At 40.3% G+C, this 247,844-nt stretch overlaps 3 protein-coding genes and 2 long non-coding RNA genes across 6 annotated transcripts; 3 read left to right on the plus strand and 2 right to left on the minus strand.

Moving 5' to 3' along the window:
* The first annotated feature begins 11,096 nt into the window (after window positions 1-11,096).
* LOC113013066 (copine-9-like) lies at window positions 11,097-126,729 on the plus strand. Its single transcript, XM_026153657.2, has 20 exons — window positions 11,097-12,032; window positions 15,077-15,117; window positions 42,333-42,379; window positions 50,817-50,920; window positions 52,678-52,717; window positions 58,933-59,012; window positions 83,856-83,919; window positions 93,139-93,242; window positions 95,698-95,802; window positions 98,301-98,342; window positions 98,663-98,738; window positions 100,962-101,015; window positions 101,241-101,302; window positions 101,736-101,782; window positions 105,135-105,316; window positions 106,963-107,090; window positions 109,757-109,859; window positions 110,435-110,492; window positions 116,443-116,516; window positions 123,781-126,729. The coding sequence occupies exons 1-20, from the start codon at window positions 11,953-11,955 to the stop codon at window positions 123,961-123,963; spliced, it is 1,674 nt and encodes a 557-aa protein (XP_026009442.1). The 5' UTR covers window positions 11,097-11,952; the 3' UTR covers window positions 123,964-126,729.
* Window positions 48,748-180,735, minus strand: LOC145422921 (uncharacterized). The gene is made up of 2 exons (XR_013904092.1): window positions 180,395-180,735; window positions 48,748-49,686 (listed from the first exon to the last, which is right to left on the minus strand). It is a non-coding gene; the product is annotated as an uncharacterized LOC145422921 (long non-coding RNA).
* On the plus strand, window positions 142,890-156,521 carry LOC113013197 (Krueppel-like factor 15). 2 transcript variants are annotated; one of them, XM_080294586.1, is made up of 3 exons: window positions 142,890-143,846; window positions 144,872-146,441; window positions 153,229-156,521. In XM_080294586.1, the coding sequence occupies exons 2-3, from the start codon at window positions 144,958-144,960 to the stop codon at window positions 153,404-153,406; spliced, it is 1,662 nt and encodes a 553-aa protein (XP_080150712.1). In that variant the 5' UTR covers window positions 142,890-143,846; window positions 144,872-144,957; the 3' UTR covers window positions 153,407-156,521. The 2 variants fall into 2 exon arrangements, with proteins under 2 accessions (XP_080150712.1, XP_026009698.1); XM_026153913.2 differs by having other exon boundaries at window positions 142,890-143,098.
* On the minus strand, window positions 146,846-150,150 carry LOC145422785 (uncharacterized). Its single transcript, XR_013904045.1, has 2 exons — window positions 149,122-150,150; window positions 146,846-147,109 (listed from the first exon to the last, which is right to left on the minus strand). It is a non-coding gene; the product is annotated as an uncharacterized LOC145422785 (long non-coding RNA).
* LOC145422943 (uncharacterized) lies at window positions 161,117-163,905 on the plus strand. The gene is made up of 5 exons (XM_080294948.1): window positions 161,117-161,506; window positions 162,246-162,321; window positions 162,423-162,578; window positions 163,022-163,111; window positions 163,552-163,905. Exons 3-5 carry the CDS (start codon window positions 162,474-162,476, stop codon window positions 163,765-163,767), a joined length of 411 nt encoding a protein of 136 aa, XP_080151074.1. The 5' UTR covers window positions 161,117-161,506; window positions 162,246-162,321; window positions 162,423-162,473; the 3' UTR covers window positions 163,768-163,905.
* Window positions 180,736-247,844: the final 67,109 nt, after the last annotated feature.

Below are 247,844 nucleotides of genomic sequence, written 5' to 3' on the forward strand. Positions count from 1 at the left end.
GACGTGAAATATGAAGTAAAAATGGGCAAATGTATAAAAATGTCAAACATGAAACAAACAAATTGGTCAGCTGAAGCTTTTTGTAGTGCTGTAATCAGCTATGGAAAAACAATGGTTGAAGATCATGGCCAAAGTTCCCATAGCCAAACTTGCAATTTTACTGCCTATGAAATGGTCATTTCCAAGATGGGGACCAGGTCTGGAACCAATCAGTAACCAGCTTCAAAGCAACTTTGTTCCACACATAAGCAATCAGACTACATTTAAAATGGATCAGTCTGCTATCACTCTGAAGGGTTCTTTCTGAATCTAAGATTGATTACAAAATATTAGCAATAATTTGCAAATCTGCTCCAGTCTGTCTGAAAGTGATTGCAGTCAGTTAAACAGTATTTGACGGTTGCCTTTCTTCAGGCAACTGCAACTGCCTTGTAGTTGCCCTAATGTTAAAGTTGCAACAGTATTTCAAACAAAAAGACATTTGACAGATGATGTCACAAATCAGTACTAACAGATGACAAATACAGAACATGCAAAACTGCCCAAAGTTACCACAAAGCTGCACTGTACAAAGACAGAACAATAGGAAGTGTTATTTATTGTGTCAAATAATTCATTCAATAACTGACTGATGTTACAAACAAAACTTAAACTAATGTAAATTCTTGATTCATATTCAAACAGCAGAGCAAACAAAAAGAATTATTTATTTCAGTAGATCACAGAAAATCCAAATATTGAGAATCATATAGAAATCACAATGTTCAAGCTCATAATTTATCAAGCAGTTGTTGAAATTAGATTTAAGGATATCATGGCCCATCTAATAGCTGTGGAGACATTTTAATCCAAAATGTCAACCTGCTGGTTACTCTACAGCGGGAGTCTGAAAAGTCAATAGACTTGGGACGCATCTGATTGGGTCCCCAATTCCTTCTGGAGCATGACAACAACAAATCCAAGCATAAAACCATAGTCAATCCTCAAGTAACCACATACTGCAAACTCTAGCTGTTGGAGCTATTTATCACCTGCTTTCTCAGAAAAGAACTACCCTGAAAGCTAAAGAGCACTGCGACCTAAGGCTGTCCAGCAGATTTACTCAGAAATGAAAGCACGCCGACATATTCAAGCAACAACAAATGAAGAAAATGGCTCTCTTTCTCTGTTTATATTATTGCATCATGCTTTCACTGTTTGTCAGACACCTGATTTGCTCTGCACAATGAAATGGAAACTAAGCAGGATTTCTCCTCCTCGGATAATTAGCTTCAATTCCACACACACAAACACACACCCCTCGGGCCAATAACCCCTTTGACGTCTGAATACACCTCCTGGTAGAGATCATCCAGAGACATGAGAGTGGAAATTGGGTAAATAACTAGACTTTTTCTCTCTCTACTCATCATCCTACTGCCATTCTACCCCCTCCCATCCTTTTTTCATTTCTCTCCATTTTTTCCTCAACGCCATTTTCTTCAGCCCATGAAAAATTTCAATTTCTGCCTGATCAGCTGCAAAATTGAGTGGATCTGCAGACGCACATGCACACGCATGGAGACATAGCTGAAAATAACCTCTATTTGTCATTACCTGTCTGTGACAATGCCAGTGGAGAATGATACACTGATACTGTCACACTCACTGTCCATTAACTGAACCAATCCATGGATGAGTCGATGTCGGACAGATAATGACTCAGACTGTATGTTCTACATGAGGCTGAACTTCCACTGACTTGCTTCAGTGAATTTGATGACACCCTTTATAATGCGAGCCCTTCCACCACCTTTAATCTTATATAAATGTTTACATTTCCTTTTATTTGTAGTCTGTTTCTTTTTGTATATACTACAAATTCAAATACACCTTTGTTCCTTTTGTCCTCAGAGCGATTCTCTAAGACCTTTGTTGCTTTGTTTTCCAAAAATACTGTCTTTCAGAAATATGGCTCTTTGTTTTGCAAAAGAGGGGATGATGAGGTCACAGTAGGAAGCTTCAAAGAGTGTGTCATATTGCTTTCAGGAGAACTGAAATGGATAAATGATTAAGAAGCCCCTCTAGATTTAGAAGTGCAGAGATCTCATTAGAAGACGGTAGCTTGTTTCTTCTGTTACCCTAATTGGGCACGGGTGTATGTGCTCAACTTTTACCGGCTCCAGTGAATGCATGCTTTATATGATGCAACTGTACCCGTGAGTGCAGTTGTGAGAGAGGGACCCATACATTACATTAGATTAGTGCCCTTTATGCATCTCAGTCTTACTGAAGTGTAGCTTTTAATTTATTCATTCAATGGTGGCCTTGCTGGTGTGTCTTGGGTCATTGTTTTGCTGCATAACCCAGGTACACTGGAGCATCAGGACATGAACTGATGGCCGGTCCAGTCTTTGTACCTGACCATTTTCAGAGGAATGTTTGTTCAGCCATTTAAGTCACAGTAATGTTTTGTCTTAGCTACAATTAATTATTAAAGCAAAGAAAGATGCCTAACTTGAGGGACCAGTTGTGTCTACACATAATAGACAACTTTGCAAAGAATTTCAAGTTGCTTCCGTAGGCATTCTATTACTAGCAGCGTGTTTCAAGAAGACATTTGTTCCCATTTCTTTAGTTGAAGATTCTTCAGTGAGATTCTGAAAGCTCTATTAGCTTAAAACTATATTTTACCACAGTGTGCAGTGTGTCCTTAGAAATTTGGGTTAACTGAACAAGTAGAGGACAAATGAAGACGTGTCAGACCTAAAAGACTGTAATAGATAAACAATATCTGAAAGTGATGTCAGCCAATGTCTGACACAAGACCTGAGAGATGCTTTTAGCCCTTCAGTTGATCCGTCTGCTCTTTGCCTGCTTCATCAGAAATGGTCTCAGTGGAAGAGTGGATGCTTTTACATTATATCTGTTGGGACAGAAGTTTCCTCTAACAGAGCCTGCTTATAAAGATTATTTACTCAAACTAATCACAAAAAAATTTAATTCCATCAACTTGACCTACTATTCCATAAATGCAGTTTTAAAAGTTACAGATTAATTACAAGTCATGAAAATCCAGCAAATATTTCATCTTTCTCAGGGTCTAGTGTTTGAAAAATAATTAAAGTTTGGGAATTATTTTTTTAATAAAGTGTTTCTTTTTTGTTTTCTTTTTTTTTTTTTACATTTTACAGGGCATATAGTCATAGAAATCTGTGTATGTAGAGTGAATGTTGGCACCATCACAACCAATTCAGAACTAAGAAAGCTGCTAACGAGTAGCACATGAGCGTTTGTTCTCTTTTTTTGCAAAAATGTTGTGCTTCATAACAGAGGTTCCAGCTGGGTCACCAATGGAAATTGTTATAACCTCAGGATAAAAATGCTCGGAAACTCAAGTGCCAGTTTTAGGACGTTTACTGACCACTTTTAGAAACAACCACAGCTAGTCGCACACATACAGGAAACTGTCCCACACATAACATTCTGGCAGGGAGAACCCTGAAAAACCTCTGAAGGTTCCGGGGTGCAACGCCCCCAAACATACATTAACAACAACACTGTCTGTAACACTTCCCCCCCTTAAGCAAAAACCCACAACATAGCAATTATGCATAAGTACGAAAAGAGAGGGAGAATTCAACACCACATTATTTTAACAATTCAGTCTATCAGGAGGCTTGTGCTGCCTCTTTGACCTTCTCAGTCCTGCTGCTGGGTTCTCCAGGCTAGGAGCCTGCTGAGCTCCTGTGGTCGGGTTCGGCTCAGGTGACTTAGATTGCTCCACCAGCCCTTCTGGTGATACTGAAGAACCAATCCCGATCTCAGGGGCTGCTGACACAACTTCCCCTTCGGGTGAACCACTCTGAGGCCCCACAATGTCCACAGCCCTGTCTCCACCATGTGCGTGCGAACCACTCTGAGCCCTCTTCTCAGCTCCATCCGTGCGGGCTCTCACATGATCCTTGTGCCTGCGAACTTGTCTGCCATCCAACAACTCCCCCACAAAAGATACTGGCCCTGAACTGTGGTGAATGACGCCAGGCAGCCACCGTGAGCCACCCATAAAGTTTTTGATATACATACAGTCTCCCTGCTTGAAAACACAGCCTCTGCCATGTAGATCATGTCTCACCTTCTGCCCACCCTGTGACTGGGTGACTCTGGCTCCCACATCTGGGCGAAGAAGGTCCAGATGAGATCTGGGCTTCCTCCCCATCAGCAACTCCGCTGGGGACAAGCTTGTGGTTGTATGAGGCGTGATGCGATACTGAAACAGGAAAAGGCAGAGCCTCTTTTCTATGGAATGACCTGCCATTTTTTTAGACCGTTTTTCAGTGTCTCCACGGCGCGCTCCGCTAAGCCATTGGAGGCAGGGTGGTAGGGTGCTTTGCAGATATGTCGGATCCCATTTCTCTCCATAAATTCTTGGAAAACCCCACTTGTGAACGTGGGCCCATTGTCCGTGACCACTGCCTCAGGTAATCCACGTGTTGCAAAGATTCTCCGGAGTGTGTCTGTGACGACTGGGGCTGTGATGGTCGGCATTATGTGGGCATCCAGCCATTTTGAATGCGCATCCACCAACACCAGGAACATGTGGCCGAAAAAGGGGCCGGCAAAATCTAGATGAAGCCTGGACCATGGACGGCCAGGCCACTCCCATGGGTGGAGTGGGGCAGGTGGTGGCATTTTTTGGTTTGACTGACATTGAGAACAGGCTTTTACCTTGTCTTCCAAGGCACTGTCCATTCCCGGCCACCACACGAATGACCTTGCCAGACTTTTCATTCGAGAAATCCCTGGATGAGCCTCATGCAACACTTCAATGATCTGTGACCGACCTGGAGGCGGAACAATGACTCGGGAGCCCCACAGGATGCAGCCATCTTGAACACTGAGCTCCTGCTGATGCTTGGCATACGGTTTGAGCTGATCCTGCTCCACTGTTGCTGGCCAGCCCTGCAACAGCCACTGTTTAACCTGAGATAACTCTGGATCCCGTTCAGTCCATGCTTTGATGTTTTTAGCACAGACTGGAGAGTTCGCCAACCTGTCCAGCAAAAACACAGTTTCTGGGGGCAAGTTCGACTGGTCGGGGACCTCCAGGAGGGGGAGGCGGCTGAAAGCCTCTGCATTCGCATTTTCAGGTCCCGCCTTATAAACAATGCGATACTGGTATGCCGACAGTGTTAATGCCCAGCGCTGAACCCGGGCTGAAGCCATGGGTGGGATGCCTTTTGTTTCACTAAAGAGACTCAGGAGGGGCTTATGGTCTGTAACAACAGTAAATGGGCGGCCATACAGGTACTGATGAAATTGTTTCACAGCAAAAACTATTGCTAAGCCTTCCTTCTCAAGCTGTGAATAGCCCTTTTCTGCTGCTGTGAGTGTGCGTGACGCATATCCGACCGGTTTCTCTTCCCCCTCTTCCATGCGATGGGAAAGAACAGCTCCTATGCTATACGGGGAGGCATCACAGGACAGGACCACCTCCTTCTCCGGATCAAAATGCACCAGGAGCGGTGCCGATTGTAACAGTTCTTTTACCTGTCTGAAGGCCTTCTCCTGTGCTTGGGACCACCTCCACTGACTGTCTTTGTGCAGTAGCCCATACAGGGGAGCAAGCATGCTGGAGAGGTCAGGCAAAAACTTCCCATAATAGTTCACTAAGCCCAAGAATGATCTTAGTTCAGCTATATTCTTTGGACTCGGGGCTTCTTTTACTGCCCTCACTTTCTGTTCCAGTGGGGGCAGGCCCTGTGCAGAGATGCGATGACCCAGGTATGTCACACTGGGGGCTTGGAAAACACACTTACTGCGCTTCAAATGCAACCCAGCTTCTGAGAGCTTCTTCAAAACCTGCTCAAGGTTACACAGATGCTCCTCTTCTGTTTTACCTGTAACTAAAATGTCATCCAAGTAAACAGCACCAGGAACAACACCAGGAATGTTTTGCAGAAGATTGTCCATGGTGCGCTGAAAGATAGCCGGACTGGATGCAACGCCAAACACCAGGCGGTTGTACTTGAACAGCCCCTTGTGTGTGTTTATTGTCACATATTTCTTTGATTCCTCATCCAGCAGCAACTGCTGGTAAGCATGACTCATATCCAACTTTGTGAATGTCCGACCACCCGCCAGTGTGACAAACAGGTCATCCACTCGAGGCAGAGGGTAGGCGTTGAGCTGAGAGGCTTGGTTTACTGTCAGTTTGTAATCACCGCATATATGCACCCCTTTCAACACTGGTACAATCGGGGCTGCCCAGTCCGAGAACTCTATTGGCTCAATGACCCCTATCTGTTCTAGTCTCTCCAACTCTGCTTCCACCTTGGCCTTCATGGCGTATGGTACAGTGCGTGGTTTGAAAAAGCGTGGCCGGGCAAAAGGGTCCACACACAGCTTCACAGTGGTGCCCCGGAGAGTGCCCAATTCATTCTTGAACACATCTGCATACTTTCCCAGTAACTCTGCTATTACCGTTACATACCTGATTTCCCTCCAGTTCAGGCGGATCTTCTGCAGACGATCTTTGAAAACACAGTCCTTGGCAAAGTGTGCTCCCCCACACCGGTAACACTCCAAAAGCTCCCTCGGTTTGCCCCTCACACTCCGAGATACATGATGCACCTCGGTTGAGTGCATATTGTTGTTAGCTTTCCGAATGTCTTTAGTGTTATTAGCTGCCGTTTCTATTGCCTGAGCAATTTCCAAAGCTTTCTTAAAGTCCAGTGTGGGCTCCCCCAACAACTGACGCGTCATGCCATCATCATTTATACCACACACCAACCTGTCGCGGAGCATGTCATCCAGCACGCCTCCAAACTCACAGTGCTCCGATAGCTGTCTCAGCTCCGTCACATACGCAACCACCGAAACTCCCGGCTAGCGTGAATGAGTGTGGAATTTGAACCGCTGAACAATCACGGAGGGTTTCGGGCAGTGATGATTTTGCACCAATGTCACCAGTTCTTTGAAACTGAAGTCCCCGGGTTTCTGAGGCGTCGTCAGGTTACGTATCAACTTGTAGGTCCTCGCTCCACACGCACTGAGAAGAACTGACCTTTTTTTTCCTTCGTCCGAAATGTCGTTTGCCAAGAAAAAGTGTTCCAGCCTCTCGACATATTCAATCCAGTCGCCGTCTCCCTCGGCGAACTCCGTGAGCAATCCGATCGTAGCCATAGATGCGAAGCGGTAGTCCGACTGCAAAATCCGTAGCAAAAACTCAAAACTGTCCGCGTTCGGCTTTTATCCTCGTCGCCAAAAAGGTGTTATAACCTCAGGATAAAAATGCTCGGAAACTCAAGTGCCAGTTTTAGGATGTTTACTGACCACTTTTAGAAACAACCACAGCTAGTCGCACACATACAGCAAACTGTCCCACACATAACATTCCGGCAGGGAGAACCCTGAAAAACCTCTGAAGGTTCCGGGGTGCAACGCCCCCAAACATACATTAACAACAACACTGTCTATAACAGAAATCATCATTAAGATTGGCCCATCTACAGTAGACTTTTTGGCATCACACTTGGAAAATAACATCAATCTTTCAACCAACTTTCCTGGTAACTTTCTTTGAGAGCAGCAGGGTCTAATTTAAACCTTTACCATTTAAACCAGGGGTCCCCAATCCCAGTCCACGAGGGCCAGTGTCCCTGCAGGTTTTAGATGTTTCCTTGATCCATCACAGCTGATTTAAATGGCTAAATGACCTCCTCAACATGTCTTGAAGTTCTCCAGAGGCCTGGTAATGAACTAATCATGTGATTCAGGTGTGTTGACCCAGAGTGAGATCTAAAACCTGCAGGGACACTGGCCCTCATGGACTGGGATTGGGGACCCCTGATCGAAACTCTCATGTTCTTTTTGCTATTAAAGTGTGTGGAGTAATTAAGCCAAGATGTTAAGAACCATTTACAGGCTTTAGAAATTTCTTATGTATATGATTCCAAAGAGTCTGGCAAGGAATTTAAAAAAGAGATCTCTAAATTATTTGAAATACATCATACATAACAGTCAGCCCAGAAGCAGACTGTTTGATGTGAAAGAAGTCTCCAATAAACCCCAAATTTCATTACATCATCTGCAGGCAACTCTTGCAACAGCTGGTGTCAAAGGAGAGTGATTTCATGAATCTGAATAGCATGGGATCCGTATCCAAAAGTAGAAGAAAAAAAATCTCACATTCACTGCAGCTCTTGTTGGTGGAAATATTTCAGTTTGGGGTTACTTTGCTCCTTCGGGAACTGAGAAGCCTAAAGTCACTGATTTAACTATGGATTCCACATCATGCGCTTAGAAGGTAATGTAAGGCCATCTTTCTAAAATTTCATTTTGAACTAGGATAGGACTTTTCAGTAGGGTAACAAAATAAGTTAGCTTGCAAATCCACTAAGGAATGGCCTAGAAAGAAGAAATGGAGGATTATGGCGTGCTCTGGTGAAAAAAAAAGCCTAGATTTTAAACCTTCTGAATTAATATTTTTCAGCAGAGGAAATTTTATATGGAACAAATTTAGGTCAAACATTTAGGCAAACCCAATGGCAGACTCTGGCACAGTTATACAAAATGCTTCCAAGAAGGATTTTCTGCTAAAGGGTAAGGGGTATCAGTTCCTGATGGTAAGACTATATTAGCTATAAGAGTTTGTATGTTCTCCCTGTGTCATGAATTCTGGATGAGAACCCCAAATGCAGACTATAATATAGGCAGGTGAAATGACACTTACAGCATACCTTAAATGAATAGCAGCTGTAACAGTCCAACTGAAAACAAGTTGAAAAGGGGAATAAAATTCAAGGAAGACATAACAGAACTGTCACAAAAGACTCTGTAAGGAAAAACTAAAACCAAAAATGACAAGAAACACTACAAACAGACAGTAAACAGTAAAAGCAGACTGGAAGCAGTTCAGGAGGACAAACAAATGCACTGACAAAGGACTGAGTGGGCTAATATGCACACTCACTGACGGATAATGGGAATCAGACACAGGTGGAAGGAATGACACAGCTTCACACAATCGGCAGAAGAGTGGAGGAACACAGGAAACACCTAACTACCAAAATAAAACAGGAAATGAAGAACAGTGACTGACAAAAACTGACAATGACTAAACTGAAAAGTAAATAAAACTAACTGAACCTCAGAATATAAACAAGGCAAAGACAAACAGAAAAAAAAATTAAACTGGAAAACACAGCTCAAACACCATGGCTATGAGCAAACTACGATTCATATAGAATTAGATAATTTGTGATAAGATAATTGGTGTTTAACCAGATAATTACTCTGGATGGCATTTCCTTGGCCTCAGGTAACACTGTGAGGAATCTTGGGGTCATTTCTAAACAGGATTTGTGCTTATTAAACTAATATGTCAGGCTACGTTCTTGGATTTGTGCTATATTTCTAAAATTAGATACATTGTGTCTAAATTATTAACAGCCTGTAGTTGATCCAAAATGCTGCAGTAAGAGTATTGACAGGGGCTAGAAAGAGCGACCATATTTCTCTCGCTTGGCTTCTCTTCATTGCCTCCCTGTTAAATCCAGAATTAATTCTACATTTTCACGCACAAACTCTTGAATAATCAGGCCCCATCTTATCTTAAAGACCTCATGTATACCTCGTATAACTCCATTAGAGCACTTCACTCACAGACTGCAGGCTTGTTGTGGTTCCTAGGATATTTGAAAGTAGAACGGGAGGCAGAGCCTTCAGCCTCCAGGCCCCTCCTCTGTTGAACCAGCTCCCAGTTTGGATTCAGGAGACAGACACTCTCTCTTAAAATTAGGTTAAAACTTTTCTTTTTGATAAAGCTTATAGTTAGGGTTGGATCAGGTGACCCTGAATTCTCCCTTAGTTCTGCTTCAGTAGGCCCAGGCTGCTGGGGACTTCCCATTAATGCTTCTTCACTCGCTTTTTTTCCACTCACTGTGTGTTTGCACACCACTTTGCATTTAATCGTTAGTGATTATTAATCTCTAGCTCTTGTCCACAGTGTCCTGTTTTGTCCTGTCTCCCACGCTTTATTCCCAACTGATCATGACAAATGGCTGCCCGTCCCTGAACCTGGTTGTGCTGGAGCTTTCTTCCTGTTAAAGCTGAGTTTTTTCTTCCCACTGTCCCAAGTGCTTGCTCATAGGGTGTTGTCTGATTAATGGGGTTTTCTCTGTATTATAATAGGGTCCTTACCATTCCATTATAAAGCACCTTATTGTGGATTTGGCACTATATAGATGAAACTGAATAGACTACATTGCATAATATGGCGAACTTGAACTTGAACTCTGAGTCGAAAACCCAGGACCACAATGCCCTGTACATTGCTTCGGGTGCTGTCACTTCCTTCCACCGTTCAAAGACAAAGAAATACCTGTAAATGGAAACTACTACTGGATGCTTTGAGTCATCGGGAAGACTATAATGCTATAAAAACACAAGCTACACTTTTTCCAAAGAAATATTAACCCACTACTGCACAGTGATGTCCTCAGCAAATGGAAAACTGTGTTTGTGTCTGTATGTGTCACTGCAGCCAAAAGGAAATGGTCAAAAAAGTACCAAAGAACAGCCCGATAAGGTGTGGGAGTCACTATTCACTGTGTGGAGTCACTTTTTTGTGACTTTGAATGTTATCACATATCGTATTTATGTGAACAACATAGACTTTAAATAATATCTGATAATGATGGTAAAAAAAAGATAGACACTTAGGCCTACTGTACCTGCACTCAGTAGATACACTGCTTCTGCCAACCAAAACATGCCTGTCCATTCTCTCACTACACTACAACAACCTAATATTCTCCTGTTACATCCCCCAGATTGGAAAGGCGAGGAGACGAACACAGGGTCACTCAGTAATATTCAAGATGACTAATACATGACCTTTTAACCAATCTCATAAATCATGAGTTGATCATTTATATAACAGGAATTCATGATACATTAATTCACATATTTAATCACCATGCAGTTGTTATTCTTACCTACATAAATAGCCCTAAAAAAAAGCATTTATGCATTCTATTTTTAGTGTACAGCTGACCCAAGAAAGACAAAAACGGAGCTTGCATCACCCTCTTGTTGCATAACATTTAATACAAACCATACACTTGTGTGGAAGAGGATTAGGGCCACTGGTTAAAAGCAAAAACAAACATACACACAGAAAAAGAAAAATAGAGGCATCTTGGATTTTTATAAATGAATTTTGAGGTATAAATTCAGACTTCAATCTCTTGAATCTTTTTTTTTTTTTTTTTTTTTTTTTTTACAAAAGACGCTGCCCCCTCACCACCAACACACACACACACACACACACACACAGACACACATGCTTTCCTCAGTGGTCCAAGTCCTCGTCCATTGTTACATGTCGTCTTACACAACTTAAACGGATAATTTGGGTGCGTCTCTGGCGCCACAGAACAGAAAAGGCGTTACATTTTGTCACACGTGGAAATATTCTGCCCGCTGGTGACAGACAGGCAAAGGACGAGAGGAAAAGATCTGAGGAATTTTACTCACTTTAATTTATTTTAAAAGCATGTAAGCTCCAGAAAATATTTCACAAAGGAAGAGGACGATGAAAAGAGAGAGAGGGAGATAGAGAGGTGGAGACAGCACCTTGCTGTTGCCGGTGCCTCCGGTTGGCTGCGCTCTCCTCCCTCCTCTCTTCCTCAGCACCGGACAGATACCGGGAGCGCACGGTGAACGCACGAAGGATGAATGAACTTTAAATTTGCCTCACAACTTTCCCCCCCTCTCTCTCTCTCTCTACCTGACAGTTTCTCCCCCCTCCCCCGCCGCTCGCTGTTCCAGGAACGAAACCCCTAGAGAGGAATATCTCTACAATGGATTTACCGCAATCACGATCCAGTAGTGATTAAATAGATTTTTTCCCCTCTCACCCTCTTTTCCTTATTTCTTTGCGGATGCTCATTAGCTTCGTGAGTCGAGATGATGGCATCAATAGGGGAATTCGATCCTCTCAACACCAGAGTCCCCGCAACTAAAATAGAAGTTACCGTGTCCTGCAGGTAAGGGCAAACTCCCGTACACGTACTGTAGATGCTTTTCAGTTTAAACCCTGATCTAGAGTCTGTTATTTCACCCACTGTGGGTAAAATATGCTGAAAAATTAGTTCATCAGATGTGCGTGAGGAATGTTTTGTTCTTTCATGTAACACTGATGTTTTCTATCTATCTATCTATCTATCTATCTATCTATCTATCTATCTATCTATCTATCTATCTATCTATCTATCTATCTATCTATCTATCTATCTATCTATCTATCGATGACCTTATGCTTTCAGATGCCCTTTGCTCTCATGGTTGCCTCCATATGTATTAAAGCGGTTTAAAAATCGTGGAAAATATTTTCATATGGCATCAAGTCTGGCCAGTGCCCTAGCGTGCCACTGATATTCATAGACATGCCTTGATGGTGAGCTGTGTGTTAGGCACAGTGCAATAGCACGTGCAGTTACAGAGTGTTAAAATGCTGCAAATAAATACACTGATAACAGCCGTTTAATTTGTCCTGTTTAATTTGTAACCCTGCAAGAGAACTTCTACAGCTGGATTTACAGTTTTACAGATGCCTTAGCTGAACAGTTGACTGAGTGACTAACAGACCAAGCGGAGAAGCTCATCCAGGGCTTTTCCAGACTGTCAGTCACCCTGCCTACCTGGGTCTGCTGACGGTCTTTCCAATTCACTCCTGAATAATGAATAGCTGTTGCTCCTGTGCTGTCCCTTCTAAGATCAGACAGATTTGAAGTGGCTAGACACCTGACAGCAGTGTGAGCTAAAGGTGAGCTCAGATGAAGAGATAAATGATAAAGTTCTTTGTGTTTTTTTGTTTGATTGTTTGTTTGTTTTTTACCTTGGGTTTGCACACTGAATGCATGACCTTATCTATGCCTTGAATTACTGAATTTCTGTTTGATACAATGACAAATGGAACAGCTGACCACTTAATATAAAGACTGGAAGCAGGAGGAAACAGTATGTCTAGCTCTGTTTAAAAGTTTAAAAACCAGCATAATGTGAGTTTCTGGGCACTGTGTGCAGGACAAAACATGAAGTAATACATCAGGGTATTAACCAGACTGAACAGACCTCTATATAACTCTCTTTAATGATGTTGGAGGTTCTGGTAAGCATGTAGAGACGGGCAACTGATTTTCTTTAGATGGGCAAAATTGCACTATTGCATTTCATTTTTATGATCCCTCTTCTCCCAAAGATAGAGTTATCCTGCACACTGTTTCTGGATTTTTTTTGAGCAACAGCTTGATATACTGATACATTTCAGTGAGAAATACTTTTTCTTTTTTTCAGACTGACACGAGACAACCCTTGGGGCTTTAAAGCATGTGAAATCTGAAGCCAAATCATGGCCTTAACCAAATAGTTTTGTTGACTAAACCTAACAAAAGTAGGGTTGAAATGATACAGTAGAAAGATCCATGTACACAAACCAAGGGAAATCTTTGGGATTACATCACACATAAGGCTTCTCTGAATATTAGTTTACTTGTGAATTAACCAGTGGAGTAATTAAATCAGTACTTTACAAATGTATGAATGTCATGACATGAACTTTTGTTAGAAATGATTATAAAGACTTTTACAGCTAATCTATGGAGTGTTTTACCCTCATAGAAGAAATACGAATGCACTATTTCACTCACTGTTTCTGCATTTTGGCTTAATTTCTGTTATTAAATAATAACATGGTGTAAAATGTCATGTTTTGTGGTTATTTGTCTAGTTTCAAGACTTGCTAAGGACCACATGATTTGCATTATTTGCTGATATGTGAGCAAAGGTGTGTGCTTTCCTTTTTTTTGGCTTTACACTTCATGGCTCAGAGTGGTTTTACATGATATACAATCACGCTGTTTGTGGATGTTGAAATGCAACCAAATCATAAATTCTGTGGACATACAATGAAAAGGCAGAATCATGTTACATAATGTTTTGGACTATAAAAAGTGTAAAGCCCATAGATTATGTGATAATATATGATTTGTCTGTTACTTTGGTTCATTTCTCAGGTGACAGTTGTCCAAATAAATATGTGAAGTCTTTCACTTGATTTTGTAATATGTGGACAACAGGAAGTACCTTCTTCATTCTGTTTGGTAACTTGTCATTACTGCCTACAAGTTGCACAACTGTTATTTTTATATACATCTTTCAGGTGTGACGCTAATGACAACCTGTCGCTAAAGAAAGCAGAAGGATTACCACGACAGACTCCCAGTATTAGTTTGTTCTTTTAGAGTACAACTGCACACAGTAGAAATATTCCGTTTCTGTATGTACTAGCACTTGTGTGAAGATTGAAGAAAAATACAGTTATTTTTCCTCACATTAGATGCAAATGTAAGCGCTCTTATTCCACAAAGTAACTGCAAAACCTTGTGCTCTTGAAATCATCATCTCAAGCGTATTCACTGTGATGCATAATAGCAGGTACCTTCAGAAAACTAACAGTCTGACACATCAAGTCATCACTGGCAGAGAAATATGTATGTATGACAAGACAGGAAAATTTAGAAGTCATTGTGGAAATGACTGGAAATCACCAGCCTGTTTCACACAGTACCAAAGGGTTTGAGTTTTTCATTTTTGTAGGACTCATTAATTGACATTAAAACTTTTTGACACATTAATGTAAAAACCTTTGGCGAGCTAGAGTCATGTAGTGTTTCTCTGCTCATGTTTTGGGAAATTAATCTTTGGTTCTGAAAGATATTTCACAAAATGTGCCAGAGTAACTGAGTCACCAGCTACCTATTTATCTTGCTGATCAGTCCTTCACTAATCATTCAGTGCTTTGTTTTTTAATTTTTTCTTTCATTTTGGCTTAGCGTTACTCAGAAAGGCTTCTCGTGATGTTTGTTTTCACAGAATAACTTGGGGAGCAGTTTAAATTTGCCCATGACCTAACTTTCAGGGTTTAGATGAAAACCTTTGTAAACATGCAGGAGAGTTAAGAACAAAAGAGATAAAAATAGGATGGAGCGAATGTTAATGAATGAATACATCTTTTTTATTGTTTCCACAGGAGTCTACTGGATGTGGACACATTCTCCAAGTCAGATCCTGGTATGTATGAACCATTTAGAGTCTGAAGTGCTGGTACTGATGATTAAGTTTAAATAAAACTGTTTGCTGGGGATGGATTTGGGTTATTTTTTTGTTAGTTTGTGTTACCTAAAATGAAGTTAAATACATTAAAAATAATAAAACAAATAAGGCACACCACAGATAAATGACTCATATTTAACTTATTTATTAGTACACAATACTGCAAGATGTAGTATTGATCTGAAACAAAGTAAATACAAGATCAGTATTGATAATACCAAGTACTGAAAGTACAGCTACCGGTACATTGTGTGCAGTGTAATGATTTATGAAGTGAATACATCTTCCGAATGCTAAATGTGAATACATTTTAATGAGCACCAAATGACTTTTTTACGTTCCACTGTTAATTAGTTTACACAACAAAACATAACTTTCACAGTTTTTCAACTTTTTAGTTTTTTTGAGACCTAAAACACATTTGCATGGAAAACAAATATCCATCTGTGCAGGGATCTTTATTTAAACAGTTTTTTCCATGAATTCATTTAAAAAAAAGATCTCATTTTATATAAAATACCTCATATTCAGAAAAAAACACTGCTGACATGAGGATAAAATGTTTATCAAGTTTACAGAATGACCCGTGTACGTGTGGACACAACCATGTTCTCAGTCACATTCAGGGTGACAGTCTGATTAAGGTGTTAGGCTTGTTAGTTTTGCTAGCAGTGTGCATGTGTCAGGTTCTTATTAGACCGGTGTGTGGATGCACATGTCTCTGTGTATGTAAACATGATCAGTCAGATCCAGCAGCTTTGACAGATCATACATTTTATATGGTACAAAATAGCCTCAGAGTTGTTAGACAGCTGGGGAAAATTGTGACAGAAAGTTTTGATAAAGGAGTTCATGCACTTACTTTCTCCTACTGTTCTCCCCATAATGCCATTGGCACGATAGCTGTTGGCCACAGTGGATTTGAATGCACCAGCCGGAGCTAAAAAGTTCAGAGAATACAAGTGTTGCATACAGATGTACCTTCAAACACTATTTTTGAGTGGTTTCCATCAAACCGCTACATTTCTAAACACCAAAATTGTCCATAATTACGCCTCCATGGCAGGATGTTTTCCACCCCCACTGCTGCACTCACACATCTTGATTTTACAAACCCATGTAGAAATTTAGGTGATATCTCAATTTTTTCCCTTTTTTGGGGAGTGGGGTGGGGGGTGGGGGGTTGATTCTGAGCTGTCAATAGCCAAGCCATACTGAGAACATTTCACAGCCACTCACCTCCACAGCAGCAAGTCTGGCTGTCTCTCCACCACCTCGTGTTCATTTTATTTTCAAAGCACAAGTGATTAAAAAAAGGACTAAGACATGCTGGCCAAAAAATGGCAGTTAAAAGAAAACATGATTTTCAGAAAAGGAGAAATTAGCAATCTTCAGAGTGAAAGGAAGTCAACAGAAAAAGAGCATAACAGCTTGAGTTCAACAGGTTCACGTGTTGTAGTCAGTGAAATTAAATGCAATTGGTGAATTTAGATATCAGTTATCTCCACTAGAATAGACTAGAGAATACAATCATAGCAAAAAAAGTGTGAGCCATTGCATCTGATAATCTGACTGCTCTGTAATAGTTTTTTGGTGTTTCCCCTCATTTGCCCTCCTGGCACCAAAGCTTTTTGCAGTCTAAGTAGAGCAGTGTGGTAAGCTTGAGAGGCCACAGGGCTTAACTATCTCAGACAAGAAATGATACCTTAAGAAAGCCTAACAGTTGAGCTTTAAATGAGTTACTCAAATCACAGCTTGAGAGCACAGCTGTCCAACCACCGGTCTTCAGGCTTGGGCGATGATGACTGATCACAGATGTGAGGGCTGCCTGAGGAGCGACTGGGCTCCAACCAGTACAGACAGGGTGAAGTAGTGCGTGAGGTTCGTCTTCAGTCCAGCACACACAAGCAGATGTTGGAGAAGAGCTCTGAGCCGCCTGTTGCTACATGCACTGCAGCTGGAAGATGTAATTAGCGGAGATGCTATTATTAATCAACAAACAGAGGCAACAGGGAAGATTCAAGATTTAAAACTATTTAAAAAATAATATTTCAAGCAAAGAGTAGAGGTTGGATTTTATCATTAAGTCGCTTATTTTTTGTGCTCTCTCTCGGATCCACAGAAAATTGAACTTGCACAATAAACGTTTAACGTGCAGCATTAACAAAAAGTGCAAAGCTTATGTTAAAGACTTCCATAACTCTGATGTGCATCAGTAGTACAGTCTTTAGGAGGAGCTATTAGATGTGCAGAGTGTGCAAGATTAAAAGTCATGTTAAAGAGGATTAAAACTTTTGTTAATGTTCTTGATTCACTTCAGAAGAAATGCAAATCTTATGATGTACATCAATAGTAATTCTAAGAAGATTCAGTGCACTCATGTGGCACACTAATTAGGGGTATATGTAAACAGTATTGCATTTACTGCACTTATTGCTGATGTGAAAAGCAGCAGCTTGCTGTACATCAGCCCTTTAACCAAAATACCAATCAAAAACTGAGATACAGCTTGACATGAAAAAATGAAAAAAGGCCATTTAATATACAGTCAGTTATCATTATGAAATCAGATGATTCAATGTTGTTATGAACTGTTAATAATCATCTTTTAGATTACCTTAATATTATAAAATAACTATTGCTGTCAGAGTTAATCTTGTTAAAATGACGTTAACGCCATAACCGCATTAATGCAGCAAATCTCTGTTAGCGAGTTAGTGCTGATCGCCCCTTGCATGACCTGCATGGCTGTCATGGTCCTGGGTCATGCGACCCAGTGTTTTGTGTTTTAGCCTATTTTGATGTTTATTCTTTGTTTAGGGTCACTAAGGCAGTCCAGCCATTTGTACATACTACCCGTGTATTAAGTCTCCCTTGCCCTTCGTGTGGTTATGTCATCTCCCCTGTACTACGTCTCCCCGGTTCATGTGTCTTGTCTAATCTCCATGTTTCCTGTTTTACTTTGAAAGTCTGTATTCACGGTCAGTGTATTCAGTTTCACTCCTTCTGTCCTGTCGTTAAGTTCATGTGTGTCAGCTGTGTTCCCATGTGTGGCCACTTCCCCTGATCATCCCTCATGTGTATTTAGTCTCTGTGTTTCATACAGTCTGTCTCGCGTCGTCTGTGTTATCTCCCCTACCCCTTGTCATAGTATCCCAGCCATAGTTTGTAGTTTGCAGTCTAAATCTCATTAGAGTCATAGTTTCCCAGTCTATGTTCAGGTTTTCCCTCAGTTACTTTGTTGTTCTTTTCCATGAGTTTTTCAGCCATAATAAAAGGCTCGTTTTGGTTGGAATCCACTCCTGCATCCTCGTTTGTGTTCGCACCTGGGTCCACCACACACCTTTCCGCACGGTCTGCCTCCGCAGACCTTGACAATGGCGTCAACGCGTTAGTTCGTTTAGCTCTTAATGCGTTAGCGCCATGCAGCCCCAGGCACAGGGCGATCCACGCTAACTCGCTAACGGAGATTTGCCGTGTTAATGCAGTTATGGCGTTAACGTCATTTTAACAAGATTAACTCTGACAGTACTAAAAATAACCTTTTTGTTTTGCAGGGACACATTTTCTTTTAGGTATTTTGATAAGGACATTTTATTTCACAATGTCAACTTTTATACTTCTTTTAAGCTAGCAAGCCCAATATGTGCTACCAAACTTAGCTTTTATGTTTACGGCTACTTAGCTAGTCAGCTAACTGTCTAAGCCAGTGTGTGGGTTAGTGTTATAAGCATTAGAGTTAGTGGTCTTTGCTTGATTTCTTTTTCTCCAATTATAAAGTTTAGGTGTAATATATGTAGATACCACAGTGGTTCCATACAGCTTCCAACCATGACATTCTTCTAAAATTACGCATACTTGCATGATAGAAAACCCACATGAATTTTCAGTTCATTTTCTAGCTCGAAGGTTTGTGACAAACAAATTTATTATTTTGATGTAAGAGATGGTAAATGCACTACCTGAAGAGCTTTACACAACATGACTCATTCACCCATTTACTTTTTTTCTGTGCTCAAGTGGATTTTACTTAATATTCACACACAGAGAAAAATACATCACATCTGTAAAATCAGTTTTCTTTAACTGAATAAAAACACATCAGCTAAATGTTTGATTGAAATTTAAAGCTTTTTTTTTTTTTTTTTTTTTGCTTTCTCTTCACTGAAAGTTGGCCTAACTTAATATATCAGCTTTATCAGGACTCTCAGTCATCAGTTAGTTTTAGCTTGAAAGAAGAATTACTTAGTGTGATGCATCAGCAGCAACATATTCACCTCAATAATGCCACAGTCACATTAGGGAAAGCAGTGGTCAGAGACCATGACATGAACAAAATAATTTCAAACGTGTGGAATAAATTTGGGATTTCATTGCCTTTGAAATGGCTGCTTCACAGACAGGAACTTTGTCTGCAGCTTGTAGCAGTTTCTATCTTTAAAGTGACTGGTGTCAAGACGTTGATAAAACGGCCATAAGACGAATTAGTCTGCTATCGGGTTGCAATTGAATGGTGTCAAGGTAGCAATTACATGCATTCTGTTTGTGATAATAGGTCATTGAATGTGATAAATTTGCTAAAATTGCCTAATTACATTCAGAGTCGAGCCAGAACCTCATAGATTCCGCAAGTAGTGATGTAGTTTTTGCTGGACCGAGATTTGACTGCACAATGAATGAGGTGCTTCAAAGCCTCTTTTTTGTATAGGAAGATAACCAGAACACAAACAGTTGGCAACCATTTAAGTTGAGTCTTGTAGTGCAAAGAGATGCGTTTCAGAAAAGTTGTACTTGTACACATTGACTCAGATTAATTGTAATGTATTAGAAACCATATATAAATTAGACAGCAGTTATTTGCAAACCTTAATCAAGTCTGTCTGAGTGTGACTGCAAGCAGTGTAAGTCACACTGCAATTGTTTGGAGACAGGTTGCCTCCAATCACGTGACCTTAATATAGGTTGCCTTAATATGGTCGCCCAGTAGTTGCTGATGTGCACAGTCGACCTCTGAGTGAGAAGTTCGTTAGTACAACTGCTTGCATTTACGTAATACAAAAAATATAATCAATGCAATCACCAGGCATTTTTACTAGTCCCTTTTTTTCTTTATGTAACCATAAAATATTCTTGGCTCTTGACATTTTAGGTTTCATTTGAACATTTCCACATTTAGCTCTGAAACTAGATGAAATGTGTGGGTGCCCATATCCATAGTCTCTAAGAAGTGCATTATATCTTTAAAACACACATGCATGTTCAAATGATTAATAAGAATACCATTTTTAAAATATTTTTAAGGAAGCATTTCCCTCTGGCAACATAGACATCCACAGCTGCCAATTAGCACCTCCACATCTGGCTAAAGTCAAATGTATTTTTACTGCAGCAAGATTTTATCAGTCCTCAGCAGCTGAAATACCTTTCTTATTCTGTAATTATCAAGAGTGCCTGTGTTCCTTATGAATTTCTGTGATATAGTATATGTACTGTCTTAGTGGTCTTTCTGTGTTTATAGTGGCAGGAAGGTTTAGCATGGCTCACAGGAACTACATACTTTGATCTGTAATAGGAACCAATCATCTGGATATGTCTGCCATCCAGGAAATTCTGCTGGATAATCTTGCACGCCCAAGAATTTTGTGTGAATGGTGCACTTTTACAGTTCAATTCACAATTGTCAGAAGAAACGATAAAACGATTCCTGCTGTGTTAACTAAGTTGTGAAATTGCTTGACTAAAAAGCTGCCTGTGAGTTCTGGCATCAGATAAGCCTGCAAATGCACAGTTTTCCTAGGTAATATTTCACTGGTACCTGGAAAAACACAGAACACCAGTGCCAACCTTTGCAACGCTAGAGTGCTGTGGTCTGAATGCTCTGTAACTCCCCCTCATCTAACAAGGTAGAAAAACAACTCCTCACTGCTTGCCAATCAATCCTACTTGGAGGAGATCATTGTCAAAGGAAGCAAAAATGACTGACAGGCTTAATAACCTCTTATTTGAAAACATGTTCTGTGATCTCCAGGAAATTGCAGCTACTGAACTGATCACAATCTAACAATACCTCCACCCTGTCATTCTCAATCCATTTTAATATGCAGAGAGCTGTTATACAGGCATGCATCTGTATACACTTGTCTACAGGTATTTTCGTAAGTCAGACCAGTTCACTGATTTAGTTTCTGTTGACAGATGCTCCCTGATGCATGCATCCGGGCTTTAAGACTGTAGAGAGTTAGCTGTTGGATGTTGGGCAGTTACAGGAATAAATGCTATGGCAGTAATAAGGCTGCAGCGTATGACAGGAAGGAAGCTTAAAAAAGGACTAAAGAACGTGGCTGTGTAACAAGAGGATACCGGCCCGTTCAATCAATCAGACGTTCTTTTTCCACTTCACATGTGAATGTTTTAATCAAAGTATATTCACCCAATCAGGGCTGCGTGCACTGCATCATTGAAGCTTCTGTGATTGCTAAATATAGGAACTTTAGATGAGATAGCAAAAATAACACAATATGCAATCGGGTCAAAAAGAGCATCTTGGCCTCATAAAACTGCGGGCGATTTAATTACTTTTAATATCGTTCAGAGATAATTTAGTAGGTGGTACTCATTAAATGGGTCACTTCCACTTTCACGGAGGTGTGTGAGGAGTCAGGAAGATGTTTTTTAATACTGTTGTCCATTTTTCACCGCATAGCTTAACTTATTACAGTCATTTCACAGAAGATGAGACTGACTAAAGCAGGGCATACATTTACACAGACATCATAAACTGCTGTCTTCATCAAAAATGCATTAAAGTGCCTAAATTACTCAATTCAAGTAAGGCAATGATCAGTGAAAATTTAAATTGTTTGATCACTATAGCCCTCTTGGGTTTCATTAACATAATGGATGGATGAGGGAGAGATGCTTTCTGTTCCCCGGTGATTCAGCTCTGTGTTTCAGATCAGATTTTAAACCTTGCACAATTACAGGACTTATTTGAAGGTTGTGAAACTGACATAAATCCACTTAGAATTACCCCAGACTCACGAAAACCTGTTTTTAGTATCAAAGTAATCCAGTGTTAGTTCACTATGCTTCCAGACAGAGATCGATCATGTATCCATGTATCTGTATACACGCCACGTCTCATATTTTTACAAACAAGTCATCTGTATTTAAAAGATGGGCAGTCATAAACTTTGTGTTTTACTCAGTGTGACCTCAAATTAGTAAATACTTTCATAGTGAGACCATAACATCACTAGGAAAGTGTTTTCTCAGGTCATAGAACAAAACAGCTGAGGGCTGTTTCCCCACAGACACAATATAACTGTAAGCTTTGCAATCAGACGAGTCGCCTTCTACTGGCCATTAAAAAGGATATAGATTTAGCGACACTTCCACAGTATAGACAAGTTAAATACTGTTAGCTAGATAAACAATAATAATGCCAAAGGATTGTGCGACTGTTAGAAATCGTACGTACCATCTGTGTTCAAAATCAAATCCTAGCTATGTGTTAGGCAATGACTGCCTCTGTGTTTTGGAGCACTCTGTTTTTTATACAATTGTAAACTGAGTATTTTGCTAATTAATATTTATATAGAGATCTATATATTATGTATACTGTAAATACCATATATTCCATACCACTGTTTTTTTTGCACTATGACAGAAAGACAAGCCTCCTCCTCCTCATTTATGTACAAACTTGGAAACAAATGTAATAAAAAATGTTTCTAATAATATCAGTCACAACTTAGTCATTTATTTACATTCCACAATACCACAATAGTTTTGTTTAACTTACAGAGTGGCTTAAAAAGAACTAAAAGAGTTCTATAGTCTGGATTTTCAGGTTCATGGTTATTCACAGAAATGTTTGGGAACTGATGACATCCCTCATGATTTCAGTATTGAATTATTGTTGCAGCATAGGAAGGGTCTTTAGGATAAAATAAAATATGATACAAAAACTTGTCTGTTGAGGGAGATGTAATGATTCAATTTGATTACATTCAAATTCATTTCAAATACATTTAATTCATATGTGCCTGTTTAGGCTCATTTATCTGCTTTTTTAGTGTTTCTGTTTTCTCTTCATGCTCTCCTAAATGCATGCTCTGTCCTTTACATTAGATATTGTGATTGAGTTGTTTTTGAAAATGCAGCACTATTAGATATGACTCAGTTTCACTGAAAAGTAGAAAGAGATTAAAATGGCAGGTAAAATTACGTTGTGACAGACCAGTTCACTTTTTACAGCTTTGTCTGTCAAAATGATGGACAATGAAATGCTACCTCTGGTGTTACCTTGTGTTAAAAGCTCTGTAGTTGCTCACTTCTCTTCTCTCAGTGATTGACTTGGATAATGATATCCCTGCATCCTGGTCTGTGCTGGTCTTGGCTGAATGTAGTGACAAGGGGTTTCTGTTCAATGCCAGGGATACTGGCATTGTACAGACCACCAGCCACTGTTGTCTTCTGTGTAAATACAGGCCTTTTGATGTTGCCGAGCTCACCGCAATAAACCAAGCTAGTGATGTGGTCTCTGCCAATATTCCCCCTACATTACTATGCAAAGGTCATGAGCCATGACTGGATCCCATTTCTTTAATTAACTCATTAGAAAAAGACAAAGATAACACAATTTGACTGGCATATGATGGTATTTTTGCATCAACAAGGTGATTCCCAAAGAGCTATTAGCTGAAAACTCAGGAAATCTTAGCATGGTGTGTGGTGTGTGCTCGAAGAAATTGAAGGAAACTGGACAAGTGAAAGACAACAGGAAGAAGTGGCATGTCTAAAAAATCTACACCGGATGAGCAAATTCTGAAAGTCATGTCCTCAAAAAAAAGAAATGATGTCACACTATTAAGCTATTAATAAGGTATTAGAAGGTGCTTAATTCATCATTTATGTATCTTTACATCATTACTGCTCCTTGGTATGCCATTTATAAATGCAAATATACTGTTATGACTATGATTCTGATTATTACTAGCAGTGATAGCTGTACATAGATAAACCATGTACAGCAGTGATGCACATGCACATGCTCATTATATTAATGCTGCTATCCTGTATATATTGTACATACTATTGTTTGAGTACTTACGATTGTTTTTTTTTGTACTTTTTATATTTTACATTTATATTTATTATTGAAACTTGCACCAAGGGAGTGGCACTCCAATTTCGTTGTACTCTGTACAATGACAATAAAGGCTATTCTATTCTATTGGTGTAACAGTAACAGATGGATAAACATATCTGTATTTATAAATGACATACTAAGGAAGAATAATGATGTATAAATGCTGAATTAAGCACTTGCTAATAGCTTACTAATGTTGAATAGTGTGACAGTATCATAAAGTTGAGTTGAGTTGATCTGCTTGAATTGATTCATCTACTATTTGACGAAGCCTCATCAGAAATGGTGTCAGTGGAAAGATGTCTCTCAAGACAGCATTCTTAAAACAAAAGAGTAAGAAAGGAAAGAAGGCTGAGGTATGACAAATTACACAAAAACAAAATATAAAGAAATTGGTGTCGTTTGAGACTTTTGTACGCTACAGTATTTTGGTAATAGATTTATTATTTTGTCATAATGACCTCCAGATTTTACAAATTTAGTTAACCTCCTAGGGCCTGATGTCCACATATGTGGATGTCATATTTTGGGTTGTCTAGACCAAAATACTTAATTTTGCTCTACAAGGGCCTGATATCCACTTACAAGGACATTATACTGACACTGTTCTATCGACATTTAAAACAACTGTCCTCATATGTGGATCTCATTCTTCTCAGTAACAAAAATCCGGTAAAAAAATAAATAAATCACGTAATTCTTTGTTTTTACATTCATCAGGTCCCAGTCAGCCCAAATAGCAAAGAGAAATTAAAAATGCATGCCATTGAAGAGTTTGGGTCTTAGGAGGTTAAAGATAATAGCCAGACTGGTCTGTGAAACCGTTTTTGAATGAATTGACTACAGTTACAGTCTGCAAAACAGTTTTTCAAAAAACATATTTTTCAAATTCGGGGATCAGTGATCAAAACAAATACGAAAGCACATGGCTGCATCTTTGGTTTAAAAATAGGCAGACCAAATTACAGATAGACCCCAGTGCTTCTGAACTTTGATGGCACTTCATATCAAGTGGTACTCGACGAAACCCAGTGATCCGGTTGTTGATATTCGCTATTTCAGTGCTGTAGTGAGTCTCTTTTTTCATACCTAGGTAGCTACAGCTTTGGACTTTGGTAATGATTGGATTTTTTTCTCAAGAACACAACAATAAATATGTGATCTCTTTTCTCCTGCATTCACATTCTGAGAATTTCAGCTGTTCTTGTCAACAGCTTTGAGCTAAGAGGTTGTGCTTGTTTGCGTCTGTCTGTCTGCGTATCTGTCTCCTGCTCATGAACTTGTCTGTCACAGCTTTCTACAAGAATGTGTTAGATGCCAAACACTCATCTCTTCAGGCACTTCTTCTTATCTAATTTATTGATGACTCAGCGTTTGTCCTTGGAGATGTTGTGTCACGTTGCCTGGTCGTTGTGTAAATTTAATTTGAGTTTCTCTTACTCCACCATCAAATTAGCTGATGCCTCTCTCTCACCGCCCACACAGGGATGGAGGATGTACTGTATACCTGCACTGTTCATGTGCTCATCTGTGTAAAGTACAGGACTGTTAAGTTGGCTTGCAAATAGCTTTTTTTCCCATTTAGATGGACATGAATAAACATGATGCTTTGAAACCAGTAGGCTAACCAGTAGGTTTTTACAAAGAATATATTGAAGATTTTGTTGTTCTTTTACTTTTGTGCTTAAATGTAAAGCGATTTAGGAAGACCAGGTGTTTGAATGTTTGCTTTCGGCCAAATGTGACACTGTGCACTATGATTATGCATCTTCAACCCTTCCAAAAAGGCCATACTTGTACAGTCTTTCTCTAATTGTACTGGTGTGAGCTTGTGTGTAGCTCTTTGGTTTTGTTGCAGTTTCCCTGATTGCATGGTCTGACCTTGAGGTGACTTTGCTGGGCATAGAGTGCTGTGAAGACTGTGGCACTGTGTTAACACACCTGAATGCTCCAGACTACAAATTGGCAAAGATTCAGTTTTTATGGAGGTGCTCACACATGCTGGTGATCAATTAATGAAGTGCATTTGACTAGCGGCACCTGGCTTCTACACTTTGCTCATCCTGACATGCTTTACACCACTGATGCCTGACCTTCGTTTTTGCATTTCATTAATGTGTTTACTTTCATATTTGTTGCAGGTCTTGAGCTGAGTCTGTAGCAACCATTAAACCATTAAAAACTAATTTAGGTCAGAAAAAAAAATTGCAGGTATACATTTTGATTTGAAGGTTATCTTTAAGGTATCTTTAAGGTTTCTCTATTTTTCACCTATTCTAGTTCTATTGATCAATCATCTTTGAAAGGTTTTCATTTCCTAGAGGTAACCACTCCATTTCTTATTAAATCTATATCTATATACACGATGTTGCTGAAAGTATTTTCACATCTGTCTATACACTCATATAAACCTGAGTGACATCCCATTTTTAGGGTTTAATATGGTGTCTGCCCACCTTTTGCAGCTATAGCAGCCTCTTCTGGGAAGACCTTTCATAAGATTTAGGAGTGTATTTCACTTTCTTTTTTTTCTTTTCTACCATTCTGTCAGATGTCATGTATGAGGTCAGACACTAATTTTGGAGCTTGCAGTCTCCACTCTAATTCATTCCAAATATGTTTGGAATGAATTGGTGATGTGGTGTAGAAGAACTTGACTGGCCTGCTCAGAGTCCTGACCTCAAACCCACACCACGATTCCCCCTCCGCCAATCTTTACACCTGGCACAATGCAGTAACACAACTACCGTTTTTCTGGTAACTGCCAAACCCAGACTCGTCCATCGGATTGCCGGATCGAGAAGCATGAGAACATGTTCTCTAGCGTCCACCACTGTTCTAGAGTCCAGTGGTGGTATGCTTTCCATCACTGCATCAGATGCTTTGCATTGTGCTTGGTGATGTGAGGCTTGGACACAGCTGTTCAGACATCCAAACCCATTCCAAGAAGCTCTGTGCACTGTTTTTTTTTTTTTTTTTTTTTGCCTGTCCCATTTGGTTCTTTAGCCATCAGAATTGTTGTCTGAAGACCAACAAGGATACCCAATGGATTTACTTTGCCAAATGGATCATCGTGGCATTACTGTATTGGTCCATTTGATCGACCTTTGTTTTTATTATTTATTATATTTTATTTTCAGATGTTACAGACGGGACAGACATGAGTGAGGGATAGGAAAGGGAGAGAGAAAAAGGAAGGAAAAGAAAAACAGAAGGGGAGAGGGACAGTGAGAAAGGGGGGGAGAAAAAAAAATCTCCTGGATCACCTGTTGAGAGAAGAAGAATAGAAAACAAGCAAAAAAACAAAACAAAGCAACATACTAAACACAACACCATCGCATTAATCTAGCTAAGTGTAAACAGCAGTAAATACTAAATATTCAATGTTGTTGTGCAGCACGCAGGACAGACAGCGCACAATGTGCTTTGAAGTAGCAGCCAAGAAAGGTGTAAGTCTACGAGCAGTGAACACCCGTGTGCATACCTGTGTGGATCAGCGCGCTTGTATTTAAATGGTTTCCATATGTAATGGTCTGCAAGATGATGTAGCAAGCCATAGCCCCGTCCCCCAGGGCATGAAGCAGGCATGGAGGAGATCCAGGCCCCAGACATCCAGAGGCCTCAGAGTGCGAGAGCCCAAGGAGGACCACTGGAGGGGCATCCGTGCCACCCTCATGGGAAGGGCTGAGATTCCCCAGACGAGGCGTCACCCAGGAGCCACTGAGCAGAAGCTAGAGGGGGCTGCACCGGCGTGCCCGCTGGCTCTGCCGGCAGCCAGCTGAGCCAGAGTGAACCGAGCCGCAGGCCCAGAGGCCAGAGGCCCGAGGGCCCACCACACCCCGGAGGAGGCCTGACCGAGCAACAGGCGCCAGGCCCCGCCAGGCCCCGCCAGGCCCCGCCAGGCCCCGCCAGGTAGGCTAACCAGTAGGTAGCCGCCAGGTAGCCACCGGGAGTGAACCGGTACATACCGGGGCGCCCAGCCCCGGACACCAAGAACCACCACCGACCCCTGAGGGCATCAGTCACCGGCAGGGAGTGTGGTGAGGGGAGATAGGCCTTGGAGGGCCTGGGAGTTCCCAGAGAGGTGGAGTCTAAGACCCGACCTGACATATAGACACAGAGAAACAGGCACACACAGACACAAACATGCATTCCCACCCTCATGCACACATATACAAACACTCAGAACTCACCCAACGTAAGGATTGACATAAATGGACATGTATACACAATCACACTCCCCAAACATACTCTATACCCCGGGTCCAGGTACCCTCGCCCCCAGAGGGGGAAACAGAACCCATACCCAAGAGATGTTACCCTTCCCCCCGGGGTGGAGGCAAGCAGACCATCCCAGGCTCCGCAGCAGCAGGGAGGCCAATCGGACAGCTAACATCTCCTCCCAACCCCCCCGCCCCAATGGCTAGCAGAGAACGGGGGTGTGTGAAGACCCCATACCTCCCTCCTCCCGCTCATGTGTAGTGTTGCTGCGTGTTGTTCTAAAGTGCATTTAAAACAAGGGAGAGCATGGACGCCGTTAACGTGCCCACCCTCAAGGCCCTATATATATATGTGTGTGTTATGAGATTGTAAGTAATGTGGATGTCTAAGTTGTGAGATAAAATTGAGGCACAGGTGGCCGGAAGGGGAAAGAGGGGGGGGGGGGGGGGGATGTCTCCCCTGCACCCTTGTGACAAGGCCCTACCTGTGTGGGTGAATGTGGTGGAGCGGGAAGAGGGAGGTAGCCGGGGATGGGGAGGAAAAGGAGGGAGGGGAGGATGCCCCTCCCTAGGGCCAGCTCCCCTGCTGACCCCAGTAGGCACCCCCCGTCCTCTGGTACCCACCAAGGCAAGGGAGCCCAGGTCCATCCAGACCGGGGCCTACGGTAGCACTGCCAAGCCCCACAGGACCCGGGGCAGCCCACCCTACCCCACCGCAGAGGAAACTGTACCCACCCCAACATTCAATCGTCTCCCAGACTACACAAGACAACAGACACCCAGGTTAAGTTTATTCTCCACCTCTCCTATGTCTCTCCCCCACCTGCAGAGTGGACTCCTGCAACGATGGAACAACCTCCCTGCCAGTTGAAGAGCCCCCCAGTTAGGCCGATGCACAAGAGGCCCCCTGCGCCAGGGCTGAGCCCCCATGCACCCACCCGCTCACAACCTCGGTGACACACCGACGAGGACCGAAGCCCCCAAGGCCCAGCCAGAGCCCCAGCACGGAGGCAAAGCACCCCCGAACCCCAAACCCCCACGCCTGCCCCGGATCCACTCAGGGGCAGCCAGGCCACCAGGCCAGTAACCTACGTCCACCAGTACAGACCATCCTCCAGCCCCGCTGCATGCAGCCACGAGGAGAACAACCTCTAAGAGCGACCAGAGCCACTAACCAGGTTATGAACACAACCCCCGGGTTAAGCCCTCCAGGGATAACGTCTCTAGGGGTCCTCCAGGCGCCCTAAGCCCATCCCAACTCCATATGAACCACAGTAGCTAAGGCGGGACCAAACCACGACCCCCTACCCCCGCTAGGTGATGGAGCCGATCAAAGGAGCCCAGAGGGATTGATCTAATGTGGTGGCAGAGGCTATATCGAGACTAATGTGATCTATTAGAAGGTTTCTATATTGGCTAGAATTAAGATTATTTTTATTTTTCCAGTTCATGAGGACCGTTTTCTTGGTGATGCATAGGGCAGTAAAAACCATGTGGACTGTATTAGTTTCTGTAGTGACCTCATCCAGTTTTCCTAACAAGCATATTAAAGGGGAGGTTGGAATTTTACATTACATTCTCTGTGCACTGTTAATGAACTAATCTGAAGGCCACATGATGTTTGGAGATCTGTAGTGATTGACACTGCAGAAAGTTGACCCATTAACTCTGCTGTGATTTTATTTGGCTTATGACTTTCTTGGCTGAGATGCTGTTGATCCCAATCACTTCCACAATGTTATAATACTTCTAACAGTTCACTGTGGGATATTTAGTAGTCAGGAAAATTCACAACTGGATGGGTTGCACAGGTGGCATCCTATCACTGGAATTCACTGAGCTCCCATTCTTTCTAAAATGTTTGTAAAGCAGTCTGCATCCCTAGGTACTTGTTTGTATACACTAGGGCTGGGCCATATTATACCGTTCACGGTAATACCAGTGTAATTTTGGGCAACGATAGAAAAATGAAATATCGCGATAGAATATGAGTAAAATGCGCATGCGCAGTGCCTTTGGTTTCATATGCACACGTCGGAAAAAGCATGGCGGCGAAAGCAAATCGTTGAATGAATCGGATAAACCAGAATTGGTTTGTAAAAATGCTGCAACTTCAGTGGTGTGGAACTGGTTTAGCTTTTGTCCGTCAGACACACAACAAAGCACTATTTTTGGTAGAGCATGCTAGCGGGCCGTCATTATTACCGTGTTTTTTTGGAAAATACGGCACACTTAAAATCAACCCTTTGATTTTTCTGAAAATCGACAGTGCCCCTTATAACCCCGTGTGCCTTATGTATGAATTCTGGTTGTGTTTACTGACCTCGAAACGATTTTATGTCGTACACGGCGCTCGAAAATCTGTCAAATGTTTTAGTACTACTTTGCTAAGCTACGAACCTGGACTGCTTGATGGATTGTCGGAGCATTACGGCTACCGTAGTCAGGAGCCTGGCGGAGTGATACGTACTGTGCTTCAACATAATATTACCGTATTGTGTGTGTATAACCTCTTTTTTAAGTGTTGTGGATATTATACATGGTTATGCTGAGGATATGTCGGCCAATTTCCACTGGAAATCCTGAAAAGATGAATTATGCAACGAATCTATGAATTATAAAACAAACATGAACTTAATTGTAAATTAAAATTTAAAGCAGACCTCTGGCACCTACAATACTTTTGACAATAAATCATATCAATGGCCATTGGATGGGTCAGGAAGTGTCGAGCTGGCTAGACCAGAAGACTCTTTGAGGGTCTTCTGATCTAGCCAGCTCCCCACTGGCTCTAGCCTCCTTTTAATCTCCAACTGGCTACTCCCAGTAATTCTTATTATAGAAAGCATCCACACATGCGGGTTTATGTACAAGTCTGTCTGTTAATAGATGTTAGTTTGCTTGCTAGATTGTACCATATTATGCTAAGTCACAGTAACAAAATTACAGATTTTTTTTTTTACATGAAAACAGACAGACCAGTATAAAAAATGTAACCCTTTTTTTGTTTAAATCCCTCACTCATATTACTTGGTGTGAAAGCAGGTTGCACAGTCATGGAAACTGTTTGAGTTTGGGCCATATGCAAAAATCAAATCCGTCACTCAGCAGTATACTACACTACTATTTTCTCCACCAAGGAATGAAGTTATGTAAGTTCCTTTGAAAAGAACTCTGGCGTGCTGTGTACCAACCTGTCAGCCAGCGTTTTAAAGGAGGTGTCACTTTTTAAAATGATGATAGATGTTTAATTTTGAAACATAACTCCTTTCATTATTAATATTACATGCTCTGCAATGCTGTTAGGCAGCTGGATATGCATTTTTTCAGCCTTGTCTCAACCAGATTTTAATGAATTCCAGGCATGCGTGACCCCGACCACACAGACTTTGCCCTTGGACAGATGCAAACAGGTCTTGTGCGTTTCAGAGAAAAATTTCTCTCCAAGTACGGCTCCCTGAAGAGATTAGGGGCTGGGAGAAATAGAAGAAATTTCAGTCTTTTAGTGAAATAGACAAATATATCTGTCTGATAGATTGCTGTGGTCCCGGATACAAAATAATGAAATTCATGAGATATTTTTCTTCTCATTCCCAATAACTTTGACTGTACCGCTTTGCTCTTTTGGGCACAGCACTGAAGTGACCTTTTAAACTTCAAAGAGCATAATTTACAACTTTAATTCCTATCCAGATGGGATATTTCACTGGTGGTGGAGCTCTATTACACAGAAAATTACTGATGACATCGGATTGCTACAACTTTGAAAGTTTACGAGAAGACACTTTAAAAGTAGAAGCAATCTCATTCAGCTGCTTCATGCTGTCATCCAGCAGCTCCCAAAGCTACTAGCTCAGGAATTATCTGACTCTTTTATTTCTATCCACCACCATCTAAACTGCTCTCAGGCTCCCATATGAAAACATCCCACTTCTCTTATGTAACATCATTTGCTGGTGGAGTACTGACAGTTTCCATCCACATGCATGGGTGTTTCGCTCCATTAAAATCTGTAGGAGAGGCAACCCCCCAGCTGACCGTCGGTCCAGGAGTATATAAAAGTAAAATCAATTATTGTATCAATTATGATTACTCTTTGTAGTCTCTCATTGCAAGTTGGTGAGTCATGTTTATCAAATTCATCACATTATATGGTATTTCTTTTGCATTCATTTAGCTGTAGCTGCTCGAGGATTGTGACTCATCAGCAGGTAGGAGTTAATGTTTTGTTGTAACACAGAAGGTGTGGTTATAGTTTGGAGAGCTTGTCCACGTCTCCTAAAGATCTCACCATTATATTCATTGTATATGGATGAGTTTATATATATATATATATATATATATATATATATATATAAACACCCAGCACGCCCCTGCGGGCGGTTTATCCTTCAAGCTCGGGTCCTCTACCAGAGGCCTGGGAGCTTGAGGGTCCTGCGCAGTATCTTAGCTGTTCCCAGGACTGCGCTCTTCTGGACAGAGATCTCCGATGTTGTTCCCGGGATCTGCTGGAGCCACTCGCCTAGCTTGGGAGTCACCGCACCTAGTGCTCCGATTACCACGGGGACCACCGTTACCTTCACCCTCCACATCCTCTCGAGCTCTTCTCTGAGCCCTTGGTATTTCTCCAGCTTCTCGTGTTCCTTCTTCCTGATATTGCTGTCATTCGGAACCGCTACATCGATCACTACGGCCGTCTTCTTCTGTTTGTCTACCACCACTATGTCCGGTTGGTTAGCCACCACCATTTTGTCCGTCTGTATCTGGAAGTCCCACAGGATCTTAGCTCGGTCATTCTCCACCACCCTTGGGGGCATCTCCCATTTTGACCTCGGGACTTCCAGGTTATACTCGGCACAGATGTTCCTGTACACTATGCCGGCCACTTGGTTATGGCGTTCCATGTATGCCTTGCCTGCTAGCATCTTGCACCCTGCTGTTATGTGCTGGATTGTCTCTGGGGCATCTTTACACAGCCTGCACCTGGGGTCTTGCCTGGTGTGATAGACCCCAGCCTCTATGGATCTTGTGCTCAGAGCTTGTTCTTGTGCTGCCATGATTAGTGCCTCTGTGCTGTCTTTCAGTCCAGCTTTGTCCAGCCACTGGTAGGATTTCTGGATATCAGCCACCTCCTCTATCTGCCGGTGGTACATACCGTGCAGGGGCCTGTCCTTCCATGTATATATATATATATATATATATATATATTTTTTTTTTTAATATATATATATATATATATATATATATAAATATATTAAAAAAAATATATATATATATATATATTTTTTTATATATATATATATATATATATATATATATAGAGAGAGAGAGAGAGAGAGAGAGAGAGAGAGAATGATATATATGTAAAATAAAACACCCAGCACGCCCCTGCGGGCGGTTTAACCTTCAAGCTCGGGTCCTCTACCAGAGGCCTGAGAGCTTGAGGGTCCTGCGCAGTATCTTAGCTGTTCCCAGGACTGCGCTCTTCTGGACAGAGATCTCCGATGTTATTCCCGGGATCTGCTGGAGCCACTCGCCTAGCTTGGGAGTCACCGCACCTAGTGCTCCGATTACCACAGGGACCACCGTTACCTTCACCCTCCACATCCTCTCGAGCTCTTCTCTGAGCCCTTGGTATTTCTCCAGCTTCTCGTTCACACAAGTACACACACACACACACACACACACACACACACACACACACACACACACACACACACACACACACACACACACACACACATATATATGTATATATATATATATATATATATATATATATATATATATATATATATATATATATATATATTGTTTACACATTAACATGGGAAGTTTTCTTTCCTTCACTTGGTCAATTATATTTCAATAAAGGCTCAGTGGGGTGAGTAAATGCAAGGCCTGAGTCATACCTTGAAACTAAAGGTCACTGGTCTCTAATTACCCCCAAGGTCTCCTAATGAGTTCTGAGGAAAGAGTGAGCAGCCCCTGTTGATTCAGACATCGAGGGTCGTCCATTCCACACCCACAACATCCATTAACCACGACCTACCTGAAAAGAGCACTTTAAAAAAAAAAATCAGGAAGTATAAACAGAGCATTAGGCATGCTATTATTACAGGGTTTAGCTTTAGCTTTCCTAGTGAGTCTGGACATTCTTCATCTTCCAGGTCACTATAGCACATGGATCCATATATTTGATTTGATACTATTTCACGTGCAACACTCTCAGGGTTTTGTGTTTTGAACTGGAGACCTTTTGCATGTTATTTGAATTTGTTCAGCACTACACTATGAATATGTCCTTCATATTTATTATACACTGAGTGATAACTGAATGCTAAATAAATGACCTTGATGCCTGATTCCAATAATCAGATGCTGTATGTAGCCATTCACTGAGCATCTAAACCTCACGCGTACACCAAGGGGACCTGTTATGCTTCTCCCTGTTACATGGCCAAAGTTCGAAATAATTAGGTCAGTGTATGTATAAGTAATTTCTTGTGTAAATGAAAACCTCAGGGATTAGACTAAATAATAATTTTAACTGTATTTTTTTCCGTTGTAAAATACATCAGTCAAAGAAGCTAAGGCTCACTGATGCATATGGAGAGCGAAGGCTGGCATGTGTGGTCCAATCAAATGGGCAACTACTGTAGGTGGATTTAGTGCAGTGGTGTCGAACTCCAGGCCTCGAGGGCCGGTGTCCTGCAGGTTTTTGATATCACCCTGGGTCAACACACCTTAATCAAATGATTAGTTCATTACCAGGCCTCTGGAGAACTGCAAGACATGTTGAGGAGGTAATTTAGCCATTTAAATCAGCTGTGTTGGATCAAGGACACGTCTAAAACCTGCAGGACACTGGCCCTCGAAGCCTGGAGTTTGACACCTGTGATTTAGTGGATTGTAGTGGATGGGTTCAAGCTACAAACCTATCACGTAGTTTATCGGCCAGTTCTGATGAATCACATTTTCTTTTACAACATGTAAATGACCGGGTTCTTGTGTGTGGCTTAGCTGGAGAACACCTGGCACTGGGATGCAGTATGGGAAGAATGCAAGGCAGGGAAGGCAGTGTGATATTTTGGTCAGTGTTCTTTTGGGAAATGTAAGAAATGTTTACAAGCTACAGCCAGTCAGAAGAAAGCTGGTGTAAAGCTACATAAGAGGGAAGTAAAATGACTGATTTTAAGGCTCAGTAAAAGTTGTTCATAGGGATTATTAATTTGCAAATCATACAAAGCTACTCTATTAGAGTCCAAGAACAATGGCAAGGAACTTAACATCAGCACAATAAGTCCGGAAATGTAGCTAGAATGTGGTCACCTTAGCTGAACATAAAGTTTGTAAGGCTTAGTCTTATAAAATTTTTAAAAAAAAACAACACTTCCAACTGGACTGGAATCATGATGATAGACTTGATAAACTGGCAGCTTGTGCCACCGGCATCTGCCCATCTTTCTAATAATGACTTTGCATGTTGTCCTCAGTGGTTGATATTGATGAATGAAAGAATCAATGAGGTTCGAGAATTTAGTCTCCAAACATTAGCAGATCAGCAGATTTGTGAGGAAGTGCTGCTAACCTAGCTAACTCATATGACAGTCTTATAGGACAGTTTGTGTATCAGTGAAGGATTTTTGACAGCTGAGGTCTTAAACCTACTCCTTCTTTTCCTAGCTAAAATCTTACACTGCCTCACTGTGCTGGAATCAAATTTGCACTCCACTTCTCTTTGCCAAACAATCATCTATCCATCTCATCTCTCTGTCTTTATCTCCTCTGTTTTCCTACTCCCACCCAGCCTGTCTACTATTCTTACTCCACATTCCCTCCCTGTCCTCACCTTTTAGCTAGATTTCTATCAGTCACCCCTTTCTAGCGCCATCCCCCCACAGCCCTACATTCCATCTACCTGACCACTTTTCTCTTTCACCTCACAGTAAGCAGCTTGTATCCTCAGCCCGTAACTAAGTCTGTGGAATCTTATTTGTGTCTGCCTTCACTCTTATGAAATTCTCCTTCAGTGCAAATCTTGGAGGCAGGCAGCAAGAAATCCACAGCAGACAAATAAAACCTTCACACAGGTGACTGTTGATGTAACTGTTGCTCAACCGAGAGTATGCTCTGGCATTTTCAGCTACTCTCAACATACTTGTGGGACAGACATGTTGATATTGAAGGGCAGGGTGTCCTGGAAGTTATCTGATGGGTATCTCTTTAAGAAATCTGTAGACAAAATAAAATGCACAGCAGTTTAGATGTGATGAAAATCAGTGCTGGAGGGTGCAGGACACATAGTGTAAATAGTTCAAGCCACTTCCCCTCATTCCCTTTGCTAAACATAATATTTGTAGCAGTTGTTAATAATACATCTACTGTTCCTGCTTCTGCTGATTTCTGCTGTTTTATTTAGAACTGTTCATTACATCAAAACAAAGGCCGAAACATGATTTCCCTCAAAGAAAGTAGCAAAGCTACTCATCATATAACAATGTGTAGTGCTGTAGGACTGTTGCACAAGTATCCTGTGTTTCCATATTTAGTGACAGTTTAGATAAGAAGACACTGAAATTGAAATGCAGACTGGGAATTGTTATCAGAGGGGAACAAGGAGCCACCTCACAAATTTGCTCTCATCTAGCTTGAAACCTGAGCTCTCCAAGTGAGCTCAAATGCACCTTTGATGTGCTGCAGAAAATATTCATGGAGGAAGAACCTAAGAAAATGACATGTAGGGTGTGCAGTGTGAGTGCCAAGCTCTAAATATTAAATCAGTCATATTAGTGTGCACTGCATCCTTTGCAGGTGCACAAAGTTTTTGGGATATTAAACATGTTAAGGCTCACAATAGCAATTGAATCATGATGAAAATTCTGGCAATATACTGTTAATATGACTTCAATGGCTAAAATTCAGTCACCTTGTTTTGTGTGAAATAGATGCGTGTTTGTTTAGGTAAATATGAGGCGTTTCTTTCAAAGTTCTCTGTGACATTCTCTGTTTTAGTGGTCTAAGTTTTCTCTGATCGTCCGACTCACATGGCAAATATATCCATAAATACATGCTGGTGCACCTGCACTGGCCATCAGTGTTTAAGATGTTGTTGTATTATCTTGTATAGCTGGAACCATATGATTTCTATGGTACATACAGCAGTAAAAAACTCTCAAACCCGGGTCTAGAATATGGAGTGAAATCTTCAGGATGAATTTCCCTACACGCTAAAAAAAAACAACAATCACATGATAAATAGCATTCTTCTTTATCCTCCTTTTTGACATAAACTTTTTTATATTCAGTATGATTCAAAACTGACTGAGTCCGTGAGGAAAGGCAGTCTGCAGCTTTTTTCCTATATATTTCTATGTAACTGGATACTGTAACTGTATCTGGAAATTTTTACAACCCTGCTGGCCGAGAAGGCCTGCAGTGCAGCAATATCTGAAAATGTTTTTGTCAGTGCTAGCTAGTAAACTGTGTTTATGTGGATGTGGATCTGTATGATCTGGCTCGTGTGGCTGAGCTATTTGATATTTACCTGAAAAAAAAAACTGGTAGTGAAGTAAAATGCTCTTTTCTCTTTTATCTGATTGGCTCTTTGTCTCTCCGTGACAGACACAAGGAGCCAAGATAAAAGCAAAGCAACATTGTTCTTTGGAAACCAGACTTCAAAACATCAAGTGGCCAAATGATCTGAAATCCTGGATTCATTTGCTTTAGAAGAATAGTAATGGTATAATAATCATTTGTGTGTTTGGACAAAAGATTCTGGTATGAATGTGTTAACATCCTAATATGCAGATTCCTGTTTGCTGGAGATATTCTATTTCTGTAGGATGACCTGTACACTGCTAAAATGTCCATTCAGATTAGAACTTGATATGATTTGTGCTCAATTCTGAATCATTCATGTTTAGTGTCCCCTGTGTGGCCAGCCTGCAGCCAGACTGTTGTCAGGAGTCATGGGAGGAGGGATATGGAATTGCCTTGTGATTTGGCCGCTGTGCAGTTGACCAGATGGGCTCCTTCCTTTGTCAGTCACTTTCCATAAAGCAGGCAATCAGTCAGGTTCTTCCGAGACGGACGACACTCAAATGGCTTTACCGGGGATTAGTATTTAGTATTTATTTATTTATTGTCATTGTCAAGAACAATGAAATTGCGTTTGGGGCTTCCATACAACCCAAAAAAAAGAAGAAAATAATAAATACCCCTTAAAACCCAAGTGTACATATTTAACCCAGTGTGACTCCAATGCAATAAGACAATCCTTAGCAATAATGTTCGTAGAAATTCAGACAAAGACCTGAGAAACATGACAAAATACAACAATGCAACCCATTCAATATTATTGTACTGTGAGATATGATATCAGATATGATAGTTATCTATTTAAGAAAGAGGGGGGGGGGGGGGGGCAGGAGGGGGAAGAGAATAAAGATATGATGCACCAATGCAGACCAGTTCATTGCTATTAAGAAGTTGGATATGGTTATTGTCCGTGAGAGGGGGGCAGAGAGTTCAGGAGCCTCACAGCCTGTGGATACAGGCTGTTGGCCAGTCTGGATGTTCTGGCCTGTATAGACCTGTACCTTCTCCCTGAGGGCAGCAGATGGAAAAGGTGGCGCGCAGGGTGATGTTGGTCCCGCAGGATACTGTGCACCCTCCTCAGACAGCGAGTGGGGAAGATATTACTGATCTCTGGCAGACTTGTTCCAATAATTCTGCCAGCTTCTTTCACCACCCGCTGGAGTGCTTGCTGATCGGCCTTGGTGCAGCTGGGGAACCACACTAGAAATCCATACGTCAGAACGCTGCTGATGGCACAGTTGTAGAAGTTCAACATCAGAGATCTGGGAATGTGTGCGCTCCGCAGTCTCCTCAGGTAGTAGAGGCGCTGTTGGGCCTTCCGTACAACTGAGTCTGTGCTGCTCTAACTCTGCAACCTTCGGGGAACATTAAGGTCCCAAGACTCTGATCTCGGTCAAAGCACCGTGCTCTCTCTCAAACATCATTATTGCAGTTAAGAGGTATGACTTTGAGACAAACAGATTGAACCCCTGATGTTCATTTGCCTTCAATTTTTTATTTTCTGTTATTCAATTGAGGGCTAATTCACTAACTGATTAACTTGGATTAATCAGATTTATAAACCTCATTTAAGCAGCAATATTCCTGCTAATAGTCAGACAAAGAAAAGATTGTTTTATTTTAAACCCTCTGCCCAAAACGCTTGCTGTCTGCTCTTCTTTCTGTCTTATCTCGCCTCTCTTAATTGCTCATTAGGAGGGAAAATGTGGTTTTAATCGTCTGTCGGTCCAGACAGTCTGAAGTTCATTAGAGCTAATGTCCAAACTTCACAGAGGCACAAAGTGGCTGATGGTTCCTGTCTAGACACAAACAGCAACACTTGGCCAATTATTAATACACCTCATAAGGGCCTTTCGTGAGTGTTACTTGTTAGCTTAGGCATGAACATGTTTGTGTTTGAGCTTAACATGATAAACATAATAAATCTGTGGGTTATAATTGGTCTGGCTCTGTGTTTTTGCATATTTATGCTGTTTTAAAGTAACTTTTGCCCTCAAAAGACAGACATAATGTTAAACAAAGCACCGCAGGAAAAATTGTAACCAGTTGGAGAACTTACTTAGGCCCATTTTATTTTAACAATTCAAGAATTTATACCGTAGTCACGAAAAAGCTAATTTGTAAAGGCTGTAATGCTCGTCTGTGAAGGAAAACAATTTGACTAATCAAGACATTTTTTTGAGACTTAATGAGTTACTGTAAAAATAAGCCAGATTACAGTGGCATTGCTATTGATTATTAAGTAAAGGTAAATTCTTTGCTTACAACAAAAAGTGTCATATTAAGTCTTTTAAAATAAACCCTTTCTGCCTTAGCCTTTCTAGGCTAAAACGCTTTAGCCATGCTAAGTTTAAAAAGGCGGTCTCTAAGGCTTTTGGTAAATGAACTATCCCAGCAATTACTGAATGCTGTGAAATTCTGGGTCCCCATAGAATGGATCAAAAAAACGTTGGTCATAGCATCACTGGGCGGCTGATATTTTTGTACTTTGTCCAATGAAAATAGCAGATACACAATCCACTTATAAATTGGAATATGCTTGGTGACTTAACACTTCCTCTATGAGATCAGCAAACTGTTTTGAGTGAAATATAACTCAACAACCTGTTGGTGAATTATAATCAAAATGTAATAAATCTGATGCATTTTTGTTCAAATCTTTATCAGAAATATTGTGGAAGAACTAAGTCAAGTATTAAACTGAAGTTAAACCTTTGTTGGTTTGGTCATTTGCGTTTGTAGACATGTAAAGACAAATACGCTGCTAATCAGTTTGGTCATTGCACTGTCCTCTGCTCAGAATGACTGTCTTTCTGTAATGTGTTTTATGAACAAACACAATGACAAATCTAATGACATCATGGTTATTATTATTATTATTATCCAAAGAAATACTAGGAAGCTAGACTGAGTAGACTGTGGTAACAGTTAGACCTTCATACCTGCTAAATGTCAGCATGTTAGTACTGTAATTGCGAGGCTTTCATAATTTAGCTCAGAGCACTGCATGGCAGGAGCAATGCATTAACAGAGCCAGGGCAGCTGTGGTGCTTCAGGTGCACTGTCACAGACTGTATATATAAAACATTTTAAACATTTTAAAGCCTAAATCTGTGTTTGCTGGTGCTTTACATTTTTCATGAAGCAAAGATTTGGCTTGAAGGAAAACAGGGGACAGGCTACTATGAACACTATGTGAAATATACGACTCACAATAAGTGATTATAAATGAGGGGTCATTTCCCCATACACTTCTGTTTACTTCTTTTTTTCAACTAAAAGAACTTCAGGATTGCAGTTGTTCATCTGATATTTATAGTTTCTGTTCATTATTAGATGTGAGCTTTGGAAGCGCTCACTGCTCACTACATAACCACTCCAGTTACATGCATATAAGTATCTTGCAGGGTTATAGCAAGAGGTAACATTTTCAGTTATGTCAGTAAAGACATAAAGATCAGAAAGATTTTAAAAACATGGATGAAAGGTTTCCGTGGAAACCTTTTTTGTTTACATGGAAGAATAGTATTTTTCATGTAATACATTACAGTATTTTAGCCAAGCCTGTTTGAACAAGGATATGCTAACATGCAACACTGAACACTAAGTACAGTTGAGGCTGATGAGATATCATTAAATTTGTATGTGTTTGCTCACAACTGATTCTGTTATTTTCTCTGAGAGGGGAGTTTGCAATGGCACTCTACCTATTTGGTCTTTAGATCCATGCCTTGTAGCACTTCTGCATTTTTTTTTGTAATATTCATGCATATTAATAGCCAGAGAGAGGCCTGGCTGAAGGTGGTGACAGCATATCTGTGAGGCAGAAAATGTAGAGAATGATTACTCCCTCACAGTTACGCAGCGAGATCAGGATGAAAAGTGTGAAAATGAGAGAAATGTACAATGAGTTGTTATTGTTCTAATGGACAGCTGTTTTATTAATAGAGTGTAAATATCACCACTGGATATTGAAAATTCCACATTTTTTAAATGTTCTTTCATTGCGTTTAAGAAGAAATTGTTTACTCTGCTTGCGGCTACATCAGATCTAACTGAAATATATGTGGATGTGAGTGTGTTGATATGTAGGTGGCAACATGCAGAAACCATTACACTAGTGACTGAGATTAAAAAGTGTGTTTTTTCTTTTCTTCATGCTTCCTTTTTGGCCTCTACTCCTCCACTTTCCCTTCCAGTTGTTGTGTTGTATCTGCAGGCTGTGGGAACCAAAGAATGGAGGGAGGTAAGTTAAGCAACCTTTCTATTGCCAATGACAATATCCAATATTTTTGTCTACATATCTGCCAGATTTTTTTATTTTTATTTTTTTTATAGGGAATGAAATAAATGAGTTGTCTTCAGTGTTAATGATTTTCAATCAGAACTTAAAATGGGGGTTATTAAGCTGAAGTCCAGAGGCAACTCACAAAAACCCCTGAGAACATTTTGTAGAAAATTGGAAGTGTGAGCCTCTTCACTTGCCCAGAAAGTGAAACCACATCTTGAACACCCGGGGGGGGGGGGGGAAAGCCCCACATATCAGACCCAAACTGGTGAATTTATGTTGGAGGTGATGGAATAAATAAATTAAAAGACTCATAATTTTATGATGTTGAATGAAATGGATTCTTGTCATGACTCAGGGCAGTGAGAGAAAGAAGGTCAGTTCTTTTTCCACCTCATCAAAAATGCACCATCTGCTCCCCTTGACATCTTGCTGTCTCATCCACTGTCACTGTTTTAAAGGCAAGGTCACGTGACATTCCATTGCTCATTAACATTTTGAATACATTTTGATCTGTTAGGTCCCTCACACAGTTCATGTCTCACATCTTGGCGCTACATTCCCTCATCTAGTTTGCCTACACGTTGCCTCTAGTCACTTTGTGTACTTTAGTCACACTATTTGGCTACCGTTGATCCCCTCATTTTAACGCACCTCACACCTTTGCTTTCCATGTGGTGGGGCTTAATCAAAAAGCACTGCATGAATTGCAGCACAATCAGCAGAGTAAATATCTCTCTGCCAGCCTTACATATTGACACCTCGAGGAGATAATTGCACATGGATGGAAACCTGGAAATCCTTTGTGTGCTTTTGACATCATTATGCATTATGTAAATAATCTATATGTCATTTGTAAGTGCAATTCATGCAGAAATTATTCATTAACGTTCAGTTACACTTACATGCAAACGTCCTGTGAGCATGATGGGTTTTTTTGTATTGTGTGACTGTTTTGTTTATTATGTGTGCACAGTATAGAAACCTTGTCCATCAAAATAAGGTGCAATAAATTTGTATAATATTTCAAATGCACGCAGTAACCATGTGATGGGAAGGACTCAGCAAATGAAGAATCATCTTGACACTGTATCATCTTACTTATAGGCCATATTTGTTATGCAAAACAAAGCAATCAGAATCAGAATCAGAAAGGGTTTTATTGCCAAATGTTGAGCAGGTTTACAACATTAGAAAATTGCTGCGGTACTTAGTGCAAAACATTCTGTAAATAAACATAAAAATAAAAATTAAAAGTGCTAAGTAGATAGGTATATACATGAGTGCAGGTGGTGATCAGTGCCAAACATGGAATGATGCAGTGAACACAGCGTAGGGTCATGTGTTAGTGGTGGGAACAGTCATATGGTTATTGTTCATGTGTCCAACAGCAGAGGGGAAGAAACTGTTCTTATGGCGAGAGGTTCTGGTGCGAATGGACCGGAGCCTCCTGCCTGAGGGGAGCAGGTCAAACAGACTGTGTCCAGGGTGAGAAGGGTCAGCTGAGATCCGAGCTGCACGCCCCAGTGTCCTGGGGGTGTACAGGTCCTGCAGAGATGGGAGTCTGCAGCCAATCACCTTCTCAGCAGAGCGCACAACACGCTGCAGTCTCTGTTTGTCCCTGATAGTGGCTCCAGCGTACCACACGGTGATGGAGGAGGTGAGGATGGACTCGATGATTGCAGTGTAGAATTGCATCATCGTCCGTGTTGGCAGGTTGAATTTCTTCAGCTGCCTCAGGAAGAAACATCCTCTGCTGGGCTTTCTTTATGACAGAGATGATGGTGGGCTCCCACTTCAGGTCCTGGGTGATGGTGGTACCCAGGAAGCGGAATGAGTCCACAAAGATGATGAGGGTGTCAGTCAGGATGATGGGGGGCAGTGGGGCTGTGCGCTTCCTGAAGTCCACAGTAATCTCCACTGTCTTCTGGGCATTCAGCACCAGGTTGTTGTGGCTGCACCAGGACACCAGACGTTCAACCTCCCTCCTGTAGGCAGACTCATCCCCGTCCGAGATGAGTCCAATAACGGTGGTGTCATCTGCAAACTTGATTAGCTTGACAGACTGGTGGGTGGAGGTGCAGCAGTTGGTGTACAGGGAGAAGAGCAGAGGAGAAAGAACACAGCCCTGAGGTGCTGATGGTCCGGGAGTCCGAGACCGAGTCTGAGACATTCTTTCCCAGCCTCACATGTTGCTTCCTGTCCGTCAGGAAGTCAGTGATCCACCGGCAGATGGGATCAGGCACATTTATCTGGGAAAGCTTGCCTTGGAGATGGTCTGGAAGGATGGTGTTGAAGGCAGAGCTGAAGTCCACAAACAGGATCCTGGCATAGGTTCCTGGGGAGTCCAGATGCTGCAGGATGAAGTGTAGAGCCATGTTTATAGCATCGACGGAGGACGGAGGGCCAGAACCAAAACAAGCAAAAACAACGAAGTAACAAACCCTCACAGGTCACAGTCCCAAAGTCAAACCGTGCATCCCGCAGCGGTGCAAAAAAAAGAAAAAACCCCACAAAACAGTCTCAGGCGGACCATCACTACAACAAAAGAGTTCAAGTGGCCTACCTCTTGTCCCGTGATAGGAAAATATAAATATAAACATACACTAAAATACATGAGCCCTGGGTCCCTAGACCCAGGCCATGACAGTTTACTCATTTGTTTTATGATGACAAGCGGTTCAGTTTTCCTCTGTGAACAGCTATGATCCTCCACTTAAAGGTCAACAAATCAGCAGTAGTACCCCATAGATGACTGCAGACTACTCCGTCTCAGCTCTTTCTGTGTGATTACATGCCCTTAAGCCAGAAATGAAGGTAGAGCTACACTGGCAATGGAATTTTGTGGTGATACAAACTGTATTTCATCAAATCAGTGTTATAATTGCATTCACTGAGCAGACTAAACTCTAGGAAGCTATAGTAGGTTATTAAGCTGGTACTTTTATTTATCATCCTCCCCACAACAAAGGAATCTTATTGTCTTGTTAACGGACAGAAAGCATGTGGATTTTTTTTCTGTCTCTAATGAAAGTCTTTATAGAATTAAACCAAGGAAAATCACCAGAAAACAATCCTAAGAGTTAAACAAGTCCCAGATTGTGTTTCTGCAACTGTAATCATCTATATGTTCTCTTCCCATAAACCTTGTACAAGTTAATCTGTGTTTCATGTGTCCAAAGAACTTTTATTAGAACTGTGCAGATTCTTTTAGACGTTTCCTGCCGAGGTTTAATTTTGTCTTCTTGTTCTTGAGTGTAACCAGTGGTTTGCACCTTCTTGTAAACCTATATGTCCACTGATGATGTTGCCACCTGATGGTAGACTTTGACAGTGATACACCTGCCTCCTCAAAAGTTTTATGGATATGTCATGGACATTCATGGGTATGTCTAGATTTTGTGAATTAATTTTTTCTCACCATGGAAATAATTCTGGCATCATGCACTTCAATATTCTGTGTTTTTTACTATCATAGATTGATTTTGTTTTCTCAGCCTATCCCAAAAGGTTGATTCTGTTCATCTGGATGTTGCGTTTTCAGTGGGAGAAATGTTTCGTTACTGATCCAAGTGATTTCTTCAGTCTCAGCTGACTGCAGGCTTCCCCAACCTTATAAACAGTACATTTGCAGTAAATGTGGTTACCCCACCTGGACATTTGTCAAAGCTGGGAAGGCACCTAAAGACAGCTCCAGCCGATCCAGGAGAGAAGGACAGCTGCTGCCTAAATGAAAACCTGTAGTGATCCTTTATGTGTCAGGAATATCGGAACGGTTGAATCGCATTCTCTCTAAACACCGCATATCTGTGGCTTTTAAACCATAAAACATGCTGCTCCAAAAATTGGTCCACCCCAAGGATCACACCACAAACAGAGTAACATAGTGTACGCTGTTAAGTGCCAGGAGGATTGCCAGGATTTATACATCGGGGAAACCAAACAACCTCTGGCGAAGCGGATGACACAACACAGAAGAGCTACCTCGTCAGGCCAGGACTCTGCAGTCTATTTACACCTACAGGGCAGTGGACACTCTTTCAATGATGAGGATGTACACATCCTGGACAGGGAGGAACGCTGGTTTGAGCGCGGAGTCAAGGAGGCCATTTACGTGAAAAGGGAAAGACCATCTCTGAATCGAGGAGGTGGCAGCACGGTGGTTAGCATTGTTGCCGCACAGCAAGAAGGTCCTGAGTTCAATTCCACCATCAGGCCGGGGTCTTTCAGTGTGGAGTTTGCATGTTCTCCCCGTGTTTGCGTGGGTTCTCTCCGGGTACTCCGGCTTCCTCCCACCGTCCAAAGACATGCAACTTGTGGGGATAGGTTAATTGGATAATCCAAATTGCCACTAGGTGTGAATGTGAGTGTGAATGGTTGTCTGTCCCTATGTGTTAGCCCTGCGACAGACTGGCGACCTGTCCAGGGTGTACCCTGCCTCTCGCCCTATGACAGCTGGGATAGGCTCCAGCGCCCCCCGCGACCCTGAAAAGGATAAGCGGAAGCGAATGGATGGATGGATGAATCGAGGAGGGGGCCTAAGGGTACATCTTTCGCCATCTTGCAATCCTGTGATTGCAGCCCTTCCCCAGCTCTCTGTGAATGGTACTCATGGACATTGATCAGTGGGCTTTGATCAGTGGTCAAGATAATTTGCATAATTATGATGAGGGTGACCTCCCAGGCCATTGTTCCTTCAGTGGTGCTAGTTTCAGCTATTGCGCAAATGTACTGTTTATAAGGTTGGGGAAGCCTGGAGTCAGCTGAGACTGAAGAAATCACTCGGATGAGTGAGGAAACATTTCTCCGACTGAAAACGCAACGTCCAGATGAACAGAATCAACCTTTTGGGATTTACTTACCTGGATGATTGAGCATGCATCAGGGCACTTTTCTCAGCCTAATGATGGCCTCCTTCACTTCTACCAATGTCTTTGAGCCTCATATTATGAATTCCAGTGTACAGATACCAAATACAAACATTTTTATCTTCCATCTACGCTCATCTTTTTCAGATCTTTCTTCAGGCCTTTTTATCTTCTTTTTTTTTTTTTTGTAATACAACAAAAATTTAAGAAGTGAACTTCTAAAAGTGACTACAGTTAACAGGGGTTAACTAATTAATGGTTAATTAATGGTGAACATTTGCATTTTAATCCCATCTTGACTGTTTGATTTAAAATCCACGGTGGTGGCGTGCAGAGGCAAAAACAAAAAAAACAAAAAAAACAAAAAACTGCCACTGTCCAAAAACTTATGGACTGTGCTGGGCCAGGAGAGGTCTTCACTGTTTATTGTATATTAGCTAAACTTGGCAGCCACTGTGAAAATGAGTGCTAAACCCTAATTCATTTTCCACGTTTCATCGTTTGAAATATAATTGTTTCAGTGGTGATCAGTTGAAAAGTGTTTGCAGATGAGTCGGCATCTTGAAAATGAAAACATGGGTTCCCATGAAGTAATCATCTAGTTTGTCTGCAGTCTGCCCCCATTAAAATTACTAAACTCCATGAATTTTACCCACTTTTCAAGTTTCACTTTTTTTATTTGGCATTTCTGATTGAAATTAAACCAAACAAACAAAAACAAACATGGACACACTCTGTAGCCTGCTGTCAGCAATGCTACTGTACACTTTGACTAAATTCACTTGGTTGTTTGCATTATAGGACACAGACACAGCAAGATTGCTATCCTACTACGGATTTCGGGGCGTTACTTCTGTTGATTCACTTGAAACATTTCTGTGTTCGTCTTTAATGAGAGTTTCTCTCACTTGCTTGAAGTGGGTGGGAGTTCATTCCCTGCAGCAATCAGGATTTTGCAACCTTTGAATCAAGATATGATGACAATTATGGGGTTGTTTTCTTAAGATGTCAAGCCTCTGCTCATTAAATTTGTTCAAAACACACCCACACAGTCCTGGTGAAGCAGATTAGCTTGATAGCTAGTTGAACTCCTACCTTTAAATCTGATTTCGGGTTATTTAATCATGACTATTCAATGCTACAGAAAAAGAACACTTTAAGTTGAAAGAACTTTTGGATTTGAAAGGCTTTAAGATCACATTTAAGATGGCAATTATCGCCTCTTCCTATAAGCTGTTTGAATTGTTGCTTGTATACATGTTAATTTGGGTTATGAGTGCTAAATCCAAGATCAGTTTACTCTCGGGCAAATATGCATCCATGTTGTGCTAAGGAAGATACTATTGAATTACACCAATTACAATATATGTGGTAGTGCTGAATTCTAATTCTAATACCTGTCAAATATGCTTTCAGACATGTCTACTTACCAGGCTGAGAACTGCAGATTTCCAAGGAAACAAATCTCTTTAACCCTTTACAGCCGATCGGAGCGGGCACGCTCTGTTTTGCGTAACTATTTTTAAATCCCGGTAGCTCTGCAACCACTTAAGCTAGCACAATAATTTTTTTTGCATATGAAACTGGAGGAGTTGTACTTACATCTTATGCCATCAGCTTGTCCTAGGTCACAGTTTCCTTCCACATATAGCTTTGCAAAAACTGCATAAAAATCACTTGCAGCAACAAAAACATGATATTCCAGAAACACGCTTCGCCGATCCATCAGCTGTTTGTAACACTTCCTACGTCCATCAGCGCGAACTATCACATGACCGCATGACCTGCCCGAAACCGGAAGTGACGTCATTTTGCGGAAATGTAGTTTTTTACGATCGGGCCCTTATGAGCTTGTGTTTTACTTGTTATGTGTTTTAAAAAGTTATGTTTGAGTTTATGACTTTCTGTGTCGTTTCTGGGATGCTTAGGACTCATATTTCACTGCTGGAAATAGTTTATTTTGATGCATATGCTGTTATTTTGCAAATTTGCACTATAATATTTATTTTCGTTTTTCCTGCAGTATATAAAAATTGGTGTATTTCAAAAATAAAACTATGAAGACACTCAAAATAAATTTCCTGTGGTGGGAAACTAGTTTGTGTAACTTTTTTGTATTTACAGTTTTGAGGGATAAGCCTCTTAAATTTCTCTAACTAGAAATATATGTTAAAAAAACAAAAACGATTTTCAATTTTTTTGGAGTTTATTGCACTTTTTTGCAATTTATGTAATTACTATGCACCTAATGCAGACATATTATTAAAGTTTGGGCTATAATGGTTGTATTGATGTATAGCAACTTGAAATGCTCCCAAAAATGGCTCCACAGCATGTAAAAATATAATATAAGCTCTGGCGAACTTGGTTCTATGGTAGGTCTTAAAGGGTTAAACCCTCTGCAACAAATGGTTCAAAGATCCCTTATGCAGCTTTTGTATTACAGTCTCTATGAACTCCATTTAGCTTACCCAATAAACGTAAAAAACGCTCCCATAACAACATACACGGAAAACAAATTGAAGAGCAGATCTTTCTTCTGTGCACCAATGTTGTTGTTATTTAACAGTTTTTTAGCCTTGAGTCAGTTTTTCTGTGACCCAGTGTATTTCTGACAGTGAATAAATGTTCCCTGGCAGTACTTTAGTGAAAAACAATAGATGAAAGGAGTGGAATGTTGATAAAAAGCATGTATGTGTAATAGGATTACATCTGTAACCAACTCATTTTACAGTCTTAGCTCCTATGCCGACGCTGCCTTTAAAACTCCTTACTTACCCAAGAATAAGAAAAAAAAATCACTGACAAAGCCATTCCTAACCTTTGCCCACAATGCTCTAACATCTATTAACCAATCATGTCAGAGTCAGATTATAAACCAAAGGCCTCCATCCCTGGAAATAGTAACACCGCAAGAAAATATCACGGGCTTTTCCCTGCGGGTCGATACGGCGGGTCAGTTCTGAGGTCTAATATAGTAACCTGCGAGCCCTTGGTAATGGATAGGCTGGGGACACGGTTGATAGCGCGGATTATGTGCGCTGGGCACTAAGGACATGAGTCGAGGTATTGTGGCTGTGGTGAGGCAGTGCTAAGATCAATAGCTCATTACACGGTGCTGTCAGGCCATGCCACAGCCCCGCGGCCGACAGTCCACCGGGGGATTACTGGCGTGATTGTCAGTATGATGGAGAGACAGTCTGGCCCAGGAGAGAGGCTGGGACTGAGTCTCTGTGGGCTCGCAATGTGGAGAGCCTCCTCCAGAGTAACATTCTGATTTCTCTAGGGAAACGAGGTTCAGCAAAACACAATGCAGCTCAGTGTCATACTGAGTTTTGCAAAGGTGAATTTGTGTCTATGGATTCCAGTTCTGTGTATAAATTTATTAATGACTTGTTGCTAAACCTCATGAATTTTACTTGGTTGTATCTCTGGTGTATTTTTTCTTAAAACAAGTTTTATAGCATATATAAAAAAAAAAATCGATGCTACTGTTACCGCCAATTATCACTTCTTTTTTTCTGTAGTTTGGCAGGACAGAGGTTATCGATAACACTCGGAATCCTGATTTCGTCAGGAAGTTTGTCCTGGATTTCTTCTTTGAAGAGAAACAGAATCTAAGGTTTGATGTGTAAGTAGCCTGACTTTGCTTGCTCTTAATAAATCTAAAGTAATTTAAACATGAGCACACTGTGGAAAAACTGAAATGTGGAGGCAGAGATAATTAACCTAGTAATGCCTTTGATTACACTTCAATAATTTATTTTCTCTGTAGATCCTCAGTTTATTGACTTTACTAAGTAACAGACCAAAGTCAAACACTCGACTGTTCACAGAATAGTGAAGTGGTTAGCACTGTCACCTCACAGCAAGAACGTTATTGGTTTGAATCTGCTGGCCAGTCTTTCTGTGGTGAGGTCACATGGTCTCCCTGTACGTGTGGGTTTCAGTTTAACTGGTGGTTCAAAATTAGCTGTAGGTGTGAATGATTGTCAGGCCTCTGATGAACTGGCGGCCCAGCGACAGCTGGAATAGGCTACTTCCTCTTCCCCCAGCACTTTTCAGTATCATATACATGTACAAATACCCATACTTAAGGGGTAACCACATGGAAAGAGACTAGCATTAACATAGAAACCAGAGACTATGAGATGCTAGCAGAAACAAAGTGGGTGCACATGTGGTCCCACTGTAAAGTTTTTTTTTTTTACTTTTAGGCAGGCAACTGAGTGGCAGCAAAGGATACTCAATGTTTGATCTGCCAGGGGGATGTAAATATGTTAAACTACTCTAATGCGTTTAAGCAGTGTATATTACTGCATTTCCATAGTTTATTAATTTATACTGCTTATTATTTACTTAAAAACAAATTGTTTGCTGATAAATACAATCACGTTGATGTGATGCATTTCAGAGGAAAGATCCTAAAATATCATTAATGTTGTTATTCATTAATTTTGAAAAAATAAAAAAATGTGAGAATTCTTAAGAAATATTATTATTATTATTATTATTATTATTATTATTATTATTATTATTATTATTATTTATTTTGGTTTATTAAATATAATTTAGGTTATTGGAGATTATAAAATCATAGACTGTGTATAAAAGATGGATGTAGATGACATCAACTGGTTAGTGAAGTCCTGCTGTGAAGCTGAGGATATTTTAGTGTTGCCAGTGTTTAAGACCACATTTCACACTTTCACACTATGCAAACAAAAGCCTATTTTACCAAAGCGTCGCCCCCTGCTGGTAGCGATAAATAATGTTCGTTTAGGGTACATTCAGACCTGGAAGCATTATTCACATGCTTAAAAATGTCTTCCTGCTAGATAACCCAGAAGATAAAACTCTGCAATTGGTCCTATAATCAGACTTTTCTGCTGAGTTGCAAAGTCATGGCATCACAGTAATGTGGCTCATCACTACTGTGAAGAAAACAAGTAACAGAAAAATCATGCTTCTCTCCTCTGACCAGAGTTACTCTACTACACTTTTCAAAACTGTAATAAGCAGGGCAGTTGTGGAAGGTTTTGGACTAATTTGAAACAAATATTCAAGACCTATGTGTGGCTTTTTATCCAACTTTTGGACTATACTCTAACATTAAGTAAGCAGACTCTTTTTTTGTTATCACACCTGTTGGTTCCCATGTGAAAAGAAAAATCAGTTTAAGAGCTTATTACTCTGACTGTTCAAACCTGTGTGTTTCAACTCCAGGGTTAACATAATTTCTCTAAGTTAGAACTGCTGCTTTCTGAATAAACACCCTCATTGTTCCCAGACTAATAACAAGGAAGCCCATTTATGCACTTGTCCAAAATCTCCTCCAATATAAACTCACAAGTTCTTCCTCTTGTGCCATCTATTTGTTTCTCACAGGTACAATGTGGACTCCAGAAGCTGTAACATATCCAAACACGTAAGTACAGTATGTCAACCTCAAACGACAGTTTTGACTCAGAGCTGAAGGCTCCTGGCAGCATTCAAATGTATCATGTTATTCAGCATTACTCACGCTGTAAATGCTAATTTACAGTCAATGAGTGCAGCAGCTGACAATGAATCAGCATGAAGAAAATTCCTGTTTAATAAGTGGAATTCCATCTCATGACAATGTCTTTTATTCTTCTTCTTCCCCACTAAAATAAATCACACTGGAGAACAGAAGGTGAGTGGTTTCAGCTGAAGAGTGTTGGTCTCATGAGTCCTTGTATTATTATGTCCTTTATTCATTTTATTTTTTTTATGTTCCAGTATATTTCAGCATCCCCAGAAGAATCTTGTGATTTTTCTGTGTGTGTGTGTGTGTGTGTGTGTGTGTGTGTGTGTGTGTGTGTGTGTGTGTGATTCACTCCCTTTAATTTCATCATATTTTTTCTCCCATTCTTTCATCTCATTTCATCAAGGACAAACAGCAGCAGCTCCCACCTGGAAAGCCCCCCTCCCCGTAGTGTTGTTCCTCATTTTGTCTGTCTGCATTTTATCATTAACTCAGGTAAAAGCAACTTTCACAACTCCACTTCAAAGTGAAAGCAGCTGTCGTTGTTGTTCCAGGCACTATACTACAGCAGATTGTGCATGTCAGGGCATTTACAGGAGCTACACGCATACCCGCTTTGCAGGACTTGCACCTACACCTGCTCGCGCCCACACACCGCAAACATCAACGCTCTGCCCTCGTTGCTGTGCAGGAGTTTCATTATGTTGTGTCATCGCCTCTTTTTTTAATGTTGCCATATGGTTTTCTCTGTAGTGGTTGGGAAGGTTGTAAACTTCCAAATCTGTTGTTGTCAATAAAAATGCTGAACGAAGGGGAAACCTTTATTTCTACTAATAGGACATTTGCCCCACACACAGTGTCGGCCCTTTTAAGAATAATCAATCGGTCAACAAGCAGCTGAATAATGCAGTCCTCCAGGACTTCCTGGGCTTGACCTAGTTGGAATAATGAATGCTTATGTAAATCATGGACTCAAACTCGGAAGTTAATGTTTAATTTAAAATGGCACTTCAGTAAGATGAGATTAAACTTTAATGGAACTTTAATAACTTTAATATCTTTGATAATATCCCTATTGATTTTATAGTCTTTCTCAACTGTTATAGAGCCCATTATCTTTAGTGTTAACCCTTTAACGTTAAAACACTGAAGAGCCAGAGGTGTCTAGTCAGATGTTTCATAGAGTTTAATGGGCTGGTTCCCTCGTTGCCAACTTTTATAACTCTAGTGGATAAAGTTGAGGAGCTGCAAAATGAAACGAGCATGTGCTGTCACAACCCAGGCCTACAGGACAGGGCAAGACTCGCAGTGATCCACATCATGAGTCCAAGCAAACGCCAAAATAAGTGATACCAGAGCAAAGGTGAAGCTAAAAGGGAGGCATGGGGTGGCGCTGATCCCCCAACATTGTGTTGTCACATATTGCAATGAGTACTGCCCTCCATTTAACAAAAATTATTCCAAAGGTGACAACAGCTTGTCCATCAGGGCCCCTCAGCTTTGGATTACAAATAGACGAGTCTCAGGAAATCTGTGACTTCATTGAAATCACTTGGACAAACCCATTTTTATAAATTTGCTTTTATCTAATGTCTATCTCGTTTGTCACTCTCATTTTAGACCTTAAATGCTATTGTGTGTATATGTTTTAACTGTTTTGTGTATGTTTGAATTTAATATCAATATATCCTATATCCCAATGTCTCTTTAACTTGGCTCCATTTTATTTCTAGAATAGAATAGAATAGAATAGAATACTTTTTATTTGTCAATTTCTTCAAATGTACTTGCCATACAAAGGAATTGAAATTACGTTTCACACTGTCCCATGCGTAGACATTGACAACAATAAGGTGCAGATGCACAACAAAAACAGCCCTAACAGTAAGGTAATAAATAGTAATATAATAATATAAATAGTGCTAAAAGAAATACTAAAAAAAAATATATAGCAGCAGGTGTGTGCAATTGCAATGCAAGTCAGGAATGTTTTCAGTTCTTGGTTCAGAGAGTGTTTCCTTGTTGGAGAGTGTGCGTGGGTGGGGGGGTGGGGGGGTGGGGGTAGAGTCCAATCTGTCTTCCTATACTTCTGCCAATCTGGTGATTCTGCTGGCTGGGAGCCGGGAGGGAAGAGAGTTCAGCAGTCTCACAGCCTGGTGGATGAAGCTGTTGGTGAGCCTGGTAGTGCGGGAGCGGAGACTTCTGTATCTCTTTCCAGAGGGCAGGAGGCTGAACAGACAGTGCGCGGGGTGGGTTGCATCGTTGACAATTGTGATGGCTTTGCGGGTGAGGCGAGTGGTGTAAATGTCTTGCAGGGAGGGGAGTGGTGCACCAACTATCCTCTCAGCTGTTCTCACAATGCGTTGTAGAGCTTTTCTGTTATAGTCAGTGCAGCTACCGCCCCACACAGTGATGCAGCTGGAGAGGATACTTTCAATAGTGCCTCTGTAGAATGTAGTCAGGATGGGTGGTGGAGCACTTGCCCGCTTGAGTTTGCGCAGGAAGTAGAGGCGCTGTTGTGCTTTCTTGGCCAGTGATTCTGTGTTGGTGGTCCAAGAGAGGTCCTCACTGATGTGCACCCCCAGGAACTTGGTGCTGCTCACCCTCTCCACCGCAGCGCCGTCGATGGTCAATGGGGGGTGACAGGTGTGGCCTCTCTGGAAGTTGACAATAATCTCCTTGGTCTTACTGACATTTAGCAGGAGGTTGTTGTCTCTGCACCACGTGGTCAGGAGCTCAACCTCTTTCCTGTAGTGGGTCTCATCGCCCTTGGTGATGAGCCCCACCAGCGTTGTGTCGTCCGCAAACTTCACAAGGTGGTTGGAGCTGTAGGTTGGTGTGCAGTCATGTGTCAACAGGGTGAAGAGCAGAGGACTGAGCACACAGCCTTGTGGAGCCCCCGTGCTCAGGGTGATGCTGTTTGAGACCTTGTTGCCCACACGCACCGCTTGAGGCCTCTGGCTGAGGAAATCCAGCAGCCAGTTGCAGAGGGAGGTGCTGAGGCCCAGTCTGTCCAGTTTACAGATGAGTTGTTGTGGTATTATGGTGTTGAATGCTGAGCTAAAGTCTATGAACAGCATTCTCACATATGAGTCTTTCTTGTCCAGATGAGTTAGGGCTGGGTGGAGGGCAGAGCAGATTGCATCCTCTGTGGATCGTTTCGCTCTGTATGCGAACTGGTGTGGGTCCAGGGTGGGAGGTAGGGTGGATTTGATGTGTGACATGACTAGTCGTTCAAAGCACTTCATAATAATGGGTGTCAGTGCCACGGGGCGGTAGTCATTGAAACAGGCTGGGGATGGTTTCTTTGGCACAGGTATGATGGTGGCAGTCTTGAAGCATGATGGGACAGTGGCTTGCCTCAGGGAGGTGTTAAAGATGTCTGTGAAGACATTCTTCAGCTCCTCTGCGCAGTCTTTCAGCACACTACCAGGGATGTTATCTGGTTTTTGTTTCTGGTTTCTGGTTATCTGGTTTTTGTTTCTGTCCTGGTTTTTGTATTTTACTCATACTTGCATGTCAAAACACCCCGTACTCTGTTTTTAAAGGCGTTTAAATGTCATATTGTGAGGAGGGAACCTGTGACCACCAGGACTGTTAGGAGGTGGTCAGAGGAGGCAATAGCGGAACTACAGGGCTGTTTCGAGGTGACCGACTGGGAAACACTCTGTGAGCCTCACGCCGAGGACATCAATGGGCTTACTGAGTGTATCACAGGCTACATAACTTTCTGCACCAACTCCATTGTTCCAGCTCAGACTGTTCATTGTTACCCAAATAACAAGCCGTGGGTGACTAAGGACTTCAAAGCCCTCCTCAACAATAAGAAGAGGGCTTTCAGAGGGGGCAACAAAGAGGAGGTGAGGTCCAGGTGTTACTAAAGGACAAGATCAGAGAGGCTAAGGACAATTACAGGAGGAAGCTGGAGTGGAAACTCCAGCAGAACAGCATGAGAGAGGTGTGGAGGGGCATGAAGACCATCACTGGATTCAGGCCAACCAACAGCAGGGGAGCTGAGGGAGGTGAGAATAGAGCCAACGAGTTGAATCTGTTTTTCAATAGATTCGACCCCACAGTGTCTGCTCCCACCCCCACAACCTCACCTGCAGTCAGCCTGGAATCCAGAGCCACACCACTGTGCCAGCCTCTCTCTTCACATGTTGCCTCCTGTGAGATTCCTGACACCCCTCCCCCACCCATCACCTTCACTCAATACCAGGTTGAGATGCAAATGAGGAGACTTCACTCAGGCAAGTCTGCTGGACCAGACGGAGTGAGTCCCCTTGTCCTCAAGACCTGTGCCCCCCAGCTGTGTGGAGTCTTTCATAAACTGTTTATGCTGAGTCTGAGTCTGCAGAGGGTCCCGGTGATGTGGAAGACATCATGCCTCGTCCCTGTACCAAAGACGCCACGTCCCAGTGGCCCCCAGGATTACAGGCCCGTGGCATTGACCTCCCACATCATGAAGACCCTGGAAAGGCTCATCCTGGACCAGCTGCGACCCATAGTAAGACCACATCTGGATCCCCTTCAGTTCGCTTATCAGCCTCGTCTCGGAACAGAGGACGCCATCATCTACCTGCTCAATCGTGTCTACACCCATCTGGACCAGCTGGCGAGCACTGTGAGGGTCATGTTTTTTGACTTTTCCAGTGCTTTCAACACCATCAGGCCGACCCTCCTGGGTGATAAGTTAGCAGCGATGCAGGTGGATGCTTCTCTGGTGTCCTGGATTGTTGATTACCTGACAGGAAGACCACAATATGTACGTCTCCCACAGTGTGTGTCTGACAAGGTGATTAGCAACACAGGGGCACCACAGGGGACTGTCCTCTCCCCTTCCTCTTCACCCTCTACACCACAGACTTCAGCCACTGCACAGAGACCTGCCATCTTCAGAAGTTTTCTGATGACTCTGCGGTGGTTGGATGCATCAGCAGGGATGATGAGACAGAGTACCAGGCTGTGGTCGACTCCTTTGTCACGTGGTGTGAGCAGAATCATCTGCAGCTCAACGTGGCAAAGACCAAGGAACTGATCGTGGACTTCAGGAAGACCAGGAAACACTTGACCCCTGTTTCAATCCAGGGGGTCAGTGTTGACATTGTGGAGGACTATAAATACCTTGGAGTACACATTGACAATAAACTGGACTGGGCTAAAAACACCACAGCACTTTACAGGAAGGGCCAGAGTCGTCTCTATTTTTTGAGGCGACTGAGGTCCTTCAACATCTGCCAGAAAATGCTGAGGATTTTCTATGAGTCTGTTGTGGCCAGTGCGATCCTCTATGCTGTTGCATGCTGGGGGAGCAGGCTGAGGGTCGCAGATGCCAACAGACTTAATAAACTGATCCGTAAGGCCAGCAATGTTGTGGGGATGGAGCTGGACTCCCTCAAGGTGGTGTCGGAGAGGCGGATGCTGTCCAAGATAAAGACAATGTTGGATAACACCTCCCACCCACTCCATGACATGTTGGTCAGTCACAGGAGCTCGTTCAGTGAGAGACTGAGATTACTGAAAAGCACCACTGAACGACACAGGAAATCATTCCTGCCTGTGGCCATCTCCCTGTACAACGCATCCACTTAACACACTGTTTGCTGCTACAACTACACATGTTTCTTTTCCAAATATTTATTTATAAGTGACTTATGTATGTATGTATGTATATATATGTATATATTGTACTATTCTTAGTTAGCGTATTGTCTGTCTTGTCTTAATGTTGGTTTAAAATGGAGCACTGTAACAAAAAATAATTTCCCCCAGGGATCAATAAAGTATTCTGATTCTGATTCTGATTCTGATTCTGATATGAGTAATAGCAGTAGTATTAGTTTATCAAAAAACTATGTGTGAACGATTTCAGGGGAAAAAGAATCACAATACCCTTTTGGTGGGAAAAAGCCATTGTTGCACACAGTGCATCCCTGTATATGTAACTATGTTATTTAAAATAACATAATAATAACTATCCTGTAGGGTCTAAAGTTAACAATGGCTCCATTATAATTATCTGCAGGCATATATTTATATTTCTACTGTAGTGTATTTGAGCCTGTTTTGAGGCCTGGGTTATTGATTAGTACTGTCTTGCAATTAATTGTCTTCTTTCTACCCTTTCCCCCTCGAAGGACTTTCTGGGCCAGACCTTCTGCACACTCGGAGAAATTATCGGCTCCACAGGAGGAAGGCTGGAGAGGACCCTCTCGTAAGTCCCTCACACCCTTTCTATTGTCTCATTGTGAAATGACTTCCCTCCTTTTCTGTTTATTTATTTATTTTCTTTAAGCGGTGAATCATAAATAGAAATTATGCACATAAATAATTTCTTCAGCTGGGCAGAATGAAACGAGTCCCCCCTCCATCTTTTGTTTCATTTTTATCGATGGCTGCTGGGGAAAACAACATCTCACTGATGCAGTGTGCACAGACTCGCCTGGCTAAATAGCCTCATCTATTACAGCGTTAGATCAGAGTAAGCGAGACCAGGCAAGCCTGCTGTATCACTGCACTCTGAGCTGTTGCTCCTGAAGTAGTATTGAGTTTTACTGTGTTGAACGAAAGTGGGATGTGCAGTAGAAGTCAATATAACGTTGGATACAGATATACAGAATGCGCTCATATTTTCTGCCAGGCAGCATGTTGATAGTAGAAACCAATGCTTTTTTTTTCAGATAATAAAAGGTGGATTAGTGTGCACTCTTTGTGAGCTCAACCCCCCCTATTTTTTTCACACTGCATCCCTGCAGTGTTAGATAACACCCAGTGTTCTGAGGAGTGAACAAACTGCTGGGAGACAGAGAGAAATGTGAGGTCAGAGCAGTAACCGGCCAGATTTGAACCCATTTTATTGCAAGGACGAGGCATCTCGCTTTTTCTCTGCCTATACAGTTCAGAGTTCATCTTAAAGGGTGCAAGGAAACAATTCTTCTTCTCAGTGGCCCTCACAATAGCCCTTTGCGGAGCAGCACATAAATTAGAAGCTGGATTATATGAGCTCTGTGAGTGTCACTGCTGCTTTATTGTCTTAAATTTTGACTTAAATTTCCTTGATGTAAATGATCAGTGGACTCACTTTATGATAAACTGTCACTGACTGGGAATGATATACACATGACTGGAGGTTAAATCCTGTGATGAAGGTAGTCACACTTGTCGAAGTTTGACAAAAGAAAATAACATTTTTAGACTCCACATTTCTCGCTCATTTTTCTCTGATCTACTACAGACTATAGATAAAAAAGTAGCCTTTTGGCTATCTCTGGCATGTTTATATTGATCTGTCCCTTTAAAATAGATACATTCAAAACTCAAAAACTTTGCTTTTCTTCAAAACATTGTAAGGTACTGACATGTACGCCACCAGGTAATAACCGCAATTTAAACCCATGCAATGAAACTAATCTGAGTTCAAAAAGTATCTGACTCAGAACTGTGCGATTCTGACTACACCTCACCTTGTAGCACTGATTCTAATGTGTTTAAAGTGTTTAAAGTGTGTTAAAAAATGGGACAGTTGCCCAGTCTCCAGAATCCAAAGGGATGTACTTAAGCCTTGTTTTATTCAACCAATAGTCCAAAGCTGGATTTAGTTTATGATAACATCAAACAGAAAAAAACATTGGAGGTTGGTACCACAGACTGTATATAACAGATGGATGCAGACATTGTGATATCAATCAAAAACTCAAGTTTGTCATTTTAACCAACAATTTATGAGATTTTTTTTTTTACCAAACATTACAATATTTGGGCAAGAGTGCAGAGGTGGGGAGTTGTCATCTAATGCTAGTGTTGGTTAGGGTTGGTTTCCCTAAACCATGAAATACTTTCTAGAAAAAGTGTTTATTGAACCTGCTGACAAATTTTAAAACAACAAATCTAAAACTGTTTTGTATCTATGAGTTTTAATTTGTATTATTTTTGCTATATCCACTATTGTTATGCATTATATAACAAAGTTTTACTTAAAAAATTATTAAATATTAATAATACATTTTGTTTTACAATTTTTGTGTGTGAAAACAATCACATGATGATGTAGAGCGCTTAAAAGTTCACAATAACTCATGAATCAGCCGAGAGATATAATCTCTCCAGCGTGTCCCCGGTCTGCCCCGGGGCCTCCTCCCGGTGGGGCATGCCCGGAACACCTCACTCAGGAGGCGCCCAGGAGGCATCCTTGTCAGATGCCCGAACTACGTCAGCTGGCTCCTTTCGATGTGGAGGAACAGTGGCTCTACTCTGAGCCCCTCCCAGATGGCTGAACTTCTCACCCTATCTCTAAGGGAGAGGCCAGCCACCCTTTGGAGGAAGCTCATTTCTGCCACTTGTATCCGCGATTTTGTTCTTTCCGTCACTACCCACAGTTTGCGGCCATAGGTGAGGGTAGAGACGTAGATCGACCGGTAAATTGAGAGTTTCGCTTTTACACTCAGCGAAACTCTTCACCACGATGGACCGGTGCAGTGTCCGCATCACCAATCCGTCTGTCGATCTCCGGCTCCCTTCTCCCATCACTCACAAACAAGACCCCGAGATACTTGAACTCCTCCACTTGGGGCAGGAACTCATCCCTGACCCGGAGTGGGCACTCCACCCTTTTCCGGCTGAGAACCATGGCCTCAAATTTGGAGGTGCTGATCCTCATTCCGCTGCTTCACACTCGGCTGTGAACCGTTCCAGAACACAAAATGTTTAAAGGATAAATATTACACCAAAGAAACACTGAGATAATTCATAGGACCAATAAAAAAAAAAACTGTCTAGTGGTGGTACAAAAATCAGGGGCTTGTCATAATAAACAGAATCCACATTTTGGGACCATGAAACTTTCAAAAAAATGATGTTATGCTATCTAATTAATTATTAATGAAACGTAGATCAAAGATGACCAGACTAACGGTGGCCAGACTAACCTAACATTTTGACTAATTAGTGGTCTCTGTTTTTTAGCATGACAGATACAGAGACCACTGGAAGAAAGTGGACCTTTAATTAAGGAAAGGAAAGTAAACAATACCTACAAGTCAAATTCAAACATTTTTCATCTTCTCTGTAGAATTTCTTGTTGTTGTCTACGCTTGCCAGTTAGTTCTTTTGCACTCCCAAATGCCTCTTTGACGTTGCTCATGGTGGTTTAGCTCAACAAACAGCAACAGTTCAGCTTCTAAACAAATACAATTTCCAGTCTATTGATAGCAAGTCTGTGTGGGTTTGTCCTGACTGGAATGGTAGTACAGTGTGTGAATCACTGCTTCTGACTTTGGCTTGATGTGGTGAGTCAAGTCGGATAGAGGCTAGCTTATGTCCCCCTCAGCTGTCCCTTGCCAGAAGCCTTATTGACATGTTTTAGAAAGCTTATCATGCTCAGACAGACCAAACAATGCGCCTGCTATTGTCCACTTTCTGCCCAAATGCCATGGTACTGTGTGAGTGAGGGATGAAGAGGAAAAACAAAGAAAGTGGTGAAAGATATCTATATTTTCATTTTTGCTTCTTTGGAATGTAAAGTCGATGTGCTGCCAGTGCTTGAATAGCAGGCACGAATACAAAAAGGAGCCATTAGATGCGAGATTATAATAAAATACATTTAATTTTACTGCTTTTGATTTGTCTTCTCTTAACTATGGAACACGCACTCACCACCCCCTACTTTTCTTTTAAATGAAATTGGCTTTTAACGATGGGGACAATTACTCAAACTCATCACAAACCTGTCGGAAGTGCCATGCCATTAATCATCTTTTCACTGTATCCATTATTGCAATTCACCTTGAGGAGAGAAATTACAAAAGTGACATAAGTGAAAGGTTACATGCAATAAGACCCCTGACAGAGGAATTTTTATTAATGACTGATTCTGTGATTGATGGGGGATAACAGCACTTGGAGACAATCACTGGGGGATTTTCCAACACTATCCGACAACCGAAGGTATGATTGTGGAAGAATTCCTTTTTGTTCTCATGGGGTATATATTTTATAGCTTAGATTTTAATTGAATTGTATTAAATGTTCAGTAAAACTTGTAAATGTCAGCAAAGGAAAATCTTAAGACTGGATAAACATTTTAAACGATATAAGATCATCCCTCCACCCATCTATCCACTATGGCAACAAGCAGGAAAAGTCCAAACCTCATTTTCCTGGGCCACCTCCTCCAACTGTTCCAGAGAGGAAGCCTAGATCTTCTCAAGCCAGGCGAGAGATCATACCCCAGGGCCTGGTCCCATTAGGACCGCCTGAAACTGCGTTAACCATGTGAACTGGGCAGTCAAGGGCAGAGGCCCAAGAATCACTTGAGCGTGCTTCTGAAATTATGTTTCTTTTCTATTTAGTCTCTATAAGAGACTGCTGTTGTTTTTAAGAACTTGTGGCTTAAAGTGGAATACAGTGGTATGCCTTTGCCATGGTTATTGCATCTGTATTCACTACAGTACTGTATAGTATACTGTATTCACTTAGTGTTCTTTTTGCATCTTTGGGACGTTTTTTCTTCTTTTACCTTCTAGTTATTTCCATCAGATATAGGCGAGGGAGGGATTTGAAATTGCAGGTTCTTCCATTTTCATGGAGCAAAGGTTTCAGACTGGCTAAGATACAGAGCAGAATGCACTCTCTGCCACTGGAAAGACAAGTGTGTGAGCAATTTTTACAAAGGTTGTGGGGAAAACATATCTCTAGGGTTTGCATGGACTCCCCAGTTATGTATATATATTTCTCATAACTTGACATAATTTTTTTAATTTTCTTTAATTAATGCTTTTTAAAATTATAAATGTTTTGGGCTCCCAGCGGACCCCAATTAAATGCACCCAATTCTGCCTATTGCATGTTTAAGAACTGGAACTGTTTATTCAGTTAATGTTAACTATAGGCTCTAAATTAAAGTGTCATACAGCATCAATGGGATTAGGGGCACTCTGGCAGTCACTTTAAATTAGAAATACTTCATTCTACATTCATTCATTCTACGTGGGGAACTTATCAGATGTCACTGAATCTACTTGTGACAGCTGGGCCATACCCTGGCCATGCCACACATGAAAAGGAGTGGTGCTACACTTCAAGCTCTAATCCAAGCAGCAGTAACCCTCCTGGGAGTGAGGGAAAACTCCACCTGCTGACTGTCTAATGCACAGCTGGAAATCTGCTTGAAAAAGGTGTTACCTTTGCTCCTAAATCACCGACAGGAATATTGAAACTTTTTGGCAGCATGCCCTGAGCACAGCATGAGGCAATATAATAATAATAATATAATAATAATGGATTGCATTTATATAGCGCTTTTCGAGACCCTCAAAGTGCTTTACAATTCCACTATTCATTCACTCTCACATTCACACACTGGTGGAGGCAGTAGGTGAAGTGTCTTGCCCAAGGACACAACGACCGAGACTATCTGAGCCGAGGCTCGAACCGGCAACTTTCCGATTACAAGATGAACTGCCAGTTCTTGAGCCACGATCTCCCTCAAATTGTGTGCTACAGTGTTATGTAGTGTGTGTTTAGCATTAGCCATTTTTAATTATTTCTTGTCCCTGAAGAGCTTGGTTCATATTGCCGGCAATAAATCAGAAGCGTTCCTGTGGGCGTGGGGTCTCTACCACCTTTGTCAAAAATTCTGTTAACATCTATGGACAGAATTTACAGACGCAGCTGAGGGGTGATCTCAGGATCTCATCTCTGCTTTTTGCAGATGATGTGGTTGTCTCTCGTTCTCACTCTCTCTTGTTAAAGTGTGATTTATGGTTCTGCAAATGATTGCATACAATATTTGGATTTTTCCGCTCAAAGAGGGCATGAAAGGGGTTTTCACCCACCCCACACACGCTCCCATGCAGTTCTCCAACATCCTGTCTCCTGGAAGCAGATGACATATGCAACATAACTGTTTTTAACACTTTTATTGTTTTTAGCACACAGTTTCACTTCAGCCCTTTGTATGTTATTACTCAGTCTTCTCTGTGGCTGGCTAACTGACCAACAACAATACAAGCAAGAGTGACCTACAGATTGATTTTACTGCATAAACTTTGCAAGCATAACTCTGTAAGCAGACAGACCATACTTGGACTCCCAGCGGACAATGAATGTGGTGCCTCTGCTGTACCATAATTCTGCTTAACCCTTCATCAGGCAGTAACCTCCAGCATGCCCGGAGGTGGTTTGCAGCTGAGCATGAAGCATCAGGAATGAGTATGGGCACCTCCAAGTCTGTCACCCTGCTTCTCAGCCAGAAAAGGTTGGAGTGCTCACTCTGGTTTTGTTCATAAGTAAGGTGAGAGCAGAGGCCAATGGCAGGTAGATTGGTGCCATGTCTTCTGTACAGATGTTATACCTGTATATTGCACTGAATAGAGACCTGGGTGTGAAAGTGAAGGTGGCAATTGACAGGTCACTCTAAGTTCCTGCCCTCACTTATTCCGAGCTATGGGTAATGACTGAAAGAACAAGATTGCTAAAACAAGTGGCAGAAATAAGCTTCCTAGTTGCTTCCTGTGTGGATGCCCCTTAACACTAGAACTGCTGACATTCCAAACATAACACAATTAAAAACATACAAAACTCCCGAGTGCCTCAGGAATTGTTGTATGCCATCAACAATAGAGAAAAAGCTTGGTCCAATGGTACATCTGGTGCCACTCCAGGGGACTGCATGTCCTTTCTGCAATAAAGAAACATCTGCACCCACTTGATTAAGAAGGCTAAATCAAATTACTACCAGTCATTACGGTCCTCATGTGATTATGGAAATATCATCTTGTGAGAATATGAAAGGTCACGTCTCCTGCTGCAACTTATAGTAGAATGTGGTTACAATTCTAACAGCCTGACCAGCGCTCAGTGTTTCAACTGTCAGTTCTTAACCATTGTTTTTTATTTAGTAGAGAGAGTCACTAAAGCCTTGATCTTCTTCTATTTTCTTTGAGTTTGGTGACTGGTGTAAATTTCCATGGAACCTTAGAATAATTTTCCGCTAGTATTTACTTGGTTTGACTCGACTAACCTTGGGTTCTGTCATTTTACATTACAATCGAGTACCGCCTAATGTGCCTAGTACTGGTTATAGTGATGTGGAGGTCCAGCAATGTCATTTGCATGTGACACAAATGCCACAAAAACGGAGGATGTCAAGGCGATGATATACTGGCTCCTTGCTGTATGGCTTTTTTGCCATGTCCACACTAATATGTTTTCATATGAAAACACATCTTTTTCTCTGTGTTTTGGCCTTAAGTCTACACTGAGACTGTGTTTTCGATCAAGGAAAAGCGGATACATTTGAAAACACCGTTTTCACGTCGCAGTATGGACAGCGTAACTGCAGGCTTTCGTAAATTGTGCTATACAAATAAATAAAATAAATGATGACGAAAATTATATGATGCAGTTCAGTGACCGATTGAACTAAGATAGCGGCGGGCATTATACTGCAGTTGTTTTGTTTGCTATAAATTTTGACAGCCCTATTAAAGATTAATATCGGTTTGTACATGCTTTAGATAGCTTCTCTTTAAATTCTTTAATTCTCACTCACTTTTGCAACTTTGTACTTTTGTGTTACTCGCAGCAACAACTTCACCTCATTGTTAGTCCATTTAAAAAACCTGGTGCTTTTCCTCAACATTTTGTTGCGACGTTTCAAAGAGCCGGACAGTAAATAAATGGCAGACAGAAATGACGCAGGTCGAATCATCTAACATTTCACGTACAGGAACGTAAGCGTTTTCAGTCGTTTCAGTTTGGATGAACAACTGTTCTGAAATGATTGAAAATGACAGCCAATCGATGGCATGCAGTCTGCTGACGTCACATTTTCAGGTTGCATCACATTGCTTGGAACCCTGGCCGAGTAGGTACTAAAAAGGTACCTGGTATCAGATACTACTACCTAATGGAAAACTCTAAAAACCACCTTGAGCCATGCTGAGCCGACCCGAGTAGATACTAGTGTAAAAGAACCCTAAGTGTAACATTTAGATGAGACCTTTAATAGTAATTTAATTTCCAGCATAAACCTTTTCATCCTTGGACTCTGAGCTCCTCGGTTCATCTTCTGTCTTTAAGACTACCTCCTTTTTAAACCATCTTCCTTCAGATTGGTTGCTTTTTGTAAACATAATCCCAGCTGGATTATGTTGCCAATAGTAGAAATACAGTCTGAAGCCTAAGCTTCTAATCAGGGATTATTTGTACATACACTTAGCCACAGTTTTAAATATTAGGCTATGTTTAATATGAGCATCCACCACTGTAATATACAGTATATGTATATGTGTATGACAGCAAATAAGGAAAAGCATAATAGGTCCACTTTGAACAACTCACTAAATGTGGAGCCACAACAGTCTGGTTTTCCCCTGGGTCACAGCACAATAACAACTGCATTTTCACTAATTGGTAACATTTTTCCTCCACTGTGGATAAAAACAGTTCAGTGCTCCTTTTTTCAATGACCTCTCATAGGCATGTCATACCGTTGATCACTCAAGCCCTCTTAGCATCAGTAATGGATTTCCACAGGTCTTTATTTCTGGTCCATTACTGATTTCATTAAACAACTTTATTCATCTTGCTCAGTTCTTCGGTGCCCATTTCTTTGCAGATGGCACAATTTTATGTGCGCCACGCTCCAACTCATCTTCAGTTTGCTTTGATTGTTTTTCCTATTAAACACTAATTAAAGACAGGATTTCTTTCTTATTCAGAAAAGGCTAAGTACATGACATTCTCAACCTGCTCCAGTGACTGACTTTCAACATTCATATTTAGCAGTTAAATGATTATTAAAATTAAATAAGTAGTGGATTAGCAAAATTCCCACAATAACAGTGGTGTTACAGTATAGCACTCCTGCAATATCTGATACAACAGCATGATAATACCACTATAATGGTTACAAACAAGAATAATGCACATAATTGCTTCATGTCAGTGTTACTATGTGCACATTACAGCAATTCATCTTCAATTAGTTTTTCTGTGTTTCGGATTTGCATTCCCCCCAGCGTTTGCCAGTTTGTTTTTTACTACAATTTATTGTATACTTTACCCTTAGTCATTTGATAAATGCCAGTATTATGAGCCTTAAACTTTCAGAAGTTTGAGTAAAATTCATCTTTAGTGTCAGCATATTTTACTAAAAGTGTGGATATTTCATGCTAACATTGCTAATTCTATCACAGGAGGAAGCGTTATGATATATTGCTGGGGGAAATATTTTGTCACGCTCCATACTTCATATTTTCTTTGCTCTTTGTGTCTAACTTCAGCTTTCTTATTCAACATTATTATCCACACCATGAGATTGATTGGGTTTATGCTCTGTGAGGTATCCTATAACCTTAAACCCGAAACCCTGAAATCCTACACCAGTGGTGTCCAAACCCAGGCCTCGAGGGCTGGTGTCCTGCAGGTTTTAGATGTGTCCTTGATCATCACAGCAGATTTAAATGGCTAAATTCCCTCCTCAACATGTCTTGAAGTTCTCCAGAGGCCTGGTAATGAACTAATCATCTGATTCCGGTGTGTTGACCCAGCGTGATATCTAAAACCTGCAGGACACCGGCCCTCAAGGCCTGGAGTTGGCCAGGCCTGTCCTACACCATAGTATATGGTAGCATCTTCCTATGAATGTAACAACACTTTGCATCAACATTGTCCACAAAGACTGTGATTGTTTTGTTCACTATCAAAAGAGTTTAAATGGTTGTAAATGGTGGCAATGCATTTATACAGCTATGCCAAAGGTCCTACATAGTTCATCTATGTTTAACTTTAACTGTTTGTACTTGTGCTACGCTTTGCTTGGTGCAGCTGAAAACCACAAGCCACAGGAAATAATGGGCTTCAGGTGGCACCATTTAGGATGTTTTGCTAACTTTTGTATTAAAACCTTAATATTTTGAGTTGAAATATATCAGTACTAGCTAATTATTCATTAATAATAGTTTATAATGGGAAATGAATACCACATACAGTGGCTGACTTCTGCCCTTGTCATGTTTTAGTTGATTCTTAGTAATTAGGTTTTGTAATGCAGTTGAGATCTTGCATTTTAGAGCTTCTGTGGTCTCTACCACCCTCTCTAATAAAAATTATTACTTTTGGCTGCTAAGTTAACTAAAATTAGTTGCATACTGCAGAGTTAATCAAAACTTTTCTGTGCTGAGGGCAACTACAAAGCAGGTGGATAATGTGGGTTCATCACTATGCGTGACCCATTTTGCATTGTGCAAAGTTTTCAGTAACAGCAATCATAATATATTGTGACATGCATCGTATCAGTGTTGAACTATGCTTAACTGGACAGTGACAAATATCTAACCAAGGTTGGCATTTTATTTCCCATAATCCCAACAAATACTTTTAGTCTTTTTTATCTCGGTTGTTTTATGCCATGAATACAAAATCCTAAAATACCTGAGACAAAAATACCCGGTGGCCTCAATTCCCTTCAAAGACGAATGTTTTGAATTTTAAAAACTGCTTAAAACAACTAAAGCAACACAGCAAACATCCACACCTGTCAAATTATTCCCTAATGATCCCTTGAAACACCTCTTGTCCAATGCCTGCTCTACCTCAACACCACTCCCACACTACACCACAAGCCAGTCTTGACAGCGTGAAAGATTTAGTGAGAAAAAAATCTGAAAGGAACCAAAGGGAAATGGCAATACGAGAAGCATTTTGGGAAGAAAAGACTACCCTGGAAAAGGGGATATAAAACAGAAAGAGACCAGAGGAGCGCAATCACAATTCCTCCCATATGGTCAGTGTCTCTGATGGCTGCCTGCAGGGAATAGACAGGTGTCTGGAGCTTCTGATAGATCAGACACCACTAAAGCCCAGGGGGTGAAACGGGAAAGATGAAGGGGGAGAGGGAGTTGAAGAGGTGATAGAAAAGAGGTATGTGAAGGGTGACAGACAACTCAGTAGAGCGGGAAGAAAGGTGGAAGGGAGGGAGAGAAGGGAATACAGCGAAAGGTAAAAAACAAATAAAATGGGTAGAGGCGACTGAAAAGGTGCAAGAGACAGAAAAGAAGAAATGAAGAGAGGGAAGAAATAATAAAGCTGGGATGGAGGAGTTGGGCTGGTAGAAAGAGCAAGATAGATGTAGGGCAGTGTAAATTTCCTTCGAGAGGCAGAAAGAGACAGAGTTGTGTTTACTTTCCAAACTGCAGAGTCCTCTCTATATGTGCTGTCATTTAGGAGATTCGCTGCACTTGTGGAGCAGGCTGGGAAACTACACACACACTAAGCTTGGACAAAGACAAATGCACAGTTGCTGTATATGAAAAGCATCAAATTGTACATAGGTTATTGATTTTTATTTTTGCTTTTTCTCCAATCGCTGTCATCAAACGCTCACGCAAATCCAGAACAACTCCAGGACATATATATGATTGTGGGAGCCTCCTTGTGTTGGTGGGTGTACATTTTTATAGGTCAACAGTTTTAGAAACGGGCTTCACGCTGCGTGGCGAACTAAGCACTCCTTTCCACTTACCTGTTTGTTGCCATGGTAACCGAGGGGGCTATTAGCCGAGGCGGTAAAAGTATAACAATGATCCAAAATACACCCTTTTGAACAAATAAATGGGGAGCTCAGCAGCATGTGTTATATGGACACCCATACAGCATGACCACATACTAGAGGTATTTTAAAACTGGAACTGATGTTAGTCAAGACCAGCATAACCCCACACACCCACATGCAATAACTAACATATGAATTCATCCGTATACGAAGCAGAAAAGTTTTTTTTTTTTTTACCATATCATCACCCTTCCTGGCTGACGAGCAAGAAAGCAAGCAGACAAATTACCCATTTGTGAACAAAATCAGAAAAAATGAGGTGGATCTATTAACAATCCCACACGCTGTCACCTGCCCAGATGTAGATTGATGAGGTGGATAGTGGACTAAATAAGCTGTCCAGAGGGACGGTTTAGCAGATGTGTTTAGGACAGCAAAACAGCCAGTGTCATGAAATTTCACCTTTTTTTTTCTTTCTGCGAGACAGTGGTCAGTCTGTCGCTGCAGTGTGTCAGAGTTCATGGTGGGTAATTGGGGGCAGTTGGTGGGACGCCTTCTGCTCTGTGGCTGATGTCACGCAGGCAAAAGCCAACACATACACACATATACACGCAGTGCCACAAAGTTTTGGCAAAAAATACATTGTCAGGCAGACAAAATAACACATTTTCTGCTCTGTGTGTGGTAGCAAACAGTGACAGATTGCAGGCAGTATTATGTGATTGTTACTGAAATGCTGCTGGTGGAGAAGACATCTGCAGATTTCCTAATACTGCTGCACCACAGTGGAATACAGACAGGTGGGGATACATTGTTGGAAATTACTGAGAGTAAGGACAGGGCCCAGATTTGCTGATTAACACAGACTAGGTGTCTATTCCATTATTATTAATATGTACTAATCAGAGATTTGGTTGCATGCTGATGTCACCAGTCTATAGGCAAAATGCTTCTTAAACTTTACTACCTCGGGTAATTGAAAGTGAAAATTATTGGTTGGTTACTTGGTCAGTTCTAACACCAGAAACTCTTAACTGAAACCAGAAATCACTAAAATAAATTTTGTACCCTGATTTTGAACTAGACTGACCCAAATGGGGGTAGCAGATCATTTTCATCAGGTCATCTAATTCTCCTGGAGTTCTGCACATATGAATAGGAAGTCTGAAATACAATTGTCTAATCTGACCTCAGATTTGACCCTCCTTATAGGAGGAACTCTGTAATGCTACAAAGTAAAATAGACTTTTTAAAGTTTTTTAACAATATGCAGTTGAAGGAAATGTGACTCACAGAATTTGCAACATTGAGATGCATATATCCTTTAAAACCAGCATACATGATACTGGGTGATTAATAAAACTGACTTTTCTCCATGTGACTTCCCACCTATACCAAACAACTTGACCTGGCCTGGTAGGCTGGGCTCTAAATAATGTAAATTCAAAGCAGTTTTACTATGCTACTATTCTTTTTATGTAATACTTCAAACTGATAAACTAATAAATGTATAAATATACAAGGTGGGCCATTTATATGGATACACCGTAATAACATGGGAATGGTTGGTGATATTAAAGTCCTGTTTGTGGCACATTAGTATATGTGAGGGGGCAAACTCCTCAAGATGGGTGGTGACCATGGTGGCCATTTAGAAATCAGCCATCTTGGATACAACTTTTGTTTTTTCAATAGGAAGAGGGCCATGTGACACATCAAAGTTATTGGTAATTACACAAAACAATGGTGTGCTTGGTTTCAACGTAACTTTATTCTTTCATGAGTTATTTACAAGTTTCTGACCACTTATAAAATGTGTTTAGTGTGCTGCCCATTGTGTTGGATTGTCAATGCAACCCTCTTCTCCCACTCTTCACACACTGATAGCAACACCACAGGAGAAATGTCAGCACAGGCATCCAGTATCAGTAGTTTCAGGTGCTGCACATCTCGTATCTGCACACCATAGACAATTGCCTTCAGATGACCCCAAAGACAAAAGTCTAAGGGGGTCAGATCGAGAGACCAACTGGCCCACGATGACCAATCCACTTTCCAGGAAACTGTTCATCCAGTCCGTTCTCACTCCCGAGGCGTAACATGTCGACGTTTTGTCACGTCCCACGGCGTTCCTGAGGAACGCGAAAGGAGACCTTTGGCGTTCTTATGGTACGCGGCGGGTTATGGCTGGAATCCAGTGCAATGACGCTCCCACGGTAATAGACGTGCCAGCCCTGTATTCCAGCCCTAAACCTAACCTTATCCCTAGCCCTAACCATAAGCTTATTCCTGATGTTAACCAGGACTATAATGATGTTAAATAGTGTGTTTCTAAGCGATTTGAAGAAAAAGAGCGAACATGTGTAGATGGAGTCCAGACGCTTCTCATATTTCCTCTTTTTCCGAGGTCGTCATTTAGGAATGTGGTTGGTAGCCGAAAACGTAATATGTTGACGATTTGTCACCTAGCGTAAAATGTTACGCTTTGGGAGTGAGAACGTGTTGGTTCATCTAGGAATACTCGGACCTGGCACCCATAATGTGGTGGTGCACCATCTTGCTTGAAAAACTCAGGGAACGTGCCAGCTTCAGAGCATAAAGAGGGAAACACATCATCATGTAGCAACATCATGTAGCAATTTCAAATATCCAGTGGCCTTGAGGTTTCCATTGATGAAGAATGGACCCACTATCGTTGTACCCCATATACCACACCAAACCATCACTTTTGTTGTTCCAACAGTCTTGGAGGGATCCATCCAATGGGGGTTAGTGTCAGACCAATAGCAGTGATATTGTTTGTTAACTTCACCATTCACATAAAAGTTTGCCTCATCACTGAACAAAATCTTCTGCGTCCTGTTCCAATTTTTGTTTTGCCCATTCTGCAAATTCTGTGCGCCAATCTGGGTCATCCTCATTGAGTGTCATGAACCGAAGTTCAGCGCACAAGCTGGACCCAGAAGCAGAGTCAACACACACAGGAGTACGAGAAAATAAACTTTATTTTAATTGAAGGTGTCCCGGGAGGGTAGAAGGAAAACACGCGTGAAACTAGAGATACCAAGGGACCGGGAGATGAGTCGCGCAGGAACGCCAAAAATGAGACTGTGGGAGGCTGCAACAGAAAAAGGAAAAGAATTATTGGGGCGCGGGGAAATAGCAGCATACGTGGGGGAAGAGTATGAGTCTTACGATGACAGCGGGGCTGTGGGAGCTGGAGGGAGGGGTGAGGGTCCGCAGGGGAGCTCCAGGAAAGTCGAGGTGGCGAGTACTGAAGGCGATTCCAGACGGGCAGGTGGACAGGCAGGTGGCTCAAAAAACACGCCGAGTTGTTATCTGAGTGCACAGGACAGAATTAGCGCTAGTTCAGACAGATGAGTTTTCACAATCGCTTTCCCGCAGGTGTACGTTACCGCTGTGAGACGACTACGGACTGGTGTGGAGCAGCAGGCTGGGCTGGATCAAATAGTCCACCTGATGATCGCCTGGGATGGGGTGCAGGTGTGGAGTTAACAGCCACGCCCGTGGGCGTGGGCATCCCATCAGCACCTCGGACGCCGGGCCGCAGACCATGACATTGAGATGCTGCAGTAGCTGGAGTTTGTAAGGGTGCCATTTGTGAGTAGCTAATATCGAAGGGATGTTCGACTAATGCCACTCTCCAGTGACATGCGGAGAGTGCTATGCTCTGGGCTCTTGTTTCTTCATTAGTGACAATTTTTTTTGCGTCCACATTTTGGCAAATCCAACACTGAACCAGTTTCACGAAACTTAGCAAGCAGTTTGCTAACTGTAGCATGTAGCATGAAATCTGCTGCAATGACCCGGTTACTGCGTTCACCAGATATCAACACAATTTCGATCCGCTCCTCACGTGTTAACCTCTTCGACATGTCAATGGCTGTGAACTAAGAGAAACTTGTAAATAACTCATGAAAGAATAAAGTTACGTTGAAACCAAGCCCACCATTGTTTTTCTTGTGACATTACTAATAAGTTTGATGTGTCACATGGCCCTCTTCCTATTGAAAAAACAAAAGTTGGATCCAAAATGTCCGACTTCTGATTGGCCACCATGGTCACCACCCATCTTGAGGAGTTTGCCCCCTCACATATACTAATGTGCCACAAACAGGACTTTAATATCACCAACCATTCCCATGTTATTACGGTGTATCCATATAAATGGCCCACCCTGTATAATAAATGATCATTTGAAAAAAAAATCTTAGAAGGCCAAAAGGCCAGGTTAACCTTAGCATGTTAGCATTATCAATGTCAGGATGCTAACATATGTAACTGTAGTTTAACAGACCCTAAAGTCATACAAAATGTGTTAAGTGCCTCCTAAAACATGTAGAAATGATGGGAATTCTATCAAAACTCATAAGCCTTGTTACCAGTTATATCGTGTAGGAAATACCTGTGACACAATTATGTAATGTGTAATGGTATCAACAGACCAATCCAAATTTAGTCTTAATTCAAGTGTGTCACAGGTCGAATATACATATTTTAACCTGTTAATATAAGTGTTAAGATGCTATAGTTTTAGTCCAGTTTTTATTTGCTAAACATTTGCCATGTACCCAGCAAAAGAGTCTACTTAAAATATCAATCTGAGCAACACTTCCCATTTTAATCTCTGTTTTGTATTTCTCTCTGTCTTCCTCATACACATAAACAAACACACACATCACCACCACCCCGTGGTTCTCATTCTACAGCGCCGTCACCTGCCATCTGGCATGGCGGTTCAGGCCTCATCTGGCCTCCTCTCCTGTGACAAGACAAAACACTTCAGCTGCTGCTCTTCTTCTCTAGACAATATTAACTTTATTAGGCTTGAAATGAAATGAATTCTCCCTACGCTCCAGATGTGACGGGGAAAAAAAACAGTGCCGACATCCGTTTTTGGTGTCGAAGTTGAAGCTCAGCAAACCAAATATCACCTATCACCTGTGACACATGCTGTGCGATTAGACATGTGGCAGAATTGTTTTTATAAGCTCTGACTTCTCATTGAAAAAAAAGAAATCTGCCGCACCATCACCGACAGATGAATCAACACAGATTTACAACCGTGTTATCTTCCAACTGGCAAGAATTAGTTGCTATTTTATCTTGTAAACCAGAGACATGTTTGTACATGGCTGTGTTTGAGCAGGCATAAATTCGTTCTGAGATAGTTTTATGCTTGCCAGCTTTGAGCATCTTGGCAAATAATGTGACAGTGTGCGATACGGACAACATGTCTAATCTGTTAGCAGCACCACTTGTTGAAACAACAAACAATTCCATGTAGGAATATGCAGCTTCCTACATGGAAGAGGCAGAGGTACACAAACTTAACGTTTGGCTCTTGTATTTAAACGTTTGTTTTTTATGTTTGTAATTCTTTGCTGAGGTTTGAAAGTCATACTAGAGCAAAAAAAAAAAAGGAATAAAACCTATTTGCTTTTATTTTTTGAATGTAAATCCGTTAATGATGTTTGTACCTGTCCTCAGGAACCCTCCTGCTCTGTATCATTATTGCTGTAACTTTGCCGAGCAGCAGAGCAAAACGAACAGTAACAAATGAAACTCATAGAATAAGTTTAAACAGCATATTATTAACAACTCACAACATGTGGGTACATTGGAAATGTCTTGCCGGTCCTTATATGTAAACCCTCTGCTTTCCAATGTCTATTTTTGAAAACGCAACTGTTGTAAGCACAATGTAACTTCATCTCTGTGAAGCTTATCAGCCCCCCCTTCACACTCTCGCTAGCAATAAGAACAATATACTTTGATAAGATTTTAAGATGTTTTTCAGCCTCATTAAGTTATTATTATTATTTGTTTTTTAGATTAAGCTCTCTACAACAGGCTGACTTCTTCAAAATCACCTTACTCTCTAATACACACAGCTGACCAATCAAATTAAAATTTGGATTCTCTGTTATGTAACTCTGTTACGCCCACTACACATGATATAGACTGACTTTAATCCATGCCAATTTGTATGGTGCTGTTTATTATTAATGATATGGAAATAAGGTGCAAAAGTACACAGACTGTATGATTCTGTATGCAGCTATAGAGTATATTATGGCAAAGCAAACACTGAAGTATGTGTTAAATGGGTTTTATGCTTTCCATTACCATGACTGTACTAGAGTCTCTGTGATGTAAATTCCATCAGTAAATTCAAGCATCCATGTGTCCTGGACATTTTTTGTGAGTCTTCAGCTGATAAGTTAAATTGCAAGGCACCAACTATCCGTACACTCAGTCAATGCACTTTAAGCACACTTCAGAGATGTACAGTGGCTTGCAAAAGTATTCGGCCCCCTTGAACTTTTCCACATTTTGTCACATTACAGCCACAAACATGAATCAATTTTATTGGAATTCCACGTGAAAGGCCAATACAAAGTGGTGTACACGTGAGAAGTGGAATGAAAATCATACATGATTCCAAACATTTTTTACAAATAAATAACTGCAAAGTAGGGTGTGCGTAATTATTCAGCCCCCTGAGTCAATACTTTGTAGAACCACCTTTTGCTGCAATTCCAGCTGCCAGTCTTTTAGGGTCTGTCTCTACCAGCTTTGCACATCTAGAGACTGAAATTCTTGCCCATTCTTCTTTGCAAAACAGCTCCAGCTCAGTCAGATTAGATGGACAGCGTTTGTGAACAGCAGTTTTCAGATCTTGCCACAGATTCTCGATTGGATTTAGAGCTGACTGGGCCGTTCTAACACATGGATATGTTTTGTTTTAAACCATTCCATTGTTGCCCTGGCTTTATGTTTAGGGTCGTTGTCCTGCTGGAAGTTGAACCTCTGCCCCAGTCTCAAGTCTTTTGCAGACTCCAAGAGGTTTTCTTCCAAGATTGCCCTGTATTTGGCTCCATCCATCTTCCCATCAACTCTGACCAGCTTCCCTGTCCCTGCTGAAGAGAAGCACCCCCAGAGCATGATGCTGCCACCACCATATTTGACAGTGGGGATGGTGTGTTCAGACTGATGTGCAGTGTTAGTTTTCTGCCACACAGCGTTTTGCATTTTGGCCAAAAAGTTCCATTTTGGTCTCATCTGACCAGAGCACCTTCTTCCACATGTTTGCTGTGTGCCCCACATGGCTTGTGGCAAACTGCAAACGGGACTTTTTATGGTTTGCTGTTAACAATGGCTTTCTTCTTGCCACTCTTCCATAAAGGCCAACTTTGTTCAGTGCACGACTAATAGTTGTCCTATGGACAGATTCCCCCACCTGAGCTGTAGATCTCTGCAGCTCGTCCAGAGTCACCATGGGCCTCTTGGCTGCATTTCTGATCAGCGCTCTCCTTGTTCGGCCTGTGAGTTTAGGTGGACGGCCTTGTCTTAGTAGGTTCACAGTTGTGCCATACTCCTTCCATTTCTGAATGATGGCTTGAACAGTGCTCCGTGGGATGTTCAAGGCTTGGGAAATCTTGTAGCCTAAGCCTGCTTTAAATTTCTCAATAACTTTATCCCTGACCTGTCTGGTGTGTTCTTTGGACTTCATGTTGTTGTTGCTCCCAATATTCTCTTAGACAACCTCTGAGGCCATCACAGAGCAGCTGTATTTGTACTGATATTAGATTACACACAGGTGCACTCTATTTAGTCATTAGCACTCATCAGGCAATGTCTATGGGCAACTGACTGCACTCAGACCAAGACCCTTTGCTCACACACCCCACTTTTCAGTTATTTATATGTAAAAAATGTTCGGAATCATGTATGATTTTCGTTCCACTTCTCACGTGTACACCACTTTGTGTTGGCCTTTCATGTGGAATTCCAATAAAATTGATTCATGTTTGTGGCTGTAATGTGACAAAATGTGGAAAAGTTCAAGGGGGCTGAATACTTCTGCAAGCCGCTGTAGGCCCATTATGGCTGCCTGTGTCGCAGGTGTTACGAGACGATTTTGAAATCACATGTTGTATCAATGAACATACAGTATATAGTATGATTCAAAAGTTGGAGACATGCTGCAACAAGCAAATCAGTAAAATCAACACAATCTGGTAATATTTAAGTAGAACGGAGGTTTTCTACACTAAGGCGTCCATGTTTGAAAATTCTATCTGGCCTGAATTATTGTAGGAAATTCTGTTTCAAAGAATAATGAAAAAACAAAAACCAAACCCACTCCTCTTTGCATGCCACTCTGTGTACTCTTAAATGGGCAAACATGATCCAGAGGTTAAAGGCGCTTCGTCAAGATCTATACTTGACATCTCTATATTAACAGCAGATGGGAACCTAGCCTGTTTTGTTGCCTTTGAGCTGTGCACTTCTTATGAAATAGCTCACAGCTGACTTACTCTGAGTGGGTGCCGTGGAAAACTGTAGAAATTCTAAATCAATACACATAAACTGGGGGTTGTTGTTATTTTGCAATCATGCACCTCAAGCTCGCAGCACTCCACACCATGCTGACGTCTTGCAAGTCTCTGTGGTATTGAATGCATCTCATGAAGAGAAACAAATCAGGTGAATACGTGTATAATCTCAGACAGATACGGAGAGCAGCACTGTTAGTCTGGAGTTAGAGAGCTATTAAGGCTTGGACAGATACTCTAGAGTCCAGGCAGCTCTTGCATCTGGCGGGCTAGCTGGCGGGCGTACAGTTCGACACACTGCGTAGATAAATTCATAAATAATTCTCTCATTGTATAGCTGCTCACTACAGCTGGCAGGCAGAACAAGCTAGAGAATCCACCGACTTGAAAACTATGTCAGAACAGGCTCTGGGTTTACGAGCCAAGGCGAGAGCTTTCATCTATAAATCTTTAAATGAACTTGTGTCATATGATCACGTATTTTTCTCTTCTCACTTATCATCTCAGAGCGTTTTCTTTCAATAAGTCTGTGTCATCTGTGTCTCGATGTGGCTGTTATTCCACATTCTGCTTTATCGTCACACTGAACTGGGACACAACTGAAATATTCAGGGTGTCATGACCCTGTGCCTTCTCGGCTGACTCTGTATGGCTACAAGTGTTTTTGTTGTGCTGCATCTCCCTCTCTCCCCTTCCGCACACTGCGCTCTACCGGGGCGGAGTCTTGACGGCTCCAGCCCCTGGCTCGGACACCTGCAAACAATCATCTCACTCACTTCTTAAGGCAGCTGCTGGGAGTGCTTCCTCGCTGGATTATTGTGTAACACTCATTTCTCGCCAGCCTGAGGACCGCCGTTCGGTGACCTAAAGACCGGAGCCCGAGCTACCTGAGCTTCAGTGGATTGTGTATATAGCCGTTCCCTTCCCGTGCCTGTGTTCCCCGGAGACCCTCTTCCTGTGCCCCCTCACTTGTATATACCCGCACCTGGTGTCTACGTGTAATTAAATTGTGAACCTTAGTGACGGTCTGCCTCCGAGTCCCTCCTGAGCCTGACACAGGGTCAGTGGACAGCAGCTCATGGCTTTGGATTCAGGCCCTCGGTTTCCAACAAGTTGGATTTGGGCTCCAGTTTGGCACATGGCAGCAGATGAAAATGCATTAAAATCACAGTCCCGCCAAAAATAAATAAATAAATTGATACATAAATAAATGAAAGGCATCTAAAAATGGGATAATGACTTTTGATGAATATTGCAGAGACTGAGCACATTCATTCTTACTTTCACAACAAAACCATGATTCAAATTGAGCTGAAATGAATCACAAATCAAGGTTATAGCTGCGTCTTTAGCACCATTTATATTATTATGTAATGTTTTCTACACACATGAATAACATTTGTATGTCTCACAAAAGTGTGAATTGTGTGTGTGTGTGGAAAGGAAAAGGATTTGAAAAGGGTGTCTCGATATCAATGCAAACACCTTGTGACTGTGCCACCCAATTTAAATTCTCAAATTTTTCTAGTTCATTGTTTTTTCTTTTCTGCTTCAAGCTACACTCGACCACTGAATGAAACCAGGGCTGATGGAAAGTGAGAAAGTTCAGTCACAGAAACTACAAACTTACAACATAAAGTACTGAAAGCACTTGAAAGGCTGAAAAGTAAATGAAATATATGAAATATATGCAACCAGAAAAATCATTGTAGACTTGTGGGAAAAGATGGTTTGTAGAACTGGAACTTGCATGGCTACAGATATGTAGACGTTACATCCCAGTCCTCAAATTACAGTGTTTTTTGTCTCTTTGGTACAAAGTATAAACAAAACCAGGCCGTTCTTCTGTGCTTTGTTGCACAGATATTCTTTCTCCAAAAATATGTAATTTGCTCAAATGTACCTATTACCTACAACTACATATATACACTCACAGAGCATCTGTGCACCTGTTAATGTGTTCAGTTATTCAATCAACCAATCAAAGTGAAATCTAGAGCTTTCACTTAATGCTCAGATCAAATATCAGTGATTCTGACAGCAGCATTTACGGTGCTGCACAGAGTTTTTCTGAATCTTTGGAAAACCTTCTGCTAAGTTGCAGCTACCTTCACACTAAGGCTACATAAGGCTTTGCACAAACGTCATCTGTAACATATCCAAAGTTGGCTGAGTTTTCCTGCTCTGGGCCAAAATAAATAGAGCTCTGATGCAGTAGTGCAGTAGGTTTTCCATTATCATGAAGGTGCACACTGGAAAAGAATGTAGCCTGGTCTGATGAGTCTTTGTTTCTGCTGAGCGTGCAGATGGTCAGACTTTGGGCTAAACAGAATGAATCCATAAAACCTTCTTTGTCCAGGCCAGTCTCCCTGTGGTGGTGTGGAGAAATGTCATTTTGGTGCTCTCTGGGTCTCTATAATCAGACCGCCATAGTTTGACTGCTACTGTCGGTACTGACTGTGCACCAAAGTCTACCCAGAACAACATTTTAAAAGTGATTGTAATGATGTCCCTTTAGATTCTAACCCTAAGCATACATTTTGGTGAAAAGTCAAAGAGACAAACAATGAGGGAACACTTAATCAGAGTATAGCATCGAGTCAGTTAAACTTGATATTGATCTGCTCAGTTAAGTAGCAGAGGGGGTTGTTAATCAGTTTCAGCTGCTTTAGTGTTAATGAAATTAACAACTGCTGCACTGGAGGGACAACAATGAGACAAACCCCCAAAACAGTATTTCTTGATGCATGCTCAAGCATCCAGTTAAGTAAATCCCAAAAGGTTGATTCTGTTCATCTGGATGTAACGTTTTCAGTGGGAGAAACGTTTCGTCACACATCCAAGTGACTTCATCAGTCTCAGCTGACTGCAGGTTTCCCCAATCTTATAAACAGTGTAATTGCATAATGAATGAAACCAGGAACAATGGGCTGGGAGGGAAACATTTCAGTCGTTTTCAGTCGGAGAAACATTTCTCCGACTGAAAACGCTACATCCAGATGAACAGAATCAAACTTTTGGGGCCCCAAAACAGGAACGCTGTTACAGCTGGAGGTCTCACACATTTTTCCCTCCTTATCGTTCATGACAGTTTTTACTACACTACACGAGCTCAGTGATGCCCTGGTCCAGATCTATCCCAAGGACACCATCTATCGCCTCATTAGCAGCATGCCCCAATATTGCCAGGCACGCATAGAAGCATGTGGGGGCTAAGTGCTATTTTGAGTTGCAATGACATTTTGGCAAAATGGACTAGCTGGTTGCATCATTTGTGGCTCACACATTACCGGGTCTATATCAGTATAGATTTCCAGCATGATTTTTTTCCCCATTGAGATCTGACCTTTTTTCATAGTGTTCTGTTGATATTTTTGAGCAGTGTATTTTTTATATTTGCTAATTAGAATGATTATTTTCTTTGTTGCCTGATTTCCAAGACCTAATAGAGAAAATAATTTAATAAAGATAAAATAACAAATTCTGATTGCCTAGCATTATTGTTAGAGTTAAAGGTCACCGAGGAGGAATTAGACCTACCAGTGCATACCAATAATACGTCATTGAAACAGAACATTGTAGCGGGACAGCTGTTTCCAGGCTTACTGCGTCATTCTTGACAGTTCAATTTTACCTTGCTCCAAATACAAATTAAATGAATTTGGTTGTTTTGATAGTTACTGGCATTTCATCTCAGGGTGTAATATAATGTCATTTTTGCATCTCCCTGTTTTACAAACGTGTCCCTTTATACACCTGCTATGTCTATATCATCAGCTCAGATTTAACAGTCCTATTTTATAGACTGACAAAATCCACACCGGGTACCTGAACAGGTGGCACTTATTTAAAGATTTGTGAGCCAGGGGACTTTAGTTAAGGATCAGTTGGGATGTTTGTGTTTTGAAAAAGCTTCCTCTTATCAAAAGCCTGGGAATGACAGACCATCTCACCGTTGTCATAATCCAGTGCGTATAAATAAGACAGCACCTTTGACAAAGCTGTGTTAACATGATGTATGAATGAGAACAGGGTGAGATCGGTAAATTAAACCAGCCGATTCTTTCACAATGTCTTTTGTCTGGTCACAAAGAAATGTTAAGCTAAACTGATACAGAGTTACCAAAGGTAGCTTTGAGTTGTATGCTGTGAATTTAATTATGAGTCACAATCAACAGCCCCGCTCTTAGATGCATGTTGCTCAGATCTCGGATGTCAGAGCTTCCTGCCAGCACATGAAAGGACTGCATGTCAGAAACAAGCGCAGAGCAGGCTTCCGCTGTGTGCCGCTTCACCCTGGTAATGATGACAGTCAGTTTCTGAGACCGGGTACAAATGATAACCCATCCAATATGTGGCATATCAGGAATATCAAATGTATTAAAATGTGTGTGTGTCACTGCAGGCTACATGGTGGTTATAGGATGAGCATATTAGAGTTGAATTTACCCTGCACAAATTGACACAAAAATGGGTCTCTCATTTTTCTTTCAACTTAGACTTCCCAACTTCATGCGGACCCCAGCCAATTTTCTCTCTCCTCATTTTCAACTCTTTTAAAAATTATAATGAAACAGCAGTCAGGCTTGGCCCCCTTTGTGATCACAAAGTTACCCCTCATTTTTCTGCTCGTTTTCCCAGTCTGTTCCTCCGTTCTCTTTTTCTTCTTCTAAAGACATCCACTTTTTTCCTGTTATATCCTCTTTTGGAACGGTTCATTTGTCGGATAAGAAATACTGCAAACAGGTCATTCTCAAGGCTTCGCATTTAATTTAACATTAAAAGGAGGAAGGAGACAAAGGAACGGGATAAAAGAATCATTGCCATCTTTAACCTTGAACACGTTGTAGAAAAGAAAAGGGACAGATCAAGTGGATGGATTTGTTCACACGTATATTGCAAAAAATTTTGTTTCCAATACGCTACAGTTGTTAAAAAGTTTTTTTTCGTTGTAATTGCCTCTTATTTTTAGAAATGGCTTGCCCATCGGAAAGTAAGTCACTGTGTGAGCGTTTCTTTAACAGCAGTTTAAAGCTATGAATGACATCTGCTTGGCACTTGTATTATTTATGGCAGGCTACAATTACCCTCTTTTGCAATTTTTCCTTCTGTTTCTCGCTCCATCTATTTACGCTCTCAGCGGGATTCCTGGGAAGAAGTGTGGAGTCATTATCTTAACTGCAGAGGAGCTCAGTAACTGCAGGGTCAGTATACACACGTGCAATAACACATGCACACATACAACCCACATGTCACTGAACAATATTGCACTGTTAATTTTTGTGTTGTAGGAGTTTGCAGTCACATTAGTCTATTTAAGTTTTTTTATACAGGGAGTGCAGAATTATTAGGCAAGTTGTATTTTTGAGGAATAATTTTATTATTGAACAACAACCATGTTCTCAATGAACCCAAAAAACTCATTAATATCAAAGCTGAATGTTTTTGGAAGTAGTTTTTAGTTTGTTTTTAGTTTTAGCTATTTTAGGGGGATATCTGTGTGTGCAGGTGACTATTACTGTGCATAATTATTAGGCAACTTAACAAAAAACAAATATATACCCATTTCAATTATTTATTTTTACCAGTGAAACCAATATAACATCTCCACATTCACAAATATACATTTCTGACATTCAAAAACAAAACAAAAACAAATCAGCAACCAATATAGCCACCTTTCTTTGCAAGGACACTCAAAAGCCTGCCATCCATGGATTCTGTCAGTGTTTTGATCTGTTCACCATCAACATTGCGTGCAGCAGCAACCACAGCCTCCCAGACACTGTTCAGAGAGGTGTACTGTTTTCCCTCCTTGTAAATCTCACATTTGATGATGGACCACAGGTTCTCAATGGGGTTCAGATCAGGTGAACAAGGAGGCCATGTCATTAGTTTTTCTTCTTTTATACCCTTTCTTGCCAGCCACGCTGTGGAGTACTTGGACGCGTGTGATGGAGCATTGTGCTGCATGAAAATCATGTTTTTCTTGAAGGATGCAGACTTCTTCCTGTACCACTGCTTGAAGAAGGTGTCTTCCAGAAACTGGCAGTAGGACTGGGAGTTGAGCTTGACTCCATCCTCAACCCGAAAAGGCCCCACAAGCTCATCTTTGATGATACCAGCCCAAACCAGTACTCCACCTCCACCTTGCTGGCGTCTGAGTCGGACTGGAGCTCGCTGCCAATCCAGCCACGGGCCCATCCATCTGGCCCATCAAGACTCACTCTCATTTCATCAGTCCATAAAATCTTAGAAAAATCAGTCTTGAGATATTTCTTGGCCCAGTCTTGACGTTTCAGCTTGTGTGTCTTGTTCAGTGGTGGTCGTCTTTCAGCCTTTCTTACCTTGGCCATGTCTCTGAGTATTGCACACCTTGTGCTTTTGGGCACTCCAGTGATGTTGCAGCTCTGAAATATGGCCAAACTGGTGGCAAGTGGCATCTTGGCAGCTGCACACTTGACTTTTCTCAGTTCATGGGCAGTTATTTTGCGCCTTGGTTTTTCCACACGCTTCTTGTGACCCTATTGACTATTTTGAATGAAACGCTTGATTGTTCGATGATCACGCTTCAGAAGCTTTGCAATTTTGAGACTGCTGCATCCCTCTGCAAGATATCTCACTATTTTTGACTTTTCTGAGCCTGTCAAGTCCTTCTTTTGACCCATTTTGCCAAAGGAAAGGATGTTGCCTAATAATTATGCACACCTGATATAGGGTGTTGATGTCATTAGACCACACCCCTTCTCATTACAGAGATGCACATCACCTAATATGCTTAATTGGTAGTAGGCTTTTGAGCCTATATAGCTTGGAGTAAGACAACATGCATGAAGAGGATGATGTGGACAAAATACTCATTTGCCTAATAATTCTGCACTCCCTGTATAGCACCAACTCACAATAACAATCACCTCAACATGTTTTATATCATAAGGTAAACAATAATAGACAGAAATCCTGCCTCGCCTGTGTCTTGTCAAGCCTCCATCACTGTGTCTGGAGTTTTGCCACTTCCTGTTTTATTTTTTAGTCTTTGTCTTGTGTGTATTATGCTTTAGTTTTGCTTACCTTGTGTCATCTTCCTTGAGTGTAGCCATCTATCTTTTTCCCCACCTTCATAGCTTCATAGCTTCTCGTTGTCCTGTGCATGTATTTATTGTTTTGTCTTCATTTGTTCTCATGTTGTGGACTCCATGGCTGTGTCCCAATTCAGGGTCTGCACGCTTGAAGTACGCATTTCAAGTGCGGTTACGTCACCGCCACGCGACGACGGCTGTCCCAATTCGAAGTGTACTTCAAATGCATACTCCAAATGCGCCGTCGATTTCCCCAAATATCAAGCGTAGTCCGGTGCACGCTTCGTGGTCCCATATATCCCACAATTCATAGCGCGGCGGTGGGTGTGGATAATTTTGCCGCAAAATACTGCAGAAGGGAGCGGCCGAAGAGGGTTTTTTTTTCTCCAAACTTTATTGAACTTATAAAACGAACAGTCAGTCATTCCAGTTCAGTTTGTACAGTAGACATACAAGGCAAATAAGAGTAATAATATACAGTACAATGAAATAAGAAGGATAAATAAATAAAGGATAAAAAGAAGAAAAAAGGGCGGGGGGAATGTGACAGACTTCATAACAACTTTGTACTTGAAAGTTGTGATAGCTCAATCGTTAAACATTTCTGAATGAATTTCAATCAATGATAAACCTTTTTTATTGGAAGTTAATTTAAGAGAGTTTAAGTAATGTTCAATTTCAATCAAAAACAAATTAAATGATGGGGTTGAGTTTTGAAATTTACATTTATGTATATGGAATTTCCCTAATAAGATGGAGCGGCCGAAGAGTACGAAAAGTACTGAATATGACGTCACTTATTTATGTTCAAATGTTTAATAATTAAAGTCAGTTATATATCCACAAACACAACAAGCTGAAAGTCAGTGATATATGTATATGTGTGTATACATATATGGATATATGTGTGTATATATATACATGTGTGTATACATATATGTGTGTATACATACAGTGGGGCAAAAAAGTATTTAGTCAGCCACCGATTGTGCAAGTTCCCCCACTCAAAATGATGACAGAGGTCAGTAATTTGCACCAGAGGTACACTTCAACTGTGAGAGACAGAATGTGAAAAACAAATCCATGAATTCACATGGTAGGATTTGTAAAGAATTTATTCGTAAATTAGGGTGGAAAATAAGTATTTGGTCACCTCAAACAAGCAAAATCTCTGGCTCTCACAGACCTGTAACGTCTTCTGTAAGAAGCTTTTCTGTCCCCCACTTGTTACCTGTATGAATGGCACCTGTTTGAACTCATCATCTGTATAAAAGACACCTGTCCACAGCCTCAAACAGTCAGACTCCAAACTCCGCCATGGCCAAGACCAAAGAGCTTTCGAAGGACAACAGGAAAAGTATTGTAGACCTGCACCAGACTGGGAAGAGTGAATCTACAATAGGCAAGCAGCTTGGTGTGAAAAAATCAACTGTGGGAGCAATCATCAGAAAATGGAAGACATACAAGACCACTGATAATCTCCCTCGATCTGGGGCTCCACACAAGATCTCATCCCGTGGGGTCAAAATCAAATCAAATCAAATCAAATCACTTTTATTGTCACATCACATGTGCAGGTACATTGGTACAGCACATGTGAGTGAAATTCTTGTGTGCGAGCTTCACAAGCAACAGAGTTGTGCAAAATACAATAATGTAAACAAGCAAAATACAAGAATGGCTACATCTGAAACTAATAAATATATGTACAATATATAATAGTATATGCATTCCTGAATGTGTATACTAAATATTTTTCTACGTGTGTGTGTGTGTGTACACATATTTTACAAATTAAATAGAGTAAACAATAAATAAAATATATAAAGTAAAATATACAGAGTGAGACATGTGCAAAACAGTGGCATTACTGTACAGTATGGAGTGCATAATGTTGAAGTTCCAGTAGTGAAGCTGAGGTGTCTATGAAGTGTTCAGCAGTCTGATGGCCTGATGGAAAAAGCTGTCTCTCAGTCTGCTGGTACGGGACCGGATGCTGCAGAACCTCCTTCCTGATGGAAGCAGTCTGAACAGTTTATGGCTGGGGTGACTGGAGTCCTTGATGATCCTCCCCGCTTTCCTCAGGCACCGCTTCCTGTAGATGTCTTGGAGGGAGGGAAGCTCACCTCCAATTATCCGTTCAGAGCACCGCACTACTCGCTGGAGAGCTTTGCAGTTGTAGGCGGTGCTGTTGCCATACCAGGTGGTGATGCATCCAGTGAGGATGCTCTCAATGGCACAGTGATAGAAGGTCCTGAGGATGCGGGGGCTCATGCCGAATCTTTTCAGTCTCCTGAGAAAGAAGAGGCGCTGCTGCGCCTTCTTCACTGTTTTGTTTATGTGTACTGACCACGTAAGATCCTCAGCCAGATGTACACCAAGGAACCGGAAGCTGCTCACTCTCTCCACAGCAGCGCCGTTGATGGTGATGGGGGTGTGTACTTCTCTGCACCTCCGGAAGTCCACTATCAACTCCTTTGTCTTTGCGACGTTGAGGGTGAGATGGTTGTCTTGACACCAGTGGGTCAGGGCGCTGACCTCCTCCCTGTAGGCCGTCTCATCACTGTTGGTGATAAGACCCACCACTGTAGTGTCATTCGCAAACTTCACAATGATGTTGGAGTTGTTAGTGGCTGTGCAGTCGTAGGTGTAGAGTGAGTACAGGAGAGGGCTCAGTACACACCCCTGTGGAGCACCAGTGTTCAGTGTGACGGGGGATGAGGTGATGCTTCCCAGTCTGACCACTTGGCGTCTGTCAGACAGGAAGCTAAGGATCCAGTTGCAGAGGGAGCTGCTCAGTCCTAGATCCTGCAGTTTCCTGTCCAGCTTCGAGGGAACGATGGTATTGAATGCTGAGCTGTAATCTACAAACAGCATTCTCACATACGTGTCTCTCTTCTCCAGGTGTGACAGGGCAGTATGTAGTGTCAGGGCTATGGCATCATCAGTGGACCTGTTGTGGCGGTATGCAAACTGTAGAGGGTCCAGTGAGTCGGCTAGTGCAGAGCAGATGAAGTCCCTGACCAGCTTCTCGAAGCATTTGCTTACGATGGGGGTCAGGGCTACAGGTCGCCAGTCGTTCAATGAGGAGATGGTGGAGGATTTGGGTACAGGGACGATGGTGGCCATTTTGAAGCAGGCTGGGACTACAGACAGAGAGAGGGAAAGGTTGAAGATGTGCGTGAACATTCCAGCCAGCTGAGCGGCGCATGACTTGAGGACGCGGCCGGGAATCCCGTCCGGACCAGTAGCTTTGCGTGCGTTCACCTTCCTGAAGCACCTCCGCACATCCTCCTCAGACACAGTGTGCGCACTGACGTCATCCGCGGTGCGCACACTGTCCGGTCTCATGGTGTTCGCTGTGTCGAATCTAGCGTAGAATACGTTTAGATCCTCACACAAAGAGGCCGTGGTCTGCGGTGTGCTGGTTTTCCCTCTAAAGTCTGTGATCGTGTTTAGTCCCTGCCACATACTCCGAGGGTTGTCAAACTGTTCATGAGAACGGTGAGCAAAGATCCCAGAACCACAGGGGGGGACCTGGTGAATGACCTGCAGAGAGCTGTGACCAAAGTAACAAAGGTCACCATCAGTAACACACTACAACGGCAGGGAATCAAATCCCGCAGTGCCAGACGTGTTCCGCTGCTGAAGCCAGTGCATGTCCAGGCCCGTCTGAAGTTTGCCAGAGAGCACATGGATGATACAGCAGAGGATTGGGAGAATGTCATGTGGTCAGATGAAACCAAAGTAGAACTTTTTGGTATAAACTCAACTCGTTGTGTTTGGAGGAAGAAGAATACTGAGTTGCATCCCAAGAACACCATAGTATTTAGTCAGCCACCGATTGTGCAAGTTCCCCCACCTAAAATGATGACAGAGGTCAGTAATTTGCACCAGAGGTACACTTCAACTGTGAGAGACAGAATGTGAAAAAAAAATCCATGAATCCACATGGTAGGATTTGTAAAGAATTTATTCGTAAATCAGGGTGGAAAATAAGTATTTGGTCAATAACAAAAATACAACTCAATACTTTGTAACATAACCTTTGTTGGCAATAACAGAGGTCAAACGTTTACTATAGGTCTTTACCAGGTTTGCACACACAGTAGCTGGTATTTTGGCCCATTCCTCCATGCAGATCTTCTCGAGAGCAGTGATGTTTTGGGGCTGTCGCCGAGCAACACGGACTTTCAACTCCCGCCACAGATTTTCTATGGGGTTGAGGTCTGGAGACTGGCTAGGCCACTCCAGGACTTTCAAATGCTTCTTACAGAGCCACCCCTTTGTTGCCCGGGCGGTGTGTTTTGGATCATTGTCATGTTGGAAGACCCAGCCTCGTTTTATCTTCAAAGTTCTCACTGATGGAAGGAGATTTTGGCTCAAAATCTCACGATACATGGCCCCATTCATTCTGTCCTTAACACGGATCAGTCGTCCTGTCCCCTTGGCAGAAAAACAGCCCCATAGCATGATGTTTCCACCCCCATGCTTCACAGTAGGTATGGTGTTCTTGGGATGCAACTCAGTATTCTTCTTCCTCCAAACACGACGAGTTGAGTTTATACCAAAAAGTTCTACTTTGGTTTCATCTGACCACATGACATTCTCCCAATCCTCTGCTGTATCATCCATGTGCTCTCTGGCAAACTTCAGACGGGCCTGGACATGCACTGGCTTCAGCAGCGGAACACGTCTGGCACTGCGGGATTTGATTCCCTGCCGTTGTAGTGTGTTACTGATGGTGACCTTTGTTACTTTGGTCCCAGCTCTCTGCAGGTCATTCACCAGGTCCCCCCATGTGGTTCTGGGATCTTTGCTCACCGTTCTCATGATCATTTTGACCCCACGGGATGAGATCTTGAGTGGAGCCCCAGATCGGGGGAGATTATCAGTGGTCTTGTATGTCTTCCATTTTCTGATGATTGCTCCCACAGTTGATTTTTTCACACCAAGCTGCTTGCCTATTGTAGATTCACTCTTCCCAGTCTGGTGCAGGTCTACAATACTTTTCTTGGTGTCCTTCGAAAGCTCTTTGGTCTTGGCCATGGCGGAGTTTGGAGTCTGAGTGTTTGAGGCTGTGGACAGGTGTCTTTTATACAGATGATGAGTTCAAACAGGTGCCATTCATACAGGTAACGAGTGGGGGACAGAAAAGCTTCTTACAGAAGACGTTACAGGTCTGTGAGAGCCAGAGATTTTCCTTGTTTGAGGTGACCAAATACTTATTTTCCACCCTAATTTACGAATAAATTCTTTACAAATCCTACCATTTTTTTTTCACATTCTGTCTCTCACAGTTGAAGTGTACCTCTGGTGCAAATTACTGACCTCTGTCATCATTTTGAGTGGGGGAACTTGCACAATCGGTGGCTGACTAAATACTTTTTTGCCCCACTGTATATATATATGTATATATATATATATATATATCTTAATAATCTGACAATACTATAATGTTACCACACATTACCACAGTGAGATGACTTTAGTCTCATGAACAACATTAACTAATTGTTATTTACTAACTAATCTTAAATGACTTTTCAGTACAGAAATGAAGCCCAACAATAATGTTTTACGGTCCGGTGGTTTCAGCCTCAGATATGTCATGAGAGACATCATGACAGAGATGTCATGACAAAAATGAATGACCAACAAAACATTTTTCTCCTTCATTTCTGTCACACAAAGCTGTATGTAACGTGTCTCGCGGTTAGTATCATGGTTGCTAGGCAACCTGAACAGTGCGACGAAGCGTATACCGTCCCATTTCACAAGCCTCTCACTTCCACACTTCTCGTACTTATAGTGCGCGTACTTCAAGCATGCAGACCCTGAATTGGGACACAGCCCAGGTGTCTGTATTGGTTCCACAGTTCTCAGGAAATTCTCAGGAAGTTCTCAGGAAGTTCTCAGTTCACATCTAGTCAGAGTTTTGTATTCTGTTTTTGCTCCTAAGTTCTCAATAAAACAGTTTTTTTTTTTACCTTTTATTTTATTTACCTATTATTTCTGTATATTTCTGTCCTAACCTGCCTGTCGCACAGTGTATTATGACAACTGGGACATGTGGAGTCCCTCAGGATTCGATTTTCAGGCCACTGTTTTCATTCTGCAATCTTGACCACCTCATTAAGTACACCTGTTTAACTACCGTGTAAAGCAAATGTATAATCAGCTAATCACATCATCATCCCTGGTAATGAATGTTTGAGTTTGTCCACTAAATCACTTTAAATCCACCCACCTTTACACTGAGTTTTGTAAATAGAGTGCCAATAGCCATTTGATATTTTGCTGGCCACTCTTCTCCACAGTTCTCTAAATATATTTAAGATTAACTGTCAAGGTGGTTTCCTGCTATGAACTATGGGATTTTCTCCTTTATTTTTGCCAACTCCTTGCCACAGCAATATATTAACAGGCAGTCAGACGCTAACAGAATTTCGATGTGCGTGTTTGTGTGCTCCAGATAACATTATGTGAACAGGCTTATCTCGGAAATATTTACTATTGCTACTCTGGGACATATCGCCCCTGACAAGCCCCAAATGTTTTTCAGAAATTTTGAGAAGTGTGTGTGTGTGTGTGTGCAAGCTGACAACCCCTAGCTGCCAATGACAAGCTTCAGTTTCCCCTAATGCCTTACTTTAGGAGAAAATAGCTAAAAGGCCATTCTATCTATCTATCTATCTATCTATCTATCTATCTATCTATCTATCTATCTATCTATCTATCTATCTATCTATCTATCTATCTATCTATCTATCTATCTATCTATCTATCTATCTATCTATCTATCTATCTATCTATCTATCTGTCTGTCTGTCTGTCTGTCTGTCTGTCTGTCTGTCTGTCTGTCTGTCTGTCTGTCTAACCAGAAGCAGAAATAATACTGCTCCTTACTAACTGCTATAACGGTGTATACATATTTATGAAGCATTCCCTCTGCTCCTGCTCGTAATATTGCAGCCATCCCATAATAAAATAAGTATCTTTTCCTAATAAAATTTGCAATTTTAATTTAAAAAAAATGGATTATAACCACTGTAATCTGTGCATGCATTCAGTTATTAAAGCATAAAAACTGTTGGTGTGCTGCTGGTTCAGATTCTGTTCCTATTTGCTTCAACATTATGCACGGATTTTTACCTCACCAGGTATTTTGTATTCTGTGCGAAGCTCTGTTTTGAAAACTATTGTGAGCACACACACACAAAGTCCCACAAAAACCTTCACCTTTGTGACCAAGAAAGGAGTTGTTGAAGGAAACAAAGTTGCTGACTTAAAAACTGTAATTGCTTCTGAATTATATTGACACCTGCACTTCCTCTCTGTCAGGATATTGCTACCATGCAGCTGTGTGCCAACAAGCTGGATAAAAAAGACTTTTTTGGCAAGTCTGACCCCTTCCTGGTTTTCTACCGCAGTAATGAGGATGGAACGTGAGTGTTGACATTTGGGGTGGGCTCAGACCTCAGGCACACACACACACACACACATCTCTCTCTCTCTCTCTCTCTCTCTCTCTCTCTGTCTCTCTCTACATATATATATACACACACACACACACACACACACATATATATATATATATATATATATATATATATATATATATATATATATATACATATATATATATGTATTAGGCGTGCAACGATACACAAAATTCACGGTTCGGTTCAGTTCGATACTTTGGTGTCACGGTTTGATATTTTTTCGATACAAAAAAATGTTCATGCCTTTTTAATTTGTCATTTATTAAAATTATAAATATATATTTTAACTCAAAAGTACAGTTTTTAAATTTAATGTTGCTGAAATAACAAAGTAATAAAAAAAATAATCTATCTGATCGAGAAATCACTCATCTTTGGAAAAGAGAGTTTATTACAGAGAAATGGCTCTTTCCAAAATAAAAGCTATACTATCCGCTTCTTCTGGGCTATATTCTCAGCAGCATATTAAACATATCAGGTCCCCATAAGGAGAATCATGTGCTAACGGCTGTCTAAATGACTCGGGTAAAGTTTGTAGCATGCGTGCTTGTTGTTTTTGTCTGCTTCCACTTGTTTTTGCACTAGGATGATGTCAGCATAAATGTGCAGTCATATTCATTGTGTTCCCACTAGTGTTGTCAGCGTTAATCTCGTTGAAATGACGTTAACGCCACAACACAGCAAATCTCCGTTAACGAGCTACCGCCGATCGCCCCGTGCGTGGGGCTGGACGGCCAACACGTTAACGAGCTAACTGCACTAACACACTAGTTCCCACCAATGTAATTGAGCATTGCGTGGCACATCCAACATACTGTTTTACTTTTGTCCATGACGCGCTTACCTTCAGGGTCATACTTCACATGAAAACCAAAATACCACATCTGAATGAGGGTGGGGGAGGTTCAATTTGCCGTGTTGCAAGGAGAGCTTAACTTCTGTCTAGCTTGCCCTGCTCTCAGTGAATCTGCGTTCGACTACTCCGCCTAGGCTGCACTGTCGAGCGCAGATCCACTGAGCGCTCAACACAGACAGCATAAGGAAAGTTGATAAAATAAATAAAAAATTTTGTATTGTTCGATACATATGCGTACCGAACCAAAAGCACTGTATCGAACGGTTCAATATCGATACGAGTATCGTTGCACCCCTAATATGTATGTATGTATAGGGGTACAAATCTCTGATTAGCAAAAAAATCACATCCTATTTGAGATTGTAAAGTTTTAAATTCCAGGACATATTATTATTACGTATATACAACCTCAGTAATGAACAGTAATACATGGCATCTTATACCGTGATGTTATTCTTAACAATTCTACGCCAAAATCTCTGGCTCTATTCCACAGCATGACTTTTACCGTCTTCCTTCTCTCACCCCAACAGGTCATTACAGATGGCTGCCCCTCCCTTTCTTCCTGTTAAAAGGGAGTTTTTCCTTCCCACTGTCGCCATAGTGCTTGCTCATAGGGGGTCATGGGTTTTTTTCTGTATGTACTATTGTAGTGTCTGCCTTAAAATATAAAGTGCCATGAGGCAACTGTTGTTGTGATTTGGGGCTATATAAATAAAATTGAATTGAACTGAATTCAAAATATGGAAGTAGTGTGTAAAAAACTAACTACACCCTTAGTGTTTCCATAAGAATTAAGAGTCTAAGCCAGGTGGTGGCAACGTGGTTATGTGAGCATGAGCAACCATATAAAAGCAGAAGTTTTGTCATTTTGGAGCTCTGGAGTTTTCAAGTGTGTGTTAATGCACTGGTAAGGAGGAAAGACATCAGCAATGATCTGACATCATTTCATTTACAAAATTTAACACTCTTCAGCCTGTGGGGCTGCGAAATAATGACTGTTGCTCCAAACCGCTTCCAGTACTTATTCCCAAGTGGTGCTGTGTAGCAGAAAGCACTCAATAAGTGCTACTTTCAACTGTGAAACAGCACACAAACACATTATTAGTAAAAGAAAGGTTATGGAAGGTGTTCTGTGAAGGTGTTTCATATGAAGACCACATTTAATAATACCCATTGTCACATCTGGTTCACACACTTATTTTCCATACAAATCAACTTTGCTGCACGTACACTTCTGACTCGAGTTCCACCAGAAGTCACATTTGTTTAAGTTTTTAGATCGCTTCGACTGCTGTGCCTTGGAGAGATTTTTGTAGTAATAAAATAAAAAACAGGAAGGAGAAGAAAATAAAACTCTTCTGTTATATCCTCTGGATATTCTTAAGCAGACAGAAAAAATATAAAAGCTTACAATGCCTTTTGCTCAATTGCAGAGGAAGGAATGGGAGATTAGTGGGGGGATCTTCACTGGTACAAAAGGAGCAGTATAAATGTTCTTTCCCTTTTTGTTCCTCATGGCTGATTTTTTTTTGCTTGCAGGTTCACCATCTGCCACAAGACAGAGGTGATCAAGAACACACTGAACCCAGTGTGGCAGTCCTTCACCATTCCTGTTAGAGCTCTCTGCAATGGTGACTATGACAGGTCAGAAAACATGATCAAATTTAATATCGAGGTATTTTATGACTATTTAGAAACCTTCAGAGATCTTCCATGTTGTAAGCTATTTGTTTTCTCTGGGTAAAGTAAGAACAATCGGGCACAGATAGACTTTTAAGTGGATGACATCGCCTGTTGCTGGGGCGGTCAGAATAATGCCAGCAGTCGGTCGTGGTGTCCCAGGGACCAGCACTGGTGTTATTGAGACTGACCTAGTTTGAAGACAGCCCTGTGTTACATATTCAGTCATGCTGGACCATGCTGAGCATTTGTTAAGCCACTGACTACAGAAATGCACAGTGCCACCGTTGCTATAACAAGGACTCCTGTCATAAATCTGACAGATTTTTGTGAATTCATCACATTTTATATTTGAACCACTTTAAGCCGGTTGATTTATATATAACGTTTTGTGATGTTTATCAATATTTGAGACTTTCTAGCTTTATGTAATGCTACAGCTATTGCTGTAATGCTAATGCTACAGCTAATGCTATTGAGGAAAGGCTGGTTGGAGACCACAGCACAAACAAAATTGTTGTGATCATGTGCAACAAACTTTCAATCTTGTTGCCTTTAAAATATTTTTCTTCAAAGACAGAGAACAGATCTGAGACCATTTGCAGTCATTTGCAGTCTTCAAAGGGACTTTGCTTTGTTAGGACGGAGATAAAACTGGAATTAGATGGAGTCATTGGCTATCAGTCTTTTAACAATTTGTGACTTAATGGGGTGAAATTGGCAGTTACATGCCTGTTTGTGACAGTATGTCAAAAACACGGAAATTCACATTAAACAGTCCAGCCAGGACCTCATGCATTTAAAACAGAAATTCAAAATAGTTATATATTTATTGCAAGACTGCAATTTAAGTGCAACATATTAGTAACTGATTCTATAAACATTTCAACATCTGAAGAAAACCTGCAGAAAACAGTCATAGACGTAAATGAATGGTCGTAAAAGTGGGACTGTTCGTGACTACAAGGAAAACTCAAGAATCAACATTTCCACATTTAAAATCAGAGTGAAGAATTCCATATTACAACAAGTTGATAAGTTCAAATTATTTGGATTGCAAAGTCAAAAAAAGCTTTCTTTGACTTAGCAAAGATTTTAGATGATTGATAAATTTCCTTCAAGTCAAAGTGATTCCTTGATGACTATATACATATCTTCATGTATGGAAATGGAGCTGGGACAATAAATAAGAAAACTGTAGACACCATTAACTTCCTAAGACCCGAACTCTTTCATGGCATGCATTTTTAACTTCTCTTTGCTATTTGGACTGATTGGGACCTGATGAATGTAAAAACAAAGAATTACCTGATTTGTTTTACCTGATTTTTGTTTCTGAGAAAAATCAGATCCACATATGAGGACATTTGTTTTAAATTTCGATAGGACAGTGGAATGTCCTCGTAAGTGGATATCAGGCCCTTGTAGAGCAAAATTAAGTATTTTGGTCTAGACAACCCAAAATGTGATGTCCACATATGTGGATGCCAGGTCATAGGAGGTTAAGGCAGCAGAGAAGTGGTTCGTCAGCAGATGATGAGAATGTCATACATGGAAAGACTGACTATTGAAGAGCTTTTCAAAAAGAGCAAAGACCAGAAAATGTCTATGTAAAAATGTCAGAAAGCAAGATTCTTTGGACACATAATGAGAAGCGACTTTGACTATGACTTTGTACATGTGGAAAAATCTAAGGCAAGAGAAGCAAAGGCAGAAGAAGAGAAACCCAGACTGGAAAAAGAAAACCTCGAATATGTTCCTGCACTGTTTGACTGAAAGAGCACCTTGGAGGACCATGGCCACCAACACCATTCAGCAAGGCACTTACGAAGAATGACACAGGCACTTGCTTTTCTATAGGACTATAACAAGGATACAAAAGGTCGGCAACCAGTTGAGTTTCATTCATTGGTGCAGACTTACTGAGACAGTTTGAAATGTGTGAATAATCTGAGGTTATAAATGACACTGCTGTTGTTTGGAGACAGGGAGACCTGTGCAGTTACTTCATAATGGAAACCAACAACCTCTGGACGACCAGTTGGTCACCACAACTAGTTTTAATCATTCACTGAATGTGAAAAAAAAATCACTGCAATTTACTGGGAACTGACTATTTGTCCTAGTTGTGAAAAGGAGGGTGCCATAACAACCAACTGAATGGAAAATGTCATTGGCTCCATGCAGATCATAAATAAGCAGCTCTCTGCTAGCTGTGGTGCCAAACAACATGCAGCACATTTGGCTGTTCATGAAGCTGAGATGATGCTTCCAAGGTTATATGTGGAAATTTCTATTCATTTTTTCTCTGAAATCTGAAATTGAAATTGAAATCAGCTCTATCTGCTCCTGATATGATGGCGTAAAAAGTATTTTTTTATTCAATCAAACATAATTTGAGGTTCAAGTTTCTCACAAAAAACCCACGGCCTTCAAAAATAATATGTGCTTGTCTGTTTCAGAACTGTGAAGGTAGACGTCTATGACTGGGATCGAGATGGAAGGTAAGAGCATTCGCAGATAAGCACTCACTACACCTTCAGACACTGATCCCTCGTGTTAGAAGGGAGTGAAACGTCTTGTTTACAGTCTGTGAGACAAACTTGGTGGTGAAGAGCTTGAGGGGTTTTGACACAATGTGCTACAAAACTTATGCTGCAAGGACAGATAGGCCTGATTTGGAGATTAATAGGAACAATTCCATATTTGACAGTTATTAAGAAAGAAAAAAATATATAGCTCTGTAGCTCAGATGAAAAAAACGATTTATGTAAAAAACATTTTGTTCCTGCTTGCTTTTCTGTGTGGGTGCTGTCTGCTGTAGCCATGACTTCATCGGCGAGTTCACCACCAGTTACAGAGAGCTGTCTCGGGGGCAGAACCAGTTCAATGTCTATGAGGTGAGACACAACATGGAGATGGCTTGTTATTTCATACCACCGTCATCATATAAAGACCTCGCAAATCCAATTTAGGTGATTTTAATCTCTAACAACCTCGAACCCTCACAATGGCACAATTTTTTTCTAAACTGAAAGATTGGATTTCAAGTGATGAATGTAAAAACAAATAAAATGAAATAAAAAATGTAAAAGAATGAAGCTGAAGGTTATGAAACCTTCAGCTGAAAGGATAATTTCCGGAACATATAAACAGACAGGTAATTGAAAATACAAAGTCGTGTATTTTTACATACCTTGTTATGACTTTGGCATTGTCACAATAATATATGGATTTAGCATATGCAGTAATGATTTATTGTCCATAATTTAAAAAAAAGTTTTCACATTTATAAGGTTGCATTGTGCTAACTTTGTATTCCTACCTGAAAGAGAGAGCTTCCTAGCTAGTGGGTTAGCACTGATTCCCACTAAAGGACACTTTTCATATATACAGTATAACAAGTTCCATCACATTTGTACATTGATTTTAGAGTATCACAGAGAGGAGGGGGTTCAGCTAGCATAAACAGCACTGATTTCCAGAGTATGTAACAAGGACACGTACTACTGCACAACTGTGTTTTGTTTCTAGACTTCTAGATTACTGTAGGAGCTAGACTTCCTTATAGTTTTATGCTATTGAGCAAAGATTCTGTGGGGAATAAACGCACAGAGAATGTATCATCACATTTGCAAGGGCCACAATGCATTTGAAACACAAAAGAATTGGTATTTATAATATAATATGATCGTCACACAATGATACAGGTAGTTGCCTGAGGTAGAATCAAACCAGGGCCCTTATATTAGCCCTTTAACATATGAGTCCCTTTCTCAACAAACTGAACCATCTTGGTGGTCCATTGGAAGCTTTTTCACTCATTTTTAGTCCAGTCCTTTAATCCTTTAATCCTGCCTGACTATTTTCAAAGAAAGTTTTTTGTTTGTTTGTTAAGCTACTTAACACTGACCTATGAATCATTCAAGCACAAAAAATGCACCTGGGTCATTCCTAGTATTTAGTGCCATTTGAGTCTTCATGATAGAAGCAAGTGCACTACACTACAAACTCCCCTATTGCACAGCCTGACACATAGTATTTTTGCGCCAACAAGGTGATTCACAATGAGCTGTTAGTGAAAAATTGGCTGATATGCTATTTGTGGTATACCTCGACATGGTGTGCAGTGTGTCCTTAAAAATGTTGAGGAAGCTGGACAAAAGAAGAAGTGACGTACCTAAAAAAATATATCTGCATCACAAAGTCATGTCCTTAAGAAACAGGAAAAAAATCCAGCAAAGACTTAAGAGATACATCTGGCACGTCATAGATCCGTCTTCTCTTCACCAAATCCTCATCAGAAATGGTCTCAGTGGAAGGGTGGATGCCAGGAAACTAAGAAAGGGAAAAAGGGAGAAAGGGCTGAGGTATGCCAAGTTACACAAGAACTGGGCTGAAAATCAGTGGTAACACCATCCAAATTTAAAAGTTTCACTTCAAGTTGTTGTGAATATTCATGAAAGAGGTCAGTAGAGAGATGCAGCACTGAGTGTCTGTAGCTGACTGTAAAACACAGTGGAGACTCTGTGGCTCCTGTCAAAGGTGATGAAGTCCAGACAAGCAGATTTTAATCAGCCATGGGATGCACTGTTAACATTACACCAGTATACGCCATGAAATAAATAATATCAGTCATTACACACACACACACACACACACACACACACACACACACACACACACACACACACACACACACACACTCACAAATAAAATAGAAACCAATAAATGTGTTGCATTATTTTGCTGGAAAAATCAACAAGCGCACACTGAACTGACAAATCTATTATTGCCCCCAGCTTATTCAAATCTCCTCAGTAAAGATGTACTTTGTTCCAGCCAAACAAATTAATAGTAATGTTGCAACATAATTACTGGAAAACCACGTGGTCTGAAGGAGAGAAAAAAACAGAAAGCTCTTTGATGAGCTTTATAGTGACGGACGTGCACACGGATGTTCTCTCAATTCTCTATACACACATCAGATCGATTTGTAGGCTGCCACCATTATCAGCAATCTGCTGAATTATTCATGTTCATTTTTGCACTTCATTTTAAGCTATAAGGTGGTTTTATGGAGGCACTCATCATCACTAATGTGCTCTTTCTGTCACGGGCAGGTTTTAAATCCCAAGAAGAAAGGCAAAAAAAAGAAATACATCAATTCTGGAACTGTGAGTGCACCCACGTCACCCATAACTGCCTGTCATTTCCTCTGTATTGCTATTTACTGATGTCTTATAGAATCATATAGTAGTATAGGTATCATCACCTCTTACATCTGCTTCTTTTCACTGGCTGGCCACCTGTTTAGTTTTTTTGCCTGGCCCTGGTCCCTCTCCCACCGTCCTGTTCTGTTTATCGCTCTGTATGCGTTTTGGTATGTGTGTGTTTGCCAGGTAACACTGCTGTCCTTCAAAGTGGAGTCTGAGTATACCTTTGTGGATTTCATCCGAGGAGGGTGAGTAGAATAATAATTAGCCCGCGCTCACAGTGAGTGTCAACAGCCACCATTTTGAGGGTTTGTGTCTTTGTGCCAGTATCTCTCAAGATTATGTTTCCCAAAAGCATCATGCTGAGCACCACACTGAGCTCATATTGGCTTTGAAAGGGTGAAGCTTTGAGGAAGTCGGTGTTTGCAAATCTTATTTGTAAATAACTAATTTATTCAGTTCATTCACTTTTAATTAGCAGCTCTATTTGTTTTATCTAATTAGCGCTTCAAGATGGTGAAGGGAATATTGTCCTTCCATTCTAATTAGCTAGTTACCGAGACCGAGTTACAGCTTGTCGTGTTGGTAGAGTTGTGTGTTCGAAGGGTTTGTAGAGTGTTTGTCAAGTGGGCTAAAGTGCGTGTTACTCTTTCATGTTTCTTTTTATTTTATTTACCACAGAACACAACTCAATTTCACTGTGGCGATAGACTTCACCGCGTCTAATGGTAAGTCACTGCCTCACAACCATTTTGCTTTATTGTGATGTGTGCACATATTACTTTTTTTTGACCTACCAAAAAAATTTAATACAATGTTTGTGCCATTCTTTGGTTTTCCCAGGAAAATACTCCTCTGCACTTACACCTATTAAGTAGCACCTATTAGCATGCTAGCAAGCAAAACTAATGTAGGGTACATGGTATGAACTTATTCTTAATATTTTGGTTTTGCCCTTGTTGGTATGCTCAAAAGCTCATGTGAGCATTTGCAAAGCAATACTTCACAGTATGTTGTGACTACAGTCTGTTTTGCTTTGGTTATGATGTGCTGCTAATCTGTAGTTTGGCGCAGGTCAGCTGTTTCTACTGGATTCGATTCCTTACGTTAACCAAATCTAATCACCCACTCAATTTAGCTTCCTAACTGCAAATATTACTGCATAATAGCATTGTTATTGTTTTTTAATAATAATATGAACTTACTTATATTGTATGGTATTACCTTCACCTCCAGCACTACTCCCAGGAACCTTGGAGTCCGTTTTGGCTAGGACATGTCCTTTAACTTCCATATTTAACAAAGAACTATGACTGCCTTCTTTTATCTGCACAATATCGTCAAAATGAGAAGCATCCTGTCTTAAACAGATGCTAAGAAAGCATTTGGTACTCTAGGTGGGACAACGTGCACTCTCTGAGTACAGACTTGCGATTCCTGGAGTTTCCAGAAGTCGAGTGGAAACAGCTTCCAGTTTGGGTTTAGGAGACAGCAATAAGGCTTTAAACTGTACTTGTTAATCAAGTTTATAGTGAGGGCTGGATCAGGTGACCGTTAACCATCCCTTAATGGTCCTGCTGCTACAGGCTAAAGCTGAATGGAGGCTTCCCACAATCCAGTAAGCATCCATTCCCCCTCCATTCACTATCCATACACTTATATATATTACCTTTGCATGTCTTAAACTTGTTTTTGTCCTGTTTGTGCTCTTTATGCTTCTCTTTCCCTTCCTCCCCATCACTTGTGGCAGATGGCTAACCCTCCATAAGTCTTCTGACAGAGGTCTTCCTTCCCACTGTCATTAAGTGCTGTCCTATAGGGGCTCATGTTATCAAAATATAAAACTATTACCGGTGTTGGGGAGTAACAGAATACGTGTACCGCTGTTACGTGTTTAAAATACAAAATATGAGTAACTGTATTCCGTTACAGTTGCCGTTTAAAAAGGTGGTACTCAGAATACAGTTACTTTCTTGAAATACAGGGATTACACGGCGGTCTTTTCCTGTTTCATATGTTAGGCTGTCCCCTCTCTATTTTTGGTAATTCCACGCCGGTGGAAACCCAAACAAAACATACATTAAGAGGCTCTAATGCTCAACCTTGCGGCCCATGTCACCTCTACTTGCACAATGAGGTGACGAAATATTTTTTTAAATTATTGTTCAAAAAATGATTTAATATGAAGGCAATAGGCAGAGTGTTACAGGCATAGCCCTAAAGAATTTAGCCTCGTGGGCAGTATAGTCCAGTTGTAAGTAAGCTATTAAGACTCGACTGTACACTGTGTTCGTGTTTTCCTCCAAAACAATAAGTTCAGTTGGAGCAGCCTTTCAACGCCTCTCTCTGTCTCTCGCTAGCAAAGTTGACCCAGACAACAAAGTAAAGCTAGTTTTCGGCTATGAGCCCCACACGGAACCCGTCAGAGGTCCCTTTACTACGGTTCGCAGCCGCGGACCTGTTTTATATACCTACTGTTACTCATTTATGTTAAGATTATATTAATATTATATTAATATTAATATTATATTAAGATTTAAAAATCTAGTTGGTATTGGTATGGCGAGTAACCTTCAGTAATAGTAATAAATCACACAGCAATAGTACATTCATGTAGTTATAAAAAGCTTGATAACATATTAAGTCATCCAAAGTATTCAGAATATGTTACTGTCATTGAGTAACGTAACTGAATACGTTACAAAATACATTTTGGGGCATGTATTCTGTAATCTGTAGTGGAATACATTATAAAAGTAACCTTCCGAACACTCACTATTACTTTTAATCAAACTATGTAGTCCCTCGCAATTGATCTGCCAAGTTTGAGGTAGATCAGATGGACAGGTAAAAAGATGAGAAGAACAGACAAACAGACATACGTGGATTTATTTGTGACGATGTTAAAAAGCATTTTTACACTGTCTGTTCTTTTGGTGTGAGCATTGTGGAGATTCCCATGCTTCAATCAAAAATATATTCTACTCCAGGTGCTCTTGACAAAACTGTACAAGCTTAAAACAGTTTAGTTTAAAAGCATTAAGCTGGAAGTGGTGGTAAATGTGCAAATCAGCTGTATTTAACAGAAGTCTGGATTCAGCACGAAGCTTGATTGGCTCTTGCTGGGGAAATGATATATGAGAAATGTGCCTTTATGCTACTTAATTAGCATGCTATTCAGTTATATCACCTCGTGTTTTCTCCTAACTGCAGTCTCCTCTGTCTGAAACTGTGCTTTCTGCTGTTAGACACAGCAAAGGTATTTCTTTCCCTAATATAATTTGACCCTTCACCTTTCATTGGCAGGTATACTCAACTTCTTGATGGTGGGTGCTGGATAGATTGTTACATTAAGGCTCTTATTTTCACATGATGGAACGTGCAGTCAACCGTGCAACGTGCACAGGGAATGGTGAATGTGTCTGGTATTTTCATGGCCAGAGGTGCACCTGCAGCGCAGTTGGGAGCTTGATGGGATTAGGGGGAATACATTATCAGTGGGTGTGTGGGGAGCAGGCATCTGTCGTGGATAATCAAATCACCCCCCCATACCCCTCCCCTTCATCCCCTTTAAAAGCAGGGCACTCTTTTTAGAATGGAAGAGAGAGTCCAAACCACCTTATCCCAAGGGGGCAAAGAGAGAGCTGTCTTTTAGTCACATTCTGCGATCTTTATATGTGTGCAATAATTACAGCGCTAGCAATACCAATGCATTTTCTTAAGACATTTAGCATGATTGCATAAACTCCTTAATTCCCCATACAAAATCCTGTTTCCGTGAGTCTTTGATTTTCCAGAGATAAAAAGTGTCTTCTTTCCCTGCAACTATCAGATTTTACTGGTACACCCACAAGTCTTTACATAATTCATCACAGCCATAGCCTGTCTCTGTTTGCTGCATCGGGAAAACCTGAAAGAAGGAGATGAAACATATGGTATTTTCTTGGCATTGATCATCTCATAGTTTTCCACTGGTGATTTAGTGTTGCTTGTATTTTGCAGATGAAAACAAACCAGAGAGAAGGAGGCACTGTTCACTTCACATTGTGCTCTGTGTGCATGTGTGTTTCCTCTTCTAAGGTAACCCATCCCAGCCCACCTCCCTCCATTATATGAGTCCGTACCAAATGAATGCATATGCCATGGCACTGAAAGCAGTGGGAGAAATTATCCAGGACTACGACAGCGATAAGCTCTTTCCTGCCTATGGCTTCGGTGCTAAGCTGCCCCCCGATGGCAAAATCTCCCACGCGTTCCCGCTGGTAAGAAACACACGCACAGTTTAAATGTAGAAGGCAAATATGCACAGTTCATCTGTGGCAGGGTGTGCTGGACTAGAAGATGCGGCCGTGACACCAGCTGTTTGTACAAGTTGAGAAGTTGGCTCATCTGCCTGCCAGCAGGAATCTCTCAGGATCCGCTCCACTTCCTCCCGGCTCCCTCCCGAGGGGACAAACCAATAAAAAATCAGTGGCTATGAAGCTGAAGTATACCTGTGCTGTGAAAGTATTGATTGCTGCGGTCTTACAGAAGTGCTTCAACAGACAGGACAACTGCAGGATTTTTTTTTTTAAAAATAGGAAAACTTCTTAGAAATAACTACTACTTAAAAAAAATGCATTCATTTTTCTTTGATTCTATTGTTTTCTTTCTGTAACAATGTTTTTTGCATTTAACTGATCTCACTTCTTATGATCCAGAGTGTTTTAGCTCTTTCAGTTTGAAGACCACAAGGGCAACAGTCCTTTCCATTAAAAAATGTTTTTTTTCCCCCAAAGACACTGCAGTGAATGCAATCACCGCATATAAAAAGTTGGCAAGGGGAATCTGGCTGATCAAAGTGATTTAACATTTGGCATTTTTATCCATATGCCTTTCGTCACGCTGGTTAAAACTGGTTAATAACGGGAACAGAGACGTGACAGTTTCCCATCTGTTTCCAACCATGCATTTTTGGATCATATGTCAAAAAACTAAAAGAACAACTGAAGTTCTTGGACCTTGTAACCACTGAAACAGCAGCGTGCTGGTGATGTTTACATATATGCCAGGATGGGAGAAAAGTGCAGATTGTTGTATGTATTATTTACTATGTTACTGGTTGGAATGTTCCTGTGTAATATTACTGTTTGGAAGGAAAAGGACAAGAAAGTAGTTAGCATTTAAACATTTACAAAAAATGATGAGAGCGGATTAGCTAACATTTGCTAGCTCTTTAACACTGGTCCATCTGCTGTTGGTTTCAGGGTGATTATAGTTAGTGTTGTGAAGTAGTAGTGACAAAGGAGTAGTATTTTGATGTCCACATAACATGTAACTCATCTCCAGTGTTAGTTAAAATATTCCATCACTGATAAAAAGGGTGAATGTGCAGAATATAACACGCAGTGCCATGACTCCAGTTTCACAAGTCTCAGGCATCAAATCTGGTAAAAAATGACTTGCAGGTAGTAAAAAAAAAAAAAAAAGAAGTTTCTTTTGTCCTTCTGGTTTCTTTAAAAATGTGACATGATGTGGAAACTTTGAATAGAAAATATCTATCTGTGCTCATGTTTCATGTTGATGAATGCTTCAAGGACAGAGTGCATTTCCTAACATTTGTATGTGTTTTTGAAACCTTTAAAACTGGATACTTGCTGCTTGTGCCGGAGCTGGGCAGCTATGTGAGAAAGTAGCCAGTTTTTTAGTTTAAAGAGTGAAACTGACTCAGGTTGTAAATGTGTGTACTCTCTTTTTAAATGAGCTTCATCACCCAGTGATGAATCTAATCAGATTATAATCAGTTAAATGTAGATAGATTTGATTTTATCAAAGCTGACAGCAGCATATCCAGCCTGTGTACAATATTTAATATACACTATATGTGCACTGCATACTTCATAAGGGCAATGTCTGCTGTTTGTTGCAGAATGGTGACAATGATAATCCAAACTGTGTGGGCATCGAGGGAGTCCTGGAGACTTATTTTCAGAGCCTGAGGGCGGTGCAGCTGTATGGACCTACTAACTTTGCACCTGTTATCAACAAAGTAGCAAAGTAAGTTTGAAGATTTGATTTTGATTTTTTGATTTGATTTTGATTTTATTGATTAGCATTCAAATTCAAATCTCAGTGAAAACAGTGGAAAAAAAAAACAAGATGGATGTATGCGGTAAAATATTATATTTTTAAGTAGTAGGTGTGCGTAGTTACATCAAATTAGTTTTTAATAACTGTAAATCCTGGAGAAAGCTATGAATTTGAGTAGCATTAAGATTATATATATATGTGCAATGCTGTTTGTGAAAGTTTGGAGGTCAGAAGTTTAGACAGGAGACAGCTGTGATGAGGAGTTAAATATCATTTTTTTATACAGGGATATATAATAATTAAAAAAATCTTTATAATCTCTTATATTAAGCTGCAAAAAACAGTAAGTCTAGGCTCCTGGGCTTTGTAGCTCTATGGACACCTATTTGGTTCATCGCATGTATAATTTGCGCAGCATGGCATTTTTTAAAGTTGAAATGAGCAGGGGAATTAAGAAAATCTGGTATTCTGATGTCCTCAGTAAGTACCAGTACTGATCAATCTGATGTTTGTACATCATCCTGGTGTTATCTGAAATCTGATGAAGGCAATAACAGTGGAGTCAAAGACTAAACAAATGACAAAAAAACATATTGTCACTTTGTATCAATATTTTTTATGACTTTGACACTTAAACACATTCAAAAAGTAAAAGCACTGGAGACACAGGAAATGTGTAAATCTTTTTTTTTTAGTATTTCAGAATTTCAAGGTTAAGATTCTTTGTGCAAATAGCCGTTATATATATCCTGCATCGTTATTTCTGAAGTGGTTCCTAGATGTGTTACAAAAAAACGGGAAAGAAAAAGATTTTGCTGCCATAGTAAATTGCATGTTTTTGCTCTGGTTGTTCGAGCAGAACAGAATGTTGGACGTTAAAACTTACGTGCACTGAATGATCAGTTGTCATTTATATATCCCACCCTGTGTTGGAATGCCACCTGCCAAGCAGCAGAAGGCATTAAAGTGGTGCTAAGAGAGTATAAATAAAAAACTCACATACTCACAAAATCATCCTAGCAGTATGCTACAATCCCATTTATTAACACCACACCCACACACAATTACACACAAAGGCACAGAAACACTGACTGACACAGATTTATACTGTTTTCATCAACACAAAACAGGGAAGTCAGTGGTGATAGATTCTTCCCTCTAACAGTAAATTCACAAGCAGCAGGTAAAAAACACACGCAGACACATCCAGCTTGAAACTCATTTGACTTCATATCGAGTTAAAGTTGATCTTTAGCGATGTGAGTACATACTCTTGTTTTGTTATCATTCCCCATGATGGACAGGGAATGAAGAGCAGTGGAAAAATGAGAAGCGTGGTTGCAGGATTTTATCTTTGGGGTGCTTGTTATTATTAAAAGGTTTCTGGCTCAGGGTGTGAGTGGATGGGTCGCTATGCTGGGTGAAAGATATGAAGTCCACTTTTTATTGCAGTAACTATATATAGTTTAAGTCTGTATTGTGTTATAGCAAGGCAGGATTGTGTAAGAGAAATAGTAGTCATTGTCAAGCATATTTTGCTAACATTATCCACCATAAACATCGGTCATATTAGGTATCGGCAAAACTTTAGCATTTATTTATTTTTTTGTTATTAAAAAAAGTTATTTATTAGTGTATCCCTTTGTAAGCGCTACAGAGCCTAGTCCCACATTAGCATCTACTTTAACATAAATAAAGTAGAGATTAAAATAGAAGCTAAAATGCCTTATTTCACACAGAGGATGAATTGAGGCTCAGGATAATATAAATTAATCTTTTTTCTGTTTCTCAGCTGGTAGAGCAGGTCAGCTACTAACTGGAAGGTTGATGGTTCGATCACAGTGTGCTCCAGTCTTTATGGAAAGTATCCCTGGGAAAGGACCCCCATGTTTCTCTCCATTGCATCCATCGGAGTATGAATGTGTGAGGAAAGAGGATGTTAGATAGGAAGCACTTAGAAACAGCGTAGAATGGGTGAATATACAAGTTGTGTAAAGCGCTTTGAGTGCTCAGATAGAAAAGTGCTAAATCAGTCCAAACCAGTTCATTTACCATCTACAACAGAAAGTAGAAAACGGGCCATTTAAGTGGTCTTTGTGTCCAGGCAAGCTGTTTGAAACTTTCAAATCTATTATCAGTTCAAAATGTGTAAAAAGAAATTTCTGAAGCTGACATTTTCAAGTTTAGTGTAATTCATGATTTCAATTCAAAAGAATTTATATTTTGCATTTATATTTTGAAACTGCAGTTTCCTATGGGACTAAGGCAAGCATGTATCCAACAGCAATAGTCAACATGGCAGTAATTTAAAGAATGGATGACACGTTTTATGACAGAACGATCACTTTCACTCTGGTACTTTATAATTGTCTGTTTTTGCATTTGACTATTTGATTATTATTTATTAATGTTCTACAGGAGCATTAATAATTCTATATAAGCTCTCAATAAATTTTGTTTTGTCTTTTTTGACAAAGCTTGAATCAGTCTCGTCTGCAGCTCATTGCCCCGAAAACAGACAGGCCTTCTTATGTTTTCTTTGCACAGATTATTAGCTTTAACCTGTGTATTTCTATGTGTGTGTCTATGTGTGTGCGTGGGTGTCCGTGTGTCTGTCTATGCACATTCCCCAGCTGTGCAGCAGAGATTACAGATGGCTCTCAGTACTTTGTCCTGTTGATGATCACAGATGGAGTGATATCTGACATGGTCCAGACCAAAGAGGCTGTGGTCAATGTGAGTAAACAAACACCACATGTATACAACTCCCTTGCATGCATGTGTTAAAAATTAAAGCTGCAGGCGTACTGATGAATAACAGCCCTCTGTGACCCCACTGACTCTCCTGCATGTGGGGTGAAGATAATGTTTTTACATTGTTTGGATAAAAACGATTAGCATTCTTTGGTAAGAGCCTCTAAGTGAAGCTTTTCTTGAACAGAGGGGAGTTTTTTTCATCTTTATTGACGTAGTGTTTGAAGAGGTCAGTAATTTCAGTAACCCATCAAATTAATTTTTAAGCAGTGTTTGGTTGGGTTCTGAGGTTTCTCAAAGCACACAGTGTAGAGCATTAAAAGCAAGCTCTCTGTTATTGTCTTCATCCTAATTACCCATCACGCAGTGCAAAGTAAATTTCTCAGGTCATTACTTTAAATCACAAAATGTAGGCTGCTGCATCAGGTTAATAGCCTCACCCAAAACAAGATAAAACGTTTAACAAGTGTGAATCAACATTTAATTTCCTGCTTCTCACCCGTGGCTTTAAAAATCTAATGAGTTAATGTGGATCATCTTTCCTTTTGTCTGAACAGGCGGCATCACTCCCTCTTTCCATTATCATCGTAGGTGTTGGGCCGGCTGAGTTTGATGGTAAGTGTTTGGGTATACTAACAGGGTCTATTATTTATTTTATGGCTAAATGTGAAGGTGGAAAAAAAGGCCTATCCTGCCTGTTTCCATGTCACAGTAGATGATTTTCCATCCATGTTTTTATGCACATTTTCAATTTGCCCATAAAAATTGCAAAGAAGTTTTTTTGCCTCATAGAGGTGGATGAATGCTCACTCATTATGTGACAGATGACCAGCCCCTCAGCAGCTGAGCCCTGGTAATTTGCTGCATGTCGTTCCCCCTCTCCTCTTCCTCAACAGTTCCTGTCTGTCTTTACTATAAGATGCCTGAAAAAAGAAGCAAAACCCAACCAGTTATAAGCCTTTGACTGAAATCTGTATCAACCTGTCTCTTTGCTCCTCACCTATCTTTTTGTGCGATTGCTTCAGACTCACCATAAAAGCCCCATGACATTTGAGAGATTGTGAAAAAATGAGAGGCAGCCAGCAAGCTCTACCTACCGACCAATATTTCATAGGTTTTTTTGTTGTTTTTTTGGAGGGTTACTTGTTAGATAATGTGACAAAGGACTTCAGTTACTCTATCGTTTCTTTTGGACAGCATTTTCTTGAGAAAGCTGTTTAGCCTCCTGTGCGTCCCAAATCTCAGTGCTAACCTCGTTACGCTCATACACTAATTTGCAAATTTTGCATTGTCATGTTTTTAAGACCTACTGTTAATAATGCCATCATCTGCATCAACTGGTAATCAGCTACATCATCAGTGGCCTCGCCACTGTGTGGAACGTTACATAACATAAGCCTCATGTGAAAGAAATAGCACTCGCGATAGCCACAGCAGCTTTATTTAACATGTTTGATAGAGCTGTCTTTACTCCATGCACTCTATGTGCTGCTATTGTTTTGAGCATTTCTTACAGATAATGGCATAACAGTCATTGTTTTGGTCTGCTGAATGATACGATGCCTGGTAGTACACACAAGACTCCATTCTGTAGGTATCTGAAGAGATTAGAAGAGCTGTTCGTGATGCAAGACCTGCACCTATGAAATCACATCGTCTTTTAAAAGTCTTTCACCCAGTCTTTTTTGTTGTCCTGCTAATTCTAGTGGTGGTGCTGTTTCTTCTCAGCCTCATATGCACACATCCCGAAAGCACCAGCACACTCACTAACACATACATAATGTATGGGATCATGGCTGTTGAAACACTGGGGAGTTAGACCTCAACAGTTCCTCTTCTACATCTCTCCAGTAGCTATTACTGTGTGTCATGTGTCTGTGTCTCTATTTCTGGTCTCCTCTCTGCTGTAGTGTAACTTTGAAAAAGAAAAAGCATATGTACAGTTATACAAAGATTTAACCTATTATTCTCAGTCTGTGTATAGATTTAGGCAGTTCTCAAGTCGTCTCTCTCTAACTCTTGCATTAGTGAAAGTAATGATTGTCCAATATTAGTTAGCTCCAAGTCCAACATGATAAGCTCAGTTTTACTAGTGATACTAGAGCAATTCTGCATTTCAATGCAGGATTCAAAAGAGAACTACAAATCAAGCTTTGGTCTCATTTATAATGAGCTAAAGAGACCTTACCTTCACAGACCTGAGCTTGAAGATAAGGTACTGGCAGCCCTCATTTTCTGGCACATTTGCTGCTACAGCAACAGGAAATAACTCTTTCTCTACCTTCTCTCTCTTGGAAAAATACTTTTTTACCCTCAGCTACAAAAGACAATGCACAGTGTTTTTCTTCCTCTCTCTTTTTTATGATGCACCCATAGCAGCTTGTGTTCAGTAGAGCTGCAGCTTGAATGATGTATGCTTGTAAATTGTATGTGGGTGTATAAATAGACATTGAAATACATCTGAATCAAACACTTAGGGGTTAGAAGTCACTCAGATACAGATTTCTTTTAAGCGTGTTACCACTGCAAGCAGCATTCTATTGGACAATCTGGAGCGCCTCAAAAGGACGCGGAAGGGTACCTTTAGCATTACTATGAGACACCTTGGGCCGTGACAAATCGTAGGTATGTTAGGCGTTGGGAAATAAAATGCTCTGTATTTTTGCTGGTGTCAAATGTCAAAACAGGTCAAATTTGACCAGAACACTAGGTAAGGATCAAATCTCTAATTATATTTAATTATATTTAACAGTGTTTTGTGTGCGTGCCCTATGAGCGTCTCCACAAAACAAGCAAAATAAAAATAAAAAAAAACCCCACTAATAACACTAGATTAGGTTTTCTTGAAACAAAACCACAAAAAAGTCAGACTTTGTAATGTCAGCCTCCATTTTTTCAGTTTTTCTGTTTATATGTAATGTCAAAAACAAAGTATCCAATAGTGAGAAAATAATATTTACCTTTGGCTTTACTCCAAAGAAGGCATTTGTTGAGGTAAACGTTAATATTTATCACCAAAATGCACATAAAAAACAGAGTAGGAAAAGTTGATTGAGTCACTGAGATTTTGTTTATTTTGTTTGAGCACGTGTTTGTATGTGTACATATGTGCGCATGTGTATGCAGTGTGTAAATGTGTATGCATATGTATATATAGCTGAGCAAGATCTTCCCACAAGCACCGTGCACAGAATAAATCTGAACTCCAAACACATTTAATAAAATTCAACGAGCCTGACTTTGGAAAGGCACAAAGATGTGGTGTTTTATCTGACAAACAGCACTTGAATTTTGCTTGTCTTGATGGAACTCGAACAGGAAAAGCAGCTGTGTCATAATTGGTTCTTTATGTACACCAGCTCTTTCTGACCCCTCCTGAGAAAATAGCTGAGGAAAGTCAATGGACTCAAGTGTGCAAGCAGCTTACAGCCCACAAATCAATGAATGACTTTTCAGTGGGAACTGTTTGCGTGTGTGAGTGTGTTACTGCTCGACAGGGTGTGACAACATAAAGTCTCCTCATTATGTTGGACGGCCCATTATTTTCTACTTGTTTAAGGAATCAAATGCTGGGATTGGTGGTGAAAGTACTCAGGCGTGCTGGGAGGTCGCGAGGTCAAACTGATTTAATAGAACCTCAGAGTGTGGATGTGCTAGCTGCTGCACACGCTATGAAGACGGTGTTATTTGGCTGCACAATGACAACCACTTAGCAACTAGAAATGTTGATATCAAGTTCTTAATTGTAATACAGTGAATATTTTCTTGGTTTGTTCTTATTTATATAGAGACAACATCACTATAGTTTCTGTTATATTCCCTTAAAAGAAAGTAAGGAGGACATAGATGGTTAATGTTTACCATGCTTTGGTAGCTGTAGCTCCAGAGGTAGAGCAGGTTATCTACTAATTGTAAGGCTGCTAATTTGACTCCTTGCTGCTCCAGTCTGCATGCTAAATATCCTTGAGTGAGACACTAACCCCAGGTTGTTCTCTGATCCATCCATTGCAGTGAATGTGTGTGAATGTTAGATAGAAGAAACTTAAACATAGAAAAAAGTGAATGTGTGAATGAGACACGTTGTGTAAAGTTCTTTGATTGCTCAGGTAAAGTAGAAATGCACTATATAAGACCCAGCACTTTTACCATTTATCATGCTACTTCCAGGTCCTGATTTTCATGTCATTGGCTGAGATCTTAGTCCTGCAGTGGATGGTAGCCTGTATAGGTTGACTGAAGTTGCACTTCAAGGCCTTTGGCCATTTTGGTTGTCAGAGCACGATGTGTTAATGAGTGTGTGCCTTTAGCCTTTGCTTTGCTTGCCAGTTTTTGTCAAGTTTCTTATGTTTCTCTTTCTGTTTTGTTCATCCTGATTGAACCTGATTCATCTTTTGTTTCTGTGCCTTCGGTTACAGTGAACAGAAAACGCTTTTAAAGGAGAGCTGCCATTTTTTGTTGATATTCTCCTGTTTTTCATTGGTTTATAGGGAGGTTTCTGATGCCTAAGTCAATCAATTAATCAAGGTTTTATTTTAAGTTAGTGTTTGCTGTGTTGCTTTGACTGTCCCTGAAATCTTTCTAGTAATATTACACCCAAACCTATCTGGAAATGCAACAACAACAGCGACTCTCTGTCTAATGTGCGTTTTATATCATTGTAGCACAACCAGTTTTGATGTTTCCATTATTTTTAGTTACGTCATTAATGGATTGGCCTGAACTTTGTTATTTTGGCTGTCAAGTCCCTTCTGCAGTTATCCCAATAGGTTAATAATTATTCTCCAATCCACAATGTGGCTCCAAGAGTTTCTTCAGGCTCCTGGTAGACACGTAATACATTGAACTTTTCTCCTCCAATGCCCTCCTTTCACTTACATGTGTTTTCATTGCATGTCAATATTTTTTGCCTGCTAAGTGGTTGCAGCAGATGGTTTGATTGTGGTGGAAGTCTTTTCCTGTTTAGAGGGATTTCTATGCTCCCAACAAGAGCCGTTCAAAAGGGACTGTCTAATCACTGGCATTCTCTGTTATTGGCACCTTTACACAATTGTTGAACTGTCAGTATAGAAATAAAACTCAACTGAAATTGAATTGAATGAAAGGATATCATAAAGCAATTCTCAAGCACAGGCTTAGTTTTGCTTCAAAGTCTAACAGTGACATCGAGGGGATGTTTAAAAAGGGCATCCAGCAGGCGGTGAGGTTATGTCTCCGATACTGGCACAGCGTCCATTTGGAAACAATTTTAAAATCAGAATTATGTATTTTTAAAAAATGGTCAGCCAAGGATCTTTCATTGTTTGCCAGGAGGTTTTGCCCCCTATTACCTAAGATTCTGTATAAATGTATTTGCATCCTCAAGTTGTGCGTAGCGACCTTACCTTTTTGTCTTGGTCAGATAGAAGATATGGAGTTTTATGCAGGTGCTATTTTTCATTGCCTTTAAAAGTCGCACCTCCAGCCTGGCGCAAAGTAGGTAGCACTTTATAATAAGGCTCATGACTAAGGGTATAAGCCCCCATATTCTTTATGTTGATATTCATGATTGATTTTCTATTATTCAGTTGGGCCTTTTTTTATTTATGCTATACTTAAAAATACTTACAGTCTCATTTCCTGTAAAAATATCCAGACGTTGGGCTAAGTTAAGTCACTCCATAATACAACCTGTGTCCTGACACATTTTGTTTCCCATTAAATGACCAGGAAATGATGCTGTACTTACAGTTACAGCATAGTTTAGTAGATGTACAGCAAAGAGAGAGGTGGCAAAGGAAAAGGCTTAAACTGGGTTCTATTGATTGGCTCAGCAGAGACATTGAAAGCATGTGCAGGAAGCTAGAGTGATTAAGGATGCAGAAGGAAATTTGCTAACAAGTGAAGAAAGTGTGTTGAAAAGATGGAAGGAGTGTTTTAAGGAGCACTGACTGAAGAAAATGAGAGCGAGGAGGATGGATGGAGGACAGCGAGCCTTTGTGGATCTAAAGAAAACGTATGATAGGGTGCCAACAAAAAGAACCTATGCAATATTTAATATGACTTACGTACTACTTAAATGTGTTTACTGTATTTGTAAGTACTCATCTTTTGTGTAAAACATGACTTGTCACCCCTTATTCTAGTGACTTTAGGCATGCTTGTAAATTACATGCATACATATGATAATGTTGTAATTTCATATAAAACACATTACAATTCCATTTAATTACTGGGGAATTACGCCCTTAGTCATGGGCTGTACTGTAAAGTTTTTCCAAATTTCCTTCTGTGTTTGGTTGTAATTGAACTTGCCTTCTAAACACTGCTCTGTATTCTTAAGCTACTCAGTCCCGCTCTTGAGTGGCTGGAATTAGTTTCAGTTATTATTTTCATTTCCATATTTGGCTCGAGGTTTTTGCTATATAAAATATTCTAACAGTTCTGCGCTGAGTACCCGTTCTTAGCCTCTGTGCTTTGTTCTGCTTCAGCAATTATACAGTGAAATACAAAAGAACGTGTTGTGCCTTCTTTATATTCTCCCCCTTTGGTTGAGTCATGTACGCTCTGCCTCTTTCTCTCCTTTTAGCTATGGAGGAGCTGGATGGAGATGAGGTGAGAGTATCCTCAAGAGGGCGTCTTGCTGAGAGAGACATTGTTCAGGTACGCCTCGAAATTCGGTTAAGTCCTCGGGTTAGTCTTGAGCATGTTTTATGTCCCCCGGTGGAGGACGGCTTGCATTTATAGCACACACTCAGACCCTCACTGGGGACTGCCTCATACAGTATGCAGTATCCATATGTATTACACAAGTTTACTGTATAACAATGCCGACGTTTCTCATCCATGCCTTTTGCTTATCACTGATCAGTCAGTGCAAAACCTTGACTAAAAACAACATTTGGTAACCTTTAACAGATAGATTACAAAGCTTAAAGGCATTACTGTAATTTTTACTGTTTCTCATCAGCTATGGTACATTTCATCACACAGACTAATGTCATAAGGATCAATTATAAATGTAATTTTGCTAATGACTGGTTTATATTAATATATATATCAATCATTCTTTTTCACTGTAAAAAAATTTGCAACATTTAAATTATCTTGTAATTCACCATTTATTAACAGTGGTTATTCTAAACTCTCAATTTAAACATTAAAAAGTGACTTAAAGCCATAAAAGGTCCTTTCTTTTCTGTCAATCAAATTTTCATAACAACAACTAATACCTCAGGACACTTTATATTGTAAGTTAAAGATGCTACAATGAGACAAAAAATAGAGGACAGGGAGGCTCAGTGTTCAAATGAAGAAGCACAGGAAAATAGCAAATAAAAATTGGGATAGTTAGTGAGATGAAGAAAGGGTAGAAGGTAGATGTACAGCAAAGAGAGAAGTGGCAAAGGAAAAGGCTTAAACTGGGTTCTATTGATTGGCTCGGCAGAGACATTGAAAGGATGTGCAGGAAGCTAGAGTGATTAAGGATACGGAAGGAAATTTGCTAACAAGTGAAGAAAGTGTGTTGAAAAGATGGAAGGAGTGTTTTAAGGAGCATGACTGAAGAAAATGAGAGCGAGGAGGATGGATGGAGGACATCGAGTAAGTCTTTGTGGATCTAAAGAAGACGTATGATAGGGTGCTGACAAAAGAACGGTGGAAGTCAGGAGTGGCAGAGAAGTGTGTTACAGTGAGCCAGTGGTGAGGTGTGCAGTAAGACTGACACATGGGGTAAACCTAAAGGGTGCAGCAAAAAGAAGGAAGAAATAAAGAAATACATGAACATTTCAATCAATGTCATGTATGAAAATGATGTTAAAATGACGTTCATGAAGTGGTGATATTAATATATGTGTTGATGTGTTAAATAGTCGCAACTTATAAAAGGCATGTGCCTCAGTATTAAATCTGTTTGGATATTTACTTATGTAAAGCAAAAGGATCAAGCGTTCCGGGTGTGTGACTCAGGGTTTTTCAGTTGTTTGTGAGTTCATAGTTTGTGTTCATTTTAAGAAAGGTTTTATATTCTTGCTTTATAGTCTGCTGTTAGCGATCTGATCAATTGTTTCTTTCTACTTGTGATTTTGTTATTCTGTGCTTTAGTCCTTTGCCCAGATTTTGTTGACTATAGCTCCATTTTGTGATCCTGGTCGTGTTCTCGTGTCTGCTGTCTGGTCTCTTTGACCTCTCCCTCTGTAGTTCGCCTTGTCTCAGTGATTTTTAACTTTTTAACTGTTTTAGTTTTTTCTGTTATGTCTGCACATAACAGAAAAATATCATAGAACCCGTGTTAAACTATATCTTTAGACACTTTGTTACTGGCAGGCTGTTGGAAGAATAGCATAGACAGTATAACAGATGGATGTAGCTACAGTGATGCCTCCCGTTATTTTCTGAACTCCTTTGAAACCCTGTAAAGAATTTTTCTGGTCTTAGTTCCAAGAACTAACAAGATACACGTCTGACTTTGGAACCGCTTGCTCACTGAACAACAGCTGTTTTTTTTTCTTATTTGATAAGTCTTAGCGGTGTTAAGGTAGGGTTAACACCGCTAAGACGTTACAAAACAAATGAGAAAATGAATTACTAAGAAATGAATTCAAAAGCAAAGTGTTTATAGGGGTCGGGAGAGAAATACTTTTTTTCCTTTTTTTATAGGACCAGAAGTCTTTTTGCAACCACAGCTCTCGCCACCTGGTGGCCTTTTGCTAGAATGCAGGTGTAGGGCACAATGGCTTAGTTTTCTGAACAGGAAGCTGCATCTATATTTTTACTGTCTATGCAAAGAAAAATATTATTAGTTCCCATTTCTGTAGTTGAATCTCTGAGAGATGCCAAAGATAACAGTTTGAGAGACAAGGTCATTTCCTGAAGAGCTATTAGCCAGAAAATTGGCATATCTCAGCATGGTGTGCAATGTGTCCTGTAAAAATCTTTTTGAAAACTAGACACGTGGAGGACAAAAAAGATGTGATAGGTCTAAAAATTGTCAACAGTAGATGAATGGTATCTTAAAGTCATGTGCTTGAGAAACAGCAGAGACCTGACACAGGACGTGAGAGATGCATCTGGCCTTTCAGCTGATCCATCTGTTGTTCACTGAAGCCTCATCAGAAATGGGCACAGGGGAAGGGTGGCTGTCAAGAAGCCATTCTTAAGGAATGGAAACAGTGAGAAAAGGCTGAGGTAGGCCAGATTACACAAGAGCTGGACTGAAAATCAGAAGCAACAGGTTTGGCTTAAATCATCTTCAATATGAGGTTAAGAGACAGGTAATCCAATTAGTTTCTACAGCCATCTGTAAAACACGGCTTACCTAAGAGAGACTGTATTGTAGAATAAAGGTGGTCATACCGAATACTAATATTAATAAGATTTTTCGGACACCAAGATTTTTTACTTTATAAATGCATGAACGTTTATATTTATTTATGCAAAAGGTTGCTGAAAAGATCCTCATCTTTCAAAAGACACACTTATAACATTCCCAATTCCAAACTCAACAAGAGAGAGCGGCGCTTTCTGAAACTTATTTAGCTGAGAGTATGGTGAAGAATAAGCGGTGATCCCACTGAAGAATGGTCTGGCAACACTAAACAGTTATTTTGAACAGCCTTTTAGAGATATGAGAACATAAATGGGTAAATACAAGGGCCTCTGATAACAATGTACTGTTGAAGTTCCGGATAACAGTGAAGAAGAGTCAGCAAAGGGTAAGATGATAAATGAGCACTTAAAGAGATATATGTATGGCGTCTAAAAGCCGAGAGGAAAAAAATGCAATCATGTTTAGAAATACTAAATATTACTTCAAAGTTGGTCTTGCTTTTTATTGTTCCATGTGATTTAGCATTAATTTCAACATTGTCACATTTTATGGCAATAAAACACACATCCTAATCTTGTTTGAGCCAGCACAGAGACAATAGCTATTTTGTAAGTTTATAAAGAAGGAAGGAAGAGCTGTATGACTCTAATGGCTCATTCAGTTGATGCTCCTCAGCAGTGCAGTGCATAGATATGTGCATATGTATCACAAGTTAAAATCAATGAACTGTGTCATAAAGGCAAGTGATAATTGAAGTTTCTCCTTCAAGTATATTGTGAGAAAACAAAAATAAATGTAAGTTGACTCTCCTGAAAATCTCCATTAGGGTCTGACAAACACAGCATCACCCTGAAATTAATACCAGCCATAGGTAGCCAACACCTGTGGTGGATTGTAAAACCCATATAAACTAACAAATCAGGAAGATCGTAATACTTGAGGAAAGGAAACACTATGAACCTATAGAAACAGCACTTAAGTTTATCGTGAGTCTTAATTAAGATGTTCAAGAAGTGGCCCAGCGTGTCTGATTCTGCCTCTTCAAAGTTATATTTTACAAATGTAAAATGTCACAGTAGCTTCCAACTGCTCGGAAACCAAGTAAACAAATTAATCACAGGCTATTATAGAAATAGCAGGGAGTCCATCTCATTTTTCAATTCTGGATTTTTAGCGGTCTGAATCGTGACAGTAAAAGATGTTTCTCGTTAGGCACCGCTTCAAGGGCAGCTGCTTTTATGGAAGCAGGGCTCTGTGTCCCACTTGATTGCAATGGACCGCCACAGGATACTTTCAATTTTTTTTTCATAATCCGTCTTAAATCTGCTTTTTTGCTCTTCGTAGAACATAGGTGAAAGTGCTGCAGTCAAGCCAAGAGCTTCATTTTATGTCTTTCTGTTGAGCACATCCACAAATCTTCACACACTTTACTGCAGCTATTTTTAACTTCTCACCGTAAAGCATTGCACTAATGAAAAACAAAATTGACCCCTCACAAGGTTAATAGCCATATAATTTATGCGCTTGTTCTAAAGCTGTTTTTGTATAGCTTATATTGTCTTTGAGTCTGTTTTACTTGCAGCAGTAATCACATTTGCATGCACACAGTAATCCTTTGATTGCCTTTAACCTTATTACCACAATAATTCAATCAGGATTGTTACACTTAGCAGGAAAAATATTCACTCACTCTACATTTCACGCTTTTTTGTTGTTATTGATTCAATATGTGTACTGCCATCACTGAGCACCCGTGTGTATACCTGTGAGCATGAGCGCGCTTGTATTTAAAAGGTTCTTTCATGTAATGATCTACTAGTGGGTGTGGACAGCCAAAGCCCCGTCCTCCTGGGCATGAAGCAGGTATGGAGGAGACAGTTATTTCTCTAGCTTCACATACTGAATAGGGTAGTAGAGTCATCGGCGCAACTTTGTGCTGAACTTTGGGGGGGTCAAGATCTCTGTCTAAATAAATAAATAAATCTGGGTAAATTCCTAGATGATTAAACATGCTACTATTTTGCTGGTAATAACTGAAATGAGTAAAGAAAATGAACAGCCTATTAATGCAAGATAATTCATAATTTTATTGGGGGGGGGGGGGGGGGGGGTTATATTGGTTGGGTATGATTATTGGGTGGGGGTCATAACCCCCCTGGAAATTAAGCCCCTGAGTAGAGTAGGGCTCCATGGCGCAAACTAGCCTTCATACATGTAGTGTTTTATGTCCACTTAAAAGTCACATTGGCAACATAACCAGGGAAAATCTCAGACAAAAAAAAAAAAAAGAATATTAGGCTACCTTTTGTCGAATCTCCAGCGTTATAGTTTCATTCTGCAACTCGAATATGTTTCTTTCAATTCCATACTCTGTTTGAAACAATCATTTTACCTTCCCTCCATTTAGCTTTATTCTGATTGGGTGGTCCTCGTAAACAAAATGTTTCAACACACTTTGGTGCTTACAGCTATGGCTGTGCACCTGAGATGCTCGCGTACATGATGTACATCATGATGCTAAATACAGCTATTTGTGTTAATAATGCTAAAAGTTAAAAGAAAGAAAGTAAAAAAGTAGCTCTTTGAAAGATATCTTTTTTTCTTCTTCTTTTTTCTTCTTTTCTTTTTTTTTTTTTTTTTTGTTACCAGCTATTGTAGAAAACTAACTAAAATTTCTATTGAGAGCTCCAGCAGATTTTCCTTCTGTTCGGACTGTAATCAGCTGACCTGAGCTGCTGCTGCCCTCAGCCACTTTTCCAGCTGAGTTAAAGTGGCTGAGGCAGAGTGTAATGTTAGCATGTTGGTTATGTCCAGCTTTCACATACAGTCTATAACAGTTCTCCATGTCAGCACCACAACCACACCCTGATTTGAAAGAAGTCAGTAGGTTGAGCTAATACGAAGTATCTTGGGGAGTCCTGTTTCTTTTTCAGAACATTTAATGTGTGAAAAAAGTCAAATAAATTGTGGTTGAAGCCATGAAAGCACAAAAAATGGCACAAATTTAAGATAATGAATGTAGAAAAACAGCAAGTGAGCCATATGGCAGTTGGGGAAAAACACAGAAAGAGAGCAAGAGAGATTTCTATGGCCATATTAATCATTGCAACATCCTCTGCATGTATTTTCTACTTTTAAAGTACTTTAAAGTATGCTGCTGAAATCATTATCTAATAAAAGCTGTAACCGATGAGACAGCGTCTGAGAGGATTCACTGTGAAGGGGGCAAAGGTTTCCCTCATGCTCACAGTGGTCCTTAAGTAAGGCTTCGGAGGCATGAACAGCTTTAAAATCCATCACTGATGCAACCAAAGCGCTGTCTTACTTGGTATCATTATTTTCCCCTCCCTTGTCACGCAGCACCTGGTGCCAAATATCACATGACAAATGCACAAAATGCAAGTGGTATGTCTTCAGGAGACAGATGAAGCCAGCTGTGTTTCCATTTTTCATGTCTGAAAAGATCTCTGCAAACATTAAGATGACAGAGAACTTCTGAAAGTTTTGTCTTTTGGACAAGACCTCCAGTGAATGGCTACATTAACCTCCTGATGTGGAATTGGGCAAAAAACATAATACCCAAATCAAGCACTCTTTCTCATTATTTAACAAATGTGGCGTCACCTGTTTGTCAAATGTGAAATTAGAAGCTGGTTTATCAGTTTTTTTGTTAAAAAAGGACATGATCCACATTGTTTGAAATCAGAATGGACAATGAATCTTGAAAACTCTGCAGCCAGCCATGAAAAGCCTACAAATGCAGCTTCCTAGATATGCTAAGAGGTATTCTTTGATACCTTAGCTGCTGTCTCATGCAATAGACTTTAGGAGTTAATAAGTACTGTATCTCAGAGCTGCTGTTTCCACATATGCTGCTATATTTTATCCTAATGACACCGAGGTCCAGGGCTGATGGTCCATGTCTTTTTATTCCCAGGTAGTGATGTTTTGCCCAGCATGATTGTAATGCTGTAATACCACGTATTGTCCTGCGTGGGAATAATTCTATCCGAGAAGGTTTGATTCTACCTTTTACATGGCATGAAATGGCCAGTTAGAAGATCCACATATTACTTTGTACCCCCAGAAACCCTATACCCATCATCACTGGCCTCCCTGCATCATTGCTAGTGTGGCGGTGATGCAAACATGGCATCCAAGGTCTTGAGCCCACTGTTTCTCCTTGTGAGAGTTGGTCAGATGGAACCTTTTGCACAACTGCCAGGCTTGGGAGCATCCAGCATCCACTTGAGGATTTTGGTACTCCGGAGACACCGTCAGTTTTGAATATCAGTGGCTTTTTATAGCTGCCTTTCAGTGTTATTTGTCTAAGGGAAACTTTCCTTAATGAGCCTTTATCTAACTGAATTCATCCGTACTCTGAGTCACTCGCTAATCTTTTCACGGTTTGATGATTTCTTCAGTTTATGTGAGATATTGGCAGTTTTCATCACTCTCGCAAAACATTGCACTATTCCAGGCTTTTTAATCTTTTGGGAGATCTTCAGAAAAAAAAGATTTTTATGTTGTCTATACTGGTATGCTACTTTTTTATCTGTACTAAATAAACAGGATGTATATAATGATTTCTGCTTTTAGTTCGTTCCATTCAGAGACTACATTGACAGATCTGGCAACCAGGTCCTCAGCATGGCTCGACTAGCGAAGGACGTCCTTGCCGAGATCCCCGACCAGCTGCTGTCTTTCATGAAGAGCCGAGGAATCGAACCGCGACCAGCCCTGTCCTCCTCCCCACTACCGCAGCTGCACAGACACATCTGACCCCCGACACAGTCTCTGCCTTTCTTGGTTCTGCTTCTCCCTCCTTGCTTACCTCGGCTCACGTCCCTCACTCTTGTTTTTCACTTTAAAAACAATAGTGAGAGAAAAATCGACCCGTCACTCACCCTTCTTCCTCTCTCATCACCCGTGGGGATAAACAGGCACATCGTAGCTACACAGCGGGTGTCATCCCTGACCCGCCCACTGCTGTAGCTCTAAATCGCCCTCTTATTGCTTTCATTTACTGTTTGCAACTGAACCGTGACCATTCCTCCCCTCTGATACCAGACCGTTCAGAGCCTGGCTTTTTTTGTTTGTTTGTTCTTAATTGTCTGATTCCCCTCTCCAGACACATTTGGAACAAAAGGTTTTGCTGTTGGTCTTCGGCCAGTGTTGCCACTCATCACATTTGGCAGGAGTGCTGAAGCTAAATAAATTCAAATTTCTTGATGAGGAATAGACTCCAGCTCGTATCAGGTGCTGTGGGGTTACTTCGACTGATTCTTTGCAGTGACCGATCACAACAATAAAATCTATTTTCACCCAGCCGTTTTATGATCTCTTATTGTTGCTGAGCCAAATCTGAAACTGTAATCGAGAATGCAAACTACTTTAGTATAATCCATTCAGAGAAAATAGAGTCCTTGGGTTTCTCCTTTTTAAGGTAGGAAATAAGTGTTGTTAGAGCTAATATGGGGAATCCACACACATGTGGCCTGTCACAGACTTAGACACACACTCGCCTCTGTCAGACATGCCACACCCACACTCTCTTTGCCCAGCATGGGCCGAGGCTGGGTGCAGATTCCCCTCCTGCTGTTAGAGAAATGCCAGACTCTCCGGCTGCCCTGCAGAGAGGAGGAAGAGGGAGGAAGGAAGGAAGGAGAAATTGTAGGTGGGAGTAAAGGGAACCGAGGGGAGGAATGGGTAAGAGAATGAGCAGAGAAAGAAAAAAAAAGTGAGGAGAAAAGAGATGCACAAAGAAGCGAGGAAGAACAAAGCATCGGGAGATCTGTTTTGTTTGAAGGGAAAGAACAATGAGGCAGATGTGAGCTGGGTTGGAGACAGCAGCAGAGAAGGCTGTAGCTCAGTGCCATCTTTAGTTGGAGAAGCCTTTGTATGCATATTTACAAGGTGTGGAACAATCTCAATGAGGGATAAACGCACATTCTATGAAAAGCAATATACCTGACTTCCAGTGTAATGTTTGCCCTATGCATGTCCCTTCCTCTCCCCTGCCATGACTTGACATTTTATTCCCCAGAAGACTGGAGCTGTGTGCAAAGTTGGCAAAGCCTGCCACCTAGTGTTCACCCCTTGTATAGCAGGGTATCTTTATTATGCATGACTACTGTACATTTCTATACTAACTCAAACAGTACCCACGCATGAACAGATGCAGCTCATCTTACTATCTTAATTCAAGACAGGCATTCCAACAAACAACAGAGGCCCGTGTAAAGAACTACAAGCATCTTTGTGAAACGTGTCACTCTTCAGAGTTAATGTCAAGTGTGACAATCGTGGTTTATATGGGATGTTTTATTTGCTGTGTGACCATATAGACTTTTTCTAAAATAATCCGTTTCAACGTCATGTTTATTGCATGTCGGGGAAGCAGAAGTGTTGCAGTGTTTAGATAATTGTCATCACTCAAAGTGATTGTCCAAAATAATCTGTACTGTACATTTTCATTTGCAGATTTTGGAACTAACTTGTATGCCTTGTGTCCTGCAGAAACATGTGAAATTACATGTATTTTTGATATTTTGGCAGGGTCATGAAAAACAGAAATGCAAAGACTCTGCGAGATGCCAGTGGTATTAGAACGTTTTCTGAACTTATTTAAAGCCCTGCTGTGATTTTTGTCTATCCCCTACTGTTGTCCTATGGCTGTATGAACTTAAAGGCAACCTATTATGCTTATTTCTAACTTCATATTTTTATTCAAGTACTCTACTAAAGTTGCTTTGCATGAGTCACAGCTCAAACATAATCCTTATTTATCTTATACTGGGGCTTGGTGCAGCGCATCAGTTCGTAACCTGTCTAAACCAAGCTGTTTTATGCATTTCCGCTGATTGGCTACCCAACATAAAAATCTGACTTAAACAGCAGATTGGTGGAGCTTTGTGCTTGCTGACTGCGCTGTGGCTCTCGGTTGACCGTATCAGTGATATCTGCTCTGTGAGACATCATACAGAGCCATGGTTAGAAAAAACAAACTGAAAAGAGAGTTTTCAAAGCAGCTTGAACCCTGAGTTTTAGCTTGCAGGGATAACTGACACCTACCCTGAGCTCATTAGCTGAACCTTTGGTCATGTGAGTATAAGGAAAAGCATAATAGGTGCCCTTTAAAAAAACAAAACAAGATGGTTAAAGTTTTATTGTATATAAATGTTCTTTTTGCTTACAGTAAAGCTTCAAGAAACTTTTACATCTGTATTTCAAACAGCTAAATTGTATGTTGACATTTTTTAGAATGTCCATATAAGGGGAATGTAGATGTTTGACCTAGAAACCCTTAACTGTTCTGACAAATATCTTGTCGTGTTTCAATATGAAGTTTGACTATGTCTGTGTTTACGCATATCACCTGAAGGTGATGATCTGCAGTACAATATATCCAAACATAAAGCAACACACTCTTGCTGGTTGTATGTTGTATGTAGTAATTCATTCAGCAGCACTATAGAGATCACTCAGAATGAGTTCCAGCTTTAAATTGTTGGTTCATTAAAAAGATTAAAGAGCTTTAATACATAATGGGGGTGCATTTGCTTCATTACCGATTTGGATTCATTGCCCTATATCTGTTTTCATCTTGTTGTGAAAATAAATACAGTACTTAACAGAGCTCCTCAGTGAATCGCCACCTTATCACAGTGGAGGGTTTGGGTGGCTCAGTGATCCCATGTTTGGCTATGTTGTTTCACAGGGCAAATTTCCCTGGGTAAGGGGCCACAAAAAAGAAAAAGAAGAAAATCCAGCGACCAGTTTAGCTTTCCCAGGATAGGGCTACTGGGGCCCCACCCTGCAACCAGGCCCAGGGAAGAAGCACCTAGTGGCTGGGCCTTGGCGTGTATCCTTGTATCCTCACTGGTTCACTGTCTATACGTTGGGGTTTGCTTAAGTGGATCAGAGGGCTGCATGCGCCTTCAGGTCAGGAAATAGGTCCTGACTGTCATTTGCACTAAATTCACTTGGTGTGGTGCTAGAGGGTGCCCTAACTGGTCACTCCATTTTCCTAGTGGGAGACTTTAACGCTCACTTGGCCAAAACCAGTGATACCTTGAGGTGTCTGGCTGGAAGAAATGGCATGCCTGATACAAACCGTCTCGAAAACCTGCAACTGAATCTCAGTTTCAGGAACATTTTTGTGAACTACAAAGTCTTACCTGCTGTGCATTCAAAAATGTTCTTTGAAGTCTCTGAACTTTTTCTAGCACATCCTGCCATTATGTCTTTTCTACTATTAGTGACAAATTGTCAGTGTAGACAGAACTGAATCGTTTTGACCCGCCCACCGCCAAAAATCAGAAAAAATCTTTTTTAATTAAAATTCTAATACGTTCACTGTGTATTTGACCAGCTTTGCTAACATGTATCTATGTGTTACATAAGTAATTTAATTAATATTACAAATTTAGGTTTAGTTTTGGGTGCCCAGAGCAAGTACTGACTATTACCACTCATTTGTGGTAAGAATAATTTAGAAACCCAGTGGATGACTTGGGAATCCAGTGGTTTTAAGATACAGATAACAGATGTCCAATTCAAGGCTTCCAGTTTTATCGAACAGTTTCTTTGAAAAAACAGATGATTTTTAAAAAGCTAAATTATTGTCAGAAAAACAGCATTCTTGCAGACACAGTTAAACTGATTTGTCAGTAGAACTGGGTCTACAAAGCAGAAAGCGTCTGGTGCCAAAGCCCCTTTCCTTTGAGAATATACAAATATCTGTTTTGAGAGATTATGGTAAATTTGTCTAAAGTGGAAATGAGAGAATAACAGAAGAAAAAAACCTTACTGTTCAAATTACTCTCAAGTATCCACAGTGCCAACACTATTCAGTTGTAATTTTGATGTAAACCTAAAAGTCTTTAAGTGTTTATTCTGAGTAATTGAACTTTCAGTATTGAAGCTTCGAGGAGTCTCTCCACAGCAGGTCTGACAACATTATTTCCATCATAGTTCTTCAGGTCTTCATTAAAAAACATTTAAAAAAGGTAGATAAATATTTTCCTCTGATATCCTGATTTTGAAACAGTTACTGTGTTTGTTTCATAAAAGACTTGGTCTGGCAAATCTGTTGGATCCTTTCAGTTTAATTTACCAGACAAACAGGTCTGTGGACGATAGTGATGGGTCGTTCGCGAACGAAATGGCTCTTAGAGCCGACTCTTTGACGTGAACGACGCGAGCCGGCTCCTTATCGCGAGCCGTCACGTGGGTTTTTTTTTTCTTTCTCTCAGCCTCTCTCTCGCACTTTTTTTCCGCTTCACTCTGCATGTGAGCCTTGTGCTTTACGCTGGGCAGAGGGGGGAGGGGCGGTAGTTACACTCAGTAGCACAGGAACAGAGCCAGAGAGAGAGAAAGAGAGGCAGGGACAACAACATTAGAAAGGTATAGTAATCATCCACAACTATTTTCGGTTGCAGATGATAAAGGATTGAGAAAGTTTATTCATGCAGGTCCATATGACAGAGAATATGCATGTTCTTTTAGTTTTCATATTATAATTTATATTTAATTGTGTTGTGGTTTGCAGTGTTTTGTGTTCTTTTCACTTTAAATTTGTGAAAGGAAAAAGCTGAAAATTTAAATAGTTAAAAGTTGAAATGTGAATAGTTGATTTTTGTATTATATGATTTATTTATTACATTTTATGTGGAGTGAATAAATAAAAGTATATTTACGGTGGCCCCTAGAGACAAAGCACATACAAACTTCAAATCACGTACGAACTCTGAAGCATGTACAAACTCCAAAACACGTAAGAAACACGTACAAACTCCAAAACACGTAAAAACTCCAAAACACGTAAAAACATGTACAAACTCCGAAGCACGTAAAAACTCAGAAGCATATAAAAACTCAGAAGCACATACAAACTCAAAACACGTACAAAAGACAACAGAAGTGCTCCAGGATGCTGGGCGCAGTGTTGAGCCTTTGTTATCTTGTGGCTACACAAGCCAGCAAGTACCAACGACCGGATTTGGTGTGTTGTAATAACAGGTAAATGAACTTTTTTTTAAATTATTTGAATATATATATGAGTGCCTGTGTATAAATACACAAATACACACATGCTTTCAATTGTGTAATTTAAGTGATCTAGTAGCTCTGCTTTGGAAGTTCAGTTAATGCTAGAAATGTGTTTTGGAGTTTGTACGTGTTTTGTCTCTAGGGGCCACCACATATATTTATATATAAACATATATAAATAAAACCACTTGTTTTTACGTTAGTAATTCCTTTTGTGCATAATTTTATATTATTGTTAATAATAAATTAATTAAAGCAACAAAACAACCTGAAGAGCCGGTTCGGAGCCGAAAGAGCCGGCTCTTTTTAGTGAGCCGAACCGAAAGAGCCGGATCTCTAAAAAGAGCCGGAAATCCCATCACTAGTGGACGATGCAATCAAAATCAGATTACATCATATTTGCCAAACCTAGACTTCCTGAAAGCTACGCAAAGACACCATTTATCATCATCATCATCATCATCATCATTTATTTATTTATATAGCACTTTAAAAACACACCTGGTAGACCAAAGTGCTGTACAATACTAATATGCACATAGTAATAAAACCAGACATAGCAATAAAGTTAAAAAACAATAAAAAAATATCAGTTACCCACAGAGTTAAAAGCCAGGGAATAAAAATAGGTTTTTAATAAAGACTTAAAAACTGGCACTGATGTAGCCTGTCTAATATGGAGAGGAAGGTTATTCCAAAGCATTGGCGTGGCAACAAAGAACGCTCGGTCTCCTCTAAGTTTCAGCCGTGACTTTGGGACCGAAAGCAGCAACTGCTCAGCTGACCGAAGGGAACGAGTGGGGACGTGGGGCTTCAACAAGTCAGACAAATAGACAGGTGCCAGACCATTTAGAGATTTAAAAGCCAATAAAAGGACTTTAAAACGGATCCTGAATTCAATTGGAAGCCAGTGTAAAGAGGCCAAAATCGGAGTGATGTGATCAAATTTTCTTCTGCCAGTTAAAAATCGTGCCGCAGCATTTTGCACTAATTGCAAGCGTGAGAAAGTGCCCTGCCCAACCCCTGTTAAAAGAGAATTACAATAATCTAAACGTGAGGTAATAAAGGCATGAATAACACTTTCCAAGTCACGCTTGGAAAGAAAGGGCTTAACCCTTTAAGACCTACCATAGAACCAAGTTCGCCAGAGCTTATATTATATTTTTACATGCTGTGGAGCCATTTTTGGGAGCATTTCAAGTTGCTATACATCAATACAACCATTATAGCCCAAACTTTAATAATATGTCTGCATTAAGTGCATAGTAATTACATAAATTGCAAAAAAGTGCAATAAACTACAAAAAAATTGAAAATCGTTTTTGTTTTTTTAACATATATTTCTAGTTAGAGAAATTTAAGAGGCTTATCCCTCAAAACTGTAAATACAAAAAAGTTACACAAACTAGTTTCCCACCACAGGAAATTTATTTTGAGTGTCTTCATAGTTTTATTTTTGAAATACACCAATTTTTATATACTGCAGGAAAAACGAAAATAAATATTATAGTGCAAATTTGCAAAATAACAGCATATGCATCAAAATAAACTATTTCCAGCAGTGCAATATGAGTCCTAAGCATCCCAGAAACGACACAGAAAGTCATAAAGTCAAACATAACTTTTTAAAACACATAACAAGTAAAACACAAGCTCATAAGGCCCCGATCGTAAAAAACTACATTTCCGCAAAATGACGTCACTTCCGGTTTCGGGCAGGTCATGCGGTCATGTGATAGTTCGCGCTGATGGACGTAGGAAGTGTTACAAACAGCTGATGGATCGGCGAAGCGTGTTTCTGGAATATCATGTTTTTGTTGCTGCAAGTGATTTTTATGCAGTTTTTGCAAAGCTATATGTGGAAGGAAACTGTGACCTAGGACAAGCTGATGGCATAAGATGTAAGTACAACTCCTCCAGTTTCATATGCAAAAAAAATTATTGCGCTAGCTTACTTGGTTGCAGAGCTACCGGGATTTAAAAATAGTTACGCAAAACAGAGCGTGCCCGCTCCGATCGGCTGTAAAGGGTTAACCTTTGATAAACGTCTGAGGTGATAAAATGCTGATTTTACCACCCCGTTTACATGGTCATCAAAGGTGAGTGCAGAATCAATTTTAACTCCGAGATTTGTGATCGAACTCTTTAGTTGGGAAGTCAAAGCTGCAAGATCAACATCCAGAGTATGAGAAGAACGATTTGGGCCAAATAAAATTGCTTCTGTCTTCCGATCATTAAAATTTAAAAAGTTTTTTGCCATCCATGCTTTGACATCAGTAAGGCAGTCAAGCAGAGGTCCAGTTGGAAGACTATCAGCATGACTAAAAGGTAAGTAGAGCTGGCAGTCATCTGCGTATAGATGGAATGGCACTTCATGCTTTCAGAAAATCGCGCCAAGAGGCAAGAGGTACAATGAAAACAATAACGGCCCAAGAATAGATCCCTGTGGCACACCCCAAAGCAGAGGGGCCACAGAGCCGACCCCAACTTAACACAAAAGGTCCTATTTAAAAGATAGGACTTTAACCACAAAAGTGCCGAACCAGAAATTCCCACACAGTGCTGTAAGCGGGAGATCAGCAAATCGTGGTCCACAGTGTCAAATGCAGCTGTCATGTCCAACAAGACCAGCACTGCATATTTACCACGGTCTGTCGCTATCAGGATGTCATTCATAACTTTTACGAGGGCTGTCTCCGTGCTGTGGAATGGCTTAAAGCCGGATTGAAAGATTTCTGACAATTTAGATTCATTCAAGTAGTCCATCAACTGAGTATAAACAACCCTTTCCAGAATCTTACTAAGAAAGGGAAGCTTAGAGATGGGTCTAAAATTTGATATGACTGAACTGTCTAAGCCTGGTTTCTTTAAAGGATGTATGACTGCATGCTTAAATTCCCTAGGTACTTGACCAGACAAAAGACTAGTATTAATAATGTTCAGAATATGTGGTCCGATGATAGGAAATACCTTTTTAAGAAAACGGGGAGGAACAACGTCATTTGGAGAGCCACACGGTTTAGCATTCAACACAAGTTTCTCTAAATCAGATAAAACAATTGGTAGAAAAGCAGAGAACAGACTTGAGCAAGAACCATGCATGGCTGGGTCAGCAATAGGTAGAGTCGGAGGTCTCAAACTAGCAACCTTTTCCACAAAATAATTAAGAAACTTATTGCACATAACTGCAGAAGAGTGCAAAAGAACATAGCCTTCTGGATTAAGTACAGAATTTATAGTGTTATATAGAACACGAGGGTTATGCGAGCTGGTAGCAATAAGTTGAGAAAAATAGGAGTGCTTGGCAGCCTTTACTGCTCTCTGATAGACTTTCCAGCTAGTCTTAAGAGCTTCCATAGAGATGCACAGCCTATCTTTTTTCCACCGTCTTTCACATCTTCTACATTCTTTTCTAGCGGCTCTGGTAAAATCAGTTAGCCAAGGACTAGCCTTTGGCTTGCATTGTCTGAATATAAAAGGAGCGACAGCGTCGAGGATTTATGGACTTTAATTCAGCTTTCTATCAAATCATCTCTGAAACTCTTGCCATTGCAATCACCCTGTTTGTCCTCTCCATATCAACCCTGGAAGCTCTCACAAACAGTGTGTGCATCAATACTGAAATAAAGATACTTTTCATCTTAACTCTTTAGTTACCCTTTATGACTGATTTAAAGTTTAGGTAGGTAATACACATTTAAAACAAAACAGACTTTTTGGTATAACTATTCTACATTTGCAAACTGAAAATGGCTACTTGAAATAACTTTAAAAAAAAACTTTGTATTGTATGTCCCCCTCTGGAAATCGACTATGATGCTTTGTACTCTGTACAATTTTTAGTTTACAGACTTTGAAATTTAAACCTATTATTATATTATATTATTATAGATAAAGCTACCCAGCAGCATATATAAGTAATTAAAATAATCTCAAGATGCAACATTAACAATGAATACATATTAATAAATCAGTTAATACAATCCAGCAATATAATGTATTTGAGTACCTGCAGTTTAGGTACATATTTTAGTTCCAGTTTGAAAGAATCATACAGTGTTTGATCCCAGGTTACCCAGATGCACCATTCTTTGAACTATGACAACAGTGGACCCGTTGGTGCCAGATATGCTGTGACGGCCAATTGAACACAATCACCCAAAGAGACAGAGGAGTAACTCTGACTGGATGTAAAGGTGTTTCTAAAAGAGGTGTTTTGAAGCAGGCCAGAGTCAAGGAAAGTAAGAGTTCATTCAGACAGACTGAAAACAGGTCAGGAAATTACCTCTGAGCAAAGTGTAATGTTACTGCAGATAAACTGCTTTTCATGTAGCAGTCACCCAAACATCTTTTCATTTTCAGTAATCCAAAGCACCTCAGTGTGCTACACTTCTGGACAACAAGCAGATCCTGATGTCATTACAACGCTCTTCTTTCCCCCCCCCTCCTTTCTAAACATAATATTTTATGAGTATGTGGAAAGAAACAAGGAACAACATCTGGCAAAAACGTGTGTTTTTAAAGGGACTTGAACAAACCTGGTTTTGTGGGACTTTGGGTAATAGGTCAGAGAGGCTTAGCTCAGGGAAACTTTGGGTAAATATAAATGAAGCTTTCAAGCCCTGAGAGAAAAAAAAAAGCAAGAAACTGGAGGCACACGTGAAATTTTCAGGAAGCTGCTTTAGGGCTACCGGGGTTGGGCAGACTACGGTCAGAATGTGCGTAACACTTTTCAAGAAAATTGCTTTAATTACTGGTTAAAGACAAAAGCAGTAGAGTTTTTGAGTTTGATCCAGAGTGGTTTGCTTAAATGTTAACTATAGGACCAAGGTAGGGTACAGCTCAGCAAGACTTTAAGAATACTTATGAGATTCTACGATGTCTGCGCCCAATTCAAAGTGTCAGAATCCATCATATAAGCTGCAAATTAAAGCAGAGTAAATAATCAAAGAGAGAAGAAATAAATCGTGTCAGGTTTTAAAAGACTCCATAAAAGCACCAGTAGTATTACCTATAACAACAATGCAGCCTTTCTGTTTTTCCACTTACCTCACCACCAAGCTGCTTTATAAAACAGCTTTTTTGTTGTTGCCATGCTGTCATAGCCGAGAGGTGCTGCAGATGAAGGTAAAAACCAAAGAGAAATAAAGAGCAAGCTGGCAAAATCTCATGCTGCGTAAATGCACGTAATGTGTCTCTTGAGGGGATGACTCAAATACCTTTAAAGAAACACTTTGAAATTTAATCAGATGATAATTTGAACACTACTCTCATACGAAGTCAGTTAGCATAGTTTGTAAACCTATGCTAACCGGCTATGCTGGACCAGTGTTTATGCTAACTGGGTTGAACCGTATTGGCAAGAAGAGCTAGCTCTCCTCCTATAAGCACTTCAAAATTTATTAAATAGATAAATAGTGATAACTAATAGACTTTTGTTATTTAATCCATACAAAAATTGGGAAAATCTTTAGGACATAACTATATCTAACTGAGAGATCTCCAGTCAGATATAGTTTTCTACCCAACTTTTACGTTGACCTTTTGGTTGTGCTTTATTTCTGATGAGTCAAAGAGATATGTCAATGCTTCACTACAGTTTCTCCTTTGTGAAGAAACAATCTTTGAATGTGGATTTTGTTACTTAGCCAGACTAGCTGTTTGTTGTTTACGCTAATCTAAGCCAACCAGTTGTACCTACCGTAATTGTACTTACCAAGTATGCATTTTGTGTATTATATAAAATGTAAACTCATCTGTAATTTAAAGGTCTATATTTTAATGATCTGCATGAACTTTTTCACACTAAGGAAAAAGGATCCAGCTTAGCCTGGGGCTTCTGAGGCAACCTGCTATAATGTGAACTGCTATTTTGGATCAAATTATCCACTAAATCCCTGGTATATTTTGTATATTATGTTAACAGCATACTTGGAAGACACTGCTTGCTACATATTGCATTTATTCTCATTACAGTCAGTTCTGTTAAATCCAATCAAAATTGATGATCTCAGTGCAAGATGTCCAAAAGTACCTGACAATACTTCTCTTCCTCATCATATAATCTTTGCATCTTTTCCCATCACTGGATTCTGTGAATAGGCTGAGACATAATTTAAAGCTATTAAATCATGATTTGGCCACTACATACTGAAGCTAACCATTTTTTAGATCAGAAGAGACTGACGAAGAAGAGGAATACATAATACCCCTGTTTTGGACTTTGAATAAAGGCAATGCTTTGTTCTCTGTGTCTGTAAACGGTTTGGATTAGGACTACAGATGCAAGACTTGGAGGCATAATATTCTCAGCGGAGCATGGCAATAGCCATGAGAGCAGCGTTAAACACTGCAGCCTCTGTCCTGGAAAAACAGTATCTGGGAGCTGAGGAGTCTTGGAAAACAATGTTGCAGATGACTTTATTTAGTACCTTTTAGAGTATAGCACATCCCACAAGCAAAATGTCAGACCTTTAAGGTAAAGCCCCAAAGATTTTCATTGTCGGCCAGATTTGTGACACCATTTATGCTCAGTGTTAACCTTTCAGATCCACTTTAAATGCATCTGAAAAATAACCAGTTGACGTCTTCCTCCATGGTATCAAGTCCAAGCTCTTTCTTTTATGAAAATACGACCTGTACCATTTCTTAAAGATTGATGATCATTGCACATTTCACTGAAGAGGCCGTAAAGTTCTACTATGACAACAATGAATCTAATATTTGCTTGTGCTTCCATCCATCCATCCATTCTTTACTGCTTATCCTTTTCAGGGTCGCGGGGGGCTGGGGCCTATCCCAGCTGTCTTAGGGCGAGAGGCAGGGTACACTCTGGACAGGTCGTCAGTCTGTCGCAGGGCCAACACGTAGACAACCATTTGCACTCGCATTCAACACTCACATTCACAGCTTTGGGCAATTTAGAGTTTCCAATTAACTTATCCCCACTAAGTGCATGTCTTTGGACTGTAGGAGAAAGCCGGAGTACCCCGGGAGAACCAACGCAAACACGGGGAGAACATGCAAACTTCACACAGAAAGACCCCAATCGGCCCCAATCACTTGTTTTTTTTATTCGGTGTATGTGTCTTTAGGCTTCAGCAGTTAAAGAGTTAAAAAAAATTAATTTGTGTACAAATAAAGCACAAAGGTCAATTCTTGTGTGTCTATGTGTGCATTAAAACATTAAAATATCTCAGCTGCTACCAGAAACTATGACAGCAGTGTTGCTGTCGTTGACTAAATATTGGTTTTCCTTCTTCCACTCCTGATGATGACGATGGTGACTCTCTGTTATCTACAGGTTTGTGCAATCCCATTTATTCCTATCCTTTACACCGCCACAAAATGTTCTTGTGTCTTTTTTTCTGGTCTTCTTCAAAAGGGGAATAATCAAACTACTGCTCATAAAACAGGAAAGTAAACTGCTGTTTTAAAGTTAGAATGCAGTACCATTAATGGAAAAGCCTAAATCATACTTGTCTATTGAATCAAATAAAAAATGAAAGCAATATTATAAGCACTTGATCTACTCTGTCACTATACTGTATAAAACATCAGGAAATTCAACAGAATGGAGACATAAATCTCACAGCAGGCATTTTGCATAACGCGATGCCATGAATGTGCTTGGGTCTGGTATACCGTCTTTCTTCCACATTAACAGCATGTATTTATTAAACACCCACTCACATAGCAAGATAACGGCTTTCCATTAGCTCCTGAAATGGGATACTTGATTTCAAAAATAAGGCTTATATGACTATAAGACTATAATATGACTAAACTGTTTGTGCAACAGCCTGTTAGAGGCTTCAGGAAACAAACTGTTAGTAAAATGAGCTCTAATGAGTGAAAAAAATAAGAGCTAACTGAGGGTATACGTATATACGGCCAATGTTTCACATAATTCCCTCCTGTAAACAAATGTGTGTAGGCAAACGTAGGCAGATAAAAGATTGACCCGTGACGTCTGTTGACGACAGAATTGGTTGACGACCTTGAAAGGTGGGTTATGCACTCTGTCCCGATCATGTTTTGATTGGTTAAACAAATAACAAAGGAAGAAGAGCAAACATCAGCAGGATGTATGGACCCTGGGGGATTTAGGTCAGACTGTCTTTCTTTTTTTGTGATCTTAGAATGAAAGTACAGAAGCTAATATGATGACATAAATGTTTTAAAAAATGTAAATTATATGACAAAGCTATAATGTCACAGTCTTCTTTAATAATCTATACAAAGTAAATTTTTTGATGTCATCATGTCACATGCCAAGACTCCTACTACACTGTGCATAGGATTACACATACTGTATATGTATCCTGCTGTTTGAAAATGGAAACATTAACAAGGTCACTTAATGTTTAAAAAGTCTCATTTTAATGTCCCTAGGGCACCTTCCTCTATGGATACATTGTAAGAGGACACATTAAGAAGAACTGGACATGGCTTTCAAAGAAGGCTCTGACATCAGCCAAAACTAAATTAGTATTGCCACTCACGTTTGTTTTGGGCACAGTGCTCTGGTGGGATTTTATATTCCATCTGGACTACAAATCCTCCAGGAAGAGACAGGATGTGTCTGTGGTAAGTAGCAAGAAATAAATGGTTGGCTAACTCTGACATTCCTTACCTCCAGTCTTGACACTTGTCAGCCAACATGTGTTGTATGTTTGCAATAAACTAAATGGTCTAGTGAATAGGCCCTAACTGACAGCTATGCGTACAATTAACTATCTTTAACCTTGTGAGGACTAAGTCATCCATGGTGATGACTTTAACCCTAATCCTTTGCTATCAGAATATTAAATTTTTAAATGCCAGATCTTAGCAGGAATCTGGAAGCTAAGAAATAATCATTCTACCTGTAGCTGACATAGATTAAAAATTGTCTACTTTAAAAACAAAAAGGTTCTGCTTGACTTTCACAAAAAAATAAGGTTAAGGTTAATGTTTGAAAGTAGTGTTAGGGTCAATTCCAACCACAGTGTGTTAAAAAAAAATCAGCATACAAAGCAGTTTGTTTGCCAAGTATCTGTATGGCTTTGAGTGAGAGTCAGTACGAGGCATAAGGCAAAGCAGTTAATCCATCAAATAGGATGAGACTTGCCAGGTTAACTAAAAGCCAACTAAGCTGTCTAAGAAGTGCATTAGAGTCGAGAAGGGTGTTTGTACCAGTGTGACTGTTTGTGTTGGTGGTAGCAGCATGACTGGATGGGAGTTGGAAGAGCTGAGGTTCTTTGCAGTTTTATTAAAGCCCCATTGCACAATTCTCAGAAGGCATCTTTGTTCCCAAATACACTTTTTAAAAAACAAATATGAGTTTTTTAGTATTGTTAGTATCTCAAGAGAGCGTCTAATAATAGAAGTGAGTGCGTCTATACTTCTATTACTCACATTGCGGGGACATGATTATATGCTTATATTGAGGGACCCACGCACGCTCAAAAGTATGTAAATCTGGTTAAGGTTTATGTAAGGTTCAGGCTAGACAAAGTTTAGAGTAAAGGCTAAGTTTACAAGAGTAGTAGTTTTTCAGTTTTTCAGTGTGTGTGTGTTTGTGAAGGGTCAGCTGCTCCTGAAAACTGTTCTTGGAAGTGTATTCCCAACATTTCCAAAAACAAAACAGGTCACAGTTGAATTAATTGTGTGTGTGTGTGTGTGTGTGTGTGTGTGTGTGTGCGTGCGTGCGTGCGTGTGTGTGTGTGTGTGAAGGGAAATAAACCTGTTCAGATCACACAGTGGACTGTTTACATGGCAGGATTAAACTCTCCAGGGGTCTGCTGGTCAGCTGGTGGTGCTAAATCCAGTTACAGCATGAGCACCCAACCCATGATAACACTTTAGAAAGGGTACAAACACTGTATCTAACATATGCATTTAGCAATCATATCAAAGATCCAACTGATACCCACCTAAGACCAAAGTCTCAAACTGTTTACATTTACATGTGAGTACTTGTGATTTTTATTTTGTGTTCTTCCATATGCAAGAAACTTGTCATACAAAGGAAGTATTTATCTATCTCCCGGCCAGTGGTTCTTCGGCGAGAATGCCAGCTCTTTTGAGGGTATTGCCTGTGATCAAAGAAGCACACATTTTACCCATTTCAGTTTTTGGCAGATTGCTAGCGTTACCAGAGGAAATAAATCAATTTGATTAATTAAGTCCATCTGGGGCTTACATAATATGCATATGTGTAGGTGTTTGTGAGTTTGAATGGAGCAGCCGAAACCAATTAGTATGTGGGGCAAAGAAAAGAACCTCTGTAGGCTTCATGTGACTGTTGCAATGAGTAACTGCTCTGAGCTCTGCATTTCCTCAAATACTAGCAGCACTACAGTTCTTGCAGTACAATTTCCAGCAAAATTTTGCTTGAAAAATATCTTGGGACCTGCAGTTAATCACAAACTCCAGTAACTTCTAGCTCATGAAGATACCAGGGCTTGCTGACATTTTTAACAAGCTGTCTATTGATATGAGCAAAGATGTAATCTACATGAGGAAACAGTCTTTACAGGGTGCAGTGTACAGACTTTGTCCTTCATCTCCTTGTTTTTTCTTCTTTCATTACAGGAATTCTCTCTGACTCAGGTATGTGTCAACTGAGAGAGGCTGAAACTCTGGTAAATGAGCCATGGTCCATTCAATTAGCAGGGAAAGAATGTTTAAACTCAAACTGTGATCCCGGTCAGCCTCACGTTAGGTATTTACTGTATCCAGCAGCAGTGGTAGGAAACAGAATACCTTTCAATGAACAGATTCTCGTGTTTCAGAGCAAAAAACTACTAATAACAGGCCCGATTCCACTCAAGTGTCCCATTAAGTCAATAATGTGAAAGTGAAGCAGCTAAATGGAATTGAATAATCATTCATGACATCATTTATAATTACACTTCACTGCTTTGGTGCTGTTGTGGCAATAATTGTAGTAACAGCAGCATCAGTAGTTGCAGCAGTAAAAACACTACAACAACTTTCATGCTGATAGATGTAGCCTGGTAGTAGAATTAGTAAGTATAAGCAAAAGCAGTAATAGCAGCACCGGTAGTTGTATTTGTGAAAACAGCCATAAGAACAGTAATCCCAGTTGTCCCAATCTGGGGGTGTTCTTTGATGGCAGCTTCTTCCAGCTCAGGGCACTTGCAAAGCTTAAGAATGTTTTGTCGCCTGCTGCAGGAAAGTAATTCATGCATTTATTACACCAGGCTTGACTACTGGATTAGTCTGTATTTAGGTATCAGCCAGGCTCTGCTCTCTCGTCATCACCTTGTTCAGAATGCTGCAGCCCGACTCTTGACAGGCACACGCAAACATGACCATATTACCCCGGTGTTGGCTCATTGGCTTCCAGTACATTCTAGAATTGATTTTAAGATTTTATTTCTTGCTTTTAAGTCTCTAAATGGATTAGCTCTCTCTTACCTCTCTGATCTTTTAGCTAAACATACTCCAAACAGAACTCTAAGGTCAGCTGATAACGTTCTTCTGATCGTTCCTAGAAGCAGACTAAAACACAGAGGAGACTGGGCCTTTGCAATTGTTGTGCCTAAACCTCAGAACAGTTTGCCTCTTCAAATGAGGACCTCTCCAACACTCAGCATTTTTAAAACCCGCCTGAAGATGCATCTTTACTTGCTAGCTTTTAATTGTGACGGAGTTGTTTAGCTTCTTGTCTTATCTTCTATTTGTGTTTGTTTATTTATTATTTACTTTTTCTCTTTGTACAGCACTTTGGTCAACCTGTGTTGTTTGCTTATGAATAAATAGATTGATTGGTTGATTGATTCATTGATTGGTCCCTGTGCTGCTGTACCATTTGAAGTAACAAAGGCAATAATAGCAGTGTTAGCAGTAGAAATACAGCAAAGACAAAGGTGTAGCATTAGCATCGCCAAGGAGTATTGAACCTGTATCCTCTCTATGGCCAGTGAGGAAAACTTCTCTGATAAATCTGCATTTATACAGAAGTCTATCAGCAAACAAGCTGACCACTCACTATCATCTCAGTCAACTTTTTTTTTATGGCTTTATGATCTAAATTGACCACTCCAACCTCATCTTTACCATTGGCTACCATTACTGGAGGCTGTAACATTAGTAATGACATTAGCAATGAAAGCCTTCTTCTTATACGGGCTATCTGCTTCCATCTCATCCTGTTCCTAGCATCCTCTTCTATCTCACCAACCCTCTGTAGTCATAATATTAGTAATGAGAATAGCAGTCTAGCGATGGTACGAGGCATAGTTCAGGTAGTAGCAATCATAATTATACTAGTTCCAATATTAGTAGTCATAGTAGCTTAAAAGCAGTGCTAGTTGTCACACTAGTAACAGCAGCAGTAATAATGGTTCAGATCAGTTCTATTCAGTTGTGTTTATGTCGCACCAAATCACAACAGTAAAAACTCTACAACAGCAACAACAATAATAATAATAATAATAATAATAAATATGACAAACATATGATATTTATATGATGTCAGCCTAACTTTAATAATTGTACTGCACTGTATTGTTTCTAATGATTTCCTGCACTGAGACTGTAGATGCAAATTAGCTCCATGGCAAACTCTAATTCAACAGTTGTGTTGCACCTGGTGCCTAGGAAACAAACTAGAACATTTAACTAAACAATAACAATTTTGTACTAGAACAAAATAGCAGTGCCACGAGTGTCAGTAGCAGTTTCAGCAGCAGCAGTGGCACTGGAAGTGCTCAACGGGAGTCATGCACACAACGAACCTCCTCAGTGTGGCATTGTGTGTGTGTTTTTATACATCATAATAGCCAGTGACTGTGCTGCATGCAAGTACACACTGAAACACTTCTAATGTTTACAAGCAGGCTGAAAGTGGATCATTTATCCAAACACTGAACGGTAATCTAACCTACGCAGGCAAATCAAATTAGGCTGTAGCCAGTAAAGTTCCTTCAGCCCTGTGGAGGTGTTTATATGAGGTCTGCTCAGCTGGAGTGAAAGCAAAACTTCTCTTACTGATGTCATTAGGCAGCATGTAAACACGCTCACTTGCCTGCTCAATAGCTCCCTCATTCACTCAGTCACTTGGCCACTTATCCAGACATGGTCATCTGTAAAAAGCGAAAATCTCAGCTTGCTTTCTAGGCAGCAGCTGCTGATGCTTTTCCCTTCAGGAAAATTGGGCTGTTACTTTTTAGCAGCTTTAATACCCTAATTTATGATTTATCATGTGTCAGCCTCAAACACAGTCTCTATGGTAATGTCGTGTAAAAGCTATTTATTTCTACACAATAAGTGATACAGGAAAGAAAATACATGCAGCTCTGACTGAGAATATTATAGACACTTCTTGTTGCAGGGTTTCAGTGAACACACATGGCACACTCCCTGGAAGGGCAATGGAAATATTACCAGTTGCCAAATGCAAATGAAGCACATCAACACAATGTTGAAAATGACTTGCGCCTTCAATAGCCTCAAGAGCAGTTGCTAAGATATGAAAGTGATTTTATGATCGAGCCTCATTGGCACACATGTTCTCTCTTTCCTTTACTCACACTTTCTTTCCACTGACGCCAAGCCCTAGGGCCGGCCTCCCGTCATCGAAGGCCAATTACCGTGCGCCGAGCAGACGAGCCTTCGTGAGCCCTGATTTCACTGGTATAACATGCCGAACTTCGATCACGTGACGGTTAAACGAACCAACGACTACTCTAGAGAGAGAGGGAGAGAGATCTTGTGAGAGCTGTATGAGAGAGAGAGTGTGCGAAGACAGTGCGGTGGAGTTCTATTGCCATTACGCACTATTACGCACGGACTTCCAGGAGAGAAGCGCTCAGCTTTAAAGGAGCGGGGTTTGGATTGCTTGCATATACAGGTGAGTGTGTTGGCGATTTGCTAAAAGATACTTGTTTATATGTGACTGTGTGTCTTCTGTTGATCCGTGTTGTGTGCAGTGAAGCGTGGCTCTGATGAAAGACATGCATGCACGCAAAGCTGTTACCGGATGATACGTAGAAATATTTAGCGAATTGGCGCAGTATTACAAAAAAAGAAAAAAAAGTAATCCCGTGCCTGTGATCGGAGGAGCTGTCAGCCTGCAGCGTTAAACATGCCGTGAATTCCGAAGTAACCTCCACACCTAACTAAGCACGCAGCATGGTTAAGAGCAGGAGAGCACCATGCTGTCAAAATTCTTGTTTGATGTTTAATGGCTGCAGGGTTACTCTAGGGCAGATCGTTTAGACGTGGCCAAACCTATCTCTTCCAAACCCCTTTTTCTCCCCCCTCCCATAAGGTATCACGTAGAAGCAGCAGCTGCAGAACACCAGACCCTCAATGTCATATGATGTTACCTTGTTCTGGCCTGAGATCATACATTAGATAAAAGTTCGTGTGTGTGTGTGTGTGTGTGTGTGTGTGTGTGTGCATAACAAAAACATTTTTTTGTTTTATTTTTTTTCTTAGGATCTCTGCACTTGAAAACTTTTTAAAAAATTTTTTTATTCTTTTACAGAAGAGGGCGCACTATCATTTTGTCTCTAGTCCCGTTTTCATGCAGCCTTTTGAGGTTTTAAAGGGGGATTTCAGAGTTGCGTTTAATCATCATAAGCCACTCACTGCATGTAAGTGGATTTGTGTCTAGTGTTTTTTGTTTTTTTTTTAATCCACGTAAATGTAGATGTGGTGCATTGTTTTTCTGGCATAAAAATAGGCACTAAATCCCTCACTCTTCCTGCAGTGGCACCGATTGACTCCAAAACTGCAGAAAGCTTTTGGGCTCTAGCTTTACATTACACAGGAAATCATTCCTGCCCGTGGCCATCTCCCTATACAACTCATCCACTTAACACACTGTATACTGCAATAGCTACACCCTTTTGCACACGCTCTTCCTCTTATTCAGCTATTTATCAATAAGTGACTTATATGTATATAAGTCATGTATATATTATATATATTGTGTCTATTTCTTACTTAGTGCATTGTCTGTCTTGTTAATGTTTATACTGGAGCACTGTAACCAAAATAATTTCCCCTAGGGATCAATAAATTATTCTGATTCTGATTTAATGTCGAATATCTGCCGTATTGAAAATCTTATTGATACAAAATTTCAATTGGTGTCCTCTTTGAGACAAAACCTCTGCAAAGGACCACAGGTAGAAAAACACATTTAATGACCATATGGCTTTAATGTTAGAAGAAACCGGAAACCCAAACTCCACATGGTCAACTTGAAGTCTGAACCAGCAGCTGCAGCATCCACGCTCCCGCACACATGCACAGTCTTTAAATTCCACTTCTTTCACACATGATTGACTTTCCTTTTGAAGTGCCATCAGCTGCAAACCTCTTGAACAGGCAGCAGGTAGAAACCACAAAGAATAGGAGATCATTCTCAGTCTGTTAGTGCTGGTTTACTTATTTGTTATTTTTTCTTGTTAAAAAATTAACCTCATAGACAACATTGCTGTGTTTGTGTCACGCTGGAACTTTTTAGGATTAACCATCACCCAGGAACACAAGCCTGTTAAAAGTTCCATTTCATTAAAATTGAACACAGTCTGAGCAGCTGCCACTAGATGAGGATTGTGGAGAATCTCTTTCAATTTCATACCTAATAAACGTAATCATTTGTGTTTTGTAGGAACAAGAAACACGCTTGAACGTTCACAACAGCCCGATCTTCAGAGCAGAGAGAAGCAAAGCCAGCTGCTATTCATCCGCACAGGAATGGTTGATCACTTACCATTTGGTGAGGAGACCTTCCTGTATTACACCGGCTCCCCAAAGTCTGACTATAGCTGCCTCTATTGCCACACTAATGGTGGCATCATGGTGACTGACGCGTGTACCTACCACCACCACCACCACCTGTACCAAGGAGTGACTCTCTCGTCCTCTCCTCGGCTCTCTGAGGACGACCTCAGTGACTCCTCCAGCCCTCGTTCGTCCCTCTGCTCCAGTCCCGAGTCCTCGTCCCCAGTGTCACGACATGTCCTAAGCTCCAGCTACAAAAGCAGGAGCAGCAGGAGCAGTGGGAGCTGCAGCTCCTCGGGAGGAGAGAGTCAAGACAGCCTGCTTGACCTCCTGCTGTCTCAGGCCTCCCACACCACCTCATTAAGTTCTAACACCAGCAACAGCAGCAACACTCTTTCATCCTCTCTGTGCCTGTCCTCTCCACCTTCCTCCACATCTTCTTCTCCTACTGTTCCCATTTTACCTACGGGGCTGGCTTGGGAGCAACAGCTGAGTGTTCTGCAGCAGCAGGCCAAAGAGGATTCTTACGAGTTCCCAGTCTTCCTCGATGAGTTGCAGGATCCTGCGGCATTCCTGTTTCAGCCCACTCTAGAGGAGATTGAGGAGTTCCTAGAGGAAAACATGGTTGTGGCAGTAGAAAAAGAAGAGGAAAGGTGCGATGAGATGATGTCCCCAACATCAGAGGATGTAGATGCAGAAAATTCAAGGACATTAGCAGGAGAACTAGTGTCACAGAACTCGGATCAAACTGTGCCTGTGGCTCATTCTCCATTCTCCTCCCACACAGAGACCAAACATGCACCATGTGCATCAGATATGGACAGCTCATCATCATCGGTAGATGCTAGCTGTGTAACTAGCTCTGCCACCAGCCATGCAGAAGGGATCAAACAGGAGGAGTCTGGATCACTGCCTTCCTCATCCGAAAGTTCCAGCTCTGCTTCTCATGTGCCTGTCATCCTACAAATCCAGCCTATACAGATCAAACAAGAACCAAACTCCAGCGCCATTTCAGAATCTGACACACAGAATCCTGAGAAATCCCAGTCCCAACAAACCCTGGCCCCAACTGACATCAAAATAGCTCAGCTCCTGGTTAACATTCAGGGGCAGACTTTTGCCTTAGTGCCTCAGCTGCTTTCTTCAGCTAACGTCGCGAGCTCAAGCAAAGCCGGGATCACCACTTCGTCCAAATTTGTCCGGATCGCGCCGGTGCCCATCGCAGCTAAACCCACAGGGCTTGTGGAAGGTGGGTTAGGTGGCAGTTCGGCTACAGGGGTGCTTTCTGGAGGTCAGAGGTACCAGAAGAATGCAGTCGCAGACCTTATTAAGATGCACAAGTGCTCTTTTCCTGGCTGTAATAAGATGTACTCCAAGAGCAGCCACCTTAAAGCCCATCTGAGGAGGCATACGGGGGAGAAGCCATTTGCCTGCACATGGCCTGGCTGTGGATGGAGGTGAGTGGGACCAAATGTTTTTATAGTAAAGCTGGTATGACTTCAAATGAAGTGAAGAGCAAGCCAGCTTCACATGACACACATTCAATTGCTTTAGCCTCTTATAACATCCACCAGGTAACCAGCAACCCACCTAGGGTTAAGAGTAGGGAGTGAGTTAGGTCATGCCCCCCCCCCCCCCCTTTAAAGAATTTTCATCTATTTGGATCACCCAAATGGAAAAGAAATCATGTAATGTCAAAATGAATGTATTAAAGTTCATTTGTAAAATTTCCTATTTAGCATGTGGTTAACCAGTTACATGGTGGATACTAAGAGGTTTAATGTTGCATATAAATCCGTATCTACACTACAGAGATTACAATAACCAGGATTATCGACTTCCACTCTATAGGATACTTGAATACTGTGTACAGACTTTAATGAGGTACCACAGTGCTACACATTAATGTGTCATGTAATGAAGAATACTCTACTGTCAGGTTAATACTGATAAGAAGTGATACTCTAGGAAATGTAATCCATCGAGTGCAGCAGCATTAAGCTGTCTTATTGTCCTTTTTGACTTCTGAAATATGCTAGAAGGGTTTTTTTGCTTCTTGGAGGAAGAGCAAATTGTTCCACATCCTTTATCTGTCTTTGAGGCATCTTTGATGTCCCCACGTCATCTGAAAGAACCAAAGATATCATTTTACAAGAGAGTGAAAACTTTAACAAGGGTATAAATGTATGTTAAATGCACAGAGAGAGGATTCAGGAACCTCTGTTTGATTAGTTTATGGATGGGAGTGAACGGAGGAATGGGTCATTGTCAGGGAAGCTGCACTCAAGGCTTTTTTAGAAGGTTACAATTTGTTCTTTTCTACATGTTGGTTGTATCCCGGCTATCTGTGTGTTTTTCTACCGTGGTAAAATTGCAGATTAGATAGAGTGCCTTTTGAAGCTGTCTGCATGCAGACTTTGTCCCCTGTTAGTTATTCCATTTGTTTGCTCACTGTCTGCAACCACTTTACTCCTGTTCTCGCAGCAGAGCATTAGTGCAGAATCAAGTTTAAAGTTATCAGTGTAGGATACAAGGTAAAAGTCTAATTTGCTGCAAACTGAGTAGCTTTTCCATGTTTAAATCATGGACTAGATTTGAATAAGAAATCCTTACTTGAACTCTTTGATCTTTGGTGCAGTGGTCATTTATTTCAGTCGTTGCCCAAGAGTGTGCATATAGAGCCTTATAGACAAAGGCCAGCCTACATTAGGGCAAGCATTGGTAACATTAAAATAACTCTGCTAAGGATTTGAAGTAAAGGGTAGATTTAAATTTAGGTTAAAGTTAGAGTGAAAAGGTTAATGTGTTTTTGTCATGGAGTGATATGTTGGATATGGTGGTCCAGCTCAGCAGTTGTCCGGTGCAGAGTTACACCTGCAATCAGCACACACTGTGAGGAGGCCATGCTACAACTATAACCATTAAAAAAACATGTCAGACATTTTTTAACAACATTATGGATGGACAAACATCCAGGTATTTCTATATCAAGTTATTGTGATCTGTCACTTGTTATGTATGTAATGATCTCTTTTTTGGAGTCTAAGACATACTTTTTCCATGTTTTCCATGCTATAGGCACTTGTCCTTTGGTAACCTGTATCATTCCATCAAGCTTGCTGATGAAGGACAGATGAGATGAGTGATACGACTCTCATGTCTTGGCTTTATAGGGAGGTTTTAAGGCATCCAGGGGAAACTTGATGAGGTCACTGGACCCGAGCACTCACTGGAAAGCAACAGTTACAGCTTGTGGATGTTAGTTTTCTGCTTTTTCCTCAGACCAAACAGATGAGATCAAAAGCACTTTTATTAGTAATCTTGAAAAGGTGCACTTGGCTAGCTCTGCCCTCCTTTTCAAATTTTAATGCTAAGCTAAGCTAACTTCTGATCTGAAGCCCAAAATGAATTTGTATCGAGCTTTGTTTTGCTGCATTGCTGTGTTATTGTTATCAGTGGCAGACATATGGACGTAATGCATGTAATCAGTTTGCAGATCACTTGAAACTGGGGATACCAACGTGTTAGTTTTGTAGTTCAAGTAATCGGTTATTTAGTTACTCTTTACAATAATCAATGTGATGCTGTTAAAAATTTCTTCACATTTTTGCTCCTTGTGACTAAAAAGAAAATCTCAGGAATGTTTCCAATCATACTGTTGATTCAGTGAGCGTGATCAGGTGCTAAGACAGCTGAGTGCATGTTAAAGTAGGACATGCAAGCTAAGCACTCACCACGACTATGCTAGTGGCAGTGAGGTCCACCGAAGAGGAGAAAGATGCAGGTGCTACAGCTCAGAAACCAGCTAGGTGTTAGATGGAGTTCTTATTTCAGGGAAATTAATGAGCTTGTTATGTGGTGGAGAAAACTCTGCTGATACTTATTTAAACTTTAGATCTTTTTGTTTGGATTACGAGTGTATTTTGACAGAGTGTGGCAACATTAGCCATGTTTTTCGATTGGTCAGGTGTAATGGTGCACTCGCTTTCATTTATGACTGGATTTAATCTGTATTGTCAGGAAATGCAAACACTGAGTACTACATGTTTCTTTAAGTGATCCTAAATGTTCTTTCAAAACTTCATCTCCAACGTCTTTACGTGACAGCAGCAGCAATTTACTATATTATAAAGTTACCTCTTCCACACTCCTCTCCCTCTGAGTCAGGAAATGGACGTGAAGTAAGAAGTCAGGCTCCCTGTACCCTCTGTAACCTTAGAGTAGATCCATGTGTTGGCTCCTCTGAAGTAGACAGGAGAGGTATTTCATTGGCTGGATTCCCACATATAACTCAGTCAACATTATATTCCTTCCTTTGCCAAATGGTTTTCCTTTTTAAAGCTTTTTGGAATTTTTTTCCCCTCTTGTGACCATCTGGTCACATGTAAACACTTAAATTAGCACATACATACAAGCAACACACGCACACACACCCATACACGCACACAAACATGGAGCATTTTCATCTCCGGCCTGCACTGAGGCTCTCATGTGAGGATTGTGTTGAGAATCTGGGCTGGAACCCAAAGTTTGCTGTAAAAACACTCCAGCGTGTGCGTGCTCGGCATCTGTCATCAGGGCTGTGGCTTGTTGTCTTTGTCAGCTGATGCATTCATCATTACAACAAAACAATGTTGGGTGGTGACGGGGCTGTCACAGTCAAACTTAGCCTCAGATTTGGACACTTAGAGCTCAAAAGAGAGACAAAGGGAAAGGAAGAGAGGGTGCTTAGTTTATGATCCATCACTCACGAAGGGTTGTTGATCTGGCGGGGACCACAGTGGATGGAAAGTTGCTGCTATTCAGCTAGATAAAAAGATAATATCTATTTTGCAAAAATCCTTCAGAAGAGTTTCATGGCCTTTGTGTTGGTTAACATGTAGTAGGCATACCTATACCTATATATATGCCAGCATCTGTGTTACTGTTTGTTACCGCCACACCTTTTAGGCTGTTTTCTTTGAATGCTGCTTTGGCGGAAGATCTAAGTTCAGGGACAAGTTAGAACAAGACCTGCGTGTGTTTCCCACAGGGCCCACGCTGTTATGTATACTATGTGTTGTGCAGCTCCACGCCAAGCTGCCCCAAGGACTTGAGGCACAAAAGCCACAATCCTCAGTGAAAAGCACAAACTCACGTAATCAAGAAAATTGCCCCTAATCCCAACCTGTAGCACTTATGAACTCGCTGAACTCACTGAGCTTGAGGACACTCTCTCTCTCTGTCCACAATCTGTGACATGTAAGCTGAGAAAAAGTGACATTGCTAAAATTGTAGACAAAGAACTATAGCAAGAATGGGCATGAGGTGGCGAGAGAGAGAAGGTGGGGTGACAAAAGAGAACAGGCGTTACGCCAAAGAACATACATGTGAGGAGAGTGAGGTTGAGTAATTGCATAACTCCTGCATGAATGTTCTCTTGAAAGATCTTTCTGGCTACAGTACATTATGCTATAGTTCTTATAGGCTCAGCCCAAATTTAGTCGTAGAGTACACATGTATGGGTTCTACCATGCCCAAGCTTGTAGCTGATATAGTAATGCTTTAGGGTTTAATGCTTGCATTCACATCATCCAGCAATTACCAAGAGTGTAGTCGCATAAAGAAGAGAACGTAAAGACATGGATCAGTATTTATTTCTGTTTACTTGACATGTTCTTGAGGTAGGGAGAACTAGGTTAAAAAAATCCCACTAATCCCTTCAACACAAAGGTAAAAGACTTCAGTAGACAGTCTATCACAAAATTAATGTTATTCAAGGCTCCAATAAGCCATAACTGTCTGTTAACAAAACTGAATGACTGTGTGAAATGTAAAGAGGTACATGAGGGTGTCAAATGAAAAGAAACCTGTCATAGAAGTTTCCATTGGCTCGTTATCCAAACTACAACTCTTTCCTTATTTTGCTCTGCTGTGTCTTCTACTGTAGTTGTGCAACAAACAGATGAGCTTGTTAGCTTTATAAAATGGCATTTTATAACTGCATTCAGGGCTACAAAGAGATGAGCAAATCATCCCTAGCTGTAGTATATACTGTAGTAAACATTGTGTTTGTGTAAGAGAGCTAGAAAGACACCTTTCATTTGCCTCTTTTCTGTCGCTCAGTTAACTTTTCAAACAGCCTGCAACAAAAAGTTTTTTTCACACATTTGGAGAGCTTTGCAACTTGATATCAGTAACTGCGTTTTGTTTTACCTAAAGGTCCTTTGTAACATGGTTAGACAATAACTGGTGAATGTCATAACTTTTAGTGTCAGCCCCATGTGCTGCCCCCAACAGACCATAAAGCAAATAGTTATATGGTGCGGTTTTACTGAATACAGTCACAAAAAAGAAAGTACACCCCAGTATTCACTAGCGTGCACAAACACCTTTAACAGCAATGTATGATAATGTGTGACTTCATCATTATTATTGTTACTGTGGGGGAATCTGGTCTGACTCTTCGTTGCTTCAGTCCATTGAGGTTTGCAGGCGTTCGTTCATGCACAGCTCTCTTAAGGTCAGCATGTCAGTCATGTTGAGATCCACACATGACTGGGCCATTGTAGCACCTTGATTCTTTTCCTTTACAACAAAAGGATCATTGTCCTGATCCATGATCCAGTTTAGGCCAAGCTTTAGCTGTCAGACTGATGGCCTTACATTTGACTCTGGAATACTAGAAGTCCAAACCTCCGGCTCGGCAGTTGGTATGAGCTGTGTTTGCTGAAATGTTGTTTTTCTAGTTGTTTGGTTGCATTTTTTGCATTTTTTTCCAGACACGGTGATGTGCATTATGGCCTGACATCTCCACTGTGGTTTCATCTGTGCAAAGGATATTGTTTCAAAAGTCTTGTGGTTTACTCAAATGCAGCTTTATAGAGAAAAGGCTTTCTCCTGGCAACCTTTCCAATTGTAGTGTCATGAAGTTTAACATTAAACATGCTAACCAAGGCCTGTAAAGTCTGAGCTGTAGCTTTTAGGCTTTTTGCAGGTACTCTGAGCACTGGATGATCTGACCTTGCAGTGAATTTGCTGGGAAGTCCATTCCTGGGAAGATTGGCACCTGTCCTGAATGTTTTCACTTGTGACCAGTCTTTCTCTTTTTAGAGTGGTAGGATTCAGATTGTTTGGAAAATGGCCACAAATGGCCAACACTTTCTAGATTCACTGGCAGCAACAGATGCTTTTTTAAAGATCATTGCAGACAGGTTAGCTAAAACATTTCTCGCTATTGTGTCACCTTGGCACCTGCCTCCTACTTACCATCTTAAAGTCTCTGAAAGCTGTAAGGGTGTATCTGGCAAATATTCTACCTGCTCAGGACAAACATGTTAGCATTGCCACCTTTGAGCATATTGGCTCATTGTGTCTCACATAATAGCTATTATGGCTGCAGACTCTTTTGTTACACTGGGGACTGATTATCTGTACTTTCTGGAGTATTATATGAGATTATGTGGGACTTGCAATAGAGAAAGAGCTCCATATCAACAACATGAGTCGTCTTGTTTTGTTTTAAGATTCTTGCTGTCTCAGATGCCACTGCTTAGCTTTGTAAGCTCTGTCATTTACCTTCTTTTTATGACTGGCCTATTAAAATGATGAATAGGCCAGTTGTGTAATACATGTCTACAGTGGAAATGGTTTGAAATAACTGTGAGTGACATCTTTACATCTCTGAATTATCGCCTTCATGTCTACAGCCTGCCTCTGCTCCTGGAAATGTGCTAGAAAATCAATCTGTGTTGCAGATTGTTCAAATCTTAACAGCTTTACTAATATATACGGAACCAAATCAAGGTATAAAGGCACTGCTCTGTCATCCACTTAACCCTTCACTGACTTGATACCCAAGCTGGCCGAAGCCCATAGAAACCACAGCGGAGCAGGCCAGGAATAGACTGGGTTTGGATTTACAGTGCTCATGTGTTAAGCTAAATATGGGATGGCTCTTTAACTTCAAGTCGCAGGGCAATACTCACATCTATCAGATTACCCTGAAATAAAAAAGGCTGGCATGGCTTTTATATCATTTGGCAGCTTAAAGCGTGACTACATTAGTTTGTTTTTAGTTTGTTTTTAATATATATATATATATATATATAACAATAGCTGTGTACAAACGGATCACATTACTGATAGTAATAATAAAATGGAACATTTGGAAGCACTAATGGGAAATTATTATAGCCAAATGTTTTTAATGTACAGTAAAATTTGATTAATTTGTTAACCACATGCTGGGGTTCCTTCCAACAGGTTTTCTCGATCGGACGAGCTATCCCGACACCGCCGCTCCCACTCAGGAGTGAAACCATACCAGTGTATAGTCTGTGAGAAGAAGTTTGCTCGCAGTGATCACCTGTCGAAACACCTCAAAGTCCACCGCTTTCCACGAAGCAGCAGGACAGGACGCTCTGCAAATGGACCCCTTTGACCCTGCTCTGGCAGCCTGACAGATATGAGGGAAGGGGAGGGAATGTGACGAAAGACAGAGGAGGGTGGTGGGGTGATAGTCCAGATGCCCTTTAAAGGAGTTTGCGCCGGACTCCTTTTTGCCCAAGTGTGTTTATGTTCAAATACGTGTGCGTGACGTACACTCATGGTACTGTGATAATTTATTGGGTGACGAGGAAAAGACTGTAACGAACTAAAACAGAAAACTGTTACTTGACAAAGCACCCTCACAGGTGGAATAAGCTTCTTGTATATTACAACTTTATTCTCAGATATTTTAGCTAACCTAATTTGGAGAAAGATCTGCTATTTTTTACATGTTGGGGTGTGTGTTATTGCTATGTTCAATCAAAAGCCTTATATCAATAAAAGGTATAACACTGGTGGGTTGGCTACTATTTAAAACTAGGGATGCTATAGCGACTAATTTGCTAGTTGTTTAAACAAAAAAAAAAGGAATCAGATTAGCTGACTTGTCTAAAAGGTAGAAAACAATGAAAACTTAATGGACGAGGTTAAACATTGGCTGTATCTAAGAGCTATGTGAAACTTTCAATCGCGTTCCTCCGTGATCAGATTGCATTTTAAATGTCTCTGACATGTGTGGAATTCTGAGCTGTATGTAATGTTGCACACAGATACAATGATTAGTTTGCCATTAGCTTGCATGCTAGCACAGGTGACATACAACCATTCATTTTCTGCGTCAAAATACTGCTGAACCAAGCTGGTTAGTGGTAATCTGCTTACTTTCCATCTTGCTACCAGGTGTACCAGTCTGTGTAACTGACTAATATTTCTGGTGCTGACTAGCAATAGCAGTAGGATTTAAACATCTAGTTGACTAGTCACATGCATCCCTGTTTAAAACCTCCACTTTTTATACTCTTCCTGGAGCCAAATGTTTTGAAAAGTAATACTAGCAAAAACTTACTGCTTAATGGCTTGAATTTCATTTGTTGCATAGCAACAAGGGCTTACTGGGCATACTATTAGGAAGTAATGGGGACTATTAAGGTCTTGGTTTAATTCTTTCTCAGTAGATAAAAAGATACACCAACATTCCATTAGCTTTGAATAAGTCTCTTTGTTGCCTTAGAGTCTGTTTCGACCTCAAACACAAGAACAAAGCTCAAGTTGATGTTGAATTACTGCTCACCAACAAATATCATGTAATTTGCACTGATACACATGACATTTTTGGTTGTCTGCCCATACTGAGAATTCTGAGAATTTTGTGTTATCTTAATGCGGTCTGACTCTTTTTGATTCATCTTGTCAAAAAATTACTTATCGTAATAATTGTAAATTTAATGGCCTTTATTGGATCAAAGCTGATGACCCTAAAGCCAAGCTTTAAAACGCTGTCTTTGTTCATCTCATGAAATGTCACAACTTCTGTTTAATGATTTTGTTATACCATATCAGTTATTACTTAATGTGACTTTCTTTACTTTATGTCACTGCTGTCATATGATACAAGATGGTAAATCTGCTGGCATCAATGTGAATCTTTTGTCTTGCCCCAGATTTTTTGAACATCTGAAATTAAATGAAATCGTTACCTGTCAAATTGAGTTTGTCTATTTGGTAGCCAGTTATTAAGGCTAGCACCAAGGACACCAAAGTAAAAAGATTAAAGATAAGCTATGTTGTTTTTGCTAAAGAACTGGCCAATGCTGTCACATGTTGCAATGACAGGATCACAGTACATATGAAAATTATAAGTACCTTCAATCGTTTATCATAGTGCATAGCGTAAATGATGTACAATTACAAAACAGTAACTAGCATTATAAAATGTTAGCTAACATCAGCTAGTGTTAGCTAACTTGTATTAGCTAATAGTGACCAACTGCAACAGAGGCAAAATACCCAAGTACGTATTGCATTTTTAAAATCAGTGCTTTATCACTGAAGACTTAATTTGTAAGAGAATAAATTGTTAATTAATTAATGTATGAAATATTTTGGATCTTGCTTAAAGAGGCATCAAATAGATATTGTCCTACTTTTCTCCACAGATTAAAACTTAAAAGAGCTCAGTTAACTTTCCATTGAGAGTGGAAAATTAGTGTCATTGCAACATCAAATGCCACATCTAAAGGGAAATCTTCATGAGTAAGTTTTCTTACTTTGGTTGTGCCCAAACATGAATTTACAGCACATTTTTCAGAATATATACCATTTTCAAAAGCATTCAAGAAACACTATTGCTGGTCTTGAACATATCAATTCTTCTAAAAGAGGTATTGTACTGTAAGGAAGCAGTGACTGTTAAGCTTTTTTTTCATATCTCACTTAACTGAGTAGATTGCTTTAATCTCTTATTCTGAATTTCCTTTGAATTAAACCAAATATCATAGGAGGAGCTCAGAGGAAATTTCTGTGCCATAAAGTTGAGAATTATTTGACAAAATTCACAGATTTGAAACAGATTTAAAATGCGGTTTTAAGAAAGACTTTTGTGGTTTTAGAAATTAATGATTTGCTGAAACCTGCAGTGATTGTCAAACCCTTTGTAGTCTTTGGTTTGCCACCAGTGACGCTATATAAAGGAAGTATGTTAACTCAGTCAGCCATTCCTTCCATGCAATTAGAAGAAACACTTTTCTGAAAGAGTGTCGTACGTGATCCCGTGAATGTATGTAAATACTTTATATTCATCTAAAAGAGAATTGAAATATTCTTCTAGTGATTTCTGTGATTGTGAAAGATTTTTAAAACTGTAAAGAAAGTGTACATAACATGATAATTCAAATATATTGTTTTAAAATTAGTTGACTTAGTGTTTGTGAGGTCTGTACACAACACATACAATATACTTATTACATGTTTCATGATGCATTCTTTGTAAGAAGTCAAAAAAATGCATATCAGCAACAGTTTATTTACATGCACTTGGCTTAACATTGAAAATAAAACAAATTGAAATTACACCTGAGTTGGAAATAAAATTGTCCGTGTGTTATGAAACACTGAAGTCATTTTCAGATGTGTTCTGTACATACCTACAACAAAAAAGCTAAAAATGTTATTTTTTGCTTTTGTTCTACAATGTAAAACATTTACAATAAAAAAACAAACAAACACGACTTGCTTTTACTGTTTAAACAGCCAATAAGTGTTTCATTAGATTTTTTTAATATATTGCTTTCCTGATGTTTTTGCTGAGAGACTTTCAGTCACATGATACAGTAAAAAATGTCAGATTTGGGCCACATTATTTGGGAATGACAAAATGAATTTATTTCTGACTGCATGTGTGCATTTATTTTAAGTGCTTTTAAGAGTAAAGAGTAAAAAGTGTTGACACTATCAATATCTATAGTTGTTGTTTAGTTATAAGATTGATATAGTCTCTAGCTAAGGTTTGCTTATGCCATCTAATATTAGCTGTAAGTGATTGGCTTTACCAAACCTAGGCTTGCTGACTTGAGTGAGTTAATTAATTAATTAAATGTCACTGTAGTAAATTACTACTACAATGTCAGAATACAGCAAGATAACTACTTCTAATAGATAGAGCATAATAGACCAATTAAGCATGAGTTAGATTTACAAGAGTGTATAAGTAATCATCTTTAAATGCCCCAGGAATCAAACTACCAATTAATATATAATCTGGTCTTCCTCCTAAGCTACAGTTAACCCTGTTAAATATATCTCATACTTAAAAAGGACAAAGTGTTGCATATTAACAGAAATATTCTGTATATATTGGACAGACCTTGAAAACTCAGTCAAACATGTCTGGCTCTGAACAAACGCACAAAACCACATACATCCAAAAATAGCCAGTGCCCTATATTTGTCTCATACTTTCTTGTGCACATTTCTGTACAATGGTTACACTACAGTACTGATGTATAGAACTTAGATCAACTGTTTTGGTTCCGAATCATTGCGCTCTTCAATTTTTTGTTTTACTGACAACAGGTGATTCACATATAAAAACCTGTGCTAATGTGCCCAAAACCAAATGATAGGTACAGACAGTGAGCTAAGTGTTAAATAAGTGTGAAGTATCTAGCAACTACAAAGCTAATAATTTACAGCGTTATGTTTGCCAAAGTCCATATAAATAAGCAATAGATCGTATGTAACAGATGTATGCATTTTATTTTTTATGCAGATGTGATCTTTACATTCTTTAATTGATTAAGGTGCTTAAGATGCATTTTGCATCACTAATGTTTTGACACAAATACATTTGACTGACAGTTTCTGGCTGTTAATCACCATTTCAGCAATGTAAAATTTGACTGCTTTTGACTGGAGTTATTATGTGTGTGAAATGAGATTTTGTCCCGCTGGCCTCACTGGTTAATCAATCAATCAATCAATCAATCAATCAATCAATCAAGGCTTTATTCGCCACGTGCAGGTTGCCCTGCAGTGAAATAGGACCCCCCCGACCTTACACACACAACACAGACATCACATGGGGATACAGGTCGGAGATCGGTAGCGTTACAGAAAACAAACACTGAAATGTACATTACAATGGGAAAGTACAAGAGGAAAAAAAGAGACCTCTCCTCATGCTGGGCTCCTGGGAGGACAGCATGAGAACAGGAAACAAAAAAACTCCTATGCACAAAAAAGCACATAAATGTCCACAGCACAACATTATGGAACACGTGACAAGCCACAGGTTCGGGTGAGGGGTGAGGAGTAATCCGAAGCAAACACAGCAGCCATCCTGCCCAGCGCTACCATTCCAGCGCGGGCTCAGACCCGCCGTGTTCCCAGGAGGGAACAAGCATCAAAGGCGTTTGGAAAGGGAAGGGGGATGAGTTTGTGCATCAGTGTATATGTATGTGTGTGCGTGTCCAGAGTTCAGCTGAGACAGTGTCCTTCGCCCTGCTAGGCTAAGTAAACAGTCTTCCAGCCAACCCAGGTGGCCTTGCATGAAATGGGAAGGAACAGACTAAACACAGTCGTTATCAGGGTGTTTTTGTTCAGCTCCAGCCTTTGCGACCGCAGCTGGCGCCGAAAGGGTATCCGCATGAAGTGATGGTGCTTTTTACTTTAGTGCGAACAGCTCATATGAATTTCAAAGCAGTTCTAACAGTCCAACACTGGTCTCTCAATCTCCCGTTGGAGAGCCGTAAGCTTCTCCATGATGTTATCAAACTTGCGCTCTGTGATATTGTCATTCTTGTGCTCAAAGAGCCGATTCTGAGAACTCACGACCACAGTGAGCCTCCCCAACATGTCATCCAATTTGCGCTCAGAGATGTTATTCCGAGTGAGCCCTTCTGAGATGTAATCCACATTGCGCTCAGAGGTCTTATTCTGAGTATTCACGGCAGCCGTAAGCCTCTCCAAGATCTTATCCGTGCAACACTCAATGATCCCATTTTGAGAAACTCATGCCTCGTCCCATCGTTTCAGTCCCAGCGTGCAGCCTTGTGGGGGTTTGAACAGCCAGTTCCGCTTTCTTAATTCTTCGATAAGTCGGGGCCAAGCCAGCTCCGATCAGCCAGAACCCTGTTACCATGGTTCCGAATAGGTAGATATCTTCAGCACTCAGGCTCACCCAAGCCCAAACTTCTCGTTGAGAAAGGGGTGTCAATTGCATTTAGGGACCAGTTGATCAAATCCATAATTCCTCTTTTAGGTTTTAGAGAACAGACTGTGAAAGAGTGTTCCAGGGAAAAGTAATACAAAAAACACGAGACTAGACAAGGACATAAGAGGCTAAGCAGGGAAGCTAAGGGAGAGGAGGAGAGGAGAAAAGTGCAACCGCCTCCGTCAAGAGCAAGAGCAGTTATGGTTATGGTTATCTATATCAAATTAGCAGGCTAATGTCATAATAAAATGTGTTCTGTTTGCACCTTTTTGCTCAGAACATTGTTGAGCTGCTGTGAAGCTCAAATATTATACTCTATTTCCTTTTTTTTTTTTACCTCTGTACACGTCTCTCCCTTACTGTCTGGAAAGTGCGAGACTGCTACAAGTCTTTTTTGTTTTCAAAAGTCAAAATAGAATCCCACATAGCCAGGATAAAATTCACAAACGTTTAATGACATGCCTTAACATCGTTTCAAGTGCTATATAAGGGTAACTTATTCACATATATAGTTTATAGACATGTTTTTTAACCACATGTAGCTCAGAAAGAGAGATCCAAGAAAGAAAAAAAAGAGAAGCTTCCCGGAAAGTTGCGTAAAAAACCTAAAGCTGGGAGACGTGAGGTATGTCAGTTTAAGATTTGTACCACATGGCAAATTTTCATGGAAATTATACCCCCATCCACTGCTGTTATAGCCAGAGCCTTTCCTTTACTCCCTACCACATAACCCCCCCTGTTTTTCACAACACTTTATAGAATAGATGTTTTCTGGCATGTTTGCTGAGTCACTGTGTAAAAGCGGAGATATAGGTGCTAAAAAAAAGGTAGCAAAACAAGCTGTGTCTGTGTCTTGTCTGTTCTAGATATAGATCGCGTTGATTTATGAGCTAGCGCAGTCTCTGAGGCATTCTGGGATGCAGCAGGAGGATTTAATTCAACACATCTGGAGCTGAACTAGACCCTGGCTGCTCGTCTGAGATTTAGCACTGAGGCTCCTTTTTCTGTTGATGGCTCCAACATTTTTCTGAAAGAAGAGAAAAAAATTGAAGGTTAGTTAAGTTACTGCATGTCAGGTATACTGAACCATATACAGCTAAGGCTGATTGCTTTAAAATGTTACTCTGAGCATGTAACTAAAGAAAAAGATGAATACAGTGTATGGTATTAAAACAGCACATACAAGCAGAGTAAAAACACACAGCTGCACTCGATTGTGGACTCTGAGAATTTGGATTTCTTACATTTACTGAATGTAGCTTTCTTCAAGGGTTCCCCATTATTAACTCGTTTTAGACACAAATCACTTCAGAGCTCAGATGAGCAAAGGAAGGAACTTAAACGAGTGAGTTTACAAAGAAAGCGGACCAGGCAGTCAGTGAAGATGACCAAGGCTCATCCCATATGAAATCAATCAAATCTGGAAAATATTTCCACATGATTCCTCTCAGCATAAGCTTTTAGGCGCAATAAATTTACTACAGCTAATTAAGCCATGTCGAATTTGAAAGAATACTAATGAAAATCCATTAATAAAAGAACATTTGCCTAGTTAAAGACCCTCAAATATTCTAAATTATATGAGTCCACATGTGTGAGTTGAAATGTTGTGCTTTGTCATTCTTTTTTTCCCACAGGACTTAGCCACATGAAAATTTCAGGGCTGAAAATCAAATTTAAGCACAATTTCTAAAGAGCAACAGGAATGCAGCCTTGTGGTTGAGTCCCTTTCATAAAACCTTATAGCCCAGATTAACCCTTTGAACCTCAGACCGCCTTTAGGTTTCCATTTCCTTCAATTACAGGCTTATGCATGTCATATATTGTTATTATCCGCACAAGCTGGACTACTTGGAAATTCACATTTTAGTTTTCCAGCTGCTATCAATATGCATGAGATGCTCTGAGTAAAGTCAACAAATGTACAAATAAATTATTCACAGATTGGCTCACTGCATTTTCCATTATGGTACTTTCATTTGTGATTCATGTGTACAGTTAGCACCATATACACAACATGTGTAGTCTCTGAGTTAGCTGAGGGGCACACATTAACTACTTCCACTCCTGTTTGTGTTGTAGTCATGGAAGTACCAACAAAGTGAAGAAAAACTACACTCTAAAAAATGATTCATGGGGTTAGTAAGTAAAGCTTAAAATTAATAGCTTTTTCTGCATAAAAAATTAAGTTTGTTGCATGTACACATTGTAATCAGTTGATAACTTAATTTAATGAGTTGGTCGAAATGAAAATAAAGAAAACAGTCTTAGCTCAGTAATATATCGATTTTGAACAGACATTTCTGTGTTAACTTAACATGAAAGTGTATTCAGTTAATACAACTTAAAAATCTCGTAAGCGTCCTTTAAAAGCTGAGTACAAGGCTGACTTGCCCGGACATGTTGTGCTCTCAGACCACTGATCGAAAGAAACGGAGGCAAAGAGAGAAAGCAGAGAAGCAGCATTTTGTACGGAACATTATCAAACGTTAAAGCTTTGTGGTGAGTACAATTTTTTGCCTTGTTTTATTCACAGCAGCTAATAACTCTAACTTTAACTCTATCAACACGCACTGCAAGAAATCCTTTTTACACAACACTAAACTCTTCCTCGGCGAGTGGTGGTGATAAGCTAGTAACGTTACACTTCTGGCTAACTTGTGAAGTAATTCGACCGTAACATTAGTCTTTGTTAAGTTTTGTTTTACGGTGGCAGCCAAATGGTGTTAATTGACACTGAGCTTCTGTAGCAGTAGTTTTAACTCTGCAAAGACAGGGTAATACACGTTTTTCTTCTTTCTACTTTGAAATCGTTGCAGCGTTGATGAAGGTTTGACCAGCAAAAGGCTGGGCCATTTTACATTCATGACTAAACAAATGTAGGTTACTGAGTATACATTCGGTTTAACATCGATGCATTTTGATGTTTAAGTCCTAGAGTTATTTTTATGTGAGATTGAAGTTTGTTAATTGAGCCCTAGCTGAAGAACAGCCTGTGTCAAAGTTCAGTCAAAAAACGCGGGCGAGGAAGCGAACGCCATGTTGTAGAAACGCCACAGGAAAGATCTTAAGTAACATTCATAAACTAGTTGTTTTAATGACATTACATTGAGTGTGCATTAGCACATAAAATATAATTTTGCTCTTTTGGGTGTTAACTGCAGATACATAAGCGCAGTTGTATCACTTAAGAAAAAATATCTTTGATTTGGAAACATAACATAACATTCTCCATTCGCAGGCAGGAAGTTGTCAATCAAGCACCAAAAATCAATGACCTGAAAGAAAGATGGCCTGCTCTTTTTGATGCAGTTCAGGTAAATATTTTTCCATAAGATAATTTGCAGTATGTATTCTTTTAAAGTAAATTGTATACATTAACATGTTGTGCCTATTTGTGCCTTTTTTTTTTATACAGATAAACCAAGAATTCAGAAGGATCACCACTGTTAACCTGGAGACAACATTCATGGCAAAGCTGGACCAGTACTCTCAGAAAATAATGTCCTTGCTGTCCTCAAGAGGAGGGGCTGCAAAAATGCGCATTCGGCGCATCCAGAACATGCTGCTAGAGGTATGAATGAATGAAATGTAGTTTATTTCAAATAGGATAATCCACTTTTTTTTTTCCAATAGGTGATATTGAGTCTTAAAAGGTAGCTGTTTACAACTCAACTATGTCAAATTATTGTTTAGAGCTTGAGGCACAAATATCAATTAAAACTATAAATACTTAATAATAAAACAAATTATAGGTGATGTGGATCATGATTGGCAGAGTAATTTGCAAGATTTTGCAGTTTTTCTATTTGTTACCTGGATTTTTCAAGTTCATGAATTGATCATTTCAGAGAAATGGCTCTTTGAAATGATCAATTCATTATTTTGATTATCACTGGAAATCTATAATTGGTACAGTTCAGGCCATATAAAGTCAATCCTTTTTTTTTTTGGATGTAATTATCAAAAACCCATCCTCCTCGAAGAGCAGTTCGACATTCTTTTTCTTATTCACAGGACGATTCTGTGGAGAGAAGGCGAGAGGTCGCTATCCGTGGCTTAGTGGTGTATCTCAGGGAAAAGGAGGAGGATCTCTTCAAAGAGCAGGTAAATCAGACATGACTATACTTTGTATTAGAGCTACGATCTAATCTATTATTAATTGATTTCTAAATTAATCGGCAACTATTTTGATAATTGATTGATCGGTTTAAGTAATTATTTTAGAAAAAGAAGTCCAAATTCTCTGGTTTCAGCTTCATAAATGTGAATCGTTTCTGGTTTCTTTACTCCTCTATGACAGCAAACTGAATATGTTTGACATTTGAGGTCATCGTATTGGGCTCTGAGAAACATTGACATTTTTCACCATTTTCTGACATTTTCTGGACCAAACAACTAATCAGATAATCGTCAAAGGAGCTTGCAAAGAGAACCTTCACAGACATAATCAGATAACTAAAATTGTTAGTTGCAGCCCTATTTTGTGTTACTCTCATGTATAAGTATGATTACTTAAAACATTTATATTGATTCTGATCTACCAGGATGGTGGCGGCGATATTACCAATGAAGTGATGAAGATTGTAACCAGAGGTGCCACAACGTCTGATCCAGCCAGCGCAAGGATCATACTTGAAGGAACAGAAGTCCTAGCAGACCTGGATGTACCCAGAGCCTGTGCCTTGCTAATGGGGCTGATATATGCACTCAACCTCAGCTACCCAAAAGAACTGAAAAACACTTTTGAAAAACACTTTTGAAGTGTTTCAAAAGATATTCCTCGAGCTGGATGATCTGAAAGCCAGTCCTAAGGTAATGTCACTAAAAAGTAAACTGTTGTACTAAAAAATGTGAAGAGTGAGGCTATCCTCAAATTAAACGGGAAATGTTCCACTGTTGTTTGCAATGTGTTGTGTTACATACTGTACAGTAGGCAGTAGGTGTAAAGTTGAGCGTTGAGCATTAAGTACACCTAGTTAAAAATAATGCACTTTAAAAGGATAGCTCGGGTCTTTTGAAGTGAGGCTGTATATGAGGTACATATGTATTGTGAGTGTATTACACACAGTAGATGGCAGTCAGTAAGCTCCACTTACGGAGAAGCAGACGGGGCCACCGGCACGCAAGATGAGCCTCCATCCTAATAAAACTGATGTCAGTTTAAATGTACATTATATCAAGAATATGTTTACTGCTTTATTTTGCTATCAGACAGCCTTTTCTGTGAGGAAAGAGAAGTTCTACTGCTTGTTGTTTCAATCGCTCTGGCCCACCAGCGTCCATGGACAAAAACAGCAATTTTACCTGACAGCACACAGGAGTTGCTGGTCTCCTGCTGCCTTGATCAGTAAGTGTAATTGTGTTATTTGGTGACTTTGGTGTTAGTTCGGGTTAGTTCAGATTTACCAAAGTCACACAAACAAACTGAGCCTATCGTGCGTGTTGGTGGCAGGAATGTGCTGACTGCTGTCTACTGTGTGTAATACACTCACAATGTACTTCATACTTAAAAAAACCTAAACTATCACTTTAACACAAACAAACTTGAATCAGAGCATGACTGTCAAAATGTTCAGTCTTTTTGAGACAGATTTACAGGGGTGTTTTATGTCATTTATTTTATGGAGGCAACAATTTTGTCTGCTATTGAAATGTCAATGAGTCTGGAATGGTGGACTGGTGTTCTAATAAACAGTTTGATCATAAAACTGGAATTTCAATGTGTAATTTATTGTATAATTGTAAGTTATAAGTTATTGTAAGTTATTAGTACTCAAAAAAATTAAGGTAACAATTTGCATGGATATTTCTGAGTAGAATAAAAGTAAAAAAATAAGTTTTAATAACTAAATGGAGTAATTTTTTAAACAATTAAAATTAAGTTGGTTCAACTTAATTAAGCTTGTAGAGGACAAAGCAAATCATGTTGTTTGTACGTAAGGAATAGAGTTTGCCTAACTAGAGAACTCTTGTGGGATTTACGCTATAATGGCTAAGCTGAAGTAACTTAAAAAGATCCATGCAAATTGTTACCTTAATTTTTTTACGTTAAGCCAGCAGATCTTTTTTTAGAGTGTACATTTGATGTTGCATGATCTGAATGAGTGTCCTCTTTATGGCTGGTGTGGTTTGTTTATTGGGCTGTTCTGGTCCAGTACAGCAGACAATTGGTAGTAGAGGGTTGTCAGCTCATCTAGTGGTCTGGTCTAGTCTATGAGCAAGCTAGTCCATGTACTCAGTCCATTAAATTATTTCCACTTTGCTATCTGTTAGTTTGCATATTCAGCACCCCCATCATCCACTCAGTCATGCACTGCATCCAGTGCCGATCATGCTGACCGACTTGTCCCCTATGTTTTATTATATGTCACTTTTAATAAATTACATGTGTTTACAGTAAATTTCCTGCAAGGGCACATTCCTCGATCCAGATTATGGAAAAATAACATGACAACAAGAGCTGTGTGCTCTTATTGTCATCACACAGAGCCAACAGTAGAAAAACTGTTTGACTCATAAGGGTTGCTTGTACATAGTTGACCTGATTTTTATAACCTTTGGCCATGTTTAATGAATTGGACATGCATAAACCATTTGAACAATATTTATGTGGTAGCAAATAAAATAATATTGTCTTAAATATGTCAGTCAAATCTACATTGTTGACCTTTTACAAATTATTACAGCTTAGTTTACAGTGAAACATTTATCACTGGTGTTGGAACTGGTTTGGCGATCATTTGTTTTGGTGACATCTTTGTTACTGGGACACCTTTTGGCATGGGCCATGCGGCAGTGCATTATCGGGCACATCCCAAATAGAAAGAGATTCAAACTAAACCACAGGTAAAGATTAAATAGTGCCTCTGGATGGTTTAAGTCTGCAGTCCACAACCTTTTTTGTGCCACGGGCCGGTTTATGTCTGACCGGCCTTTAAGGTGTCGCGGATAAGTACAAAAAAATAAAACCAGTACCAAAAAAAAAGAAGATTTATTCATAACACAGGGGAAAAGACCCAGGAAAACTGAGTTAACGATAAAAACGATTAAAAAAATAATGATAAAAACCCTGAAAACCATAAATTTCACACCCGAGCTTCAACTTTCACGGCCCGGTACCAAATGGGTCTTTGGCCCGGGGGTTGGGGACCACTGGTTTAAGTGATCAGCTGACTGAACAATGGTTTACACTCATCCTAAAACTGAATATGTGGCTGGTGCATCTGGTTGCTGAATACTCAGCTATCTCTGCTTAGACAGTGTAAAAACCCAACCAGGAGAGCTGACACAACAGCCAATATTTCACTAGCATCCATCATGGCCTGAGACGCACAACTGTAATAACCAACCGTCTGGCAAATGCTGCTGCTAGGTTTCTCACAGGCACCTGAAAAGGAGATCATATTACATCTTTTAGCTTCTCCTCATTGGTTGCCAGTGAGGCTTAGAATTAAAGTGGATCCTCCTGTTTGGTGTTGCTCCTTCTCTAATGTCTTACACCCCTACTTGGCTTCCAAGTCAGCTGATCGGACTCTTTTGACTGTGCCCCACTCTAGATTTATACTCAGACGAGATGTGAATTCTCTGTCACCGCCCTCACAGTCTAACTTGAGTTTTCTTTTTTTTAAACTAGACTTAAAATTAGCTTTTATCTGATCTATTCTTTTGTTTACTGTTATCAATTCTGTCTTCTGAACAGCACCTTTGTCATAGTGAGTTGTTTTTAAATGCACTTTATAAATACATTTCAGTTGAATTGAGTTAAATTGTACAAGCTAAGCCAGATTTATGGTCCAGCAGAGGTAGTCCTGCAGTGAGTTCTGTTGCCAGATAGGTTCAGTGTTCCAAGTATGTAGTAAAACCAGTTTTTAAGCCACTCTCGCAAGTGTTTTTGGTCAGTTAGCCAGTTGGATCTAAATACTGATAGTATCAATACAGATGGTGGTACTGGCATCAGATCAGCACTAGCACTATAGTTCCCCTAAGTTCGGTATGTAGCTCACTGAATTGTGTTAAAGAATGCTTCTGGAAATGGTTTTTAGTCTTTATGTTGAATATTACCTCTATTTTATTGACCCAAAGTGCTTTAGAGATCCAGGCACTCCAAAAGCAAAAACCCAAAATACATGGAAAGCTGAAAAGTGTGTTTTGGTGTGTTAGATAATTATTGTGGAATGTGATCACAATACAGTAGTGGTCATCTAAATGTGTTTAAATTGTGAACTCTGCTGTCACTCACTGTTCTATTGTGGCCCACTTGCCAACCAATCAGCAGATGCTTACATCATCCACATGCAGCAATGGGAAGTCAGGATCTTGGAGGACTCAATGGGAGCACGTCTGTGGTCAGTGAAAACTCCTCTCCCAGATCTCTGTCCGACCGTAATTGTGTTTGCAGACAGACACGTTTGCCTGATCATAAATCCTTCGTTAGCTGTAACAGTATCTTGGGATGGAATCATGGCTTTGTATTCTGCCCCCTCGTGGACGGAAATTGATGCTGCATTAATGTCTAATAAATTTTTTACATTTATATTTTTAATAATTGAAGTAAGGATGAAAATGTAATAATAACTTAGCATTGTGTTTAATTTTTTGGTAAGCATCAGTTGATTAAAATAAAGAATATTTTACAGTATAAATGCATTCATCAAAAAAAAGTTTGCCAGCGATTGTGTGTTTGTGTCACACTGTCTCATCATGTTGAGGGAGCTTGTGAAATAGATACTGTACACACATCTGAAGGTCAGAGGCAAGTTACCCCACAGCAAACTACAGCCCATGTGCTGATTTGACATGTGGGATCAGATGATAACTGTTATGCAACTGTGTACGACTCTGCCAAGTTCAGGCCCAGTGTATGGACTAAATAAAACACTAATAAAACAGAGCAGCACGTGTCACATGCATGTTGCAATATCAGTGAAATCTGATTCTCATCAAACTGTACGTGTCTTCATTCATGGCAACAGTGGAGACTCACTTGCAGGTTGCGTTTCTTAGTGTCGTAGTGGATTTATTTAAGAGCCTTTAGAAGTTGTGCTAACTTTCTCTTGATTTCCTGATCACGGTGAATTATTGTGTTTGTGTTGGATCTTTTTGATCATGTAGAACATTCTTTGTGATGCAGCTGTCCAGTTTGGAACAAATTATTTCTCCACGCCCTTACTCCTCATTTCCTTGACAGTAGTATGCTCAAAACTGTAGCTTTGCATGCGATGTTACACATATTTAGTCATGCTGAAGTGCTAGTATGGTGCTATATCAGTCAGTCCAACACTTTGATCCAAACTGAAGCATATCAACAACTTTTGAATGGTTTAATGGAAAGTCATGGTCCAGCCAACTCATTTTTGATGTAAATCCAATAATTATCTAATGGCTCAGTCACAGTAGAGAAAAAAATAGGATAGCAATCAGTGGTTTCTCATTGATTGTGCTGAATTGTTTTGCTGTTGGAGACCGCAAATAGCTGTGTCACCTGACAGCCTCTTTCAATCACAAGGCGGTTGCACAGGTTGCCTGGTGGAAGGCATTCTCTCTCCAAACAGTTGGGGTTTAACTCAGACTGCTCGCAGTTGGAATGGCACTGATGAGGGAAACTCATCTACATCAGTCATGAGTCTCTTTGCATTACAGGACTTGATATAACATTTTGCAGTCAAACTGCTAAATGCATGAGGTTCTGGCTGGACTCTGAAAGTAAGTAGTTAATGTGATCTTAGTTCTGTTTAATTGGTGAAAACACACAACAGCACACATACAAACACAAAATGACCCTAAATGGATCCCAAAGTACCAGCAGTTTATTGCACTATTCTACAACAATGGGAGAAGTACAGTCAGTACGTACTGACGTGTACACTTTGTAGAAAAGAGGTACACACAGACAGGTCACATAGGCTACGTTCACACTGCAGGCGAAAGCGCATCAAATCCGATTTTTTTGACCCTATGCGACCCATATCCGATCATGCTATGACAGTGTGAACGGCGCAAATCCGATATTTTCAAATCCGATCTGGGTCACTTTCGTATGTGGTACTGAATCCGATACATATCCGATGTTTTAGAAAGCGACTGCTGTTTGAACGGTCAAGTCGCATTAAATCCGCCTTTTACGTCAGGGCTGCCCAATCCCAGTCCTCGAGAGCTACTATCCTGCAGCTTTTAGATGCATCCCTACTCCAACACAGCTGAATCAAATGAATGGCTTGTTATCAGGCCTTTGCCAAACACGATGGCATGCTGAAGAGGTAATCAAACCATTTGATTCAGCTGTGTTGGAGTAGGGATGCATCTAAAAGCTGCAGGACGGTAGCTCTCGAGGACCGGGATTGGGCACCCCTGTTTTACGTCACCGACACAAGACTGAAGCCAATTATCAGCGCCAGAGAAGCGCCCGAGAAGACATCGCGAACGCTTCCTGGCCATCCAGTGTAGATGTTAGTGAAACTGTTGGGAAGACAATGTGAACATTTTATTTGTACTGTATAATCTGCAGATTCTGACAGAAATCTGCAGCTATCATTTGAAGCACCGCTCCTCTCTTAAACAGCAATAAGGATCATTATTAGGTTATTTACATTATTATGTAAATAACAAAATAACTTAAAGCAAAAATTGGGAAACGAAGTCCGAAGTCTGCATATTAAGGGCCATCAGTCAAACAATACTGTTGCTCTGGGTCTAAACAGAGCTCGTTGTGTGTGACAGCTTCTTTTGCGCATGCGGGCCGCTTTGAGCGTTCACACTAGAGCGCGTTTGCTGTCGCATTTTATTTGTAGTGTGAACGAGCAGACAAAAAAATCGGATTTGATCAAAAAATCGGAATTGAGCATTAAGACCTGCAGTGTGAACGTAGCCTAAGTGTGTGACAGATGCACACATATGCAGGAGTGGAGAATCTTTTACATGTTAATAGTAATTTGGTTATTCATAGGGTTAAATCACAACTGACTTCAGGTCTGCCATTCCCTTTTCATGAAGAAGATGACTATGTGTATATGTGCCCAGGTATTGCTGGCATTTATACAGATCATCCTAACACAGCAGTCAGCACCTCGTCACTATCTTTTACACCAAAGGAAAGATTTACTGCACACGGGTTTGACTCCGGTGGTAATACACACCCTTTTATTCACATATTTTGGACTCTAATTTGAGGTAAGTCATTTCAGCATGGAGCCTGACATGGCTTATCAAGAATTATGGGTTTGTTTGTGTACATAATGATCAAAAACATACCACTGTGTTAAAGCACTGCACTTCATGCAGTAAAGACATGGAAATTTCCTGAGGGTAGAGTGTTCCAATTATTTTCAGGAGCCACACAAACATAAGGAATCCATGAATGTTTCAAAGAAAACAACATTTCATGTCCAGCAGTAGCATCAACGCCATTGTGCCCTTTGTGCAGCAATATCTCGGTCACACTGCTACCTATAAATCAACAACACGTGTCTTTATGGCTCGATGGTGCTAGAGATGAAATAATGCTTTTGAGAATCATTACTACACTTTAGCATCAAAGCATTCTAGTTAAAGCACTCTTTTGTTTGTTTAACCTTTATTTAAATCATAATTTAGCTTTATTGTTCCTGGAGAAAACATAAAACTGCACTAATAAGGACCTTGGCTGAATCCATGAGTCTCTTTCTGTAAGATAAGGCTGTGAGCACTAACCACTGAGGTACTGTCCTACTTGACTTCCATCAGGAGAACCAGGACATTTTTTTGTGACCTGAGGGTCCTCATGCCCTGTGTTGCTATAATATGACTGCTCAGCACTCAAGTTGAGCAGTGATATTGCAGCAAACAAGCGTGAGTTGGCAGTCCTGTCAGAAACCACACATCGGGCAGGGTTCTCAGGTCTCTATCACAGCTGTAGATGATACGCTCATGCTGCACTGTTCATGGGCAGTTTGGTCTCACAACAGTTTATGAAACACCAAGTTCTTCTTTTAAATGTGAGTGAACAGGAATTTGTTAGTAATTGATTGCAATAACAAATATATCTCATGTCCAACCAACTGTTTTCTTTACAAAAAGCAGGGAGTTGTCAACATAGCAACCAAGAAAACCAAGTTTTAAAAGATATGACAACCACTGGATTTTAACCCAAGCCATGCGAAGTGTCTAAACCTAACCTGGTAGTTTTTAATGGTTAAACCTAATCACAGTAAAATTTTGTAGTTGTTAAGAACATATTTTAAAATCATGCAAATGATGTATGACAAAAGCAGTGACATGTATGATATGAACCTGGGTCTCTGGTGTTGGAGTCAAGATGGCCTGCCTCTCCTCTACAACATTTTACGTGCCTTTTATTGAGTAATAATAATAAAAGGTAATAATAATAATGATAAGTGTATGACAGCATCCAGGTTTGCGCTTATGCTATGCTTTGATTCATACTCCTAGATGTGAGGTGCATCCATAGCTTTGGCTAAACCCAAGGATCTGTTAGGTCCCATTAGTCCCACATTATTTGCATCTGTATTCTGATTACTTTCTTCCCTGGTGGACGTAGTGGATACATTTCAGCTGTACAAGTGCCACTACATACAAGTGACATACTGGGATCAATTCAATTTAATTCCATTTTTTTATACAGCGCCAATTCACAACTGCAGTCACACAATACAATTTGACAGCCTACAATAATATATACAGAGAAAAACCTAACAATCATATGACCCCCTATGAGCAAGCACTTTGGCGACATTAGGAAGGAAAAAACTCCCTTTTAACAGGAAGAAACCTCCGGCAGAACCAGGCTCAGGGAGGGTCGGCTATCTGTCGCAACCGGTTGGGGCGAGAGAATGAAGACATCATGTGACATCATGATAATAACATGTGTAGAATGTTAAATAAACCTTTTTGACTCTGATGAAGGCCACAAGCCGAAACATGTTGCTCAGTCAATAAAGTTGTTCCTCTTCCTCTTAAGTGTTGCTGGAGTCCCTGCATTGTGATTTTTTTCATCCTCTCCACGCACCTTGGAAGCACGTGAAGTTGTGCCAGAAAAATGTTTGCTGTGAAATAAACCTTTTTGTACAGGTTTTGTAGCGTTATGGATACAGAGGGGAAACACACATATGGCATTTGAGTATGAGTGATAAAATATTCTCATTTAAAATAGTGTCCAAAAAGTCCATACTAAATGATATTATCAAAGTGATATTATTGCTCATAATACTAATATTGAGAAACTCTGTTAATGTTAGCCTGCAGTGAGTGACATGGCATGGAGTGAAGTTCCCAGCATGAATTATTATTTCCATCCAGCTCTGAGTGTCTGTGCCTAATTTACATAGAAAGGGAGGAGAGGATGTTATCTTTTTCCTCAGATCTCATTTTCATTTTCTTTCTTCTCATCATGCTGTAATTCTCTGGGCTTGACAAAGAAGTTTAAAAAAATGAAAAAAAAAAGTCTGTGCAAACGCTTGTTTTGTCCTGCTGATCCAACACAGAAGTAGCTGAACATTGACACCACTTTCTTCTCAGAGTTGACCGACACCCACAGACTGGAAGAGAAGTGAAGTCAATGAAATTTCATTGAAAAGTAGTAGAACAGAAGTGCAAAAGGAGTGGGCTGTCACTGGCATTCAACATGGTTGGCAAACCAAGGAGCTCGCACACATCCGTTTGGCCTTTTTTTCTTTTTAGGATTATATGTGTTTGGATGTATATAATATATGTTGTAAACCTTTCAGGAAGCGTCATCGGCAAAGATCAACCCCGATCTACTAGATGGTAAACTAGTAGCATCAAATCAAAGCATAAAAATTAGCATCATATTGTGTAGAGACAGTGTACCACTGTCTCTACACAATATGATGCTAATTTTTAGAGACAATACCTGTCACAATCTCTTTATATTTTATTCTCCTTCTTTTTCCTATCTGTCAACATCAGCATATGTTTTATATTGTGGGCATTTGTAGTGACTCAGAGTGAAGGCAGAGTAGAGGGGAGAAACCAGCCATTTTTCCCTCTGCCCTTCCTTTCCTATGTCTCTCTTTGCCAGTTTGTTCTGCTCCATTAAAATCACCACTTGCTGTCAAAGAGTTGGGCAAAGGGCCAAAAAGGCCAGGGGCTCATGAGGTTGGGATTGGAGCGTGACAGCCAGACCCAGGCGAAAGACTTTCAAAGCATTTTTAACTGGTGTTGCATATTATGGTGGCATCACTGCTGAGCATAAATTGTAGTTTCGAAAGCTAACACAAAGCTATTTATCCGCTTGGCAACTGGGAAAAGAAAATATGAAAATCTTTGGAAAGGAAATTTATGAATTTCTAAATAAATATTGCACATGTCAGAAAATAATTAGTGAAAACATGTGAACGACTGGAAATGATGTAGGGCCAGCGAGCAAATTTTCCTCATTTCTGTGTTTAGGATTATTTGGGAGGGCCAGAAGTCATGGTAAATGGTAAATGGCCTGTATTTATATAGCGCTTTTCTAGTCCCTAAGGACCCCAAAGCACTTTACATATCCAGTCATCCACCCATTCACTCACACATTCACACACTGGTGATGGTAAGCTACATTGTAGCCACAGCCACCCTGAGGCGCACTGACAGAGGCGAGGCTGCCGGACACTGGTGCCACCAGGCCCTCTGACCACCACCAGTAGGCAACGGGTGAAGTGTCTTGCCCAAGGACACAACGACCGAGGCTGTCCGAGCTGGGGCTCGAACCGGCAACCTTCCGATTACAAGGCGAACTCCCAACTCTTGAGCCACGATCGCCCCATCATGGTCTGATGACTCACTGGAGCCATACCTAGCACCACTTAGACCCTTCCTCTAACGCTATCTTTAGCCTCAGTGGTTCTCCAGCTGGATGATAAACACACTTACAGTTACATCAGCCAGCAGTTAGCTGGCTAGCTATACCTTAATCTCTCAGATACAGAAATATCATAATTCGGAGACTCATTTGATTTTTGTTACTTTACTTTTCAAACAAATATAAGATGGAAAATAGGTGTTATACAAATATTTGTTCAAGATAACAAGATTCACAAATAATCTGTTGCCTCCACATTTATCTGCTCATCCTACCAACGTCTTTGCACCGTCACTGGTGGTGCATGCCAAACAATGACTGTAAGTGCTTCTGCCTGTATTCATAGAAAAGTTGGTTAGTTTATTACTTTATAACTGAAATTAAAGAGGTGAGTCTAATGTAATTTTGTATGGCATAGCCTAGAAACATTTAGGCATGGTTAAAGCTGTTTCAGCAGTCAGACCTCAGGTCTTTAAGGCATAATATGAGTTTAATCCTCTGATTTCTAAGCCACCAGAGTTAATATGATATGATAGGGAACTATAAATGATGAATTATGTGTGACATTATTAAAGTGCTAAAATAAACGCAAACAGTAATGACAAAGTTAAAATAATTTGGATTTTTATAAATTATATTGGTAACTGAACTTGAAGAAAGAATGGAAATATGACACTTTTCTTGCACTAAGAAAAATGTCTACTGTAAAAATAATTGAAATAATGTTTAAATAATTTTGGATACATATAAATATTTTCTATGGTAAGGGTGGGGGTGGGGGCAGTCATTTAAATAAGTAATGGCCTTCTTTGATACCCCACTGCCTCGTTGTCTCAACTTGCACCCACATTCTAGGAATGAGCTTTGACTGTGTATCGATTTTAAACAAATAAACACTAAAATTAATTGTTGAGCCTTATAGTAGGTGAGTACAGTAGGACTGAGACATGCATTAATTGCTAATTTTAATTGAACAGTTGTCTGGAATTTGAGTTCAGTTTAGCTAATGTCTCTATTTCAGTGTCATTGTTGGACACGCCAGTATGGCAGTGAGCCATGTGCATACCATGACCCTGATACCAAAGCAACTAAATGCATCAGAAAGCCATCAATCTATATATACTAATTTACATGTGTGCTTTTCCTACCGTGACATGTCAAAATGTCTGCAGTGAAAAAGCCTTATTATGTAGCCAGAGTGGGTTGAGTGGGTACTGTTGACGTTTTGACACTTTTTTTTTTCCTGCCATTAATGCTGGCCGCAGTTGGAATCCACTGTACCTGCTGTGAATAAAGCCAGTACCAGCTGCTGTTTTCTGTGAAAGAGACATCTATAAACTTTAAAAAGCCACCTTTTTAAGCTCACAGGGGGTGAACGCTGGATATTTAAGACACAGAATATCTTCAACAAGCAGTTGTGAGGATAATACACTTTAAGGTTTTTCTCCAATGATTGGGATGAACGGCAGAGTGACAGAGAACGATGGTTAAGGATTTATACATTGTTGAGGAACACTTTGGATCATATACATAAGGAGAATGGGCTGACTACAGAAAATTATTGTGAACGGATTAAATTAGCCGTGATCATCCTTCACTGTCAGTCGTTTTGTACACAGCTGGTGTAATGTTGATTTACATAAACCCGGCTGTTGATTTGAGACTCTGAACAAATGTATTCTGTCAAAAATGATTAATAGATCATTTTTTAGTGGCTAAACAAAGACTGTGCTTCTACTTATTTAGAGAATACACATTTGTTTATTAGTTTATTAATGTTTTCAAACCATCAGATTTTCTCTTTATTTCTGGCTGTCTGGGAGGTTGAAACCTTTGATTTCAGGTTATTTTATGCGATCAAAAGTATTACTCCTAGTAAAGGAGTAGTTAAAGGGACTTTTAAGGAGACTGGTGTGCTGGTCACAAAATCATTATCTGTGAGCACTGTACTATCCACTGTGGGGGAAAAATGCATAGCAGTGCCAATGTGAGGTCTGGTTTCTTCATGTGTTTGTCTAATGAGTCATATCCCCTGAAGGAAGGCCGTGATGACCACAATCTATCCTTGACAGCATCTGCAAAGACACTCACTCTGTCTCAAAGCAGTGTGGGTCAGTGTTTGTGCACTAGCGTGGGTGGGGTATGTGCTGTACAATGTGTTTTGCTAGTGTGCCAGCAGGCCTGTATAGTACTATCAGCTCTTGTGTAACATTACAAAAAGCATTACTGTCACCGTTGGAGCAAAAATCACCGCCAGTCTGAACCCCATTACAAACATTACGCATGTGTTTGCAGTAATTAAGCTGCAATTGGCACTTTAGCACTGACACTTTTTAATGTGTTTTTAATCCAGTGTGATATTTACAATGTCTCTCTGCTGCGTTTCCATTTATTCCATTTATTCATACACTGCCTCTTTGGAACAAACGGCCAAGTATTACAGAGCAGTTCACAGAGGCACCCCTGGGGTTTCAAAAAACAGAAGTTCCAAAAGTTTTGACGTGTTTCAAATGTTTTGACGTGCCAGTGTGGGATACGTGACAAAAAAGTAATTGTGGGTTAAAAGTCGAAAGCACTAATGCTCAGTCTGGCAACCTGGTTCAGTGCGAGTGTAGTGTATCCTGTTTTTATTTACAGAAGAAAAAAAACAAAACCGTGGGGAAGGTGTTAAGATGTTGGATGGGCATTTTTGACTAATTCTCAATTCCAGAGGTTGCTTACTGAAAGTTCTTCATCAAACTTTATAAGTAACATAATTTTACAAAGTGGAATGTATGGGTTAGGTTAATTTCCCATAGGTGTGAATGTGAGGGCGAGTGGTTGTCTGTGTCTATGTGTTAGCCTTGCGGCAGACTGGCAACCTGTCCAGGGTGCACCCTGCCTCTCGGCCCAAGACAGCTGGGATAGGCTCCAGTCCTCCCCATAACCCTGAAAAGGATAAGCCGAAGAGAATGGATGGGAATGTATGTAAGACGGCTCACTTTAAATTGTCTATAATGAATTTTATAATGTGTGGATTTGTAAAACCATCCAATATTTCTACCAATAAGACTGTTCCATTGCTGTAACCCCTGGAAATATCGCCATATTACAACCCTAATTCCAAAAAAGAAGGGACGCTGTGTTACAGTTTTTTCTGAATGCTTAAACCCAAACTGTGATTCCTGTAGCACAATTCCTAAAACTATTCAGACATATAGCAAAACCACTCACTGAGTTTGCAAAACTAAAAGCACAAAAACTGCTTTGCACTCAGTTTGCAATTTCGTAACACACACTTTGCAAAACTGTAGGCACAATTCACTGCACAACACTCAATTTCCAAATTTCCAACACACTCCTAGCAAAAGCATACACATGTATGGCTATCATTAACACTAATTTGCCAACTGTCTGGCACACTTTCACATGTGAAAACTTTCTTAGATAATTCGTTCACTTTGCAATCAGCCTAAGCACTATAATACAGGTAAGCTGTGTGTGCAGAGTACAATGGAGGGAGCAGAAAGAGTGAGAAGTAGAGGAGGCCGAGGAAGAGGACGTGGAGGTGAAGAAGTAGGATGAAGAGGACGACAAGGACAAGGAGGAGCAAGAGGAAGATGAGGAGGGGGCAGAGGAAGCATGTTCACTGCAGACCACGTAACCCATATAGTCATTATGGCAATTGCAAATAATCCTATACTTGGAAATGAACACTTGTGTTTGTTTTGATGTGTTTGAATAAACACCAGTACTTGAAGTTTGGATCCCTCTATGCTTATGGATCTATGACAGAAGTATGAGCTCAAACTGACATAGCCTACCTTGTGCACAGAGAAAGCAAAAGCCAGATGTGTTTTGTATTCATACCATCAGTGTGCAGTTGGCGCATTGTGTGCTTAGTAGATGATGGCTTGTGTGTACTGTTTGATACGGAAAGACCATTTTTACGAAGGTGTGAAGAGTTAATCTAGCTGTGTTTGCTTTTGCAAGAGAACTACAATGTTTTGATGATTGGGTGACAGGTTTTCTTATTTGTGTGAAGAGTTTTGCAAAATTAGCCAATAGTTGCAAAAAAAGGGCTTAAGCAATCAGAAAAAACTGTAAATGTATATACAAACAGAAGGCAATCATTTAAAAATCCCATAACTTTTCGTTCACAGTAAATGATAGTAAATATATGAAATATTTAAACTGAAAAAATGTACTATTTTAAGAAATAGCTTATTTCAGCTTATTCTCAGCAATACTTCCCCAAAAGGTTTAGACGGGAGTAACAAAAGGATGAAAAAGTAGGTAGTACTAAAAAGAAATAGCTGGAGGAACAACTACTCAGGTTAACTGATAACAGATCAGTAACATGACTGGGTATTAAAAGAATTAGCATTTCTCAGAATTAAAGATGGGAAGCAGTTGACAAATCTCCCCCAAAAAACTTGGTCTACAAATTGTGGAACAATTTTCAGACATTTTTTGTAAAATGCAAAATTGTGAAGACTTTATATCTCAAACACAGTATCATGAAACAATTCTGAAAAAATCTCTGTGTAAGGGACAAGGATGAATATCAATAATGGATGCCTCCGCAGGCAATGCTCTAAGAACAGGCATAACACTTCCAGAAAACACTGTCCGTGAACACAGTTTATTCTGCTAAACACAAATGCAGGTTATAAGGCTCTGTCCTGAGAAGACGAAGCCAAGTCATGTGAACATGAACCCGAAACCTCACTCTTCACCAGGCCAAAGCTCAATCAAAATGCTATGGGGTAGACTTCCACATCTGGAAAGGCACCATTAATGCTGAAAAGTATATCCAGCTTTTATATTTGTTCAGTTCCAGATGAAGTCTTTTTCAGGGAAGGCCTCACATATTTCTGCATGAAAATGCTAAACAACTTACTGCATTTACAGTTTTTTCTGATTGCTTAAGCACATTTTTTGTAACTATTGGCTAATTTTGCAAAACTCTTCACACAAATAAGAAAACCTGTCACCCAATAATCAAAACATTGTAGTTCTCTTGCAAAAGCAAACACAGCTAGATTAACCCTTCACACCATCGTAAAAATGGTCTTTCCGTATCAAACAGTACACACAAGCCATCATCTACTAAGCACACAATGCGCCAACTGCACACTGATGGTATGAATACAAAACACATCTGGCTTTTGCTTTCTCTGTGCACAAGGTAGGCTATGTCAGTTTGAGCTCATACTTCTGTCATAGATCCATAAGCATAGAGGGATCCAAACTTCAAGTACTGGTGTTTATTCACACACATCAAAACAAACACAAGTGTTTATTTCCAAGTATAAGATTATTTGCAATCGCCATAATGACTATATGGGTTACTTGGTCTGCAGTGAACATGCTTCCTCTGCCCCCAGCATCTGGTCATCTAGCAATTCTGTAAAGTAACAATTTCAGTATTTTTACATCAATGGTATTGGTGTGTTTCTCATTGGCATATGGCAGTGCTACAAATCTTTGTGCGAAGTGACTGTACTAACCGATTCTCATTTCAAGTCCTTATGATGCTTGCTACAGTGTAGCGGCTCGAGTTAGGCTGGACCCGTTGGCCAGCTACCCTCAGGGTCATTACACGGTTGATTACATGGTCCACTATTGTAGCTCTGATGTCATCAGCAATTCTATTTCTTACTCTTCCTACCCTTGCTCTCCCCCCCTCCTCATCTTCCTCTCCCCCCTCCTCGTCTTCCTCTTGCTCCTCCTTGTCCTTGTCGTCCTCTTCATCCTACTTCTTCACCTCCACGTCCTCTTCCTCGGCCTCCCCTACTTCTCACTCTTTCTGCTCCCTCCATTGTACTCCGCACACACAGCTTACCTGTATTATAGTGCTTAGGCTGATTGCAAAGTGAACTAATTATCTAAAAAAGTTTTCACATGTGAAAGTGTGCCAGACAGTTGGCAAATTAGTGTTAATGATAGCCATACATGTGTATACTTTTGCTAGGAGTGTGTTGGAAATTTGGTAATTGAGTGTTGTGCAGTGAATTGTGCCTACAGTTTTGCAAAGTGTGTGTTACAAAATTGCAAACTGAGTGCAAAGCAGTTTTTGTGCTTTTAGTTTTGCAAACTCAGTGAGTGGTTTTGCTATAAGTCTGAATAGTTTTAGAGATTGTGCTACAGGAATCACAGTTAGGGTTTAAGCATTCAGAAAAAACTGTATTACAACAGCATGGCTCCCCCAGTAGACGAATCCAGGTGCTGAACTGATCTGCCTCCAGTCCAGACTTTTCACCAACTGCAAACATTTGGCAGACCATGAAACAAAAAAAACAAAATAAAACACAAGACCCAAGACTACTGAGCCAACAGAATCCTGTAAGAGAAGAATGGTAAAGAGTATTCCTTCCCCCCCCCTCTCTCACCATCTCTTCTCCCCTTTGGTTTTCTTTCTCTCCCTCTCTTTCTTTCATTCTCTCTCCCTGTCCTATCCCCCAGTCATGTCTGTCCCGTTTGTAGCAACTGAAAATAAAATAAATTCATAATTATAATAAAGGTCAATCAAATGGACCAATATGGCAAGGCCATGATGATCCACTTGGTAAAATAAATCCGCTTGGCATCTTTCTTGGCCTTAAGACAACAATTCTGATGGCTAAAGATCCAAACGGGACACAAAAAAAAGAAAAAGAAAAAAAGAGTATTCCTTTGCCTAAAGTACACAACTGGTCTCAGTTCCCAGACATTTATGGACTGTTGTTAAAAGAAGAGGTTGTGTCACACAGTGGTAAACATTCCCCTGTCCTGGTGTTTTTGAGACATGTTGCTGTCAAATTTAAAAAGCACTTTTTTTCTCAGTTTAAACACAGAATATTCTATTCTATTGTTAATAAAATATGACTCTAGGAGACTTGAAAATTATGAAAGTCTATTCTGTTTTTATTTACATTTCAGACAGCATCCCAACTTTTTGGAATTAGGGTTGTAGATATTTCCATGTCTTGCAATTATGCTGAATGCAGTGTAAAATTATTTTTAGCTAGTGCATCCAGTCTGCACTGACTCAGGATCTGGCAGCTCTAGCTTAGGCTCAGGATACACAGAGGTCACCAGCTGAGCCTGCAGAAACTCCCAAATACTCTCTGGGTAAGCACCAGGCGGAACAACAGTCAATAAATTTCAAATCTCAAGTTGAGTAGCCACAAGTGATACAATCTGTGATTCAATTCAATTTTATTTGTATAGCGCCTCTTACAGTAATACAAATGAAACCCCAAATATCAGACAACCACTCTATAAGCAAGCACCTGGCGACAGTGGGAAAGAAAAACTTCTCTTTAACAGGGAAAAAAACCTCTGGCAGAACCAGGGAGTGCAGCCATCTGCTGTGAGCGGTTGGGGGTGATGGGGTGAAATCAGGACTAAAGACGCACTTGTTCGAGTTTGCCAACTCATGTTTTCATAATTCTAAAACAAATGACATAGTCTCAATACGGTTACACCCATAAATGGAACACACAGTTTTATGATCTGCCGGCTCAGAAACAAAAAAATGCACAAATTAATTATTTGTGGCAATTTCAGACTGAAGTGATGCAGTGAGTAGCAAGTTTGTTTGTGAAGTGGCTTCTTCTAGCAAAAGATGAAGACACGGGATTAGTTCAAGGTTACTCGAGGCAAAAGTCGGATACACCCAGTCTCAGCAGACACACGCAGAGCGCAATGGCAGGAGCATCGTTTCCTCCTGGAAGTGAGCAGGCAAAAAAAAGGCTACAGTCCTCACCTTCTAAAGAGGCTGGGCTTGACATGACCACCGACGGACCGGGCAGTTGGAGGCTGGCAGCAGAGAGTTCATGAGTCCCAGAGCCAAGTCTAACAGGGCAGATGCCAGCTTGTCTGAGATAATCGAGATCACTGGCAGTTGACCCTAAATCTGTGCCATATTTCAAAAAACATGTTTATTTAATAGGAAACTGTATTTGAAAGTCCATTTTTAAAATGCTGGATCAAAGACTCAGGACCATGACATATGATCGTGAACCAGAGTATGGCCAATAATACACAGATGTTTTTATAATCATCGTGACCATAATGTTTCCTCAACATTGCAGACAGTTGAGTAGTTCGGTTGGAGCTGCCCTTTTTACATCATTCATCAATAAACCTTAACGTGACCAAAAACTGAGATGAGAAAAATCTGTTGCATATTCAAATATTTTCAGGAATGTTAATAAAGGTTTCATGTTGGAGGGGTGTGTGTTCTTGTATACCTGTAAGAACATAAAACAAGCGTAGAGTTTGTTCTGGCAATCCAACACATCAGGCTACAATCCGATCTTTAAGTCTGACGTCATTAACCGTGTCTGATCCCAAACTCAGCTGCAGGTCCATAAGTCAAACGATCACTGCGGCATCACTGAGAGTTAAAAAAACTGTCCAAATCCTTTCATCTTTAATAAAATGATCAGTGTGGCCGCTCTACCAGGTTTAACAATTAAGTTTAACATCCAGGCATCCATTAAAACAGAATTCATGAAATTTAACGGAGATAGAAGTTAGCAGGAAGTTAGCTCACTAGTTTCCATCTAAATATAATATACCATGTTCTGACTGAGAGATTTCTGAAATATCCGACATAAATGGAGACAGGAAACTAAACAGCAGTGATGTTTGTAGGGTTACTGAAGTTTGGCTAGCTGGTATATAATGATGTGCTACGTGATCGCTAGCGACACAGCTATGTTAGCATAATGTAAACAGTGAAACTAAGTTTTTTCTACTCGATAAAAGTTAACGTGACGGTTAGAGACAAATGCAGTCACATGGATGGAGGATGCTGTAAGCGGACCAAACTTCAGCCAGGAGAACAACTGAGATAATCTGCTGCATGGTCTGGGCTGTAGTAACATTGTAAGGGTTTAAAAACTTAGCTTTAAAATGGATAGCGGTAATAAGGCCAACAGTGATCACTGACTGTTTTTAGATTAAATAGAACAAGAGACAAAGCATTAAAAAAGGTTAAAAACACAGCAGCCTTATTAAACACAGAGTAGTTTGGACCCAGAATCAGAATTTATCACGTCATCACTTAAAGACCAGATACCAGCAAGATCAACTAATATCAATGCAACCCACATCAGTTGACGGGCTCAGCTGATACCTTTCTGCAAGTCCAATTGGTTATCTTATTTGAGGTGTGCTATTTAAGCAGCTTTAGTCTGTCCACAGTTGCTGCACATCTGCAAACGGTCTAGAAAGCCACCTTCCTTCATGTTGTATCTGACGCGTACCATATCATGTCATGTCATATCTACTGTCTGCTCTGCGCATGGTCTTGCTGCCAAACTCCCTGTCTCCAAATTTTGTTTATGCACGAGAAATGTACATGCCATCAAATATAAGTAACTGCAGATGGAAGCATCACCTCTACTGTAACTTTGAACTCCTAAGAAACAAATACTGTTTCTTTCTTTACATTCAAGGAAAAAAAATTATTATTTTTTATTTGGTATCTGTGCCGGTTCTCATAGTCCCAAGAGGGATTTCTTTGTGTCTTTGTGTAATTAGATTAAGTTAAGTGATGTCATTCCACAATGTAATATAAAAATGTTATACGGAGACCAAAAGGGAAAGCCTTATCGCTCTCTTAAACCCTTTGGAGGAACAAATAAGAATGTTTTGGAAAGCAGAATTCGGCCTGAGGGCCATTGATTGAAAAGCCTAATTAAACCAATGACGCACGAAAACGAATCTGAGGTAAGATGTGAGCTGTAGCCTGGAGCTGCTTGCCAGAGGTCATTAAAAGCCTTTAAATTTGGATTTCCAAAAAAGAGAGAGACACTTTTTGTGTATTTTAGTCAAAGCCACAAAAATAAACATTAACCATACTGAATGTTTTCTCTGGATTCAATGATTCTAGCATTTTCAAAATGTCATTGCTGTTAATGCACCAGTACAGCAGACCCCCTCCGGTCGTTCCAACATTCGGAACTGACAGACTGCATCCATTAAGTTTATTTTAACACTTCATGCAGCGACTTGCCATGTGGGGTGGAGGTGGAGGCGGGGGGTGATATGAGTTTCCCTGTCAGGCTGTTATTTTGTATTTCTCACTCAACTCCTTCCTTGAATCCGTTTGAGGGAAGACTCTCCAAACATCTGCCCTATTGTACCTAGAGTCATCACATTGGCGCTAGGACAGGAGGCTGTGCTCGTCTTTAAAGGTGTTCAGATGCTACTTCATAGGAAGTAATTTGTTTAGACCATGCTGAAGTCATTAATGGGCACATTTGATAGTAACTATCAATTCCCAGGAAAAGCACTGAGGAAAAGTCAAAATGTTCATTTTTCCCTTTCCAACATTGAGTCCAGCAGTTTTACTTTTTTCTTTCTTTCGTCTTTTATCTCTTGTGTAAAATTGAGGCTCTTATTAAATTATTATTTTGGCAAACACTGATTTGACTACATATCTGACAGATAAAGAAGGAGATGGAGGAAATAAATACATAACTTCTTGTTTATTGTTTGTTTTTTAGCCACAGCAGGTAACTTGACATATGTGCGTCTCTCTTCCCAGTTTCAAACCAGAAATATTTCACTGGTTAGGCAAATGACTATGGAGCAACTTTTTTTTTAAAAATATAGTGAAAATAATGAGGTCTTGACAGCCAGGAAAGAACAAGGAAGAGAAACAAAAGCATTTGCTTGCTGCTGATTAATGTCAAACATTTGTTTCTTTGCTCTTGCCCCCCCCCCCCCCCCCCCCCTCTGTTTTTAAAAGATGTTTATAATTACCCACAAACGTTAACATGCCAGGGTAACAATACAAATACACGAACTGAACTCAAACAACATGTTATAGCATAAAATGGTCATATACCCATTCATTATTCATAAAAGAGAAGTACACAGGCAACTGCATATTATTTAATTAGCTTAATGGGCTAAAGTCCTGTTCAAATCCTTAGCATCCACCAGAGCTATAGCAGTAGGCTTACATCCACCCCAATTTTAATGCAAGAACTATAAGGACAAAGTCACTGGACATGATTTGAAAAGTTTGATTTACCAATTAATGGAAGTGTGTTTGTTTAGCTTGTGATTACCAGGACACCAGTGTGCTTGTTTGAATGTGAATGCTGCAATCAAGTGAAGACAGTGGCTGAAGACCATAGCATGTCCACTATTATTGCATTATTGATATTGAGCAACAAGATAGTGTTAAAATGGCAATAAGAGGGAGTCAGTCTGCTATCAGTTTGTAAGTCTGTTGGGTCAAGTCGGCAGTTAAACAGAAACTCTCATGATTCCAGCTACAACCTCCCAGTTATAAAACATACATTTCTCCACAAATAGAGACGTGATCACAATCTGTCTGCATTTAGAGATTAGATTGTGCACTGCAAAACTCAAAATCCTACGTATCTAATTATTAATCTAGTATTTGTCTTATTTGTTCTCAAAATAATTTTGTCATATTTAAAATAAGACACACTCAGCTACAGAGTAACATTTCAGTAAGATATAGGGACTTGTTTTTAGACAGTGCATCTTGAAACTGGAGAATTTTCACTTGTTCCATTGGCAGATTTTTTTACTTAATACAAGATATTTTTGCTTGAAATAAGTGAAAAATCTGCCAGTGGAATAAGTGAAAATTCTCCAGTTTCAAGATGCACGACAATTATTTTGACAACAAATAAGGTTTAATAAAAAGAAGATGTCCCAAGTCTTGGGAACAAAAACAATGACTTAGATGAGCATTCCCAAACAACACGCATTTTTACCTACAACATGGTAGGTGATTTAGACCTCACAGGGTTACTGAAAAACACAATATTAAAGTTTGACAGTTCATACCTGCAGTGTGTCAAACAGCTAGAAGTCACAATTGGAGCCGTGACCCCCCCTTTGCCTTGACACACACAATCTCTGTCTTATGTAATCATGTATATGTCAAGATTACGTGCTGTGTATGTGCAGTGTGGCTTATTTCCACACTTGGGAGCCATATAAAAAGCAATCCATTCGCCGCCCTCCCACCCTTGTCACCTTTTATCACACGTTATTTATGGCTGCATAGAAACTCTGCGGCTACATTATACTTATTTACGCTCACTCTACCAGCACTTTGAGAAAAGAAGCCATGAATTAGAGGCCGACACACACTCTCACACACCAGGCACAGGGAAGTGTTGTAAAAAAAGAAAAAAGAGAGAGCAGGGGAAACACAACACACTTGTGCTCTCACTCCCATTTGCCCTCAGGTCTTGTGAATGTAAGGAATTCACAGCGAGGGGTGGAGGGGAAAAAAAGCTGTTTGCTAGTGCTGCGTCTGCTGTTGTGCAGATGGAGAGATGTGCTATGCAAAGTCACACACACACACACACACACACACACACACACACACACACACACACACACACACACACGCACACACACACACATGCAGCTGGCAGGAGGCTTTTGAACCAAACACATACACAGTGCGCATACACACTGGATTCATCAGTGCACACAAACGCAGATGAAACACAAAAATAAGTGTTTGCAAATAATGCCCAAATATGCAGAAGCACACACACACAAAGCCACATACAAAGCGGGAGGCCTCGCAAATAAAACCTTAGATGCTTCTCATCCAGCATGTTCTAACACAAACTAACTGCCGTAAGGCAACACAGTCAGGTCACGTTTTCAAACTTTCTTTAATAATAATGATTTTAATAATTTACCTGGAAGCAATTATTTGCATGGTTTAGGAACGGGAATGATTACATCCTCTTGTCTTTTGTCATAATTTGCCATTTTCCCTGTGATTTGTGCAAACCAACTTTGTTGTTAGATCGGTTTTAAGTTGGGTGTGTGACGTAAGGGGTGATTCAAAGACAGGACTTGAATGCCATCCAAGGACAGGGAACAGGGCTGTTTCTTAGAGCCGGATTACCAGCTAGGCAAAGCTGGGTAAGCTATCCAATGGTTCCACATCATGGACCCAGAAAGTGATTTTTTAGACTGAGATCATTTGAGTAACTGTAAATTCATTAAAACTTTGCATACAGTGGAAAAGAAAGTCTTTTCTGCCAGCCCCTCTATTTTGTGGCTCTGGTTTAGTGTAGGGCTGAATTGGTGACAAAGGGCAGCCCTGGCAGAGCCCATCATCAAGTTTTTTCCCCACATGCTTAGTTTCATTTTCACCTGTTTATTACTTTCAGTTTTACTTGCTGGTGAGGGTTAGACATTTAAGGATTGGGAAATGATTGTGGTTTAGGTTTAAAAGCACTGCATACTGGCAACCCTTGAAGTTAAAAAATAATGAGTTGGGAATGACAATCTAATCACACTAACGCCATAACCCAGAGCATCACCCACTGCTGCCATAAAGCACCAATGGACCATTCTATAGTAACATTTGTGGGTTCACCTACATTGAAGAACTCATATGGTTGAAATGTGAATTCTTATGGTGCTACTGACTAGTCTTTCCTAAAAGAAAACCTCTAGTGTCCAACTTGACGTAACACTTCAAAATCCTCCCTGTGTAGTTCCCATACACTTGCAACACTATACACCAAAGCATGTCACCAATGTTGTTTTGACTGTTCCATGACGTCTTTACGGGGAGTCAGTGTGAAGAAATGTAGTATAAGAAGTTGATCATAAAATGTAATCAGGAGAGATTTAAATTCCACCACAGAAGCTCTTCTGTACCTGACCTCTGATATCCTTTTGGAGGGGGAGTTAATCAGAGAAGATAATTGCCCCACAGGGGTCAATAAAGTACAACAAACTCAGGGGTTTTGGGTAGCTTTTCCCCTCAAGTTCCTGTCGTACTTGTTTCCATGAGTGCTGGCTTGTGTTCACTGAACCCAAGTGTGGTGGAAAGTTAAGTGAGAACACAAGCGTCTTTCACAGAACACCTTGGGAAGTTTACTTTTCATGCATGTTTGTGTGTTTTCGCGACAAAGAGAGGGAGCTGTTGTGGGCGAGAGAGCTCTCAGTAGGCAGTTTGCAATAATGTATACAGACACACTTTCACTTGTGTAAAAAGAAGGAAGCACATTAACCTTAATTGCATCTGACTTTACTCTACTGACCTAGTGAAGATAAGGAAATGTTAACATCAACAACAGGAAAAGTATGTTTTCACTGAGACTTCAGATATGCCAGCACTCGAAGTTGCAAAAGATGAAAATGCACAGTATGTGACTCAAGAACTGAGCAGCAGAACTCTTTATCCTGCAATCAGTGGGGATCCAAGAAATAAAACAAATGGAAACTCTGCTAAATCGTTTGCTGCTATGCAATGTAATGTTTTGGCTCCAAATATTGCCTGTGGGCAGCAGCATGAGGCTAATTGAGCAGTTTAATGTGGACTGTCTTACATCACTGATGCTGTCTCTTTCTCTCTTTGTGAAAACATTGTAAAAACCACTTTTGATGATTTTCATGTCTTAACATGAAAGCAAGGATTCGTCTCTGTGGACTGAGAAAAATACACAGCGAGCGCTGCCGCTGTCTCAAGCCTGACTGAATATTTAGTTGTTGTTTTAATTCAGTAACTAGTACCAGGGTAGTGCAATTGCTGCCAAAGCAGAACACACTTTTACAGGTGAGTAGTTCTTATTTGTGGGAAACGCGTGAAACCTCCTGGGGAAAAAACAACACATGAAGAATGAGTCACACTGATCCCAACACATGCCAACATTTTGTTATTATCAAATCAGCATCAACAGCACAGGATTTCAGAAAGTGGCTTTCTGGGGGAGGTTTCACTGGTCACAGTGCACTACCCTGGATACAGCAGAGGTCACAAAACCTTTATTTTAGGTATGATGCTACTCAGTCATGTAATGATTATGTGAATTTTAAGTACCTGGTTCATTTACTTATTTATTTTACCATGAAATAGTTTAAGCTACAGACTGTACAAAACTATCCTATAATTTCTACACTGCATAACAACTATTACTATCTTTTTTAAATGGCCAGATGCTGAATCCAAAAGTTCATCCACTTAATAATTTTCTCAAAGATTCAACAAAGTTGCAACAGTATCTGTAATCTAATAATAACTGGAAAAAAATTTTAGCGAATGAGAACAGATTTCAGGCAGGCTGACATCTATCTTGTGAAACTTTTCATCTTTTCATGGTGCAAAAAAACCTAAAAAACAAAGATCCCCCTTTTTTATGACATATTTATACAAAAACATATAATTAGTTAAAGAACATTTAAATGATAAAAACGGAGACATTTCATGCCTGAACCTAGTTAACATTCAACATTTGAACGCTTTCTTCCACAGTGTGTTTCTTGAACGTAAGCAACCAAAGACAGATCTGTAAGAAAACTCTTGCGGTTGGTTGCGCCCCATAATTGAGGTGTTTATTGGTAGTTATTTGCCCTAAAATGTAGGAGAACTATTTGAAATTACAATAATGGAGGTCATTATTGGGATCTCACATTCTGTCTCAGTCCCATTAGCAACCACCGGCTGGCTAAGCATACACATACAGTAGTAATCTAAATATACAGATACAGTAGTATATTCAAGCCCTTACACTCAAATACACACACACACACACACACACGGGGACTGTGACAGGTAAATGAACACTACCACGAGTACTAAGGAAGATAAAGTTATTTTCTCATTTCCTTTCCTTCACTCCACCCATGTGTATACCATCCTGTCAGGAATCTGTGACATTACTCAAATACTTCTTTAAACATTTAAATGGTGAGATGAAAATACTCCTGTTTAGTACTTTGTGAACGTTCACATTCATTTATCTATTTTCAAGTGCTAATAAGGGGTTGGTCTGCAACTGCAGCTATTTCTGCAAAGCAGCCCAAACAAGTTCTTCAGCTCTTCCGTCAAGATCTTGGAGCACTCATAGGGTACACGAGTTGTTAAATGCTCATCACTCTTTTCTCTGTTATTTACAAATTAAATATCTTTAAAGACAGAGAATAACGAAGGCCTGAACTTTACTTGGTAAGTGACAAAGCAAAGCTCTCTTCTTTGATGATGAAGCCCAGAGTAAGGTAACTGCTGTTTGGTAAGGATGAGATCCAATGACTTGGCCAATCTAAGCTGAAAATTATTCATTATTTTTAATATAACATTTTTTTTTCATTTATTCTTCTTTATTTTTTAAACAAGTTTACATACTTTTTAAAAAAGCAAAGCTAACTTATCACATTTTACAGTGTACTGTTTGCACTGGCTGCGTTCCTGAAAGGGAAAGATTGTCAGACCACAGATTCTACCCAGGTACATTGAGTACCATTTGCAAAATGCAATGTAAATACACTCAGTTCTATTCACAGACTTGCTGTAGTATAAATAAGTTGGCAGAACATTTGGTATATGCACATATTAAGAAATAAAATTAAAGAATCTCAAAGCAGCTTCGGCCTAGACTAATCACTGGCTAAATCTGGCAAAATGATGAGCCGAGGGATTTCAGTGTATGTTGTTTTTAACTTGAAGCCCAAGATTCCTTTCTCTTACTAGGTGTCAACTTGTAAGCTGCACAGGCTCAACAATACCATATGGCTGCTGAAATCATGTTACTGTCATCAAGAGTGTTTCTGTGAAGCAGATAATCTGTGGATGTGAACTGAGACGTGAAGAAACCCATTCCTGTATTATCTTAAATTACATATGACTGATGAAAAATGAATGCATATCAAAACGGAGTGTTTTATGCAATTCGGTGACTACATTAGTGTCAATATGTGTTAAAACATGTTAACAAATTGTTTAGTTTAGCACATTCTAACAACTTCTCTAGTAAAATATGCAAGGCAAGGCAAGTTTATTTGTATAGCACAATTCAACAACAAGGTGATTCAAAGTGCTTTACAGAGACATTAGAAACAAAAACAAATAAAAAAGCATGATTTAAAATTGATTAAAACAAGCAAACAAACAAACTAATTAACAAACAAACAAAACAGTATATAAAATCAAAACAGATAAAATCAGTAGTTAAATGTAAGTTTTGAAATTTAATCTTAAAAGTGTGGATTTGGTGCTATGCAGTGTTTTATAAGCAATGTGAATAATCCAACAGACTAACCGCGTGAGATTACGCGACATGTTACGCCTCGGGAGTGAGAACGCTCTGGTCAGTAACATCTTGGAAACCTCTTGGCAACCACCTGTTGCTAGGGACATAAGGTGTGTGTGTGATTCTCTACCAGCTGGCAAAAAAATCTCCTTATGATTACTTTAGCTATTGTTGTGATTTTGTAGTTTGAATGACGTGTTTAGTGACATGTCTACAACAACACTGTGTAGCTATTCTCCGAACTTTAGCAAAACTGTGACAGAAACCAGAAATGGAGACCATTTGCCTTCAAAGCAAAACTTGCTGAGGTACAACGCAAACTTTAAACATGAACTGTTTCCATTTTCAGTTTGCATCGCAGTTTATCAAGTTGTACAATTGCTCGGCTAATAGTTAGTATTTGCAGACGAACATGAAAAACAACAGGCAACCATGGCAATCTGTTAACAACTAAAAGCAGTCACTAGGAAGTTTGGTGCAGCACTTTCTCTGCAACCAATTTGAACAAGCAAGAACTAGCAGCTTCCAGGAACTACTCCCAACTATTTGGGGAATACGTTTCCCTAGCAATCGGTGGTTGTATCTCTGTGGAATGTATGGTGGCTAGTTTATACATTTATGCATTTACAATATGGTGGCTACAGTATGTGTTTGTGTGAGTGTGTGTTTGTGACTGGCAGGCTCAGCTGTGTTTCCACCAGGTTAGCGACACTGTAATTCAGCCAGGAACAGAGCAGTACTCGTGCCATTCGAGGACAGATAGAGCCAATTACTGAAGAAACAAAGAACACACTTTCACATTTCCACATGATAGGCTGCCAACATACACAGTGGCCATATTAATCATATTTAATGTGCTACAGGAAATTTCCCATCACGCGAATGTGTGTGATCTTTCATCAGTTTGCACCCCACAACCCTACTTGTCCCAGCTAATTTTAACCAACCTCACTGGTTGCCCCAGAAAGTCGCTGTGAGAAGTTTGTCTTTAAAAAGCTGTCTTTTACTTTATTACTTTACTTTGCCTTTTCCCACAATGCCTTTTGCATTGGCCTCTGTTTTCTTTTCTTTTAGGTCACACACTGATGCAGTTGTGAAGTTGACCACTACGGTTTCGCTCCACAAGTACTTGTGGTGGATGTCTGGGATATTGCATCTCATCTGATGTGAGTTTGTTCTGTCCTTCATGTGGCACCGCTTCACAGCGTTGTTTCAGAAACACAGAGTTATATTTTGAAATCTTGGAATAATTTTCTTCCTTCCTGCAATCCTCATCTGCTTCATGGAGCTTGACGGGTTTTCCATTAAATATAGAAATAATGGTTATTTTAAGCAAGACTGAATGGAGAGATGCTACTGGGACACTTTGTGAGTGTGATCAGTAGAGGTGAATGGAGCAATCCAAATATCAATATTATCGATGCCAACACTGACAGTTTCAGATCGATACGAGCCAATAGGATCGATATTTGATTCCTGTCCACCAAGTTCAGTATGTAGTTTAATGAATTGTGTTTAATAACTTGTTTTGTGATTGTTGTTTTTTTGAAAACCCCACTATGAAAAATGTCTGAACCTTTTTGTTTTGACTGTTACGACTAGTTTATTTATAGCCTATAGCACTGACACAAATGTGCTTTAAAAACAAACACATTTACATTCCAGGTCTCCAAGAAACACAGTTTCAAAACACGCTCAGAAAGCTGTGCTTTTGATGTATTAACTAATTATTGTAGAAGGTAAAATCACTGTGATTTATTGGTCAATAAAATTTGCAAATGAATAACAATTCATCTCATAAATCATGACACGCTGCTCTCTACATAACCCTCCCTTTTATAGATTAAAAGCATCTGTATCATTAATACTGGCCCTGTATTTACTTGTTATGTGTAATGTAAATGTAATGGTTAACATTGTACTTACATGGAAATTTACATGCACACTTTAACAAATATCTAGTCAAATTACTTAAAGTCAGCATTTTGTGCATAAATACTTTTTTGAGTGTGTGGCCATCACTTTAATGTAGCCACTGGTAATCAAAACAAGTCATCCAAATCTATATGGAGTTTCTCATTTGTTCACATGAAAAGATTAGTCTATTCATCATTAAGTCGATGCATTCACAAAGAAAACTTTTGTTTGCTTCAAAGACTTCTATCTCATTGCAAAAATGCCATCTTTAGCTCATTTTTTGGCAATTATTATATTGATCAAAGATTTAATCTATTGATCAATATATCAATCAGTGTTCAAAACAGTCAGAACAGAACAGAAGTTATTCAAATATGTGCAGAGCAAACGTTTTACTATAAATTGTAACGTAGATGTTAGCTGAGTAAATGCTCTATAACTAAACTCAAAAACAACAACAGGCGAATACCACAGCAGAATAACTACTGTGCACATACCTGCAAGTCAGTGCATTCAAGCACACACAAGTGCTTCCTTCCACTGGTCATATACTGACTCATAGCACATGACGGGAATAAAAATTAATGTGAGACATGAAAATGTAAAATTAAAGAGATAACTAAAGTAATAACATAAAATGAAGCAGATGAATGATGAATGAATTGCTTTGTGAAAAACCAAAAGCCATGCTCACTCTTTCAATCAAACTGCTCTACTGGCAAAAGACCTCCCAAAAGCTCACATACTCTACCGGATTTGGAAACATTTCCTGTGTTCAAGTTTGTGGAAACAGTTCTCTTCGGGGATAATTGAGCTATTATTGTTGGCCTCTCTGAATTTTGGATACATACAGTGGGTCCAAAGTCAGAGACCACTAATGATGATATGTCTATTTTGCATATGTTTTGAATTTCACAGACATTTTTTCATTACAAATGATAATATCGCCTTAGCAATTTTGAGAAACAAGAAAAATGCAGATAAGCAGATATTTTTGGAAAGTATTTGATTGTTTCTTTTAGCTTTAATGACAGCTTGCACTCAAGCTGTGTGAACAAAACTGTACAAAACCTGAGCAAGCTTTGATGTCTAAATGATGATGGAGTGACTGAGAGAAGAATGTGCTTAGACTGCATCTTCCTGTTGTAGTCCTGCAAAGTTGATTTCTGTTTGGGCTTATTGTTTTGCTTTACCACCGAGATACAGGCCACTGGGTGAAGTATATCTCTGAAGGACAGAGCCTTATCACTCTTTGGTCAAGGAGAAGAGATTACTTCAGGGTAATCAAAACACTCCTATCTTTGATCTCGTTGTCTCATTACATGATTTTCACACATGAACTTTGTGAATGTTCACATTTTTGGGAGAATCCGGATGTTGTCTTGTCTCTCACAACAGGAAACAGGAACCACTGGAAATAATGTGGTGTTAGGTGAGGGAGCTGTCTCACTAAGAGGTCAGTGCACTGGAACATTAGCAGCACTCCTTCCTGGCATCTGTTTGCATCAGAGCTCTTCTAAGGCAATGACAAAAAAGGTGGTAGAAGTATAGGTTCCTGGGGAATATTATACACACTGCTTGGCTCCATGACCCACTCTGTAGGAACCTACATAGGAAAAAGAAAAGACTGAAATTTTTTTTTTAGACTGACACCTAAGAATGTTATCTGGATCTGTGCACACTAAAAAATGTCAATTTTATAACCTAATTTGGGCAATTCTCTCTCTCTCTATGACTGGTGGTTCTATAGATGAGGTACTTTCATTACAATGATCATTAAAACTTGTTAACTTAGGTCGACCCCTGAGGTGATAATGAGACAGCTGCCAAAGAAGGACTTTGGTACAAAGCTTTAGTCTAACCATGGATTTGACACAGACAAAGTCCCCTTTGTTTACACTGATTTCTGAAAATGTATCCATATTGGGCCCAGGCATGAGTATCATTCGAATCCTGCTTCAGTGGAAGGAAATATAAGCTTTTGTACAAAGAATTAGGTTGGTTAATGCCACAAATGATTCTTTTTTTTTTTTTTTTTTTTTTTTCGCCTGTCCCATTTGGTTCTTTAGCCGTCAGAATTGTTGTCTGAAGACCAACAAGGATACCCAATGGATTTACTTTGCCAAATGGATCATCGTGGCATTGCCGTATTGGTCCATTTGGTCGATCTTTGTTTTTATTATTTATTATATTTTATTTTCAGATGTTACAGACGGGACAGACATGAGTGAGAGATAGGAAAGGGAGAAAGAAAGAGGAAGGAAAGGAAAAACAGAAGGGGAGAGGGACAGTGAGAAAGGGGGGGAGAAAAAAAATAAAAAATCTCCTGGATCACCTGTTGAGAGAAGAATAGAAAACAAGCAAAAAAAAGACAAAAAAAAAGAAACAAAGCAACATACTAAACACAACACCATCGCATTAATCTAGCTAAGTGTAAACAGCAGTAAATACTAAATATTCAATGTTGTTGTGCAGCACGCAGGACAGATGTGCTTCGAGGTAGCAGCCAAGAAAGGTGTAATTTGGGTCTACGAGCAGTGAACACCCGTGTGCGTACCTGTGTGGATCAGCGCGCTTGTATTCCAAAGGTTTCTCCATGTAACGATCTGCTAGGGAGTGTGTGGGGGCCACAGCCCCGTCCTCCAGGGTGTGAAGCAGGTATGGAGGAGATCAAAACTCCAGACATCCAGAGGCCCCCAGAACACAAGAAACCATGGAAGACCAACAGAGGGGCAGCCGCGCCACTGTTCCAGTAAGAGCTGAGGAGAGTCCCAGATGAGGGTTCACTCAGCAGCCGCGGAGCAGAAGCCAGGGGGAGTTGCAGTGACGCGCCCGTGAGCTCCGCCGGCCGCCAGCTGTGCCTGAGTGACCGAGCCCCAGGCCGAGAGGCCGGGGGCACCCCACCCCCGAAGGGGCCCGAGCGAGCCCCAGGCTCCAGGCCCCGATAAGCGGCCGCCAAGGAGTGAGCCGGTGTGTACCTGGACGCCCACCCCCAGACACAAAGAACCACCAACGCACCGACACCTGAGGGAGTCCGCCACCGGCAGGGGAAGTGGTGGTGGGTGGAGATAGGCCTCCAAACCTTGGAGGGCCTGAGGTGTCCCCAGAGGTGGCGTCTGATACCCAACCTGACATATAGACACAGACATACAGGCACACACAGACACAAACATCCATTCCCCCCCTCATGCTCTCATATGCACTCACTCCACACTCAACCAACGTGGAGACAGACATAAAGAGACGCTGTACACACGATCACACTCCCCAAGCGTACTCTACAAACCGGGTCTAGGTACCCTTGCCCCTGGAGGGGGGAACTGCACCCAGACCCAGGTGGTGTTACCCTTTTCCCTGCGGTGGGGAGAGGCAGACCACCCCGACTCCGTAGCAGCAGGGAGGCCCCACACTCCAGACCGCAGTCGGACGGCCAACTCCACCTAGCCCTCCCGCTCCAGCAGGCCGCAGAGAATGGGGGTGGGAGAAGACTCCAAACCTCCCTCCACCCGCTCATTGTAGTGTTGATGCATGTGTGTTCTAAGGTGCAATTAAAACCCAGGAGGGCATGGAGCTACCTGCCAAGGAGCAGCAGGTAAGCGCATAGTCCCTCCTGATAGCCCTCAGTGTCTAAGTGTATTTAAAATTGAGAGGTGGGCAACGACGCCAGGGGTGAGGTGTACACCCTGATGGTAATTTGGACTCTGTGATTGTGCCCACCCCCAAGATCCTATATGTATGTGTAATGAGAGAGTGTGAATAATGTGAATGTCTAAGTTGTGGGATAAAATTGAGGCAGAGGCAGCCAGAAGGGGACAGAGGGGGGGGGGGGGTAGCCTCCTCTGCACCCTGGTGACATACCCCTACTCCAAGGCCCTGCATGTGTGGGTGGTTGTGGTGGAGCGGGAAGAGAGAGGCAGCGGGAGATGGGGAGGGAAGGAAGGGAGGGGCAGGTAACCCCTCCCTGGGGCCAGCTCCCCCGCTGACCCCAGTAGGCACTCCCACACTCCGCGACCCGCCAGGGAAAGGGGGCCCAGGCCCATCCAGACCGGGGCCCAGTGCAGCAGCGCCACAGAGAAAACTGCACCCACCCCACCATCCACTCATCTTCCAGACTACATAAGACAGTAAACGCCCAGGCTGAGATCTTCCTCCACCTCTCCTGTATCTCCCCCTCCTGCAGAGAGAGTTCCTGAAGAGAGGAAAGCTCCTGCAAGATGTGACCATCTCCCCTACCAGTTGAAGAGCCCCCCAGGCGGTTCGACGCACCGGCGGCACCCTGCTCCAGGGCCGGGCCCCCATGCACCCACCCGCCCACAACCCCGGCAACACACCAACCAGGATCCAAGCCCCCGAGGCCCGGCCCGGGCCCCAGCCCAGAGACGGAGTGCCCCCAGAACCTCACGCCCATCCCGGACCCACCCAGGGCCAGCCAGGCTACCAGGTCAGTAACCCACGTCCGTCAGCACAGACCCTCCCCTAGCCCCGCTGCACGCAGCCGCGAGGAAACAGTCACCTGAGAGCCAACAGAGCCCCTAACCGGACATGACCGCTACCCCGGGTTGAGCCCCCCAAGGAAGATGCCTCCGGGGAACCCCCCGACGCCCTAAGCCTGTCCCTACCCCCACACCAATCACAACAGTGAAGGTGGGACCAAATTATGACCCCCCACCCCCACTAGGTGATGGAGCTGATAAAAGGAGTCCAGAGCAATTGATCTGATGTGGTGGCAGAGGCTGTATCAAAACTAATGTAATCTAATAGATAATTTCTATATTGGTTAGAATTAAGATTATTTTTATTTTTCCAGTTCATGAGGACTGTTTTCTTGGCTATGCATAGGGCAGTGAAAACCATATGGGCGATATTCTTTTCTGAAGTGACATTATCTAAGCTGCCCAGTAGACACACTAAGGGGGAAGTTGGAATGTTACAGTTCAGACACTTTGATAAATCTTCACATATCTCGCGCCAAAACTTTTGCACTGGTGGACAGAACCAAAGAGCATGGATGTAATTGTCTGGTGTATTGCCTTGACAGTGTGAGCAGTTGTTGGAAGATGTAAAGCCCATCTTGAACATCCGATGACCTGTATAGTGCACTCTATGTAGTATTTTGTATTGTATTAATTGCAGACTGGGATTTTTAATTAATTTAAAGGTTTTTAAGCAAATCTGAGACCAGAAGTTTTGGTCTAAGCTGACTGATAAATCTGCTTCCCACTTTGCAATAGGAAGGGATATTGATTCATCTAATTTAGAAAGTGTTCTGTATATTTTAGATAATAATTTGGGGGATTTAAGAGTAAGAAAATGTGCCGCACTTAGTGGTGTTTGTAATTCAACTTGACTGAGGTTAAATTTCTTTTTTACTATGGATTTAATTTGTTGATATTCTAAAAATCTTGTCTTGTTGATCCCATATTGTGCAACTAGTCTGTCAAATGGAATAAATTCTGTTCCCTCTAATATATGTTCTAAGTATTTAATTCCTTTACAACTCCATTCTGGGAAATTAATCATATTATTGTTTTGTAATATGTCAGGGTTGTTCCAGATAGGTGTACGTTTGCATGGGATTAATGAAGACTCCGTTATTTTTAGAAACTCCCACCATGCTGTCAGAGAAAAGCTGATGTTGATACTTTTAAAGCATTCATGTCTTTTGATGTTTGAGCTAATAAATGGTAGGTCTGAAATCTCTAGATCCTTGCATAGTGCCTGTTCAACATCTAGCCAGGGCTCAACTAAGAAGGTATGTTTTAACCATTCTGAGATGAACTGAAGCCTGTTGGCTAAGAAGTATTGGTGAAAATTAGGCAGATCTAATCCTCCTCTATCCTTGGTTCTTTGTAGCGTTTTTAAGCTGATACGCGGGGGTTTATGTTTCCAAAGGAATTTGGAAATATATGAATCCAGAGATCTGAACCAATCTTGTGATGGTTTGTTAGGGATCATCAAAAATAAGTAATTTATTTTTGGCAAGATCATCATTTTTATAGTGGCGACCCTTCCCATGAGTGATATGGGTAAAGATTTCCATCTAGTCAGATCGCCTTCTACTTTCTTTAGAAGTGGGATGTGGTTTAATTTGATTCTTAACACTGACTGCTGACATAGAATTAGTGCCAAGTGTATACTGTTTCAGAATCCTCAAACTATGTGATTATTTCGAGGTTTACAAGAAAATATAACAGACATCGTATTTGGCCTCATAATTGTGGATACATGTAGCCATATTTCCACTGCAGGACATCAGGGCAACCACGAAGTGGCACAAATGTTTACAGGAAGGGCTCTAATTCTGGTGAATCTGTTGAATCACCTCTCAGTGTGGATTCGGGAGACAGACACCCTTAAGATTAGGCTTAAAACTTTCCTTTTTTATTTACCATATAATCAGAGCTGGATGAGGCGACCCTGAATCCTCCCTTATTTAAACTGTAAGGGGCCTAAGCTTCTGCGAACCCCCCATGATGCACTTAGCATCTCTTCTTCACTCACCTTCTTTCACTCTGTTTGTTTATCACTCTGCTTTTAATCATTAATTATTATTAATCCCTTCCACGGTGTGGCTTTGGTTCTGTGTTCTTCTTCTCTCCTCCAGTATCTGCCAGAGGTTTCCTCCTGTTAAAGGGGAATTTTTCCTTCCCACTGTCACTAATTGTTTGCTCATAAATAGGTCATCTGATTGATGGGGCGCTCTCTGTATTACTGAAGGGTTTTTACAATAAATTGGAGGCAACTATTGTTGTGATTTGGTGCTATATAATTAAAACTGAATTGAACAGTTCTATATTTCTATGTTCCCCTATGTTCTTATGTACTTCATTCAGTGTTTCAAATACATTTCTATTTGTCTCTAACAGAAAGATGAACATTGTTTACTGAGACAATGGGGCATGTACTATTGTGTACACAGCATGCAGCTGAGGACAATTTGGCTTAGTATGAGATCCCTTTTAAACACAGTGTAATTGTTGCAGAGCAGATTAAGATGAATGACACAGTAAACATCCAGAGACACCGAAGAACAGTTTGCACACGAAGTTTGCGGCTTTGGTTCTGTTATCAAAGATTTTATTACAGCTGGAGACTGCAGGCTTTACTGTAAAACTTTGAAGCATGCTAAACAAAATAGCGGTTAGTTTTATATACTATGTACTTTGCAGCCCACATGTGCTCAGAGTAATGCTATGCATAAACGTGCCCCAAGAAAAGGAGGAAGAAAGTGGTGGAACCATGCCAGCAAAATATTTATTGGCACCACAATTAGCTTCAGTGTGGCGTTCTTATTTGGCTGCATACTGTACTTACACACCTACACACTGTACACAACATTACTAATATTATCAAACCCAAATGCTTACAACAAACAAGCTCATTGTGTGAAAACAAAGCAGTATAGCTTGGATTTGTAGCAATATGACAATCTGTGTGTGTGTTTGTGTGTGTGTGTGTGTGTGTGTGTCTGTGCATATGAAGGTCCAGTTCTCATTGAGTGTGTCGCCAATATCGCCGTGCCCTATAAGTCCCAAACAGAATTTGCTCACTCGTCTGTTCTTCGGGTTAATAGATGACTTCGTGGGTTTACAGCACATGGCCTCCCAGGTTGATTTTCATAGACTGAATTTGATTCAGTTGGTCAAACATTTCCACCGTGCAGTTAAAAGGGCTGAAGGTGGCTGAATGATGATGGGAAGTTTATAGGTGATGTGCCAGTATTGTGAGTAATCACATTACATTTTTTCAGTAATGCAGTAACGTGTTACTGCTCTACATTCAGTACTTACAAGTACAATTATGTCATCACTTGTGTTACAAATGTTCTTCAGTTATCTGCATGCTAGACACAAAGAAAAAAACATCAAAAAAATAAAACACTTGCGCTACAGTCAGTTGATTTTATCTCAAATGCGGGAGAAGGAAAATGTTGGAACGGTCCACTTTGATATAAGTTCATCATATAACCTAAGAAAATAATGTGTGGTTAATTAGATAGCTTTAACTTTGCTATGATGGTTTAATTAAACGTTTAATTCTCTCTCTCTCTATGACTGGTGGTTCTATAGATGAGGTACTTTCATTACAATGATCATTAAAACTTGTTAACTTAGGTCGACCCCTGAGGTGATAATGAGACAGCTGCCAAAGAAGGACTTTGGTACAAAGCTTTAGTCTAACCATGGATTTGACACAGACAAAGTCCCCTTTGTTTACACTGACTTCTGAAAATGTATCCATATTGGGCCCAGGCATGAGTATCATTCGAATCCTGCTTCAGTGGAAGGAAATATAAGCTTTTGTACAAAGAATTAGGTTGGTTAATGCCACAAATGATTCTTTTTTTTTTTTTTTTTTTTTTTCGCCTGTCCCATTTGGTTCTTTAGCCGTCAGAATTGTTGTCTGAAGACCAACAAGGATACCCAATGGATTTACTTTGCCAAATGGATCATCGTGGCATTGCCGTATTGGTCCATTTGGTCGATCTTTGTTTTTATTATTTATTATATTTTATTTTCAGATGTTACAGACGGGACAGACATGAGTGAGAGATAGGAAAGGGAGAAAGAAAGAGGAAGGAAAGGAAAAACAGAAGGGGAGAGGGACAGTGAGAAAGGGGGGGAGAAAAAAAATAAAAATCTCCTGGATCACCTGTTGAGAGAAGAATAGAAAACAAGCAAAAAAAAGACAAAAAAAAAGAAACAAAGCAACATACTAAACACAACACCATCGCATTAATCTAGCTAAGTGTAAACAGCAGTAAATACTAAATATTCAATGTTGTTGTGCAGCACGCAGGACAGATGTGCTTCGAGGTAGCAGCCAAGAAAGGTGTAATTTGGGTCTACGAGCAGTGAACACCCGTGTGCATACCTGTGTGGATCAGCGCGCTTGTATTCCAAAGGTTTCTCCATGTAACGATCTGCTAGGGAGTGTGGGGGGGGCCACAGCCCCGTCCTCGAGGGTGTGAAGCAGGTATGGAGGAGATCAAAACTCCAGACATCCAGAGGCCCCCAGAACACAAGAAACCATGGAAGACCAACAGAGGGGCAGCCGCGCCACTGTTCCAGTAAGAGCTGAGGAGAGTCCCAGATGAGGGTTCACTCAGCAGCCGCGGAGCAGAAGCCAGGGGGAGTTTAATTAAACGAAGTACTTCCAAATTGGATAGCTAATTTACTAGATCATCTCTGGAAGTTTGAAAGAATTTGATGTGTTCATTGACTTGCAGCATTGGGCCTGTAAAATAGCTTGCAATATGTCTGGTTTAGCAGGAAAGCTAGTATTAGCTAAGATTAGTCAGAAAAACAAACAGCGCCATCTCATATTTCATCCACAAAACCAAACAATACCTCTATGAATCAAATTCTCACCTTATGTTGAATATGAGCTTGATCATATTTTTATTTGGTCATTCGGCTTAGTCAGTGAAAACTGGCTTTCTTCTGGCTAATTTTGGCTAACCCTGAGGATAAAACTTGTCAATAACAAGTCATCAATAAACACATCCTCGATAATCCTCTATTCTGACATTTAAAATGAGCAAAACTTCCAAAATGGACTTAATGTTTTATTACAAATTTTAAAAAGGGACTCATTAAGAAACTGTTTACTAATATTATTTTCCCATAGACATCTATAGGACCACGAGTCTTTTTGCAAACACAGCTATTAAAAAGAACACAAAGAACACAACACGTCTGCCTTTTGTACTAGCTATGCTTGACTCCCAGTGTAGCAGATAGCAGATAGCTAGATAAAGTTAGCTTCCTTGCTTATTAATGTAATCCTTAATGTTGTTCTATTTTTGGAGGGGGGGTTGTGATGGATTCAAGAAGCTGTGTGAAGCCAAGTACTTAGCTGGGGTTTAAAATGCTAGCGTTAGCAAGCATTGGCTGTTGCTCATTGTTGATATTGGTAGCTAAAGACAGAAACAGGCAAGACACTCAGAAGCATCCATATTAGTGGCAACGGAAAGGGTCGGGCAAAGTTTCAGTTTTTTAGTCACATTGCAATGCATTCGCATATTTGCAATAAAGAAAAAAACCATAATGCATAAAAAGTGGCATTGACTGCATTTAGCTTCACCACCTCTATGAACATTCATCTCTCTAAAGCAGCCAATAAAGCAAAATTTACATCCTTAAGAACAGTTGTCAACAACTTTGTAGTTTCATTAAATGTTTTTATCTTGTTGGATTTGGATCTTGAACTAAATCACTGCACGAAACAACAAACATAAAAATGTAACTTAAATCAAAGTGCTGACTGAGACTGAGAAAGCTATCACCTCCTTGTTCTAAACACAGTATGGGCTCAGTTGCAACAGCACAAAAACCCAGCAATTCCAGTAATTAAAAAGAAAGAAGCAGTAAATTACATCCTGAAGTGCTGCCATGATGGCAACACATTTTTTTCCTCCTTTTTCATACAGAGATCCTGCCATTATTATACAATATACATTCAGCATCTGGTTTCCATTTGCATCGTGTGGAGAAGATGGTGATTGCAGTTCTTGTCAGCGAAACTTTTTCCTGCCTTTGTTTCTCTATGGTTTCTATTCAGTCCCATACAGCAGGATAAAGTTTGTGTGCTTGTGTGAGCCTATGAACAATACTGTACTGCCTGATTCCTCTGTTGGCATCCACCGCAGAGAAAAAGAAGCCACAGCAGAGAAGAAGGAAACTGTGGATAGTTAATTCAGCAGAGAACAAAAGATGCTTTCATCATTCGATTTCTCAGCTTTTCTGTCTCCATCTGCTGATCTGTGCTGCGTCTGTCATATAAACGCATGCTTGGATGCACGTTTATTTATGCAATCGTTTTTCACAGCCTGAAGACAAATGATGGAAAACAAATTTAAAAACCCCCCCCACAGAATTAGAAAAGAAAGGGGAATCAAAGACAAACTAAATGTAGAGTAAAATACCTGTGTACAGTTATTTTACCTGGGTTCTAGACAAAGTGGGAAAAGGAGATCACAGCCCAACAGATGATCCCTTCTGCAGAGCCCTGGATTATGTGGGCAGCCGATTTCAGCAGTCACCAGTATCTGTTACAGCTTAGCAGATGTGCTTTGTGGTTACTGTATAATACAAACACACACCACATACACATAGCTTAGATGCATGAGCAAAAATGCAGAAGTGTACTACTTCAGCGCTGAAGCTACTCCTGCATTCATGGGTTATGGATTATTGTCATTTAGGAGCCATCTTTGAGCATTTATATTTATATGTGATCAGAACTGATATGGTGACAAGAAGAACTGCAGTATTGTATAAATCAGGAGTAGCAGAGGAGCATGTTAGCATGGTGCAAGACATGTATAAAGACAGCATGTATGAGGTGTGCAGTCTGAGTGACTGACTGCTTCAAGGTGGGATTGGATCAGAGATCTGCTCTGACCCCCTTCTTGTTTGCTGTGGTGATGGACAGGCTGACAGATGAGGTCAGGCAGTAGTCTCTGTGGACTATGATGTTCCAAGACGACAGTGTAATCTATGTAGAATAGGGAGCAGGTGGAGGTATTCTTGAAAAAGGAGGTATGGAAATCAGTAGAGGCTAGACAGATTACATGTGTGGGAAAGGGAGCTGGGGTCTGAAAGCTGAAGGATCCACAAGTAGGCCAGCAGTGTCTGTGACCAAAGTACTCTATTGGGGTGATACTTTTTTTTAGTTCCAGTACAGTCCCTTTTAGGACATTGTAACAGTAATGAAGTGCAATAGTCCAGCCTAGAAGGAATAAGTGCATGAAAGAGTTTTTCAGCGTCACACTAAGACAGGATTTTTCTCATTTTAGAGATATTGCAAGAAATCAGTCCTACTTATTTAATATCCATGATGAGGGACATATTCCAATCAGAAATGACTCCAAGATTCCTCAGAGTGTTACAGGAGGCCAAGGTAATGCCATCCAGAGGAAGTTTCTAGTTAGACATTAGATTTTTAAAGCCAAGTATAGTTTCCTCAGTTTTAAGAAATCAAACATCTAAAAGAAGAACATTCACATGCAGTCCCCAAAATGTACCAGTGCAAAATAAGTTTTTATAGACTGAAAACTCTGATACCATTTTGTTTCTAGAGAAGCTTAGTAGGATTTCCCCTTTTTTATGCAAAACAATTGTTGCTTAGATGTCATGCACATGCAACATTCTTCTTTTAATAAATGAAGTGCCACATTTGTGAAATAAATTAGGCTGTAAAAAGCACTCAAATGTCACACCAGAGCCTAAAGTTTTGGTTCATAATGAGCTTAGGACTTTTCCAGTCTTACTAATAACTCAAAGTGCACACGTGCATACAGCACCTTCTTCTAAACACTTAAAGCTCTTTATCCACCACCAGTTTAGAATAAACTGTTCACCTAACATGTCTTTGGACTGTGGTCTGTGGGAGGAAGCAGAGTACTCAGATGAAACCCGTGCACACAAGGAGAACATGCAAAACGAACACAGGAAAGGCCCCAGTTGGGCTTCAAACCACAAACCTTCTTGGTGTGAAGTGACAGCGCTAACCACTGTCTCTCTGTCCCACATGAGGTATAAAAAAAAGAACGTTTGTTATGTAGTAAGATTGCGATCATTTTTAATTTAACCAGAAACCGTGGTCAAGTCAGCTGGCTTGAGTGAAAAGCTCTGACTATGATGCTTTCTGTCTTTACCGCTCTCATTATGTTCAATGTTTGGAAGCTTTTACAGCTCGTATGGCGACATAGCGTGTTCTCGCCAACTCCATTAATGTTACTACACTTCATCTCTCTGTCAGCGCCACCCCACACACAGCCAAGTTTGTGTGTGAGGACTTCTTTCTTCAGCTCTGTGGAAAGACAGAAAAGAGAGAAAGAAATGAGATGTTAGTGTGGCTGTAAATAACAATATTACGACTTGCACTCAGCTGAAAAGAGACGAGTGCAGAAGATGAACATGAAAACATTTTATTCCTTATTATTCATTTACATCCTGTTGTCATTATTGTGTTAAACACCATTCAGGGAATTGATTCTTCCCAGTAGGGGCTAAGCAAGCAGGGGGGTAACCATCATTATCTGTGGTGTTTATTCTCTATATTTGATACCTGCATTCAACAAAGGAGTAGCAGTTGGAACTGGAACACCAGATTATGTGTCTGACTGGCAGACTTAAGAATCACATCTGCTGAACAGACAACATCTTTCTTTCGTGCACATTATCCACTCTTACGCCACACAATCTCTCTTTTTAAGAACTAAAACTTTGTATCTAAGCTAAACTTTGTAACTCAGTAACTGAAACCAAGAGATATGTTTGTGGCACATATTCTTTGTAGCATTTAACAAAACCCAAGAAGTGAACCCCTGGATCCAACCCAACAATTTTATATGTACTGTCACCAAATAATCAAGGCAGCAACTATGCATCTTACAGTTTTTCCTCAAATGCTAAAACACATTTCACAAACGTTTCCACCATGTTCCCCAATGTCTAAACACAACCACACCTTCCCACTGCAAAACTCAAACTGTAACACCAAAAGAGCAGCTCGAAGCTTTCGAAAATGTAAACACTATATACATCATTACACACTACAACAAAATTGAAAACACAATGCTCAATTTGTGAAAATCCTTTGTTTCATAACTGCCAATGCATATTTTTAGAAACTATACAGTAACGGATCGTCGTAGATCTCAGCAGAAGATTAGGCATTTAGATTTGAGAATTTCAGATGAAGAGTATAAATCTATAGAAAATCCTGCATGTACGTACACTACTGTAACACAACTCAATGCAAAAACAGAATCTATTGCACACAACAGTACTCTTGAAAACATGATCAGGGTGTGAAGTTTTTTTATTTACGTTATTCACACCACACACACACCACAATCACTGTGCGGCATCATATCGCTGAGCTGCATTGGGCCACATCACCTCATCCACATCGCAGGTTATATTGTCTCTTGCCAGGCACCGCGGGAAAAACGCCCTGGAATGGCGAATCCATCCTTGGAAGGCCTCCACTGGGATTTCAACACAGGCCAGCTCCATTGCCCTTAGGAGGTTCTCTCTTGTGTATGGTTGTCTGTCATAAACCTTCCATCTCCACGATGAGAAGAACTCCTCTATAGGGTTCAGGAAAGGGGAGTAGGGTGGCAGACAGATGTTTAAAAAGTGGTCACTGTTGGTGGTGAACCACTCTCTGATTTGGTTTGTTCTGTGGAAGCGGACATTGTCCCAAATGATCACATAAATGTGATGTGCGGGCCCAGGATGGTGTTGTTGGCGGTCCAGGAGGATGTCTTTTAGCCCCTCTAGGAAGGTGAGGAGACGTTGGGTGTTGTAAGACCCAAGACAGCATGCCGGTGGACAAGCCCCTCCGAACCCATGGCACAAAGGGTAATATTACCCCCCCATTGGCCAGGGACCTCAGTGATGGCTCTTTGGCCAATGATGTTATGGCCTCTTTGCCTTCGTTTCTGCAGGTTGAAGCCAGCCTCATCCAGGAAGAGGTACTCATGAGGTCTGGCCATCGCGTCCAACTGTAATATCCTCTGTGAAAATGTGAAAGCGCACAGGTGTTCAGAACAACAGTCAATCAGGTAGCACAGTATTGTCCAGAAGTAATGTAGGCCACTGAGCAACACAGTATGTCCACTAACTGTACTGTGACCATGGATGTATACCTACTTGCACATACTCGTAACGTAGGTCTTTGTGTCGCGCAGAGTTGTGCTCAAAGGGAACCCTATAGACCCATCTCATCCGCGTCGCCAGAGAACTCGGTCTATTGTGGCCAAGCTGACATCGTCAATGCTCTCAAAGTTGACATTATCGGCAATGACTTTGTCTCTGATCTCCTGGAGTCTGATGAGGTTGTTCCCACGAACCATATCCACAATGAGGGTTTCTTTTGTCGCTGTAAATATGGCAACCCTCCCACCTCTATGTGGCGTTCTTTCAACTCTAAAGAAAGAAACGTGTTGTCAATTGACATGTGTTACAATACAGTCACCACTAGGGATGGCTATCAATACCGGTTCTTGTTGAGAACCGGTTCCCACTGTTTCAATTCCTTGGAATTGTTTGCCATTTTTGCAAACGATTCCCTTATCGATTCCAGTCTCCCCGAATGATGTCACCACGTTGCGGAGCATCATTTACCCGGCAGGAAACACGGAGCCTAAGCGGCTCAAACGCTCAAAAGTTTGATTATACTTTACGAGAACGGATGACAACAGGGCAACTTGCAATACTTGCAAAGTAGATATTTAATTTAAGGGAGGAAACACTACGAATATGCAAAAGCATTTGCTCACAAAACTCGCGATGACCTTAAATGAATGTCGTGTTTTTAATTCCGCTCCGGTCTCATGAATCTCAACCCAGCAGCAGCAGTAACGTTTGCACGTCCTCTCCCGTTAATGTGGCAGGTAAACAGTGCATATTATTTTAGCGCTATCTGCTTTATTACAAAACCTGCCATTACTGTGCATTTAGGTGACCATGATGAGAGAGACAGACAGAGTCTGGCTCAGATGCTGGCAGTTCTCGCTGCAGTCTACCGGTAGCGTCTCCTTTCAGGCCAGGATAGACGAATGTCACAGAGCAGTGACTGAGTTTGTGGTAAAAGGCTGCCACAGCAGATGCCCCCGATTTTCGGTAAGTGAATGTGTTTAATTGTAGGCAGGGACATTACTGGATATTCTTGTGTAATTGCTACAGAATAATTTATGTTACACTTTGTTATTGCTACAGAAGAATATTTATTTTATTATTTTACATTTACAATTTTTTTTCCTGGGGACCCTGTGACACCCCATTGAAGAGCCGTAGCCTGGATCTCTTAAGATCTCACTGTTGGGTTTGTAAGGCCATGCTACTCCTAAATTTCTACCTTGTTCAGATATAAAACAAAGTTCTAAGCTATTCGACCTTAGTGTTCTCCTTTTTTTTTAAAAAAAAAGAATCGACAAAGAATCGAATCGTTAAACAGAATCGAAAATGGAATCGGAGTCGTGAAAATCTTATCAATACCCATCCCTAGTCACCACTGATTTGAAACCAATAGACTGCTTTCACAGGTTTGTAAAACTGTATTGTGACAAAGAAAGCAATCGAGTACAATACCTGTTGTGTTGTCTGAATGCCCTGATAATGGTGGCCACAGTGAACCTACTCAGGTTTGGACGGACTCTTAGTCCTGCTTCAGCCATTGTCATGCCATGGACAATGACATGGTCAATGACTGTTGCTCGCATCTCGTCCGTAATGATGGTGCGAGGTTGTCTTGCTCTCCCTCCTGGACCTTCTCCTCTCCCATGTTGGCCTCCTCCTCTTCCTCGTTGGCCTGCTCCTCTTCCTCCTCTCCTTTGAACTCCTCTTCCTCGCTGGCCTGCTCCTCTTCTTCCAGGGCCAGCTCTTCTCCCTCCTCTGCATCGACTTCCTCTTCCCCGACTCTGCCTTCATCCATTGTGTTTGTTTGGAATCTTCAGCATACTGTGCACTCTGAACTTGCTTTTATACATGTGGTCACAGCATTAGCAACAGGTGTCTTCAATTTTGAGTCGTTGTGTGTACTGATGATGCCAGGTGTGTTCATTGTGTTCAAATATTGCTGACTGTGGCAAGCATGTTGCATAACATGAGCTTTCATTTGGGAATATGAGCAGAGTTCTTTTGCAACTTGTGTTTTAGCAAGGAAAGATGTGATTAGATTTATGACAACGGAGGATTGTGTTCTGTGAATTGTCTTCATGTGACATGTGTTTATGATATTGGTAAATGATGGCTAGGTTTAGTAAATGTGTTTAGACAACTGGTCATTTGGTTTAGAGGATTGGCTTTTGTGTTTTAGCATTTGAGAAAAACTGTAATTGCAGTAAATGCAACATGTCGATGTGAAAATGTGTGAAACTGGTCCTGCCTTTTGTTGCTTTTCCTCAACAAATGAGATTGTTTCTGCCATCTGTTTACATAACTGAAGCCTCAATCTGTGTCCAGTTATTCATATCAACATATCAACACTTGTTTGTCGAGACACGGTCTACCCAGAATGCTCCACGTTTCTAAAAGCAGTCCGTTGGTTACTTTCCTTTTGTGCCCACGAGAATGTGAGTTTATGTTTCACTAGCTGGGCTTTCATCAATCATTCATCAGCTCTGTGTTTTGTTACTGACAACATAACTGCAACATCATGGCAGAGAGAAGACGAGAGAACAGAGAGGCAGAGAGAAAAAGAGTATTTTTTCCCCTTTTCTTTTTTTCCTTTGCAGCCACCATATCATTTGTACTGGAATCTGAAAATTGGACCTCTGAACATCTTCAACTCCCCTGGAGAGTCAACGGGCTAGTATTGTGGCTGGGGAGGAATGACTTGAGGAACGAGGAGGCTAAACAAACACAGAAAAAAAATGGCAGAGAAAAAAAACAACATCCTCAGACTGAATGCTTATAAAGAAGAGCTTTGATAAAACTGCTGATGAAAGGCTTTCATAATACTAGCTATTGCTTCTTTTTTCTTCTGTGTTTTGCTGCATCTTTCTCATTCTTCTTGTTTAAATTTCAGATGGAAACATCCTGGACAATGATTGTATCTGCAGAATGTCCTGCAGATTGCAAGGAGGAGGAATTCAATAAGAAATTAAACTGAAGATTATCAGTATTTTTCTGCAGGCTATTCAGTACAATTGCATCTATAACGCAACATAAACCATGCATAATGAAGAGTTGTTTTTATATATTTTTATATTAGGACACACAATCACAGACAACAACTTAACTTCTTGAAATTAAAGGCATCATTGGTGACACCCTTACCCCCTTCTCCAAATCCAAATCCACCCATCCTCTTCCACTCAGATCTCCTTCTCCTCAGCCACTTTCCAGCTTATCTGGGGGAAGACCAAGCCATTCCCCCAGGCCAGCCAAGAGATCTAATCTTTCCAGCAAGTCCTGATCATTTCCCTGAACCACCTCAACTGACTCCTTTTAATGTGGAGGAGCAACAGCTTTACTCTGAGCCTCTCTCAAATGACTGAACTCATGCTCTCTCTAAAAGAAGAGGCCAACCACCCTTTAAAAAAGGCTAATTTCCACTGCTTGTAGCCACAATCGCATTCATAATGTAATGGTTGTTTTAAACAAAACAGTTTTAGGTATAAACAGACTCTTACAACCTCAAGTATTGACAGCGTTTCCGCTTTCAACGCTGTCCCAATAATTATTTTTTACTGTTAATTATTATTGCTGAAGGTGAGTTTTGAGTTGTTTTTTAAAAACAGCTACTGAGTTCACAGTTCTTAATGCTTGGGGGAGAGAGTTCCACAGTCTAGGGGCCACAGTGGCAAAAGCTCTATCACCCTTAGTCCTCCTCTTAGTATTTTTTATAGCAAGTAAGCCCTGATCAGATGACCTCAAAGACCTGCTAGGAACATAGGGCTGTAGCAGATCAAAGTCAGGACAGCTTTCTTTTATACAGTTGATGCTCCTGCTATTAATCTACTTTTAAAAATAGTATCCAATAAATGCATGGTTTTCACACTTGTTAAAAAAGAAAAGAACACATACAGTATAATGACCAAATTAAGTGAATGTTTTCAGCAAGTAACAGGCTTGGAATTGAGACACTTGTTTGAAACAGATATTGAGGGACAGGCTGACACAATGGTCAATAAAGTTAAAATCAAAATGATATTGTACATGATTCAAGGTAAATTCAGAAACATGAAGTATAATTTAAATCAGTTTTGTCACAGTGATGTATTATTGTAGGAACAGCTGTAAGCATTTTTTGTTGTTGTTTCAGGGTTTGATAGCCCTGAGGTTTGCTACTTGTTTGCTTTACTTGTTTAGTTTATTGTAAAATACAACATTTGTCAAATGCCCTGCAGTGTCTGTTTCCTCAGTTTTGCAAGAAACAGTACATAAATTGCTCACTTGTTTCACTATGATATTTTGTGTCAGTGGGATGCCCTGCTGTGCATTTCAGATTTTCTTTCAGCAGAACCTTCTCTCGGGAACATTTTCAAACATATCTTATTGTACATTTCTGATTGCCTCCAATCTCTGAGGCTCGCCGTTGAAGGCACCCTGCAGGGCATGGCTGAGGGTGTCTGGGACCAAGTGGTTTACCACAGCTGAATCCTGCCAGGCCACTGTAATGTTAAAACAACCACTGCATTCCTTACCCCGCAGTACAAGCACTGAGCCAGGCTTGGAAAGTTACCAACCTGGGGCCTGTGATTTCCCAAAAGCTTCTTGGAGCTCAAATAACAGTAGTCTAGCTATGAAACAAATAGATAAAGATCATCTTTGAGTGAAGAGGACTTAGTGAACTTAAAGATGGTTCAGAAAATGTTGCAGTATCGTAACTTTGCCAGCCACAAGATTGAGATATAAAGCACAGCTCTGACAGATGAATGTGATTTTGTATTGGCTCATCATGTCATGTCAATATTTTGTCCAAAATCTTCACACATTCTACACGCACATCCAAAGGAGTCTTTTACCAGTGCTGAAAGTAAGAAGATATAGATGGCCAAGTCAAGTAATTATCACATTAGAGCCTTCTTCAACCCTATGTTTAGCCAGTCATTTATCCTAACTGTCCAAATTAGACTTTGCATCAATATTGAAACAAAATAGCAAATTAAATATTCAAATTAATTGAATTGAATATCACATAGTAATAAATAATGAACAAAAAAAAAACCTCAGTAATAGCACATGTACTGATGTAAATATCAGAGCCAGATGCAAAAAAAAAAATGGGTAGATTCATGATCACAACTTGTCTTTGTTGTCATATTGATAAATCTCCAGATTTCTGGATGCAAGTACCTGAGTCCTGGGGAAACCTGACACTGTGCCTCCTCAGCTGAACTGTTTTGACATACTCTTAAGTGAAGTGAAGTAACACAGCTTGGTAATGAAAGATTTAAACACCCACATTGTCAGTAAAACCCACATTCCAGCCTAAAGCACAGCATGACTGAGGAGGCCACTGACCCCACCAGGGCTGAGAGGCTGATGGAGTGTAACATCTATTGAGATAATTTTGGGTCATATCGACTGGTGCAAATCATGGAATGGGAAGGACCCCCTCCTAAACTCATTCATCAGCTTGCACAACTAGATTTAAAGCATGATCTCACTTGAAAATTGCAAAACAATTAGAAATGTGTTGAGGAGATTCTGCACTCACACTCGGTGGACATATGCAGACTATGCATATGTGGTTGGGATATTCATTACATTTGATTGGCTTTTGCAGTACTTTTCAATGTAAATGTAACATGTTTTTTCCTGCGTGTATTTGTGAAATTATAGTGTGTGAGTGCAGCACAACCTTATATTTTCCCTCTCTGTCCTGGTTTATTTCTTTTATGAATAAGCAGAGTGAAGCAACCAAATGTCCCTTTTCTCTCCAAAACATAGGTCTGTTCACTACAACCGTGGTGAACATATGTGCTTTAAATGGTAGGGTTAGACAGATTACAGAGACGTAGCTTTTGTTTTGCCTTTATGCTCCTCTTTTCCATCTTCTCTTTCCCCTTATGCCCCCCTCCAGCTTTGCCAGAGGTCTCTTCCACTGGTGCCAAATTATATTTCTATTACGAAATTACAATTTTACCTTGAAGAAAAGTTTATTTTTGCTTGTATATGCCATCAGTTACACTTAGAATGAAATGAGTATGCCATCAGTACATCTCTAACTAGCTCTATAGAATTTTAATTGGCTGCCTTGTCATAATTAAAAACATTTCAAACAGAGAGAATGTCAAACTGTCGTATAAAGCCACAGAGGATACCGAATCAGAGTTACAGATTTCTCTAACCCTTAAAAACTATAGTGTAAAGACACCTGGATTTTCAGCATAAATCATACAGTGTGGACATATGCATCAAAAACCTAGAATAATAATCATAAATGCCCTTTTCACTTTCAAAATAAACTCAGGCTTTGAAATTTATTATGATTACTACGCATGCAGTTGTGAGGAGATTATTTTTTTCTGCAGGATGTTGCTCAAGATGATTGGATCAGCACTGGAAAACATGTGTGACTGGTAATACTGTTTGCAATATGTGATATATAATATGCTTGCTATGCAAATTGTTTCTTTACAAAGGTGTGATGCAAAATTACTATTCAAACGAGGCCAAAATGTCCAAGCCAACAGGGAACTTTAAACGGAGCTCTTTATAAAAGCAGTATATGGCTTTCAGAGGGGCACCTATGCCGGTATGTTAAAAAAACACAAATATAACACACTGACTGGCAAAGAAAAACATTTGGCTGGCTGAAAAACCTGTGTATGCGAGTGTGATCGCCATCATACAAGTTACTCATTAACCTGAGATTTGAACCAGTGACCGCCCTGGTCAGTCACATTTCCAGCACACTGTGCCAGCCCTTTCAGTTCAGCGCCCAGCTGACTAACAAACTCAAGTCGATTCATTATTAGCGCTGCTGGCAGCTGCTCTGAAACACACAGAACCTGGAAACTAAATATCTCAACCTGAAGCTGTTTTACGTATATAGGCGCATTTATAAGCCACCGGTGGAGCTTTTACTGTAGCTTTTCTATTCTGCTTTGAGTCATATGTTCTGTAGAAAGTCATTTATTTTCCTGTAGTGAAAAAGGTCTTTGTCAGGCCAGCGCTGGGTTCTTACTTAATATATTTCTGCTCATTTTTATCTTCATGCAGTGCTATACAAACACTTATAATTGCATGTATTTGATTTGCATACAGCATGATTTGCAAACACATGATCCAAACGAATTACCTTGGATTTTACATGAGGCCAGTCTTAGACTTGTAATTGGGCTTAACTTCCTGTATGTTGTCCAAATCAGATACTGCAAGTTTGGCATTACACACACAGTCAGAAACCTGGCAGACACATAGTGAAACTTTGTGTCGGCTGCAAGGCGGGCACAAATTCAGCTTCAGATGTCAGTTTAGGGCTTCTTCTCTTTCACACAAAGTATCTTTCAGGTTAAAAAAGAAGGGACTTTTTCGTATAAACCTTACACATAAACAGGGTCAGTCATCTTTTGCTTACTTTAAATCATCTTGCGTTTCCTGTCAACTGTATATGCCCTATGTTAGCCAAGCCCTTTGGACTGAGCCCATTCAGCAGGTTAATCTTCTCTATTATGTAATTGCAGTAGCATGTGCTGCTAAGCGTTTGTTTAAATTGGATGGTCTTTCAGTGATTTTACTAAAACAGATAAGCAATCTCATCACTTATCCTACTCACACACAGCCTGCTTCTTTGATAGAGAGGTCCGACTAACAACCCACTCAGACCTTGCAGGCAAAACAAGTCAGATAACCTGTGTCAGCCGGAGTGGTGGCCTCATAATCTACTTCTAAATGTTTGTCAAGCGTAGATCCTCATTAATATCTTTAAACACATCAAGCAAGTCAATGAATATAAATACCTCGGGCATCGACTAATGCCATTGCAGCTAGCGTAGGCCATTTGTGCACAACATGTCCTTTGACGTCAGGGCCCTGATACACTGGGTCATGCCATTAGTCAGACAAGTGTGTCACTCCAAACTTTTTCCAGAGTTCCTGTTGTGAAGTGGCACATTTCAAACCAAACACCTGTGAACCCAGTAGTTCCAGCCATCCATGCATCCATTTTCTACTATTTATCCATGTTTAGGTCATGAGGGCGGCAGTCTGAGCAAAGAAGACCAGACTTTCCTCACCCTGGCTACCTCTTCCAGCTTGTCTGGACAGACGCCGAGTCAATCCCAAGGCAATTCCCAAAGGCCTATCCCAAGGCCTCGTCCAGATAGGACATGCCTGAAACACCTCATCTAGGATGCGTCCAGGACGATGAATGTGGAGGAGCAGCGACTTCATTCCCTCTCGTATAACTAAGCTCTTCACACTATCTTTATGGTAGAGCTCAGCCCCCTTTAAAGGAAATTACTTTCCGCAACATGTATCCACGACCTCATTACCATGATCATAGGTGAAGGTAGGGATGTAGACTGACAGGTAAATCAACGGCTCCATTTTAATATTCAGTTCTCTCTTCACCACAACTGATTCGTACAGCGTCCACATCAATCATATATCACCTAAACCTAACCAATAGTTTCACCTGCATAAATCTACCCAGCTAGTGGCAGCAAAGACAACACGAACATCCCAACAGTACATGATTCAGAGTATCCTGGCAAGGCCACCCCTCAACATCCTCCATGGACTTAAAGCTTCTTTTTGATGTAGGTCTCAGTCTTGTTAGCGCCGAATAAAGTGACCAGTTGTTGTTTTTTTGGGATATGGCTATTTAAAAGAGCAAGGAGCAACCATGCTCACTCTGCTGCCCTGCCTGCCACCAGTTTATTTAGGTGCTCCAAGCCACAGACACTTATTTTACTTTACTGCTTGTCCATTTTTAAGAAAGGTGCACAGCAAAGGATCCAAAATTGTTTCTGAGCATGCATGAAAAATGCTTGGGCCATCACCAAAAAGCAGGCCTGGAGCACATCATGCATTCCGGGCAAGAGCAAAAAGGTTGTCAAGTGGCTGAAAGAGATGGTCACTCAGCCAGAAATCCTGGACTTAAGAGCCAGTGTCAGCAAATACCTCCTCTGCTGTCAATACATTTCATTAAATTTGTTTCAACTTTCTAACAACACATGTAGGAATTTTCTATGTTATAATGAAAGAACAACTGACACCATGAGTGTGTTCATGCATGATGATGATGATAATTACCTTGAATGATGGACCTTAAGTAAAGCAAGGTTTCCGGATTCAGGCAAATATGAATTATTATGCTTTTTTATACCGGCGAACCGAGGTACTATTACAACCTGAAAAATATTTAGCCTCAAACTGTTAACTGCCATAATTCCCATATGATGTGGGCATGGCATTCATTAGGTAAAGTGTTTGACCTTCTTTACAGAAAAGGTTAAATTCTCAGAGTAGAAACAAAAGTAATGAATGAGTTCTAGAACTCATATTGTGCACATGAGCTTAACCCTTTAAGACCTACCATAGAACCAAGTCCACCAGAGCTTACTTTATATTTTTACATGCTGTAGTACCATTTTGGGGAGCATTTCTAGTTGCTATATATCAATAAAACTATTATAGCCCAAATTTTAATAATATGTATTATAAGTCCATAGTAACTACATAAATTGCAAGAAAGTGCAATAAACTACAAAAAGATTTAAAATCGTTTTTGTTTTTTTAACATATATTTCTACTATCCCTCAAAACTTTAAAAAACAAAAAAGTTGCAAAAAATAGTTTACAACAACAGGAAATTTATTTTGAGTGTCTTCATAGTTTTATTTTTGAGATACACCAATTTTTATATACTGCAGAAAAAACAAAAATAAATCCTATAATGCAATTTCGCAAAGAAAACAGCATGTGCATCAAAATAAACTATTTAAAGCAGTGCAATTTCAGTTCTAAGTATCCCAGAAACTATTCAGAAAAGCATGAAGTCAAACATGACTTTTGAAAACACCAGTATAGGCTTATAAGGCCTATCAGTAAAAAACTACATTTTCCGCGAAAATGACGTCACTTCCGGTTTCAGGCAGGTAATGGCGGACATGCAATAGTTCGCGCTGACGTCTATTTCAATGTAGGAAGTGGCCATTTACCATAAACAGCTGATCGGATTGGCAAAGCGTGTTTCTGGAGTATTATGTTTTTGTTGCTGCAAGTGCTTTTTATGCAATTTTTGCAAAACTATGTGTGGAAGGAAACCGTGACCTAGCACAAGCTGATGGCATAAGATGTAAGTAGAACATCTCTGGTTTCATGTGCAAAAAAAAATTTTGCGCTAGCTTACGTGGTTGCAGCTCTACCGGGATTTAAAAATAGTTACGCAAAATGGAGCGTGCCTGCTCTGACCGGCTTTAAAGGCTTAATGTTACAAAGCAAATGCACAAAGTTTGATTCTGTTCATCTGGACGTAGCGTTTTCAGTGGGAGAAACATTTTGTCACTCATCCAAGTGACTTCCTCAGTCTTAGCTGACTGCAGGTTTCCCCAATATATAAAAAGCAAATGCTTTAAAAGATAAGCTAGTTCTATTAAGACTAAACCTTTTTAATATTAACAGATCAAGTACCTGAATACCTCCGCCTACCGTGCTACGACTTGTTGGTTTGGCTAACTGCACTTAGCAGCTAGCATCACACCTAGCATTGCAAATAGCACTCGTATCATTGGAACATTTAAACACTTATACCACGCTACAAGGAACACAACATAAGTAAAACAATACAACACATTTTCATAGCTCCCGGTTGTTTTGGGGTTATATTTCCAAAGTTTCTGAGCTTAACTGGATAGTAAAATACATTCTCTAAACTTAACAGGAAGCTAAAGTATGTAACTCACCAGGATTTTCTAAAACAAATAACTTAACAGATGTTACTTTCTTTGTGGTCAAAGTTTGGGGCCTTATTAGTATTGATATTTAAAAGCAATTTGGTTTTATCAACTGGCTTGTAGCACTGCATACCATGATACTTTTGTCTTGCTCTGACACACACTCAACCATCATTAGCGGGAAAGATCTCACAGGAAGAGACAGACAGCACTTCCTGTGCATGGGACGTTAGGTTGTCTTTAAAAATAAGTGGCATTGTAGCTTAGCTATGTAGCTTACAAAGAAGACAAATACAAACACACACACACATGCACTGTTAGATGTACATAGAATTTTGTTGTTAAGAGTTTAGTTAAGTTTGTCTCATCTGTACATTCCTGTACACTTCTTTTTGCAACTAGAGGAGTTGCCCCCCTGCTGGCTACTAAGCCACTCCCAGTTTGGTTTCACTTTTCAGATCCATAAGCACCAATACACTCAGTGTCCCTAAACAGGTAAAAGTTTCTTTTTAGAAACATTTGCTGCTGCAGATTAATTTTATATAAAGTCATTTCTAGAAGACAGAGCAGATTGCGCAATGACAATTCTGATCCTTTGAGTTTTCAGGATTACTTCAGCATTGTTGCAAAAGGCATAATTCACTATTGCTTAAAAAGATTTTCACCAAATGTTGCATGTAAGACGAGATTTAAAATCACCTCCAGACAGAGCAATCACTTGATGTTGGCAAATGCAGTACACGCAATAAGTGTCATATTAAAGAGGTCTGCAAAGCACTTGTTTATCATTCCAGAACATACTGAATTAAGAGTTTCAACCCTATCTACAAGCTCATTTACATGACTTTTTGGAAGCCACACAGAGGGGGTTTTATGTCTGGCTTTATATGGCTTTTTTACTGGGAGCGGCTGCTTTCAATAATGAAGCCTGGGATAGGTTCTGTTAGAAAACAGTACCTCTCCTGAGATATCTGCTTCCTCTTTTACATAACAATATACAGAAACTGCTTAAGACTTGAGGGTAGGTCATCAAAGACAAAAGAGAAAGGGAGAAACGCACACACACGCATGCACACACACACGCACACACACACACACACACACACACACACATGCCTGCACACAGAACTTTATGAGTGTGCCTAAGTTCTGTCTTCAAGACAGAGCTTTTAAACACTACCACATGCGAAAGAGACACTGTGTTTTTGTGTGTGCTTATGCAACCATATGCATCACAGTTGCCTCTGTTTTTGGCAACATGTGTGTTTTTGTATTTATGCTCACTTATCTGAGTGTGTCTGAGAGTAAGAGAAAGCGGGAGGGGACAGAGAGTTGACTGTTTTATTATTCACTCTTAATGCCTCACACCAATTATAAGAGTGATTAGACTGTACTTGGCAGAAAACCACCAGGCTCTGCCCCGCCTGTTTAAAGTCAATAAGGAGCCCAGCCAGAGGAGTTAGTGTTGATTAACTCAAGTCACTTACACATTCAGGATGACGCTTATTACAATGCACAATAGTTCTGCGGGACAATTATGTAACAAGATGCATGGCCAGTCAGAAAATGTGTTTTCCAGAAACTGTCATCCTCGTCCAACATTTCCTGGTTAGCATTACAATTTCTCCTGCGGTCTGACTATTCCTTGCACTTTTGTGCGCATGTGTGCGTGTGTGCGTGCGTGCATATGTGTGTGTGTGTGTGTGTGTGTGTCCTGTAAATTTCTGTTATGTGAATGTCAGACTAGTCTTGGACATTTCCAAGAGAAACCATTCATTTAATAAACCGATCCCACATCACGCTCCAGAACCACAATGAGAAAATCACATCCAGCACATCTCGCAGGCCCGTTTTGTCCCGCAGTTTGATACAGAATCTTTTATGGGAATGAGGTTTCTATATGTTGGGGAGTGTGTGTTTGCATATTTATATGTGAGGGGTTTTTGTTTCTCTCAAGTGCTGAGTTTGACACTTAAACAAGCTTCCATTAAAAACACGAGGGCTAATATTGCAAGAAGGGCTCAGCATTATTGTAGAGCCAGTTTTGCTCCTGGAATGTATTTTTAAAACACTATCAATATATAAGTGTCCAAAAGTATTAACAAGCAAAACTGACTTAGAGAAGAACCTTACATTGAATTAGTTTCTTTGCTCTGCACTTAACCACATAGGCTCGTGTGATTCTAATCTGGTTATTTTTCCAACCGAGCTCATACTGTGCAGAAAAACAGCTCATTCAAAATTAGCATGCATGGATTGGATTGCCCAACAAAAATAGTCCCCTGAGGAGGTATTTTTGACATCTGTCACTCGTACTTCCCAAAGAAGAGACGGATTTCCACTCTGTCAGCTGCTGCTGACTGAGACAATGGCCGTAAATGGAGGTGAAAAACAGAGGGGAAGATTTGAATGCCTCTTTCCACTTCTTCTTGCAATTTCTTTTAAATACTTATTCCCATTAACCTAACTCAGTTCGTGTCTAATGTGGTTACTGATAGTCAGCAGTGTACAGTAATGATTTTTCTTCACCCACTTCAAATTTTATCAGCCCATTTGAATAAGACTCACAACTCATTATGAGTCATTATCAAGACTGATATGTATGAATATCATCCACCCGTCCATCCATGCATTTCTTTAACTTTCAGAGTAGCAGCAAAGGCTGCAGCATATACCAGCTATCAAGTCATGATTTAAAATCAGTTAATCTAACATCAGTTTGTTTATTTGTCATTACTTTGTATTTCTTTATTTCCTTATTCACACTGAGCTGATGCCAATCAATAAATACGAAAGATCTTATTGATCATTGAGTTTTGGGGTTTGAAGCTCAACACTCTGAGGTTTAAGTCATCACTGGTGCCTTACCCTATCATTTAGAGAAATATGAAGTTTTTGGAAAAGTATGTAAATACTTTTTGATCTTTGTCAGTAAGAATGATTATTTTCTTTTCACTGTTCCCTGACAAGACTTGGAATGACTGGATATGTTTGTGGACTCCATTGTGGACAGGGATAGCTGGAGACACTACAACCCAATTATCATTTCTGTTATGCTCTTTTGAAGTCCACCTCTTGGGTTCATGAAAAACAGATCAGTATGCGGACATCCACGTGGATCCTCACACTCACTATCTGATGATGAAATTTACATCACATGGGCCCAAGTGTACCTTGGTAGAGTCCCGGCCTTAGACCTCAGAGAGCTAACCCACTGCACCTCTGCCAGCATGCTACTGCACATCCAGCTAGTTCTTTATTCTGACAGTTTCTAGCAGTGAAACCTCAAGGCTGTAAGCAGCTGCTAACCTTCGTAAATCTAGTTAGCTGAACTGAAAATTGAGCTTTTTAGTCCATGGTAGCAAGTGGTAAACCGACCGCAACACAAGGAGACATCCAGCTGCGGTGAAGAAGAACATATAAAAAATGTTAGCAACTGTAACTTTTATCATGCCTTTAATGTTGGCATGGGTCCAAACCTAACCAAGCAGGCAAATTCAAAAGATGGGTCTTGAACTCATGATTCAGAACTGAGGTGAATATGGACTGGAATATCCCACCTGACTCTACTATGTGAACTTGTTTCTGTTTCTGTTCAGAGAAGAATGACCAGCATTGGATGAGGTGATGAAGTAGGTAAAGGATGCTATCTAACTGCAATAATTATAATTTTAGGCTGAAATCTAATCCGTTGTTGACCCAAAGAGACATAAATGTTCTAGGATAAAACTATGATATGATTAATTTTAATATGAATGTTCTAAGTAAAACTCCTTGGGAGCATCTCCTGCGTCTTAGCTGCAGTGGGGGCAAACACTTTTTCACACAGGGCTTTGTAGGTTTGGCTTTTTTTTAGTGGTACCCCCATTCCTTGACTCTGCACCATGGATATGTTTCCAGAGGCAAACCTGATGACAAGTCATTTGAATAAAACTTATTGATCTGGTTCCCACGCCAAAAATAAGCAGTTTTAATAAAACCGTGATATGGGTGCGTCTCTGATCTGAGCTACAGTTGAAAATGTTTTAATCCACTGAACAGACCTGGTTCAGGTGAAATTGATGTTTTGGATTCATGCTGAGGAACAGCCTGAGGACCTGCTGGCTTTAGTCCTGAGAGGTTTCACTCTCACACACACGAGAAAATGCTGCTTGAGAAACACAAGGTGGTTCAGTGGCATTCTTTTGCATCATTTTGTGTATTCACATGGAGTCAAACAAGCTGATTCCCAAACAGAAACAGCCGACATGGGCAGAAAACCCTCATCAAGGCCTGCGTTTTCACACCCAAAGCCACGCACACACACAAAAAAGATACAGCTGTAAACACCACTTATTTCTCAGTGGTGAACCCTTTGACCCACATTATTTCCCGGTAGTCTGTGTATGTATGCATATTCGAGTACACTGGTGCAGCCCAGTGGCCGTAATCCTTAAGGACAATCAATCCTGTGCAACGAACTGGTTTTGAGTACAGTACACGTTGTGCTCAGTCAACAGCTAGTAAACTGACATACTAGCTCGCTTTTTTTTCTAAGAAAGGGCATCAGCACTTAAACTTGTAACCAAGATAAACATTTCTCACAGATTGCCTCAGATAAGTTTGATTTGAGTATGCGATTATGTAACATTGCATCAGCTGTTATTTTTAGAGGTCATTTAACTAAATATAAAAGACCTTTTACCCAATTTTCCAATTAGAATGATCAAATAAAGCAGCTTCTGAAAACATTTCTGCCTTAATCTTGTGTCGCGACTGGTTGGTTTCGGATGAAGATGTAGGAAGGAATCGATTTATGTCCCAGATTAGTCGTAGCCCGATGCAGGAGAGAAGAAAAACTTTATGGGCAGCTGATGTGGAAGTGATTTCAGATTGAATATGGAGAAAAGAACTACTACAAATGCATGCAGCAGTATTAGAGCACAGGAAGTATTGGTAATTAAATATGGTTATGACATTCCAGCAACAGAAAAACACTAAATGATGCACAGCTGTTGTACTCTGTTATTTAGTTAAGCCATGGTGACACCAGTCACGGAGGGCTGCTTGTTGTTTTTTTTGCCTCTGCCCTGTTTTACAGCCTTCCATGCTTTCTGGCCTGCTTCCCTTTGGCCTGCTTCCTTCACAGCAGGCCACTGGATCTGTTAGCAAAATCAAAGACTCTCATAACAGCACTGCTGCTTGTTATCAAGCTCTCTGACTTGTCACATGCCACTAAACCCACAACAAAAACAAGAGTAAAAATTGGATTAGATCTTCTCTAATATAACTGGTGGAATGCCAAATAGTTTTGTAATATTAAAATAATCTTTTATGAAATTTCAGTTTACTTTAGTACAAAATACTGACAATTTAATAACTTTAAAAATGTCTCCAAAAATAGCAGCTAGATAGAAAAATAAAATCATGTTCACTTATTTTCCTCCCTTTGCTCAGCTGCATAGTTAACTAAACCTCTGAAATTAGCTCTAACTTAATAAAATAAATATCAGTTTCATTAAATGAAATTACTACAAAACAAAAAAAGAGACACAACTTGGGGACACTTGAGTTCATACACTGACAGGTAGTGGCAGATGTTACACTGTTTTTGGATAAGGGTTTTTTGAATTACTAACTACACTAATGACTTGTTTCATGCTCTGACTAAAATGTATCCTTTTCAGTTTCAGTAATGTGTTTTATTCCTACAGAGAGCACCACAAAGTCACCTTAAATAGTAAAAGTATTGTATTAAAAAGAAAGCTGTATAGTAGGCTGCCAGCCATATCTTTAAATAAATTGGTCTGCCATGTTGTTCCCTTTGAACAGGTTTTGTACTTCCTAACATAATGATAATAATATATATAGTTTTTTGGATTCCTTTATTTATCTGTATAAAGGCCAGGAATAATACCGTAGTCTTCACTTTGATTGTAGTAGTTAATCTGTGACCAGAGTCAATATTTTGACTGACGATGGAAAAGTTCAAAACAGCCCAGTGAGCAAAGTTGTGAACCCAAGATTCACTGAAGATCAATAATGTTTAAAATACAAGGATTTACTGACACTACCTTTACTTACGTATACCTGTCTTACATGCCTGTTTCGTTAAATACGTAACACAGATAAGATATTTGCGAACAAGCAAAAGAAGCAAAACATAAACGTTTAAAATTAGAAATTGTGGAATTTGTAAAGGTGTCATTTATATTTGGCCCAAACCAAAGACATGATGTGACACTATCATATTCTGTTGTTTTGTTGTTTAACTGTTGTTGTTTATATTGGGTTTATCTTTTGAGTGAGGTGCCTTTTTTTTTTTTTTTCTTGAACGATGCAGAGGTCAATGTTAAGTGGCTTTACAAAAAAAAACAAAAACCAAAAATCCCAAAACATTATTCTAAAAATGATCAGGACTGGAAATGAGTCAAAAGCAGCTGATGTCCAAATCATCCTTTGAAAGCCCAGCAAATGATTGCTCAACTCTGGCTTCTTGGAAGCAACACATGAAGAAATGAGCTCAAGACTTTTTGCCCAGCACTGTACTACAGTCCCAAGTGGCAGTCCTTAAGGGATGAAATATAAGCCAATGTAGAAATATCACAAAACTGCAGTTCCTGAGATGTCCACTAGTGGCTGGCTATTACTCATTCACAGCAGAAATTGACAAAATATGCACATAACCTGGCGCAAAAACAAAATATGACTCTGTGACTTAATCCTGCAGCTGTACTCAGAACAAATTTCGAATTAAGCCTATGTTGTTTTGGCCTGTATTTGTATAGCGCTTTACTAGTCCCTAAGGACCCCAAAGCGCTTTACACATTCAGTCATCCACCTATTCACACACACATTCACACACTGGTGATGGCACAGCCACAGCCGCCCTGGGACGCACTGACAGAGGCGAGGCTGCCGGACACTGGCACCACCAGGCCCTCTGACCACCACCAGTAGGCAATGGGCCCAAGGACACAACGACTGAGACTGTCCGAGCCAGGGCTCGAACCGGCAACCTTCCGATTACAAGGTGAACTCCCAACTCTTGAGCCACAATCGCCCCAGATCTCATCTCATTTAACAGAACATTGAACAATGCATGCATTATCTGTGTTTTAATGTGTCAAAAACCAACATGATGAGAATGAGGTGATGCACTTTGGAGCTTGTATGTTGCAAATCTCACGAACCTGTACCACATGAACAGTGAAGTCAGCTGTAGCCTCAAAATGTGGGTACAACTAAAAATGACTTCCAGGAATGAGACAGAATCTGGCAAATCTAGACTAAAACGCTTGTGGTTCAAACTGACGACACTTTCTCGAAAACCATAACAAACATTAACGCCAACAGATAGAGCTGTGGGATAAGAGCAATAATGACTGCGGTAGAAGCATTGGTAATAGCTGGAGCAGCAATGATGGCGCCACAGGGTGACATGTGAGCAACATGATCTGGTGTTTCTGCACCTGTGTCCTCATGGCACAGTTCGACAACTGGTGGAGCCACTAAGATTTAATGTGACAGCATGTGGAAATAAATCTGACACACACATCACGGCACATAATGATCTCACGAGAAACGAGGTTTGAATGCAATATGCTCTTTATTACAAGTAATGATACAATATAATTAGACAGTATTGTGAACCGACATTTAGAAAGGAGATGTAGACAGAAAAAACCTCCAATTTAATTATTTAATTCTTTTGAGACATTTTTACGCAATTGTTGGGTCTGTGTTTCCACAAACCCCGCTAATTCTAGAGGCTTATTCATCATGAAGAAAACAAGACAGTCGATCGATCGATTATTTGCGCAAGGGAGGCCTCGTCTGTGTCCACCACGAAAATGACCCCCAGATCTGACCTCCTCCTGCTACCTTTTATTGAGAGACAGTTCACACAAAACACGTCAGAACAAAGCCACGCCCCCTTGGTTCTAAGACAAAGCATTTTATGTATATGTGTGAACTTCTGTAAGAATGTGTGTGTGTGTGTGTGTGTGTGTGTGTGTGTGTGTGTGTGTGTGTGTGTGTGTGTGTGTGTGTGTGTGTGTGTGTTAGACCTCCTGCTGACCAAAGGGTCGTAAACGCAGGAAGCCTACATCAAAAGAAGCAGATCTTCCAGATAGGATGTATCTGCAATAAAACATTACAGCCCCCCACCAGAACCTCGAGAATCTGGGGGGAAGGACAGTGGAGTTTCATCAGTTAAAACACTGTACAAATGGTAAACATAAAAATGACAAACATCTAACAATTCAACTCTAACAGCAATACTAAAATATAAAAGTCCAATGCAAGATTTATCGACCATTAATTTGTGCAAGAAGAGAAACAAGCAGCACCTCCTGCTCTCATGTTCAGAATAGGAAAGTGCTGGAAAAACTGAATAAGAGGTGTGGAAAGGTGCAGAAAGGAAGTACAGCAGAGCAGAGAGCCAGTACAAACAGACTGTGTGTACACAGTAAACTGATAATCTATGCTTTGATTATGACGCTCGGTTTATGAAACAGAGGGCCCCCAGGCACTGGCAAGAAAAAAGGCCCACCACTGTTCCATCTTTGTCGTTATTTTGCATCCTTTCTTCAGCATGTCGGGAATTCTCTGGAAACTTTTTGGTCATTTTTGCCTTGTTTTTGTATTTTCTTTCTTTCAAGTTTTTCCTTTCGAGTTTTTAGCATCAATTATTGTTTCAAGCATGCGTGTTTGTTCCTCTATCTGACAGATCTAACAGAATTGCTAAAAATGTTTTGAGTGAAATAAGAAATTCACAATCATTAAAATTTGCCTAAGATCCACCAAGGTCTTTAAGGTCAACCTAAAAATGTCAAATTTCTTCTAACCTTCAGACTCAATAGGTCAATATTGATCTGATGGTCAATGTCATAAAAAGGCTATGAAGAAGTATTTACATTATTTAAAATGACAATGGGTTTTATAGTTGATTACTTTTATTATGACTTAATTATGGTACAGTAATGGATTATAACCATTTTGGTAAATAGGAACTGGAATACATGTACAATATTCCTGAATAAGTCTTTTTAATAAGCATTTAAACCAATTTTACTAAACAATAAATTAAATCCTTCACATGTATTATATCTACATACATAACAAAATAATAATAATTCATAATTATTCTCATTATAATGTCAAGTATATTAAAATTTGTTTTTACTGCACTACAAACTTCTTAAAATATGAAAAGAACAAAGAAAATAAAATTAATATATAAATATCTATAATACAATACTCTTCAATTAAAAGTAAATACTGCCCAAAGAATGCTTGCTGTCTGAAGCTGTTTTATGTCTCTATGAAATCTCGGTTTAGGGGGGTTTATTTATTATGACCCCCCTATGAGCAAGCACTGTGGTGACAGCGGGAAGGAAAAACTCCCTTTTAACAGGAAGAAACCTCCAGCAGAACCAGGCACAGGGAGGGGCGGGGCCATCTGCTGCGACCGGTTGGGGTGAGAGAAGGAAGGATAAAAGAGATGCTGTGGAACTGAGCCAGAGAGTAATGTCATTCTGCAGTTTACAAGTGTCTTCACAGCTGTAGCACTGAGCTTCTCTTTCTTCGCTGCCACAGCAGAAAGCCCCACGCCAGGTGGTGATGTCATCAACACCGCCATTCTGAAAAGGTCAAATATTTTGCATGGACCCTCTCACGTGATCATTAAACAGATTTTAAAACCACAGGAAAAAGAAATATAAAGAACCTTCTTTTGTAATTTTTCAGGTAAATTTTGGTTGAATTTGTTCCAACTTTATTTTGTTTTCCTTTTTGCAGTCAGTCACTTGACTTTGAAGCAAAGAATTACAGCAAACCCTTTGACCCCTTGGGTTTGCGCTCAGCAGGCTCATATAGTAACCCTCATGCCACTTCACTACTTCCCGTCAGGCTAGACCTGTAGACTGACCCCACTCACATAACCATAGCTAACCCCAACACTTTGTGCACAAAAGTCTTTGATCCCAGTGCTTGAACCCGACAACTTCCACATCCATAAACTCTTTGCTCTTGAAGGGAGTAGATTAGTAAATGAGAGTTGTCAACTGACAGTTGCAAAGGTTGGGCCATGTCTGTTTAAATAACATATAGTTGTGTGAAAAACTAGAATCACTGCATTATAAGAAACATTCTTTTATTTATTTTTTATTTCTTTACTTTAGATATAGTGGATATAGGTATCACTCAATAAAAATAATTTTTGGTATGTTTTTATTTTTATTTTTATTTTTTGTAGTTGTCTGACCTGTTTATGACATCATAAACATGCTGAAATTTGATCATAGCTTGTAACTATGTAACTAACAAATACCTTTTTGTTTAAAAAAAGATCATTCATTGTTATTCACTGTATGAAAAAGTTCTGCAGGGAAAAAAAATTTTGGTGTTGCATAAATAGGCTGTCATTGTGCAATAAGCAATGTACACTTCAGCAGGATTATGCAAAAAGTCGCACTGTAGACACTCGACGGCAACATGATGCAGATGCCTACTGCACAAGCATATACATACAGAAGATATCCCTAGGCATACAGGGTGGGACTATACAGTATGTTTGTTATATCCTGCCAATGATTACCAAGTGAGCCATGTGGCAACTGTATCTGAAGAAGAATGTGGAAGCAAGAATGATTCATTACAGTACCTCAGTGACAACAGTTTTATTTTCATATATATATCCAATCCACACATGAAAGAAATTAAACTGTGCAATAATGACAAATGACAGTATTTAGTAAGTAAATAGTATTAATTACATGAAGGAAGGGATGCATAAAAAGGCACAGAAAGTCATGACACCAGCTGAAATCTATCAGTAATTAGAAAACAATCCTCCAACTTAGTGCAAATTAATATCAGCTGGTTCAGTCCCAACTGATTGCCTGTAAAAAGGTGCTTCGTTACAAAGGTGTCGCACTAGAAACATCCCATGATGGGTGAAGCAGTGAGCTCTCTCAAGACCTTCACAATCTTATTGTTGTAAACGTACTGATGGCAGTGGTTACAGAAGGATTTCGAAACTACTGAAGCACAGTGAGAACTGCTGGGGTCATAATGCAAAAGTGGAAAGAACATAATTTCACCATAAACCGACCACGACCAAGATTTAATACATAGGACGGAAAAAATTGATCAGAAGAGTTGTCCAAGAGCTACAGAAAGACCTGGAATCTGCAGGTACAATAGTTTCAAAGAAAACATCAACTAATGGACTTACTCACCATGGCCTGTATGCACGCTCACCACTCAAGAGTCCATTGCTGAAGAAAAATCATGCTGAAGTTTGCTGATCGACATTTAGAAAAGCCTGTGAAATACTGGGAGATTATAGTCTGATCAGATGAGACCAAAACTGAACTCTTTGGATAACATAACACACACTATATTTTGAGGTCAAAGGGACATGCATATCAGTCCAAAAGCATCATACCAACAGTGAAGTCTGGAGGTGGGTACATCATGGTGTGGGGCTGGCACACTTCATATCATTGAAAGAAGAAAGAATAGAAAAATGTGCTGAGACATTCTTGATAAAAAATCTGCTGCCATCTACCAGGATGATGAAGATGAAATGAGGCAGGATGTTTTTTAACAAAACAATGATCCCAAACACACAGCCAAGGAAACTCTCAGCTGTTTACAGAGAAAGAAAGAAAAAAGCTAGAATGGCCCAGCCAATCAGCTGACCAGAATCCAGGATTTGAGTGGTAGAATGGGACAAAATCACAATGCATGTGACTAGTTGTTTTTTTTTTATTCAGAAGGCATAATACTTGCCTTTATGCCAGGTATTACAGTTTTTTCTGAATGCTTAAACCCTAACTGTGATACCTGTAGCACAATCTCTAAAACTATTCAGACTTATAGCAAAAACTGCTTTGCACTCAGTTTGCAATTTTGTAACACACACTTTGCAAAACTGTAGGCACAATTCACTGCACAACACTCAATTACCAAATTTCCAACACACTCCTAGCAAAAGCATACACATGTATGGCTATCATTAACACTAATTTGCCAACTGTCTGGCACACTTTCACATGTGAAAACTTTTTTAGATAATTAGTTCACTTTGCAATCAGCCTAAGCACTATAATCCAGGTAAGCTGTGTGTGCGGAGTACAATGGAGGGAGCAGAAAGAGTGAGAAGTAGAGGAGGCCGAGGAAGAGGACGTGGAGGTGAAGAAGTAGGATGAAGAGGACGACAAGGACAAGGAGGAGCAAGAGGAAGACGAGGAGGGGGGAGAGGAAGATGAGGTGGGGGGAGAGGAAGGGTAGGAAGAGTAAGAAATAGAATTGCTGATGACATCAGAGCTACAATAGTGGACCATGTAATCTTTCAATTTCAACATTATTTAAATTCAATTTTACTTTAATATTACTTTTACTACCTCCAAATAACATAAATTTAGTTTTACTTTCATTCAATGATAGTTTATTAAATACAAACCATCTATTTAACTTCATGAGTTCTGCTTCCACTGTTTTCAGTAATTTCTTTATGTCATTTCCAGAGAAAAATAAGTTTGTATCATCAGCAAACATCACATATTTTAAAGTATCACTGGCTGTACAAATATCATTTATATAAAGTAAAAATAACTTGCGTCCCAAAACAGATCCTTGTGGAACTCCACAAGTTACTTTTCTAAGTTTAGATTTCATGTTATTACAGTTTTTCTCGATTGCTTAAACACTATAACCAGGCCTCTAAACTAAAATTTCAAAACCGTAACGCTATTGTTCAAAAAGCTCACCCATTTCCCTGAACTATAAACACTATTCCCTGCTTTGACACATGACTCAAATTTGATGAACTGCTACTGCAAAACTCTACACACAAATCCCTACATTTTACAGTGCTTACACCATGTAGTCATTTAGAAAGCACTAGCATGCAATAATGTTAACTTAAGTCAGCATAGCTTGAGCTCAATTAGCACACAATTAACCAGGTGGAAACACTAGGAGTCAAAATTTAGCACACACCAATCAGAACCTGCGATAGATAGATAAAAGGGCCAAAGTCAGCTCATTCAGGTTTGAAACAATGGATCCAAAGAGATGCAAAGGAGAGTGATTGAGGATGATCATCTTTTTCGAGGCATAAATGCCATCAGCCTCTCCACAATTGACCGCATCCTCCGAAAGAATCAATTCCGGATGAAACAGGCATACCGAGTCCCTTTCGAACGAAACTCTGACAGAGTGAAAAACCAACGTGTGGAATATGTTCAGGTATGAGTTTTGATACTGTATAAAGTATTGTGTACCATCACAGCATGGCAGTTTATGCTGCCATTTCAGCACTCTTGAACTGTGGTTCAGGGTACCGATTGACTCTACTGTGTTATGTGTTTTGCAGAGAATCTTTGAGATTGAAGGACGGCCTGTGCGCCATGAAATAATCTTTGTGGATGAGGCAGGTTTTAACCTGACCAAAAGAAGGAAAAGGGGGAGGAACATAATTGGCCATCGGGCTATTGTAAATGTCCCTGGTCAGCGTGGGGGGAATGTCACTATGTGCGCAGCCATCAGCCAACGAGGGGTACTCCACCGCCATGGCGTACTAGGACCCTATAACACTATGCTTCTCCTTGCTTTTCTTGATGGTTTAAGACAACATATGTTCCAGCTGGACTACAGGGAACCAGCACAGCCAGAGCAGCCTCACTACGTTGTTGTGTGGGATAACGTCAGCTTCCATCACGCTGCTCTGGTTCGTGACTGGTTTACCAATAACCCAAGGTTTTCTAATATCTTTCTGCCTGCATACTCTCCCTTTCTAAACCCGATAGAGGAGTTATTTTCGGCATGGCGGTGGGAAGTGTATGACCGAGAACCTTATGTCCATGTTCACCTCCTTCAGGCCATGGAAGAGGCCTGCCTAGACATATCAGTAGATGCATGCCAGGGGTGGATCAGGCATGCAAGAGGATTTTACCCCCGCTGCCTGGCTGGGGCCAATATAGCCTGTGATGTGGATGAGATTCTCTGGCCTGACCCAGACCAAAGACAAGATGCTGAGGTGGGATAATGTTTCTGGTGTGTGTTGTACTGTATAGTACATGAATGACAATGTGCCACTGTACATACATTGGTTGCGTCTTTTGTGTTTATCATGTGACAAGGGTTTTGAAGGGGAGAACCATAAGCAACCTATTTGTTTTGGAACTATTGTTTTGAATTAATTGTACCAGTGTGCAAAACTCTGTTGTAGTGTGTGTGTTTTTGAGGGCTTGTGTTTGATGTCTGTGGGCAAAGTTTGGTTTTTCAGCAAGAGTGAATAGTTTTGGGTGTAGAGCTTCATTTTGACCTGGAAATAGGATGTTTGGGAAATTGAGTGAGATGTTATGGATTTGTGTTTACTGTTGTGAGGATATGAGGCGTAGTTTCAGGAAATGTGTTTTAGCAATCGAGAAAAACTGTAATACTCACATATTGGAACCTATTATTCAAGTAACTATTTAACCAAAATTGTACAACACCTCTTAAACCATACCTTTCACATTTCTGTAAAAGTAAAGGATGATCTATCGTATCAAAGGCTTTACGTAAATCAATGAACACACCTATTCCAAACTGTTTTTCGTCCACAGCCGTTGCAATATTTTCAATAAATTCCCATCACAGTTAGAGATGTTGAACGATTTCTTCTGAACCCATACTGATGATCATTTAATAAATCATATTTATCAATAAAAGAATCTAGTTCGTTTGCAAATTTTTCAAAAATCTTCGAAAATTGAGGCAGTAAAGGTCTATAATTTGACACAATCTGTTTATCACCGGTTTTATATAATGGGATCACTTTGGCAATTTTCATTTTGTCTGGAAAAATTCCAGTTTGAAATGATTTGTTACAAATATATACAAGTATAAAGAATAAATTGTTGGAAGTCCAGAAAGCACTAGAAGAGGAGAGCTTTGAAGCGATTGGAAGCAAAAAAGAAGCAAAAACACGATGCTAAAAAAAAGAAAAAACCTAAAAGAGATGAGGAGGGCAAAAAAGCAGGATAAGAAAGCTAAGAACAAAGAGCAGCTTTGTGTCCCAGCAACACAAAGTTTGAGGTTCATCTCTACTTTTTCTTCTTCTCTATCATTCACCTACTCCAACTTTTAATGGTTTCTGCTTTCTCCCTCCTTTCATCCTCCCATTTCCATCTCTGCCCCATCCCTGCACTCCTTCACTCCTAAGTTATAGTAGATGTGAAAACTTCCTTACTTCATTTTCCCTTCTGATGCAGCTGAGACAAAACTTTCTGCAGAGAAGACAAAAAGTATAATAAAAAAAAAGGTGCTGGTTTAGCTCAGTGCGTTGAGCAGGTGGCCACATGCTATAGGGCTGAGCACAGCCGGCCTGGGTTCAAGTCTGACCCATGGCCCTTTGCCGTATGTCAGGGGTGTCAAACTGAAATACACAGTGGGCCAAAATTCAAAACTGGATCAAAGTTGCGGGCTAACATTAATATTCATTGAAAAAAAAATCTTCCTCCCAATATAACAAGGAATCTTTTCCTATGGACTCAAACAAGTTTTGCTGAAAAACTGAGTATGGAACAAGCAAAGCTTAATACTAAACAATATATATAACTTATATAAACAGATATTTAACTTAATGTTGCACACATGCAAAATCGAAATTCCAATTAAATAACACATCAGTGGAATTAATTTCTTAAATAAAAATTGTATTTGCAGCCTTCTGAATTAAATTTTATCATTTTATCATTTATCAGATTTTCATCATATTCTCCCACCTGTCCAGAAAGCTTGTTTTCTGCCTTTCTTTTTGCCATTTTGAGATAGGTAGCATGGCAGTATTTGCATGGTTGCTATGACTATGGTCAACAGAGGAGAGGGTGCTAATGGGTCCTGTCATGACTGACGCGCAAAACACCAACAGAGCATTCTGGGAATTGTAGTATTAGCAGTACATGAACTGTATAACACCAGCAGGCCAGCTCTAATAGTAATTTTGTATGGCTTCGCGGGCCCAATTGGGCCACGGGCCAAATTTGGCCCTCGGGCCAGATTTTGACACCTATGCCATATGTCTTCCCTCTGCTTTTCTGTCGTTTCTTCACTGTTCACAACAAAAACAGAGAGAAGAAACATCTGCAGAGAGCGTCAGCACCACATTGTGGAATTTCCATACATGGAAAATGACTCACAAAGAAATGTTTTCTTGTATGGTCAAGAGTGCGAACATCCAGCGAACCTTTATATAATGCCTTAATACAAGTATTAGAAAATAAGCAAATACATTTATCACATCCTAGTGGGTCTACATGTTGCCATTATTGCATTATTTGACAACACAGTGATGAGTACAAACACCTCAAGTCTGAGATTCTCTGGTATCTCAGTCTCTATTATTGACATGAAAGACTCATTTTTGTAGCTTTTTCCAACTAAACACAGCCCCTTGCTAATAGGTTATATTGGCTACAGTATCTATATATATGTATCCAAAATGTCTGAGAGTTGTTTTCCACGTTTGGGCTGAATCATCAACTTGTTTGACTTTAGTTAAGATAGATAGCATAAACCTAGAGTTCATCGTCTCTGGGTTCAAATTCAGAACTGGTGAGGTCACGATCAGAAACTCTACCTCATGGAGTTTTACACAGTGTCCAAATACAAACTAAAAACATATACACACACACACACACACACAAATAAGACCAAAGTCCTCTTAGAAACAAATCTCACCACTCAGCAGCCATCTCAAAACACCTTAAGGCACTTATTTGGGAGCTATTGTGCAAAAATTGTAAATTATCACCAAAAGATAGATAGAAGAAGAAATAATCAAACACTATTATTGACAGAGAACAGAGCAAAAGCAGCCATCATTCAAAGAAGAGCTTTGAATCTCCTTGAACAAGTCTGGAGAACGATTGCTGAAGATTACTTAAATTAGAAAGAGTTCAGGCTGTGTTAAAGAATAAAGGTGGTCATACCAAATATTCACTTTCAAGCTTCTTAGAATTGTACAAGTATATACCTTATATTTCAAAAATCACTGCCCCATTTTCCAATTTGTCTAGCAAAATATTAAAAAAATGAGGGGTGGCACTGAGACTTTTGCACAGTGCTGTATGTTCCTAAAATCTTTTCAGTAATATAACAGACTGACTGTGGGGTAAAAATGGGACATGGTACATCTTTATTGATACCAGTATCATCATTAATTCTGCTCATTAATCCTGTTGAATAAAAAAAAGCCTACGCAGTACTTTACTACTGCTAATGCTAATCTAATACTAATAATTACAGAAAATTACTTATTTTCTCAAGATTATTTTATCTTTTCCTTCCTTTCCACAGAGAACACTCACACAGATTTAGGTTAGAAATATTAGTTGACACAAGAGAACAGTAATGTGCGTGAGTGTGAAAAGAGATGGTGATAGAGTGTATGCAGTGGGAGTTTCACAAGGCCAACAGCTGCCCGTGTGACCAGCGACAGGTGCTCCAAGATACATCAGAGGTGCACCAGAGAATATAAGTCAGTCAAAACGAGATGTCTTTTGTGACAGTTTCACCTACACTGACTGCCTGCTTTAGATATAGTCTTACTCTCCAGCTGCAGCTAATATCTTCATCTTCCATTATAGTTAAAGGATATTAGGCATTAGCATTAAAAACCATTTAGCCCAACTTAAGCCAGATAGACAGCTGAAAAACAAGTATGCCAACAAGAAAGGCAGGACAGAACACAGTCTGCTGACTGACTAAAGGACTGATAGTGTGGCTGGCAACAGAGGATAGGGTCATTTATTTATAGCAACATTACGAATTTCCATGATAGTTTCCACCACACAGTCCAGGGACCCTGGAAGCACATAGCTATCTATCAACCACTGTGCATATCGTCGCACGGGTACCAAAGCACTTCTGTCGGCAGCAGCTTATAAAACACTGCATGAACCTGAATCACACATTAGTCATTCCTTTTAGTTTTCCTTGTAGATGATATCACTAGTGCAGTCAAGAGGGTTTGCATACGTATATATGGGGTACAACACTCATTATCCGCTCATGTTACAATGTCAGCATGCTTCTGGGGAATATAACAATGTATGTAATTATCATGGTGAAATCAGCTGCTCTCTCACCAACACACTAATGGCAAATGCTGAACTATCATTCACTTGGTACAAAAATCAGATGTAGCATAGAGTATGGTATGTAAAAAGCTGCTTTGAAACATTGCAGTCTATGATGTGGTGCTGGCATGCTTTGTAATGCTTCCACCTTTGGCAAGAATATTGTGGTTTTAGTCTGTAATATTAGCCAAACTACAAAAACTAACATTTCTATAATAAGTAGGGGTGTTGCTATATAATGGTAGCACTGGTGTAGAATCATTAATTTTTGGGGGACAGGCACAATAATTGGGTAGCAAACTCACAATCATAAGGCAAAACGTCAAAAGGCATTCTTAGCAAAGATTTAGTATTAAAATCTTAATTATTTATCCACTTTCTCTTTTAAATAACTCTTTATATTTTCCATGATACTACTTTGATCATAAGTCAAAGAAAAATGCAACACCAAACATTTCTAATATTTAGCGATGCTAAAACACATTTAGCTAGGCTGGCTAAAAGCCTAGCTAGCCAGAGTAGCAAGAGCAATCTTAATCAGATCAGAATCAGAATCAGAAACTTTATTGTCATTGTCATGAGAACAACGAAATTAAGAATGGTCCCCGATCATTGCATCATCCCTAGCAATGTCAAAATATAAATAAAACAATAAAATTCAATAAATAAAATAGATAGAATACTTAAAATACTAATAAGATATAACAGTAAAACATTCACATACATTCCCACACACATGCTTCAGACCGTGCATAGATTAACACAAGAGTGGCGTGATGGACATTTTTTTGTAGTATTCAGATGTGTTATTGCAGTTGGATAACAGCTGTGTTTGAGTCTATTAGTCCTTGCTCTGATTGCCCTGTACCGTCTGCCTGAGGGCAACAGTTCGAACAGGGAGTGGCCAGGATGTGAGGTGTCTTTTATGATGTTTTGGGCCTTTTTAAAACAGTGGGCGTTGTGTAGAACTTCCAGTGTGGGGAGAGGGCAGCCAGTGATCTTTTGGGCGGTGTTAATGATCCCTTGGAGTGCTTTCCTCTGAGCCCCTGTGCAGCTAGTGTACCAGATGCATATGCAGTAAGTTAGAACACTCTCAATGGTGGCTCTGTAGAAGGACACCAGCAGTCTCTGTGTGATGTTATTCCTCCTGAGAATTCTCAGGAAGTACAGTCTCTGTTGGGCCTTTTTCAGCAGCTCGGAGGTGTTCACACTCCAGGAAAGGTTCTCCTCTATATTGACTCCCAGGAAGCGGAAGCTTGCCACCCTTTCTACACAGTCCCCATTTATGAATAGTGGTTGGATCTCTGCCTTTTTCCTTCTGAAGTCTATTATGAGTTCTTTGGTTTTTGAAGTGTTGAGGAGGAGGTTATTGGCCTTACACCATGACGTCAGCTGCTCCACCTCGTCTCTGTACGTAGACTCGTCTCCCTTGGAAATGAGCCCCACCACTGTGGTGTCATCTGCAAATTTCACAAAGATGTTGCTGTGGTGGCAAGGAGTGCAGTCGTGTGTGTAGAGAGAGTAGAGCAGTGGACTGAGCACACAGCCCTGGGGTGAGCCAGTGCTGAGACTCAGGGCTGAGGATGTGTGATGGCCAACTCTGACTCTCTGTCTACGGCCCGAGAGGAAGCTATTGATCCACATGCAGGTGCTGTATGGAAGCCCCAGGTCTTGTAGCTTGGCCACCAGTTTGTGTGGAAGGATGGTGTTAAAAGCTGAGCAGTAATCCACGAAGAGCATCCGCACATAGCTACCATGCTCTTCCAGGTGAGTTAATGCAGCATGGAGTGCTGTGGCTACAGCGTCTTCCGTGGATCGGTTTGCTCTGTAGGCAAACTGGTGTGGATCCAGGCTGCGGGGCAGGGCTGCTGTGATGTGTCTGCGGACCAGCTTCTCAAAGCATTTCATTACCACTGGGGTGAGTGCCACCAGTCTGTAGTCATTCAGGCCGGTGATGTGGGGCTTCTTAGGCAAGGGGACTATGGTGGAGGACTTCAGGCAGAGTGGGACAGTCGCCTGTGCGAGGGATTTGTTGAAAATCCTGGTGAAGATCCCAGCCAGCTGTCCTGCACAATCCCTCAATATTCGACCTGGCACACCATCAGGACCCGCCGCCTTCCTCGGGTTAACAGCCTGCAGCATGCGCCTCACCTCGTGCTCTTCCAGGGTGAGGGTGGTGCTGCTATGGGTGGCGTGTTGCTGCTGTGGCTCCAATACCTCCGGTACCCTGGTCTCAAAGCGGGCAAAGAAGATATTCAGCTCCTCTGCCAGCTCCAGGTCACCGTCCGCAGCTCCGAGATTGATCTTATAGTTGGTTAGGTGCTGGATGCCTTGCCACACCTGCCGGCTGGTATTACTCTTCAAATGGTCCTCGATCCTCCTCCTATAGTCCCCCTTTGCCTCTCTGATGCCTCTCTTCAGGTTGGATCGGGCTGTGGTGTAGTAATCCCTGTTGCCAGACCTGAACGCAATGTTCCTCTCCTTCAGCAGCTGCCTGACCTCCCGGGTCATCCAGGGCTTTTGGTTGGGATAAGCCTGGATCCGTTTGACTGCTGTAACAGTGTCTATGCAGTGTTTTATATAGCAGAGGACACCGTCTGTGAACATTTCCAAGTCCTGATGTTCAAAGATATCCCAGTTAGTCTTGTCAAAACAGTCCTGCAGCTGCTGAGAGGCACCCTCTGGCCATATGGTAATATTCTTTGTGATGGTAAGAGCAGTTTTCTTGAGGGGGGCATATGCAGGGATTAGAAACAGTGACAAGTGGTCAGACTGACCCAGATGTGGCAAAGGTCTGGCCCTGTAGCCCATTTTGATGTTGGAATAAACTTTGTCCAGAATCTTGTCACCCCTAGTGGCACACTTGACGTGCTGGTGGAATTTGGGGATTGCTCTTTTTAAGTCTGTGTGATTGAAGTCCCCTGCTACGATATGTACAGCATCAGGGTAAGTGCTCTGTTTATTATTGATGTTTGTATGCAGGAGTGCGATCGCAGAGTTAGCATTAGCATCTGGTGGTATGTAAACAGCTGTTATTATGACAACGGTGAACTCCCTAGGTAGGTAGATGGGCCTGCATTTAACAGTCAGATATTCAATGTCCGGTGAACAGTGACGGTCTATTATCACTGTGTTGGTACACCAGCTGTTGTTCACATACATACAGAGCCCCCCTCCTTTGCGCTTACCGGAGTCCACTGTTCGGTCATGTCGCTGTATGGTATAGCCTGCTAGCTCAATAGCAGAGTCTGGAATGGATTGATGTAGCCAGGATTCAGTGATAAGAAGGATGCATGAGTCTTTGATGAAGTTATTCGCTGCTATTTGCAATCTCAATTCGTCCAACTTGTTCGCGAGGGATCTCTGTCAGCACGTCTGTGACTCTGGTTAAATGGCTTTTTCTTATTGATTGTTTGTTTGGTATTGTGTATTAAGCTAATAAAGTAATCAACTGAAGAAATATTTGATAAATATGTGCATTTATTTACAGCCCTGTGAAAAACTAAGCACACCCTTAATGGAGGTTTTGGCAGTTGGCTGGTCTGTGACACAATGTCATAATCTCCCAAACAAATTCCCCCCAAGGTCAGACTGTGCAATGCTCAGCTAAACTGCAAAAAAAAAGAAGCAAAAGCTTCATCTCAGACTCTACAGACCTCAGTTAGCACGTCACATTTCTATGACAGTACAGTTAGAAAAAAGCTGAACAACTACTGATGCTTATTTGTCCTAAAAGAGCACAGCACAGCTTAGATTTGCAATGTTACATCTGAACAAACCAGATGATTTCTGAAACAATTTCCTTTTTATAGACCAAATGTGGAAATGTTTGGCTATAAACAAACCCCCAAACAAAACAAAAAGCATATCAGCAAAAATGTTTCATGCCAACTGTCATGCAAAGTGGTGATGGCTTCTACAGTCACAAGACACGTGCACCTTACAGCCATTCTGATGACACAATTCCTCCTTACATCAACATATTAAACACTTAGGAATTAGCCCATCTGTGTGACAGTTAGACGTTGGTCTAAAGTGAGTCACTGAACTGGACAATGATCCCAAACACACTACACATCAATAGCATTGTGGCTGAAAAAGAAAATAATCAAGGTACTGCAGTGGCTCAATCATAGCCCAGACCTCAACCTGATTGAAATGCTGAGGTGGGACCTTAAGAGAGCTGGATCTAAATGAATGCCCGCAAACTACAATGAACTGAAGAAATGTGAAAGACTGATAAAGTCATAATAATTACTTTAACTCACTGAAGTACATACTGTATACCTCCTGAGCTAACTCTGCGTCCTCATCAAAGGCCAAAACACAGATGCCTTTCCAAGAAGTACAAAGGTATATGACCATTTTCGGTGTGCATTATAGATTTTCTCTAGTTTCATCCCACAGTGAGTGGCTGTAGGTTTTCTAGACTCAGATGGTAGAGTGGGTCATCTAACAATCAGAAGGGCAGGGGATAAATTCTCAATCGTCCAGTCTGCATGATGAAGTGTCTTTGGGCAAGATACTGAACCCAGAGTTTCCCCCTGTGCATCCATCAGACTGCGAGTGTGTGTGTAAATGTTATGAAAAGTGCTTAAGCATAGATAAAAACACAGTATGATTGCATGCGAATGGATGAATGAGACTTGCAGTAAAAAGTGGTCTCAGTTTAAAAAAGGTACACCATTTACTGTAGTTCTGACACTTGTATGTTAGGATAATGTGAGATTCAAAGTTGGCTCTAGCCTCAGATTTTGGATAGATAAAGCTGTCTGAGTGGTAAGCAAGTCTAGACAAGTGCTAAACTAATGCCAATGAATGAATACCAATACAACACCTCAAGATCTCTAGCGATTCATTTTATTGACATTACTTTAAAGTGAAAACAGTCACCAGTTTTTAAAAGTGCTCTCTGCAAAGGGTACCCTCTAAAGGGTTAAACTGCATTACTCCAGCGACAATCCATTGTATCCCTGAAGGTGCAGTAAATATTATTTCTGAAAGAGTTTAATAAATGCATCTTTGTATGTGACTGTACTGTATGTGCATGAAGGTGTTAATGAGGTGCTGAAACTGCCAGGGCTCACACAGCCCTAATGATCTGAAGCCAAAGAACACCACAAACCATGTGCTGCACACATTAAAAAAGCACAAAAGGCAGAACATATAGGAATGCACGTGCACGGCGAATCTCGGCCATTTCTGGTTTTGATTATAGTTAATATGAGTTGAAAATAAACACTGAGCAACTGGAAACCATATTTCTATAACCTCCAGGGGCTTTCCACCTCTGAAAAGGGACATAAAGGAATCCATAACTACAACATGGATCATATTACTATAAACTTAAATAAGACCTGGACTTAAAGGCTGTTAGAGACAGATCATCCTAACAGACCACCATGTATTTGATACCACCAAAATCCACTGCACCGGAATGCTTTTTTTTCTTTCTTTTTTTTCTCAGCATTTTGGAAAATTACTCTTCGTTCTTGTCAACTTTAATAAGTGGAACATTTTTACAAGCCTGCTTTGTTTTGATTGCATCAGTTGAGCAGGCCTAAAGAGAACAGAGTTTTTATAGAAACAAAGTCTCTCTGCTGGGGTCGGGTTTTAGGTTCAGCATAATTTTGCAAGTGGGTGAGAAATCTGCAAGGTAGCTGCCTATTTTAGAAAGTTCTAAAAGTTCTAATGATGTGAACAAAACCTTTTGCTGTTTTGTTTCTCATTAATCCATGCTGCCACCTAGTGGTTATATTGAGGACTCCAACTTAAACTAAATAGTATAAGTTCCTTTAAAAAAAAACATGAAAAACTGTTTACTGTATACTAAGGATGGTGTGTTCGGTTCTTTGGGTGTCAGTCCATCTATAGCCAATGTTTTATTATGTATAATGTCAGAAGGAAGATCTGGTAATGGAGTTAACTACGTAACTGAACTTTCACCACATGGTCACATATTTAATACTTTGTCAAATATTCCCTCAGACCTTTCCTGCAGACATCTTCAGCTCTTGGGTATTGTAAAGTCTGTCTGCTTTTAATCTGCACTGAATTATGAAATGTCATCCAGTGAGATTTTATGCCTCGGGCTGAAAACACAGACAGAAACCTCCTGTACACTTCTGAATTCGGTCTGCTACTTCGTTCAGCAGCGAAATCATCAATAACTGCCAGTTCCATTGGTAGCCACTTTGACAAATGAGGTCATGAGCTGTTTCTTTTTCTTTTTTTCATCCACACTTTCTTTTTTTCCATCTCTTGATTGAGGCTGATTTTTGTTTCGCCAGTCCATAGAAATTTGTTTCAAAACTGGTTTCTTCTTTCAAGTTTTTGTGAATCTTTGCCTGGTTTTCTTCCCCATAAGACATAAGAGATTGGATCTTGAAGGCAATCAAGATCAAGATGACAGACAATTCTTCCGAATATTGAATTATCCTTAAAATGTCTAAAACCTCAACTGTGGCAAGTATAGACAAAGAATTTCCATAATGTAAAGCTCAGGGCAAAAGTATTGCACTATGTTGCATTTAATCATTAGTTATTGTTAATGTCTGGTTCTCTTCCATAGTGTGTCTTTTATCCTGTCCTGTTCACCCCTCACCCCAACCCCCATGAACCGAGTGGCCACTGTGACAAAACTGCAACAGTCTTCTACAGATATACTAGAGCCTGCCAGAAAGAGTCAGCGGCGCTTCATCAGTGAGGCCTGTATGGGACTAGACAGAAGAAGAATCTAAAGGAACAATGCTGCCCACTTAGAGTTTGCCAGGCAGCACTGAAAGAACTATGAGATCATGTGGAGACAAAAAAGTATACCCATGTCTTAAGAATGAAAATGCAAGCATTATGTCTGACAAACACCAGACACTGCTATCCACCCAGCTAATGTGCAACCTGAGACAGGGTGGATGACAGTGAACCAAAGAGAGCAGCCAGTACAACGTTGGAATACTTTCAGAAGAGGTCTCTGGCTGCCCTTAACTGTTCCAGCCAAAAAGAACTGAAGATGGCAGTTTTTGGATGGCTGACGTCCAACTTGACCGAAATGGATCTGCCAATAATAATGGCCAGGTGTGCAAAGCTTATATTTTATCCAAGAAAACTCAAAGCTGTAATTGTTGTGAAGGGACTTGTTCTGAATTATAGCTATTTGAAAATTACAAGTCTCAGATTTATTGTTGTATTAATTAAAGCAAACCAGTTACAGATTTATCAACAACATATTACAGTTTTTTACAGACGCTAGGACACATTTCTCAATACTTAGGTCACTTTTGCAAAACTCCTCACACAGTGAGCACAACAGAAGTCTATGTGGGCTAAACTGAGGATCAGTTATCATTGTTTTGGCACAAAATGCATTCAATGACTACATCTCTCAAATTTCATGAATTATTTTCTCACTCAGACACAACAACTGCCAAAAATCTTTGTACGTACAGGACATTTTGAATGTGCTTACATACTGTTTTCAAAACTGTTAAACTTATGGCCAAAACAATAACACAATGCAAAACTTAAAAAGACAGCAAAATTCAACAGCAATATTTTATTGAAACATATTTTACAGTTCCTTCTGAATGCTTAAACCCTAACTGTGATTCCTGTAGCACAATCTCTAAAACTATTCAGACTTATAGCAAAACCACTCACTGAGTTTGCAAAACTAAAAGCACAAAAACTGCTTTGCACTCAGTTTGCAATTTTGTAACACACACTTTGCAAAACTGTAGGCACAATTCACTGCACAACACTCAATTACCAAATTTCCAACACACTCCTAGCAAAAGCATACACATGTATGGCTATCATTAACACTAATTTGCCAACTGTCTGGCACACTTTCACATGTGAAAACTTTTTTAGATAATTCGTTCACTTTGCAATCAGCCTAAGCACTATAATACAGGTAAGCTGTGTGTGCGGAGTACAATGGAGGGAGCAGAAAGAGTGAGAAGTAGAGGAGGCCGAGGAAGAGGACGTGGAGGTGAAGAAGTAGGATGAAGAGGACGACAAGGACAAGGAGGAGCAAGAGGAAGACGAGGAGGAGGGAGAGGAAGATGAGGTGGGGGGAGAGGAAGGGTAGGAAGAGTAAGAAATAGAATTGCTGATGACATCAGAGCTACAATAGTGGACCATGTAATCAACCGTGGAATGACCCTGAGGGTAGCTGGCCAACGGGTCCAGCCTAACTCGAGCCGCTACACTGTAGCAAGCATCATAAGGACATCTTGAAATGAGAATCGGTTAGTACAGTCACTTCGCACAAAGATTTGTAGCACTGCCATATGCCAATGAGAAACACACCAACACCACTGATGTAAAAATACTGAAATTGTTACTTTACAGAATTGCTAGATGACCAGATGCTGGGGCAGAGGAAGCATGTTCACTGCAGACCAAGTAACCCATAGTCATTATGGCGATTGCAAATAATCCTATACTTGGAAATAAACACTTGTGTTTGTTTTGATGTGTGTGAATAAACACCAGTACTTGAAGTTTGGATCCCTCTATGCTTATGGATCTATGACAGAAGTATGAGCTCAAACTGACATAGCCTACCTTGTGCACAGAGAAAGCAAAAGCCAGATGTGTTTTGTATTCATACCATCAGTGTGCAGTTGGCGCATTGTGTGCTTAGTAGATGATGGCTTGTGTGTACTGTTTGATACGGAAACACCATTTTTACGAAGGTGTGAAGAGTTAATCTAGCTGTGTTTGCTTTTGCAAGAGAACTACAATGTTTTGATTATTGGGTGACAGGTTTTCTTATTTGTGTGAAGAGTTTTGCAAAATTAGCCAATAGTTACAAAAAATGTGCTTAAGCAATCAGAAAAAACTGTAAATCTAAAAATGCAGTTTACAGTTTTTTACAGACGCTAGGACACATTTCTCAATACTTAGGTCACGTTTGCAAAACTCCTCACACAGTGAGCACAACAGAAGTCTATGTGGGCTAAACTGAGGACCAGTTATCATTGTTTTGGCACAAAATGCATCCAATGACTACATCTCTCAAATTACATGAATCATCTTCTCACTCAGACACAACAACTGCCAAAAACCTTTGTACGTACAGGACATTTTGCATGTGCTTACATACTGTTTTCAAAACTGTTAAACTCATGGTCAAAACAATAACACAATGCAAAACTTGAAAAGACAGCAAAATCCAACGGCAATATTTTATTGAAACATATTTTAAATCTAACAATGCAGTTTAACCAGCCACAGCTTATTCTCATTGTGGATGAACATCTACACAGTTGTTACTCCTTCAATTTTTCAACTCCTTCAATTCTGGCATGCCAGAAGATTCTTTCCTAGGTGTATTGCCCTAGATGACATAAGATGTGATGTGGATGAGAACCTGTGGCCAAATGGAGGAGACCGAGTAGATTAGCATTACTATTGTATGTGTATCAGTGGATGGTGTGTATACGAATTCTTGTATTTTGGGATTACTTAGTGCAAAAAAATAAAAATACATAAACATAAATACATGATGTCTGATTCATTCCAGTAACATATATTGAAATTATAAACAGAGATGTGTCCTTGTTTTACACAGGAAAACACTGTGTAATGCTACATGTTGTTAGTGTTTTTTAGGTCATTGTTTTGTGGGTGACAAAGTGTGTTTGTCGGCTGTCAACCTTTGCTAGTGTTCTGGAGGAATGTTTTTATTTGAGACCTGAATGAAGTGTTTTGGTAGTTGTAGTGCATTTTGAATGTGGAATGAACTGCTTTGCCAAGCTGTGGGTCAGTTAGGAGAATTGTGTGAAGAGTTTTGCAAAAGTGACCTAAGTATTGAGAAATGTGTCCTAGCGTCTGTAAAAAACTGTAACCAGCCACAGCTGATTCACATTGTAGATGAACATCTACACAGGTGTTACTCCTTCAATTTTTCAACTCCTTCAATTCTGCCATGCCAGAAGATTCTTGTGTATTGCCCTAGATGACATAAGATGTGATGTGGATGAGAACCTGTGGCCAAATGGAGGAGACCGAGTAGATTAGCATTACTATTGTATGTGTATCAGTGGATGGTGTGTATACAAATTCTTGTATTTTGGGATTACTTAGTGCAAAAAAATAAAAATACATAAACAAATATTAACGAATTCTGCATGATGTCTGATTCATTCCAGTAACATATATTGAAATTATAAACAGAGATGTGTCCTTGTTTTACACAAGAAAACACTGTGTAATGCTACATGTTGTTAGTGTTTTTTAGGTCATTGTTTTGTGGGTGACAAAGTGTGTTTGTCGGCTGTCAACCTTTGCTAGTGTTCTGGAAGAATGAGTTTATTTGAGACCTGAATAAAGTGTTTTGGTAGTTGTAGTGCATTTTGAATGTGAAATGAACTGCTTTGCCAAGCTGAAGGTCAGTTAGGAGAATTGTGTGAAGAGTTTTGCAAAAGTGGCCTAAGTATTGTGAAATGTGTCCTAGCGGCTGTAAAAAACTGTAAAGTGGAAAATAGAAAAGTCACAGTAATGTAGTGTACTTTAAACAGAATGTACCCAGTCTAATACATTCACCGATCAGGCATAGCATTATGACCACTCACAGGTGAATAACACTGATCATCTTTTCATGATGGCACCTGTTAGCAGGTGGGATATATTATGGAGCAAGTGAGCATTTTGTCCTCAAAGTTGATGAGTTAGAAGCAGGAAAAATGAGCAACAGTGAGATTGACAAGGGACAAATTGTGATGGCTAAATGACTGGGTCAGAACATCCCCAAAGCAAAAGCAGCTCTTGTGAGCTGATCTGCACTGGTCAGTATCTATCAAAAGTGGTTCAAGGAAGGAACAGTGGTGAATCAGTGACAGGGTCATATGCAGCCAGGGCTCACTGATGCATGCAGTGAGTGAAGGCTGGCTCATACGGTCTGACCCAACAGATGAGCTACTGTAGCTCAAATTGTCAAAACAAATTACTGCTGTTCCTGATAGACATGTGTCAGAATACACAGGGCATCACAGATTGTTGTGTATGGGGCTGCATAGCTGCAGACCGAACAGGGTGCGCATCCTGACCCCTGTCCAATGACCAAAGCACCAACAATGGACACAATGGACAGGAGCAATGGAAGAAGGTGGGCTAGTCTGATGAATCACATTTCTTTCACATCAGCGTGGATGAATCTTTGGCTGTGATGTCTATTTTATTTATAACCTATAGCACATTTAAACAACAGAAGAGCTCAAAGTGCTAGGGATAGGGATAGGCACATTTAGATTTCAGGTCTCCAAGAAGAAGTTTCAAAATGGATGAAAAGCTAAAAGGTGTGTTTTGTTGTGATAACTAATCATTATTACTGTTGAAATCACAATGATCGAGTGGTCATTCAATTATATTCACAATTTGCAAATCACGGATGATTCGTCTCATACTGTAAGCCATGACACACTGCTATACCCTACATAAGTTGTCTTTATCTGGTATCAGATCGATACCAAAAACACAGGACTATTAGACACTGACCCCTAAGGCATTACCCAGCATGCCATCACATAACCATAAAAAACTGCTGCATGCCCATGGCATGGTGTCATATTGCAAGCAACAGTAAAGAAATAACCAGGCTCTT

This window comes from Astatotilapia calliptera, chromosome 20 (assembly GCF_964374335.1).
Source record: "Astatotilapia calliptera chromosome 20, fAstCal68.1, whole genome shotgun sequence".
Classification (NCBI taxonomy): domain Eukaryota; kingdom Metazoa; phylum Chordata; class Actinopteri; order Cichliformes; family Cichlidae; genus Astatotilapia; species Astatotilapia calliptera.

Coding starts and splice junctions, on each gene's coding strand:
- LOC113013066 (XM_026153657.2), top strand. CDS start 11,953: ATGATGGCATCAATAGGGGAATTCGATCCTCTCAACACCAGAGTCCCC. Junction 12,033..15,076: donor GAAGTTACCGTGTCCTGCAG/GTAAGGGCAAAC, acceptor TTGTTTCCACAG/GAGTCTACTGGATGTGGACA. Junction 59,013..83,855: donor AGGCTGGAGAGGACCCTCTC/GTAAGTCCCTCA, acceptor TTACGCTCTCAG/CGGGATTCCTGGGAAGAAGT.
- LOC113013197 (XM_080294586.1), top strand. CDS start 144,958: ATGGTTGATCACTTACCATTTGGTGAGGAGACCTTCCTGTATTACACC. Junction 146,442..153,228: donor TGGCCTGGCTGTGGATGGAG/GTGAGTGGGACC, acceptor TCCTTCCAACAG/GTTTTCTCGATCGGACGAGC.
- LOC145422943 (XM_080294948.1), top strand. CDS start 162,474: ATGGCAAAGCTGGACCAGTACTCTCAGAAAATAATGTCCTTGCTGTCC. Junction 162,579..163,021: donor TCCAGAACATGCTGCTAGAG/GTATGAATGAAT, acceptor TCTTATTCACAG/GACGATTCTGTGGAGAGAAG. Junction 163,112..163,551: donor AGGATCTCTTCAAAGAGCAG/GTAAATCAGACA, acceptor CTGATCTACCAG/GATGGTGGCGGCGATATTAC.